Genomic DNA, 288,358 nt, shown 5'->3' with positions numbered 1-288,358 from the left:
AATTTGTTGCGCCTGCGCAGTGGCCGCCAGCAGGGGGTGTACAGAGAGTAGCTTCACTTGAGTGGAGCAATATGGCTGATCACTCCTCACATAGCCAATTTATTTAGTGATTATAAAAATAATTAGATCTATATGTATTATACAAAATGATTGGGGGGTGTTTTGGGACTGAGTGGATGCTGTCTGAGTCTTTTTTTAGTTATGGTGTCGTGTCAGTAAAAATATATTACATCCGTATTATGCTGTGAGCGTGGCCAGGCAGTTTAGATGACGTCACTTAATTTATTCATGTGTGTGCCGCAATGCCAGATGGGGCGGCAAATTCAAATGTGCTCTTCTACTCTATGTGACTGTGTACATTGCTGCCTGGCCGGCCGCCCTGTTACTGCTGCACCTGAAGCTGCCACACAGTAGCAGCAGCACAGGACATGTGACAGGAAGACAGAGCGGGCAGCTAGTCGCCCCTGCCTGTCCCCATCACGACTGCCTCTCAGTGGTGACAACCTCGGCAGAGTGATCCCGGGCCGGGCTCCCAGCAGCGCTGTGCACTAGTGATTCATGCGCTCGCTGGGCCCGGTGCAAAGACTGCAGTTCGCCTGCGGGTAGCCTGATCTGTATAACCCGCTGGATCTGCAGTGACTGGCTTCCACTACCTGCGGGGGCATGAGAATCGGAGGTTACCAGCAGCTACTAAGGATCCTCTGTGACCCTATCTCCCGCTCTATGCTCCTCCTCTACCTGACACCAATGTGCTCCAAGAGTCGGGAGGGCACCGGCCACCTGTACTGCCCCCTGCTGATGACAGTATTTTGGGTGTGGGTGGGTTACTATGGTGCGAGTGCCGGGCAGGAGGCACAGGACACATGCCCACTGTCAGCGCCCGTCATATGCTCCAGAGTCCTGGCCCTAGGGCATGGGGAAATCCTAGGGCCATCTGGGCAGGCAGAGCAGCACGGCATACTACTGTCAGTGTCAGCACAGCTGAAAGTGAAACTACAGAGGAGTCCGATCAGGGGGCGTGGCTACACGGGTCACTGCTGCCTTCCTGCAATGTGGGAAACTGAGGGGAGGAATGGCTCTGAGCTGCAATACTGGACATTGTGATATGCTGCCATGTAATTGTCATGTGTTAAGGTAAGGGAGGCACCATCTATAAGTGAACATGTATGTATAAGTGTGTGGGTGTGAGTATATATGTGTATAAGTGTGTGGCTGTGAGTATATATGTGTATAAGTGTGTGGCTGTGAGTATATATGTGTATAAGTGTGTGGGTGTGAGTATATATGTGTATAAGTGTGTGACTGTGAGTATATATCATACTTGCCTACCTGACCCTCTCCATGAGGGAGAAAATGCTCTGTTCCTGGACTTTCCTGGTAATGTATGATTGCCATCACCTGTGGTGAGCTAGTTAATTGATAAGAAAGGTGTTTCACCACAGGTGATGGCAATCATACATTACCAGGAAAGTCCAGGAACAGAGCATTTTCTCACTCATGGAGAGGGGCAGGTAGGCAAGTATGGTATATATGTGTATAAGTGTGTGGCTGTGAGTATATATGTGTATAAGTGTGTGGCTGTGAGTATATATGTGTATAAGTGTGTGGCTGTGTGTATATATGGGTATAGGTGTGTGGCTGTGTGTATAGGTGTGTGGCTGTGTGCATATATGGGTATAAGTGTGTGGCTGTGTGTATAAGTGTGTGACTGTATATTTGTACAGCTGTGTGTGTGTGTATATATATATATATATATATATATATATGTGTATAAATGTACGGCTGTGTGCATATATGGGTATAGGTATATGCGGATGTATGATTGCGTCAGAGTACGTATGTATAAGTGCACCAGTGTGCGGACGTATGAGAGTGGCAGTATGAGAGCGTCAGTGTGCGGCGGTATGAGAGCGTCAGTGTGCGGCGGTATGAGAGCGTCAGTGTGCGGCGGTATGAGAGCGTCAGTGTGCGGCGGTATGAGAGCGTCAGTGTGCGGCGGTATGAGAGCGTCAGTGTGCGGCGGTATGAGAGCGTCAGTGTTTGGACGTATGAGAGCGTCAGTGTGCGGACGTATGAGAGCGTCAGTGTGCGGACGTATGAGAGCGTCAGTGTGCGGCGGTATGAGAGCGTCAGTGTGCGGACGTATGAGAGCGTCAGTGTGCGGACGTATGAGAGCGTCAGTGTGCGGACGTATGAGAGCGTCAGTGTGCGGACGTATGAGAGCGTCAGTGTGCGGACGTATGAGAGCGTCAGTGTGCGGACGTATGAGAGCGTCAGTGTGCGGACGTATGAGAGCGTCAGTGAGCGGACGTATGAGAGCGTCAGTGAGCGGACGTATGAGAGCGTCAGTGAGCGGACGTATGAGAGCGTCAGTGAGCGGACGTATGAGAGCGTCAGTGAGCGGACGTATGAGAGCGTCAGTGAGCGGACGTATGAGAGCGTCAGTGAGCGGACGTATGAGAGCGTCAGTGAGCGGACGTATGAGAGCGTCAGTGTGCGGATGTATGAATGTAAGAGCATCAGCGTGCGGTTGTTTGAGAGCGTCAGCATGCGGATGTATGAGAGCGTCAACGTACGGATGTATGAGAGCGTCAACGTACGGATGTATGAGAGCGTCAACGTACGGATGTATGAGAGCGTCAACGTACGGATGTATGAGAGCGTCAGTGTGCGGACGTATGAGAGCGTCAGTGTGCGGACGTATGAGAGCGTCAGTGTGCGGACGTATGAGAGCGTCAGTGTGCGGACGTATAAGAGCGTCAGTGTGCGGACGTATGAGAGCGTCAGTGTGCGGACGTATGAGTGCGTCAGTGTGCGGACGTATGAGAGCGTCAGTGTGCGGACGTATGAGAGCGTCAGTGTGCGGACGTATAAGAGCGTCAGTGTGCGGACGTATGAGAGCGTCAGTGTGCGGACGTATGAGTGCGTCAGTGTGCGGACGTATGAGAGCGTCAGTGTGCGGACGTATGAGTGCGTCAGTGTGCGGACGTATGAGTGCGTCAGTGTGCGGACGTATGAGTGCGTCAGGGTGCGGACGTATGAGAGCGTCAGTGCGGACGTATGAGAGCGTCAGTGCGGACGTATGAGAGCGTCAGTGCGGACGTATGAGAGCGTCAGTATGCGGATGTATGAGAGCGTCAGTGAGCGGCTGTATGAATGTAAGAGCGTCAGCGTGCGGATGTATGAGAGCGTCAGCGTGCGGATGTATGAGAGCGTCAGCGTGCGGATGTATGAGAGCGTCAGCGTGCGGATGTATGAGAGCGTCAGCGTGCGGATGTATGAGAGCGTCAGCGTGCGGATGTATGAGAGCGTCAGCGTGCGGATGTATGAGAGTGTCAGCGTGCGGATGTATGAGAGTCAGCGTGCGGATGTATGAGAGTCAGCGTGCGGATGTATGAGAGCGTCAGTGTGTGGATGTATGAGAGCGTCAGCGTGCGGATGTATGAGAGCGTCAGCGTGCGGATGTATGAGAGCGTCAGCGTGCGGATGTATGAGAGAGTCAGCGTGCGGATGTATGAGAGAGTCAGCGTGCGGATGTATGAGAGCGTCAGCGTGCGGATGTATGAGAGATGCAGTGTACGGATGCATGAGAGAGTCAGCGTACGGATGTATGAGAGTCAGCGTGCGGATGTATGAGAGCGTCAGTGAGCGGACGTATGAGAGCGTCAGTGAGCGGACGTATGAGAGCGTCAGCGAGCGGACGTATGAGAGCGTCAGTGAGCGGACGTATGAGAGCGTCAGTGAGCGGACGTATGAGAGCGTCAGTGAGCGGACGTATGAGAGCGTCAGTGAGCGGACGTATGAGAGCGTCAGTGTGCGGATGTATGAATGTAAGAGCATCAGCGTGCGGTTGTTTGAGAGCGTCAGCGTGCGGATGTATGAGAGCGTCAACGTACGGATGTATGAGAGCGTCAACGTACGGATGTATGAGAGCGTCAACGTACGGATGTATGAGAGCGTCAACGTACGGATGTATGAGAGCGTCAGTGTGCGGACGTATGAGAGCGTCAGTGTGCGGACGTATGAGAGCGTCAGTGTGCGGACGTATGAGAGCGTCAGTGTGCGGACGTATAAGAGCGTCAGTGTGCGGACGTATGAGAGCGTCAGTGTGCGGACGTATGAGTGCGTCAGTGTGCGGACGTATGAGAGCGTCAGTGTGCGGACGTATGAGAGCGTCAGTGTGCGGACGTATAAGAGCGTCAGTGTGCGGACGTATGAGAGCGTCAGTGTGCGGACGTATGAGAGCGTCAGTGTGCGGACGTATGAGTGCGTCAGTGTGCGGACGTATGAGTGCGTCAGTGTGCGGACGTATGAGTGCGTCAGGGTGCGGACGTATGAGAGCGTCAGTGCGGACGTATGAGAGCGTCAGTGCGGACGTATGAGAGCGTCAGTGCGGACGTATGAGAGCGTCAGTATGCGGATGTATGAGAGCGTCAGTGAGCGGCTGTATGAATGTAAGAGCGTCAGCGTGCGGATGTATGAGAGCGTCAGCGTGCGGATGTATGAGAGCGTCAGCGTGCGGATGTATGAGAGCGTCAGCGTGCGGATGTATGAGAGCGTCAGCGTGCGGATGTATGAGAGCGTCAGCGTGCGGATGTATGAGAGCGTCAGCGTGCGGATGTATGAGAGCGTCAGCGTGCGGATGTATGAGAGAGTCAGCGTGCGGATGTATGAGAGTCAGCGTGCGGATGTATGAGAGCGTCAGTGAGCGGACGTATGAGAGCGTCAGTGAGCGGACGTATGAGAGCGTCAGTGAGCGGACGTATGAGAGCGTCAGTGAGCGGACGTATGAGAGCGTCAGTGAGCGGACGTATGAGAGCGTCAGTGAGCGGACGTATGAGAGCGTCAGTGAGCGGACGTATGAGAGCGTCAGTGTGCGGATGTATGAATGTAAGAGCATCAGCGTGCGGTTGTTTGAGAGCGTCAGCGTGCGGATGTATGAGAGCGTCAACGTACGGATGTATGAGAGCGTCAACGTACGGATGTATGAGAGCGTCAACGTACGGATGTATGAGAGCGTCAACGTACGGATGTATGAGAGCGTCAGTGTGCGGACGTATGAGAGCGTCAGTGTGCGGACGTATGAGAGCGTCAGTGTGCGGACGTATGAGAGCGTCAGTGTGCGGACGTATAAGAGCGTCAGTGTGCGGACGTATGAGAGAGTCAGTGTGCGGACGTATGAGTGCGTCAGTGTGCGGACGTATGAGAGCGTCAGTGTGCGGACGTATGAGAGCGTCAGTGTGCGGACGTATAAGAGCGTCAGTGTGCGGACGTATGAGAGCGTCAGTGTGCGGACGTATGAGAGCGTCAGTGTGCGGACGTATGAGTGCGTCAGTGTGCGGACGTATGAGTGCGTCAGTGTGCGGACGTATGAGAGCGTCAGGGTGCGGACGTATGAGAGCGTCAGTGCGGACGTATGAGAGCGTCAGTGCGGACGTATGAGAGCGTCAGTGCGGACGTATGAGAGCGTCAGTGCGGACGTATGAGAGCGTCAGTATGCGGACGTATGAGAGCGTCAGTATGCGGATGTATGAGTGCGTCAGTGTGCGGACGTATGAGTGCGTCAGGGTGCGGACGTATGAGAGCGTCAGTGCGGACGTATGAGAGCGTCAGTATGCGGACGTATGAGAGCGTCAGTGCGGACGTATGAGAGCGTCAGTATGCGGATGTATGAGAGCGTCAGTGAGCGGCTGTATGAATGTAAGAGCATCAGCGTGCGGATGTATGAGAGCGTCAGCGTGCGGATGTATGAGAGCGTCAGCGTGCGGATGTATGAGAGCGTCAGCGTGCGGATGTATGAGAGAGTCAGCGTGCGGATGTATGAGAGAGTCAGCGTGCGGATGTATGAGAGCGTCAGCGTGCGGATGTATGAGAGATGCAGTGTACGGATGCATGAGAGAGTCAGCGTACGGATGTATGAGAGTCAGCGTGCGGATGTATGAGAGCGTCAGTGAGCGGACGTATGAGAGCGTCAGTGAGCGGACGTATGAGAGCGTCAGCGAGCGGACGTATGAGAGCGTCAGTGAGCGGACGTATGAGAGCGTCAGTGAGCGGACGTATGAGAGCGTCAGTGAGCGGACGTATGAGAGCGTCAGTGAGCGGACGTATGAGAGCGTCAGTGTGCGGATGTATGAATGTAAGAGCATCAGCGTGCGGTTGTTTGAGAGCGTCAGCGTGCGGATGTATGAGAGCGTCAACGTACGGATGTATGAGAGCGTCAACGTACGGATGTATGAGAGCGTCAACGTACGGATGTATGAGAGCGTCAACGTACGGATGTATGAGAGCGTCAGTGTGCGGACGTATGAGAGCGTCAGTGTGCGGACGTATGAGAGCGTCAGTGTGCGGACGTATGAGAGCGTCAGTGTGCGGACGTATAAGAGCGTCAGTGTGCGGACGTATGAGAGAGTCAGTGTGCGGACGTATGAGTGCGTCAGTGTGCGGACGTATGAGAGCGTCAGTGTGCGGACGTATGAGAGCGTCAGTGTGCGGACGTATAAGAGCGTCAGTGTGCGGACGTATGAGAGCGTCAGTGTGCGGACGTATGAGAGCGTCAGTGTGCGGACGTATGAGTGCGTCAGTGTGCGGACGTATGAGTGCGTCAGTGTGCGGACGTATGAGAGCGTCAGGGTGCGGACGTATGAGAGCGTCAGTGCGGACGTATGAGAGCGTCAGTGCGAACGTATGAGAGCGTCAGTGCGGACGTATGAGAGCGTCAGTGCGGACGTATGAGAGCGTCAGTATGCGGACGTATGAGAGCGTCAGTATGCGGATGTATGAGTGCGTCAGTGTGCGGACGTATGAGTGCGTCAGGGTGCGGACGTATGAGAGCGTCAGTGCGGACGTATGAGAGCGTCAGTGCGGACGTATGAGAGCGTCAGTGCGGACGTATGAGAGCGTCAGTATGCGGATGTATGAGAGCGTCAGTGAGCGGCTGTATGAATGTAAGAGCGTCAGCGTGCGGATGTATGAGAGCGTCAGCGTGCGGATGTATGAGAGCGTCAGCGTGCGGATGTATGAGAGCGTCAGCGTGCGGATGTATGAGAGCGTCAGCGTGCGGATGTATGAGAGCGTCAGCGTGCGGATGTATGAGAGCGTCAGCGTGCGGATGTATGAGAGAGTCAGCGTGCGGATGTATGAGAGTCAGCGTGCGGATGTATGAGAACGTCAGTGTGTGGATGTATGAGAGATGCAGGGTACGGATGCATGAGAGCGTCAGCGTGCGGATGCATGAGAGCGTCAGCGTGCGGATGCATGAGAGCGTCAGCGTGCGGATGTATGAGAGAGTCAGTGTACGGATGTATGAGAACGTCAGTGTGTGGATGTATGAGAGATGCAGTGTACGGATGTATGAGAGATGCAGTGTACGGATGTATGAGAGATGCAGTGTACGGATGTATGAGAGCGGCAGTGTACGGGTGTAGGGATGTACAGCAGCGCCGTAACTACGTGTGTGCCATTGGTAGTAGTGCCGCTGCAGCAGTCCCCTCTCCTTCAGCATTGGCTGCCCGGCGCTGCTGTGAATGCTGGGATGCGCTTCCCTCATCCCAGCATTCACAGCGGCGGCCAGCCAATACGGAAGGAGAGGGGACTGCTGCAGTGGTCTACTACCAATTACATAGCGCTGCAGCGGCTCCTGTCCCCCTCCCTCCTCCTCCTTCTTCCCAGCAGCTGCCCGGGATCTGCCACCACGAGGAGCCTGACTGCCAGCGAGGAGAGATGGTAAGTATTTATCTCTCTCTCTCTCTCTCATATGTCCTAGAGGATGCTGAGGACTCCAAAAGGACCATGGGGTATAGACGGGATCCGCAGGAGACATGGGCACTTTAAGACTTTAAATGGGTGTGAACTGGCTCCTCCCTCTATGCCTCAGTTAGATTCTGTGCCCAGAGAGACTGGACACACACTAGGGGAACTCTACAGAGTTTCTCTAGAAAAGACTTTTGTTAGGTTTATTATTTTCAGGGAGCGCTATTGGCAACAGGCTCCCTGCATCGTGGAGCCGCGCCGCCGTCCCCCTCACAGAGCCTGAAGAAAGAAGCCGGGTGAGTAACAGAAGCAAAGAAGACTTCAGTGAAGGCGGCAGAAGACTTCAGATCTTCGGAGGTATCACGCAGCGGTCACGCTGCACGCCATTCCTCCCACACACAAGCGGCACTACATGGGTGCAGGGCGCAGGGGGGGCGCCCTGGGCAGCAATTAAACCTCTTTTAAGGACAGGCACAGCAGTATACAGTGCATAGGCACTGTATACAGACCCCCGCCAGTATAAATAAAAGGGGGACACTAGCGCGCCATTTAGGGGGCGGGGCTTCGTCCTCCAGCTCTAATCAGCGCCATTTTCTCTTCACAGCAAGCTGCAGAGACGCTGGTCATGGCCCTTCACTTCTGTCACAAGTAACAGGGTGCAAAAACAGGGGCGGTGCACAGCAAATTTGGTGTTGTATATATTTATATATAAAAGCGCTGCTAGGTCTGGGACATTGTATATTCCTTCAGACCGGGTGAGGCGCTGGTCGTCAGCTGGCATACTTTCTCTCTGAAGGACCTTACTGTGGGTCTGTCCCCTATAGCCCAGTGTGTTAGTGGGTGTCGGTACGTGTGTGTCGACATGTCTGAGGCTGAATGCTCTTCCCAGGAGGAAGCTGGTGTGGGGGCGGAACAGAATGTGGGAGTAAATCTGTCCGCACCGCCGACTGCTGATTGGGTAGATATCTGGAGTGTCTTAAATGCATGTGTGGCTTTGTTGCATAAAAGATTAGATAAATCTGAGTCTCAGAACCAAGCATGGAGACAATCAATGGGAGATGTTTTGTCACAAACTCAGACCCCCTCGGGGTCACAGAAACGATCGTTTACCCAGATAGCAGACACAGATACCGCCACGGATTCGGACTCCAGTGTCGACTATAGTGATGTCAAATTGAATCCTAAACTGGCTAAGAGCATTCAGTACATGATTGTGGCAATAAGGGACGTATTACATATCCCTGAGACAAGGGTCTGTATGTATAAGGGAAAGAAACCTGAGGTAACGTTTCCTCCCTCTCATGAACTGAACACTCTCTTTTTGAAAGGGCTTGGGAAACTCCTGACAAAAAGTTACTGATTCCCAAGAGAATTTCTATGGCATATACTTTTCCCTCTGAGGATAGGATAAGGTGGGAGTCAACAAAGCTCTAGCACGGTTGTCCAAGAAGGTGGTGCTACCGTCCCCTGACACTGCAGCCCTAAAGGATCCTGCGGATCGTAAGCAGGAAACTACCTTGAAATCTATTTATGTCACTATGGGTATGCTGCTCAGGCCGGCCGTGGCATCGGCATGGGTGAGTAGCGCTATTGAAAAGTGGGCAGATACCTTGTCATCTGAAATAGACACCATGGATAGGGATAGCGTGCATTTGAAGCTGGGTCATATTAGGGACGCAGCGGTCTATTTAAAGGAGGCTGCAAGAGATATTGGCCTCTTGGGATCAAGGGCCAATGCCATGGCAATCTCAGCTAGGAGAGCGTTGTGGACTCATCAATGGAATGGTGATGCTGACTCTAAAAAGGCTATGTAGGCTCTGCCCTATAAAGGTGGCGTTTTGTTTAGTGAAGGCCTCGCGGACCTGGTATCTACAGCTACTGCGGGTAAGTCATCTTTTCTACCTTTTGTCCCTCCACAGCAAAAGAAAACGCCTCAGTATCAGATGCAGTCCTTTCGGTCTAATAAATTCAAAAAAGGATGAGGGTCCTCCTTCCTTGCCGCTAGAGGTAAGGGAAGGGGAAAAAGATTGCCGGCTGTGGCAAGCCCCCAGGAGCAGAAGTCCTCCCTGGCTTTTACCAAGTCCACCGCATGACGCTGGGGATTCGCTGCGGGAGTCCACACCAGTGGGGGCACGTCTTCAGCTCTTCAGTCGGATCTGGGCTCACTCAGGCATGGATCCTTGGGTGCTGGAAATTGTGACCCAAGGGTACAAACTGGAGTTTCAAGACGTGCCCCCTCACCGATTTTTCAAATCGGTCTTGCCAGCTTCTCTTCTGGAAAGGGAAGTAGTGTGCGCTGCAATACAAAAGCTATGTCAACAACAAGTCATTGTCGCGGTACCCCCGTCACAACGGGGAGAAGGGTTTTATTCACGCCTGTTCGTGGTCCCAAAGCCGGATGGCTCGGTCAGACCGATTCTGAACTTAAAATCCCTCAATCTGTATTTGAAAGATTCAAATTCAAAATGGAATCTCTCCGAGCAGTGATATCCAGTCTGGAAGGGGGGATTTTATGGTGTCAGTCGATGTTAACCTACATGTCCACATATATCCTCCACATCAATCTTACCTGAGGTTTGCTGTTCAGGATTGTCATTACCAATTTCAGACGTTGCCGTTTGGGCTTTCCATGGCTCCGAGGATTTTCACTAAAGTAATGGCGGAAATGATGGTGCTCCTGCGAAAGCACGGTGTCACAATTATCCCGTACTTGGACGATCTCCTGATAAAGGCGAGATCAAAGGAGCAGTTACTAAGAAATGTTGCGCTCTCCCTGACAGTGCTGCAACAACATGGTTGGCTCCTGAATTTGCCAAAGTCACAGTTGGTTCTGACAACACGGCTGTCATTCTTGGGCATGATTCTGGACACGGACCTGCAGAGAGTTTTTCTCCCGGTGGAAAAAGCTCTGGAAATCCAGAACATGGTCAAAGGGATTCTGAAACCGGCAAGAGTGTCGATTCATCAATGTACTCAGGTGCTGGGGAAGATGGTGGCGGCCTACGAGGCCATTCCGTTTGGCAGGTTCCATGCCAGGGTGCTTCAGTGGAACCTGTTGGACAAGTGGTCCGGGTCTCACCTGCACATGCACTGGAAAACAAGCCTATCTTCCAGGACCAGAGTTTCTCTCCTGTGGTGGCTCCAAAGTTCTCACCTCCTAGGGGGACGCAGGTTCGGGATCCAGGATTGGATCCTGGTGACCACGGATGCAAGTCTCCGAGGCTGGGGAGCGGTCACACAGAGGGAAATTTTCCATGAAAAATGGTCAAGCCAGGAAGCTTGTCTGCACATAAACATTCTGGAATTAAGAGCCATCTACAACGGCCTTCTACAAGCGGAACATCTCCTGTTGGACAACATAACAGCAGTGGCGTACATAAACCACCAAGGCGGAACAAGAAGCAGAGCAGCGATGGCGGAGGCCACAAGAGTTCTCCGCTGGGCGGAAAAACATACAGGCGCTCTCTCGGCGGTCTTCATTCGAGGCATGGACAACTGGGAAGCAGATTTCCTCAGCAGACACGATCTCCATCTGGAGAGTGGGGTCTTCATCAAGAGGTCTTTGCAGAAGTGACAAGTCATTGGGGAATTCCTCAAATAGACATGATGGCGTCTCGCCTCAACAAGAAACTTCAGAGATATTGTTCCAGGTCGAGGGACCCTTAAGCCAGTGCGGTGGACGCCCTGGTGACGCCCTGGGTGTTTCAGTCGGTCTATGTGTTTCCTCCACTACCACTCATTCCAAAGGTGATAAGCCTCATAAGAAGAACAGGGGTTCAGGCGATACTCTTTGTTCCAGATTGGCCACGGAGGGCCTGGTATCCGGATCTTCAGGAACTGCTCATAGCAGATCCCTGGCCTCTTCCTCTAAGAGAGGATCTGTTACAGCAAGGGCCGGTTGCGTTTGACGGCATGGCGGTTGAACGCCAGATCTTAGCCCGGAAGGGTATTCCCGGTGAAGTCATCCCTACACTGCTTAAATCAAGAAAGGAGGTAACGACGAAGCATTATCACTGTATTTGGAGAAAATACGTGTCTTGGTGTGAAGCCAAGAAGGCTCTTACGGAAGAATTTTAGCTGGGTCGTTTTCTACATTTTTTGCAGGCCAGTGTGGATGCGGGCCTAAAGTTGGGCTCCATTAAAGTCCATATTTCGGCCTTATCGATTTCCTTTCAAAAAGAATTGGCCTCCCTTCCGGAAGTTCAGACTTTCGTGAAGGGTGTGCTGCACATCCAACCTCCATTTGTGCCCCCGGTGGCACCATGGGACCTTAACGTGGTGTTGCAGTTCCTTATGTCACATTGGTTTGAACCTTTACAGAAGGTTGAGTTAAAATTCCTCACTTGGAAAGTGGTCATGCTATTGGCCTTGGCATCCGCAAGAATTAGTGGCCTTGTCTCACAAGAGTCCCTATTTGATCTGCCATGTGGATAGAGCGGAATTACGAACTCGTCAACAATTTCTACCAAAGGTGGTTTCTTCATTTCACATGAACCAACCTATTGTGGTGCTTGTGGCTACTGAAGCTTTGGCTGATTCAAATTCTCTCGATGTAGTCAGAGCTTTAAAGATTTATGTCGCCAGAATAGCTCGTATTAGGAAAACAGAGCCACTGTTTGTCCTGTATGCTCCCAACAAGATTGGGGCTCCTGCTTCTAAACAGACTATTGCACGTTGGATATGTAATACGATTCAGCATGCGCATTCTATGGATGGATTGCCGTTACCGAAATCGGTGAAGGGCCATTCTACCAGAAAGGTGAATTAGGATGGAGGCTGCGCTCACAATAGGAAAAAAGCTGCTATGAGTGCTGCTGGACCTGGAGGCGTCCCACCTCCTATTGACTTGTATGATTTGGGATGGTCAGCGCGCTCTGGGGGGGATATAAGGGAAAAATGGGAATATAGGGTATTGCGGGATGGGAGTGGTACTTGGATAAGTGATTGTGTTGACTGTTTGCGTCTGATTGTAGGTTTTGCACCAATGATCAATCTGATATGGTTTCTATCTGAACTCTTTATTTGTAAATTAGATATGATTAGGTCAGCATCCTAATTTCAATATTGTGTTTGGTCCTTGTCCCACAGTTCCTTCACCACTGTCAGGTGTGTCCTGCAGACTACCCGTTGCAAGGTATACCTTCCTATTGGTATACCGATTGGACCCCAGCTCAGGTAAATGTCAGGTGTACCCTGTGGGTCACCTTTACCATAGGTGTGGTGGATGCCTATGTGCCCTCTGAACTGCGTCCTATTTGAATGTTTGGGGTATGACTAGTGCGGCGTCCCGCCTGTCAGTCCCCTCTCATGTGCGGCTCTGGGTTGTGTGGTCATAGGCTGTGTGTCTTACACTTACCGCCGGGGGCAGGTAACTACCTGCCGCCGGTGACCGCGTCTCTTCCTTCCACAACCTCAGGCCTGGTCCTCTGTGTCCGCGTCCTCCGTCTCCTTCAGTCCGCTGCGTCTTCCTTCTCCTTCAGTCCGCGCGCTTCTCCTGCAGCAGCCGGTCTCCTCCGTTCCCGGGTCCCGTTCTGCCACTTCCTGGTTCGCGCGTCACGTGCGATGTCACGTGAGCGCGCTGTCTGTGGTGAATGCCGCTGTGTCACCTTCTCCAGCCGGAGAAGGGAAGCTGTAAATGGTAATGGTGCGCGAACCAGGAAGTGGCAGAACGGGACCCGGGAACGGAGGAGACTGGCTGCTGCAGGAGAAGCGCGCGGACTGAAGGAGAAGGAAGACGCGGCAGACTGAAGGAGACGGAGGACGCGGACACAGAGGACCAGGCCTGAGGTTGTGGAAGGAAGAGACGCGGTCACCGGCGGCAGGTAGTTACCTGCCCCCGGCGGTAAGTGTAAGACACACAGCCTATGACCACACAACCCAGAGCCGCACATGAGAGGGGACTGACAGGCGGGACGCCGCACTAGTCATACCCCAAACATTCAAATAGGACGCAGTTCAGAGGGCACATAGGCATCCACCACACCTATGGTAAAGGTGACCCACAGGGTACACCTGACATTTACCTGAGCTGGGGTCCAATCGGTATACCAATAGGAAGGTATACCTTGCAACGGGTAGTCTGCAGGACACACCTGACAGTGGTGAAGGAACTGTGGGACAAGGACCAAACACAATATTGAAATTAGGATGCTGACCTAATCATATCTAATTTACAAATAAAGAGTTCAGATAGAAACCATATCAGATTGATCATTGGTGCAAAACCTACAATTAGACGCAAACAGTCAACACAATCACTTATCCAAGTACCACTCCCATCCCGCAATACCCTATATTCCCATTTTTCCCTTATATCCCCCCCAGAGCGCGCTGACCATCCCAAATCATACCAGAAAGGTGGGCTCATCTTGGGCGGCTGCCCGAGGGGTCTCGGCGTTATAGCTTTGCCGAGTAGCTACTTGGTCGGGTTCAAACACTTTTGCAAAATTCTACAAGTTTGATACCCTGGCTGATGAGGACCTCGTGTTTGCTCAATCGGTGCTGCAGAGTCATCCGCACTCTCCCGCCCGTTCTGGAGCTTTGGTATAATCCCCATGGTCCTTTTGGAGTCCCCAGCATCCTCTAGGACATAGGAGAAAATAGGATTTTAATACCTACCGGTAAATCCTTTTCTCTTAGTCCATAGAGCATGCTGGGCGCCCGTCCCAGTGCGGACTCTGGGGGTCATTCCGAGTTGATCGCTCGTTGTTGTTTTTCCGCAACGGAGCGATCAGTCGCTAACGCGCATGCGCAATGTCCGCAGTGCGACTGCGCCAAGTAATTTTGCTATGCAGTTAGGTATTTTACTCACGGCATTACGAGGATTTTTCTTCGTTCTGATGATCGGAGTGTGATTGACAGGAAGTGGGTGTTACTGGGCGGAAACTGAGCGTTTTATGGGTGTGTGTGAAAAAACGCTGACGTATTTTTGAAAAACGCGGGAGTGGCTGGAGAAACGGGGGAGTGCCTGGGCGAACGCTGGGCGTATTTGTGACGTCAAACAGGTACGATACTGACTGAACTGATCGCAATGGCAGAGTAAGTCTCGAGCTACTCAGAAACTGCTAAGAAGTGTGCTAATCGTAATATTGCGAATCCGTCGTTCGCAATTCTAAGAAGCTAAGATTCACTCCCAGTAGGCGGCGGCTTAGCGTGTGCAATGCTGCTAAAAGCAGCTTGCGAGCGTACAACTCGGAATGACCTCCACTATCTGCAGTTCTTGCTATAGTTATTGCTTATGTTACACAAAAGTTGTGTTTCAGTTGTGATCAGCCTGTTGCTGATTTTGGTTCATTCCGTTAACTGGTATTTGGTTAAAAGCCATGTTGTACGTTGTGTTGTGGTGTGAGCTGGTATGTATCTCACCCTTAGTTAACAAAAATCCGTTTCCTCAAAATGTCCGTCTCCCTGGGCACAGTTCCTATAACTGAGGTCTGGAGGAGGAGCATAGAGGGAGGAGCCAGTTCACACCCATTTGAAGTCTTAAAGTGCCCATGTCTCCTGCGGATCCCGTCTATACCCCATGGTCCTTTTGGAGTTCCCAGCATCCTCTACGGACTATGAGAAAAGGATTTACCGGTAGGTATTAAAATCCATTTTCTCTAACGTCCTAAGTGGATCTGGGGACTTCGTAAGGACCATGGGGAATAGACGGGCTCCGCAGGAGATAGGGCACTCTAGAAAAGAATTAGGTCTACTGGTGTGCACTGGCTCCTCCCTCTATGTCCCTCCTCCAGACCTCAGTTAGAATCTGTGCCCGAACGAGAAGGGTGCACCTTTAGTGAGCTCTCCAGAGCTTGCTGAGAAAGAAAAGTATTTTGTTAGGTTTTTTATTTTCAGAGAGCTTCTGCTGGCAACAGACTTTCTGCTACGTGGGACTGAGGGGAGAGAAGCAAACCTTACCAACTGCGGGATATGTTGCGCTTCTTAGGCTACTGGACACCATTAGCTCCAGAGGGATCGAACACAGGTACTAACCATTGGCGGTCCGAACCCAGAGCCACGCCGACATCCCCGTCGCAGAGCCAGAAGCAAGAAGCACGGCGTAGATGAAGAAATCGGCGGCAGAAGACTTCAGTCTTCAAACAAGGTAGCGCACAGCACTGCAGCTGTGCGCCATTGCTCCCACAGCACACCACACACTCCGGTCACTGTAGGGTGCAGGGCGCAGGGGGGGGGGCGCCCTGGGCAGCAATAAGGTACCTTTGGCAAAAGTAAGCAGACATACAGGTAGGCACTGTATGTCTGCATGAGCCCCCGCCATTTTTTTCACACAAAATCGCGGGACAGAAAGCCGCCAAGAAGGGGGCGGGGCTTCTTCCTCAGCACTCACCAGCGTAATTTTCTCTTCACAGCTCCGCTGGAAGGAAGCTCCCCAGACTCTCCCCTGCAGAATCACGGTAGAGGGGTGAAAAAAGAGGGGGGGGCACATAAATTTAGGCGCAAAACAGATAATACAGCAGCTACTGGGTAAACACTGAGTTACTGTGTTTTTTCCTGGGTCATATAGCGCTGGGGTGTGTGCTGGCAAACTCTCTCTCTGTCTCTCCGAGGGGCCTGGTGGGGGAATTGTCTTCAAAAGAGCTTCCTCTGTGTGTATGGTGTGTCGGTACGCGTGTGTCGACATGTTTGACGAGGAAGGCTATGCGGAGGCGGAGCGGGAGGAAATGAGTGTGGTGTCGCCGCAGCCGGTGCCGACACCGGATTCGATGGATATGTGGAAGGTTTTAAATGAGAATGTTAATTCCTTGCATAAAAGGCTAGATAAAGCAGAAGCCTTGGGACAGTCTGATCTTGCTACGCAGGGGCCGTCAGGGTCTCAAAAGCGTCCACTATCCCAGGTTGTTGACACAGATATCGACACGGAGTCTGACTCTAGCGTCGATGATGAGGAGGCCAGATTACAACCTAAAATGGCCAAAGCTATAAGATATATGATTATAGCTATGAAGGAGGTGTTACACATCTCTGAGGAAAGCCCTGTCCCTGAGAAGAGAGATAATATGTTTGGGGAAAAGAGACAAGTGGTGACCTTTCCCCCGTCTCATGAATTAAATGAGTTATGTGAGAAATCGTGGGAATCACCAGATAAGAAACTGCTGATCCCCAAAAGGATGCTAATGGCGTACCCCTTCCCGCCATCGGACAGGTTACGCTGGGAATCCGCCCCGAGGGTAGACAAAGCGTCGACACGCTTGTCTAAACAGGTGGCCCTACCGTCACAGGATACGGCAGTCTTAAAAGATCCTGCAGATAGAAAGCAGGAAGCTATCCTAAGGTCCATATACACACATTCGGGTACCGTGCTTAGACCGGCCATTGCGTCGGCATGGATGTGTAGTGCTGTAGCAGCATGGGCAGATATGTTATCTGAAGAGATGGAAACCCTGGACAAGGATACTATATTACTGACACTGGGGCATATAAAAGACACTGTCCTGTATTAGAGATGAGCGCCTGAAATTTTTCGGGTTTTGTGTTTTGGTTTTGGGTTCGGTTCCGCGGCCGTGTTTTGGGTTCGAACGCGTTTTGGCAAAACCTCACCGAATTTTTTTTGTCGGATTCGGGTGTGTTTTGGATTCGGGTGTTTTTTTCCAAAAACACTAAAAAACAGCTTAAATCATAGAATTTGGGGGTCATTTTGATCCCAAAGTATTATTAACCTCAAAAACCATAATTTACACTCATTTTCAGTCTATTCTGAATACCTCACACCTCACAATATTATTTTTAGTCCTAAAATTTGCACCGAGGTCGCTGTGTGAGTAAGATAAGCGACCCTAGTGGCCGACACAAACACCGGGCCCATCTAGGAGTGGCACTGCAGTGTCACGCAGGATGTCCCTTCCAAAAAACCCTCCCCAAACAGCACATGACGCAAAGAAAAAAAGAGGCGCAATGAGGTAGCTGTGTGAGTAAGATTAGCGACCCTAGTGGCCGACACAAACACCGGGCCCATCTAGGAGTGGCACTGCAGTGTCACGCAGGATGGCCCTTCCAAAAAACCCTCCCCAAACAGCACATGACGCAAAGAAAAAAAGAGGCGCAATGAGGTAGCTGACTGTGTGAGTAAGATTAGCGACCCTAGTGGCCGACACAAACACCGGGCACATCTAGGAGTGGCACTGCAGTGTCACGCAGGATGTCCCTTCCAAAAAACCCTCCCCAAACAGCACATGACGCAAAGAAAAAAAGAGGCGCAATGAGGTAGCTGTGTGAGTAAGATTAGCGACCCTAGTGGCCGACACAAACACCGGGCCCATCTAGGAGTGGCACTGCAGTGTCACGCAGGATGTCCCTTCCAAAAAACCCTCCCCAATCAGCACATGATGCAAAGAAAAAGAAAAGAAAAAAGAGGTGCAAGATGGAATTATCCTTGGGCCCTCCCACCCACCCTTATGTTGTATAAACAAAACAGGACATGCACACTTTAACCAACCCATCATTTCAGTGACAGGGTCTGCCACACGACTGTGACTGATATGACGGGTTGGTTTGGACCCCCCCCAAAAAAGAAGCAATTAATCTCTCCTTGCACAAACTGGCTCTACAGAGGCAAGATGTCCACCTCATCTTCACCCTCCGATATATCACCGTGTACATCCCCCTCCTCACAGATTATCAATTCGTCCCCACTGGAATCCACCATCTCAGCTCCCTGTGTACTTTGTGGAGGCAATTGCTGCTGGTCAATGTCTCCGCGGAGGAATTGATTATAATTCATTTTAATGAACATCATCTTCTCCACATTTTCTGGATGTAACCTCGTACGCCGATTGCTGACAAGGTGAGCGGCGGCACTAAACACTCTTTCGGAGTACACACTTGTGGGAGGGCAACTTAGGTAGAATAAAGCCAGTTTGTGCAAGGGCCTCCAAATTGCCTCTTTTTCCTGCCAGTATAAGTACGGACTGTGTGACGTGCCTACTTGGATGCGGTCACTCATATAATCCTCCACCATTCTATCAATGTTGAGAGAATCATATGCAGTGACAGTAGACGACATGTCCGTAATCGTTGTCAGGTCCTTCAGTCCGGACCAGATGTCAGCATCAGCAGTCGCTCCAGACTGCCCTGCATCACCGCCAGCGGGTGGGCTCGGAATTCTGAGCCTTTTCCTCGCACCCCCAGTTGCGGGAGAATGTGAAGGAGGAGATGTTGACAGGTCGCGTTCCGCTTGACTTGACAATTTTGTCACCAGCAGGTCTTTCAACCCCAGCAGACCTGTGTCTGCCGGAAAGAGAGATCCAAGGTAGGCTTTAAATCTAGGATCGAGCACGGTGGCCAAAATGTAGTGCTCTGATTTCAACAGATTGACCACCCGTGAATCCTTGTTAAGCGAATTAAGGGCTGCATCCACAAGTCCCACATGCCTAGCGGAATCGCTCCGTGTTAGCTCCTCCTTCAATGCCTCCAGCTTCTTCTGCAAAAGCCTGATGAGGGGAATGACCTGACTCAGGCTGGCAGTGTCTGAACTGACTTCACGTGTGGCAAGTTCAAAGGGCATCAGAACCTTGCACAACGTTGAAATCATTCTCCACTGCACTTGAGACAGGTGCATTCCACCTACTATATCGTGCTCAATTGTATAGGCTTGAATGGCCTTTTGCTGCTCCTCCAACCTCTGAAGCATATAGAGGGTTGAATTCCACCTCGTTACCACTTCTTGCTTCAGATGATGGCAGGGCAGGTTCAGTAGTTTTTGGTGGTGCTCCAGTTTTCTGTACGTGGTGCCTGTACGCCGAAAGTGTCCCGCAATTCTTCTGGCCACCGACAGCATCTCTTGCACGCCCCTGTCGTTTTTAAAAAAATTCTGCACCACCAAATTCAAGGTATGTGCAAAACATGGGACGTGCTGGAATTGGCCCAGATTTAATGCACACACAATATTGCTGGCGTTGTCCGATGCCACAAATCCACAGGAGAGTCCAATTGGGGTAAGCCATTCCGCGATGATCTTCCTCAGTTGCCGTAAGAGGTTTTCAGCTGTGTGCGTATTCTGGAAAGCGGTGATACAAAGCGTAGCCTGCCTAGGAAAGAGTTGGCGTTTGCGAGATGCTGCTACTGGTGCCGCCGCTGCTGTTCTTGCGGCGGGAGTCCATACATCTACCCAGTGGGCTGTCACAGTCATATAGTCCTGACCCTGCCCTGCTCCACTTGTCCACATGTCCGTGGTTAAGTGGACATTGGGTACAGCTGCATTTTTTAGGACACTGGTGACTCTTTTTCTGAGGTCTGTGTACATTTTCGGTATCGCCTGCCTAGAGAAATGGAACCTAGATGGTATTTGGTACCGGGGACACAGTACCTCCAACAAGTCTCTAGTTGGCTCTGCAGTAATGATGGATACCGGAACCACGTTTCTCACCACCCAGGATGCCAAGGCCTCAGTTATCCGCTTTGCAGTAGGATGACTGCTGTGATATTTCATCTTCCTCGCAAAGGACTGTTGAACAGTCAATTGCTTACTGGAAGTAGTACAAGTGGGCTTACGACTTCCCCTCTGGGATGACCATCGACTCCCAGCGGCAACAACAGCAGCGCCAGCAGCAGTAGGCGTTACACGCAAGGATGCATCGGAGGAATCCCAGGCAGGAGAGGACTCGTCAGACTTGCCAGTGACATGGCCTGCAGGACTATTGGCATTCCTGGGGAAGGAGGAAATTGACACTGAGGGAGTTGGTGGGGTGGTTTGCGTGAGCTTGGTTACAAGAGGAAGGGATTTACTGGTCAGTGGACTGCTTCCGCTGTCACCCAAAGTTTTTGAACTTGTCACTGACTTATTATGAATGCGCTGCAGGTGACGTATAAGGGAGGATGTTCCGAGGTGGTTAACGTCCTTACCCCTACTTATTACAGCTTGACAAAGGGAACACACGGCTTGACACCTGTTGTCCGCATTTCTGGTGAAATACCTCCACACCGAAGAGCTGATTTTTTTGGTATTTTCACCTGGCATGTCAACGGCCATATTCCTCCCATGGACAACAGGTGTCTCCCCGGGTGCCTGACTTAAACAAACCACCTCACCATCAGAATCCTCCTGGTCAATTTCCTCCCCAGCGCCAGCAACACCCATATCCTCCTCATCCTGGTGTACTTCAACACTGACATCTTCAATCTGACTATCAGGAACTGGACTGCGGGTGCTCCTTCCAGCACTTGCAGGGGGCATGCAAATAGTGGAAGGCGCATGCTCTTCACGTCCAGTGTTGGGAAGGTCAGGCATCGCAAACGACACAATTGGACTCTCCTTGTGGATTTGGGATTTCAAAGAACGCACAGTTCTTTGCGGTGCTTTTGCCAGCTTGAGTCTTTTCAGTTTTCTAGCGAGAGGCTGAGTGCTTCCATCCTCATGTGAAGCTGAACCACTAGCCATGAACATAGGCCAGGGCCTCAGCCGTTCCTTGCCACTCCGTGTGGTAAATGGCATATTGGCAAGTTTACGCTTCTCCTCCGACAATTTTATTTTAGGTTTTGGAGTCCTTTTTTTTCTGATATTTGGTGTTTTGGATTTGACATGCTCTGTACTATGACATTGGGCATCGGCCTTGGCAGACGACGTTGCTGGCATTTCATCGTCTCGGCCATGACTAGTGGCAGCAGCTTCAGCACGAGGTGGAAGTGGATCTTGATCTTTCCCTAATTTTGGAACCTCAACTTTTTTGTTCTCCATATTTTATAGGCAGAACTAAAAGGCACCTCAGGTAAACAATGGAGATGGATGGATTGGATACTAGTATACAATTATGGACGGACTGCCACGGTTAGGTGGTATAAAAAAACCACGGTTAGGTGGTATATAATACAATTATGGATGGACGGACTGCCTGCCGAGTGCCGACACAGAGGTAGCCACAGCCGTGAACTACCGCACTGTACACTGGTTGATAAAGAGATAGTAGTATACTCGTAACAACTAGTATGACGACGGTATAAAGAATGAAAAAAAAACCACGGTTAGGTGGTATATATTATAATACAATTATGGTTGGACGGACTGCCTGCCGACTGCCGACACAGAGGTAGCCACAGCCGTGAACTACCGCACTGTACACTGGTTGATAAAGAGATAGTAGTATACTCGTAACAACTAGTATGACACTATGACGGTATAAAGAATGAAAAAAAAACCACGGTTAGGTGGTATATATTATAATACAATTATGGATGGACGGACTGCCTGCCGACTGCCGACACAGAGGTAGCCACAGCCGTGAACTACCGCACTGTACACTGGTTGATAAAGAGATAGTAGTATACTCGTAACAACTAGTATGACACTATGACGGTATAAAGAATGAAAAAAAAACCACGGTTAGGTGGTATATATTATAATAATACAATTATGGATGGACGGACTGCCTGCCGAGTTCCGACACAGAGGTAGCCACAGCCGTGAACTACCGCACTGTACACTGGTTGATAAAGAGATAGTAGTATACTCGTAACAACTAGTATGACACTATGACGGTATAAAGAATGAAAAAAAAACCACGGTTAGGTGGTATATATTATAATACAATTATGGATGGACGGACTGCCTGCCGACTGCCGACACAGAGGTAGCCACAGCCGTGAACTACCGCACTGTACACTGGTTGATAAAGAGATAGTAGTATACTCGTAACAACTAGTATGACACTATGACGGTATAAAGAATGAAAAAAAAACCACGGTTAGGTGGTATATATTATAATACAATTATGGATGGACGGACTGCCTGCCGAGTGCCGACACAGAGGTAGCCACAGCCGTGAACTACCGCACTGTACACTGGTTGATAAAGAGATAGTAGTATACTCGTAACAACTAGTATGACTGACTATGACGGTATAAAGAATGAAAAAAAAACCACGGTTAGGTGGTATATATTATAATACAATTATGGATGGACGGACTGCCTGCCGACTGCCGACACAGAGGTAGCCACAGCCGTGAACTACCGCACTGTACACTGGTTGATAAAGAGATAGTAGTATACTCGTAACAACTAGTATGACACTATGACGGTATAAAGAATGAAAAAAAAACCACGGTTAGGTGGTATATATTATAATACAATTATGGATGGACGGACTGCCTGCCGACTGCCGACACAGAGGTAGCCACAGCCGTGAACTACCGCACTGTACACTGGTTGATAAAGAGATAGTAGTATACTCGTAACAACTAGTATGACTATGACGACGGTATAAAGAAAGAAAAAAAAATACCACGGTTAGGTGGTATATAATTATACAATTATGGATGGACGGACTGCCTGCCGAGTGCCGACTGCCGACACAGAGGTAGCCACAGCCGTGAACTACCGCACTGTACTGTGTCTGCTGCTAATATAGACTGGTTGATAAAGAGATAGTATACAACAATATACTACTATACTGGTGGTCAGGCACTGGTCACCACTAGTCACACTGGCAGTGGCACTCCTGCAGCAAAAGTGTGCACTGTTTAATTTTAAATTAATATAATATTATGTACTCCTGGCTCCTGCTATAACAACCTGCAGTGCTCCCCAGTCTCCCCCACAATTATTATAAGCTTTTATACATTGATGTGCAGCACACTGGGCTGAGCTGAGTGCACACAGACTGAGTCACACTGTGTGACTGCTGTGTATCGTTTTTTTCAGGCAGAGAACGGATATAGCAGAGAACGGATATATTAAATAAAAGTTAACTTAACAACAACTGCACTGGTCACTGTGGTAAACTCTGTCTGCACAATCTCTCTCTCTCTCTCTCTCTTCTAATCTATTCTAATGGAGAGGACGCCAGCCACGTCCTCTCCCTATCAATCTCAATGCACGTGTGAAAATGGCGGCGACGCGCGGCTCCTTATATAGAATCCGAGTCTCGCGAGAATCCGACAGCGTCATGATGACGTTCGGGCGCGCTCGGGTTAACCGAGCAAGGCGGGAAGATCCGAGTCGCTCGGACCCGTGAAAAAAAAAGTGAAGTTCGTGCGGGTTCGGATTCAAAGAAACCGAACCCGCTCATCTCTATCCTGTATATGAGGGATGCTCAGAGGGACATTGCCATGCTGAGCTCTAGGATAAATGCTATGTCGATTTCAGCCAGAAGGGGCCTGTTGACTCGACAATGGACAGGTGATGCCGACTCTAAGCGGCACATGGAGGTTTTGCCTTACAAGGGTGTGGAATTATTTGGGGAAGGTCTGTCGGACCTAGTGGCCACAGCTACGGCTGGAAAGTCAAATTTTCTACCATTTATTCCATCACAACCTAAGAAAGCACCGTATTATCAAATGCAGTCCTTTCGTTCACAGAAGGGTAAGAAAGTCCGAGGTGCGTCCTTTCTTGCCAGAGGCAAGGGTAGAGGAAGGAAGCTGCATAACACAGCTAGTTCCCAGGAACAGAAGTCCTCCCCGGCTTCAACTAAGTCCACCGCATGACGCTGGGGCTCCACAGGTGGAGCCAGGGTCGGTGGGGGCGCGTCTCCGAAATTTCAGCCACCAGTGGGTTCGCTCACAGGCGGATCCCTGGGTTATACAGATAGTATCCCAGGGGTACAGGCTGGAATTTGAAGAGATACCCCCTCGCCGCTTCCTCAAATCGGCTCTGCCAACGTCCCCCATAGAAAGGGAGTTGGTGGTAACTGCGATTCACAAATTGTATCTCCAGCAGGTGGTGGTGGATTCCCCCCCCCCCCCTTCAACGGGGGAGAGGGTATTATTCCACAATGTTTGTGGTACCGAAACCGGACGGTTTGGTCAGGCCCATTTTGAACTTAAAATCCCTGAACGTTTACCTGAAAAGGTTCAAGTTCAAGATGGAATCGCTGAGAGCAGTCATTGCGAGCCTGGAAGAAGGGGATTTTATGGTGTCGCTGGACATAAAGGATGCTTACCTGCATGTCCCGATTTATCCACCTCATCAGGAATACCTCAGGTTGGTGGTACAGGATTGTCACTACCAATTCCAGACGTTGCCGTTTGGTCTCTCCATGGCACCGAGAATATTTACCAAGGTAATGGCAGAAATGATGGTGATCCTGCGAAAGCAAGGAATCACAATTATCCCGTACTTGGACGATCTCCTTATAAAGGCGAGGTCCAGGGAACAGTTGCTGATCAGTGTAGAACGCTCTCAGGAGGTGTTACAGCAACACGGCTGGGTTCTGAATATCCCAAAGTCGCAGTTGATCCCTACGACTCGTCTGCCCTTCCTGGGCATGATTCTGGACACAGACCAGAAGAGGGTTTATCTCCCGACTGAGAAGGCTCATGAGCTCATGACCTTAGTCAGAGACTTATTAAAACAAAGACAGGTGTCAGTGCATCAATGCACGCGAGTCCTGGGAAAGATGGTGGCATCATACGAGGCCATTCCCTTCGGCAGGTTCCATGCGAGGACCTTTCAATGGGATCTGTTGAACAAGTGGTCCGGATCACATCTACAGATGATCACATCTACAGATGATATCCCCCAGGGCAAGGGTGTCTCTGCTGTGGTGGCTGCAGAGTGCTCACCTTCTCGAGGGCCGAAGATTCGGCATTCAGGACTGGGTCCTTGTGTCCACGGATGCGAGCCTCCGAGGGTGGGGAGCAGTCACGCAGGGAAGAAATTTCCAAGGCCTGTGGTCAAGTCAGTAGACTTGTCTGCACATAAACATCCTAGAAATAAGGGCCATATACAACGCCCTAAGTCAGGCAGTAAACCTGCTTCGAGACAAATCGGTGCTGATTCAATCAGACATCACCGCAGTGGCTCATGTAAACCGTCAAGGCGGCACAAGGAGCAGGGTGGCGATGACAGAAGCCACCAGGATTCTTCGTTGGGAGGAGAATCATGTAAGAGCACTGTCAGCAGTGTTTATCCCGGGAGTGGACAACTGGGAAGCAGACTTCCTCAGCAGACACGACCTCCACCCGGGAGAATGGGTACTTCATCCAGAAGTCTTCACACAGGTCACAGACCGGTGGGAACTGCCACAAGTGGACATGATGGCGTCCCGTCTAAACAAAAAGTTACAGCGGTATTGCGCCAGGTCAAGGGACCCTCAGGCGATAGCTGTGGACGCACTAGTGACACTGTTTGTGTTCCAGTCGGTTTATGTGTTTCCCCCTCTTCCTCTCATACCCAAGGTACTGAGAATCATAAGAAGAAGAGGAGTGAGAACAATTCTCATTGTTCCGGATTGGCCAAGAAGGGTTTGGTATCCGGATCTGCAAGAAATGCTCACAGAGGACCCATGGTCTCTGCCCTTAAGACAGGATCTGTTACAACAGGGGCCCTGTCTGTTCCAAGACTTACCGCGGCTGCGTTTGACGGCATGGCGGTTGAACGCCGGATCCTAGCAGAAAAGGGGATTCCGGATGAGGTTATTCCTACGCTTATAAAGGCTCGGAAGGATGTAACGTCTAAGCATTATCACCGTATATGGCGAAAATATGTTGCTTGGTGTGAAGCCCGGAGGGCTCCTACAGAGGAATTCCAGCTGGGCCGGTTCCTTCATTTCCTACAATCGGGAGTGTCTTTGGGCCTAAAATTGGGATCCATTAAGGTCCAGATTTCGGCCCTATCCATTTTCTTTCAAAAATAACTGGCAGCTCTTCCTGAAGTTCAGACCTTTGTGAAGGGAGTGCTGCATATACAGCCCCCGTTTGTGCCTCCAGTGGCACCTTGGGATCTTAACGTGGTGTTGGGTTTCCTAAAATCACACTGGTTTGAACCACTAAAAACTGTGGAGTTAAAATATCTCACGTGGAAGGTGGTTATGCTGCTGGCTCTGGCCTCAGCCAGGCATGTGTCGGAATTGGCGGCTTTGTCACATAAAAGCCCCTATCTGGTTTTTCATATGGACAGGGCAGAATTGCGGACCCGTCCACAATTTCTGCCCAAGGTGGTGTCATCATTTCATATGAACCAACCTATTGTGGTGCCTGTGGCTACAGGGGACTTGGAGGATTCCGAGTTACTAGATGTAGTGCGGGCTTTGAAGATTTATGTGACCAGAACGGCCAAGGTCAGGAAAATGGAGTCGCTGTTTATCCTGTATGCATCCAATAAGTTGGGTGCTCCTGCTTCAAAGCAGACTATTGCTCGCTGGATCTGTAACACGATTCAGCAGGCTCATTCTGCGGCTGGATTGCCGCCTCCGAAATCAGTAAAGGCCCATTCCACAAGTAAGGTGGGCTTCTTCTTGGGCAGCTGCCCGAGGGGTCTTGGCATTACAACTTTACCGAGCAGCTACTTGGTCGGGATCAAACACATTTGCAAAGTTCTACAGGTTTGATACCCTAGCTGAGGAAGACCTTGAGTTTGCTCATTCGGTGCTGCAGAGTCATCCGCACTCTCCTGCCCGTTTGGGTGCTTTGGTATAATCCACATGGTCCTTACGGAGTCCCCAGCATCCACTTAGAACATTAGAGAAAATAAGAATCTATTTCTCGTAGTCCGTAGTGGATGCTGGGCGCCCGTCCCAAGTGCGGACTTCTTCTGCAATACTGTATATAGTTATTGCTTAACAAAGGGTTATGTTATGTTACATCAGGTTATCTGATGTTTTGTATTGTTCATACTGTTAACTGGGTTTGGTTATCACAAGTTATACGGTGTGATTGGTGTAGCTGGTATGAGTCTTACCCTGGATTCCAAAATCCTTTCCTTGTAATGTTAGCTTGTCCGGGCACAGTTTCCTTAACTGAGGTCTGGAGGATGGACATAGGGGGAGGAGCCAGTGAACACCAGTAGACCTAATTCTTTTCTAGAGTGCCCTATCTCCTGCGGAGCCAGTCTATTCCCTATGGTCCTTACGGAGTCCCCAGCATCCACTACGGACTACGAGAAATAGATTTACCGGTGAGTAAAATCTTATTTTTGCTATGTGTGTTTAGCTGTTTGTGTGTTTTGTCATATGTGTGTATGTATGTTTTGCTATATGTTTGTCTTTTACTATGTGAGTGTATATACAGGGCCGGCCTGACCGTTACATCGCGGAGAGTACCATATGTGGAGGGTGCTGCTGCTGCCTTCTCATGTCCTCCCGAGGTGTGCTCGCACACCTGCTGCACTGCTCAAAGAGAGAGCCTGGATCACAGGGTGAGGTGAGTGGGGAGCCAGGGAGGGAAACCACTGGGACAGGGTCGCACACTGCGGCCGCCATCTTTCTGCACCTCTGCCTTAGTCACTCTATACCTGTCACCCACTATCTCCCTGTCAGCCCTGTCTCAGTCAAAGTATAGATAGCGTGGCGAGCCACCGTGCCCGCAGCATGGCGAGCCCGCAAGGGGCTCATTTGCGCTTGCCCAGCTGTCGGTATGCCGGCGGTCGGGATTCCGGCGCCGGTATGCTGGTCGACGGGAGCCCGGCCGCCAGCATACCCTGCTACACCCGGGCAAGCGCAAATGAGCCCCTTGTGGGCTCGCCACGCTGCACGCACGGTGGCTCGCCATGCTATCTATACTTTCTCCAGGGCGCTCATGGACCCCCAAGAGGGAGAAAAGATGTCGGTATGCCGGCGGTCGGGATTCCGGCGCCAGTATGTTGATCGTTAGGAGTCCGGCCAACAGAAGACCACCCCAGTCACCCACTGTCTCCCTGTCACCCCTGCCTCAGTCACCCACTATCTCCTTGTCTCTCCTGCCTCAGTCACCCACTATTTCCCTGTCATCCCTGCCTCAGTCACCCACTATTTCCCTGTCGCCCCTGCCTCAGTCACCCACTATCTCCCTGTCCCCCTGGCCTCAGTCACCCACTATCTCCCTGCCACCCCTGCCTCAGTCATCTACTCTCTACTTGTCACCCCTGCCTCAGTCACCCACTATGTCCATGTCACCCCTGCCTCAGTCACCCACTATATCCCTGTCAGCTCTGCCTCAGTCATCCACTATCTCCCTGTCACCCCTGCCTCAGTCATCTACTCTCTACTTGTCATCCCGGCCTCACCAGTCACCCACTATCTCCTTGTCACCCCTGCCTCAGTCACCCACTATCTACCAGTCACTCCTGCCTTACTCGCACACTATCTCCCTGTCACTCCTGCTTCAGTCACCCACTATCTCCCTGTCACCCCTGCCTCAGTCACCAACTCTACCTGTCACCCTTGCCTCAGTCATCTACTCTCTACTTGTCACCCCTGCCTCAGTCACCCACTATGTTCATGTCACCCCTGCCTCAGTCACCCACTATCTATCTGTCACTCTTGCCTTACTTGCATACTATCTCCCTGTCTACCCTACTTCAGTCACCCACTTAGTTTTTTTTGTGGTGCATGCGATCCCTAATTTTAGTAAGGGAGAGGGGCCCAATGCATATTGTTGCACCTGGGCCCACTATTCTCTAATTCCGCCACTTCCTTTGTCTGTCTCTGTCTCTCTCGTTGGCCCTGGTATCTCTGTCTCTCTCGCTGCCCCTGGTCTGTCTGTCTCTCTCTTGCTGCCCCTGGTCTTTCTCTCTCTCTCTCTCTCATGCTGCCCGTGGTCTGTGTCTCTTTCGCTGTTCCGCCATTGTGGAAATGTAAAAGCTGCAGAATGCTGTGCTCCAGGCAAGGGGCGTGTGCTCATTAAAATGGGCATGACCTCACCAGAAAAGACTACCTTACACCCCAGTTTTTGGCCCTGCACCAACAGACCTTGGCCACCACAGGGAAAAAAAATATTTCACCATATTAAGCCCCACACTGCACCATATGCCCCACACTTTAATGCTCGTGATACATTATGCCCTACAGTAAAGCTTCTACACGCTGTGTGTCATGCTCGTTCCCTGGGGTTTCTTAGGCTTGCTGTCTTGCTCATTGCCAGGGATTTCATGCTCTGGGACAGGTGTCATACTCATGTCAGGGGTTTGTAATGCTTGTGGCCAGGGGAAATGCTTGTTGCCATGGGGTGTGTTATTGTTAAACATTTAAAAAAAATCAAATGTTTATTCTTACAGTGAAATTTTACATTTCTGAATTACAAAAAATAAATTGAAAAAAAGCTATGAAATTCCATAGACAAAAAACCTTACGGTTTCACAGGTCCCATTAAGGCTTCTTACACATGATCTGGCATTTCAGAAACCTGTTGTGACTCTTCCACTCAAACTCCAAAAAGCAATGAAATTCCGATTATTAAGGCTGACGCCTTAATGGACGTGTTCCTTGCGCAATACAGATATGGTATGCCATCACAGCCTGTGGGTAAGTTTAGATTCAGCACTCTCACAGAGTGAGATTGCTGTCACTCACACAATGGTGGAGCTGCTAATTCACAGATTTGTGTGCTCATTGGAATACACACATGCAGTCTATGCAACTGAAGGTCTGAGCAGTGTTGTGGAGCTCCCATCCCACACAGTGCCCACAACCATCCCATTCGGTCATCACAACAATCCCACCATTTTACAACAGCCTTCTCACTCCATACATCCATCTCATTTAGTCTACAGATTTAGCTCCCTCAAACATCTTGGTTAATTGCTAAAACTATAATACCCCATCTATGGTCTATGCATCTACACTTAATTCCCCTATACACCCCCATGCTGCCCTGTCTTCCCCAGTCCCTACTGCTGTGTTCTTCCATCTGTGCTAGTCTGTACTAACTTATCTGCACCATCTGTCTTTCCCCACCTGTGCCTTGTCTGTATCACCGTTTCCTTCTCTCTGTGCTGCTCAGTGTTTCCCTCTTCAACGTCACTCTGTCTCCTCCAGTACAGGGCACACTGTCTTCTCTCCCATCTGCACCAGTTTTCTACCCATCCGTGCCAGTGTTTTCAACCCATCTGCACCATTTCCCCCATCCGCACCGCTCTGTCTCCCTTCCCATACTTACTGCTTAATCTACCCCCTATCCACACCACTCTTACCCTATTCATATAGCTGTCATCCTGAAGGTAAGTTTCGTGGGTCACTATTGGGGGGGGGGGGGGAGTTTCCCTATCCAACCCACCCAAGGATTGGGCCTAGCTGCCACCCCCCAAGGGGAGGTAAAAATACTTATCCCCTCCGATGTTGGGACTGTATTCCCCTCATCCATGCTGCTCTGCCTTCCTCATCCATGCCATTTCTTTCCATCTATACTGCTCTTACCCCTCCCACATCTGTGCTGCTTTTTCCCCCTCATCCACACGGCACTGTCCACCCATCCACGCAGCTGTCTCCCCACCATCTGTACCACTGTCTTTCCCCCATCTGTCTTACCCCCCCCCCATCTACAATCAATTCAGAATTGATTGTAGATGTGCCAAATTTCGCACATCTACAATCATTTACTCTAACATGCGATGTGACGCCCAGCACAGGGCTTGTCCGCCCCGCATGTCAGGCCCTCCCCCTCCCCTCACTGGGCTCCCGGGTACGCACGCACAGTGCGGCCATTGCGCATTCGCACCCCACAAACTAATTTAGACTGCGGTCGCTGCAGTCTGAATTATCCCGTGTTTCTTTGTCCCCACCCATCAATGCTACTTAGTCTTCCCTCGATCCACACACTTCTGTTTCCCCATCCACAATGCTCTGTCTTCTCCCTCCAATCAACAACACTCTTACCTCATCCGAGCAGCTTTGTCTTCCGCCCAGACCTTCAGTTGCATAGACTGCATGTGTGTATTCCAATGAGCACACAAATCTGTGAATTAGCAGCTCCACCATTGTGTGAGTGACAGCAATCTCACTCTGTGAGAGTGCTGAATCTAAACTTACCCATAGGCTGTGATGGCATACCATATCTGTATTGCGCAAGGAACACGTCCATTAAGGCGTCAGCCTTAATAATCGGAATTTCATTGCTTTTTGGAGTTTGAGTGGAAGAGTCACAACATGTTTCTGAAATGCCAGATCATGTGTAAGAAGCCTTAATGGGACCTGTGAAACCGTAAGGTTTTTTGTCTATGGAATATTACTATGTGTGATAATACTACTATATTGCTATGTGTGATAATACTACTATATTGCTATGTGTGATAATACTACTATATTACTATGTGTGATGATAATACTACTATATTACTATGTGTGATAATACTACTATATTGCTATGTGTGATAATACTACTATATTGCTATGTGTGATAATACTACTATATTACTATGTGTGATGATAATACTACTATATTACTATGTGTGATGGTAATACTACTATATTGCTATGTGTGATAATACTACTATATTGCTATGTGTGATAATACTACTATATTACTATGTGTGATGATAATACTACTATATTACTATGTGTGATGGTAATACTACTATATTGCTATGTGTGATAATACTACTATATTGCTATGTGTGAGAATACTACTATATTGCTATGTGTGATAATACTACTATATTACTATGTGTGATAATACTACTATATTACTATGTGTGATAATACTACTATATTACTATGTGTGATAATACTACTATATTGCTATGTGTGGGGTACTGCAGTGTAGGTAACTGGGGTCATTACCATAAGCTTGCTCCGTGGCTTCTTTTCAGGCCGTGAGTATTTTTTCACACGAGCGTCCAAGGACAGGCAGGCATTTGATTGTTACATAAATGATAAAGATTATAAGAATTATTATCATAACAGTGTAATATTTGGTAAAGTAAATTTTTTAAATTCTGGCTCCCATCCATCGGAAGGGGTCCCAATCAGCCGATTGGGTCATATGTTCTTGTATATATTGCAACAACTTAACCTTTTCAATGGGATTATAATTATCTGAGATGATAAAACAACACATTCCTTTAAATTGTTCACAACCACTTCCTGCTTTAAGTAACAGGTAGTCAATGGCTACTCTATTTGTATCATACCATCTCTTACTTCTCTGAGTTCTTCATTTCTAGGAGCAATAGCCGTACTGGTGGCATTTATGGTTTTAGCCAATCCACAAGCTATGCTATTTATCACCCTTGTGTTATACAGGCTGAGTCCTGGGACTCCTATGAGTGAAAAGGCTAATGCTGAGTATTGTGCCTTGCTGAGTAATGGTAAGTCTGATCGGCAATCAGGATCTAAACACCTTTTTTCTTTACTGTGAGAGTCCAAAGTAGTTATGTTTGTGTGAGCTGCTACAAAAGTGAGTCTGCCTAAATAATAAATATCCATGTGATCTGCTGGGTAATAAGAATATGCAATATCCCCACATACTAAAAATAAGCCCCTGGGCATGTATATATCAATTCTAGGGCTGCTTATTGTTACCAAGGAAGTACACTTTGGGGTAACCCCTAAAGACTCAAACTGTGGCTTACCAACAATATCCAAACAGTTCTTTTCAGATATACTAGTCTGGATCTCCAGCTTATACCTGGTGGTGAGATACCGCCCGGTTTTATCTTCCGGGTTGTTGGTCCCTAATGATTCCATGTTTATGTCTATAAAGGTGATATTTTTCCCTGGTAGCAATTCTATCTTCTGCATTTCTTCTATTGTTATTGGAATACATATAAAGCAGGTCTTATAAGCTTCTCCCACATGTTTGGGTGGTACTACACAGAATGCATTACTATGGGTGGCAGCTAGGGCCAGTTCTACAAAGGTGTTCCTCTCATATACCCTAGCTTTTCTCACTGGGCCCTCATAGGGGTTGTCACTTATCTAATTCTTATTTTCTCCTTCCTCGGGGTGCCATTCCTGATCATGGAGTGCATGGTGTGTGTCTTGTCAAAGTCAGAAAAATGTCTCTATGCACGTTGCCATATTTGCACCGCACACTGGTCCGCGCTGCGCATGCGTACGCTCTCCCGTGAAGGCGCATACCCGCGATAGCGTGCACTCGCAGGCGCGGTATGCGTATTTACGGTAGAGTTTATGTAGTCGTAGCGTGCGACTCATTCGTTACATATTTTCACAATTAATGTAGTTTGTAGATCATGGTCCCCTTGATAGATTCTGAAAGTTTGGTTAATATAGAATGTCCCTGAGCTGAGGAATCCCTCTTTGTATTGTACGAAGGGTCTGACAGGAATCATACAGCAGTGTTTGGTACCCAGCGGAAGAGTATTTAATTAGCAATATTCCGGTGTTGGTTTGGAGCGTATTAATCGCTCGTGCGAATAGTTATGGACATAAGAAGTTTATGTCCATTTCTATTATTTACTCATACTCAGGTATGCGGCGGGAAACCTAGTTCCCCACCCACCTGAGCTGTTTGAAATCGTCACAGCCCACCTGTATGAATCACCCTATGACCTTTTGTTATGATGCAGGGCCGAATTCCTTCGGCCAATGGACAATGGGATTGTAGGACCAGGAGATTGCATTGTGTGTGGGGCATAAATAGGCAGGCCGACCACATCCAGCTCTCACTCTTCAACGGTTCTCATTGCTGAAAATCGGGTGCTGGATGTCCAGGCGCATGCGATCGTTTCCCCTTGTGCGTAAGTTTCTCTCCGTAATCATATTGTCTTACTGTGAGCCAATCTCTCTCTCTCCGTCTCTCTCTCTCTCTCTCTCTCTCTCTCCCTGTTCTGTTCTCTCATATCTCCCCTAGACTAGGCTAGTATTGTATTGTATTAGATAGTATTGTATTGTATTGCATTTAGGTCAGTGTAGTATTGTCTTTTTGTATTTATTGTTTAGTTCTGTGGTTAGGAAGTCTCTGTTATATTGTAGTGTATCATTTGTACTGTTATCCCCTTTTACAAATATATTAGATATAATACAGTTAATAGGCTTTGGAACCTAAACCAGTATCTGTGTATTTCCTATAGTGTTAAGTGTTCACTTGAGCGTCGGTGACGCTCAAGCAGCTTTGTAGTTAGTCAGGTTACACAAGGTTGCACTTACACCCTGTATTCACATTAAGTTATTCTGTGTATTTCATTAGTATAAGGTTTAAACATTAAGGTATAGCGTTGTGAGCGTCTGCGCCGCTGGTGACCTCCTCGTGGTCTCGAGCGTATGCTACGCCATAGCGAATCATTACTCTAGTCATAGCCAATAACGTGTCCTGTGATCACTGGGCCGTGAGCGAACGTGACGCTTGAGCGTCTCGCCTACGGCTGAGCGATCGTCACGCAACTAGCGTACCATTACGGTACTTCTTAAGCAAACAGCGTACAGTGTTCTTAGACTTCATAAAGGGTTGTTTATACGACAAAGGAATTTAGCAGTGTCAATTGGGGACTCGTCCTATCCTTCTCATATCTGCACTAGGTAGATCAGCAGACACTATCCCCCAGCAAAGGGTGGGAGGTTGTCTCCCAGTGCTGACGGGATAAGCGTCTGCTTCGCTTAGATAAAGAGTGCTGAAGGAATCCGGGAACCGGAAGTAAGAACAAAACGCTTGTGTCTTTTAAAACTGTTTTATTTCCCTTCTATCTTGCGTATACACGCACGCATACACATATCTGCATTTTCTGTTTCATTTTCGTATATCACTATTCCTGTTTGCCAAATTTTTATAGTTGATAGAAAGTGCTAAAAGAGATTTGCTGTTATTTCATAGTAGAGGTAATAGTTAAAATATAGACCAACACACGGCTTGTCTGGGAGATAAGGCAGTCAGTGTGGTGTGCGGTAGATGATCAGGGATCATCTACATTGATAAAAATAGAAATTGTGTTACGGTGGATCATTGTTTTGCGTACGCGTGTCCCTAACAAAAGACTTGCGTACGCAATCCAAAGGCAGACGCACGCAGCGTACATTACGCAACGTAGCGTCTGGTTACGCCCACGTAGCTCGTCACGAAAAGTTGAATTAGCGCAAAGCGATAATTAGCGCAAAGCGATAAGTAACGCACAGCGGTAGATAACGCGAAGCGGTAAATAACACAAATCTATTTTTGGAAAAATCTGAAATTTAGTTTAACAGATCCTGCTCCTAATTGGTAACACTGTTGGACTGAAGACAATTTCTGCGCAGAAATAGATATAGAAACAAAGTGTACATGTGTTGAGTGAGTGTGGTTTTGTATACATAAGTTTATACAACTTTAAGGTGGAACCAAAAGGAAAGCCGGGTACTCGTCAAGGGACATACGTGTAAGTGACATATACGGTGGCTAGGGAGGCATCCCTGGTTAAATAATATTTGAGCATTAGAGTATAGCGGACCATAAGATAACAAGACCAGGAGGTCATAAGGTAACAAGACCAGGAGGTCGTAAGGTAAAAGGTCCGCTATAAAAGTCCAGTGGCACAACGCCTGGGGTGTTGGTGCAGAACCCATATAGGCCATAAGCTCTTGCTGAAGGAATCGCGGCCGGAAACATCGATTCCATTGATCTTTCAGTACATAACAAGTAGTGCTTGTGTACTGAACGATTGGACCGCACGTAATTGTGTGCAGTAGTTAGTAATCTGACCTAATACCATTAGAGTAAAGTGGTCACAAACGCTATTTGTACATTCTGACGTGATTTGTGTAATTTTTTATTTTTGGAAGGGAAGTTCGCTGGTCACTCAGGAACTATCTAACAACCCCAACTTTACTGGAAAGAGTAAGTGTCCTTCGGGTAACCCTCATATGTTCCAGTAAACAAAAGGTTCACAGGGGCCCTGGGTTGGGTACCGCAGCTCTGGTTACAGTGATTGCAGTACTGGCCAACGTGGGCGAGAAGTAAGTGGGGTACTTGATAAACCACCACCGCCGGCCTGCCCAGGACATCTTGGTTTGTTTGTAAGGGTTCGCTGAAAACCTTGAGATAAAGATCCAAGGAGGAATAAGCAACACCTGCAGATTATGGGGGCCATTTGTTCACGTAGGGGGCGATCAACCTCGGTTCGGGTTGATTCAGGGAACCGGCCAGTCGGGTCGGCACGATATGTGATGTGTGAGAAATATGGAAATCACACTGAAATTTTATGTGATGAATGGGAGAGAATGACTGTACAAGACAGGGACAAATTCCCAAGAATAGGTAGCTCCAGTCCAGAAGTGTTACAAAATTTAAGGAGGAGGATATGTCCCATTGAACCAACAAAGGGACGAAGTAAACATTATGATTATTTGCAGTTAGGGCAACAGGAAGGTGAATTACAAAGAGATTCAATTGACTTTTCTGAGAGGAGAGATAATGGCATCGGGGGAGGAGTTGATTGCGGAGAGAAAAGCACAAGGTTGAACAATAAAAACGCTCTCAGCAACTGTAGTATAGATTATAAGAATAAGTGTAATAACTGTAACAATGATTATTGTAATACTGTTGAATGTACAACTATTAACCTGTGCAAGTTGCACCCCATGTCAAACTTCCCTAAGGAATACAAACAAGAAAGTGAACCCAGAACGATGTCAGCACCTCTTCCAGCAACCATCACAAAAGCCATCCAGGTGGACGCGACCAAATTGGTAAAGGCAATAATCGAACCCCCTAACGGAGGGTCAGGTGAGGTCGTGTCCACAGGTACGTACAATGTTTCATATCACGCACAAACAGATGTACCCCAAAATGTAAGACCAACACCAGATGATGTAACTGAGCTCGATCTGGCCAGGGTGATCTCAGTCCCCAATGGGAAGACTGACGATCAGGGAATCATTCCCGTCAAGGACAGTGCAATGCGCTGTCTCTGGTCCCGGACCGAATTGAGATCAATTATGTCTGAATTTCCTGATCCTAGAAAAAATCTAGCCAAATGTCAAAGGTTTATTAAAGAACTAGGAAACGCCACAGAACCCACCAACAAAGAATGGCGGACAGTGCTGAGGGCATGTTTGCCCTCCAGGGTTGACCCTGAAAAATTCATTGCTGATTGTAAATTAAACACGGAGGTACCTTGTATGGAGGAACATAATCAGGAATGTATTAGGCAGATTAACCGACAGTTAGGAATATATTTCCCAGCTGCTGTCAAGTGGAATGACATTTTTTCCGTAAGGCAAAACGAAAGGGAAAATGTTTCTAATTATTTCAATCGAGCACTGCAAATAATGGCTAGAAACACTGGGATCGCAGACATCAAGACAAATGCACAACATAAAGGAATAGCGGTTAAGGTATTGATGAATGGTTTAAAAGATGAATTAAAAACAAGGGTACAGACCACCAACCCAAACTGGAGAGATATCTCGGTGACCGCACTAAGAGAGGCCGTCATCAATCATGATCAGAATATCACCAGATACAGAGAGTCACAAAGAGATAAGTTAATGGCAGCAAATGTACAGGCCCAAACCACAAGACCACCCCAACAAAAGCCCCACACCCCTGCGAGAAATCCAGATATGGAAGTCTGTTACAATTGTCATAAAAAGGGACACTTTGCAAGAGATTGTAGATCAAGAGAAAGACAACACCATAATCATAAAATCCAAGGAATCAGGGAAGTACAGGGGAAACGATTGATGATGATGAGCATCCGAGCGTTTGAGGAGGCATCAAATCAACCAAAACCTCAGGTCATTGACACGTGGAGGAAACCCAGGATTTGTTATCATTGTAGGAGAGAAGGGCATTATGCCAGCAACTGTAATAACCCACATAAAGTTAGACCCCCTAGACCAAGAAATGAGCAAAATTACAACACACACACCATTATAATCAGAGATCCGACAGGAAGAACTCAGGCCCACACTCATGGTATGTAGTCAGGAAAGGTGAACATTAGGAATGGAGGCAAGCCTGAGGTAACGGTTAATAAGGTGGGAGGTCATTCACTGAAGACACAGGAATGACCAGGTGAAAAGTTGTAAATGTATTTGTGAAAAATGTTTTCCTCTCTCTCTCTATCCCCATCTCTGACGAGTAGTGGTAAGAATTCACACATTGCATATCCACTTGGTCCTTGCAGAAGTCTACCAAACCCCAGCATGACCTCCGCCACAATGTATTTCTGGCCAGATACAGACAGTGGAGTAATGCAGGTGCTGGTGGGGAGGGACTGCTCAAGGAGACCAGTAGACACATAGATATGACAGCCTAATAAATCTGACAATGTTTTTTTCTAATGCTAACAATGTTTTCTTAATGTTGACAATGTTTAAAAATGCTTTGTTTCTCTTTTTTTTATTTGTGGTTATTGTCGAGTTATGTAATGTATATATGCACATGAATTGTTCTCTATCTCTTTTTTTTTTTTTTTTTTTTTGTCTCTCTCTTCCCACTCATGTTTCCATGGTTTAAAGATGCTATGTCACCCCTCAGTTGGACCAATGGTAATGCCAGATTTTTGCTCCTTACAGAAAGATCGTCGGTTGGGAAGGAACATTGCATCACCAGAATGTTCAGAGACAGCACCTTTGAGAGGACAGCAGAACAAGAAGAACAACAAGACGAGAGAACTTATTATCGTAACAAGTTCTCTCCCCCTCAAACTGTTTTCTTATACCCCCTTTACAAATTTCTTCTTTTCTCCTCCTGTAAGATGGACTTGCCCCAAGAGACTGTGATATGGATTTTCCCGTTAACCATGATGTTGACCAGAGCAGTCTGTTTCGGTGAGAGTACCAGTGAGGTCGAGAAAGGATCCAGAAAGGTCCTGATGACTGAGACGGAGGTGTAAATTTCCAATAGCAACCCAATCACCAAGCAAAGGCGAGTACCGGGCACGATCTAACAACCATGTTATCTGTAAACGTTTTCTTTGAAGGATTGTTAGTTCAAAAAGAAAAACTGTATCTGTAGGCTCTGTGACAATGGTTGAAGCTGGATGAATAAAGAAATGCCAATCCAGTCTTAATATGGACCAGCATCCATTGAGTGACTATCACTCTTTAGTGGGTAACGTGTTAAACCAAACAGATTGTTGGGTATGCTCTCAAGTACCTCAGGGTCATAGTAAATCAGGGCTAGGACCATTTCCTTTAACGGTAGGGGAGGTACTTGAGCTAAAGGGTGGGAGACCGGTGGACCGGAGGTTTAACATCTCCAGCCCTCCTAGTTTGAAGCTCCACCAATACCATGTGGATAGGTCCCTATTATGTTTTAACATCTCCAATCCCAGAAAACCGGGAAATTGGGAAGTGTCATGGAGCAACCTTACCATGACCTTTTCACACAGAGCAGATAGAATGCCTACAGATACAGAGCTCGTACGCCATATAGCCAGTAGAGGAAAATCTTTTCGGTATCGATATACCTTAGGAAATAGGATTACTAGAGTTGGAGAGGTATCACCAGGATACTGTGCACATATCGTACAAACTGATACGTGCATTAAGCAGTTGGAAGAATTAGGGTCAGGAGATTTCACCTGGAAGGTTTGTAACATGGTCATGTCCTTCTCCGTCCCTTATGTTCTCCCCGATGATGCATATTTCATATGCGGGAGAAAGGCGTACAAGTGGCTTGCCCCAAACTCTGAAGGATTGTGTTACATTGGAAAAGTATTGCCTGAAGTGATGACTGTTACACATGACAAAATGAAGGACATACACCGTGGTGCCCAAGCTCCTTATACTCACACTCATTACGAGCACCGAGTTAAAAGACAACTGTCAGAAAGGTTAGAGCATCCGGCCTCTGATCTTATCCATGAATCCACCGGGATTCAGGTTCTGGTAGCGTTAGATTTCACTCGCACCGCTCGAGGTGTGATGAATTATAGATACATTTCCGCACTCGCCAATTTGTTAGATAATATCACTGAAATGTATGATGACACGTTTAGATACACTGGAAGAGAACTTCAAGCTTACAAAACAGAACTAGTTCAGCATAGGATGGTTCTTAATTATCTTACAGCAGTAACAGGCGGATATTGTGTTACATTGGCAACACAGTACGGCATAAAGTGTTGCACGTATATCACAAATAGCACCGAGGATCCGGTAGAGGTCATAGACCAAAAGATGGACGATATTCTCCAATTGAAGTGGGAATTTCGTCGAAAACACAATCTCACCCTTGCTGCTGTAGGTAATGAGCTGACTGGTTGGGTGTCATGGTTGAACCCGCGAAATTGGTTCTCCGGTTTAGGAGACTGGGCTCAAGGAGTCATAATGGATGTTGGAAAGTTTCTACTATGTATCTTGGGTGTCATTATATCGATTGGATTGATATTTAGATGCGGGCAGGCTTTAATGAGGTGCAAACAAAGTACAAGAGTGATGAGCTTGAGGAGCGAGGAAACTGTAATTAACCTGGATTTGATTTATGACCCAATGATAGAAACCAGAATGTGATGAAAATGCGATTATACGGTCCGTTTCTTTCACCTGTTTTTCTGCTTTTCTCCAAGATACAAAGACCCCCTTGGATGAGGAAGTTGACGAGACGCTATACAGACAACAGACAAGCACCAAAGAAGAAGATTTGACAACTTTAAATATGGACACTTGATGAACTTTGCCATGGATCCCCAGTTTCCCTAGTATTTTTAAACTCACGCTAGCCCAACATTTTTGTAAATCTGATGGCACTGACAAAGCTTGTTGCTCATGCCTAAGGAGCAAAACAGCGCAAAGAAGACGACTCTCAACAGATACCGAACACAACTTCAACAACAGATGTATATTTCCCTGACATAGAATATCATTGCATTTTTCGTAAGTGTTCTTTATCTTCATCTCTACAACCCCCAGGTAACGACACACATAGACGATAGGGAATACAGGCACAGATAGCAGCAACCACATACCTCCCCCATTCATGTATCATCAACTAAAATGTGCATCCCCATTTTGTTACAACCACAGCCGAAATGAGCTCGGTAGAGTTTGACAGCCCATCCACAGACCTGTACCACAGGATAAGAAGGAATTCAAATGTATACTTCGCAATACCTCGAAGCTTGATTTACCACACGTACGGCACGATGATACATGACCCTCCAAACATGGACTCATACACACATGCTTCTACTTTCTCACTAGGTCATACCCTCTTCACACCTACTCCACTCTTCTCCCCTACCCAACCATGGAAATCAATTAACCCCTGACTTACATTTTTCTCCTTAAATATTTTAGAAGGTGGCAGTTATTATTGACTGCCAAAGGGTGGACTGTCAAAGTCAGAAAAATGTCTCTATGCACGTTGCCATATTTGCACCGCACACTGGTCCGCGCTGCGCATGCGTACGCTCTCCCGTGAAGGCGCATACCCGCGATAGCGTGCACTCGCAGGCGCGGTATGCGTATTTACGGTAGAGTTTATGTAGTCGTAGCGTGCGACTCATTCGTTACATATTTTCACAATTAATGTAGTTTGTAGATCATGGTCCCCTTGATAGATTCTGAAAGTTTGGTTAATATAGAATGTCCCTGAGCTGAGGAATCCCTCTTTGTATTGTACGAAGGGTCTGACAGGAATCATACAGCAGTGTTTGGTACCCAGCGGAAGAGTATTTAATTAGCAATATTCCGGTGTTGGTTTGGAGCGTATTAATCGCTCGTGCGAATAGTTATGGACATAAGAAGTTTATGTCCATTTCTATTATTTACTCATACTCAGGTATGCGGCGGGAAACCTAGTTCCCCACCCACCTGAGCTGTTTGAAATCGTCACAGCCCACCTGTATGAATCACCCTATGACCTTTTGTTATGATGCAGGGCCGAATTCCTTCGGCCAATGGACAATGGGATTGTAGGACCAGGAGATTGCATTGTGTGTGGGGCATAAATAGGCAGGCCGACCACATCCAGCTCTCACTCTTCAACGGTTCTCATTGCTGAAAATCGGGTGCTGGATGTCCAGGCGCATGCGATCGTTTCCCCTTGTGCGTAAGTTTCTCTCCGTAATCATATTGTCTTACTGTGAGCCAATCTCTCTCTCTCCGTCTCTCTCTCTCTCTCTCTCTCTCCCTGTTCTGTTCTCTCATATCTCCCCTAGACTAGGCTAGTATTGTATTGTATTAGATAGTATTGTATTGTATTGCATTTAGGTCAGTGTAGTATTGTCTTTTTGTATTTATTGTTTAGTTCTGTGGTTAGGAAGTCTCTGTTATATTGTAGTGTATCATTTGTACTGTTATCCCCTTTTACAAATATATTAGATATAATACAGTTAATAGGCTTTGGAACCTAAACCAGTATCTGTGTATTTCCTATAGTGTTAAGTGTTCACTTGAGCGTCGGTGACGCTCAAGCAGCTTTGTAGTTAGTCAGGTTACACAAGGTTGCACTTACACCCTGTATTCACATTAAGTTATTCTGTGTATTTCATTAGTATAAGGTTTAAACATTAAGGTATAGCGTTGTGAGCGTCTGCGCCGCTGGTGACCTCCTCGTGGTCTCGAGCGTATGCTACGCCATAGCGAATCATTACTCTAGTCATAGCCAATAACGTGTCCTGTGATCACTGGGCCGTGAGCGAACGTGACGCTTGAGCGTCTCGCCTACGGCTGAGCGATCGTCACGCAACTAGCGTACCATTACGGTACTTCTTAAGCAAACAGCGTACAGTGTTCTTAGACTTCATAAAGGGTTGTTTATACGACAAAGGAATTTAGCAGTGTCAGTCTGAGTGTTGTGTCTGATTACTCTCCTCACCTTCATAACACCATACTATGTAATCATTCTGTGGGATCCTTCCACAGTGGGTACAGAGACATCTATACACATTTACCATTTTGTGGCACTCGGTCTGTTCTATGGGTGCTCTAACTGTGCGTGCACCTCCAAAGAGCAATGGGTTATCGTGGCACCAATCTATACATCTTTGCTCAGGGTTCTGTCTGCAATATTTACAAATACATCTGGCTATTGGGGGTAGCTGCTGACATCTATTTGGGTATACCTCTTTAGCCTCTTTTATCTTCCTCTCGTTTCTAGTGTCTAGGGGTGTGATGAGAGGTACATAACTAGGATAAGGATGTATTACCTCCTCAAAGGTCATCAGAGACTGACCCTTCCCTGGGCCCTCAGTCATCCTTGTCAATAAGTAGTAAGTCAATAATCCCCCCATCCATATAATTATTCCCAGGCTTACAACCGATACTCCAATCTCGATGGCCCGTCTGGATCTTTTCTTCACCTGATTGGGGTTTAGCAACACTGACTATCCCACATAATTATCAACATACATCTTACCAAACCAGGCCATTTTTATTATCTCTTATTCTCTGGTTACTGAGGTTCCTCAAACAGAGCCTGCAAGGCTTTTTCTGGGACTCTGCTCTTCCCGTCCTCAGTCACTTTCTTGCAATGCAATGCATGTATCCAAGCCGATTTCTCTGCAACCTTTACTGCCGTGGGCATGGTCAACAGTACTTGGTATGGTCCCTCCCACCTGTCCACAAATGAACCAGAGCATAAGAAATTTCTAACCATTACAAATTCTCCTGGTTTCACGTCGTGGCATTTCAAGTGAAATTGATTAGCACCTTTAGAGAGAATTTGTCCTTTGTGTATTTGTTTGAATTGTTCATGCAAGTCTAGGACATATTTTGTGTTTAGATCATGTAGGGTGGAGTGGCTTTCTTCTGGGCCTATCATCAGGTTGGGATGTTTTCCAAATAACACCTCGTAATGGGACAGACTGAGTGGAGGTTTGGGAGTCACTCTAATACTGTGTAGTACGATGGGCAGTGCCTCTACCCAGTTTAGGCTTGTCTCTTCTGTGACCTTGGAAAGTTTATTCTTTATGGTATAATTAGCTCTCTCCACGAGTCCAGCTGCCTGGGGTCCATAAGGACAATGGAGTTTGGACTCTTTACCCATGATCCTACACATCTCTTGGAAGACCTTACCCGTGAAGTGTGTGCCTTGATCTGACTCAATGATCCCTGGAATACCATATCTAGATACAAACTCCTGTACTAGCTTCTCAGCTGTAAAATGTGCTGTGCAGGCTACCGCTGGGTAGGCCTCAGGTCAACCACTGAAGACGTCAACACAAACAAGTACATATTTGAAATTTCTACAGGGTGGTAATTGGATGAAGTCTATCTGTATTGCCTGGAAAGGTCCTTGGGTATGCGGGATGTGGGCAATTGGTGCTGGGACAGTCTTACTGGGTTCTTTCTTAGACAGATAAGGCATGATTGAGCTTTCTTACCTGCATAGGATGAGAAACCAGGGGCAGACCAGTAAGTCCTGAGGGTCTTTACCATACCTCCCTTTCCCAGATGAGTGAGCCCATGGGCTGCCTCAGCCAGGCTTGGTAGAATGGCTTTTGGTGCTACCGGTCCTTCCTGTCATGTCCCTCCAGATACCAGAGGAATCTGGATTACACCCTTTGAGCTTCTTCCACGAGGACATTTTCTGCTTTGAACAAGATTGGTACAAATGCATTAATTTTCCAGTGTTACAGGTGAAAATATTTGTAACGAGATGAGACTCCGTATCTCTGGCACGGAGCCATGATTGTTTATTGCCACTGAGGCTGCTGCTTTCGCTGTTTCATCAGCATAGGTATTTCCTTTTGTCACCGGGTCTGAGTGGCTTGTGTGAGCTTGACATCTGATGACTGCTACCTCTTTTGGTAGCAATACCACTTCCATGAGGTACTTAACTATCTCTGCGTGAGAGATCGCTGTTCCATTTGATGTTAAAATGTGTCTAAGTTTCCAAATAGCGGGAAAATTGTGCAGAAAGGCAAATGCATATTGTAAGTCAGTATAAATGTTAACAATTCTGTTTCACACCAAGTAACATGCCCTCCCCAACGCTATGAGTTCTGCTTTTTGGGCTGAGGTGGTGGAAGCGGGAGTGCTTCAATGACGTGTATCATCCACTATGGCGTATCCAGATGTCAGAATGCCCATGTCATTCTGGCGGTGGCAGCTACCATCAACATACAGGTTCAGGTCTGCATTCTGTATCTCAGTGTCTCTTATGTCTGGTCTTGAAGTGCATAAAGTCTGGGTCAGCTTTTCACAATCATGATCATCTACCTTCTCCCCACTTTGTGACTATCCAGTCACACCTGGGAGGAAATTTGCTGGATTCAAAGTTGTGCAGCGCTGCAATATTATGTTAGGGGGCATAAGAAGCGCGAGTTCCCATTTGGTTAACCTGGACCCTGTGACGTGCTTTGTGGCTGAGCCATTTAATAAAGCAGCAACTGCGTGCGGGACATTCAGGTAGAGTGTGTGCCAGAACTATATCTGCTGTCTTGTCAACAAGTGTAGCTGCTGCAGCCACCGTGCACAAGCATTGCGGCAGCCCCCTAGCTACGGGATCCAATCTGAAGATCCAGTGTCTAGGTCGACCACTATAGGTCAACAGTCACTAGGTCGACATGGATGGAAGGTCGACAGGGTTTCTAGTTTGACATGTGCTAGGTCGACAGGTATAAAGGTCGACATGAGTTTTTTTTATATATATATATATATTTTCATACTTAATGATCCACGTGGACTATGATTGGAACGGTAAAGTGTGCCGAGCGAAGCGGCAGCGGAGCGAAGGCACCATGCCAGAAGCATGGCGAGCGAAGCGAGCCATGCGAGGGGGCGCGGTGCACTAATTTGGGATCCCGGTCACTTTCCGAAGAAAACGACACAATTTTTTTTAAAAAATCCTCATGTCGACCTTTAGACCTGTCGACCTAGCACATGTCGACCTAGAAACCCTGTCGACCTTCCATCCATGTCAACCTAGTGACTGTTGACCTATAGTGGTCGACCTAAACATTGTCGACAAAAGGAACCACACCCCTAGCTACTGTATCCAGCTGTGTGCTGTAATATCCCACTGGGTGGTGACAGTCCCCATTTTTCTGAGTTAGTACTCCTGCAGAACAGCCGTCGAGCTCTATATAAAAGAGAAAAAATGGTTTAGTGTAACATGGGAAGCCTAGGGCTGGGGTGGCAGTGAGGGCTTCCTTCAACTGATGAAATGCTAGTAGTGTGGTGTCATCATGGATGACCGGATCAGGCTTTTTTATGGCTACCAGTTCCTGGAGAGGTAGTGCTATAGCAGCATATCCTGGTATCCAATGTCTACAGAAAGAGGTCATCCCTAGAAAGGTGCGTATCTGCTTTTGGGTGAGTGGCAGCGGCATATTCTGTATGGCCTGGATGCGTGATGGTAGGAGATGGCGCTGTCCTTGGGAGAGGCAGTGACCTAGATACTGCACTTTCTGCTGGGACAGCTGCAATTTGGCTTTGCTGGCCTTCAACCCCATGGAGGTGAGGAAAGTCAACAGGGACACTGAGTCTTCCCAGGATTCCTCCTCTGTCTGTGAACACAATAACAAATCATCAACATATTGAATAAGCACTGAGTTGTGTGTTGGGGACCAATTCTGCAATTTATCATGGAGGGCTTGGCTAAAATAACGGTGCATCCAGTAACCCTTGAGGCATTCGCGTCCAGGTATGCTGTTGACCCTTAAATGTAAACAGGTACTGACAGCCTGTATGTAATGGAATGGAGAAAACCGCTGAGCATAGGTCAATAACTGTGAAAAACAACGCATCAGGCGGGACCTGCGTAAGTATTGTAGCCGGGTTTGGCACCACAGGGTGGCAAGCTTGTATGACTGCATTGAGTGCGCGCAAGGCCTGCACGATACGGTAAGTTTGCGCGGGGCCCAGTTTTTGGACAGGAAAGATCAGAGAATTTGTGGCACTGACGCATTTGCACAAGAACCCCTGGTGCAGAAGTGAGTGGATGGATGGATACGCCCCTTTCTCCATCTCTGGCTTCAATCGATACTGTGAAATGCATGTTGGGGATTTTCCTGGCTGCAGCTTTACCATAATAGGGTCCACATCTTGAAGTAAACCTACCTCATCCTTATAATTTGCCCATAAGCAGCTAGGAACTGCTTCCAGTATGGTTTCACGCATATGGGAGTTGGTTTGCTCAAGTTGCAATGACAGGAGTGGGACTGGTGTGTCTAACAGCGCTTGTGTATTGCTTTTTAACTATTTAGGAATGTCTAAATAAATACCACCCGCAGTGCAGTAAATGGTGCCTTTGAGTTTACATAGTAGGTCACGGCCCAGCAAGTTTGCTGGTGCGTTGGATGCTAGTAAGAAAGCATGCGTATCATTCAATGGTCCCATCTGTATATTACTATCAGCTAGTATTGGTAAGTGCTGTAATTGTCCTGAGGCTCCGACCGCTGGGACTGTGTGCCATGAAAGCATCTGTGAAGGTAGTGCAGTGGTAAGTAGTGACTTAGCAGCTCCAGTGTCTAGTAAAAAAGAAACATGTTCATTATTTCCATGCACAGTAACCGTGGGTTCCTCAATGTGTTGGCATTGCACGCTGCATAATGAAGACACTGGATGGATTAAACATCAGTATGATTGCTGCTGCCAGCATGACAACTGATTGTGTGGAACATTGTGTGGGGCATGAGTGCCCATCTGGGGTCCTTGATTATAATGTTGGTGGTAGGGGGGTTGTGTAGGGCCGCTGGGTATTCCCTCATTTCCATGTGGGTACATCCTGTCCTGAGAAGATACTTGACTTCTGCAATATCTAGCTCTATGGCCATACTTACCACATATGAAGCATGCCATTGGGTCTGGGTATCTAGGATCTTGGTATGTTGGTCCTGTGTTTCTATTTGTGGTGTACTTACCTCCTTGTTGTCCCTGCCATGAATTTCTCCTTTACTGGCTATGCCGTGGCTGTCTGGGGTCCCAAAGGTTTTGCACAGGTGGTCCCTGACTGTTTTGGACTCCCTGGGGATTTGTTATATTTGTCTGTTGCTGGGGTTGTGTAGGAGCAATCTGATCTACAACAAGAACAGGAATGGGTTTGACAAGATTAAGGTCACAAGCTCTTGCTTCTCCCCCTACAGTGTTTATTGGGGCGTCTCTCCATGCTAGTTTAGTAGTCGAGTGCGGACATTACTGCAGGCTTTAGACCTTCCACAAAACATGGAACTAGCATGGAACTAGCCTCATTTGGTTTAACTATCACTTCTCCAGCAGTAAATGTGGGCACCACTAACTTAAATCTATCAAAATACTTATCTACTGTTTCATTGTCTGCCTGTTTGATTGTGAACAAATCGTCCCATTTGGGGACTGGTGGGCATAGGTCACGCATCTTAGCATTAAGTGCATCTATCTTTCCTTTAGTTGGGTCACCATAATCATTTGCAGATAGATCAATACTGGTTGTGAGGGATTGTGCTAAATCCTCAGGTAAAGTATATAATATCTGTTCTAGATCCCTGCAAGTAAACTTATGTACATAATACTCCTGTGAGAGGTACCTACATGTGGCATCTGAATCTTTCCGCGGATCTGGGAATCCAGCTTTTACACTTAACAGATCAGTTTTTGATAGTGGGCAACTGACCTCAACTGAGGAAGCTGGTACAGTCGGGCTTACAACTGTGTCTTCTCCATTGTTCACTTCTGCCCTAGCCGGTAATTTCATTGTGTGCATAGTATTCAGTGCTATGGTCTCACTGTCAGTATCTATGATGGCTTGGTCTGTAGGCACTTGTATGGTGTACGCTGCAAGCTTATCTTGACTGCCTCAATGATTTCTCTTGTCCCTATGCGGTGGAATACACGCTGTCCTGTTATTTAGTATTCTGTAATTAAACCTGGGTCCATCTCTGAGTGTTCTTATGGACTGTGCAATATGTCCTGGTATACTGGTGACATTGAGACATGCTTGATTACCACTTACATATACAGGAGAGGTCACTGGTGGAGTAGCAAAGGAAAGCTTAGGTAGCGGAAGCTGATAGAAATCAGGGGAGTTAGCAGATGGATGGGAGACAGAAGAAGCAGAAGAGTCATCAGATATTATAGACATGGTGTTTAAGATTTTCCTGTAATATGTCAATGTCATGTTCTGTGTCACCATCTTGTTCTTGGTGTGGGCTTCTTTGGTCAGAGCCATGTGCCGTAGGTGGACTATGTGTTGTGTACTTGTGGATATTACAGGAGGGGCAGAGCCCTGTGTATCCTGTGCTGGTGGAGGTATGTACGAAGGCTGTACAGCAGGAGGAACTGCATTGTGAAAAGCTGGAAACTGGATGAATGCTGCGTCATCCTCTAGGCTGGATATGTCATTAGGTGTATTCTGTAGTGACTAATTCTCTTACTGGATATAGAGATGCTGGTGATGATGTGATATTGTATGGTGGAGGATTACTATGTGGGTTTGGTGTGTCAGTACATGTGTCAATACAGAGGTTAATCTTAACGTTATCTGCAGTCCAGTTACACATTTCCTTTTTCCATACATCTAAAACTTGCAAATGTTTAATGCGCTCATTAGGTTTTATAACTGACTTTACCCGTTTCTCAAGGCATTGAAGTACTACTGGGTCAAAACTGCCTGTGTTAGGAAATGGTACAGTCTCATCCTGTGTGATGTCATTCCACTTAGAAACATACTGGACACACGGTTGTCCATAAAGGCTGAACATACAAGTAACAGCAGTACTGTCATTACTCTCTGAAGAGTCACTTCCCATTTTTCAACAACACAGTATATTATTTCTCCCAATTTGTCGCCTGGACTGCTCTCTGTGGTCACAAAGAGTCTCAAATAGACAGCGCGTGAGCGTCTTTCAGAAATTTGTGATGCCAAACTATACGTTATATCAACAAGTGACTCACTTCTCTATTCCCTTATTCCTTCACAGGGAATACTATTCCGGAACTAAAACAACATCAAAATCCAAAACTAAACTCACTTTTCTATTCAAGCCGGCATAAATCCTACAATATCTTATCTATGTACTTTAGACTATGAAATAACATAATAATACAGCGGCATCAGTTAGGATGAGGCAATTTCCCTTTATCTCAATGGTATACGCATACTATGCAGTACTATCAGTGCCTTGATAAACAGTGCAGAGAGATGAAAGAAAAATTAAGATTTTACTCACCGGTAAATCTATTTCTCGTAGTCCGTAGTGGATGCTGGGGACTCCGTAAGGACCATGGGGAATAGCGGCTCCGCAGCAGACTGGGCACATCTAAGAAAGCTTTAGGACTACCTGGTGTGCACTGGCTCCTCCCCCTATGACCCTCCTCCAGACCTCAGTTAGGATACTGTGCCCGGAAGAGCTGACACAATAGGGAAGGATTTTGAATCCCAGGTAAGACTCATACCAGCCACACCAATCACACCGTATAACTCGTGATATTATACCCAGTCAACAGTATGAACATAACAGAGCCTCTCAACAGATGGCTCAACAATAACCCTTTTAGTTAACAATAACTATATACAAGTAATGCAGACAAACCGCACTTGGGACGGGCGCCCAGCATCCACTACGGACTACGAGAAATAGATTTACCGGTGAGTAAAATCTTATTTTCTCTGACGTCCTAAGTGGATGCTGGGGAATCCGTAAGGACCATGGGGATTATACCAAAGCTCCCAAACGGGCGGGAGAATGCGGATGACCCTGCAGCACCGAATGAGAGAACTCCAGGTCCTCCTGAGCCAGGGTATCAAATTTGTAGAATTTTGCAAACGTGTTTGCCCCTGACCAAGTAGCAGCTCGGCAAAGTTGCAAAGCCAAGACCCCTCGGGCAGCCACCCAAGATGAGCCCACCTTCCGTGTGGAATGGGCCTTTACAGATTTAGGATGCGGCAGTCCCGCCGCGGAATGCGCCAGCTGAATTGTGCTACAAATCCAGCGAGCAATAGTCTGCTTAGAAGCAGGAGCACCCATTTTGTTGGGTGCATACAGGATAAATAGCGAGTCAGTTTTCCTGACTCCAGCTGTCCTGGAAACATAAACCTTCAGGGCCCTGACTACGTCCAGTAACTTGGAATCCTCCAAGTCCCTAGTAGCCGCAGGCACTACAATAGGTTGGCTCAAGTGAAAAGCTGACACCACCTTAGGGAGAAACTGAGGACGAGTCCTCAATTCTGCCCTATCCATATGTAAAATCAAATAAGGGCTTTTACATGACAAAGCCACCAATTCTGATACACGCCTGGCCGAAGCCAAGGCCAATAACATGACCACTTTCCACGTGAGATATTTTAGATCCACGGTTTTCAGTGGTTCAAACCAATGTGATTTTAGGAAACTCAACACCACGTTGAGATCCCAAGGTGCCACTGGAGGCACAAAGGTGGGGCTGAATATGCAGCACTCCTTTTACAAATGTCTGAACTTCAGGTAGTGAAGCTAGTTCCTTCTGGAAGAAAATCGACAGAGCCGAGATCTGTACCTTAATGGAGCCTAATTTTAGGCCCATAGACACTCCTGCCTGTAGGAAGTGTAGAAATCGACCCAGTTGAAATTCCTCTGTTGGGGCCTTTCTGGCCTCACACCAAGCCACATATTTTCGCCATATGCGGTGATAATGCTTAGCAGTTACATCTTTCCTGGCTTTAATCAGCGTAGGGATGACTTCTTCCGGAATGCCCTTTTCCTTTAGGATCCGGCGTTCAACCACCATGCCGTCAAACGCAGCCGCGGTAAGTCTTGGAACAGACAGGGCCCCTGCTGCAGCAGGTCCTGTCTGAGCGGCAGAGGCCATGGGTCCTCTGAAATTAACTCCTGAAGTTCCGGGTACCAAGACCTTCTTGGCCAATCCGGAACGAGTATCGTTCTTACTCCTCTTTTCCTTATTATCCTCAGCACCTTGGGTATGAGAGGAAGAGGAGAGAACACATAAACCGACCGGTACACCCACGGTGTCACTAGAGCGTCCACCACTATCGCCTGAGGGTCCCTTGACCTGGCGCAATATTTTTCTAGTTTTTTGTTGAGGCGGGACACCATCATGTCCACCTGTGGTCTTTCCCAACAGTTTACCAGCATTTGGAAGACTTCTGGATGAAGTCCCCACTCTCCCGGGTGGAGGTCGTGCCTGCTGAGGAAGTCTGCTTCCCAGTTGTCCACTCCTGGAATGAACACTGCTGTCAGTGCTAACACGTGATTTTCCGCCCATCGGAGAATCCTTGTGGCTTCTGCCATCGCCGCCCTGCTTCTTGTGCCGCCCTGTCGGTTTACATGGGCGACCGCCGTGATGTTGTCTGACTGGATCAGAACCGGTTGGTTTTGAAGCAGGGCCTTTGCCTGACTCAGGGCATTGTAAATGGCCCTCAATTCCAGAACATTTATGTGTAGGGAAGTCTCGTGACTTGTCCAAAGTCCTTGGAAGTTCTTCCCAATGTGACTGCCCCCCAGCCTCGAAGGCTGGCATCCGTGGTCACCAGGACCCAGTCCTGTATGCCGAATCTGCGGCCCTCCACGAGATGAGCACTCTGCAGCCACCACAAGAGAGACACCCAGGTCCTTGGGGACAGGGTTATCAGCCGATGCATTTGAAGATGCGATCCGGACCATTGGTCCAAGAGGTCCCACTGAAAAATTCTGTCATGGAACCTGCCGAATGGGATCGCTTCGTAGGAAGCTACCATCTTTCCCAGGACTCGTGTGCAGTGATGTACTGACACCTGTTTCGGTTTTAGGAGGCCTTTGACCAGAGATGACAGCTCCTTGGCTTTTTCCTCTGGGAGAAACACTTTTTTCTGGACTGTGTCCAGAATCAGTCTGTCACAACTGAGGGCCTGAGCTGACGGGAGGCAGCCTCAGTTGTAGGGGCTGAGATGTACCGGAACCTGGGAGGTTGTATCAGACCCCTGGACATGTAAGTAACATGAATAATAACTGCCCGAAGGCGTGACCACGACAACTTGGATAAAAGTCAATGATGTTTATTATGACAACTCCGCAACACAGCAGCAGTAAAAGAAAACGTAAAAAGTCAGCAAAGAATAAATACAGTTCCTGGGTACTACAGGATGGCAGGAGCCACAGGGCACTGGTAGTGTGAGATAGTTCTTATGATCTTCTAGATGGAAAGTCCTTACCAGGCCCGACTGTAGCAATGGAGATAACCCAGGATTGTGCCAGCTGGTGTTCCAGGAAAAGCTGGGTTGCTGAAGATAAAACAGCTGCTGTGGATACTGGCTGGAACCAGACTGTTGTTAGCACGGAGTGGATACTGGCTGGAACCAGTTAAATAATAAATGAACTTGGGAGCGATGAAATATGAACTGAAATGTAGAACTTGAGAGCGGAGAAATAATAATACCGGTGGAGAGTGGTAAAGTGTAGAAAGGACACCGGCCCTTTAAGGGAAGCTGTACTCTGCTGGAAGCTGAGCTGGAAGCAGGTAATGTTGTAGCTGGAAACAGATGAATCCACAATGGATTGGAGAGTCAGGCTACACCGCAGGTGGAATGCTGGTGCGGGTCTCTATGGTGGAAGTCTTGAGACAGGAGCTGGAACCTGGAAGACAATCACAGGAGAGAGACAAACAGGAACTAGGTTTGACAACCAAAGCACTGACGCCTTCCTTGCTCAGGCACAGTGTATTTATACCTGCAGCAAGGAAGGGATTGGCTAGGCAATTATGCAGATTATCAATACTGAGAACAGATTGGTGGAAATGATCAGCTGACAGAATCCAAGATGGCTGCGCCCATGCAGACACCTGGAGGGAAGTTTGGTTTGTAATCCATGTGGTAATGAAAACAGTAATGGCGGCGCCGGCCACCGGAGACAGGAGGCACCAGGCTGACAGATGCACATCCAACCACGTGGACACAGTGGAGGCCGCGGCTGACGTAATCGCCACTCAGACACTCTGCATGCAGAAGTTCAGGGACGGCGGCGGAGGCCGCGGGAGACGCCATGCCAGGTGTAATATGGCGTTTACTGTGACAGCGTCCCAGAGTGACAGGAGAGGATACAGGAATGTACACATCAGGATAACAGATGGGATCCGGTCCTGGAGCGCTGAGCCAGCCTTAGGAGGCATCTGATGGGTAAGAAATGGCGTCCAGATACCCGGATTGTGACAGCACCCCCCCCTTTAGGAGTGGCCCCAGGACACTTCTTTGGCTTTTGAGGAAACTTGGAATGGAATCTCCGGACCAAGGCAGGAGCATGGACATCAGAAGCATTGGTCCATGAACGTTCCTCAGGACCATAACCCTTCCAGTCAATAAGATATTGTAGTTGACCGTAACGGTGACGTGAGTCCAGGATCTTGGCCACTTCATACTCAACGCCTCGTTGAGTTTGGACTTTCGGAGTTGGAGGAAGTGAGGAATGAAACCGATTCAAGATCAGCGGTTTCAACAGGGAAACATGGAATGTCCTGGGTATTTTTAAGAAGGGAGGCAACTGGAGTCTGTAAGCAACAGGATTGATGACTTGTTCAATCTTGAAAGGACCGATATAGCGAGGTGCAAACTTCATACTGGGAACTCTTAACCTCAAATTCTTCGTGGATAACCATACCCGATCACCCACCTTGAGAGCAGGAACTGCTCGACGCTTCTTATCCGCAAACTTCTTGTACCTGAACGATGCCTTGAGCAGAGCTGATCGTACGCTCTTCCAGATATTGGCAAACTGATGCAAGGTGATATCCACTGCGGGAACAGAAGTTGCTGGAAGCGGTTGGAACTCAGGGACTTTAGGGTGGAATCCAAAGTTAGTGAAGAATGGTGTTGAAGCAGATGAAGAATGATACTGGTTGTTATGACAGAACTCGGCCCAGGGAAGTAATTGAACCCAGTCATCTTGAGAGGAGGACACATAGATGCGGAGGAAGGCCTCCAAGTCCTGATTCACCCTCTCGGTTTGACCATTGGTCTGAGGATGGTAAGCCGTGGAAAACTTTAGCTTGACTTGGAGGACTTGACATAAACTTCGCCAGAATTTGGCTGTGAATTGAACTCCTCGATCTGAGATAATTTCTTCAGGAAGACCGTGGAGTCGGAAGATCTCTTGTATGAATACTTGAGCCAACTTGGAAGCTGACGGAAGACCGGTGAGAGGAATGAAGTGTGCCATCTTGGTGAACCGGTCAACTACCACCCAGATGGTATTGAACTTGTTGCACATGGGTAAGTCTGTAATGAAATCCATCGACAAGTGGGTCCATGGTCGACGGGGAACGGATAGTGGAACCAGTTGCCCCGCAGGCGACTGGCGGGATACTTTATGTTGGGCACACTTTGGGCAAGATGCAATAAACTCCAAGACGTCCTTTTTCAGAGTTGGCCACCAATAGGACCTAGAGATAAACTCCAGGGTTTTTTGGATACCTGTATGTCCGGCAAAACGGGAAGCATGGGCCCAATGCATGAGCTTCTTCCTTAGCATCGGCTTCACAAAACTTTTCCCTGATGGGGGCGTAGAGTCCATCCCTACCGTGGAGAATGCCAACGGATTTATAATAGGATGCTTGTCTGAAGACTCTGACTCATTTTCTTGCTCCCATGAGCGGGAAAGGGCATCGGCCTTGCGATTCTGAGAGCCCGGACAGAACTGGAGTTTAAAGTCGAACCTGGAAAAGAAAAGTGCCCATCTGGCCTGACGAGGGTTGAGACATTGTGCGCCCTTCAGGTATAAAAGGTTCTTGTGGTCTGTAAGTATGGTGATTGAATGAGAAGCTCCCTCCAACAGATACCTCCACTCTTCTAGAGCGAGCTTGATGGCTAGCAACTCCTGGTCGCCAATGGCATAGTTGCGCTCAGCTGGGGAGAACTTCCGGGAGAAGAAACTGCAAGGGTGTAAATGGCCATCTTTAGCCCTCTGAGATAACACCGCTCCTACTCCAACGGAGGAGGCATCCACCTCTAAGATGAAAGGAGAGTCGATGTCAGGCTGTTTCAGAACAGGCGCAGAGATGAACCTTTGTTTTAAAAGATGAAATGCTTGCATGGCTTCTTCAGACCACTTGGACGGGTTAGCACCCTTCTTAGTGAAAGCAGTAATAGGCGCCACAATGGTGGAAAAGTCTTGTATAAACTTTCGGTAATAGTTGGCGAACCCTAAGAACCTCTGGACCCCTTTGAGGGTTAAGGGTACCGGCCAATTTTGCATTGCTTGTAGTTTCTCAGGATCCATCTCTAGTCCGGAACCGGACACAATGTACCCTAGAAACGGAATGGACTTGACTTCAAAGACGCATTTTTCTAATTTGCAATAGAGATGATTGACACGGAGACGGGACAGAACCTCTTTAACCCAAAAACGATGTTCCTCTAAATCGTTGGCAAAAATGAGGATATCGTCTAGATAGACCACGACATGACGGTATAGAATGTCTCTGAAGATCTCATTGACAAAATGCTGGAAGACAGCTGGAGCATTGCTCAATCCGAAGGGCATGACGAGGTACTCATAATGTCCGTCACGGGTGTTAAAGGCGGTCTTCCACTCGTCACCCTCACGGATCCGGATGAGATTGTATGCACCTCGCAAGTCCAGCTTTGTAAAGATGGTAGCTCCGCTAACTCTGTCAAAGAGCTCAGTAATCAGGGGTAAAGGATAACGGTTCTTGATGGTAATGTCGTTCAAACCTCTGTAGTCGATGCACGGCCGCAGACCACCATCTTTCTTTTTTACAAAAAAGAAGCCTGCGCCGGCTGGAGAAGGTCGAATGAACCCCTTTGCTAGGTTCTCTTTAATATATTCCTCCATAGAATGCGTCTCAGGCAGAGACAACGGATAAGTTCGGCCTCGAGGTGGAACCTTCCCTGGAACGAGATCAATCGGACAGTCCCATTCTCTATGAGGAGGAAGGATATCAGCAGAAGCTTTACTGAACACATCCGTGAAATCTTGATATGGAGGAGGTGGAACATCAGACGACCTGGGGGAGGAAGAACAGACAGGCAATACTTTAAACAAACATGTCTCAGCACAGGAGGAACCCCATGCCAGGATTTGCGTAGTCGTCCAATCAATTGTAGGATTGTGAAGACGGAGCCATGGAAGGCCCAGGACCACAGGATGTGTGGCTCTTGGAATCACTAAAAAAGAAATAAGTTCGGAATGAAGAACTCCCACTCTCAGACGAACTGGTAGAGTCCTTAAAGAAATAACTGCATCAAAAATTTTGCTGCCATCCACGGCAGTTAAAGAAATGGACGAAGGAAGTCTCTCGGTGGGTAGGGACCACCGTTTAACATAGGCTTCGGTAATAAAGTTCCCAGCTGCTCCGGAATCAAGGAGGGCAAGGACGTTCCGATAATGTTGAGCAACTTGAAGCGAGACTGGGAGATTACAATCTTGAGGAGATGGAGAGGAGATCATTACTCCTAGCCGGCCCTCTCCTTGGCGAGCTAGGATTTGGAGTTTCCCGGACGTTTGGGACAGGCATTAATGGTGTGAGACGGAGCTGCACAATAGAGACAGAGAAACTCGGAGAGACGTCTTCGGCGCTCAGCAGGAGTTAAACGGGAACAGCCAAGTTGCATGGGCTCATCTTTAGATGGTGACAGTTGACGAGGAGGAGGAGCAGAAGATTTTGGAGCAGATGATCTTCCACGCTCAGTTGCTCTCTCTCTGAAACGTAAATCAACTTTCGTGCAGAGTGAGATTAGCTCATCTAACTTAGAAGGTAAGTCTCTGGTAGCTAACTCATCTTTAATACGCTCAGATAAGCCATGCCAGAATGCAGCATACAGGGCCTCGTCGTTCCATGCCAGTTCGGATGCCAGGATCTGGAACTGTATCAGATATTGTCCTACAGTACGTGACCCCTGGCGTAAACGGAGTATCTCGGATGAAGCTGAGGTTACCCGGCCTGGCTCGTCGAAGATGCGCCTGAATGTTGACACGAAGGCAGTGTAGGAAGATAGCAGGGTGTCGGACCTCTCCCATAACGGTGATGCCCAATCAAGGGCTGAGCCACTGAGAAGAGAAATAATGTAGGCAATTTTTGTACGGTCACTGGGAAAATTGCCAGGTTGTAGCTCAAACTGAATCTCACACTGGTTGAGAAATCCCCTGCAGAATCTTGGAGATCCGTCAAATTTTGCTGGCGTTGGAAGATGAAGACGTGGAGCAGAAATGGGTAAGGTGGGTGGGGTTATAGCTGGAGTCACTGTGGTTGACGCACCAGACGCGCCTGATCCACGGAGAGTTGTCTGAATCCCATCCAGCCGAGTAGAGAGATCCTGGAGACAGCGGATGATGTGGCCCTGTGCAGCCTCCTGATGTTCTAGTCGGGCTGCCAGTTCTTGCATCGGCCTGGCCGCTTGATCCTGGTCTCCGGCTGGATTCATTAGGTCAGTGCTTACTGTCACAACTGAGGGCCTGAGCTGACGGGAGGCAGCCTCAGTTGTAGGGGCTGAGATGTACCGGAACCTGGGAGGTTGTATCAGACCCCTGGACATGTAAGTAACATGAATAATAACTGCCCGAAGGCGTGACCACGACAACTTGGATAAAAGTCAATGATGTTTATTATGACAACTCCGCAACACAGCAGCAGTAAAAGAAAACGTAAAAAGTCAGCAAAGAATAAATACAGTTCCTGGGTACTACAGGATGGCAGGAGCCACAGGGCACTGGTAGTGTGAGATAGTTCTTATGATCTTCTAGATGGAAAGTCCTTACCAGGCCCGACTGTAGCAATGGAGATAACCCAGGATTGTGCCAGCTGGTGTTCCAGGAAAAGCTGGGTTGCTGAAGATAAAACAGCTGCTGTGGATACTGGCTGGAACCAGACTGTTGTTAGCACGGAGTGGATACTGGCTGGAACCAGTTAAATAATAAATGAACTTGGGAGCGATGAAATATGAACTGAAATGTAGAACTTGAGAGCGGAGAAATAATAATACCGGTGGAGAGTGGTAAAGTGTAGAAAGGACACCGGCTCTTTAAGGGAAGCTGTACTCTGCTGGAAGCTGAGCTGGAAGCAGGTAATGTTGTAGCTGGAAACAGATGAATCCACAATGGATTGGAGAGTCAGGCTACACCGCAGGTGGAATGCTGGTGCGGGTCTCTATGGTGGAAGTCTTGAGACAGGAGCTGGAACCTGGAAGACAATCACAGGAGAGAGACAAACAGGAACTAGGTTTGACAACCAAAGCACTGACGCCTTCCTTGCTCAGGCACAGTGTATTTATACCTGCAGCAAGGAAGGGATTGGCTAGGCAATTATGCAGATTATCAATACTGAGAACAGATTGGTGGAAATGATCAGCTGACAGAATCCAAGATGGCTGCGCCCATGCAGACACCTGGAGGGAAGTTTGGTTTGTAATCCATGTGGTAATGAAAACAGTAATGGCGGCGCCGGCCACCGGAGACAGGAGGCGCCAGGCTGACAGATGCACATCCAACCACGCGGACACAGCGGAGGCCGCGGCTGACGTAATCGCCACTCAGACACTCTGCATGCAGAAGTTCAGGGACGGCGGCGGAGGCCGCGGGAGACGCCATGCCAGTTGTAATATGGCGTTTACTGTGACAGCGTCCCAGAGTGACAGGAGAGGATACAGGAATGTACACATCAGGATAACAGATGGGATCCGGTCCTGGAGCGCTGAGCCAGCCTTAGGAGGCATCTGATGGGTAAGAAATGGCGTCCAGATACCCGGATCGTGACACAGTCCCAGGAACAGTAGGCGTGTCGCAGGAACCAGCTGTGACTTTGGAATATTCAGAATCCAACCATGCTGGTGTAGCACCTCCTGAGATAGTGCTACGCCCACTAACAACTGCTCTCTGGATCTCGCTTTTATCAGGAGATCGTCCAAGTATGGGATAATTGAAACTCCCTTTTTTCGAAGAAGTATCATCATTTCGGCCATTACCTTGGTAAATATCCTCGGTGCCGTGGACAGGCCGAACGGCAACGTCTGGAATTGGTAATGACAATCCTGTACCACAAATCTGAGGTACTCCTGGTGAGGATGGTAAATGGGGACATGTAGGTAAGCATCCTTGATGTCCAGAGATACCATGTAATCCCCCTCTTCCAGGCTTGCAATCACCGCCCTGAGCGATTCCATCTTGAACCTGAATTTTTTTAGATATGTGTTCAAGGATTTTAAATTTAAAATGGGTCTCACCGAACCATCCGGTTTCGGTACCACAAACATTGTGGAATAGTAACCCCATCCTTGTTGAAGTAGGGGCACTTTGACTATCACCTGCTGGGAATACAGCTTGTGAATCGCCTCTAACACAGCCTCCCTGTCTGAGGGAGTCGTTGGTAAGGCAGATTTGAGGAAACGGCGGGGGGGGGGGTAATGTCTCGAATTCCAGCTTGTACCCCTGAGATACCACTTGAAGGATCCAGGGGTCCTCCTGTGAGCGAGCCCACTGATTGCTGAAATGTTTGAGACCGGCCCGCACCGTACCTGTCACCGCCTGTTGAGCCCCAGCGTCATGCGGTGGACTTAGCTGATGAAGCGGGGGAGGACTTGTGTTCCTGGGAACTGGCTGTATGCTGCAGCTTTTTCCCTCTACCTCTGCCTCTGGGCAGAAAGGACGCGCCTCTACCTCGCCTGTTCTTTTGGGGACGAAAGGACTGCACCTGATAATACGGTGCTTTCTTTGGTTGTGAGGGGACATGTGGTAAGAAAGCTGACTTCCCAGCCGTTGCTGTGGACACTAGGTCCGAAAGACCATCCCCAAACAACTCCTCACCCTTATAAGGCAAAACTTCCATGTGCCTTTTAGAATCTGCATCTCCTGTCCACTGCCTGGTCCATAACCCTCTTCTGGCAGAAATGGACAGCGCACTGATTTGAGATGCCAGCCGGCAAATATCCCTCTGTGCATCTCTTATGTAAAAGACTGCGTCTTTAATATGCTCTATGTTAAGCAATATAGTGTCCCTGTCTAGGCTGTCAATGTTTTCTGACAGGGATTCCGACCACGCCGCTGCAGCACTGCACATCCAGGCTGAAGCAATAGCTGGTCTCAGTATAACACCAGTGTGTGTATATACAGACTTCAGGAGAGCCTCCTGCTTTCTATCAGCAGGCTCCTTTAGGGCAGCCGTATCCGGAGACGGTAGTGCCACCTTTTTTGACAAACGTGTGAGCGCTTTATCCACCCTAGGGGGTGTCTCCCAATGTGACCTATCCTCTGGCGGGAAAGGGTACGCCATTAGTAATCTTTTCGAAATCACCAATTTTCTATCGGGGGAAGCCCATGCTACCTCACACACATCATTTAATTCTTCAGAAGGGGGAAAAACTACTGGAAGTTTTTTCTCCCCAAACATAATACCCTTTTTTGTGGTACCTGGGGTTACATCAGAAATGTGTAAAACATGTTTCATTGCCTCAATCATATAACGAGTGGCCCTAGTGGACATTACATTTGCGTCATCGTCGTCGACACTGGTATCAGTATCCGTGTCGACATCTGTGTCTGCCATCTGAGGTAGCGGGCGCTTTAAAGCCCCGGATGGCCTTTGAGACGCCTGGGCAGGCATGAGCTGAGAAGCCGTCTGTCCCACATTTGGCATGTCGTCAAATTTTTTATGTAAGGAGTCGACTCTTTCGCGTAAATCCTTCCACAAGTCCATCCACTCAGGTGTCTGCCCCGCAGGGGGTGACAACACATTTATAGGCACCTGCTCCGCCTCCACATAAGCCTCCTCATCAAACATGTCGACACAGCCGTACCGACACACCGCACACACACAGGGAATGCTCTGATAGAAGACATGACCCTACAAAGCCCTTTGGGGAGACAGAGGGAGAGTATGCCAGCACACACCAGAGCGCTATATAATACAGGGATTAACTAAATTTAATCCCCTTATAGCTGCTGTATACTTATATTGCGCCTAAATTTGTGCCCCCCCCTCTCTTTTTTACCCTTTCTATAGTGTAGTCTGCAGGGGAGAGCCAGGGAGCTTCCTTCCAGCGGAGCTGTGAGGGAGAAATGGCGCCAGTGTGCTGAGGGAGATAGCTCCGCCCCCTTTTCGGCTGACTTTTCTCCCGCTATTTTCTGTATTCTGGCAGGGGTAATTATCACATATATAGCCTCTGGGGCTATATATTGTGATATTTTTGCCAGCCAAGGTGTATTTATTGCTGCTCAGGGCGCCCTCCCCCCTAGCGGGCACCCTCAGTGACCGCAGTGTGAAATGTGTAATGAGTAGCAATGGCGCACAGCTGCAGTGCTGTGCGCTACCTTGGAGAAGACTGATGTCTTCAGCCGCCGATTTCCCGGACTCTTCTTGCTTCTGGCTCTGTAAGGGGGCCGGCGGCGCGGCTCCGGGACCGAACATCAATGGACGGTTCCATGCGGTCGATCCCTCTGGAGCTAATGGTGTCCAGTAGCCTAAGAAGCCCAAACTACCCACAGTTAGGTAGGTTCGCTTCTTCTCCCCTTAGTCCCTCGGTGCAGTGAGCCTGTTGCCAGCAGGTCTCACTGTAAAATAAAAAACCTAAACTATACTTTCTTTCTAGGAGCTCAGGAGAGCCCCCTAGTGTGCATCCAGCTCGAGCCGGGCACAGGATTCTAACTGAGGTCTGGAGGAGGGTAATAGGGGGAGGAGCCAGTGCACACCAGGTAGTCCTAAAGCTTTCTTAGATGTGCCCAGTCTCCTGCGGAGCCGCTATTCCCCATGGTCCTTACGGAGTCCCCAGCATCCACTTAGGACGTCAGAGAAAAATCATTTAAAAGACATAACAGTACCGTAATGTGTTACTTAGTTATGTATGAATATGGATCGCAAGAACTCACAAACTGTTCCGAGTTCAGTATAACCAGCGTCCCAGTAGCCACAGAATATTCTGACCAGAGGCAGCAGAGCAAGGGTACAGGTATTATATATAAAAAAAAGGACTTGACCACAGACCTTGGAAATTTCTTCCCTGTATGACTGCACCCCAACCTCAGAGGCTTGCATCCGTGGTCACCAGGACCCAGTCCTGAATACCAAATCTGCGGCCCTTGAGAAGGTGAGCGCTCTGTAGCCACCACAGGAATGACACCCTGGTCCTGGGGGATAGGGTGATTAACCAATGCATCTGAAGATGTGATCCGGACCACTTGTCCAGTAAGTCCCATTGAAAAGTCCTTGCATGGAACCTGCCAAAGGGAATGGCCTCGTATGATGCCACCATCTTTCCCAGGACTCGAGTGCAGTGATGCACTGACACCTGTTTTGGTTTTAATAGGTTCCTGACCGGTGTCATGAGTTCCTGAGCTTTCTCCATCGGGAGATAAACCCTTTTCTGGTCTGTGTCCAGAATCATGCCCAGGAAAGGCAGACGAGTCGTAGGAACCAACTGCGACTTTGGAATATTTAGAATCCAGCCGTGTTGCCGTAACACTTCCCCTTTCATTTGTCCATTTCTTTACTGTAAGCAGAATCCTGAGGTTATGCAATGTTTTGTTATTGGAAACTTATGATTATGTGGCTGTACATTTTTATTGTTTTTAGAATAGTATGGGTACTACTATTTTGAATGGTGGAGGGTAGTAATAGCCGCTGAATGCATTTTTTAGTTTCATGTAGTCATCCATCTGTATTTGGGAAAGGGTTACCATGCTGCCCACACTTAAAATGGTGCCCAAACACTTTCCGGAGGGAGAAAGAGATGGTGTTACACTCTCACTAATCCCCGGCTATCCGCGACGTCACTTCCCGCGGAACCGGAAGTGACGTCGCGTACCCCCACAGGTGAAACGGACTGGCCGCTACCTCACTTCCGGCGGAACCGGAAGTCACGTCATGCATTCCAGGGGTTGGAACGCATGGCGTTTTATATCTTTTCTGAGTTATGTTTAGCCTTGGAAACCAACACCAGGTTAACTATTATTAGTGAGGAGAATAATCCTTTCATTATATGTAGGAACATTGATCCACTGTTTGTTTTATGAAATTCGCTTGTAAACCCCGCCCATTGTACACAGGACATGGGTGTGGTTTAGGTTATCTTTAAATACCTGGTCCTCCATACACTCTATACACCTTGATAAAGACCATACCGGTTGAAACGCGTTGGTGTTTCCTGCGGCCCAGAACTCGGTGAAGGTAAAAGCTTAATAGGGGAAGCTTCTTTGTCACCCCTATTACTATGCCTTCCACCGAAGGTTACTTATACCCCTTTCACACCGCAGCTTGTACCCGGTATTTTGCCGTTTTAACTGGCTTCCTAAACGGGTCAAGCTGCGATGTAAAGGGTCCCCTTCAATTTACCGTTTTCAAAATACAGGTATTTTGAAACGGTAAAAAAGAAGGGTCCTACCCGTTTCAGTCTCATTTCACTGTGCAGTGTGAAAGGGTCTGAAACAGTATTTGCAAGCCCCAGCAGGTCATAGGCTGTCTCCATGTGTGATGTCAGCAGCCACAACCAGGAAACAGCTTGGAAAACACAGGAGGCACATGTGAGAGTGGCTTTATAAACTTTTAGACTGCAAAGCCATTATAAAATGTCTAATTGGAGTGATGAAGAGCTGAGGGAGCTGCTTTAGGATCAGAGGGGATGAGGAAATCTGCTGCCAAATTACTGGGACAGTCAAGGATACCCTCATATATAAAAACATAGCAAAAATGCTTCAAGCTGCTGGGTTCCATCGTACGACTATCCAAATTATTAATAATTAATTAATAATTATTAATAATGTGTGGGCTAGAAAAGTCCATTTATAATGACAACCACTGTTTTCTATGGGTGAAACGGGTTCAGTGTGAAAGGTACCAAAACGGTAATGAAATGGTAATTTACTGGTTACAACATGAGATGTGAAAGGGGTTTAACTGCTCAGACCCGTTTTAAGAACCGTTTCAAATACCATTTCAAAAGCAGGTTTTGCGATGTGAAAGCAGCATTAGGGTACGCTTGCTAAGTCTTTTAATTGTAAACGTGTTCAAATAAACTTTTATAAGTCTGCACTATGCTTCCCCATCATTTGTCTTTCATGTACCATTGCTTGAGGACAGAGACAAAGAATTGAAAAACGGTGGGGCTGACTGAATTCAAGTTTTATCACGTTTACTTTTTGGTTGGAGGACCCAGGACGAGACCAGATAAGAGAATTTACATTTGACTGTTAAAATTCATTTTATTGGGACATTGCTTCAAACTATCGGCCTGATCTTCTATATTCAAAGGAAATCAGTAAAAGGACTGACCGTAGTATCTTTGAACATTAACTGTCTCTGAAATTGACCTACTGAGACTTTCTTTCGGATCCATTTTGAACGCTAAACCTAGATGGGTTTTTTCATTCACTGACATCTAACAGAGTGTCTTATACCCTTGATCAGTGCGCAGGAATTTTGTTTTTTGTGTTTATATTGTGTTTTAGTGAATGGTGTGAGTCACATTTAATTTCTGCAGCCAGACTTTAAGCAAGGAGTGCAGGTGATTATTTATTCAATGTTACTTATACATTTCCCCTTCTGTATATGTAATGTATGGTGTAACTAGATCTGACTCCTGTCACTCTCACCAGTAATAATGTTACTTATACATTTCCCCTTCTGTATATGTGACGTATGGTGTAACTAGATCTGACTCCTGTCACTCTCATCAGTAATAATGTTACTTATACATTTCCCCTTCTGTATATGTAACGTATGGTGTAACTAGATCTGACTCCTGTCATTCTCACCAGTAATAATGTTACTTATACATTTCCCCTTCTGTACATGTAACGTATGGTGTAACTAGATCTGACTCCTGTCATTCTCACAGGTAATAATGTTACTTATACATTTACCCTTCTGTATATGTAACGTATGGTGTAACTAGAACAGACTTCTGTCATTCTCACCAGTAATAATGTTACTTATATATTTCCCCTTCTGTATATGGAACATATGATGTAACTAGATCTGACTCCTGTCATTCTCACCAGTAATAATGTTACTTATACATTTCCCCTTCTGTATATGTAACGTATGGTGTAACTAGATCTGACTCCTGTCATTCTCACCAGTAATAATGTTACTTATACATTTCACCTTCTGTATATGTAACGTATGGTGTAACTAGATCTGACTCCTGTCACTCTCACTAGTAATAATGTTACTTGTACATTTCCCCTTCTGTATATATAACGTATGGTGTAACTAGATCTGACTCCTGTCATTCTCACCAGTAATAATGTTACTTATACATTTCACCTTCTGTATATGTAACGTATGGTGTAACTAGATCTGACTCCTGTCATTCTCACTGGTAATAATGTTACTTATACATTTCCTTTTCTGTATATGTAATGTATGGTGTAACTAGATCTGACTTCTGTCATTCTCACCAGTAATAATGTTACTTATACATTTCCCCTTCTGTATATGTAACGTATGGTGTAACTAGATCTGACTCCTGTCATTCTCACCAGTAATAGTGTTACTTATACATTTCCTCTTCTGTATATGTAACGTATGGTGTAACTAGATCTGACTCCTGTCATTCTCACCAGTAATAATGTTACTTATACATTTCCCCTTCTGTATATGGAACATATGGTGTAACTAGATCTGACTCCTGTCTCTCTCACCAGTAATAATGTTACTTATACATTTCCTCTTCTGTATATGTAACGTATGGTGTAACTAGATCTGACTCCTGTCATTCTCACCAGTAATAATGTTACTTATACATTTCCCCTTCTGTATATGGAACGTATGGTGTAACTAGATCTGACTCCTGGCATTCTCACCAGTAATAATGTTACTTATACATTTCCCCTTCTGTATATGGAACGTATGGTGTAACTAGATCTGACTCCTGGCATTCTTACCAGTAATAATGTTACTTATACATTTCCTCTTCTGTATATGTAACGTATGGTGTAACTAGATCTGACTCCTGTCATTCTCACCAGTAATAATGTTACTTATACATTTCCCCTTCTGTATATGGAACGTATGGTGTAACTAGATCTGACTCCTGGCATTCTCACCAGTAATAATGTTACTTATACATTTCCCCTTCTGTATATGGAACGTATGGTGTAACTAGATCTGACTCCTGGCATTCTCACCAGTAATAATGATACTTATACATTTCCCCTTCTGTATATGGAACGTATGGTGTAACTAGATCTGACTCCTGTCATTCTCACCAGTAATAATGTTACTTATACATTTCTCCTTCTGTATATGTAACGTATGGTGTAACTAGATCTGACTCCTGTCATTCTCACCAGTAATAATGTTACTTATACATTTCCTCTTCTGTATATGTAACGTATGGTGTAACTAGATCTGACTCCTGTCATTCTCACCAGTAATAATGTTACTTATACATTTTCTCTTCTGTATATGTAATGTATGGTGTAACTAGATCTGACTCCTGTCATTCTCACCGGTAATAATGTTACTTATACATTTCCTTTTCTGTATATGTAAAGTATAGTGTAACTAGATCTGACTTCTGTCATTCTCACCAGTAATAATGTTACTTATACATTTCCCCTTCTGTATATGTAACGTATGGTGTAACTAGATCTGACTCCTGTCATTCTCACCAGTAATAATGTTACTTATACATTTCCTCTTCTGTATATGTAACGTATGGTGTAACTAGATCTGACTCCTGTCATTCTCACCGGTAATAATGTTACTTATACATTTCCCCTTCTGTATATGTAACGTATAGTGTAACTAGATCTGACTCCTGTCATTCTCACCAGTAATAATGTTACTTATACATTTCCCCTTCTGTATATGGAACGTATGGTGTAACTAGATCTGACTCCTGGCATTCTCACCAGTAATAATGTTACTTATACATTTCCCCTTCTGTATATGGAACGTATGGTGTAAGTAGATCTGACTCGTCATTCTCACCAGTAATAATGTTACTTATACATTTCCCCTTCTGTATATGGAAAGTATGGTGTAACTAGATCTGACTCCTGGCATTCTCACCAGTAATAATGTCAAATATACATTTTCCCTTCTGTATATGTAACGTATGGTGTAACTAGATCTGACTCCTGTCATTCTCACCAGTAATAATGTTACTTATACATTTCCCCTTCTGTATATGGAACGTATGGTGTAACTAGATCTGACTCCTGTCATTCTCACTGGTAATAATGTTACTTATACATTTCCCCTTCTGTATATGGAACGTATGGTGTAACTAGATCCGACTCCTGTCATTCTCACCAGTAATAATGTTACTTATACATTTCCCCTTCTGCATATGGAACGTATGGTGTAACTAGATCTGACTCCTGTCATTCTCACCAGTAATAATGTTACTTATACATATCCCCTTCTGTATATGTAACGTATGGTGTAACTAGATCTGACTCCTGTCATTCTCACCAGTAATAATGTTACTTATACATTTCCCCTTCTGTATATGTAACGTATGGTGTAACTAGATCTGACTCCTGTCATTCTCACCAGTAATAATGTTACTTATACATTTCCCCTTCTGTATATGTAATGTATGGTGTAACTAGATCTGACTCCTGGTATTCTCACCAGTAATAATGTTACTTATACATTTCCCCTTCTGTATATGGAACGTATGGTGTAACTAGATCTGACTCCTGTCATTCTCCTCAGTAATAATGTTACTTATACAGCACTTTCCTACCAATAGCACTCACAGAACTTTATATTCACATTTACACAGAGCACAAGATACGCAATAAGTAGAACAGAATAAAGACCTCAGCATGTGGGATGTATTATTTTAGAAATTAAGGAACATTAATGAAACGCGTGAGTCACAATCATCAGTCTGCTTGTGGTCTCCAGAGTGGAGGTCTCTTGGACTGTGCGAGGCAGCAGGTTCCATGGTCAGGGCTACAATGCTAAAAGATCATCCTCAAGTGAATTAATGGAGATTCTTGGTGCTGCTGGTTAAGTCCTTTATCTGTAGATGGAAGTAACCAGGGCAGTAAGGAGGCAGAAGTTGCTTCTGGTACCATGGACCCTGGTCATGTAGGGCTGGGAGAGTCAGTAAGATTATGTAATACAGTCCCCATCTTACAGGCATCCGGTGGAAGGAGCAGAGAAAGGGTGTTATGTGGCGGAACGGGATGGTTAGGTACAAGCTACAAGCGGTGCAATTCTTTTGCTGGGAGACCCAGGTAGAGGGTATGGCAGTAGTCTATGCGTGATGATACAAGTGCATGTATGACTTCAGGTAGATCTTCGAAAAGAATCAGGTGCTTGATTTTGGATATGGTCCACTGATGAAGGAACGAGGATTCGAATATGGCTGATACCTGTTGTTTGTGTCAGACACAATCCAAGACAATGCCAAGACTCCGCCCATGACCAGCATTTTGTAACTGAACCCCAAAGCGTAACTTCAGTTGGTTGGTGAAGCTGTAGTCTTGACCTTTGTTTGTGAGCTTCTACCATAAAGACCTCTGTTACTCAAGGACTGAGTCACAGGGGCAGATGTATTAAGCCTGGAGAAGTGATAAACCAGTGATAAATGTAATGTGATAACACACCAGCCAATCAGCTCCAAAATTTAAATTTACGGTTAGGAGCTGATTGGCTGGTGCGTTATCACCTTGCATTTATCACTGCTTTATCACTTCTCCAGGCTTAATACATCTGCCCCACAGACAACTGCCATCACCCACACCTGGAGCTCAGCTAGACAGCCACTTAGGATTAGTATTGGGTTTCCGAGTACACAGAGAAAAAGACAGGTCATCTGCACAGCAGTGGTAGACAAGAGCATGACGTCTTATTGTTTCACCCAGTGGCAGCAAAAAGCATAGGAGATAGGATAAGAACCTTGAGGAACATTGCATGGCAATGGTGATGAGAATAAAAAGGATCCTCACCTGTGTTATGTCTATTGTGTGAAACAGAGCTGATTTACTTCTCACACTCAGAGCATGGATATGACCTCTCACTTGTGTGACTTCTCTGATGTGTAACAAGATTTGATTTCAGTGTAAAACATTTTCCACACTCAGAACATGGAAATGGTTTCTCACCTGTGTGACTTCTCTGATGTGTAATCAGATTTGATTGCTGTGTAAAACATTTCCGACACTCAAAACATGAAAATGGTTTCTCACCTGTGTGACTTCTCTGATGTGTAACAAGTTTTGATTTATGTGCAAAACATTTCCCACATTCAGAACATGAAAATGGTTTCTCACCTGTGTGACTTCTCTGATGTGTAACATGTTCTGATTTCAGTGTAAAACATTTCCCACATTCAGAACATGAAAATGGTTTCTCACTTGTGTGACTTTTCTGATGTGTAACAAGATTTGATTTCAGTGTAAAACATTTCCCACACTCAGAACATGGAAATGGTTTCTCACCTGTGTGACTTCTCTGATGTGTAATCAGATTTGATTGCTGTGTAAAACATTTCCCACAATCAGAACATGAAAATGGTTTCTCACCTGTGTGACTTCTCTGATGTGTAACAAGATGTGATTTATGTGCAAAACATTTCCCACATTCAGAACATGAAAATGGCTTCTCACCTGTGTGACTTCTCCGATGTGCAACAAGATCTGATTTATGTGCATAACATTTCGCACACTCAGAACATGAAAATGGTTTTTCACCTGTGTGACTTCTCTGATGTGTAACAAGATCTGATTTATGTGCAAAACATTTTGCACACTCAGAACATGGAAATGGTTTCTCACCTGTGTGACATCTCTGATGTTTAACAAGATCTGATTTATGTGCAAAACATTTCCCACACTCAGAACATGGAAATGGCCTCTCACCTGTGTGACTTCGCTGATGTATAACAAGAGCTGATTTGTATGTAAAACATTTCCCACACTCGGAACATAGAAATGGCCTCTCACCTGCCTTACCTGTCTGTGGGTTAAGAGCCTTTGTGTTCTGTGGAAAACATTTGGCATCTATAGAACAGGGAAACGCTGTGTCTACTGTCAGAGCTGTAACAGATGCACCAATATCAGAGTGATCAGGAGAACATTCCCCAGGATCAGGGGGATCAGCTGATAGAGCTGGATGTATAATTAGGGTAATGGGGTTAGTTCCTGGAGAATCCTGTCTGCTGTCATTATCTTTTATTTCACAATCCGGGGATAACATTAGATGTCCTCCTGAGATATTCCTGCTTGTGTGTCCATCTGCTGGAAGTAAAATACATTATGCACAAATAAACTTGAATGAAACAAATTAAATATTGTAGTTTATGTTCAAAAATGGAAAATTACTATAAATGAGTAGAGAAGACCCAGGATGTTACATGGTACATTATATAATTCTGTAACTGACATTAACCAGTACTATAGTTCTGGCATTGCTTTTATGTTTAATTAAAAATACTAGGAAGCTTGGACTGGAGTATAATAAACACTCAAAGACTGTGGGGAGGAGACTGGTCAAATCTCTGGGCTGGTGACACACAGTGACATGATGTGAGGGGGAGAGCAGGAGTATAATAGGGGCTGATTTCTCCAGATGTATGAGATACACTAGAGAGTGTGGGGAGGAGACTGGTCAGATCTCTGGGCTGGTAACACACAGTGACATGATGTGAGGGGGAGAGCAGAAGTATAATAGGGGCTATGGCTCCTGGTGTATGAGATATACTAGAGAGTGTGGGGAGGAGACTGGTCAGATCTCTGTGCTGGTAACACACAGTGACATGATGTGAGGGTAGAGCAGGAGTATATTAGGTGCTCATGGCTCCAGATGTATGAGACACACCAGAGAGTGTGGGGAGGAGACTGGTCAGATCTCTGGGCTGGTAACACAGTGACATAATGTGAGGGGGAGAGCAAAAATATAATAGTGGCTGATGGCTCCTAAAGTATGAGATACACCAGAGAGTGTGGGGAGGAGACTGGTCAAATCTCTGGGCGGGTAACACACAGTGACATGATGTGAGGGGGAGAGCAGGAGTATAATAGGGGCTGATTTCTCCAGATGTATGAGATACACTAGAGAGTGTGGGGAGGAGACTGGTCAGATCTCTGGGCTGGTAACACACAGTGACATGATGTGAGGGGGAGAGCAGAAGTATAATAGGGGCTATGGCTCCTGGTGTATGAGATATACTAGAGAGTGTGGGGAGGAGACTGGTCAGATCTCTGTGCTGGTAACACACAGTGACATGATGTGAGGGTAGAGCAGGAGTATATTAGGTGCTCATGGCTCCAGATGTATGAGACACACCAGAGAGTGTGGGGAGGAGACTGGTCAGATCTCTGGGCTGGTAACACAGTGACATAATGTGAGGGGGAGAGCAAAAATATAATAGTGGCTGATGGCTCCTTTAGTATGAGATACACCAGAGAGTGTGGGGAGGAGACTGGTCAGATCTCTGGGCTGGTAACACACAGTGACATGATGTGAGGGGGGAGAGCAGGAGTATAATAGGGGCTGATGGATACTGATGTACGAGATACACCAGAGAGTGTGGGGAGGAGACTGGTCAGATCTCTGGGCTGGTAACACACAGTGACATGATGTGAGGGGGGAGAGCAGGAGTATAATAGGGGCTGATGGATACTGATGTACGAGATACACCAGAGAGTGTGGGAAGGAGACTGGTCAGATCTCTGGGCTGGTAACACAGAGTGACATGATGTGAGGGGGAGAGCAGGAGTATAATAGGGGCTGATGGGCAGATACATTTTCCATATTAGTCTGTACTGACAGAGGAGGGTGTAGGATAAGAGATTGCTGTAGTGACTGAGAAAGGAGACTATGTGACTCTTTTCTGTAATAAGTGTTTATTACTCACCTGTGCTGATATCTGTAGTGATCTCCTCCTCCTTACACTGCTGATCACCCCTCACATACGTCTCTTCTTCTCCCTCTATATCTTCTGCCTTTATATCAGTCACATACGTCTCTTCTTCTCCCTCTATATCTTCTGCCTTCACATCAGTCACATACGTCTCTTCTTCTCCCTCTGTATCTTCTGCCTTTATATCAGTCACATACGTCTCTTCTCCTCCCTCTATATCTTCTGCCTTTATATCAGTCACATACGTCTCTTCTTCTCCCTCTGTATCTTCTGCCTTTATATCAGTCACATACGTCTCTTCTTCTCCCTTTGTATCTTCTGCCTTTATATCAGTCACATACGTCTCTTCTTCTCCCTCTATATCTTCTGCCTTTATATCTGACAGATCTTCTACCTATATAACCCCAAAAAACAATATATAATGACACTTACATAGAGTCAAATGAAGCGGAGGTGAAATAGTATAACACACATGCAGCTTTTTTACAGATCATATAGCAGGAATGGGAAACCTTTTGCCCTCCAGCTGTTAATGAACTACACATACCAGCATGCCCTGAAACAGTTTTGCAATTTGGTTATACTAAAACTGTTGCAGAGCATGCTGGGATGTTCTCTATCCCTGTCATACAGAGACAGTCACTTTGGTATATGGGTGAGACCCTAAATCCCACCTACCTGATCCTCCTGTGGGATCCTGTGATTCTCCCCTGTACAGTCCTGGGAATACAGAGGACGGGGACATCTCTCTGGGGTATCTCTGTTACTGGGTCCATCTGTAGGAGACACACAGTGACTGAGTACAGTGTATATATGTGATTATCAGATGATGTGTGTATATAGGGGCCCCCATACCTGCTCTCCCCTGTACAATACACGACAGTCTCCTCTTACCCAGTGATGTGAGGGGCCGGTGATTCTCCATTATCATGTCCTTGTACAGACCCCTGTGCTCCTCTATATACTCCCCCATCCTGCATGGAGACATAGACAGTGACATCCTGACACCTTATAGGAACCTGACACACACAGGGATACAGTCATCACCCAGACACATCCCCTGGTGTTACTGTATAATGTCCCATTCCCAGCAGTCACCTCTCCAGTCATAACCCAGACACATCCCCTGGTGTTACTGTATAATGTCCCATTCCCAGCAGTCACCTCTCCAGTTATCACCCAGACACATCCCCTGGAGTTACTGTATAATGCCCCATTCCCAGCAGTCACCTCTGCAGTCATCACACAGACACGTCCCCTGGTGTTACTGTATAATGTTACATTCCCAGCAGTCACCTCTCCAGTCATCACCAAGACACGTCCCCCAGTGTTACTGTATAATGTCCCATTCCCGGCAGCCACCTATCCAGTCATCACCCAGACACATCCTCTGGTGTTACTGTATAATGTACCATTCCCAGCAGTCACCTCTCCAGTCATCACCCAGACACATCCCCTGGTGTTAATGTATAATGTACCATTCCCAGCAGTCACCTCTCCAGTCATCACCCAGACACATCCCCTGGTGTTACTGCATAATGCCCCATTCTCACCAGTCACCTCTCCAGTCATCACTCAGACACGCCTCCTGGTGTTACTGTATAATGTCCCATTCCCAGCAGTCACCTCTCCAGTCATCACCCAGACACATTCCTGGTGTTACTGTATAATGTCCCATTCCCGGCAGTCACCTCTCCAGTCATCACCCAGACACATCCCCTGGTGTTACTGTATAATGTCCCATTCCAAGCAGCCACCTCTCCAGTCATCACCCAGACACATCCCCTGGTGTTACTGTATAATGTCCCATTCCCAGCAGTCACCTCTCCAGTCATCACCCAGACACTTCCCCTGGTGTTACTGTATAAATGTCCCATTCCCAGCAGTCACCTCTCCAGTCATCACCCAGACACTTCCCCTGGTGTTACTATATAATGCCCCATTCCCAGCAGTCACCTCTCCAGTCATCACCCGGACACGTCCCCTGGTGTTACTGTATAGTGTCCCATTCCAAGCAGTCACCTCTCCAGTCATCACCCAGACACATTCCCTGGTGTTACTGTATAATGTCCCATTCCCAGCAGTCACCTCTCCAGTCAGCAGCTGAATGATCTTGTTGGTGATTTCCAGGATCTTCTGGTCATTGTGTCTCACATGCATCCGCGAGTAAGGAGGAGGCACAGTGATGGGGCTCGGAGTCCTGCTCAGTCCTCCTGACACAAGTGGACAGCTGCTGGGTGTCTTACACTCACTGGATGTCTTCACTACTGTGTAATTCTGTGTAATGAGGGAAACATCAAATACCAATGTATATTCTCCCAGATCCCCCTCACCTCCCCAGTCATGTCCCAGTATTATTACTATAGATATAAGTGACATCACTGTTACACTCCCAGACCCCCTCACCTCCACAGTCATGTCCTTGTATTATTTGTAAAGATATACGTGACATCACTGTGCCGCTCTCAGATCCCCTCAGCTCCCCAGTCATGTCCCTATATTATTACTATAGATATAAGTGGTCACTGTTACACTCCCAGAGCCCCTCACCTCCCCAGTCATGTCCCAGTATTATTACTATAGATATAAGTGATGTCACTGTGACGCTCCCAGATCCCCTTACCTCTCCAGTCATGTCCCAGTATTATTACTATAGATATAAGTGATGTCACTGTGACGCTCCCAGATCCCCTTACCTCTCCAGTCATGTCCCTGTATTATTACTATAGATATAAGTGACGTTACTATCACACTCCGAGATCCCCTCACTTCCTCAGTCATGTCCCTGTATAATTACAAAAAAAGGGAAAATTACCCGAGGGTAACTGTCTCCAGGGGCTGATTGCGTAGGATCAACACAGCAGCTAAACCAAAGAGATGGTATCTGTCTGTCTCTCTCTATCTATTCTGTCTGTTGCAATGTGTAAAAAGGGGATGCTGTCTGCTATAATGTGTAAAAAGGGGACGCTGTCTGCTGTAATGTGTAAAAAGGGGGACGCTGTCGGCTGTAATGTGTAAAAAGAGGTACGCTGTCTGCTGTAATGTGTAAAAAGAGGGACGCTGTCTGCCGTAAGGTGTAAAAAGGGCTCTACTTGGTGTAGTGGCACTAATGTGCAGCGTAATTTGAATAATGGAGACTACTGTGCACCGTAGTATGAATTGGTATTATTTTGTGGCCACGCCCCTTCCCATGAAGCCACGCCCATATACATTTTTCCCCGCACCTACTGTGCGTACTGCCCCTATCTTGTATTGGGGGGAGGGGGGCACCAGTGCTGTTTCTTATACACAGTACTAAAATGCCTAGTTACGGCACTGTGCAGAGGGAGCATACAAAGTAAAGGTACAGTACTTTTTATTCCAGTTATGCAACGTAGACAAATAGAAAAAAAACATATTGGAAATTATGTGGTAAAATCACACACAAAACTAAAAATAATAACACAAATTGCAGTTAATGTTATTTCATTTTTAGAGGGCAACACTACAAAACAACACTAACTAGAGGAGTCACCTTAAACTGTTCTATACACACACTAACTGCATTCTATATAACAGACACATACTAACTGCATTCTATATAACAGACACACACTAACTGCATTCTATATAACAGACACACACTAACTGCATTCTATATAACAGACACACACTAACTGCATTCTATATAACAGACACACACTAACTGCATTCTATATAACAGACACACACTAACTGCATTCTATATAACAGACACACACTAACTGCATTCTATATAACAGACACATACTGTAGCTACAGGTCCCACCTAGGCCACTCCCACTAATCACACACAGTAGAAATGTGCAGAGTATGCTACATGCAGTACTGTACACACCAGATGACAGTCAGTGCAGCTCCTGATGTGCCAGTGGCTATTCGAGGGCATTGATTTATCACCTTGTCCAACACTTATTTACAGTAATCCATTTAATTTATCAAAACAACAAGTATGATATGCCTATGGGAGGGCCACACACAATTGTAGATTAGCAGTGTGCAGCATTAATAGACCTAGAGCAGCAGGAATGGTGCACTGCAGTGCAGAGCCAAACTCCTGCAGTTCCCCTGTGCAGAGGTCCCAGCCAGCAGTATCACACAGAGACTGCTGCATGCTGTGCACAGAGGTGTGCTGCCAGTGCCGATGAGCCTTGTCCTCTGCACCAGTGTAGGGCGGCAGGCAGGCTCAGGTTACCCATGAGAGAAGGGTAGATCAGCTGTGTGATAACAGTGCAGATCATACTCACTGTATACAGTATAGAGTATATAGAGCTGAGGCACAGAAAAGGGATGTTACAGGACCTTACCTAGCCAGAGCACTGGAGGATTAGGAGCATGAAGGCAGCGGCAGTGCCGAGTGCTCTGTCGGAAGTGAGCTGTCTGAACTTCCTGGTCAGGTCCTGGATAGGTCAGCTGATCATCATTGAGGCAGATGTAGTAGCTGTCTCCCGTGGTCTGTTTTCTCTGTGAGATTATTGGCCACGGCAGAGCCCCGCCCCCCTGCACTAGGCAGTCCTTACTATCACAGGGAAGGCTGATGCTGCCTCACGCCTCTCTGTGTCTTCCTGGAGCACCGCAACACACGTGAGTCTAGACTATAAACATTATTTGACGAATACAAAGATTATACTTACAAGTTAGAAATATTTACTTTGTACTGTCCAGATGATTTTTATAATAAAAACTCTGTATCTGTTGTATGACAGAAGAGGCACTGCCTCCCATGACAGCACGTCCCTGGAACTTGGATGTGCAGAACACCTTTCAAGAACATCTGGACTTCAAGGAGAGAAGCCAATTGTTTCTGAAAGAAAATAGACAAGGCCCAAATCTGGACTCTTATGGAGCCTAGGCGTAGGCCCACATCCACTCCCAATTGCAGAAAAAGCAGGAAACGTCCCAGATGAAATTCCACCGCAGAATATTGTCTGCTCTCCTCCAGAAATGTTGGTAATGTTTACACGTTAACCCCTTTCTTGCTTGGATCATAGTCGGAATGACCTTGTCAGGAATCCCTCTCCTGACTAGAATCAGCCGTTCAACTTCCATGCCGATAAATGTAGCCGTGGTAAGTCTTGATACACGAACGGGCCCTGTTGTAGAAGATCCTCGCGAAGAGGTAAAGGCCACGGATCTTCGAGGAGCATCTTGAGAAGATCCACATACCAGGCCCTTCATGGACAGTCATGAGCAATGAGGATTGCTTGAACCTTTTCCCTTTTTATTCTGTTTAGAATGCTTGGGATCAGAGGAAGTGGAGAAAACACGTACACCAGATGGTAGACCCACGGAGTTCCCAGAGCGTCTACCGCCACTGCTTGTGGATCTCTCGACCTGGAACAATTCCGCTTGAGTTTATTGTTGAGTCGAGATATAGGTGGATATCCCCACCGACGTGTCAACCACTGGAACACCTCCAGGCGAAGGCCCCATTCCCCTGGGTCCAGATCGTATCTGCTGAGTAAGTCTGTTTCCCAGTTGTCCACTCCCAGGATAAAGACCACCGACACCATTGCATGTTTTTCCGCCCAGAGGAGAATTATTGACACCTCTGACATTGCGGCTCTGCCCTGTTGGTTTATGTACGTCAATGCCGTCACATTGTCCGACTGGACCTGAATAGCCTGATTCTGAAAAAGAAATGCAGCTTGCTGAAGAGCGTTGTATATATCCCTAAGTTCCAGGATGTTTATTGGAAGGATGACTTCCTGACTTGACCACCTTCCCTGAAACTGTACCTCCTGGGTGACTGCGCCCCAACCTTTGAGGCTTGCTTTTGTGGTTAGCAGTATCCAATTCTGAATCCCAAACCTGCGGCTCTCGACAAGGTGAGCAGTCTGTAGCCACCACAGGAGGGAGATCCTGGTTTTAGGGGATAAAAGAATCCCCTGGTGCATGTGAAGATGTGATCCAAACCATTTGTCCAACAGATCCAGCTGAAAGCGTCTCACATGAAACCTCCCATACTGAATTGCTTCGTAAGAAGCCACAATTTTCCCCAGAAGGCGTATGCAGAGATGCACTGAGATTCAAGTCAGCTTCAAGACAGCCCGAACCATCGACTGGATTACAATCGCCTTTTCCAAGGGGAGGAATACTTTCTGAGATTCTGTGTCCAGTATCATTCTAGGAACTAAAGCCTCTGATTTGGTTCTAGGTGAGATTTTGGAAAATTCAGAATCCACCCATGAGCCAGAAGTAGTCTGGTCGAGAGGGCAATGCTCTCCAACAGTTGTTCCCTGGACAGTGCCTTTATCAGAAGATCGTCCAGGTACGGAATTATGTTCCCTCCTTGTTTGCGGAGTAGTAACATCATCTCTGCCATCACTTTGGTGAACACCCTTGGTGCCGTGGAGAGAACTGATAGTGACAGTCCTGCAGTGCAATCGAAGATAAGTCTGGTGAATCGGCCAGATCGGAATATGAAAGTACGCATCCTTGATATCCAGAGATACTAGGAATTCCCCCTCCTCCAGACATGAGATCACCGATCTCAGAGACTCCATCTTGAATTTGAGCACCCATAAGTATGGGTTCAATGACTTGAGATTCAGAATCAGTGTTACTGAACTGTCTGGCTTCGGTACTACAAACAAGCTGGAATAGTAACCCTTGTTTTGTAGATGAGGTAGAACTGGAACAATGACTTGGGTCTGTAACAGTTTTTGAATGGCATCCTGTTAGGTTATTCTTGCACCTTGTGAATCTGGTAAGCCTGATTTGAAGAATCTGTGAAGTGGGAGCTCCTGGAACTCCAGTCTGTAGCCCTGGGATATAAGGTCTATGACCCAGGGATCCTGGCACTATCTTGTCCTGATGTGACTGAAGAATTTTACCCGGGCTCCCACCTGACAGACTTCCAGGCATTGCGGTCCACCGTCATGCGGAAGGTTTTGAGGAAGCAGAGCCTGAACTCTGTTCCTGCGACCCTGAAGTAGCAGGTTTCCGTGGTTTACCTCTAGCACATCTGGCGGCGGCAGAAGAACCTCTGGCCTTGCCCCTATACTTGGCCGTCCGAAAGGACTGTAGGTTGGGTGCTGAAGAGGTCTTCCTAGCTGGGGGAGCTGCAGAAGGAAGGTATGTGTACTTACCCACAGTAGCTTTGGAGATCCATTTGTCAAGTTCATCTCCAAATAAAGCCTTGCCTGTGAAAGGTAGGCCTTCCACGCCTTTCCTGGAGTCCACTGGCGTAGCCATAAACCCCTGTGTACCGACACTGCCATAGCTGTAGTGCATGCATTAAGCAGGCCTATCTCTTTTATGGCTTCCACCATAAAGTTTGCAGAGTCCTGTATATGTTGCAGGAGCAAAATAATCTCCCCTTGAGGCAAGGTATCTAACCCCTCAATTATGTTACCTGACAATTTATCAATGGCTCGTGTAATCCACCCATATGCTATAATGGGTCTCTGGGCCACCCCTGAAGCTGTATACAAAGATTTAAGTGTAAAATCAATTTTGCAATCAGACGTTTCTTAGGGAGGCTGCACCCAGGACAGGCAATACAATTTTTCACGAGAGCATCTACTATTGGTGGATTTTCCCATTTTTTCCTATCCTCAGGAGGAAAAAGAAAAAGATGATAACAACCGTTTAGGGATTTACCCATGGTTCTTCAAACAGGGTATTTAGTTCCTTTGACACAGGAAAAGTGGCTGAGGATTTCTTCTTTATATTAAAATGAGATTCCTCAATCTCATCCGTCACCTTATCAGGGATATTCAGAACTTCTCTGATAGCTTCTATGAGAGCCTCTATTCCCTGTGACAGAGTACCCTCCACCACCTCTGAGTCCACCTCACCCTCCTCCAAGTCCGATCCCTCATCATCAGAGGCAGACTGCAGTATGTGGACCAAAGTACGTTTCTGCGGACAAATGGCAGGGGACTGAGACGCTGATTTCTCTTTTCAGAAACTCAGACATGGATTGTCTTAAGTATTGTGTCTCTTTCTCGTTCCGATGGGGTGATTCGGGTGATGTGCTAAATTTTTAGCCCAACTACGACCAGCTTCTCTGACATGCGAGGGAATGCCCAGCACAGGGCTAGTCCGCCCAGCATGTCAGGCCCGACCCTGTCATACAAGTACAAAAGCATCGCACAGCGGCGATGCTTCTGTACTGTAGGAGTAGCTCTCAGCCAGCGCAGTTCCCGCGCACTGGCTGGGAGTTACTCATCGCTGCTCGGGTCGCAGCGGTTGCGTATGACATCACGCAGCTGCCACTGCCCGCCCACGGCACGATCCGGGCATGCCTGCGTTGCACGGACCACACCCCCTAAATGGCTGCTAAATGCCGCTGGCCCGCACAGCGACCGCCTCTGCCTGTCAGTCTCTGGGCAGTTCAGGCCTGATCGCTGCTGTGTCAACATGCACATCACCGATCAGGACTGAATTAGTCCCCGAGATAACTTCGTATAAATGGAAGAAATCATTCCCCTATAAAGTCCAGCCATGCTGGTTCAGCCCCACTAGCCTGGGAAGGGACACTACACTGAGTGCACACTATTGACCCCTGGGAAAGAGGAGCACTGTGCCTTACATATAACACACTCTTTGCCTGACATACTGTATAGTGACAGCATACACACACACACACACACACACACACACACACACAGGAAAAGGTTAAATGCACAATTAACCCACAAAGAGCCCTTCCAGGGAGACACAGAGATTATGGAACCAGCACACGGCGCCCTTATCGCTGATGTCAAGCTTAGCCGGGTCGCAGACTAATAACCTAGATTAGGGACTTCGTACACTAATAATCGCTTCACCCTGCTATAACCCCCGGGTACCGCTGAAGTAATCTGTAGTCTCTCCAGAGGAGCTGCGCTTCCCTGTCAGTCAGCGTCTGTATAGCTGCAGTAGGGAAAATGGCGCCTGTGAGCTGCTGGATCCGCTCATGCTGAAGCCCCGCCCCTTCAATGGCACGCGGTCTTCCCGTTCTTCTTTATACTAGCTGTATGTCTTATGTGCATAAAATGGATACCAACTCCTTTTATATCTTTGTTGCCAGTCTAGGTACTGTGTCCGCTGCTCAGCCATAATGGCCGGCGAACCACTAACTAGGACGCAGGCTTAGTACTCACCACTCTTCATTCTTCTGGCTCTGTTAGGGGTGGCGTCATGCTGCGGGAATGTACGCTCATCGTGGTGGGGCTTGCAAATAGTTCCCTCAGGAGCTAGTGTCCTGTCAGCGGGGAACGGGACCATTAACCCTGAGAGAGGTTGGGCCATTAACCCCCCTAAATCCCACGAAGCAGGCAGGCTGGTGCCAACCAGTCCTGCCTGAAAATAACAAACTCAGAAACTAAATGTAGAAAACTCTTCAGGAGCTTCCAGAGATGTGACCGTCTCCTTCGGGCACATTTTCTAAACTGAGTCTGGTAGGAGGAGCATAGAGGGAGGAGCCAGTGCACACTATCATTTTCTTAAAGTGCCCAAGGCTCCTAGTGAACCCGTCTATACCCCATGGTACTAATGTGGATCCCACTATCCTCTAGGACGTAAGAGAAATCAGTTCCGCTATTACGTCTGTGAAGACCCTCGGGGCTGTCGAGAGGTCAAAGGGCGGTGCCTGGATCCGACACTGAGAGTTCTTTGGGGCAAACCGTAGGAGTACCTGATGTGTAGGTCAGATTGGGAAGTGGAGCTATGCGCTCTTAAAATCAAATGACACCAAGAACTCAGACTCTTCCAAGGCCACGATTACCACCGTTAGTGAATCCTCTTGAATCCGTAGACTATTAGGTATGGATTCAGGGAATTCAGTTGCAGGATGTGACTGACCGAGTTGTCCGTCATTAGGGACCACCAATAAATTTGAGAAGAACAGTTCCTTTGATGTGTTGGAACTGGAATAATGACTTCTGCTTCCAGGAGCCTATGAATAGCCGCTTGCAGAGTTACCTGTTTTTCTAGGGAAGCTGCCAACCTGAGTGGAAAATTCTGAGAGGAGGAGTATCGAGCTCTAGTTTGTAACCCCCCCAGATCAGGTCCGAGGCATCTCAGCAGGTGCCTTCCCAGATGTGACTGAAAATTCTGGGACACGCTCCCACCTTGGGATCCCTGAGAATAGGGGAGGGAGTCCTGCTGCAGGTTCTGATGGGTAGTAGTGGCTCCCCGACCTCTATGACCTCTGGCACCTCTGCGTTTGAGGCTCCCCTGGCTCTACCTCTAAACCCTGTAAGCTGAAAAGGACCAGTGTATGTGCTCTTGGAGGTGGAACTGCAGAAGGGAGATAAGCAGACTTACCTACCATGACCTGTGATAGCCACTTATTCAATTTTGATCCAAACAGGGCATCTCCTGCGTATGGAAAGCCTGCTCCACCTCTCTTTGACTCTGCATCCGCTGTCCATTGATAGTCACAAAATCCTATGCGCCGAAAATGCTTTCGAGGATCACCTGGAGTGAGCAGTCCTACATCCCTGGAAGCCTCAGAGATAGACTGCTGATTTTATGTATAAGGATTTCTTTAAGGAAGAGAGTTCCTGGGATCAAAAGTACGATCGGCTTTGATAACTGGGTAACCGAAGGATCCACTGTTGGTGGATTTTTCCCTAGTTCCCTACTGTCAAAAGGAAAAGGAAAAGAAAGTAGAATTGTCCTAGGGATTTGAACTTCTTATCCGACTTTGAACTGTGGCTATCTAGTTCCAGTGATACCAGAAAGGTCACACAGGGACTCTCTTGTCTACCAAATAGGAAGGCTGCTGCAGCTCACCTTTCTTCTTGGGTAATTGTGAGACTCCCATCACAGTCTCTAGTAGAGATTCAAGCCCTTGTGAGGAAGATTCAATCTGTTTTCTCCTCAGCTTCCACAAATGTGCCTCTCTCTAGAGGTGGCATATCACCACGATTTTAGTACTGCAGGGAGTGACCGTTCTTTTGTTACCCTGTCCATGACTAAAAACCAAAACTCTTTGCCGCATTCTGCTCCCAGATAGGCTCAGGGGTGTGTAATGTGTGCGAATGAAAGATTTCCCTATCTCTCCTGGCAATTGCCAATTCTGAGGATAGGTCAGCCATAAATCCTGTTAAAGCAGACACCCAAATCGGTATGGTCTCCTGAGTTGTGATGGCTGGCTGTGAAGCAGACTGCTGCCGACACTGCTCAGTCTGATGATATATCTGCATTGGCTGGCTGTGAAGCAGACTGCTGCCGACACTGCTCAATTTGATGATATATCTGCAGTGACTGTGAAGCAGACTGCTGCCGACACTGCTCAGACTGATGATATATCTGCAGTGGCTGGCTGTGAAACCGACTGCTGCCGACACTGCTCAGTCTGATGATATATCTGCAGTGACTGTGAAGCAGACTGCTGCCGACACTGCTCAGTCGGTTGATATATCTGCAGTGGCTGACTGTGAAGCAGATTGCTGCCGACACTGCTCAGTCGGTTGATATATCTGCAGTGGCTGACTGTGAAGCAGATTGCTGACAACACTGCTCAGTCTGGATTCCACAGGGAATAACATTGGGGTGCAGGTAAAAGAGATGACAACAGTAAGTAGCCACAGACACCACATTCTCACGACAGGAGAAAGTACCAGCAGCTAATGCCATACAAACCCAAAGAAGCTAAGTGCGTCAGGGTGGGTGCCTTGTGGAATCCAGTGTACCTCGCAGAAAGAGATTAAACAAAGGTAAGTTCTTACTATAAACCTCCTTTTCTGCAGCGGGGTACACTGAATACCACAGGGAATAACATCGGGGATGTCCTAAAGCAGTTCCTCATGGGAGGGGATGCACTGTAGTGGGCACAAGAACCCGGCGTCCAAAGGAAGCATCCTGGGAGGCAGAATATAAAAGGCATAGAACCTAATGAACATGTTCACTGAGGACCACGTAGGCGCTTTGCACAATTGTTCGAGGGACGTGCCACGGCGGGCCGTCCAAGAAGGTCCAACAGACCGAGTAGAATGGGCCTTGATAGTAGAAGGAGCTGGAAGTCCAATCTGTAAATAAGCTTGTGCAATCACCATACTAATCAATCTAGCCAAGGTCTGCTTATTCGCAGGCCAGCCATGTTTGTGAAAACCAAAAAGAACAAAGAGAGAATCAGATCTCCTAAGGTAGCGGTTCTCTTCACATAGATACGGAGAACCCATACCACATCCAAAGACCGCTTTTTGGAGGACAAATCAGGAGAGATAAAGGCCGGAACCACAATATCTTGGTTAAGGTGGAAAGATGACACCACCTTAGGTAGATAACCAGGGCGAGTTCTTAGAACCGCACGGTCACAGTGAAAAATCAGGAAGGGAGACCTACAGGATAAGGCACCCAAGTCTGAAACCCATCTAGCAGAGGCAATAGCCAGCAAAAACAAGACCTTAAGTGTAAGCCATTTAAGGTCCACAGGCTCAAGAGGTTCAAACGGAGACTCTTGTAGGGCATCCAGAACAACCAACAAATCCCAAGGAACCACAGGAGGAACATAGGGAGGTTGAATCCGTAAAACACCCTGAGTGAAGGTATGAACGTCAGGCACAGTCGCAATTTTTTCTCTGAAACCACACCGACAAGGCTGAGACATGAACCTTGAGAGAGGCCAGACAAAGGCCTGATTCCAGGCCCTGTTGCAGAAATGCCAAAAGGTTCGCAGTACTGAACTTGTATGCATCAAAATTCTTAGCCGCGCACAGGGTGAAGAATTCCAGACTCTATAATAAATCCAAGCCGAAGCCGGTTTACGGGCTTTCAACATCATTTGAATGACCGCCTCAGGAAAAACCTTTGGCCCTCAGAACTGAAGCTTCAAGAGCCACGCCGTCAAAGCCAGTCGGGCCAAATCCTGGTAGAGACAGGGGCCCTGAATGAGGTGGTCTGGGCGTTGCGGAAGCAGAAGAGGATGCTCTATCGAGAGACCCTGTAGGTCTAAGAACCAATGCCGTCTGGGCCACGCTGGAGCGATCTGAAGTAGTATTCCTCCTTCTTGCTTGAACTTCCTTATCACCCTGGGCAGAAGTGACACCGGAGGGAAAACGTACGGCAGTCGAAAGTTCCATGGAATTGCCAGTGCATCCATGAACGCTGCTTGAAGATCCCTTGTTCTTGCACCGAAGACCGGAACCTTGTGATTGTGTCGAGACACCATCAGGTCTACATATGGTAGGCCCCACTTGTACACTAGGAGTTGAAATACTTCTGACTGAAGGGCTCCACTCTCCGGTGTGTACATCCTGACGACTGAGGACGTCCGCTTCCCAGTTGAGGACCCAGGAATGAACACTGCCAATATGGCTGGCAGATGGTGTTCCACCCATTGAAGAATCTTTGACACTTCCATCATTGCCATGTGGCTTCGCATGCTGCCTTGATGATTTATGTACACCACTGTGGTGGCATTGTCCGACCTTACTTGAACAGGCCTGTTCTGTAACAGAGGCAGGGCCAGTATCAAAGCATCTCTAGAATATTTATTGGAAGAAGAGATTCCTCCCTGTTCCACCGACCCTGAAGAGAGTGTTGCTATAACACCGCGCCCCAACCCCGCAGACTGGCATTCATCTTTAGAAGGACCCAGTTGGAGATCCAGAAGGAATGACCCCTGCTCAATTGTTGGTCCTCTAGCCACCAGCTCAGTGGCAGATAAAGTTCCGGAATCAAGGAGATCGTGTTAGATCTGATCCGGTGAGGTAGGCCATCCCACTTGACCAGGATTAGCTTCTGCAGAGGACGAGAGTGAAATTGAGCGTACTCTACCATGTCGAAAGCCAACTCCATGAGGCCAAGTACTTGCATCGCCGAGTGTACCGACACTCACGGACAAGAAAGGAAGTATCTTATCTTGTCCTGAAGCTGCAGGACCTTCTCTTGGGACAAGAACAACCGTTGGTTGTGTGTGTCCAACAATGCCCCCAGGTGCACCATGCTCTGAGCAGGCACCAGGGAGGATTTCTTCCAGTTGATGAGCCACCCATGTTCTTGTAGGAATTGGACCGTCAGTTCCAGATGATGGAGGAGAACCTCTGGGGAGTTTGCCAGGATCAACAAGTCGTCCAGATACGGCAGGATCCCGATACCCTGACGGCGGAGCAGAGCCGTCATAACCGCCATGACCATGGTGAAGATTCGCGGAGCCGTGGTCAGTCCAGAAGGTAAGGCCTGGAATTGATAATGTAGGCTGCCAATAGAAAACTGCAGGTATTGCTGATGTGACATGGCAATAGGTATATGTAGGTAAGCATCCTGTATGCCCAGGGATACCATATAGTCCATGGGCTCCAAGGCCAGAACAATAGAGCGAAGAGTTTCCATACGGAACTTGGATACCTACACAAATTTGTTCAAAGACTTGAGGTTGAGAATGGGCTGGGAGGAACCATTCTGTTTCGGAACTAGGAACAATGTTGAATAGTACCCCCTGCCTCTCTGAGCCAGAGGCACAGGCACTATCACTCCTGTGTCCAGGAGGGATTGTACCACCAAATGGAGAGTTTTTGCTTCACCGGATCCGAAGGTATATTTGTCTAGGAAAACTGGCGAGGGGACGTTTCTTGAAAGAGATGGCGTATCCATGAGTGACGACTTCCCTTACCCAGGAGTCCTAAGTGGTCTGTAACCATACCTGGGCAAACCGTAGTAGTCGGCCTCCCACCCTGGGATCCCCCAAGGGGAGGCCCGCCCCGTCATGCAGCAGGCTTATCTGGTTTGGAAGCAGGCTGATGGGAAGCCCAGGAACGTTTAGGTTTGGGCTTAGAGGTTTTGGAAGTGCGTGCCTGTTTCGGGTACGCCTGACCCTTTACTTTACTTAGAGGTCGAAAGGAACGAAAGATGGTACTTTTAGCCTTCGGAACCAAAGGATTAGTACGACGCAGACATGCAGTTTTAGCAGACGCTAAGTCAGCAACAATCTTGTTCAGATCTTCCCCAAAAAGGATGTCTCCTTTAAAAGGGATAACCTCCAAGGTATTTTTAGAGTCCAGATCCACAGACCAGGACCACAACCACAGAACCCTGCGTGCCATAATGGACGTAGTAGACGCTTTGGCCGCCAGGACACCGGCATCAGAGGCCACCTCCTGAATATAATGAGAGGCTGTGATAATATATGAAAGACACTGTCTGGCAATATCAGAAAAATTAGAAGGTAGCTTCACTTCAACTTCTTGAATCCAGGCTTTAATAGCCTTCGCAGCCCAAGAAGCCACTACAGTATGCACAGCACCCGCAAGAGTGCAAATAGACTTTAAGCAAACCTCCATGCACTTATCCGTCGGTTCCTTCAGAGAGGTGACAGAAGTGACAGGCAGAATAAATAACACCACCAGACGCGCCACTTGTGAATCTACCGGCGGCGGTGTTTCCCAATTTTTACTTAACTCTGCAGCTGTCACGATCCGGGTTATTAGCCCCCATTATTTACCTGCTAAGTGCCTTCTGAGACTGGCCCAGCGTTCCAGGCCTGGGTTCTACCTGCGCTGTCTGCGGGCAGCGCGCTGCATATCTGTATCTCAAGGTGCTCCTCGGGTGATCGCAGCAGCGCTGACATGGCAACATTATATTAAACATCCATCTGTTTAAAGTATGGCGTCTCCTGCCCTCTGCGGCCTCCGCCGCCATTACTGCCGATTCTCACACATTAAATACAAACAGACTTTCCCTCCAGTTTCAAACATGGGCGCAGCCATGTTTGTTTTGCATCACATGTTGTTTTCAGCCTATCCACTGCAGTCTGGGCTCTGTATAATTATCCAGCCAATCCCTGCTCACCAGCTGGTATAAATATCCTGCTCCAGGGCTGGGTAAGGGTCAGTGCTTTGGTTGTCAATCCTGCATACATGCCTGTCCTGTTTGGTGAATTCTCAGCTTGACTTTCCAGGGATTCCAGCTCCTGTGATTCAGCTTCTCCAAGAGACCGGCACCAATCCCCATCTTGCGGTGCAGCCTGACTCCTGCAGTGTTCCAGCTCTGCTTCCTGGCTTTCTACTGCGGTCCTGACATTGGCTTCCAGCGTTGGTTCTATTCTGCCTCCAGCTTCCAGCGGTATCCTGGTATCGTTATTGCTTCCATTATCTACAGCATCGCTCACTAGCTTCTGTGGTGAAGTGTCACTGGCTTCCAGCTTCCAGCGCGTCACTTACATCACCCTCAGCTTCCAGCAGTGATTGGTGTTACCATCTGCCTACAGCGGTGCTTCACGTCATCTCCAACGGTATTCATATATCGCTCTGCATATTATTCCACACAACATCGGACCACAGTATCCATCGATGCTCACCATTGAACTGTTGCTCCAGTGGTGAGTTCAGCACATCTTTCCTCACACCGGGTCCGTCCAGTAGTCTATGGCAATCCTATCTACATCTCTTCAGCCTCAGTGTATCAGTGCCTATCCCAGTCTTCTGTCTACCACCTACTGGGCGGTACTTGCTCGTTCCTCATTACAGCGGTTAGCTGTGGCCACAGACTTTCCAACTCCGGATTTTGGCAAGGACTTTACCATCTTGTTCTGCATAGCCACAGTCACAAATACCAGTTGCATTCCCAGGAATGTTGAAGATATCTCATTGCCAAGAGTTATACTGTGTGTTCAATAAACTGACTGTTATATTTTACTCCGTTGTTGTGATCACGCCTTTGGGTTCTAACATCATGTATGTCTAGGAACCAAATCTCACCTCCATGGTTCACTTACACGCCAGCCCCTACATCTGAGGGTTCATGGTGTTCTAATCATCCAGTATGTCTAGGAACCTAATCTCACCTCCATGGTTCACTTACATGCCAGCCCCTACATCTGAGGGTTCCCTCAGTCAGCCTCAGCCCTCAGTTGTGACAGCAGCGAGGGGATAATGAGCTAGTATTTTCTTAGACAGAGAGAATTTCTTTCCTGGAGACTCCTAGGATACCTGACGTATGTCAACGAAATGGTCAGAATGGGGCAAAATTAATTTAGTGACCTTCTGACGTTTGAACTTATCAGGTTTCTTAGACGTATGCGGAGGTTCAGATTCATCATCAATCTGAAGAATCAGTTTGATAGCCTCCAAGTGGTCAGGAACATCCTCCTGTGTAATAGATTCCCCATCAGAAGCATCTGCATCAGTGTCTGAGGGGTCAGTGTATACGCCATCTTCATCGGATGAAGTACCCGAAACATGCGTGGATTGTGAGGTAGTAATGGCCCGCTTAGATGACCCTTTGGTCCTAGGAGGGTGAGGGTTAGGTTTATATTTAACCAAAGACTGATTTAATTGCTGTAACTGAATTGACAGAGTATCTGCCCATGGCGTACTAACTGCAGGGACAATATGTGGCTGCAATAGCACAGGAGGTCCCATAGGGGGCTTAAGTCTCGTTACTAGCGTAATCAGTAATTGGAAAAAGCAGACCAAGGTGGGTTTTCGTGTGCCCCCAGTGCTGCAGGCTGACTGGGGGGTATAGAACCCCCAATACCTGAACCCTCAGCTGCAACGTTTTCCTCCGAGCAATCCGTGGCATCAGCTTAAGGACATCCCACCTACCACTAACTTTGTCGTTGGTGCCAACGTGCACCAAGACCACCGGGTTGTTCCCGGCCCCTCCCAACAATCTTTCTACCCGGTCTGCAATGTGCCGTACCCGAGCACCCAGGAGACAACAGACTGTACGACGATCCCGGTCCCGGTAGCAGATTGCCCTATCCTGTGAAACACTATATAGGACCCTGACGCACTTAGCCCCCCTCAGGGTACAGAATATAGTGATAGCAATGTGTGTGAGATACACAGAATTGGAACCACACAGCAGCTATAGGCACACACAGTCACATGTGCAATGCAGGAATTATTACAAACAATAATAAAACTGCACTGGACTAGCAATACTAAGTAAAGCTATGTATGTACGTATACAGATACAGGTTGAGTATCCCATATCCACATATTCCGAAATACAGACTTTTTTGAGTGAGTGTGAGATAGTGAAACCTTTGTTTTCTGATAGATGAATGTACACAAACTTTGTTTAATACACAAAGTGATTAAATATATTGTATTAAATGACCTTCAGGCTGTGTGTATAAGGTGTATATGAAACATACATGCATTCTGTGCTTAGACTTAGCTCCCATCGCAATGATATCTCATTATGGTATGCAATTATTCCAAAATACGGGAAAATCCATATCCAAAATACCTCTGGTCCCAAGCAGTTTGGATAAGGGAGACTCAACCTGTATAACAATGCACAGTAACCACTGGGTGTATATCACAGGATACTTGTATTAAATATCCCTGAATGTATGCACTGTCTAAACGACTTGTAGAATACTTAAGTGTCTGTAAATGGACAGCGCTGATGAGACAGGCGGCTTTACAGAGAAGACATCGCCCAGCAGTCCCAGAATCAGCGCAGCTCTGTGTAATGGCGCCCAAACGCTGACAGGGAGTGAGGGAGACAGAGAGATGCAGCTCCGGGGCGGGAACATTTACTCTTAATGGCGCCTGGGGCTGGGGCTACAGGTCAGAGCATTATCCCCTTGCTGGAATTCACCACCGGTACTGCGGGGCCTATACTAAACGGATTTAGTAAATCCGACCTGTGCCTCTTGCCCTGGTGGATATAGTGGGGTCCCTGCACGGCCACAGTGTCCACACCAGCAGTGCAGACTGTCTCCGGAGACTGCGCTGGATCGTGATTTCGGTGGGTCCAGCCTCGGGGACCCTCTTACCTCCTCCCGATGATGCTGCCACGCGATCCAGGAGTGCAACGGCGGTATGTGTGCCTGATGGGACGGGAGCGCCCCCGCTGTAAGTACCCGGCAACCAGGGCACAGGAGTATACAGCGCCGCTGGGGGAGGTGAGGGAGCCGCAGCACGGAAGGTCAGCATGACATATAGCACCAAGTGCCTGTGCTGCGGACCTTGAAGTCTTCTTTCTTCTTAAAAAGCTCTTTTCAGGCTGCCTAGCGCAGCCCCCCCCCCGTTAGCTGCCTGCACTGCAGGCACCAACTTACAGACTGCACTCCAATGCCTGGAGGCGGGGTTATAGAGGAGGTGGCGCTATGCATCCTGGGAACAGTCAAAGCTTTAGCCTGTTGGTGCCTCACATCAAGATCCAACTCTACACCCCAATGTTATTCCCTGTGGAATACCAGTGTACCCCGCTGCAGAAAGGGAAGATCTTTAATAGCCTCGCTCATAAAATTTGCAGCATCCTGTATATGTTGGAGCAGAGTAATGACCAGAGAGTATAAACTCAATAACCATATCAGACCACTTGACTACCGCCCTGGAAATCCACCCCTGGGGTGTTGTGCTGCACCTGCTGCTGTATAAATTGCCTTGAGCATGGTCTCAATGTTATGGTCAGCCGGCTCGTTCAGGTATATAGCCCCTGGATACAGACTGACGGGAAGGGGGGGGGGGGAGATGTTCCATACCTTCCTGTCCTCAGCTGGGAGGCGAAACGTAGTTAAAAACCTCTGAGTAATTTTACATTTCTTAGTGAAACCACTAGAGGGAGCTGAGAAGCCTTCTTGGTATCTGTCTCTCTCTTTTAGCTACCGATAAAATCTTGCCGTGTGTACACACCATTAGCCCCATGAAGCAGGTGGTCTGTCTGCCAACCAGAGCTACCTGAACATAATAAAATACAAGAAAAATAAAGGAAACTCTCTGGAGCTCCAGAGAAAATAACCTGGTTCCTTGGGCACATTTTTCTACACTGAATCTGGTGGGAGGGGCAAAGAGGGGAGGAGCCAGCACACACATACACACTAAAAGTTTTTAAGTGCCAGGCTAGAGTGCACAGGTTCTCAAACTCGGTCCTCAGGACCCCCACACAGTGCATGTTTTGCAAGTCTCCTCACAGAATCACAAGTGACATACTTAACTCCACCAGTGGACCTTTTAAAAGGTGTCAGTGATTAATTAATACACCTGTGCACCTGCTGGGTTACCTGCAAAACATGCACTGCGTGGGGTCCTGAGGACCAAGATTGAGAACCACTGCTACAGTGGAACCGATCTATACCCCATGGTACTAAAGTAATAGACCCCAGTATCCACTAGGACGCAAGAGAAAAGCTTTTCAGGGCTGCCCAGTGCTGCCCTCCTGTTCGGTGACCTGCTACTGCAGGCACCAACTCGAAACTGAGATGATCCCCCTGTATACTATGACAGCACAGGCCACTCCACCTGTATATAATGACAACACAGGCCGCTCCCCCTGTATATCATAACAAAACAGTCCACTCCCCCTGTATACTGTGACAGCACAGGATGCTACCCCTGTATATTATACTGTATATTATGACACATTGGCCACTCCCCCCTGTATATTATAACACTGGCCACTCCCTCTGTATATTATGACAACACATGCCACTCCACCTGTATATAATGACAACACAGGTCGCTCCCCCTGTATATTATAACAAAACAGTCCGCTCCCCCTGTATATTATAACAAAACAGTCCGCTCCCCCTGTATACTGTGACAGCACAGGATGCTACCCATGTATATTATGACAGCACAGGATGCTACCCATGTATATCATGAAAACACAGTCCACTCCTCCTGTATATTATGACAGCACTGGCCACTCCCCCTGTACATTATAACACTGGCCGCTCCATCTGTATATTATACTACATATCATGAAAACACAGGCCACTCCTCCTGTATATTATGACAGCACAGGCCACTCCCCTTGTATATTATAACACTGGCCGCTCCCTCTGTATATTATGACAACACAGGCCACTCTACCTGTATATTATGACAACACAGGCCACTCTCCCTGTATATTATGACAACACAGGCTGATCCCCCTGTATACTATGACAGCCCAGGATGCTACCCCTGTATATTATGACAACTCAGACCACTCTCCCTGTATATTATGACAACACAGGCCGCTCCCAATTATTATGACAACAGAGGATGTTACCCCTGTATATTATAACAACTCAGACCACTCCTCCTGTATACTATGACAGCACAGGATACTACCCCTGTATATTATGACAACACAGGCCGCTCCCCCTGTATACTATGACAGCACAGGCCCCTCCACCTGTATATTATGACAGCACAGGTCGCTCCCCCTGTATATTATAACAAAACAGTCCGCTCCCCCTGTATATTATAACAAAACAGTCCGCTCCCCCTGTATATTATGACAGCACAGGAAGCTACCCCTGTATATCATGAAAACACAGGCCACTCCTCCTGTATACTATGACAGCACAGGCCACTCCGCCTGTATATTATAACACTTGCCGCTCACTCTGTATATTATACTGTATATCATGAAAACACAGGCCACTCCTCCTGTATATTATGACAGCACAGGCCACTCCCCCTGTATATTATAACAGTGGACACTCCCCCTGCATATTATGACAACACAGGCCACTCTCCCTGTATACAATGACGGCACAGGATGCTACCCCTGTATATTATGACAACACAGGCCGCACCACCTGTATACTATGACAGCAGATGATGCTACCCCTGTATATTATGTTAATACAGACCGCTCCCCCTGTATACTATGACAACACATTATGCTACCCTTGTATATTATGAAAACACAGGCCGCTCCTCCTGTATACTATGACAACACAGGCTGCTACCCCTGTATATTTTAGCAACACAGGTCGCTCCCCCTGTATACTATGACAGCACAGGATGCTACCCCTGTATACAATGACAGCACAGGCCACTCCTTCTGTATAGAATGCCAATACATGCTGCTCTCCCTATATAATAACAGTAACAAGACACCACAGGGCCCTCCCCCTGTATACTATGACAGCACAGGCCGCTCCCCCTATATTCAATGACGGCACAGAATGATACCCCTGTATATTATGACAATACAGGCCGCTCCCCCTGTATACTATGACAGCACAGGATGCTACCCCTGTATATAATGAAAACACAGGCCGCTCCCCCTGTATACCATGACAGCACAGGATGACAACACAGGCCGCTCCTCCTGTATACTATGACAGCACAGGATGCTACCCCTGTATATTATGACAATACAGGCCGCTCCCCCTGTATACGATGACAGCACAGGATGCTACCCCTGTATATTATGACAACGCAGGCCGCTCCCCCTGTATAGTATGACAGCACAGCATGCTATCCCTGTATATTATGACAACACAGGCCACTCCCCCTGTATACTATGACAGAACAGGCCGCTCCCCTGTATACAATGACGGCATAGGATGCTATCCCTGTATATTATGGCAATACAGGCCGCTCCCCCTGTATACTATGACAGCACAGGATGACAACACAGGCCGCTTCTCCTGTATACTATGACAGCACAGGACGCTACCCCTGTATATTATGACAATACAGGCCGCTCCCCCTGTATACGATGACAGCACAGGATGCTACCCCTGTATATTATGACAACACAGGCCGCTCCCGCTGTATACTATGACAGCACAGGATGCTATCCCTGTATATTATGACAACACAGGCCGCTCCCCCTGTATACTATGACAGAACAGGCCGCTCCCCCTGTATACGATGACAGCACAGGATGCTACCCCTGTATATTATGACAACACAGGCCGCTCCCGCTGTATACTATGACAGCACAGGATGCTATCCCTGTATATTATGACAACACAGGCCACTCCCCCTGTATACTATGACAGAACAGGCCGCTCCCCTGTATACAATGACGGCATAGGATGCTATCCCTGTATATTATGGCAATACAGGCCGCTCCCCCTGTATACTATGACAGCACAGGATGACAACACAGGCCGCTTCTCCTGTATACTATGACAGCACAGGACGTTACCCCTGTATATTATGACAATACAGGCCGCTCCCCCTGTATACGATGACAGCACAGGATGCTATCCCTGTATATTATGACAACACAGGCCACTCCCCCTGTATACTATGACAGAACAGGCCGCTCCCCTGTATACAATGACGGCATAGGATGCTATCCCTGTATTTTATGGCAATACAGGCCGCTCCCCCTGTATACTATGACAGCACAGGATGACAACACAGGCCGCTTCTCCTGTATACTATGACAGCACAGGACGTTACCCCTGTATATTATGACAATACAGGCCGCTCCCCCTGTATACGATGACAGCACAGGATGCTACCCCTGTATATTATGACAACACAGGCCGCTCCCGCTGTATACTATGACAGCACAGGATGCCATACCTGTATATTATGACAACACAGGCCGCTCCCGCTGTATACGATGACAGCACAGGATGCTACCCCTGTATATTATGACAACACAGGCCGCTCCCGCTGTATACTATGACAGCACATGATGCTATCCCTGTATATTATGACAACACAGGCCGCTCCCCCTGTATACTAGGACAGCACAGGATGCTAATATAGAAAGCCAATACTTGCCGCTCACCCTATATAATAATAATAAGACACCACAGGACCCTGCCCCTGTATATTATGACAGTACAGGCCGCTACCCCTGTATATTATGACAAAACATGCTGCTCCCCTGAATATTAATACAACACAGGCCGCTCCCCCTGTATAGTACAATGCCAAAGGACACAACACCTGTAATGTTCCGTTTATGGAAATACAGTAACGGCGGAGTCTGCTCCACCCGTATTACGGCAACGGCGGGGTCTGCGCCACCTGTATTACGGTAACGGCGGGGTCTGCGTCACCTGTATTGCGGTAACGGCGGGCTCTGCGCCACCTGTATTACGGTAACGGCAGGGGCTGCGCCACCTTTATTACGGTAACATCAGGGGCTGCGTCACCTGTATTACGGTAACGGCGGTGTCTGTGACGCCTGTATTACGAAAACGGCTGGGTCTGCGCCACCTGTATTAAGGTAACTCCGGGGTCTGCGCCACCTGTATTACGGTAACTACGGGGTCTGCGCCACCTGTATTACGGTAACTACGGGGTCTGCGCCACCTGTATTACGGTAACGCCGGGGTCTGCGCCGAATGTATTATGGTAACAGCGGGGTCGCGCCACTGTATTGCGGTAACGGCGGGGTCTGCGCCACCTGTATTACGGTAACGGCAGGGGCTGCGTCACCTTTATTACGGTAACGGCGGGGTCTGCGACGCCTGTATTACTGTAACGGCGGGGTCTGCGACACCTGTATTATGGTAACGGCGGGGTCTGCGCCTCCTGTATTACTGTAACGGCGGGGTCTGCACCACCTGTATTACGGTAACGGCGGGGTCTGCACCACCTGTATTACGGTAACGGCGGGGTCTGAGCCACCTGTATTACAGTAATAGGACACTAGAGTGTCAGCCACCTGTACAGGGATAATGCAGCACCAGAGGCTGCTCCAGCTGCACTACAACAAGGCACCAGAGGCTGCTCCCCCTGTAGTACAGAACCTGACACCAGAGCTGCTCAGCCTATAGAATAATAATAATAATAATATCATTACCTGCTGCCAGACACAGCAATGGCTGCTCTCTGCTCCTGCTGCCTTGTGGGAATGATAGAAGGAAGGAGCTTAGACCAGGGGAAAATGGCCGCCGCTCCTGACGTCACTACACGGCCAGGAACCTATTGCTGCTGCCTGACTGGTCTACAAGAAAATGGCCACCGGCCTCCTGCACTGAGGACTTTTATAGTTTTAATAATTATTGGGGGCGGAGCTGCGGGCGTGTTGTAGAGGGGAGGGGCCAATAACAAGGAAGCAGCCTTTGCCAATCATGCCCTACTTTCTGCCTGTGCGTTCCACCTTACTTCCGGACTGTGCGTTCCACGTACAGGAAGTGAGTTTTCATCGACTGCTGCAGCCTCCCAGTGTCCTTGGAAATCAGGTAATGGCGTCTTACTATACAGGGGGAGCAGCCTGTGGTGACCTGTTATTATTATTATACAGGGGGAGCAGTCTGTGGTGACTTGTTGTTATTACTATACAGGGGGAGCAGCCTGTGGTGACCTGTTATTATTATTATACAGGGGGAGCAGTCTGTGGTGACTTGTTGTTATTATTATTATACAGGGGGGAGCAGCCTTTGGTGTCCAGTTATTATTACTCTACAGGAGGAGCAGCCTATGGTGTCCTGTTATTATTACTATACAGGGGGAGCAGCCTGTGGTGTATTGTTATTATTACTATACAGGAGGAGCAGCCTATGGTGTCCTGTTATTATTACTATACAGGGGGAGCAGCCTGTGGTGTCCTGTTTTTATTATTATACAGGGGGAGCGGCATGTGGTGTCCTGTTATTATTATACAGGGGGAGCGACTTGTAGTGTCCTATTATATTTTTTCAGGGGGAGCAGCCTATTGTGTGATTTTATTATTAATATAAAGGGAGAGCAGAATGGGGTGTGTTGTTATTAGTGTTATACAGGGGGAGCAGGTTTTTGTGTATGGTTATTATTATACAGGGACAGCAGCTTGTGGTGTCCTGGTATTATTATTATACATTAGGAGTGGTGGTGATTTCCTACAATACAGGAGGAATGGTCTGTGGTGTCCTGCTTTTAAATACATTTGTTATTATTGTTATACTGGTGTGCAGCCTTTAGTGTCATTATTATTACTACAGGTTGAGTATCCCATATCCAAATATTCCGAAATACTGACTTTTTTGAGTGAGAGTGAGATAGTGAAACCTTTGTTTTTTTGATGGCTCAGTGTACACAAACTTTGTTCAATGCACAAAGTTATAAAACAATATTGGCTAAAATGTTCTGGCTGTGTGTATAAGGTGTATATGTAACATAAATGCATTCTGTGCTTAGACTTGGGTCCCATCACCATGATATCTCATTATAGTATGCAATTATTCCAAAATACGGAATAATCCGATATCCAAAATACCTCTGGTCCCAAGCATATTGGATAAGGGATACTGTGGGGATTGAAAATATTGCTCAAAATCTAGGATGTATTAAAGCAGAGACCATAATATCCCTGGCATGTGTATCAGATGATAATTGGAGCAGTATGAAGCAAATGTATATCAGACTCCTGGGAGTGTCACAGTGACATAACATATCTATAATAATAATACAGGAACATGACTGGGGAGGTGAGGGGGATCTGGGAGTATCACAGTGACGTCACTTATATCTATAGTAATAATACAGGGACATGACTGGGGAGGTGAGGGGGATCTGGGAGTATCACAGTGACGTCACTTATATCTATAGTAATAATACAGGGACATGACTGGGGAGGTGATGGGATCTGGGAGTGTCACTATGACATCACTTATATCTATAGTTATAATACAGAGATATCACTGGGGAGGTGAGGGGATCTGTGAGCATCACAGTGACATCACTTATATCTCTAGTAATAATACAGGGACGTGACTGGGGAAGAGAGGGGATCTGGGAGTATTTGCAGCGAAATTGATGTCTCCCCATTTCGCAGGGTTACACAGTAGTGAAGAAGATCTCTGGTGAGTGTGAGACACCCAGCAGCCATCCTCGTGTGTCAGGCGGACTAAGCAGGACCCACAGCCCCATCACAGTGCCTCCACCTCACTCACTAATACATGAGAGACACAGTGACCAGAAGATCCTGGAACTCACCAACAAGATCATTCAGCTGCTGACTGGAGAGGTGACTGCTGGGAATGGAACATTATACAGTAACACCAGGGGATGTGACTGGGTGATGACTGGAGAGGTGACTGCTGGGAATGGAACATTATACAGTAACACTGGGGGATGTGACTGGGTGATGACTGGAGAGGTGACTGCTGGGAATGGGACATTATACAGTAGCAACAGGTGATGTGTCTGGGTGATGACTGGAGAGGTGACTGCTGGGAATGGGGCATTATACAGTAACACCAGGGGATGTGACTGGGTGATGACTGGAGAGGTGACTGCTGGGAATGGAACATTATACAGTAACACCAGGGGATGTGTCTGGGTGATGACTGGAGAGGTGACTGCTGGGAATGAGACATTATACAGTAACACCAGGGGACGTGTCTGGGTGATGACTGGAGAGGTGACTGCTGGGAATGGAACATTATACAGTAACACTGGGGGATGTGACTGGGTGATGACTGGAGAGGTGACTGCTGGGAATGGGACATTATACAGTAGCAACAGGTGATGTGTCTGGGTGATGACTGGAGAGGTGACTGCTGGGAATGGGGCATTATACAGTAACACCAGGGGATGTGACTGGGTGATGACTGGAGAGGTGACTGCCGGGAGTGGAACATTATACAGTAACACCAGGGGATGTGACTGGGTGATGACTGGAGAGGTGACTGCTGGGAATGGAACATTATACAGTAACACCAGGGGATGTGTCTGGGTGATGACTGGAGAGGTGACTGCTGGGAATGGGACATTATACAGGAACACCAGGGGACGTGTCTGGGTGATGACTGGAGAGGTGACTGCTGAGAATGGGACATTATACAGTAACACTGGGGGATGTGTCTGGGTGATGACTGGAGAGGTGACTGCTGGGAATGGGACATTATACAGTAACACCGGGGACATGTCTGGGTGATGACTGGAGAGGTGACTGCTGGGAATGGGGCATTATACAGTAACACCAGGGGATGTGTCTGGGTGATGACTGGAGAGGTGGCTGCTGGGAATGGGGCATTATACAGTAACACCAGGGGATGTGTCTGGGTGATGACTGGAGAAGTGACTGCTGGGAATGGGGCATTATACAGTAACACCAGGGGATGTGTCTGGGTGATGACTGGAGAGGTGACTGCTGGGAATGGGGCATTATACAGTAACACTGGGGGATGTGTCAGGTTGATGACTGGAGAGGTGACTACTGGAAATGGGACATTATACAGTAACACCAGGGAATGTGTCTGGGTGATGACTGGAGAGGTGACTGCTGGGAATGGGGCATTATACAGTAACACCAGGGAATGTGCCTGGGTGATGACTGGAGAGGTGACTGCTGGGAATGGGACATTATACAGTAACACCAGGGGACGTGACTGGGTGATGACTGGAGAGGTGACTGCTGGGAATGGGACATTATACAGTAACACCGGGGGACGTGTCTGGGTGATGACTGGAGAGGTGACTGCTGGGAATTGGGCATTATACAGTAACACCGGGGATGTGTCTGGGTGATGACTGGAGAGGTGACTGCTGGGAATGGGGCATTATACAGTAACACCAGGGGATGTGTCTGGGTGATGACTGGAGAGGTGACTGCTGGGAATGGGGCATTATACAGTAACACCAGGGGATGTGTCTGGGTGATGACTGGAGAGGTGACTGCTGGGAATGGGACACTATACAGTAACACCAGGGGTCGTGTCTGGGTGATGACTGTATCACTGTGTGTGTCAGGTTCCTATGAGGTGTCAGGATGTCACTGTCTATGTCTCCATGCAGGAGGAGGAGTATATAGAGGAACACAGGGGTCTGTACAAGGACGTGATGATGGAGAATCACCGGCCCCTCACATCACTGGGTAAGAGGAGACTGTCATGTATTGTACAGGGGAGAGCAGGTATGGGGCCCCCTATATACACACATCATCTGATAATCACATATATACACTGTACTCAGTCACTGTGTGTCTCCTACAGATGGGCCCAGTAACAGAGATACCCCAGAGAGATGTCCCTGTCCTCTGTATTCCCAGGATTGTACAGAGGAGAATCACAGGATCCCACAGGAGGATCAGGTAGGTGGGCTATGGGTTCTCCCCAATAAACCTAAGTGACTGTCACTATATGATCTGTAGAGGAGCTGTGTGACTTATACACTGATATTATACTGTTTCACCTCCGTTTAATCACTATGTAAATGCCATTGGATTTTCTGCAGCGGGATACACTGGGCTCCACAAGGATTAACATCGGGTGTAGAGTAGGATCTTGATCCGAGGCACCAACAGGCTCAAAGCTTTTGACTGTTCCCAAGATGCTCAGTGCCGCCTCCTCTATAGCCCCGCCTCCTCTATAGCCCCGCCTCCTCTATAGCCCCGCCTCCGTGCACAGGAGCTCAGTCAGTAAGTTGGTGTCTTGCAGTAAGCAGGCACATAACAGGGGTGCTGCATTAGGCAGCCTATTGATGGGTTTATTGTAAAGGAAAAGACTGAAGATTCTTCTGACAGAGTAACAGGGCTGCAGCCGGCAACATCTCACAGACGTCCCTGACTGCAGCTCCATCACTTCCAGCGGCGCTGTATACTCCCGTGCCCTGGTTGCCGGGTCACTGCAGCGGAGGCTCCGGTTCTTTCACAACATCAGTCACACACTCGCCGCCGTCCTCCCGGATCGTGGGGCCGCAGGTACGGGGGAGGTAAGGGGTCTCTCTGGCCGCACTTTACCGCGATCCAGTGATCTAGTAAAGGGTATTTCACTCAGCGGGCTATTCCTATATTGCTGTACCTGAGGGACTAAGTGTATCAGATTTCTTTCTGTATAATATAGGATTGTATCACAAGATATAGTTGCTGTGTATTTTTCCTTGTGATTTATAGTCACCATATTGATTTATATCTCTTGAACTCCCGGTTTGTGCTGTCATAGTCACATCACCAAGTGTTCTTGCTGGGTATATTCCTGCTACACCTTGTGACTGTTGATTTAAAAGGAAGGAAGGACCAGACAGGAGGCATACTTACACCTTGACAAAGACCCCAGTTAGGGGAAGAAACGCGTTGGTGGTGGAGGAGGCGACCCGATCTTTGCCACACAGGAGAACTGCCGAAAGCTCTGACGATCCTTGAGGGGGGATACCGTGGGATTATTTGTTCTGAGCGTGATTTGAACTGTCTACACCACAGTTCAGATTATACTGGTAATTATCCGCTGTTAACTATTGACGGGAAAGCCACCTCCCTAAAAAGGAACTATATTATGCCATGCACTGCACTTTTATGTTCATCATAGAACCAGTTTACTTGTTGTCTGTCTATTTGTGTATATTAAAACGATGTTACACTATATACTTTCCATTTTTTTCTTTTTGCATACCTTGTATATCCTAAACGGAAAGGGTTAATGCGAATGAGCCACCTAATACCCTGATTTATACCCTAATGGGGGCTGTGCATAGGCCAACCATTGCAGCAACTTGGGCTGCTGAAGCTGTTGAGGCGTGGGCTCAGGAGCTTGAGGCGGAACTGCCTTCCATGCTCCACAATGTCTCTCGTATATTACCACGGCTTCTCTATACCTTAAGGAGGTGGCCTCCGATGCCAGGGTGCTCGAGACCAAGGCTGCTACTACGTCTGTCTTGGCAAGACTTATCCTTTGGTTGAGATTCTGGTCGGTGGATGTGGATTCCAAGAAAACCCTGGAGGTGCTTCCTTTCAAGGGAGACATTCTCTTCGGAGAAGACCTCAATAAGATTGTGGCTGATCTGGCTACTGCTAAAACTGCTTGCCTACCTAGTACGACTCCTTCCGCACAGAAGGCTAAAAGTACTTTCCCTCTGCCCTTTCGTCCTCCAGGAAAAGCAAAAGGTCAGGTGTACCCAAAGCAAGCTCGTGCTTCCAGACCTGCCAAGCCCAGACCGAAGAGTGCCTGGGCCGCCCATCAGCCTGCTTCCATAACTGAAAAGCCTGCCACATGATGGGGCGGGCCTCCCACTGGGGGATCCCAAGGTGGGGGGCCGACTTCTAGCTTTTGCCCAGGAATGGTTGCAGACCACTTCGGATAACTGGGAAAGGGAAGTCGTCACTCGAGGTTACGCCATACCCTTCAAGAATCTTCCCCCTCATTGATTTTGTTTGACAGATGCGCCTCTGGATCCGGCAAAAGCAAACACTTTGTATTCGGTGGTGCGCTCCCTCCTGTCCACCGGAGTGGTGATACAGGTGCCTCTAGCTCAAAGGGGCAACGGGTACTATTCAACGCTGTTCCTAGTCCCGAAACCGGACGGGTCCTCACGGCCCATTCTCAATCTGAAGTCCTTAAACAAGCATGTGCGGGTCTCCAAGTTTCGTATGGAAACTCTGCACTCTATTGGGGTTCACTACGGTATGCCGGCGGCCGGGATCCCGGCGGCGGTATACTGTGCGCCGGGATCCCGACAGCCGGCATACTGAAGACAACCCCTCTATTGTTCTGGCCTTGGAGCCTGGGGACTTTATGGTCTCCCTGGACATACAGGATGCCTTCCTGCATATTCCTATTGCGGTATCTCATCAGCAGTACCTGAGGTTTGCGGTGGGCAACCTACATTACCAATTTCGGGTGTTACCCTTTGGTTTGACAACGGCTCCCCAAGTTTTCACCAAAGTTATGGCGGTCATGACAGCTTCACTCTGCCGTCAAGGGGTCAAGATCCTGCCGTATTTGGATGAATTTTTGATCCTGGCGAATTCCCCAGATCTTCTCCTGTGTCATCTCGATCTGACGGTCCAGTGCATGAAAGCCCACAGGTGGCTGATCAACTGGAAGAAATCCTCCCTGGTTCCTGCTCGGAGTATGGTACACCTGGGAGCGTTATTGGACACTCACAACCAGCGGTTGTTCCTGTCTCAGAAGAAAGTCCTGAAACTTCAAGACAGGATTCAATGCTTCCTATCACGTCCGCAAGTGTTGATTCATTCGGCAGTGCAAGTGCTAGGTCTCATGGTGTCGGCTTTCGACATGGTGGAGTATGCTCAATTCCATACTCGCCCTCTGCAGAATTTGATTCTGTCAAAGTGGGACGGCCTGCCTCACTGGATCAGGTTTCACATGATCTCCTTGTCTCCGGGGGTCCGCCTGTCACTGAGCTGGTGGCTCCAGGACCAATGGTTGTGCAGGGGCCGTTCCTTCTGGATATCCAACTAGGTCCTGCTAACGACGGATGCCAGTCTAAGAGGTTGGGGAGCAGTGTTGGAACAGCACTCTCTTCAGGGTCAGTGGACCAAGGAGGAGTCTCTACTCCCGATAAATATTCTGGAACTGCGGGCAGTGTTCAATGCATTGACAATGGCCCAGCATCTCATACAGAACAGACCTGTTGAAGTACAATCGGACGCCACCACGGTGGCGTACAGCAATCAGGGCTGCACTCGAAGCCGCATGCCATTGAGGGAAGTATCACAGATTCTTCAGTGTGTGGAACGTCATCTGCCAGCCATATCGGCAGTGTTCATTCTGGGGGTCCTAAACTGGGAAGCAAACTTTCTCATTCGTCAGGACGTACATGCCAGAGAGTGAAGCCTCCATCAAGAAGTGTTTCAACTCCTCGTGGACAAGTGGGGCCTTCCAGATGTGGACCTGATGGCATTTCAACACAATCACAAGGTTCTGGTCTTCAGAGCAAGGACAAGGAATGCTCAAGCTGCGCTCGTGGACGTTCTTTCAATACCATGGAACTTTCAGCTACCGTATGTGTTCCCTCCGGTGTCACTCGTGCCCAGAGCAATACAGAAGTTCAAGTAAGAAGGCGGAAACCTGCTTCTGGTTGCTCTAGCGTGGCCCAGATGGCACTGGTTCTCCGATCTACTGGGTCTCTCGTGGGATCGTCCCCTTCTACTTCCACAACGACTGGACCTCCTCGTTCAGGATCCTTGTGTTTACCAGGATTTGGCCTGTCTGTCTTCGACAGCGTGGCTCTTGAAGCTTTCGTCCTGAGGGCCAAGGGTTTTTCTGAGGTGGTCGTTCAAACTGTGTTGAAGGCCCGTAAGCCGGCTTCTGCTCGGAACTACCATAGGGTCTGGAATGCTTACTTCACTTGGTGTGCGTCTCATAATCATGACGTTTTCAAATTTAGTGCGGCCAAACTATTGGCCTTTCTACAACAGGTCCTGGACTTAGGCCTGCGTCTAGCCTCTCTCAAGGTTCAAATCTCTGCCATCCCTCAAGGTTCACATCTCTGCTTTGTTGGTTTGGTTTCAGAGAAAGATAGCTACCCTACCAGATGTCCATACATTCTCTCAGGGTGTGCTGCGGATTCAGCCTCCATATGTGCCACCTGTGGCCCCTTGGTTTTGGAGGCCTTGCAGGAGTCTCCGTTGAGCCTCTTGCCTCTGCTGACCTTAAGTGGCTGTCCCTTAAGGTCCTCTTCTTGCTGGCGATTGTTTCAGATAGAAGGGTATCGGACTTGGGTGCCTTATCCTGTAAGTCTCCCTATTTCATTTTTCACTGTGACCGGCCGGGTTATTTGCCTATGGTGGTGTCTTCCTTCCACCTTAACCAGGAGATTGTGGTTCCGGCTTTTAATTCTCCTGAGTTGTCTTCCAAAGAGCGGTCTTTGGATGTGGTACGGGGTCTCCGTATCTATGTGAAGAGAACTGCCTCTTTTAGGAAATCTGATTCTCTTTTTGTGTTGTTTGGTTTTCACAAACGTGGCTGGCCTGTTTCCAAGCAGACTTTGGCCAGGTGGATTAGAATGGTGATTGTAAATGCTTATGTACAGGCTGGTCGTCCGGTTCCTGCTACTATTAAAGCCCATTCTACTCGGTCGGTTGGACCTTCTTGGGCGGCCCACCATGGTGCGACCCTTGAACAGTTTTGCAAGGCGGCAACGTGGTTCTCTGGGAACACGTTTATAAGGTTCTATGCTTTCGATTCTACCGCCTCCCAGGATGCTTCCTTTGGACACCGGGCTCTTGTGCCCACTACAGTGCTTCCCTCACATAAGGAACTGCTTTAGGACATCCCCGATGTTAATCCTTGTGGAGCCCAGTGTATCCCGCAGCAGAAAACAAGATTCATGGTAAGAACTTACCGTTGTTAAATTTGTTTCTGCGAGATACACTGGGCTCCGCAAGGCGCCCACCCTGACACACTTAGCTTCTTTGGGTTGGTATTGGCATAGCCGCTGTCACCCTTTCCTGTGGTGAGTGTGCGGTGTACTTGGCTACGAGCGATTGTCGTCTCTGATACCTGCTACTGCATTGAGCTGATTAACAAAACTGAGCTCCTGTGCACGGAGGCGGGGCATATAGAGGAGGCGGCGCAGTGCATCTTGGGAACAGTCAAAAGCTTTAAGCCTGTTGGTGCCCCGGATCAAGATCCTACTCTACACCCGATGTTATCCTTGTGGAGCCCAGTGTACCGCGCAGAAAGAGATTTAACAACGGTAAGTTCTTACCATAAATCTCGTTATTTCTCTGACGTCCTAGTGGATGCTGGGAACTCCGAAAGGACCATGGGGAATAGCGGCTCCGCAGGAGACTGGGCACAACTAAAGAAAGCTTTAGGTCACCTGGTGTGCACTGGCTCCTCCCACTATGACCCTCCTCCAAGCCTCAGTTAGATTTCTGTGCCCGGCCGAGCTGTGCGCCATTGCTCCTCATACACACTTCACACTCCGGTCACTGAGGGTGCAGGGCGCTGGGGGGGGGGGGCGCCCTGAGCAGCAATAAAAACACCTTGGCTGGCAAATATATCACAATATATAGCCCCAGAGGCTATATATGTGATAAATACCCCTGCCAGAATCCATAAAAAAGCGGGAGAAAAGTCTGCGAAAAAGGGGCGGAGCTATCTCCCTCAGCACACTGGCGCCATTTTTCCCTCACAGCTCCGCTGGAGGGAAGCTCCCTGGCTCTCCCCTGAGAGATATTGCGCCAGGTCAAGGGACCCTCAGGCGATAGCTGTGGACGCTCTAGTGACACCGTGGGTGTACCAGTCAAGTTATGTGTTCCCTCCTCTGCCTCTCATACTAAAGGTACTGAGAATAATAAGAAAACGAGGAGTAAGAACAATACTCGTGGTTCCGGATTGGCCAAGACGAGCGTGGTACACGGAACTTCAAGAGATGATCTCAGAGGACCCATGGCCTCTGCCGCTCAGACAGGACCTGCTGCTGCAGGGTCCCTGTCTGTTCCTAGACTTACCGCGGCTGCGTTTGACGGCATGGCGGTTGACCGCCGGATCCTAAAGGAAAAGGGCATTCCGGAGGAAGTCATTCCTACACTGATTAAAGCCAGGAAAGATGTAACTGCAAAACATTATCACCGCATATGGCGGAAATATGTTGCTTGGTGTGAGGCCAGAAAGGCCCCAACAGAGGAATTTCAACTGGGTCGATTTCTGCACTTCCTACAGGCAGGAGTGACTATGGGCCTGAAATTAGGCTCCATTAAGGTACAGATCTCGGCTCTGTCGATTTTCTTCCAGAAGGAACTAGCTTCACTACCTGAAGTTCAGACATTTGTAAAAGGAGTGCTGCATATTCAGCCCCCGTTTGTGCCTCCAGTGGCACCTTGGGATCTCAACGTGGTGTTGAGTTTCCTAAAATCACATTGGTTTGAGCCACTAAAAACCGTGGATCTAAAATATCTCACGTGGAAAGTGGTCATGTTATTGGCCTTGGCTTCGGCCAGGCGTGTATCAGAATTGGCGGCTTTGTCATGTAAAAGCCCTTATCTGATTTTCCATATGGATAGGGCGGAATTGAGGACTCGTCCCCAGTTTCTCCCTAAGGTGGTATCAGCCTTTCACTTGAACCAACCTATTGTAGTGCCTGCGGCTACTAGAGACTTGGAGGATACCACGTTACTGGACGTAGTCAGGGCCTTGAAAAGTTATGTTTCCAGGACTACTGGAGTCAGGAAAACTGACTCGCTATTTATCCTGTATGCACCCAACAAGATGGGTGCTCCTGCTTCTAAGCAGACTATTGCTCGCTGGATTTGTAGCACAATTCAGCTGGCGCATACTGCGGCTGGACTGCCGCATCCTAAATCAGTAAAAGCCCATTCCACAAGGAAGGTGGGTTCATCTTGGGCGGCTGCCCGAGGGGTTTCGGCTTTACAACTTTGCCGAGCTGCTACTTGGTCAGGGGCAAACACGTTTGCAAAATTCTACAAATCTCTCATTCGGTGCTGCAGAGTCATCCGCACTCTCCCACCCATTTGGGAGCTTTGGTATAATCCCCATGGTCCTTTCGGAGTTCCCAGCATCCACTAGGACGTCAGCGAAAATAAGATTTTACTCACCGGTAAATCTATTTCTTGTAGTCCGTAGTGGATGCTGGGCGCCCATCCCAAGTGCGGATTGTCTGCAATGCTTGTACATAGTTATTGTTAACTAAAGGGTTATTGTTGAGCCATCTGTTGAGAGGCTCAGTTGTGTTTCATACTGTTAAACTGGGTATAGTATCACGAGTTATACGGTGTGATTGGTGTGACTGGTATGAGTCTTACCCGGGATTCAAAATCCTTCCTTATTATGTCAGCTCTTCTGGGCACAGTATCCTAACTGAGGCTTGTAGGAGGGTCATAGTGGGAGGAGCCAGTGCACACCAGGTGACCTAAAGCTTTCTTTAGTTGTGCCCAGTCTCCTGCGGAGCCGCTATTCCCCATGGTCCTTTCGGAGTTCCCAGCATCCACTACGGACTACGAGAAATAGATTTACCGGTGAGTAAAATCTTATTTTTTTTGGGTTATTTAGGTAGAACGTCTGTCTGATATTAAGGCAGAAGATATAGATGAAGAAGAAGAGATGTATGTGACGGATATAAAGGCAGAAGATATAGAGGAAGAAGAAGAGACGTATGTGACTGAAATAAAGGCAGAAGATATAGATGAAGAAGAAGAGATGTATGTGACGGATATAAAGGCAGAAGATATAGAGGAAGAAGAAGAGACGTATGTGACTGAAATAAAGGCAGAAGATATAGAGGGAGAAGAAGAGATGTATGTGACTGATATAAAGGCAGAAGATATAGAGGAAGAAGAAGAGACGTATGTGACTGAAATAAAGGCAGAAGATATAGAGGGAGAAGAAGAGACGTATGTGACTGATATAAAGGCAGAAGATATAGCGGGAGAAGAAGACATGTATGTGTCTGATATAAAGGCAGAAGATATAGAGGGAGAAGAAGAGACGTATGTGACTGATATAAAGGCAGAAGATATAGCGGGAGAAGAAGACACGTATGTGTCTGATATAAAGGCAGAAGATATAGATGGAGAAGAAGAGACGTATGTGACTGATATGAAGGCAGAAGATATAGCGGGAGAAGAAGAGACGTATGTGACTGATATGAAGGGAGAAGAAGAGACGTATGTGAGGGGTGATCAGCAGTGTAAGGAGGAGGAGATGCCTACAGATATCAGCACAGGTGAGTAATAAACACTTATTACAGAAGTCACATATTCTCATTGCTCAGTCACTACAGCAATCTCTTATCCTACACCCTCCTCCGCCATCAGCCCTGTTCTCAGTTGGGTGTTTCTAACACAAGGCTATCCATGACAAATATCACATGTAGAGAGTTATTACACACAACACTATAATGTTATTAAAAGTAACAAGCAGAAGTTTATTATTAGTGATTATATATAATGTGTATATATGTATGTATATAATTAGTATTATTTTTTGTGGAGTGTCTAATTTATATGCATTTTGTTAGATGATGCAGGTATGAAATATTTCCTGCTATACAGTAGACCTGAGCTCACCAAATACAATTCGTATAAGATTCAGAAATAAAATGAAATTTGAATCTAGGACTTCAAGTAAAACAGATTAAAAGCTTATCACAAGTACATATCTGTATAATCATAAGACAAGCGTTTTGCACTTGTTGTCACCCTTGCATGGGCAGGCTTGCTCTTATCCACTCCAATTCACTCTAAATACAAATTGTGTATTCCCAACGCGTTTCATCAATAGTGACTTCTTCAGGGGTGTTTTCTGTTAAAGGCTTTATCCTCAAATATCAATTGTGTAGACTTGAAATAATTGTGTAAACTTCAGACTGTAATTGTGGACTTGTTCATGATGAACACATTCCTAATTACTTGTGAATAGTTTCTGCTCTATGCAGGTTTGAGGTTAGGACTTTAGGGAATGTAATGGTCAGATCCAATATTGCTCAATCTAAGGTCTCCAGTAGCCTTACTATATATATAAATGTGTCTTGCACTCACTATATTAACTAACAATAATAAACAGTGGAGTTTTAATTCATGTATTGCTCAGTGCATTTAAGTCTTCAGCTCCCGACAAGGAACCCCACTATACTGCAGGCCCTACTCTATTGCTCAAAACAATTACCATAAAAACAGCTATCACATTAGTGTTAAACTTAAGGTATGCTCTCAGCGGTGTAACAGTGGCTGAAAGGCTTGGATTGTTTTTCAGAGCACCAGTCTGATGTACCACATCTCACGTGGCCCTCCAATTCACCAGATCTGGGACTGTGGGACTGTTTGGCTGGGTCCGGCATTGTACTGTTGGTGCAGTTCCTGATGTGTTTGTAACGATTGGTGGTTGCTAGGGGTCCTAAATGCCTGTGGTCCCGATTTGTCATGATCTACTTTCACGACCACTGTTCCGCCGCTGAGATTCTTGGTGTCCATTCTTCTTCCACTGTAGATGGATACTACTCACTGTCTACAAGGGATCACCAACAAACAAATGCCGGTCTCTGCCAAAACCAATGGCTCCCTTATGTGTTGTTGAACTTTATTTTTATATATTTATATATCTATATCTATAAAATATTTTTTTTTTGGGGGGGGGGTTAAGCGGCACTCCTCAAGAAGACCTGAAGTAAATATTAAAGAATCAATAGCCGCTGCCCTCCAAACCAGGCTGCATCAGTTGGTGTAACGTAATGTAGAATCCATACAAGGAGGCACTCAGAATAAATAGACCGGGCAGGTTTAGTGTACCAACGTTTCAATGCTCTGTTTGTGGCATTTTCATCAGAGTGCAGAACAAAAAGAGACATACAACCACTCACCTAATATACCCTGTGGAACCATCCATGTCGCCGTCCGTCGCACGCTCCAGTGCATCAAAGTGACGTCATCTGACACACGCTACTTCTGGAGACACGGAGAGAACCTCATCTACATGACCTAACAACACCGATCAAATTCTATCCTCTTAGATATATATATCTTTTCTCCGCCAGGGTCCACAGGTTATCCACAGGATAACATTGGGATATGAAGACGTGACAGCGGATTTGTACCAAACGGTCAAAGCTTTCGGCCTCCCAGCATGCAACGTGCCTGTCCATATATCCCCACCTCCTGGCTCAGGCAAATCAGTTTTTTGTTTGGTGTGGCAGGAGCCGGACCATGGTCAGGGGGTTGCTGTTTTTTAGTAACCATGAGCTTTCTTATTTTTTTTTTAGTATTACTGTTTTGTTTTTTTGTGATCTTTCTAAAAAGCGTCTTAGATGCACCTCAGAGTCGCTCCAACAACTCCCCGCCGGGTCGCGACAACGCTTACCCACGTGTACAGTGTAGTTTCGGCGGACGTCTGTGTAGAATGTACTAGCAAGCAGCGAGGAAGGCACAGGTTCTGGTGAACCTTCATGGGCTACTTTGCAGACATTATCTAATGTAGCTCAGCAGTTTATACCAGCTCCTATACCAGTGATAGGTTTCCCTATTAACCCTTACATGCAACATTCATTCTGAAGTTTATACACCTAGGGAATTGTCAGCCTCTCAAAAAAGCAGGCTGAAACGCTAGTGGTAAGTAAATCACATAGACATGATACATCTTCACAGTCTACACATGTTTTAGATGAGGATTCGTTGGAGGATGAGGACTCATTGCACTTCAGAAGGTCTCAGCTCAGTGGACATATCATCTGAGCTAATTAGTGCTATGTAAGCCATTCTATCCTTAGAAGAGGCAGCAGAGTAGGCAACTGTGTTTAAACATCCCAAAACAGCTGATGGAAATTATGGGTTACGCCCAGTAGGAAGTTAGAATTCCAAGAAATGGAATTTTAATTATCCTTGTCCAGCTGGGGACTGTTAAAAAAAAAAAAAAAGGGAGGTGGCTCCCAAAGTAGATTCGCAGGTCTTAGATTGGAACAAAACTCTACATTACTTTTGTTTTCAACATTAATAAATTATGTCACGGGGTGTGTGGCCTGACTGGAAAGGCAGCTCCTGCTTATATTGGTCCTTTCTGCCTTTTACAGCTGTCCTATGGGCTCTTTCTGGCCCCTCTGATTGTTTTGACACTCTGGTGTGTAGGCTGCGGACCCGGGGAGCCATTCATTTGGCTTTTGCAAGTTGCGGCCTACAACCAGATTCGAAGCTGCGGACTGAAGTTGTGCAGTGATCCCACCACGGACCGGACCTCAGCGAGGTAGCGCTGCTACTCACCGAGGATTGTGCGCCCTGTCCACTCTTGTGCCTAGCCATGCTGTTGGAGTCGTGTGGAGTGGCTGACTGGGGAACAGCGGTGGCATCGGCTGGAGACACGGAGCGGAGCTGCTATCCCGGCATCTGATGCAGCGCATACTACGGGGATTGGTGGCCCCAGCAGGGATGCATTGGGTTAGTCAGCTCACCAGCCCGCAGCCTGCCTTCTACTGTCAGGCCGTTGGAACCCGTAGTCGTGGCAGTGGGGAATACACGGAGCGCTTGCCTATCATCACTCCAGCGTGTCCCAGCATCTCCTCCTCTCCTCCTAATTTATGGTGCTACGGGGGAATCTGGCAGAGCTGTGAATTATAGAGGACATACATGTGGGGTTCCTATGCAGCCAGATACGCTACCCTGTGCCACTGCATCCTAGTACCCTCTCCTCTCCTGCCTTATTACTGACCTGGTTCACCCGCCATAGCCGAACAGTTTCTTCTGATCTAGGCTTCCCTGCCAGAAGTGGCCATCTTGAAAACTGGCTATATAGCCACATGCCCTCCTGAAACCAGCCGCTTCTCTGGGAGCTACAGACACTGACAGCCCATGATCAGTGCCCTTCACTACAGCCTCAGTGATTTCCGGCAGGGACTTCTGTCGCTGCGGCCCTACCTGGGCAGTAAGTGGTCGCCTGGACTGCTTTTATTATTATTATTGCCTGGCCTCCACTCCTGCTCTGTCGACTCCCTCTGATGGCTCCTGTGCGACAATGCCCCCAATTCTGACACACATCTGGCAGAAGCCAAGGCCAATAACGTGACCGCCTTTCAAGTAAGAAACTTTACGTCCACCTCCTGTAAAAGTTCGAACCAATCCGATTGCAGGAACTGCAGCACCACATTAAGATCCCAAGGTGTCATAGGAGGCACAAAGGGTGGTTGGATGTGCAGAACTTTCAAGAAAGTCTAAACCTCAGGGATAGCAGCCAATTGTTGCTGGAAGAAAATAGACAAGGCCGAAATCTGGACATTGATTGAGCCCAAGCATAGGCCAACATCCACACCTGCTTGCAGAAAGAGGAGAAAATGTCCAGTTGAAACTCCACCGTAGGAAACTTCTTGGATTTACACCAGGACACATACTTTTTTCAAATCCGATGGTAATGCTTAGACATTACCCCTTCCTAGCTTGGATCAGAGTAGGAATAACCTTATTTGGATGGCCCTTCCGGGCTAAGATCTGGCGTTCAACCTCCATGCCGTCAAACGTAGCCTTGGTACGTCTTGATAGGCAAACGGCCCCTGCAGTAGAAGGTCTTCGTGAAGAGGAAGAGGCCTCGGATCATCTAGCAGTAATGCCAGAAGATCCGCGTACCAAGGCCGCCTTGGCCAGTCCAGAGCGATGAGGATCGCTGGAACTCTTGATCTTTTTATTAGTTTGAGAATCCTTGGGATGAGTGGAAGTGGAGGGAACACATACACTGACTGGAACACCCTTGGAGTCACTGCCTGTGGGTCTCGTGACCTGGAACAGTACCTCTGAAGCTTCCTGTTGAGGCGAGAGGCAATCATGTCTATCTGAGGTACATCCCATCGGCGTGTTACCTCTGTGAATACCTCCAGGTGGAGGCCCCATTCTTCTGGATGGAGATCGTGTCTGCTGAGGAAGTCCGCTTCCCAGTTGTCCACTCCCTGAATGAAGATCGCTGACAGCGCCAGCGCATGTCTTTCTGTCCAGAGGAGGATTCTTGTTACCTCTGACATTGCAGCCCTGCTCTTCGTTCCACCCTGCTTGTTTATGTAGGGCACCGTTGTGACGTTGTCCGACTAAACCTGAATGGCTCGATCTTGCAGAAGATGAGCCACTTGTAGAAGGCCATTGTATATGGCCCTTAGTTCCAGAATGTTTATTGGAAAGACCGATTCCTGGCTTGACCACTTTCCTTGGAAGGTTTCCCCCTGGGTGACTACTCCCCAACCTTTGAGGCTTGCATCCGTGGTTAGAAGAATCCAATTCTGAATCCCGAACCTGCGGCCCTCGAGCAGGTGAGAAATTTGCAGCCACCAGAGTAGTGAAATTCTGGCTTTCGGCGACAGGCATATCCGCCGGTGCATGTGAATATGCGATCCTGACCACTTGTCTAGGAGATCCAGCTGGAAGAACGGTGCATGGGATCTACTGTATTGTAGAGCCTTGTAGGAGGCTACCATCTTCCCCAGAAGGCGAATGCACTGATGAACCGATACCCGGGGGGGGGCTGGGGTTTCAAGACATCCCGGACCATTGATTGGATCACCAATGCTTTTTCCTCCGGTAGAGACACCCTCTGCATTTCTGTGTTGAGTATCATCCCCAGGAAGGGCAGTCTCCTTGTTGGTTCCAAATGTGACTTTGGAAGGTTCAGAATCCACCCATGATCCCAGAGTACTTGAGTTGAGAGCGCAATACTCTGCAACAGCTTCTCCTTGGAAGATGCCTCTATCAGCAGATCATCCAGATATGGAATTATGTTCACTCCCTGTTTGCGTAGGAGGAGCATCATCTCCGCCATGACCTTGGTGAACACCCTCGGTTCTGTGGAGAGGCCAAATGGCAACGTCTGGAACTGATAGTGACAGTCCTGTAGTGCAAACCGTAGATAAGCCTGGTGAGGTGGCCAGATCGGAATGTGATAGTACGCATCCTTGATATCCAGGGATACTAGGATTTCCCCCTCCTCCAGACCTGAGATCACCGCTCTCAGAGACTCCATCTTGAATTGGAAAACCCTCAAGTTAGCGGTTCAACGACTTCAGGTTCAATATAGGCCTTACCGAACCGTCCGGTTTTGGTACCACAAACAGGTTTGAGTAATAACCCTTAGTTTTTGGGTGAGGTGGAACTGGAACAATGACATTTGTTTGTGCCAGTTTTTGAATGGCTTCCTGTAGGATAGCACTTTCTGTCAGTGAAGTTGGTAAGCCTGATTTGAAGAATCTGTGAGGTGGGAGTTCCTGAAACTCCAGTATGTACCCCTGGCTAACAATATCTGTCACCCAGGGGTCTAGACATGATGATGCCCAGACGTAACTGAAATCTTTTAGTCTCGCTCCCACCTGCCTGATCTCCAGGCTGAGAGGTCCACCGTCATGCTTAATGTTTGGAGGAAGCAGAACCTGGTTTCTGTTCCTGGGAACCTGTTGGTGCAGGTTTTTTGGATCTTCCCCGACCTCGTTTAAAGAAGGTGGGAGGCGGTTTGGATTTTTAAAATTTTGCGGTCCAAGAGGACTGCAGTGTAGGTGTAGGTGTAGGATAAGATTTCCTAGCTGGGGCTGCTGTGGAGGGAAGAAATGTCAACTTACCCGCAGTCATCATGGAAATCCACGCATCCAATGCATCCCCAAATAGTGCCTGTCCTGTGAATGGCAGGTTCTCCACACTTTTCTTGGATTCTGCATCCGCAGTCCATTGGCGTATCTGGAGTCCTCTGCGTGCCGAGACAGCTATGGAAGTAACAGGCCAATATCCTTCATGGCCTCCACCATGAAACCTGCAGAATCCTGTATGTGACGTAAAAATATGTCTATGTCACTCCTATCCATAGTATCTAAGTCCTCTTAGGTGCCTGATCACTTTACTATGGCTTTAGGAATCCATGCACAAGCAATAGTGGGCCTTAAAGCCACGCCTGTAGCTGTGTATAGTGATTTGAGCGTAGTCTCAGTCTTGCGATCAGCTGGCTCCTTTCAGGCGGTTGAAGCAGGGACAGGTAAAACCACCTTTTTAGACATCCTAGATACTGAAGCGTTTACTGTAAGTGGGTTTTCCCACTTCTTCCTATCCTCTTCAGGGAAAGGGAAAGCAATGAGAATTCTTTTAGGGATCTGGAATTTTCTCTGGGTTTTCCCAGGATTTTTTAAACAAGGAGTTTAACTCCTTAGAAGCAGGGAAGGTAAGCGAGGACTCTGCAGCACAGGACACAGAGTCCTTAGACAAGGTAATGTGGATATACACACACACACACACACACACACACACACACACACACAGGAAAATGTCAGATACAGTTTCCCCCAGAGTACCTTCAGAGAGTCATAGAGTATAAGGAGCCAGCCACACAGCGCCCCTGTAGGCAGTTATTATGATAAAAGCCCGGCGCTGACTAACTCACCTTAATAGGGAGGGCAGCGCTCCCTGTCAGTGTCCTAGTTCCTATGATCTGCAGGGAGAAAATAAGAATTTACTTACCGATAATTCTATTTCTCGTAGTCCGTAGTGGATGCTGGGACTTCCTTAAGGACCATGGGGATAGCGGCTCCGCAGGAGACTGGGCACATCTAAAGAAAGCTTTAGGACTATCTGGTGTGCACTGGCTCCTCCCCCCATGACCCTCCTCTAAGCCTCAGTTAGGATACTGTGCCCGGACGAGCGTACACAATAAGGAAGGATTTTGAATCCCGGGTAAGACTCATACCAGCCACACCAATCACACCGTACAACTAGTGATCTGAACCCAGTTAACAGTATGATAACAGAGGAGCCTCTGAAAAGATGGCTCACTACAGCAATAACCCGATTTTTGTAACAATAACTATGTACCAGTATTGCAGACAATCCGCACTTGGGATGGGCGCCCAGCATCCACTACGGACTACGAGAAATAGAATTATCGGTAAGTAAATTCTTATTTTCTCTGACGTCCTAAGTGGATGCTGGGGACTCCGTAAGGACCATGGGGATTATACCAAAGCTCCCAAACGGGCGGGAGAGTGCGGATGACTCTGCAGCACCGAATGAGAGAACTCCAGGTCCTCCTCAGCCAGGGTATCGAATTTGTAAAATTTTGCAAACGTGTTTGCCCCTGACCAAGTAGCTGCTCGGCAAAGTTGTAAAGCCGAGACCCCTCGGGCAGCCGCCCAAGATGAGCCCACTTTCCTTGTGGAATGGGCTTTAACAGATTTTGACTGTGGCAGTCCTGCCACAGAATGCGCAAGCTGAATTGTACTACAAATCCAACGAGCAATAGACTGCTTAGAAGCAGGAGCACCCAGCTTGTTGGGTGCATACAGGATAAACAGCGAGTCAGATTTTCTGACTCCAGCCGTCCTGGAAACATATTTTCAGGGCCCTGACTACGTCCAGTAACTTGGAGTCCTCCAAGTCCCTAGTAGCCGCAGGTACCACAATAGGTTGGTTCATGTGAAACGCTGAAACCACCTTAGGGAGAAATTGAGGACGAGTCCTCAATTCTGCCCTGTCTGAATGAAAAATTAGGTAAGGGCTTTTATATGATAAAGCCGCCAATTCTGAGACACGCCTGGCTGAAGCCAGGGCTAACAGCATTACCACTTTCCATGTGAGATATTTCAAGTCCACAGTGGTGAGTGGTTCAAACCAATGTGATTTTAGGAACCCTAAAACTACATTGAGATCCCAAGGTGCCACTGGTGGCACAAAAGGAGGCTGTATATGCAGCACCCCCTTGACAAACGTCTGAACTTCAGGCACTGAAGCCAGTTCTTTCTGGAAGAAGATCGACAGGGCCGAAATTTGAACCTTAATGGATCCTAATTTTAGGCCCATAGACAGTCCTGCTTGCAGGAAATGTAAGAAACGACCCAGTTGAAATTCCTCTGTGGGGGCCTTCTTGGCCTCACACCACGCAACATATTTTCGCCAAATGCGGTGATAATGTTTCGCGGTTACATCCTTCCTGGCTTTAATCAGGGTAGGGATGACTTCATCTGGAATGCCTTTTTCCATCAGGATCCGGCGTTCAACCGCCATGCCGTCAAACGCAGCCGCGGTAAGTCTTGGAACAGACAAGGTCCCTGCTGGAGCAGGTCCTTTCTTAGAGGTAGAGGCCACGGATCCTCCGTGAGTATCTCTTGCAGTTCCGGGTACCAAGTTCTTGGCCAATCCGGAGCCACGAGTATAGTTCTTACTCCTCTCTTTCTTATGATTCTCAGTACTTTCGGTATGAGAGGCAGAGGAGGGAACACATACACCGACTGGTACACCCACGGTGTTACCAGAGCGTCCACTGCTATTGCCTGAGGGTCCCTTGACCTTGCGCAATATCTGTCCAGTTTTTGTTGAGACGGGACGCCATCATGTCCACCTTTGGTTTTTCCCAATGGTTTACAATCAGTTGGAAGACTTCTGGGTGAAGTCCCCACTCCCCCGGGTGGAGGTCGTGTCTGCTGAGGAAGTCTGCTTCCCAGTTGTCCACTCCCGGAATGAACACTGCTGACAGTGCTACCACATGATTTTCCGCCCAGCGGAGAATCCTTGCAGCTTCTGCCATTGCCCTCCTGCTTCTTGTGCCGCCCTGTCTGTTGACGTGGGCGACTGCCGTGATGTTGTCCGATTGGATCAATACCGACTGACCCTGAAGCAGAGGCCTTGCTTGACTTAGGGCATTGTAAATGGCCCTTAGTTCCAGGATATTTATGTGAAGAGACGTTTCCATGCTTGACCACAAGCCCTGGAAATTTCTTCCCTGTGTGACTGCTCCCCAGCCTCTCAGGCTGGCATCCGTGGTCACCAGCATCCAATCCTGAATGCCGTATCTGCGGCCCTCTAGAAGATGAGCACTCTGTAACCACCACAGGAGAGACACCCTTGTCCTTGGAGATAGGGTTATCCGCTGATGCATCTGAAGATGCGATCCGGACCATTTGTCCAGCAGATCCCATTGAAAAGTTCTTGCATGGAATCTTCCGAATGGAATCGCTTCGTAAGAAGCCACCATTTTTCCCAGGACTCTCGTGCATTGATGCACTGACACTTGGCCTGGTTTTAGGAGGTTCCTGACTAGCTCGGATAACTCCCTGGCCTTCTCCTCCGGGAGAAACACCTTTTTCTGGACTGTGTCCAGAATCATCCCTAGGAACAGTAGACGTGTTGTTGGAATCAGCTGTGATTTTGGGATATTTAGAATCCACCCGTGCTGGCGTAGCACTACCTGAGATAGTGCTACTCCGACCTCTAACTGCTCCCTGGACCTTGCCCTTATCAGGAGATCGTCCAAGTAAGGGATAATTAAGACGCCTTTTCTTCGAAGAAGAATCATAATTTCGGCCATTACCTTGGTAAAGACCCGGGGTGCCGTGGACAATCCAAACGGCAGCGTCTGAAACTGATAATGACAGTTTTGTACCACAAACCTGAGGTACCCTTGGTGAGAAGGGTAGATTGGGACATGGAGATAAGCATCTTTGATGTCTAGAGATACCATAAAGTCCCCTTCTTCCAGGTTCGCTATCACTGCTCTGAGTGACTCCATCTTGAATTTGAACCTTTTTATGTAAGTGTTCAAAGATTTTAGATTTAAAATTGGTCTCACCGAGCCGTCCGGCTTCGGTACCACAAACAGCGTGGAATAATACCCCTTTCCCTGTTGTAGGAGGGGTACCTTGATTATCACCTGCTGGGAATACAGCTTGTGAATAGCTTCCAATACTGCCTCCCTGTCGGAGGGAGACGTTGGTAGAGCAGACTTCAGGAACCGGCGAGGGGGAGACGTCTCGAATTCCAATTTGTACCCCTGTGATACTACCTGCAGAATCCAGGGGTCCACTTGCGAGTGAGCCCACTGCGCGCTGAAATTTTTGAGACGGGCCCCCACCGTGCCTGAGTCCGCTTGTAAAGCCGCAGCGTCATGCTTAAGACTTGGCAGAAGCAGGGGAGGGCTTCTGCTCCTGGGAGGAGGCTGTCTGATGCAGTCTTTTTCCTCTTCCTCTGCCCCGGGGCAGAAATGAGTGGCCTTTTGCTCGCTTGTTCTTATGGGAACGAAAGGACTGAGTTTGAAAAGACGGTGTCTTTTTCTGCTGGAAGGTGACCTGGGGTAAAAAGGTGAACTTTCCAGCCGTTGCCGTGGCCACCAGGTCCGATAGACCGACCCCAAATAACTCCTCCCCTTTATACGGCAATACTTCCATATGTCGTTTGGAATCCGCATCACCTGACCACTGTCGCGTCCATAACGCTCTTCTGGCAGAAATGGACATAGCACTCACTCTCGATGCCAGGGTGCAAATATCCCTCTGTGCATCTCGCATATATAGTAATGCATCTTTCAAATGCTCTATAGTTAATAATATACTGTCCCTATCCAGGGTATCAATATTTTCAGTCAGGAAATCCGACCACGCCACTCCAGCGCTGCACATCCAGGCTGAGGCGATTGCAGGTCGCAGTATAACACCAGTATGTGTGTATATACCTTTTAGGATATTTTCCAGCCTTCTGTCAGCTGGTTCTTTGAGGGCGGCCGTATCAGGAGACGGTAACGCTACTTGTTTTGATAAACGTGTGAGCGCCTTATCTACCCTATGGGGTGTTTCCTAACGCGCCCTAACTTCTGGCGGGAAAGGATATAGTGCCAATAATTTATTAGAAATTTGCTGTTTTTTATCGGGGGAAACCCACGCTTTACACACCTCATTTAATTCATCTGACTCAGGAAAAACTACTGGTAGTTTTTTCACACCCCACATAATACCCTTTTTTGTGGTACTTGTAGTGTCAGAAATGTTCAATGCCTCCTTCATTGCCGTGATCATGTAACGTGTGGCCCTACTGGACATTACGTTTGTCTCCTCACCGTCGACAGTAGACTCAGTATCTGTGTCTGGGTCTGTGTCGACCCACTGAGGTAACGGGCGTTTTAGGGCCCCTGACGGTGCCTGAGACGCCTGGACAGGCACTATTTGATTTGCCGGCTGTCTCATGTCGTCAACAGTTTTTTGCAAGTTGCTGACATTGTCACGTAATTCTTTAAATACGATCATCCAGTCAGGTGTCGACTCCCTAGGGGGTGACATCACTAACACAGGCAATTGCTCTGCTTCCACATCATTTTCCTCCTCATACATGTCGACACAATCGTACCGACACCCAGCACACACACAGGGAATGCTCTGATAGAGGACAGGACCCCACGAGCCCTTTGGGGAGACAGAGGGAGAGTTTGCCAGCACACACCAGAGCGCTATATATATACAGGGATAACCTTATATAAGTGTTTCTCCCTTTTATAGCTGCTGTTTTATATTAGCTGCCAATAGTGCCCCCCCTCTCTTGTTTTACCCTGTTTCTGTAGTGTAGTCTGCAGGGGAGAGTCAGGGAGCCGTCCTTCCAGCGGAGCTGTGAGGGAAAATGGCGCTTGTGTGCTGAGGAGATAGGCTCCGCCCCTTCACGGCGGCCTTTTCTCCCGCTTTTTTCTGGAAAACTGGCAGGGGTTAAATACATCCATATAGCCCAGGAGCTATATGTGATGTATTTCTTTTGCCATCCTAAGGTATTTATGTGTTTTATTGCGTCTCAGGGCGCTCCCCCCCAGCGCCCTGCACCCTCAGTGACCGGAGTGTGAAGTGTGCTGAGAGCAATGGCACACAGCTGCGGTGCTGTGCGCTACCTTATCTGAAGACAGGACCGTCTTCTGCCGCCGCTTTCACCGGACCTCTTCGCTCTTCTGGCTCTGTAAGGGGGGCGGCGGCGCGGCTCCGGGACCCATCCAGGCTGAACCTGTGATCGTCCCTCTGGAGCTAATGTCCAGTAGCCTAAGAAGCCCAATCCACTCTGCACGCAGGTGAGTTCGCTTCTTCTCCCCTTAGTCCCTCGATGCAGTGAGCCTGTTGCCAGCAGTACTCACTGAAAATAAAAAACCTAAATATACTTTTACTTCTAAGCAGCTCAGGAGAGCCACCTAGATTGCAACCTTCTCGGCCGGGCACAAAAATCTAACTGAGGCTTGGAGGAGGGTCATAGGGGGAGGTGCCAGTGCACACCACCTGATCCTAAAGCTTTTATTCTTGTGCCCTGTCTCCTGCGGAGCCGCTATTCCCCATGGTCCTTACGGAAGTCCCAGCATCCACTAGGACGTCAGAGAAAATGGCGCTGGTGAGTGCTGGATCCGCTCTGAGGAAGCCCCGCCCCTTGTAATGGTGTACGGTTTCCTCCACTAATTGTTTATACTGGCCTGAGGATTAGCCCCTGTTAGCTGTGTGACCAGTGTAGGGTTTATCCGCGCTGGCTCAGGACGCCCCTCAAAGCGCCTACACTGTGTTGCTGAGCCTTCCTGGAGCGCAGCCTGTCAGAGCTGCGCTTCCACCCTTGCGCCGGCAACCTGCTAACTGGGACGCCGGCGCTGTACTCACCACTTTCTTCTGGCTTTGTTAGGGAGTGGCGGCCGTGCTGCGGGAGAGAGCAGTTGCCTCGTGGACTTGCGATCAGCAACCTCAGGAGCTCAGTGTCCTGTCAGTAGAGTAGAGAACCGTTAACTCTTCAGTAGTGATGAGCAGGTTCGGTTTCTCGGAATCCGAACCCCCCCCCCCCGAACTTCACGCCTTTTACACGGTTCCGACGCAGACTCTGATCCTCCCGCCTTGCTCGGTTAACCCGAGCGCACCCGAACGTCATCATCCCGCTGTCGGATTCTCGCGAGATTCGTATTCTATATAAGGAGCCACGCATCGCCGCCATTTTCACTTGTGCATTGGAGATGATAGGGAGAGGAAGTGCAGCGTTCTCTCAGTTTCTGTGTTCAGTGTGCTGCAAATATCTACGTTCTCTGCCTGAAAAACGCTCCATATCTGTGCTGCATTGTAGTATAGGAGGACAGTGCAGAATTTTGCTGACCAGTGACCACCAGTATTATATAGCAGTACGGTACAGTAGGCCACTGCTCTACCTACCTCTGTGTCGTCAAGTATACTATCCATCCATACCTGTGGTGCATTTTAGTTGTGCGCAGTATATATAGTAGGAGGACAGTGCAGAATTTTGCTGACCACCAGTATATAATATATAGCAGTACGGTACAGTAGGCCACTGCTCTACCTACATCTGTGTCGTCAAGTATACCATCCATCCATACCTGTGGTGCATTTTAGTTGTGCGCAGTATATATAGTAGGAGGACAGTGCAGAATTTTGGTGACCACCAGTATATAATATATAGCAGTACGGTACAGTAGTCCACTGCACTACCTACCTCTGTGTCGTCAAGTATACCATCCATCCATACCTGTGGTGCATTTTAGTTGTGCGCAGTATATATAGTAGGAGGACAGTGCAGAATTTTGGTGACCACCAGTATATATATATATATATATATATATATATATATATAGCAGTATGGTACAGTAGTCCATTGCTCTACCTCTGTGTTGTCAAGCATACTACAAAAGTTCAGTAAAATGACCTAAAAATCTAAATTAAAAGCATCTGATGAGAAGCGTAAACTTGCCTATATGTCATTTACGACACGGAGTGGCAAGGAATGGCTGAGGCCCTGGCCTATGTTTATGGCTAGTGGTTCAGATTCACATGAGGATGGAAGCACTCATCCTCTCGCTAGAAAACTGCAGTGCCACTCCTAGGTGGGCCAGGTGTTTGTGTTGGCCACTTGGGTCGCTTAGCTTAGCCATCCAGCGACCTTGGTGCACCTCTTTTTTTCTTTGCATCATGTGCTGTTTGGGGACTATTTTTTAAATCAGCCATCCTGGCTGACACTGCAGTGCCACTCCTAGATGGGCCAGGTGTTTGTGTCGGCCACTTGGGTCGCTTAGTTTAGTCATCCAGTGACCTTGGTGCAAATTTTAGGACTAAAAATAATATTGTGAGGTGTTCAGAATAGACTGGAAATTAGTGGAAATTATGGTTATTGAGGTTAATAATACTATGGGATCAAAATGACCCCCAGATTCTATGATTTAAGCTGTTTTTTAGAGTTTTTTTTTTTTTAAAAACACCCGAATCCAAAGCACACCTGAATCCGACAAAATATTTTCGGTGAGGTTTTGCCAAAACGCGTTCGAATCCAAAACACGCCCGCGGAACCGAAACCAAAACACAAAACCCGAAAAATTTCCAGTACACATCACTACTCTTCAGGAAGTTGGTCCCACGAAGCAGGGAGGCTGTTGCCAGCAGCCTTCCTGTAACCTATCTCTAGAAAATAAAAAGCTAAGAAAACTCCTAGGAGCTCCCCTAGCTGTGACCGGCTCCTCCGGGCACATTTTCTAAACTGAGTCTGGTAGGAGGGGCATAGAGGGAGGGGCCAGCCCACACTATTAAACTTTTAAAGTGCCAGTGGCTCCCAAAGGACCCGTCTATACCCTATGGTACTAAATGGACTCAAGTGTCCTCTAGGACTTAAGAGAAAGTGGATTATAACCTAGCAGATGATGATGATTACAGGGTATCATATGGTGTATTGCATGTAAAGTACCTTGTACCACACCTACTCTGCTGTAGGAATATACCTTTATATAAGGGAGAGTAACACTTGTACAGGCTTACCAGCGTATGAGCACACACGTAAAGGAATACTACCTTACCAATGCTTCCAGGAGTAACGTTAGGAGACATTTCTCTGATCCATCAGCTCATACGCCTGAGGTTATTGTTCATCTAGAATCTCCAATTCATACGATATGTTTCCCATCCATTGTTTTACATCGGTGCTGACATAGGACTTGCCGAGTGACTACATCTCCATTTATACTTCATGGTTAGTTACCAGTACAAGAGAGAGAGATATCTAAGTCTTATTATAATATTACATTTGTTATTGTGAGTGTTCTCAGGAGGGTGGACACAATGATTGTCTGAGACACAATATTATAAAGCCTTCATTAAAAGTTATGTTTTATTATACACACATTTACAATTAAGTGTCCCAGAGAGTCGTCTTCTCCTATTGTTTACAAGATAAATATTGTTACAGAAAATGTCACATTTCCATAATGTATTTTATTTCCAGCAGATGGACACACAAGCAGGAATATCTCAGAAGGACATCTAATGTTATCCCCGGATTGTGACATAAAAGATGACAGTAGACCGGGTTCTCCAGGAGATAACCCCATTACCCCAATTATACATCCAGCTCTATCAGCTGATCCCTCTGATCCTGGGAAATGTTCTCCTGATCACTCTGATATTGGTGCATCTGTTACAGCTCTGACAGTAGATACAGTGTTTCAGTGTTCTGTAGATGCCAAATGTTTTACGAAGAACACAAAGCCTAATAACCCATACACAGGTAAGGCAGGTGAGAGGCCACTGATATGTTCTGAGTGTGGGAAATGTTTTACATACAAATCACAACTTGTTATACATCAGAGAAGTCACACAGGTGAGAAGCCATTTTCTTGCTCTGAGTGTGGGAAATCTTATTTAACTAAATCACATCTTGTTATACATAACAGAAGTCACACAGGTGAGAAACCATTTCCATGTTCTGAGTGTGGGAAATGTTTTGCACACAAATCGCAACTTGCTACCCATCAGCAAAGTCACACAGGTGAGAAGGCATTTCCATGTTCTGAGTGCGGGAAATGTTTTGCACACAAATCAGTTCTTGTTAAACATCAGAGAAGTCACACAGGTGAGAAGCCATTTTCTTGCTCTGAGTGTGGGAAATGTTTTACACAGAAATCACATCTTGTTATACATCAGAGAAGTCACACAGGTGAGAAGCCATTTTCTTGCTCTGAGTGTGGGAAATCTTATTTAACTAAATCACATCTTGTTATACATAACAGAAGTCACACAGGTGAGAAACCATTTCCATGTTCTGAGTGTGGGAAATGTTTTGCACACAAATCGCAACTTGCTACCCATCAGCAAAGTCACACAGGTGAGAAGGCATTTCCATGTTCTGAGTGCGGGAAATGTTTTGCACACAAATCAGTTCTTGTTAAACATCAGAGAAGTCACACAGGTGAGAAGCCATTTTCTTGCTCTGAGTGTGGGAAATGTTTTACACAGAAATCACATCTTGTTATACATCAGAGAAGTCACACAGGTGAGAAGCCATTTCCATGTTCTGAGTGTGGGAAATGTTTTGCACTTAAATCATATCTTGTTAAACATCATAGAAGTCACACAGGTGAGAAGCCATTTTCTTGCTCTGAGTGCGGGAAAAGTTTTACCTGGAAATCCAAACTTGTTATACATCAGAGAAGTCACACAGGTGAGAAGCCATTTCCATGTTCTGAGTGTGGGAAATGTTGTGTAAGTAAATCACAACTTGTTAGACATCTGCGCAGTCACACAGGTGAGAAACCTTTTCCATGTTCTGAGTGTGGGAAATGTTTTGCATGTAAATCAGATCTTGTTATACATCAGAGAAGTCACACAGGTGAGAAGCCATTTCCATGTTCTGAGTGTGGTAAATGTTTTGCACTTAAATCATATCTTGTTAGACATAACAGAAGTCACACAGGTGAGAAGCCATTTTCTTGCGCTGAGTGCGGGAAATGTTTTACACAAGAATCAAATCTTCTTAGACATCAGCAAAGTCACACAGGTGAGAAACCATTTCTATACTCTGAGAAATAATTCCGCTCTTGTTGCACACATTAGACATCACTCAGGTGAGGAACCATTTTAATCTTCTGGAGTATACTTATCATTGCCATGCGTTGTTCTTCATGGTTCTTATCCTATCTCCTATGCTTTTTGCAATATACATGTTACCACTGGGTGAAATAATCAGATGTCATGCCATCATCTACCACTGCTATGCAGATGACCTGTCTTTGCTCTAGGTACTGAGAACCCAGTACCAATCCTAAATGGTTGTCTAGCTGAGCTCCAGGTGTGGGTGATGCCAGTTGGCTGTGATTCAGTCCTGGTGAAACAGGTCTTTAAGCTCACCAACAAAGGGCAGGGCTACAGTTCAGCTTTGCTACCAACCAGGCTTACGCTTGGGGGTTCAGAGTTACAAAATGCTGATCATGTGCGGAATCTTGGTGTCCTAGGTGGTGGAGTGACACTTAGATATCGGTATCTGCCACAATTAGATCCTCATTTGAGGAACATAGCCAGACTCCAGCACTTTATTCCCTCAGAAAATCTACCTACAGCAGGGGTGGGCAATTATTTCAGCTGGGGGGCCGCTTAACACTTCCAGCGAATATTCGAGGGCCACACACAAAATACTCAAAAAGAGTCCCCTTTTTACACATTACAGCAGACATCGTCCCCCTTTTTACACATTACAGCAGACAGCGCCCCCATTTTTACACATTACGGCAGACATCGTCCTCTTTTTACACATTACAGCAGACAGCGCCCCCGTTTTTACACATTACGGCAGACATTGTCCCCCTTTTTACACATTATGGCAGACTGCGTCCCCTTTTTACACATTACGGCAGACATCGTCCCCCTTTTTACACATTACAGCAGACAGATCCCCCGTTTTACACATTACGGCAGACATCGTCCCCTTTTTACACATTATGGCAGACATCGTCCCCTTTTTACACATTACAGCAGACAGCGCCCCCGTTTTTACACATTACGGCAGACATTGTCCCCCTTTTTACACATTACAGCAGACAGCGCCCCCGGGTACTAATGGTTCCCTGAAGGAGGTCTATTATTGGGATCCCGGTGCCCTCTGGAGGGGACTTTACTTCTAATCAACGGTTGTGCTGCCCGTGTCCAGTGTATGTATGTATGTATGTATGTATATATATATATATATATATATATATATATAAACACACACATATTATATATATATATATATATATATACAGTATATGTTTACAAATACTCACACACACACATATATATATATATATACACACACATATTATATATATATATATATATATATATATATATATATAAACAGACAATGTGACCCGGCACTCACAGCTCCTTGATAAGGCTTCCTTGGCTCACGGTGCCCTCCCTCGGGTGACGACCCGACAATACAGCGAAACAGACGGGCGGCACTCAGAGCATGTAATCAGGTGAAAGCGTGCAGTGAATTTATTATCATAAAGACATCAACGTTTCGGGGTCGCAGCCCCGTCGTCAGGATTAGTGTACATAAGCAAATAAAGTGTTTAAATACCTTAACTTCAGGAGGCACTCCTCCCACTCGTGGAGTCCACGCCGCCCGGATCCCGGTCGAGACGTCCCTCACTTCCGGAAGTGACGTAATGCCGGTCCGTCCAGCTGACGTGTTGCCAGTGAGGGGGAGATCGCCATGGTAACTGAGCACACAAATGAGAAAACAGCGTGAACTGAATTTACATAAGTAAAAAAAGTCAAAAAAAATAAAAAAAGTGATTACTTATACATTGCTTTTGATAGTACTAATAATCGTGTAGTGTGTAGGTAAAAAAATCATAAAAATACAAACAGCGTGTTACAAAACAGTGATCACAAACAAATATATACACATAGCAATGTATCGTGTGTAAAAATGAATAAATAAAGCATATCAGTAGATCTGTGACATTACTATAAGAACATGTTGAAAAGTTAATCTATAAAAATTCGTTAAAAAATAAGAGAGCACATATAAACTCTCTTCGTAATTAACCATGGTGCTATAATCATACAAACTTGTTGTCTGGAACTTGTGAATCAATCTGATCCATAGAGATGCTTATCAACAGTAAAAAATGTGAACAATGCGACTAAACAGAAACCTACTGTCTAGTGGAAATACATAAATAAAACAGAGTGTAAAAAAAAAAAAAAAACTCTGTGTTAATTAATCTACAGGAAACATCTCAAGTTCATATATTCATTTAAACCTTTCGGATAGATGGTGTTTAATCTGTGTATCCATCTGGATTCTAGTTGCAGTAGTTTCTTAGAACGATCACCTCCTCGTAGTGATTGGGGTACATGATCTATTATTTTGTACCTCAGCGTAGCCATGCCATGTTTGGCTTGGGCAAAGTGCCTGGCTACAGGTTGTTCACTGTCGCCTGTTTTAATGGCCTCCCGGATTGCATACCTATGTTGCGCCATACGTGTTTTAAACGTGCAATCCGTTTTGCCCACGTATGCTAGTCCACATGGGCAAATAATAAGGTATATGACAAATTTAGACTCGCAGGTAAGTGGATATTGTATGGTGAATGTCTTACCTGTATGTGGATGTCTAAATTTGTCACCCGGAGTAAGATAGCTGCAGGTTGTGCAGCCACTACAACGGAAACAACCCGATTTCCTACTGAGAAAGTGTCGTTTGTGCGTTTCAAAGTTAGATATGTCGGTTTTGACCACATAATCCCTAATACTTTTGTTTCTGGTATGACTGACAAGGAGTTTAGAGTCAAAGACTTCACCAAGATCCTTGTCCGATGCCACTATAGGCCACAGTTGTTTCATTTTTTTAGTGAGATGTGTACTACTGGTGTTATACTGTGTGACCCATGGAAATCTCCCAGACAGCGTTTTTTTCTCTTTAGGGACTAACAGTTGTTCCCGTGTGTATTCAAGAGCTTGTGTCCTGGCCCGTTGCAGCTCATTGAGTGGATAACCTCGCTCTTGAAATTTTTTTAACATCATATCAAGATCAAGATCTCTTTTTTCTGGTGTGTTATCAATGCGACACACCCTAAGAAACTGGGAAAAAGGTAAGCTACCTGTAGTTGATCTAGGGTGAAAACTATCGTGTTTGAGAAGGTTGTTTCTGTCTGTGGGTTTAACATAGAGTGACGTATTGATTCTGCCATTCTGTAGGGTAATCTGTACATCCAAAAAAGTAATTGTGTTTGGATGGGAGACAATGGTAAATTTAACCGGACTTGATGTCAAATTGTGTGTCCGTATCAATGTGTGTAATTGTTCCAATGGCCCTGTCCAGAAAATTAACACGTCATCAATGTACCTAGTGTATAACTTAAGATGACAATTGATGTATTGGTCTTGTAGAAATAAATCTTTTTCTACTTCCCACATGTAAATATTTGCAAAGGCTGGGGCTACCGCTGACCCCATCGCACAACCTGTGCGCTGGATGTAATATTTTTTATCATGTAAGAAGTAGTTATGTGTCAGAGTGTACCTGAGAAGTTGTAAGAAAAACTCAGTCTCTGGGCCTTTATACAGAGGATTATTGGTAATTAGGCGTCGTACCGCTAGTAATCCTGCTTCATGCGGTATGCATGTATATAGACTCGTGACGTCAATTGATGCTAGTATCGTATCTGGGGGAAGTGTATCAATCATCTGTAACATCCTTAGTAACGAGGATGTATCTTTTAAGTGAGTACTGGTTTGTTGGATGCAGGGTTGTAGAAAGGTATCACAGTAAACAGCCAACGGTTCACACAATGATCCCCTTGCCGAGATAATCGGCCGGCCGGGGGGCTTAATGGGGTCCTTGTGTATCTTTGGAATGCAATAGAAAATAGGTACAATGGGATTTTCTCTACTTAAGGCTTTAGATGTAGATGTAGAGATAATCCCCACAGAAACAGCTTCAGATAAAATGGTGTCTAATTCACGTTTAAAAATCTTAGTAGGATCATTCTGTAGACTTCCATATGTGTTAAGATCAGACAATAAACGTGTGCATTCAGTTTTATATACATCAGTATCAAGAACCACAATACCACCCCCTTTATCCGCACCCCTGATTATAATGTCCTGCCTTTTACTTAGTCCCTTCAGGGCAGTAAACTCGTCCTTGGACATATTAGGGTGTGGACAGAAATGGGGTTCTTCATCCAAATGTTCCATCATCCTGCTAAAAGTCCTGATGGAAGGATTAAGTGAGGTAGGTTCAAATGTAGATTTATTGAGTTTACTCACCTGAGAGGGGATTTCCCAGGAAGCCGTGTTGTTATATCCCGGTGGTTGTTTGTGAAAAAATTCCTTTAGTTTGAGGGATCTGGATAGTTTATAAGTCTCTATTTTCCATTGAAAAGGATCAATGGACTTGGTGGGGACAAATCCAAGTCCTTTGCTTAACACCTTAGTTTCCACAGGAGTTAGCAATTTTGTGGATAAATTGAATATCAATTGCGTCCCCTCCTCGGTGGCTTTGAGTTGTTCTTGGGTCCTCTTCTTCCTCCTCGTTTGTCCCCCTCTCCTCGTGAACGTGCTCCTCTGCCTGCGATGATGGCCCTGGTACGAACCCCTAAAGGGGCCTCTCCTGTCTGTTGTGTATTTGTGGGGGTCTCATCAATTTCGCTGGCTGATGTACTGGAATATGGTTGGCGTAGTTCACGGCGTCTGGCATATTGCTGTCTTGCTGGAGTAAATCTGGTGTTGCTGTTATAGAGCCATGAGTATACTCTATGTTGAGCATAATCTTGTTGCACTTTGATCAGTTTCTGTTTTTTAAACTTGATCAGATTGATCTTATATTGTTCAACTTCTCCTTCCAGTTTTATCATCCAGTCTGGCGGTGGGGAGAGTGGTATGGCATGCTCTGTGTTGAATGCTCCAATTTTTTGTTTGGTGATATTCATCTCCCGTGTAGCTTCTTCAATCACAAGGAGTAGTAGATCCATGGAGCATTTATTCAACACAGAGATCCATTTTCTGCAAAATGTCACATCATATCTCCCAATTGTGGGCATATTATGGATGCGAAATCCTCGTGGGATTTGCTTAGCCCTGAAGTAGTCTGACAGCGTCATGCCATGATAGAGATAATCGATTTCTCGTTTGCGTAATTTAAGTAAATCTCTATATAGATCATCACTTGAGGTTCCTGCCTCCGTTTCAAAAGCCGAGGTTTTAAAAAGAATATTCTCTGCTTCAGCCTCAGAGAAACTGAGTGTATCAGAGTTGTCACATTGCAAAAAGTGTGTAGCACCATCAGCTACTTGCTCATCCAGTGCAGCCATGTTACACTAATAGAATGTCCAGATAAAGTGCTGAGTGCTGTGCAAAATAGAATAAAGTGCAAATCCGCAACCTGTGCGTGTGTTGCGGGTGAAAAGAGTCCTCCTGAGCAAATGAAATATAGGATGTACGTGGTGCCCTGGTCGACAAATGGTTAACCCCTGCCAGGAACCAATTTGTAATGTAAACAGACAATGTGACCCGGCACTCACAGCTCCTTGATAAGGCTTCCTTGGCTCACGGTGCCCTCCCTCGGGTGACGACCCGACAATACAGCGAAACAGACGGGCGGCACTCAGAGCATGTAATCAGGTGAAAGCGTGCAGTGAATTTATTATCATAAAGACATCAACGTTTCGGGGTCGCAGCCCCGTCGTCAGGATTAGTGTACATAAGCAAATAAAGTGTTTAAATACCTTAACTTCAGGAGGCACTCCTCCCACTCGTGGAGTCCACGCCGCCCGGATCCCGGTCGAGACGTCCCTCACTTCCGGAAGTGACGTAATGCCGGTCCGTCCAGCTGACGTGTTGCCAGTGAGGGGGAGATCGCCATGGTAACTGAGCACACAAATGAGAAAACAGCGTGAACTGAATTTACATAAGTAAAAAAAGTCAAAAAAAATAAGAGGGAAAATCCCCTCTCAGGTGAGTAAACTCAATAAATCTACATTTGAACCTACCTCACTTAATCCTTCCATCAGGACTTTTAGCAGGATGATGGAACATTTGGATGAAGAACCCCATTTCTGTCCACACCCTAATATGTCCAAGGACGAGTTTACTGCCCTGAAGGGACTAAGTAAAAGGCAGGACATTATAATCAGGGGTGCGGATAAAGGGGGTGGTATTGTGGTTCTTGATACTGATGTATATAAAACTGAATGCACACGTTTATTGTCTGATCTTAACACATATGGAAGTCTACAGAATGATCCTACTAAGATTTTTAAACGTGAATTAGACACCATTTTATCTGAAGCTGTTTCTGTGGGGATTATCTCTACATCTACATCTAAAGCCTTAAGTAGAGAAAATCCCATTGTACCTATTTTCTATTGCATTCCAAAGATACACAAGGACCCCATTAAGCCCCCCGGCCGGCCGATTATCTCGGCAAGGGGATCATTGTGTGAACCGTTGGCTGTTTACTGTGATACCTTTCTACAACCCTGCATCCAACAAACCAGTACTCACTTAAAAGATACATCCTCGTTACTAAGGATGTTACAGATGATTGATACACTTCCCCCAGATACGATACTAGCATCAATTGACGTCACGAGTCTATATACATGCATACCGCATGAAGCAGGATTACTAGCGGTACGACGCCTAATTACCAATAATCCTCTGTATAAAGGCCCAGAGACTGAGTTTTTCTTACAACTTCTCAGGTACACTCTGACACATAACTACTTCTTACACGATAAAAAATATTACATCCAGCGCACAGGTTGTGCGATGGGGTCAGCGGTAGCCCCAGCCTTTGCAAATATTTACATGTGGGAAGTAGAAAAAGATTTATTTCTACAAGACCAATACATCAATTGTCATCTTAAGTTATACACTAGGTACATTGATGACGTGTTAATTTTCTGGACAGGGCCATTGGAACAATTACACACATTGATACGGACACACAATTTGACATCAAGTCCGGTTAAATTTACCATTGTCTCCCATCCAAACACAATTACTTTTTTGGATGTACAGATTACCCTACAGAATGGCAGAATCAATACGTCACTCTATGTTAAACCCACAGACAGAAACAACCTTCTCAAACACGATAGTTTTCACCCTAGATCAACTACAGGTAGCTTACCTTTTTCCCAGTTTCTTAGGGTGTGTCGCATTGATAACACACCAGAAAAAAGAGATCTTGATCTTGATATGATGTTAAAAAAATTTCAAGAGCGAGGTTATCCACTCAATGAGCTGCAACGGGCCAGGACACAAGCTCTTGAATACACACGGGAACAACTGTTAGTCCCTAAAGAGAAAAAAACGCTGTCTGGGAGATTTCCATGGGTCACACAGTATAACACCAGTAGTACACATCTCACTAAAAAAATGAAACAACTGTGGCCTATAGTGGCATCGGACAAGGATCTTGGTGAAGTCTTTGACTCTAAACTCCTTGTCAGTCATACCAGAAACAAAAGTATTAGGGATTATGTGGTCAAAACCGACATATCTAACTTTGAAACGCACAAACGACACTTTCTCAGTAGGAAATCGGGTTGTTTCCGTTGTAGTGGCTGCACAACCTGCAGCTATCTTACTCCGGGTGACAAATTTAGACATCCACATACAGGTAAGACATTCACCATACAATATCCACTTACCTGCGAGTCTAAATTTGTCATATACCTTATTATTTGCCCATGTGGACTAGCATACGTGGGCAAAACGGATTGCACGTTTAAAACACGTATGGCGCAACATAGGTATGCAATCCGGGAGGCCATTAAAACAGGCGACAGTGAACAACCTGTAGCCAGGCACTTTGCCCAAGCCAAACATGGCATGGCTACGCTGAGGTACAAAATAATAGATCATGTACCCCAATCACTACGAGGAGGTGATCGTTCTAAGAAACTACTGCAACTAGAATCCAGATGGATACACAGATTAAACACCATCTATCCGAAAGGTTTAAATGAATATATGAACTTGAGATGTTTCCTGTAGATTAATTAACACAGAGTTTTTTTTTTTTTTTTTTTTTTTTTACACTCTGTTTTATTTATGTATTTCCACTAGACAGTAGGTTTCTGTTTAGTCGCATTGTTCACATTTTTTACTGTTGATAAGCATCTCTATGGATCAGATTGATTCACAAGTTCCAGACAACAAGTTTGTATGATTATAGCACCATGGTTAATTACGAAGAGAGTTTATATGTGCTCTCTTATTTTTTAACGAATTTTTATAGATTAACTTTTCAACATGTTCTTATAGTAATGTCACAGATCTACTGATATGCTTTATTTATTCATTTTTACACACGATACATTGCTATGTGTATATATTTGTTTGTGATCACTGTTTTGTAACACGCTGTTTGTATTTTTATGATTTTTTTACCTACACACTACACGATTATTAGTACTATCAAAAGCAATGTATAAGTAATCACTTTTTTTATTTTTTTTGACTTTTTTTACTTATGTAAATTCAGTTCACGCTGTTTTCTCATTTGTGTGCTCAGTTACCATGGCGATCTCCCCCTCACTGGCAACACGTCAGCTGGACGGACCGGCATTACGTCACTTCCGGAAGTGAGGGACGTCTCGACCGGGATCCGGGCGGCGTGGACTCCACGAGTGGGAGGAGTGCCTCCTGAAGTTAAGGTATTTAAACACTTTATTTGCTTATGTACACTAATCCTGACGACGGGGCTGCGACCCCGAAACGTTGATGTCTTTATGATAATAAATTCACTGCACGCTTTCACCTGATTACATGCTCTGAGTGCCGCCCGTCTGTTTCGCTATATATATATATATATATATATATATATATATATATGTGTGTGTGTGTGTGTGTGTGTGTGTATATATATATATATATATAGTACACACAAAACACGTATACACATTACGTATACACATTACACATTACGTATACACACCAAGCCAACACGATATAGAGCCAAATATTCCAATTTAATAAATAGCATTATAAAAAAAAACTAAGAAAAAAAAAATACAGCCAGCTTACTTTTGTCTCTGCTGCTGGCAGGCTACAAGTGACACAAGGGATTGACATCCGTAAGTGACAGGAGAGTGAGAGCTCGTCCCTCCACTCATGCACCCTCCGCTGGCTCCACTTTCCACGCTTCTTTGCTCTGCAGCCTGCATGCCCAGTAAATGACTGAGCCGTAGGCTGCATGTTTACTCTCCATTGGACAGCTGAGCCGTTGTGGCTGTCCTTCACTTCTACGTGGTGCTGCGGCTGTAATTAGGTTGTCAGGGCAACCCATGGGGAGCGCAGCGCCGCAGATCGGAGGTCTGATCTGTGTGCGGGCGCAGGGAGCCCTTTTAGGAAGGGGGGGCCTGGGGTGCTTCCCCCCCCCCCCCCCCGCTCCCCCCTTAATCCGGCTCTGCGCCCAGTGCAATTGCTAACAGAGGAAATCCCGGTCAGCTCACCCTGTGACGTGACCGGGATTTCCTCAGCGGCGCCTCGTCTGAGAGCAGTGCAATGACAAGCAGCCTGTCGGGCCGCTTGTCATTGCACTCTAATGAGGCACAGCGGGCCAGGCACGATCGGTCGGCCCGCGGGCCGCCTGTTGCCCACCCCTAACCTACAGTCATACATGCACTTGTATCATCACACATAGACTACTGCAATGTCCTCTACCTGGGTCTCCCAGCAATAGAATTGCACCGCTTGTAGCTTGTACAGAATGCAGCAGCCAGGCTGCTACCTAACCAGCCCGTTCCTGCCACATAACACCCATTCTCTACTCCCTTCACCGGCTGCCTGTAAGATGGTGACTCTATTACATAATCTTACTGACTCTCCCAGCTGTACATGACCAGGGTCCATGGTACCAGAAGCAGCTTCTGCCTCCTTACTGCCCTGCTTTCTTACTTCCATCTGCAGATGAAGGACTGTTACCAGCAGTACCAAGAATCCCCAAGCAGTGCTGAGAGGTCAGGAGGAAGACAGGGTGGTGGCACTAGCGGGGGCTGCTGGAGGCACTGTCTGTGGGTAATATTGTCCCCAAGCAGCGCTAAGGTGTCAGAGGGGAGACAGGGCAGTGGCAGTAGTGGGGGGAGAAGGGGTGGTGACAATAGTGGGGGGATACAGGGCGGGTGGCAGTAGTGGGGGGAGACGGGGCGGGTGGCAGTAGTGGGGGGAGACGGGGCGGGTGGTAGTAGTGGGAGGAGACGTAGGGGGAGACGGGGCGGTGACAGTAGTGGGGGGATGTAGGGCGGGTGGCAGTAGTGGAGGGAGACAGGGTGGGTAGCAGTAGTGGGGTGAGACACATAGCGCTGGCAGTAGTGGGGGGAGACAGGGCGGATGGTCACAGTGCAGTACCAGGGGATGCTGGAGGCAGTAAAGAGGTGTATGGGTCCCGCACAGAACCAGTTGATAATTAGACCTAATGATGATTATGCTTCCTTATTTCTAATTAATCCCTTGTATGTGTTACTGTTATTTGCTGTGTCAGCCTATATGTGTGTTCTGTGTAATAATCCTGAAAGTAGTGCTGCCACCGATCTCATATCATTTGTAGTAACTTGGAAAAGATGAGATATGAGGTGCACTCTGGAAGCTTATAGGGGGTTAATCAGAGATGAACGCAGATGTGACATCACGCAGCCCCCGGAAAATGGTCCCGGCCCTTCTGTGCTTTAAAGGATATTTTATCCATGTTGTGCAGAGTAAAGTATTTTTTAAGTTTAAAATATAGAGAAAAATCTGTGTATTAAAGATATGAAATAAAGTTGTTTAAAAACAAAAGATTTCCGTTGAGTCTTTTTATGTGTCTGTGTATTATCTTATTTCCAGATAATTGTCGCTATGGTGACAGAAACAATTTCCTGTTAATGTGTCATTTGTATTGTTACTTTTGTGTCCAGCGAGTGGGCTCGGAAATGTTATCCTTTTCCTCGCAGCCCCAGTTGCTGGAGAAAATGAAGGAGGAGCTGTTAACGGGTCACGTTCCGCTTGAGTTGACAATTTTCTCACCAGCAGGTCTTTCCACCTCTGCAGACTTGTGTCCGGGAAGAGAGATACAACGTAGGCTTTAAACCTAGAATCGAGCACGGTGGCCAAAATGTAGTGCTCTGATTTCAACAGATTGACCACCCTTGAATCCTGGCAAAGCGAATGAAGGGCTCCATCCACAAGTATTTCCAGGGAAGACGTTAAGTCTGAGGGACTATGCACAGGCCCAAATGATAATTGTTTTATGATCCTTCTATGTATGAACCAACCGATAGAGGGAATAATCCGAAAGTGTTAATACCAAAGATTAGCTAATCTGGTTGGAGGTGCACCATTAAGCAAATTGCAATGACTGGTTAGGGGGTTTAGAAAAAACACTAGTGGGCTTATATCTAAAGAAGCCTTAATGTGTGGCACACTCTTATTTCTTTATGTTTCATGAATAAATTAAAATATAACTTTTGAATTATTTTTATTTAAGATAGATTTGTCAATAGGCATGATATAAGGCAATTGATTGTCAAATACAGAAGGTTGTGCTGCGCTCAGTCCTATTTGTGATGGTAATGTGCTCGCACCTTAGTGAAATAAAATTGTATCGTTTGTCAGATTGAAGAACAAACTAAGTACTAAACCTACGACCCTTATGAGTATTTGATTGTCAGCCTGGAAAGACAAAAAAATGAATGAAGGATATGAAATAGATTATATTATTATTCTCCTTTATTTATATGGCGCCACAAGGGTTCAGCAGCGCCCAATTACAGAGTACATAAATAAATAATCATACAGGAAAACAGCAACTTACAGTTGATGACCGTATAGGATAAGTACAGGGTAATTAAACATAGTTACATCAGCAGATGACACTGGAATAAGTATCAGGTGGCAGAAGACTGCTGGATTTGGTGCAGTTGAAGATTATTAAAGTAAGAAAAGGATAAGCACATGAGGGAAGAGGGCCCTGCTCCTGAGAGCTTACATTCTAAAGGGGAGGGGTAGACAGACAGGGGTGACACAGATGGTGTACATAGAGAGCGTACCTATGTACCAGCACTACCTATGTATGCATAGGCGTGTGCAGCACATTTTATTAGGTGGTGCACCGTCAGAGGGGATGTGTCTACACAACCTTTTGGGCGTGCTGACGGTCAACGCAATATAAAAATATAAAATATCCACCCTTGTACCAATCCTAATAAAGCAGATACATTGTCAGATGTTATGGTGTGCACCAAACACCCCTGATGGCGCTCACTGCAATTACACTGCTCCTCAGCCTGGTCTGGCTACCCCTCTCTTTCCCCTGCAAACTGCAGCAGCTTACTTACAAGTCAGTCACTCACTGACACTGACAGTCGCAGACTAGTACTGCTGCTGCTGCTGGAAAAACGAGTGTCGTGTCCATGCTGCTGCCGACCGCCGTATTGAATTTGTCTTCCTAAGAGGAACGCTGGCTGCATGCTGATCCTCATCAGTGGCTGACGTTGGCATAGCATAGGAGAGAGGTGTGTATGTGGCAGGTGTGATGCGTGGGCGTGCGAGCAGCCTGACTTAATCACATCACATCACGCTGTTTTTGTACATGGAGGTGGAGCCGGGAGTTTGAAAGCCGGTGGCAGTGGCACCCTTGATTAAACCAGGTGTCCGGTCAGTAATGTAGTCCTGACAAGGTGCAGTGCAGAGGGGACAGTAATCAGCCTGCGTGGCGATCGCTGCATCAGGCATGTGAGATCAGGGTGCCAGAAATTATGGGGTGCCTGTGCGCACCAGGCACCCCCCCTGCGCACACCGATGTATGTATGGGTATATGGGTAGAGCAATAATTGATATAAGCAAGTGAAATATAAAAACAGGGTTTTTTTAATCAAATTTATGAGATCCTTTCACAACGGGAGTTTGATCTCAGAAAAAAAACTGTTTTAATGCTGCGCCCTGCAGAGCGTTACTACTGCATACAACCTAAGTGCTCCCTGCAGAGCGTTACTACTGCATACAGCCTTAGTGCTCCCTGCAGAGCGTTACTGCATACAACCTAAGTGCTTCCTGCAGAGCGTTACTGCATACAAACTAAGTGCTCCCTGCAGAGCGTCACTACTGCATACAACCTAAGTGCTCCCTGCAGAGCGTTACTACTGCATACAGCCTTAGTGCTCCCTGCAGAGCGTTACTGCATACAACCTAAGTGCTTCCTGCAGAGTGTTACTACTGCATACAACCTAAGTGCTCCCTGCAGAGCGTTACTACTGCATACAACCTAAGTGCTCCCTGCAGAGCGTTACTACTGCATACAGCCTTAGTGCTCCCTGCAGAGCGTTACTGCATACAACCTAAGTGCTTCCTGCAGAGCGTTACTGCATACAAACTAAGTGCTCCCTGCAGAGCGTCACTACTGCATACAACCTAAGTGCTCCCTGCAGAGCGTTACTACTGCATACAGCCTTAGTGCTCCCTGCAGAGCATTACTGCATACAACCTAAGTGCTTCCTGCAGAGTGTTACTACTGCATACAACCTAAGTGCTCCCTGCAGAGCGTTACTACTGCATACAACCTAAGTGCTCCCTGCAGAGCGTTATTATTGCATACAACCTAAGTGCTACCTGCAGAGCGTTACTACTGCATACAACCTTAGTGCTCCCTGCAGAGCGTTACTGCATGCAACCTAAGTGCTCCCTGCAGAGCGTTATTACTGCATACAACCTTAGTGCTCCCTGCAGAGCGTTACTACTGTATACAACCTAAGTAGCCTTTTCTGGTAACCACTATGTCTTACAATGACCACTTTGTTACTACCCGTAGCGTATCACACGATAAGACAGTGTTACTACCTATAATGTATAACAGTGGGATCGTTCTCACAGGCACAAAGAAACATATATGTACAATTCAGCACATATGTAATAATATTGGTATTGAGAGGAAATGTTTTCCTATAACAAGTATATCATTGTAAAACCCTGTACCAGAGCAGAATCCTCAATCACATGTGTTACCCATTCAGTACATATATAAATTGATAACTGACCACATCACAAAGATCTGCACATGGAATAAAACAATATTGTTGGTAATAAAAGGTGTTCTCCTGTGACTGAGCATATCATGTGTAACCCTGTAACACAGCACAGTTCTCTAAGGCATGCATATCCAATTCTACACATTTGTATCACTTCTGTGACAATATTGTTATTGAGAAGGGATGTTCCCTGTAACAAGGTATACACTATGAAACCCTGTCACAGAGCGAGGTATACATTATATTATCCCAAGGTTAGTACATAGATAATATCCAGCTTTCTGCCTGTTTCATTCCAAAGGCCTGCTAAGTTGTCCCAACATGCATCTACACAATACTATTGCCAATCACTGAGTGACGCCTGATATAAATATAAATCAGTCAGATAACGAGTAGTAATCAGTGACTAGTAATGACGTGTGTATGCAATGAGTCCCCAAATCAGGAGAACCACCTTTCTGTATCTCCAGCACCCGCTACAGAAATATAACATCTGAAGAATTAATGAGGCTGGGGAGAGAGTAGCAGCCTGCAATAATGATAATATATGCTGTTATATAAACAGTGCTATAACCATTCTTCTGGTAAAGATCCTTCCTATGATACAAAAACTAGCTCTGGTGTATATAGGCTGTGTGAAGACACGGATTCTCTGATCACTCAGGTAAACAGTTTAGTAAAGTGGCAAATGCCCTTTATTGTAAATATACACACACAGTACACAATAACATTAACAATTGTAAGCCAGGATGGTATCTTATTTACTAAGTCCCCACAGTAGTATAGGACCACAGTCTCCTGATGTGACATGCCAGCAGTAGTTCTGTGTCCATAATGCATCCAGACACAATCCTTACTCAGCACACTGGTAGCGCTATCCTACTAGTAGCTTTCAGAAGCAATCCACCTCATTCCTCTCAGGTCAAAAACTCCACACTCTCTGTCCCAATAGCCTCTGTTCTCCTCAAACCTTTGTCCTACCGTAAGGCGACACCTTCTGGCTCTGTATTGGGTGGGTTACATTAAAGGGGCTGATTGCAGAACACTTTTAGATAGACCTACTTTCACATGTCCCGGCATGTCCTCTATCTAGGCCACAATAGATGTTAATTAAATGAACCTTAATTAATCTGATTGTGTAGCCAGGAATCCATTGTGTGGGGAAGAATGAGGGGGGTGTATGGACTGACATCTGAGACTGGCTGTATCTCCAACAGCAAACACACAGGTTATCTGATCAGTCACATGGGACGGGGACATTATTTTACAAACTATAACACAATAACCAATACATTCATATATATACATCTTCATATGCATTCTGTACAAAACATCAGGCTAGACATATTGGCCCTCATTCCGAGTTGATCGTAGAGAGACATCGCATCGCAAATGTGCAAAACCTAACTAACTGCGCAAATGCGTAACTACGCATGCGCGAGCTCAGCCGTGCGACACCGGTGCATAAATACGACTAAAAAAGCCACACGTTACTCACAAACTAAAATGATGAGTGGCGGAGGCAAGACTTCGCAATGGTCCGACATGGGCGTGAAAGTGGGCGTACAGTGTGGGAGTATGCAACTCGCAATGGGCGTGTTTTTCGCAATAAAACATTGTCGCTGTTAAAACTAACATAGGAATCCATAGCAAGCTTCATGCAGCAGCCGAGTAGGTCTGCAGTTACTCTACATCTGCGAAGTCCTGTTACAAGTGTGTATGCACTAATTAGCTGTTAATTGGAGAGCACATTAATCTGTTGGTCAATTACTTGTTAAATACTGCTCAGATGTAAGTTACCAAACAGCAATTGTCTGAACCCACATTACATGTTTATTCTACTCACATATAAATCTCACACACTGCCAAATAAGGTTGTTGTTTGTGTAAAAGTTGGTGTGTAAAATGTTTGTAAAGGGCAGGTTTTAATGTGTGTAAGACTACTAACTGCAAACAAGTTAATTTACACAAAATGTTAATTGCAAGCAGGAACATTTTACCAAAATAAACACACTCCCACATAATGCAGCATACACTTAATTTTGGCCACAAATGTTTGTTTGTTTTTTTTAATTTATGACAATGTTTTAAATGATATCCTGTTGACCATAGATACAACTAAAAAGTGTTATGTCAGTTTAATTAATATGGACATTAAAGTGTGGTGCAAGGCATACCTGTAGTATTTTTGAAGATGCAATTGTTTGATAAACTTGCAGATTGTTCCCTCGTTACACAAGTGTCTATATGCTTACATAATCTTCCTGGAACTAAGATTTACATAATGCATTACCTTGAATAAAGTGCACAATTGTTGGTAAAATATGATATGTTTATTACTGTAGTAATATTTGTAAACATCAAAACAACATGGCTACATGTGAGTATCACAGGCAGAGATGGACCAAGCAGCAAGCAGATGACACTGACACAAATGAGATATCAGAACTCAGTACTCGGCAAAATTCAGCTTCTGACAAACTGATAAATTTAACTAACACAATAAAATATTGCACACCCTGCCACACAAAAAAATTTAACAAACTGTGAAAGAATTCGGATCCACCACACAAACACATCAATACATAGCACACTAGTAAGAGGAAGATGGCTCTGTTGTTTCTGAAAATAAGCTCACAGGCTACAATACCTCCAAACATTAATAATACATTTCACTAAGAGGGAGTTAGCCATTCTGGACACACAAGCTAACTCCAAAATAACATAGAGGCAACATGAAAAACATGGTTGCTGCCCATCTGGAGAGACATCACTTTCTTTCTTTTTTTTCTCCCCGCCTGAGGCTCTTCTTCTTGGCTTGGTCTGTGGAGCGACCTTCGTTGGCCCTGCCCAGTGGGCTGTTCTTCCTGGGCAGGGGCAGGGGAGGGAGCCGATGTGGGTGGCTCTCTGCCACTGTGGGCAAGGGACACAGCGATGGCCTGGAGCCCTTGCAAGATGTTATTTGCAAGGCTTTGGAATGAGGAGGCAAGTTGTTCTTGGCCCTGCCTGATCTCTGCCAGACCTTGGCAGAGTTGAGCAACACCTTGCTCAACACTGGTTCGGTGCTCAGTGAGCCGGACAGCTATCTGGCTTACCTCCTGGATGACCCTGTCTTGAAATGCATTTAGGCTCTCACCATACCTATGTTATGATTCCAGGACTCCTGACCGGAGGAGATTTTATGACAAGGACCAGAGCGCTGGAATGGAATGCAGGTAACGGGAGCAGGGAAGACTAGTTGCCCCTGGCGCCCTAACTCTATTGTCTCACCCGTGCTATCGGAAATCCCCTGCGAGACTATGGTTTCTTGAGCCCCTGGCAGCCACGTTTGAAGGGCGGATTATGTCTGCCCAACTCCGGTGCCCCCCGGTCTTAGTGAGAGACAAAGGGAAATCCGAGGCAGGATGATAACAAGAGGACCTCTGACTGACAACAGGCCAGGGGCAACAAGCTAACTAACAAAAACAGAAGTATGTGCGGAAACCCACCAGGGAAAAGGACAACCAAAATCCACTTGTCCAATACTCCTACCCGGCACCGCCGGATACCAGAGTGGACCTGTGGAAGCGGAACCCTCCGCAAAATGCTCCAAAACACAAATAATAAATAATAAAGCGGACAAGCCGATACACACGGCAAGGCCGCGACTCACGAACACCACTGGGTGTTATACAGTGATTAGTCAGGACTCCAGAAATAAGATGACAAACTTCCGAGTTCAGGACTTCCGAATACTGGAATGACCGGATACAGCAAGACTGGAACAGACTCTCAGCAAACAGAAACAGCATGCAGGAAGCTATTACCGGCGTCTGTGAGAAGCCCTGGGAGTGTATTTAACAAGGAGTCCTCCAATCAGCTGCCAAAAGGCTGATTAGAATAAATGCCTTGCAGCTGCCTTGCTGCATGGCCAGAGAGCAGGAGAATACATTAACTCTTAAAGCCTAGCAATGGGGAACACGGTCCGCCAGTGGCGTCCCCGTTGCTAGGGTCCGTGCGACTCAGCGCGCCCGTCGTCCAGCGTTGCCAGGGAGCCGGCGGCTGTCCGCGTACGGCGTCCCTGGTTGCTAGGCGCCGGGCAGCACCGACGAGCGGACCCCGGTGCCTAACAGTACCCCCCCCCTTGAGGAGGGGTCAAGGAACCCCTAAAGCCAGGCTTCCAAGGAAACTCCCGAAAAAATGCCCTCTTGAGCCTTGGGGCATGAAGATCCTTATCCAGGACCCAGGACCTTTCCTCTGGACCATAACCTCTCCAGTGAACCAGAAAATAAAGCCGGCCCCTGGACAACTTGGAATCGAGAACCTTCTCCACCAGGAACTCCTGTTGTCCCTGTACATCCACTGGAGATCTTCCCTGAGAGATCTTCCGAGGAAATTTATTGGAAGAAATGTATGGCTTCAACAGGGAGCAATGAAACGTATTACCAATCCGAAGAGATTTTGGTAAACGTAACCCGAAAGCAACTGGGTTAACTTTTTTAATGATATGAAATGGTCCAATAAAGTTGGGTCCCAACCTAGCTGAAGATTGTCGAAGTCTAATGTTACGAGTCGACAACCATACCCTATCTCCCACCTTAAAATTGCAAGGACGTCGGAGCCGGTCAGAAAAAATTTTCTCACGAAAGGCCGCTTTTCTGAGAGCAAGGTGCACTTTTTTCCAAATGGCTCTGAGATGGGAGGTTAAGGTTAGCGAGGAAACTGAGGAATGTTGAAAAAAAGAATTAGCTCTGGGGTGAAAACCAAAAACTGAAAAGAATGGAGACACGTTGGTGGAGGAATGACAAGAATTATTGTAAGCAAACTCCGCCAATGGAAGAAACTCGGACCAATCATTCTGGAGTTTGGCTGAGTACAAACGCAAATACTGTTTCAATGATTGGTTAACTCGCTCGGTTTGCCCGTTGGACTGTGGGTGGTAACCAGATGTTAATGACAATCTCATCTTTAATGAAGCACAAAAACACTTCCAGCATTGTGCAACGAATTGTGGACCCCGATCAGAAACAATATCAGTGGGCAACCCATGAAGTCTGAAAATATGGCGGAGAAACAACACTGCCAATCCTTGGGCAGATGGCAGTCGGGGAAGGGCAATGAAATGAGCCATCTTGCTAAAACGGTCTACTACCACCCAAATGACTCTGCATCCAGCTGAAAGGGGAAGGTCCACCACAAAATCCATGGAAATATGAGACCATGGCCTGAGAGGGACATTCAAGGGCATAAGTTGCCCGATAGGCAAGGAACGGGGAACAAACCTGACATGAAGAAACAAACTACTTAACGTCTTTAGAAAGACCAGGCCACCATACTGAGCGGGAGACTAACTCCAATGGCTTAGAGATCCCTGGATGCCCGGAAACTTTGTTATCATGGAACTCAGTCAAAACATTAGCTCTCAGGAACTCAGGGACGTAAAGACGACCAGCAGGAGAATTTCCAGGAGCTTGGTGTTGAAGCTGTTTTAACTGGGTAAATAAATCTTGTGTGAGGCCTGCCCAAATGACTGAAGATGGAAGTATGGGAGTAACAGGACTGTTATCATGAACCGGAAGAAAACTGCGTGACAGAGCATCTGCCTTGGTATTCTTGGAACCTGGCCTAAAAGTTATAATAAACTTGAAACGAGTAAAGAACAAAGCCCAACGAGCCTGCCGGGCATTCAGCCGCTTAGCTGATTCGATGTATTGCAGATTCTTATGGTCAGTCAATACTGAAATGGTATGTATTGCTCCCTCCAGCCAATGCCTCCACTCCTCGAAAGCCCATTTTATTGCCAGTAGTTCCCGGTTACCAACGTCATAGTTGGATTCAGCGGAGGAGAATTTCCTAGACATAAAGGCACAAGGATGTAGTTCCTGAGACTCTGGATCCTTTTGAGATAGTATAGCCCCTACTCCAACCTCTGAGGCATCAACCTCCACAACGAAGGGCAATCCTGGATTGGGATGTCTAAGGACTGGAGCCGAGACAAAAGCTTGTTTCAAGGCCCGAAAGGACAACTCCGCTTCACGCGACCAGTTGGTAGGATCCGCTCCTTTCTTTGTCAGGGCCACAATGGGAGCAACCAGGTCGGAGAAGGAATGAATGAACCTCCTGTAATAATTCACAAACCCTAAAAAGCGCTGAATTGCTTTTAAATTGGTGGGTTGCGCCCAACTAAGGATGGCCTGAAGCTTCTTTGGTTCCATGAAAAATCCCCGAGGGGAAATAATGTATCCTAAAAAAGATACCTCCGTGACATGAAACTCGCATTTCTCCAGTTTGGCATATAGATGATTCTCACGTAACTTTTGAAGAACCTGACGCACCTGGGTAACATGTTGTTCAATAGAGTCAGAATAAATCAGGATGTCGTCTAAGTAAACGACCACGAATTTCCCTAGGAAGTCACGGAGCACATCGTTAATGAGGTCCTGGAAAACTGCTGGAGCGTTAGACAAGCCGAACGGCATCACTAGGTACTTGTAGTGACCCGACTGAGTACTGAAGGCTGTCTTCCACTCATCTCCGGACCTGATTCGGATGAGGTTATACTCTCCTCTTAGATCGATTTTGGAGAAAATCACAGCCGAACGCAGCTGATCAAAGAGGACAGAAATCAGCGGCAGAGGATAAGTATTTTTAACTGAGATTTTATTTAAGGCTCTATAGTCAATGCAAGGTCTGAGCGAGCCATCCTTTTTCTCCACAAAGAAGAAGCCTGCACTTAAAGGAGATTTAGATGACCTAATAAATCCTTTCCCTAGGCTCTCTTTAACATAGTCATTCATGGCCGCAGTTTCTGGCCCGGATAAAGCATATAACCTTCCCTTTGGCAATGCGGCACCAGGAATTAGCTCAATGGCGCAATCATAAGGCCGATGGGGAGGCAGAATGTCTGCATTGCCCTTGGAGAACACATCAGCAAACTCCTGGTACTCCACGGGAAAGAGTTCAGGAATTGCAGCAGCTATTCTGACTGGAAACGAAATACATTCCTTATCACAGAAGGCACCCCATTGAGAAATCTTCCCTGACCGCCAATCAATGGTGGGATTGTGAAAGGCCAGCCAAGGGTGACCCAGAACCACTGGAACTGCTGGGCAATGGGTAAGGAAGAACTCGATCTTTTCAGAATGAAGAGCTCCTACCGTAAGTAGTACAGGGGGTGTACAGAGGGAAATAACCCCATTGGACAGTGGACTCCCATCTAAACCATGCATGGTGACACTCCTACCCAAAGATAACTGAGGAATGCCTAAGGCCTTGGCCCAAGTTAAATCCATAAAGTTTCCTGCGGCTCCACTGTCGACAAAAGCCGACACCGAGGAACTGAGGCTGCCAAAGGAAACCTTAGCTGGGACTAAAAGGGAGTTATGCGAGGAGATAAGCTGCAGACCTAGGTGAACCCCCTCACAATTCACCTGGTCAAGGCGTTTCCCGACTTATTCGGACAATTACGAGCAAAATGTCCCTTACCCCCACAGTACAAACAAAGACCAGAGTTTTGCCTTCTGGCTCTCTCTTCAGGAGACAACCGGGAGAGACCCATCTGCATGGGCTCCTCTATGTCCTCAGGGATGGAATATACACACGGAGATGACCTGACCGATGCTCCTTTTTCAGCCTTCCGCTCTCTGAGACAACGATCAATCTTAATAGAAAGCTCCATGAGTTTATCGAGAGTCTCAGGAGCGGGATACTGGAGGAGACTGTCTTTAATAGATTCTGATAAGCCGAGGCGAAACTGACTGCGCAGGGCTGGGTCATTCCAGCCACAGTCGTTCGACCACCGGCGAAACTCCGTACAATAAACCTCTGCGGGATTCCTACCCTGTCTGAGAGCGCGCAACTGACCTTCAGCGGATGCCTCTCTATCAGGGTCGTCATATAACAGTCCTAAAGACCCAAAAAAAGCGTCTACTGACAACAACACCGGATCATCTGCTTTTAAACCAAATGCCCAAGTCTGGGGATCCCCCTGGAGCAAATAAATAATAATCCCGACCCGCTGAGATTCAGTACCCGAGGAGATCGGTCTTAAACGAAAATAAAGTTTACAGGATTCTTTAAAATTAAAAAACTCTTTTCTATCCCCAGAAAAACGGTCAGGCAAATGCATTTTTGGTTCAGGAACTACCCTCGGGGAAGTTCGTAAAAGATCTTCCTGCGACTTCACCCGAAGGGAAAGATCCTGAACCATCTGAGTAAGTTCTTGAATCTGACTGACTAAGAGCTGACCAGGATTTGGTCCTAACCCTGTTGGATTCATGAGGCCGACAATTTCTTACAAAAACTGAATAAGAAAAAATTAAACTCCGTTTAATTTTAAGTTTTGGTATGGCCGGTAATAATGTTATGATTCCAGCACTCCTGACCGGAGGAGATTTTATGACAAGGACCAGAGCGCTGGAATGGAATGCAGGTAATGGGAGCAGGGAAGACTAGTTGCCCCTGGCGCCCTAACTCTATTGTCTCACCCGTGCTATCGGAAATCCCCTGCGAGACTATGGTTTCTTGAGCCCCTGGCAGCCACGTTTGAAGGGCGGATTATGTCTGCCCAACTCCGGTGCCCCCCGGTCTTAGTGAGAGACAAAGGGAAATCCGAGGCAGGATGATAACAAAAGGACCTCTGACTGACAACAGGCCAGGGGCAACAAGCTAACTAACAAAAACAGAAGTATGTGCGGAAACCCGCCAGGGAAAAGGACAACCAAAATCCACTTGTCCAATACTCCTACCCAGCACCGCCGGATACCAGAGTGGACCTGTGGAAGCGGAACCCTCCGCAAAATGCTCCAAAACACAAATAATAAATAATAAAGCGGACAAGCCGATACACACGGCAAGGCCGAAACTCAGGAACACCACTGGATGTTATATGGTGATTAGTCAGGACTCCAGGAATAAGATGCCAACTTCCGAGTTCAGGACTTCCGAATACTGGGATGACCGGATACAGCAAGACTGGAAACAGACTCTCAGCAAACAGAAACAGCATGCAGGAAGCTATTACCGGCGTCTGTGAGAAGCCCTGGGAGTGTATTTAACAAGGAGTTCTCCAATCAGCTGCCAAAAGGCTGATTAGAATAAATGCCTTGCAGCTGCCTTGCTGCCCGGCCAGAGAGCAGGAGAATACATTAACTCTTAAAGCCTAGCAACGGGGAACACGGTGCGCCAGTGGCGTCCCCGTTGCTAGGGTCCGTGTGACTCAGCGCGCCCGGCGTCCAGCGTTGCCAGGGAGCCGGCGGCTGTCCGCGTACGGCGTCCCTGGTTGCTAGGCGCCGGGCCGCACCGACGAGCGGACCCCGGCGCCTAACAACCTAGCAATTTCAAGCAGGATCTCCGGGATAGCAGAGGGTTGGGTGGGGGGGCCAGTAGGAACCTGCAGAGGTGGGATTTGTGGGCCCACACTGCCAGACCCACTAGGTCCCTCCACCTCAGCCTCAGCCACATAACCCTTCTGTGACTCAAACTGATCACCCCCCTGTGCTGTGTTTTGTGGCAAGCAAATAGAAGAATGTGTGGGAAAAGAGTACAATCAAAAATTAGTTTATATTTTATAAATACAGTTTAAATTGCAGACAAATACATGTGTAAACTTACCTGGCAAGTCATGTCCCGTCAGGATCTCAGGCAGGTCCGTGTCCATATTAGACACCCCTTGGCCCTCCTCATAACTGACACAGTCCATCGCTATCTCCTCCAAGTCTGTATACTCCACAGCGACAGATGGTCCTCCACCTGTAGCCCTTGAGGCATTCCACTCCGCAGACCTCTTCTTTGCCTTCAGGCGGGATTTGAAGTTGGCCCACCTACATATGTATTGGGAAAGAGGGGCAAAGTAGAGTCTTATTATTTCTGGATTTAAATATATAGGACACATGTTCTGCTTTTGTTTGCTATACATAACATCACATGTAACTACATTTTTAAGTCAACTTAGCACAGAAAAAGGACTGCCAAGATGCCCTTACCGTCGTCTAACTTCCTGCGATGTTCTGACGACAGAGCCAACTTCATTCACAGAATGTGTGATGTCCCTCCAGATGCGATCTTTTGTAGCAGCACCCATGTTTTTGGGGCCTCTATGTATTTTGGACATGGCCTTCGTGACCAAGACACGCAACTCTCTCTTAGTGAATGCTGGCTGTCTTTTCTTACGTCTGGAGGTAGCCTGTGAGGTTTCTTCCCTTTGCTCCTCACCATCTTCCTCGTCACTAGCAGCTTCTGTCTGTTGTGTTTGTGTGGATAATGATAATTCTCCCTCAGTTTGGCCAGTATGTGTATGTGGCAGGGTATCCCCACTCAATTGTTGGGGCTCAGAAGCTGACATTTCCAGAGTACTAGGTCCTGCCTCTTCAGAATCCGCAGAGGCGGATTCCATCATCCGTCTCTGGCACTCAAGGCATTTTTTCGCCAATGCCATCTGCTGCTACGCAATGCGGTCCATCTCTGCTGCTAATTCCTCATGAGACGCCATGTTGGAGATGACGTGTGTACGCCCAGGTGTGTGCCTATTTATACCTACGTGCGGCGCGTTCATTCACACAGGTGTACAGTATGGTAATCTTGCCAATGATTGCACTGCTTATTTAAGGGCCTGGTTTGCACGCTGTGAGTGTTTTGGTGATGAATGGAGTTTGGAGTTTGTGTTTCTGGCCCGTGCGAGAAGGTGCTCTTGTTATTTTCTGAGTGAGCAATTTTAGCATTGTCAATCATACAGTTTTCAGTTTTTTAGCTTTTAGCATATACACAGTATTGCATATTTTTTATTTTATCTTATTTTTTCCAGGATTGTTCTGCAAAGTAGTGTTGTTCTTGGCTGTATTAGCTACTAAAGGACTATATTTTGGTCTGAATCTAGTTTAGATGTCTAACATAATTTTCATAATTTATACTTAGGTGTTGGTTATGTTTGTGATGCTCTTATTATGTGTCTGTTTGGTTGTTTGTATTTTTTTAGTATTTTTGTGCTTAAACTATGGGGTACATTTACTAACATTCGTAATTTTCAAATTCATGTCCAAGTTCAATCACGAATGACATCGACAGTGTAAAATTGCAACTTTTTGAATTGATTACGACTAATTTACTAAGCTGTCGTATTCGTATTTTTTGTTTCTTCCGATGTCGATGTCATTCGTGCTTTTATGATGTAGATTGCGGCCGCATTTTCTATTTCGCGGCCGCGTTGGTGTGTTTTTTTTACGACTGCGTCACAAGTCTGTTACGGCAGTGATTTGGAAATTACTGCCGCGTTTTTACTCCTAAGTTTCGTTTACATCACGCGGCCGTGATTGGTTGTATTCGTGAAGGAGGAGTGTCTGTGCAGATTACTATAAAAATGCCCCAAACACTCCGCACCTCGTGGGTTTAGCTAGTGGAGAGGAGAGAGGAAGGTGTATTTGGAGTTGGTGAGTTTGGTGGATTTTTTGGTGGATTTGGAGAGGAGTTTGGTGATTGTTGAGTGCTGTACTGTGTGTGTAAGTAGTCTTGTCATATTTGTAGTATTGTTTTTTCACAGTTTGTCATTTTTTTTGTCCTTGTTTTTTTTTACAGTCTTTTGTCATTGTTTGTGAGTGAGTGAGTGAGTGAGTGAGCGAGTGAGTGAGCGTGTGTGTTGGCTGTGTGGTGTGTAGTAGTAGGAGTAGTGGAGGAGTGTGTTTTGTGTTTTGATTTCTCAGTGTTTTTTGTTGTTTGTCATGTCCGACTCAGAGGTCAGTGTGGTGGCGGAGGTTAGTGAGGTGGAGGCTGGTAGTGAGGTGGAGGCTGGTAGTGAGGTGGAGGCTGGTAGTGAGGTGGAGGGGGGTAGTGAGAGAGAGGAGGTTAGTGAGGAGGAGGAGGAGGGGGTGCCTGTTGCTGTATTTTCCAGTGATAGCGATGGTGTTGTGGCTCCGCAGCCACGCACCACTACCAAGACTGGCAGGAATATAAAGTTCAGCTATGCTGAAAACATGGCTTTGGTGCGTGAGCTGATGAAGCACCATCGCCAATTGTTTGGTCAGGATGCTGGCAAGGTGTCCTCCCGCAGGAAGTCTGTCCTGTGGGGTCAAGTAATACTTGCTGTGAATAGTGAGGGTGTGGTGAGGCGGACTGAGGACACGTGCCGCAAGCAGTTTTATGATATTAAGCGGCGTGTCAAGGCCAAGATGGCCAAAGAGGCCAAATCTGCTCGTAAAACCGGAGGTGGCCCACCTTTCCGTGCAAGCTATCGGGACTGGGAGGAGCCTGTGCGGGCATTGATTCCTGCAGAAGTGGTGTCTGCTACTCATGTCCGGGATTCGGACCGACCCACGCAGGATGGTAAGTTTGATTTGTTATATTGTTTTTAAAATGTATGCTAAATGTTGTAAATTTCATTTTTAAAGGGTAAATGTTTTATTTTATTTTTTTTAACATATTGCAGGCCTATGCTCCCTTAAGGTGTGTTTGTGTTTAGAATCTGCTTTTTTCACCTTGCATAGGCTATGTTTACCCAAAAATATTGCGTAAAAACATGTGTAATGTATTTTTTGTGTTTAAAATTATAAATATTTTTTTAGGCGATAATGCTTGGCCATGTGTTTTGTCTGATTATTTATTTTTAATTATTTTTATTTTATCTTCTGCAAAGCGGTGCAATTTTTGCAACATAACATTTTTTAAACATTTGCAAGTAGTGAATTTAGACAATATCTGAGGCATAATTCAAAAATGTAACATATTTATTGTGTGCCACATCATGTACATTTGGATATACAACTCAAAACAATGAAGCTAGAAGCTCTTAATCTGAAATTATTTGTTTAACCAATACCTAATAGATGGTTACAGTACAATAAGGCTTTGCAGTGGTTTATTTAACACAAAGCATGGTAATAATGTTTGGAACACTTTTTCAACAGTCCCACAGACCAGCCGGCCAGACAGGCCTCAGACAAGTCAGGATGAGGCTGGGATTGCAGGTAAGACTTCACTGTAGTCACATATTCTGTAAACACATAGAAGTACAAAATATTAATGTTTTTATTTCCACATAGGTTCTGCTTCTGGAAGACGACCTCCTGTAAGGCGCCCATCACAGGGCTCGGGCCACTTACCCAGGAGGCCAAGTTCGACACGGCGTCTTGCCTTGGAATCTGCTGCTCCATCATCCCCACCCACCCACTTAAACACCTAAGCAATAATATACACAGTACAGTTAATATGTTGTTAGTTGGTTTGGAAATTACATGTTTTCCAGAACAAGCAATGTGTTGTTCCGTCTTTAATTGGTAAAGGTGCCAAAAAAAAATAAAAAAAGGGCTTAGTGTATTTTCTAGACAACATCATTTTGTTACTAATTCATTTTTAACAACAAATAGAACCCACACACATGCTCAATTTTTTAAAATATTAATAAAATTAGATAGAAAAAACACCCTCTACAACATTATAGTGTTCACACATCTCCCCTGTCCAGTATGTAGATGGCTTACTTGCTCGGCTCCTCTGGACTATCCAGGTAAGTAGTCTATATCGTGGTCAGGGGAGGGATTCTAACAGTGTAATGCTGTGGAGGGGAGGTAGTTAGGTGAGGATTTTTCAAATCTGTCTATGTTTCCGCCTGTGTTGGTATATATTTTTAAAATCCTAGACAACATTATAAGTTGAAAAAAACAACTGTAAAAAGTTTCTAAATGGAGTATTATGAATGTAGTAATGTGTAGCATTAGCCTTGTAATATTATATAAAAATTACAATGCATGTTGCCCACCCCATACAGAGCCCAGCTTGATGGCCGACGTGGACCAGCAGGGCCAAGACCAACAGGCAACAATCACACTGCAACTTACACCTGTTGACCCAAGCCAGCCAATACAGTTGCAGGATATCCCCCAAGCATCCATCAGTCCACAACTGGCACAAGCTCCGCCCCCAAGCCAAATCCCAGATGACTTTTGGGCCAGTTGGACAAGCCAACAGGCCCAAAGCAATGCCAGCCTCACTGCACATACACAACACCTTGCCAGTCTGCCCCATCATCTACCGCGTATTAGTCGCAACTCGGGCAGACTGATAGTACAAGTAGGGCGAATGGCTACCTCAATGGAGCAAATTAGGGCTGACAACAGCCAAATGCTTGCACATTTAGGTCGCATCATAGATGAGCAACAGCGCCATCAGCAGGCACTCGTTCAGCTCATTCAGCACAACCAAGTGGTGAATGAGTCATTATCCAGGATTGTAGCCAGCCACACTGCTACCAACACTCAGCTGATTGCAAGTTTAAATAATTTGAGCAGCAATATTTCCCTGATGGGAGCTCAGCAAGTAACCTCCAGCTCGGGGACCACGACCCCTATCCAAACGCCAGTAACCTCCCCTGTTCGGCATTCCTCAAGAGCACGTGCCAGTGAGCCAGCACCCAGCACACACAAGCGCAAAAAATAACCACAATGTTATTAGAAAAATAAAAATTTGTATTTGACAAACACACAACTTCCTGTGTCCGTCTCCAACATTGTCGAAGCTGCTCTGTATGTATGTATGTTTTTCATGGGGAATGACTGAAAATGTATTTTTTTCATAAACTAAGCACAATGTACACACCACTATAAACAACAAACAGTAAGTAACAAAACACACAATAGAAAGTAGTGCAAAGTGTTTAGTCAAGGATAATTACAGCCTAAGAAAACTGACCAGAAAAATATCGCCGGATCACTTCTTGCCGTACCTGCCTCCCTACATTTGTACTCACACTGTCACCAGATGGGTCTAACTCCTCTGCTTGCTGACTGCTTTCTCCCTCATCATGTGCCAGATGTTGACTTAAACACAGATTATGGAGAAAACAGTAGCAGAACACAATTCTAGTCACCTTTGAGGGACTATACAACAAAAGGCCGGCAGATTTATCCAGACACCGAAACCGTGACTTCAGCACACCAAAACATCTTTCTATCACATTCCGCGTAGCCTTATGTGCATGATTGTAACTGTGTTCAGCAGGAGAATCAGGTTGGGACAATGGAGTAAGGAGCCAAGAGTAGCAGCCGTAACCCCCATCACCTGAAAAAAAGATATAGTCAACATTAGTACATATGTAAGATTATTCTCTCACCTCATCCAAACTCGAGTTTGTGGTTAAAAGACATACACATAAAACATTTTAAACATACCCAACAGCCAGCCATCAGGCATTTGTCCGTCCTCAAATTTATCGAAGAGCGATGACTGACTGAGGATGAAGGAGTCATGACAGCCACCAGGGTAACCTGCAACAACACTCATAATTTTTATGTTTGCATCACAGACCACCTGGACATTAGTTGATTGTGCCAGATGCCTATTAGTATATATATATTGGCGGCCCTTAGGTGATCTCAGCTGAACGTGTGTGCAATCTATGGCCCCCAGCACATTGGGCATGCCAGCAAGCTCATAGAAAGCTACCCTGACAGCACTCCACTCCGACTCCTCGGTAGGGAAGCAGATTGAGGCTTTAATGTGTGGCTCCAACACATCCAAAACCTGAGTGGACATTAAAGAAGCTAAGGTGAGTGTCATGTTAGGTATTCTCAACAATACTGTGGTGTTTCAACTTCCAGAAGCAACACTTAGACATAACCGCATATGTATTTTTAGACTCACCTGAATCAAATATCTTGAAAAGGTGGGCTGTGAGATACCAATGACGTCGCCTGCCACAGCCTGGAAGCTCCCAGTAGCCATAAGGTGTAACACAGCCAGGAGTTTGTGTAGGCCTGAGACAGAGCGAGAGCGTGCTGTCTCAGGGTCTATGCCCAGTTTGACAAGGTCATACAGGTGGAAAATGTTGGCTCTATTTAGGCGGAACATCTGTATGACCCTATCATCGGACAATGCATTTAAGTTTAAACGCCCTCTAAAAAAACGAGGCTGGCGCAGCCTCCACGGTACCTGGACAACCTGTTGGCCATGTTCACTTACCTGGGCCTGATTCCTGGAAGCCTCATGGAGCAATCTAAGGTATCCCACAGCAAGCAAAAAATCATTGCCACACACCACAGCCGCCATTTCAGAGTGAGAGAAGTTCAGAATGTGCCTGAAACACTTTTATAGGGCCAAACATTCAGGTGTGAGTAATGGATAATTGAGTACACATGTAAACGCGGTTTTCAAAGGCTGGCGCGTTTTTTTTTAGGAAAAAAATACGATTTGTAATTTTTCACGGCCGCGAATGCATTTTCGCGGCAGCAATTACAATTACGAATGGTTAGTAAATGACCGAGATTCATATCTAAACAGGCGTAATTTGACCGATGGTGTATTCATTCGTAATTTTTAACTTGGACTTGCAAAAAATTACAAATGCCCTCATCACTGCCGTGATTAGTGCTTAGTAAATTACCGAGATGACACTTTGAAGAAAAAACGCCATCTCGGTCAAAATCGGGACCTTAGTAAATTTACCCCAGTAAGAGCACTGAAGATGGAACGTGGCTGGGTCTTCCAGCATGAAAATTACCCCAAACACACCATCCGGGCAACTAAGGAGTGGCTCCGTAAGAAGAATTTCAAAGTCCTGGAGTGGCCTAGCCACTCTCCAGACCTCAACCCAGTAGAAAATGTGTGGAGGGAGTTGAACGTCCGTGTTGCCCGACGACAGCCCCAAAACATGACAGATCTAGAGAAGATCTGCATGGAAGAGTAGGCCAACATGGGTGGTATTCATGTGACTGGCGGTCGGGAGACAGTCACATGACCTCCACCGACATCCCGCCTCCTCACTATCCCGATGGTCGGCATGCCGACCAACAGGGACTATTTCCACTCGTGGGTGTCCATGACACCCATAGAGTGGGACTAGAACCCGTGGCGACCTCAGGTCGCCACCGAGCCCGCAAGGGGCTTGCTGCACTCACCCCTCCCCGCCGGGATCCCGGCGTCGGTATGCTGCCAGGATCCCGGCGTCAGTCTCCTGACCGCCAGTCAGACATACTACACCCGGCCAAAATACCTGCTACAGTGTGTGCAAACCTGGTCAAGAACTACAGGAAACGTTTGACCTCTGTAATATTACAAAGTATTGAGTTAAACTTTTTGACTGTCCAAATATTTATTTTCCGCAAGAATATACAAATACATTGTTTAATAATCATACAATGTGATTTCCAGATTCTGTCTCTCACAGTTGAAGTGTATGATGGAAATTACAGACCTCTCAGATCTTTATAAGTGGGTCAACTTGCACAATCGGTGGCTGTCCAAATACTTTTTTGCCCCACTGTATGTTCAAGATTATTCCATACATGAGATTATAATGAGGTACTCCTTATGAAAGTGAATGATCTTTTTTTAGTAGATTAGAGGTGGCGTACCTCACTTACACAATATAATGTGCTATAACCCTTATAATGGTTTCTTTATATCTTAACCCCACAAATAAGATATGCAGGTGATCTTAGGAACAGCATACCTCACTTACATAGTGAGGAACAGTATAACACACATCAAGGTATCGTTATCGTAAGGTACGTCTCAAGCGTACCATTACTCACAATGAATACAGCATAACGTATAAAGGTCTCTGCGTCAAATAGACTTGAACAGTGATGCAATAAAGGTACAATTTATTTAACAAATGGTTTAAAATGGATGAAAAAATAAACATACAAGCCTTAGGGGGGGAGGGGCTGTGTGAGATCCCAGCAAGGAAGAATATATGATTTTGTTGAGCTGAGGTCCAGTAATGAAGCTCCAAATCCCACATATATAGAAATAAAATAGGTCTTACCTTACATGGGAGACACACATCCACCTCACCTGTGCAAATACCTTCTTTGGTCACCTCAGACTCAAAACGCATAGAGAGTCCCCCCCCCCCCCCCCCATAATGTCATCCCACTATTCAAATTAGCTGTCAAAATCAGACATAGCCAAAATCACAAGTACATAGTCACTATTGGCGGTTCTGGGCTCCGGCCAGTTCAAGGGAAATCGCACAGTCACAATGGCAGCGTGTGTACCCACCTTTATACACCAGACAGGATATTTATACACAGCTACACTGATAATGGGGGTCATTACAAGTTGTTCGCTCGTTATTTTTTTTCGCTACGGAGCGATTAGTCGCAAACTGCGCGTGCGCAATGTACGCAGCGTGCCTGCGCCAAGTAAATTAGCACAAAAGTTTGGTATTTTACTCACGGCGTGACAAAGTTTTTTCATCGTTCTGCTGATCAGAGTGTGATTGACAGGAAGTGGGTGTTTCAGGGAAAAAAGCGGGAGTGGCTGGAGAAACGGGGGAGTGTCTGGGCGAACGCTGGGAGTGTTTGTGACGTCAAACCAGGAACGAAACTGACTGAACTGATCGCAGTGTAGGAGTAAGTCTCGAGCTACTCAGAAACTGCTCAGAAATTTCTATTCGCAATTCTGCTAATCTTTCGTTTGCAATTCTGCTAAGCTAAGATTCACTCCCAGAGGGCGGCGGCTTAGCGTGTGCAATGCTGCTAAAAGCAGCTAGCGAGCGAACAACTCGGAATCACCCCCATTATGTGGACACAAAAGTAACACTACAAGTGACACATTAACAGGAAATTGTTTCTGCCACCATAGCGACAATTATCTGGAAATAAGATAATATACAGACACATAAAAAGACTCAACGGAAATCTTTTGTTTTTAAACGACTTTATTTCATATCTTTAATACACAGATTTTTCTCTATATTTTAAACTTATAAAATACTTTACTCTACACAACATGGATAAAATATCCTTTAAAGCACAGAAACAATTCCAGTTACATTATAGTATTGCAGGTAAGTAAAACAGATACATGTCAGGAGAGCCAAAACCCTATGGGGGTCATTCAGACCCAGCCGCAATAGCAGCCCGCAGCAGTTTGCGGGTGTTGGCAATATGCACATGCGCAGCGGCCACGCAGACACACATTGCGGCCGCATGCCTGAGGGGCAAACGCGGGCGGGCCAGGACTATTTTCCGGGGGACTGCGTGATCTGCGTTCATCTTTAACCCCCTGTAAGCTTCCAGAGTGCACCTCATATCTCATCTTTTCCAAGTTACTACAAATGATATGAGATCGGTAGCAGCACTACTTTCAGGATTATTACACAGAACACATCACGCTTCTATCATAAGGACCTGTTTCACCAGGACTGAGTCACAGCCTACTGGCATCACCCACACCTGGAGCTCAGCTAGACCACCATTTAGGATTGGTACTGGGTTCTCAGTACCTGAAGCAAAAGACAGGTCATCTGTATAGCAGTGGTAGATGAGGGCATGACATCTGATTATTTCACCCAGTGGTAACATGTATATTGCAAAAAGCATAGATAAATAAGATATTAAACCTACCGGTAAATCTTTTTCTCCTAGTCCGTAGAGGATGCTGGGGACTCCGTAAGGACCATGGGGTATAGACGGGCTCCGCAGGAGACATGGGCACTCTAAAGACTTTAGATGGGTGTGCACTGGCTCCTCCCTCTATGCCCCTCCTCCAGACCTCAGTTAGAGAACTGTGCCCAGTGGAGACAGACAGTACGAGAAAAGGATTTTTGTTAATCTAAGGGCAAGATACATACCAGCCCACACCATATAACAGGAATATACGCAACCAGTTAACAGTATGAACAAAACAGCATCAGCCAGAGACTGAACTCAACTGTAACATAACCCTTATGTAAGCAACAACTATATACAAGCCTTGCAGAATTTAGTCCGCACTGGGACGGGCACCCAGCATCCTCTACGGACTAGGAGAAAAAGATATACCGGTAGGTTTAAAATCTTATTTTCTGGGGGGGCGTGGTCTGACTGCTGAGGAGAAGAGACGTGCAGCCTGAGAGCTCCTGCTTGAGGCTTTATTAAACACCTATTTTTCGACAACGTGGACCTACCCAGCTTCCCACAGACTACCCTCCTGCGGCAGTGAATCCATCTGAGCTATCCTAGGGGGACACCGCGGAATCGGGGAGTGCTTTTGAGCGCTCTCGCGGGTTGCGGCCTTCCCCCCAGACCGAAGCCGGGGACTGGAGTGACGGGAGATCCGGAAAAAAAGGCCTCGACGGCTGCACAGCCCACGGACGCCCTCCCGAAGACATTGAGGCCACTGGTGAAGCCGGTCAGGCTTCCAACTGGCCCTACGTGCGCCCGGTGAAGAGACACTGCCGGGCCCTGGACTGCCGGAGGCCGAACGCCGTAACGGGGACGCGCGCCGGTTCGCGGGGACACGGTGAGCACAGGTCGGCCGACGACGACACGGGACACCTGACCCGCCGCGCTCCTGGGCAGCATCTCACCATCCAGCGAGGGAGACACCCGTGACGGAGCTCCGACGGACCGGAGGAGATGCCGGTGGCCGAGAGGTAAGAGGTGCCTCTCCTGGCCTCCCGAGACGCGCGGCTCACATCCCCGCACAGTTCCCACCCTGACCCTCCTTGAAGTTCTGTGCCATACATACCTCGGCCTCCTTGCCCCCGTGAAGGGGTGTTAGTGAAGGGGTGCTGTGATAGTGAGAAAAGGCTTAGGCCTGCTTGGTGGGCTGCGGCCTTCCCGCTCCACAAAGGCAGGGGACAGAATTTAAATAACACTCCCAGACGGGACGGAGAACTACAAATCAACTAGACACATATATATGTGCCTTCCTCTGTGTCCTTCTCTGCTCCCCTCACCACCTAGAACCTGGTGTACAGCTGCAATAAGTGAGGACAGATTAAGTGAAGCCTCATACTCCCGGGACCGGGAGGCGGCCACACAGACACCAGTGACCCCCACCCTCGCCCACCGGCAGGTTCTTAAAAGTCGACGGTGTTAGCGGGACCCCCTAACCAGGGATATGTGAGTCCCAAAAACGGAACAGGACCGACAGGGTATCACACGCTGCCACACTGCTGACTTCGGTGCTCTCGGGCCTCCGTCCGACGTATAATATGATATAAGACCGAACCGCGCAAGGGGAACAGCGGGTTGAGCTTCCATCCGGGATATGTCGTAATGCTCTCCTCTCTGAGGCTCTATTCTGGTCTCCTCACCTGGACCAATGACAAGACGGCGCCGCTTTGGTAAATCATCAAAAGTTAAATCGACTACCACACAAGCCGCAGCCTTTCATACTCTATTTGGCACCCCCGTCACTGATCATAATACCGCCACCGCAGTCATTGATCACTTGCCACCAATCATCATGGAAGATCCCGGGTCCTCTCCCCCTCCAAAACATCGCCAAACTGGATCTGCTAGTAAAGACTCTGCCGACATGGCAGCAGTCCTCACACAGTTACGCTCTCTTCCGACTCGCCAAGACATCCAACAAGATCTATCCAACATGGAGAAAAGAATTCATGATTCCCTACAAGCGAGTCTCTCCACTATCCAAGCCGACCTCACACAAGTGGCAAACAGAGTAGTGGATCTAGAAGAACACAGAGATGAAACAGACTCTAAGCTCGCGGACCTCCACGATCTTGTATCCCGATACTCCCATACCACCACTGAAATGAGACGTAGACTAGACGATATAGATAATAGAGGGAGGCGGAACAACCTGAGGGTCAAAGGCCTACCCGAGGACGTGCTACCCCAAGGTCTGGCTACGGCATTGACTGCAATATTCAACGACTTATTAGGTGCCGAACCCGACTCTCAAATTGTGTTCGATAGAGCACATCGGGCACTACGACCAAGGGGAGCGCCTACAGAGCGGCCTAGAGACGTCATCTGCCGGCTACATTACTTCCAGGTGAAGGAGACTATCCTACAGAAGTCCAGACAAGCCTCGAATATAGCCTTCAATGGCCACCCCATCCAGATCTTCCAGGACCTTTCCTGGATGACTTTACAGCAGAGGCGTCTACTCCACCCCCTCACCGAAGCTCTTCGGAAAAAGGACATCAGATTCCGCTGGGGCTTCCCTCTAAGCGTCCAGGTCACCCGCGACGGGAACCGACATGTCTTGGAGGACTATGATGGTGTTCCAGCATTCTGCAAGGCACTGGGCCTACCGTTGATCTCATTGCCAAACTGGACAGACCCTCTGCAGCTTCCCACTACGGCACTACCCCGCAGAGAGCCTTGGAGGAGAGTGGATGCCCCGAGAAGACGTAACCGGGCTGGCAGAGCTAATGAAACATCTGAAGCCTCATGAGGGGTCTGGTACCCAAAATTGTGATATCCTTTTTATGCTGCCTTAATGAAAGCTCACAATAATCTTTGTTTCCTTTTTTGCACTTTTTCTTAATATGCAATAGGTTGTTTTAAAAAAAAATAAAAAAAATAAATAAAAAAATTTGAGTTTCAATTACATTAAGAGTGCTCACCACTCCCGTACTGTTACAAGTTGAAAATGTTGCTAATTGGAAGATGTTTCCTGTGGGCCGGGATGGACTGGTTGGCGAGGTGTGGGGGGCGGCCGTTTGCGTACCCCCCCCCTCCTCCCATCTCTTTCCTGACCATGATATATCCCTCTCAGGCATCTCTTATTTGACTACATAATATTGTTGAACCCGCTGTTACCCCTTGGACCCCCTTCTCTGCTGTACATTTCTTAGACCATGGGATGCTTAGTATATACCCATGGCTATCAATGCAGAGACTACCACTACCTGTGGTTATGTAAGTTTATGTTTCTTTTCTGGTTTCTCCTTTTCTTTTTCTATGTTTATGTACCTATGTCTCCCTTTCTTTCCTCATGTGTTGACCCTACTACCCCCCCTTTTCCTATGCCACAGCCAATTTCAGGCCACATACGACCCAGCACTGGGCCAGAACCAGAGCCCCGACATATCGTTAAGTCAATTGATCCCTATGCTTTTTCTACATGGCTAGTTTAAAAATTGTTTCCCACAATGTTAAAGGCTTAAATATCCCAGAAAAAAGGTCAGGCTTACTGCATACCTTGCATACTGACGGTGCGGAGGTTATTTTCTTACAAGAGACGCATTTTAAACGAGGGGCCTCCCCTGGTCTTCGCTCCCGGTACTTTCCCAATGGCTATTTTAATGACTATACTGGGGCGAGGGCTAGGGGTGTTGCTATCCTTTTTGCCAAACATCTTAGACTACTAGATGTCACCGAAATGTCGATAGGGGATGGGAGGGGGATCCTGGTTAGAGCTACTATAGCACATCAGACATTTACCTTTGTGAACCTCTACCTTCCTAACCGAGGTCAAACTCGGTTCCTCAAAGAGTCACTAGAACTGATCGAGCAAAATTTGATGGGCACTTTGGTAGTGGGAGGAGACCTCAATTGGATCCTAGATTCGCGTATGGATTCCTCCTCTGGGTCCCCAAGGAACACGCTTAAGGAATCCAGGCGATTCAGAGCTGTTCTGCATGACTTCCAGCTAGTTGATACCTGGCGTCTTCTACATCCTTCAGATAAGGATTATACGTTTTATTCACCCCCACATAATACGTACTCCCGAATAGACTATCTCTGCGTGAGCCATGCACATCTAGACCTGGTGATGGATGCGACCATCGGCCAAATTACAATTTCGGACCATGCCCCAACTACGCTCACACTCTCTCTCCGACACCCCCCTCCCAAACACTGGCGCTGGCGATTTAATGAACAACTCCTCCGAGACCCTGTTTGTAGAGCTCAAATTGAGAAAGCAATAGATGACTACATCGATATGAATGCAACTGGCGATGTATCCCCGGTTGTACTATGGGAGGCCCATAAATGTGTGGTCAGAGGCCATTGCATACAATTAGGCTCACATCTGAAAAAACAGAAGGTTGAATGCAGAAATGCCTTACTTGAAAAAATAAAAATTCTGGAACTGACCCACAAGTCTACGTTGGCGTCAGATATCTATGCTGAACTCCAAACAGCGAGACAAGCTCTTAAAACTCTGCTTAGTGATGGTACGCGCAGAGCATTCCGCAAATGTAGACACAAATATCATAGATGGGGCAACAAACCCGGTAAACTCCTGGCACGGGCTCTTAGAGCTCAGAGGTCTTTAACATACATATCTAAGCTCACAGACGCCGACGGGACATCCCGGGCATCTGACACAGAGATAGCGGAGATCTTTCACAATTATTACTCAGCCTTATACAACTTGACCTCCACACGGACATCTACTGCACGTAAAGATCACATACGCAACATACAAACTTTCTTAGACGAAATCACTTTTCCGACTCTCCCGACAGACGTAGCCCAGACCCTGGATGACCCTTTTACTGGAGAAGAGCTGCTTGCAGCCCTAAAGTCATCTCCTAACGGTAAAAGCCCGGGACCGGATGGCTTTCCAGTCACGTACTACAAGGCATTCCAGGAGAAACTTAGCCCCCTTCTCCTTCAGGCCTGCAATGCCATCTCATCAAAGACCCCCCTATCAGGTCAAGCCTTAAACGCCCATATTACTGTTATCCCAAAAGAATCTAAAGACCCGACACTACCTTCCAACTATAGACCGATATCATTATTAAACGTAGATATTAAATTATTCGCAAAACTTATGGCCAATCGCCTTAAACCATTACTGCCAGATATACTACACCCTGACCAAGTCGGCTTTGTTATGGGCAGAGAGGCTAGGGACAATACTATTAGAGTCATTGATTTGATATCACATGCGCAGACGACTGAAACTCCCACTATGCTCCTTTCCACAGACGCAGAAAAGGCCTTTGATCGGGTGGATTGGGATTTTATGGAGGCAGTGCTCCGACGCTTAGGCCTGGGAGATGTCTTCCTGCAGAGAATCCTTTCATTGTACAAAACCCCATCGGCCCGGATTAGGGTAAATGGTGTTCTTTCTGAACCCATATCGATATCCAATGGCACACGCCAAGGATGCCCGCTATCACCTTTAATCTTTGTCCTATGCATGGAAGCTCTGGCCCGGGCAATTAGACTCAACCCTAATATCACGGGCCTGCGAGTAGGCAAGAACGAGCATCGTTTGGCCCTCTTTGCAGATGATCTACTGGCAATCATAACAAATCCTTTGATCTCCCTACCCAACCTTATGAAGGAATTTAAACGATTCGGAGACATGTCAAATTTTAAAATTAACTACTCAAAATCCATGGCAATGAATATCACGCTCTCACCCGCTGCGGTATCCTCCTTATCGCAATCATTCCAATTCACATGGCAAAAATCTCACATTACATATTTAGGAATTCAAATCCCATCGACACTCACTACTATAATTAATATTAATCACACTCCCCTGTTGCGCAAACTGCGACAGGAGATGAAGCACTGGCTCACGCAGAGGTTCTCATGGCTAGGACGTATAAATATAGTAAAGATGAACATTCTTCCCAGGTTGCTTTACCTCTTCCAAACCATCCCTCTGAAACTTCCCCCACAATTTTTAGCCGAAGCACACAAGGCAATAAGCCATTTCATTTGGGGCGGACGGAAGCCTAGGTTCAAGCACAGTCATCTATCTAGACTGAAAACACAAGGCGGACAACAATTACCTATGATTTCCACATATTACCATGCCGCGCTACTACATAGAATTGTGGATTGGTCTCGCCCTGCTTCCCAGAGGAAACAGTGGGTCGACCTGGAAATATGTTCCACTAATCTAAACCTACAGGCAACACCTTGGTCCCCTAAGCTTAGTCGCTCACCACATCCTACTGTAGGGCCCACACTGGCTCTATGGCGGATACTTCGTTACAAAATGGGACTCATGTCTAAACAAACACCCGCTATGCCTATATTTGACAACCCATTATTCCCCCCGGGCAGGTCCAAGGAAATTGCTTTCAGATGGGGGGAGGCGGGTGTGACCAGGGTGATCCACCTGACTGCACATGGCAAGCTCAAACCGTTCGCTGAAATACAGAAAATGGGCGCTATACCCGCCAAAGACTATTGGTTTTACCTTCAGGCGAGACATTTTATTACATCACAGCGAAAAGCGACAGACCTTTATGAGGCTCTCACTCCCTTTGAATCCATGTGCAGTCAGGAGATAGCCCCTTCACATGTGGTGTCGGGCATCTATAAGATTCTTCAACAGAGGTCCTTTCCTACGGTTCCCTCTTTCTGTGACGCTTGGGATAGAGATCTGAGGCATCGGGGAATCAAGATCCACTGGGACGCACATTGTAGGGTCATGGCACAGTGCTCCACTAGTTTAGACGTTGTGGAAACACAGTACAAATTATTGACTAGATGGTATAGATGCCCGTCTCTCCTACATAAAATCTACCCCTCGGTCTCTCCCCTATGCTGGAGATGCAATAAGGAAACTGGCACACTGATCCACATATGGTGGGACTGTTCGTTAATTATACCGTTTTGGAACACAATCACGGACCTAGCAACAAAGATACTGGGAGACCAGGTCCCGTTGGGCCCGGACTTCTGGCTGCTATCACACTCAGATATACCCCCTTCTCGCTACAAGAAATCCCTTCTCAAGCATTTAAATAATGCGGCAAGAGCTATACTCCCGGTGCATTGGAAATCCACTAACCCACCGACAATATGGGAGTGGTTCCAGCGCATTGACTTCTATATGTACATGGAAGATGTTTACTCTGCCGCCTTAGACAAATATTCAGATTATGTGGCAACCTGGTTCCTTTGGATTGATTTTAAGACCACTAAGACCTATGCTGACTATGGACCTTGAAATGCACACTGAAAATGGAAGCCCATGGGGCTTTTTCTTTCCCTTCCCCCCTTCTTTCCCTTGTCTCCCCCCCTCTTCTTGTCTGTCTTTGATGGTTCTTACGACCTCATACCTTGTCCATATACTATGTTACTATGCATTATTGTACTGAGGTTGCTCTCTATTCCAGAGTATGCAATTTGTTATGAATGTAGCACGGTTTAAGATAACACATGTGAATTTGTTAATCTCTCTTTATGCAAACCATTTACTGAGATTTTGTATATTAACAGCTGATAAGCTATGAGACCGCTGCATACGATTTATTTTTGATATATGTGTTGACATATCTGGAAAAATTGTTTTATATTACAAAAAGAAAAATAAAGAATTTATAAAAAAAAAAAAATCTTATTTTCTCTTACATCCTAGAGGATGCTGGGGACTCCGTAAGGACCATGGGGATTACACCAAAGATCCAGACCGGGTGGGAGAGTGCGGATGACTCTTCAGCACTGATTGAGCAAACATGAGGTCCTCATCAGCCAAGGTATCAAACTTATAGAATTTAGCAAAAGTGTTTAAACCCGACCAAGTAGCTGCTCGGCAAAGCTGTAACGCCGAGACACCTTGGGCAGCTGCCCAAGAAGAGCCCACCTTCCTAGTGGAATGGGCCTTTACCGAATTTGGTAATGGCAATCCAGCCGTAGAATGAGCCTGCTGAATCGTGTTACAGATCCAACTGGCAATAGTCTGCTTAGAAGCAGGAGCACCAACTTTGTTGGCTGCATACAGGACAAACAGTGCCTCTGTTTTCCTAACCCGAGCCGTCCTAGCTACATCAAGAGGCTTGGAATCCTCCCAGTCTCCCGTAGCCACAGGCACCACAATAGGTTGGTTCATATGAAACGATGAAACCACCTTAGGCAGAAATTGAGGACGAGTCCTCAACTCTGCTCTATCCACATGGAAAATCAGATAGGGGCATTTGTGAGACAAAGCCGCCAATTTGGACACCCGCCTAACAACATGATCACTTTCCAAGTGAGAAATTTTAACTCAACTTTATGAAGATGTTCAAACCAGTGTGACTTAAGGAACTGTAACACCATGTTAAGGTCCCATGTCGCCACTGGGGGCACAAAAGGAGGCTGGATGTACAGCACTCCCTTTACAAAAGTCTGGACTTCTGGGAGAGAAGCCAATTCCTTCTGAAAGAATATTGACAGGGCCGAAATCTGCACCTTAATGGAGCCTAACTTTAGTCCCATAGCCACTCCTGTCTGCAGAAAGTGGAGAAAACGGCCCAGGTGGAAATCTTCCGTAGGAGCATTCTTGGCTTCACACCAATATACATATTTCCTCCAGATACGGTGATAATGTTTCGCCGTCACCTCCTTCCTAGCTTTTATCAGAGTAGGGATGACTTCCCCCGGAATACCTTTCCTAGCTAGGATCTGGCATTCAACCACCATGCCGTCAAACGTAACCGCGGTAAGTCTTGGAACATGCAGGGCTCCTGCTGCAACAGGTCCTCCCTGGGAGGAAGAGGCCACGGATCTTCTGTGAGCATTTCCTGAAGATCTGAATACCATGCCCTTCGGGGCCAATCCGGAACAATGAGTATTGTCTGGACACTTTTTTGTCTTATGATTCTCAGTATTTTTGAGATGAGTGGAAGAGGAGGGAAGACATAGACCGACGGAAACACCCAAGGTGTCACCAGGGCGTCTACCACTACAGCCTGAGGGTCCCTTGACCTGGAACAATACCTCCGAAGTTTCTTGTTGAGGCGTGATGCCATCATGTCTATTTGAGGAAGCCCTCAACGACTTGTTATCTCTGCAAAAACTTCTTGATGAAGACTCCACTCGCCTGGGTGGAGATCGTGTCTGCTGAGGAAGTCTGCTTCCCAGTTGTCCACTCCTGGAATGAAGACAGCTGACAGCGCGCTTACGTGATTTTCCGCCCAGCGAATAATCCTGGTGGCTTCCGCCATTGCCACTCTGCTCCTTGTCCCGCCATGGCAGTTTACATAAGCCACTGCTGTGACGTTGTCTGATTGAATCAGAACAGGTAGGTCGCGAAGAAGAGTCTCCGCTTGTCGTAGGCCATTGTATATGGCCCTTAATTCCAGCACGTTGATGTGTAGACAAGCCTCCTGGCTTGACCACAGTCCCTGAAAATTTCTTCCTTGTGTGACTGCTCCCCATCCTCGGAGGCTCGCGTCCGTGGTTACCAGAACCCAGTCTTGAATGCCGAACCTGCGACCCTCTAGAAGGTGAGCACTCTGCAGCCACCACAGGAGAGACACCCTGGCCCTGGGGGACAGGCTTATTCTCTGATGTATTTGTAGATGGGACCCTGACCACTTGTACAGAAGGTCCCACTGAAAATTCCTCGCATGGAACCTGCCGAAGGGGATGGCCTCGTAGGCCGCCACCATCTTTCCCAGCACTCGAGTGCATTGATGAACTGACTCTTTTTGGCTTTAGCAGGTCTCTGACCTTGTTCTGAAATTCCTGGGCTTTTTCAATTGGGAGAAAAACCCTCTTCTTTTCCGTGTCCATAATCATGCCTAAAAATTATAGCCGAGTCGTTGGAATCAACTGCGACTTGGCAGATTTAGGATCCAGCCGTGTTGCTGCAGCACTCTCAGGGAGAGTGACACGCTTTTCAGCAACTGATCTCTTGATCTCGCTTTTATCAGGAGATCGTCCAAGTATGGGATAATTGTGACTACTTGCCTGCGTAGGAGCAACATCATTTCCGCCATTACCTTGGTGAAAATCCTCAGGGCCGTGGATAGCCCAAACGGCAACGTCTGAAACTGGTAATGACAGTCCTGTACAGCGAATCTCAGGTACACCTGAGGAGAATAAATGGGGACATGAAGGTATGCATCCTTTATGTCTAGCGACACCATAAAATCCCCCCCTTCCAGGCTGGAGATCACTGCCCGGAGCGATTCCATCTTGAACTTGAACTTTTTTAGATACAGGTTTAGGGATTTTAGATTCAGAATGGGTCTGACCGAGCCATCCGGTTTCAGGACCACAAATAGGGTTGAATAGTACCCTTTCCCCTGTTGCATTAGGGGAACCTTTATAATCACTTGCTGTTGATACAGATTTTGTATTACAGCTGAAACTATTTCCCTCTCTGGGGGAGAAGCTAGCAAAGCCGACTTGAAAAATCGGCGAGGAGGCAATTCTTCGAATTCCAGTTTGTAGCCTTGGGATACAATTTCTATCGCCCAAGGATCCAAATCTGACAACCCAGACCTTGCTGAAGAGTCAAAGACATGCCCCCACCGGCGCGGACTCCCACAGTGGAGCCCCAGCGTCATGCGGTGGATTTTGTAGAAGCCGGAGAGGACTTCTGTTCCTGGGAACTAGCCGTAGCAGGCATTCTTTTCCCTCTACCCTTACCTCTGGCGAGGAAGAGCCCCGACCCCTTGTGGACTTATGCGACCGAAAGGACTGCATCTGATATTGAGGTGTTTTCTTTTGCTGTGGGGGAACATAAGGCAAAAAAGATTTACCCGCGGTAGCTGTGGAAACCAGGTCCGCGAGGGCCCTCCCCAAATAAAACCTCACCCTTGTAAGGCAAAGTTTCCATGTCTCTTTGAATCGGCATCACCCGTCTATTGGCGGGTCCACAGGACTTGCCTAGCAGAAATTGCCATGGCATTGGCTTTTGAACCCAACAGCCCAACGTCTCTCGTATATAACGCTGCATCTTTAATATGACCCAAGGTCAATAAAATGCTACCCTTATCTAGGGTGTCAATGTCAGATGACAAGTTATCTGCCCATATAGAGAAAAAAGAGCGACTGGGCACTGGTATGTAATAGGTTGTTGCTAATATTGAAAAAAAACAAAGGCGGACAATTAAACTATAAGAAAGGGAGATACAATCTTTCGATAATAGTCCTTATTGGTGGTGCGCCCAGAGCTAGAGAGTACAAGTACTGGCAATGGGAGAGAGAGCTTTCTCTCTCTCCCATTGCAAGTTATATGCCCATGCTGCTATTGCGCTACACACCCTTGCCGACACTACTGCCAGTCTGAGCACAGCACCCATATGTGTATACATTTATTTTAAGGTAGTCTCCTGTCTTCGATCAGCAGGATCCTTGAGGGCTGCCGTGTCTGGAGACGGTAGCGCCCCCTTTTTGGACAAGCGCGTCAAAGTCTTGTCTACCCTGGGTGAGGATTCCCAACGTAACCTGTCCTGTGCGGGGAAAGGATATGCCATAAGAATTCTCTTGGGAATCTGCAGTATTTTGTCTGGAGTTTCCCAAGCTTTTTCAAAGAAAGCGTTCAGCTCATGAGATGGGGAAAGGTTACCTCAGGTTTCTTCTCCTTAAACATGCATACCCTTGTGTCAGGGACAGAGGGGTCCTCTGTGATATGCAAAACATCTTTTATAGCAATAATCATATAATGAATACTTTTGGGCACCCTTGGGTGTAACCTCGCATCATCGTAGTCGACACTGGAGTCAGAATCCGTGTCGGTATCAGTGTCTGCTACCTGGGACAGGGGACATTTATGAGAGCCCGAAGGGCCTTGTGACACAGTCAAAGCCATGGATTGACTCCCTGCTTTTTCTCTGGACAGCTTTGTCCAATCTTTTATGTAATAAAGACACATATGCATTTAAAACATTCCACATATCCAACCAATCAGGTGTCGGCGGCGCCGACGGAGATACCACAATCATCTGCTCTACCTCCTCCTTAGACGAGCCTTCTACTTCAGACATGTCGACACACACGTACTGACACCCCCACACACACTGGGATATACAATTATGGGGACAGCCCCCAATAAGGCCCTTTGGAGAGACAGAGTATGCCAGCACACACCCAGCACCACTGGACACTGGAATCAAATCCAAGACTGTACAGTGCTATTTTATAGAATAAATAATACAATCACTGCGCCAATTACATGTGCCCCCCTATTTTTTGCCCTCTGTACAGCAGGGGAGAAGCTTCTCTGCAGCTTGCTGTGGAGAAAAATGGTGCTGGTTAGTGCTGGAGGATCAAGCTCCGCCCCCTCAATGGCAGGCTTCGGTCCCGCTCAGATTCTTTATACTGGTGGGGGTTTTTCAATATACTGCCTCCGCAGTATCTAATATATTAGCCAGTGTCCCTTTAGGTTAATATTGCTGCCCAGGGCGCGCCCCCCCCCCGTGCCTTGCACCCTTAAGTGCCTTCTGTGTATGCTTGGGAGCAATGGTGCGCAGCGTTACTGCTGCGCGGTACCTCAGTGAAGATCTGAAGCCTTCTGCCGCCTGTGAAGTCTTCTTTCTTCTTATACTCACCCGCCTTCTATCTTCCGGCTGAGGAGGACGGCGGCGCGACATCGGGACGAACAGCGATGACGACACCTGTGTTCCGACCCTCTAGAGCTAATGGTGTCCAGTAGCCTAAGAAGCAGAGCCTATCAGTTAAGTAGGTCTGCTTCTCTCCCCTCAGTCCCACAATGCAGGGAGCCTGTTGCCAGCAGTGCTCCCTGAAAATAAAAAAACCTAACAAAAAGTATTTTCAGAGAAACTCAGTTGAGCTCCCCTGCAGTGCATCCAGTCTCCTCTGGGCACAGGATCTAACTGAGGTCTGGAGTAGGGACATAGAGGGAGGAGCCAGTGCACACCCATCTAAAGTCTTTAGAGTGCCCATGTCTCCTGCGGAGCCCGTCTATACCCCATGGTCCTTACGGAGTCCCCAGCATCCTCTAGAAGAACAACGCATGGCAATGATAAGTATACTGCAGAAGCTTAAAATGGTTTCTCACCTGAGTGATTTCTATTGTGCTGATTTATGTATGGAAATGGCCTCTGACCTGTGTGACGTCCCTGATGTTTAACAAGATCTGATCTGTGTGCAAAACATTTCCCACACTCAAAACATGGAAATAGCTTCTCACCTGTGTGACTTCTCTGACGTACAACAAGTTGTGATTTCCGTGTAAAACATTTCGCACACTCATAGCAAGAAAATGGCCTCTCAGCTGTGTGACTTCTGTTATGTCTAGCGAGATCTGATTTGTGTGCAAAACATTTCCCACACTCAGAACATGGAAATGGCTTCTCACCTGTGTGACTTCTCTGATGTCTAACAAGATGTGATTTACTTAACCACTTGCCTGGCATGGTCGCATGCGACCATGCCTGCAAGTGCTCTATCTGAACTGGTGGCACGGGATGCGACCAGTCAGATAGTGTTAGCAGCGGCAGGGAATAGAAACTTCCCTCTGCTGCTGTCAGAGGGACCGGAAGGTCCCTCTGCCTCCCTGCACTCTCCCCCTGTGTCTGCCGTGCTGCCGATCACTGCTGATCGGTCAGCACGGTAAGGATCTGTCCCCTCCAGCGGCTGCAGACAATGGCAGCCGCTGGGGAGTGTAAATAAACCCTCGCTAGCTGCCCCCAGACCCTCCCCCTGCGTACCTCGAGGCTGTCTCGGCTTTCAAAATGAAAGCCGCGATGGACGCAATGTTCCCGATTGATGTTTGGGGGGAAAAACATTTTACAAAGAAAATGCTAAAAAAAAAATTCCCTCTTTTTTTTTTTACCTAAAATCATTTGGGATAGGGTTAAATTCATGTTCTTCACCTAATTCACTCATTAAAAAAAAAATAACAATTTCGGAGCGTTTTTTTGCTAAATAAATGGTCAGTTAAGTGGTTAAACAACATTTCCCACACTCAGAGTAAGAAAATGGCTTCTCACCTGTGTGACGTCTCTGATGTTTAACAAGATCTGATTTGTGTGCAAAACATTTCCCACACTCAGTACATGGAAATGGCTTCTCACCTGTGTGACTTCGTTGATGTATAACAAGATCTGATTTATGTACAAAACATTTCCCACACTCAGGACATGGAAATGGCTTCTCACCTGTGTGACGTCTCTGATGTATAACAAGATATGATTTGTGTGCAAAACATTTCCCACACTCAGAACATGGAAATGGCTTCTCACCTGTGTGACTTCTCTGATGCATAACAAGATCTGATTTGTGTACAAAACATTTCCCACACTCAGGACATGGAAATGGCTTCTCACCTGTGTGACGTCTCTGATGTATAACAAGATATGATTTGCGTGCAAAACATTTCCCACACTCAGAACATGGAAATGGCTTCTCACCTGTGTGACATCTCTGATGTTTAATAAGATCTGATCTGTGTGCGAAACATTTCCCACACTCAGAACATGGAAATGGCTTCTCGCCTGTGTGACGTCTCTGATGTTTAATAAGATCTGATCTGTGTGCGAAACATTTCCCACACTTAGAACATGGAAATGGCTTCTCCCCTGTGTGACGTCTCTGATGTAAAACTAGATCTGCTTTGAGTGCGAAACATTTCCCACACTCCGAGCAAGAAAATGGCTTCTCACCTGTGTGATGTCTGTTATGTCTAACGAGATCTGTTTTGTGGGCAAAACATTTCCCACACTCAGAACATGGAAATGGCTTCTCACCTGTGTGACTTCTTTGATGTATAACAAGATGTAATTTCTGGATAAAACATTTTCCACACTCAGAGCAAGAAAATGGCCTCTCACCTGTGTGACTTCTTTGATGTATAACAAGATCTGATTTGTGTGCAAAACATTTCCCACACTCAGAACATGGAAATGGCTTCTCACCTGTGTGACTTTGCTGATGTTTAACAAGATGTGATTTGTATGCAAAACATTTCCCACACTCAGAACATGGAAATGGCCTCTCAGCTGTGTGACTTCTCTGATGTCTAACAAGATATGATTTGTATGCAAAACATTTCCCACACTCAGAACATAGAAATGGCCTCTCACCTGCCTGTGGGTTAATAGGCTTTGTGTTCTGTGTAAAACATTTGGTATCTATAGCACATGAAAACTCTGTATCTACTCTCAGAGCTGTAACAGATGCACCAATATCAGAGTGATCAGGAGAACATTTCCTAGGATCAGGGGGACCAGCTGATAGAGCTGGATGTATAATTGGGGTAATGGGGTTAGCTCCTGGAAAATCTGGTTTACTGTCATTATCTCTTATTTCGCAATCCGGGGATAACATTAGATGTACTTCTGAGATATTCCTGCTTGTGTGTCCATCTGCTGGAAATAAAATACATAATGGAAATGTAACTTTTCTGTAACAATATTAATCTTGTAAACAATAGGAGATGACTCTCTGGGACACTTAAAAATGTGTGTGTATATTAAAACATAACTTTTAATGAAGGCTTTATAATATTGTGTCTCAGACGATCATTTTGTCCACCCTCCTGAGAACACTCACAATAACAAATGTAATATTATAATAAGACTTAGATCTCTCTCTCTCTTGTACTGGTAACTAACCATGAAGTATAAATGGAGATGTAGTCACTCGCCAAGTCCTATGTCAGCACCCATGTAAAACAATGGATGGGGAATATATTGTATGAATTGGAGATTCTAGATGAACAATAACATCAGTCATATGAGCTGATGGATCAGAGAAACGTCTCCTAACGTTACTCCTGGAAGTATTGGTAAGGTAGCATTCCTTTATGTGTGTGCTCATACACTATTAAACCTGTACATGTATTACCCCTATATAAAGTATATTGCTACAGCAGAGTAGGTGTGGAACAAGGTACCTTACATGCTATACACCATATGATACCCTGTATCATCATCTGCTAAGTCACAATGCACATATAGTGGCAAGCTGCTCAATCAGATTGTGATGTCACTCAGGCGCTAAAAGGGAGGGGTAATTCTGTGTAAGATTTAAGTGTGATTAAAAAACAAAAATATATACAAAGTGATAGAGAAAATCATAAGTGTTAATAAAGTGTTAGGGTGTGCCGACCTGAAGCCGCCCAGCCATACCGACATAGGGGCCACCGCACCCCACACCCACTCCATAATTAATTACACCTATGTCTGGGTCTGAATGCCCAGTGTAAGGCCACATGATAATGGCTCCTACAGCATCTGAGAGCCAGCTTACCTAGAGACACCCCTAACATCTCCAATGGCACTCTGGAGTCAGCAATCCCTCCTAATGCTGACCCATCCATGCCTCTCTAAATACAATACACATATATTGGTAAGCTGCTCAATCAGATTGTGATGTCACTCAGGTGCTAAAAGGGAGGGGTAATTCGGTGTAATAAAAAAAAATTGTGTTCCCTAATGCACACTGAGTGAAAAATAATACTACATAATAATCAGATAATACGGAGATCTTAGTTGCGTATATCTGCAGATATAGGGTTAAGCCCCCAGGTCGATCGGCAAGGTGTCTCCGTCACTGGGGGTCCCTAATACTAGGTATGGGTCCGGGGTGCAGGACCCCATCACGTCGGCACAGGTCGGCTACCCCAGGTAAGCACACAGGTGAAAATTAATAAGGGTTAAGAAGAAGCACATAAGTGCTATGTAAGTCAAGTGTGATTAAAATACAAAAATGTATACAAAGTGATAGGGAAAATCATGTGTTAAAAAAGTATTAGGGTGTGCCGACCTGAAGCCGCCCAGCCATACCGACATAGGTGCCACCGCACCCCACACCCACTCCATAATAAATTACACCTATGTCTGGGTCTGAATGTCCAGTGTAAGGCCACATGATAATGGCTCCTACAGCATCTGAGAGCCAGCTTACCTAGAGACACCCCTAAATTCTCCAATGGCACAAGTCAGCAATCCCTCCTAATGCTGACCCATCTATGCCTCTCTAACTACAATGCACATATATTGGCAAGCTGCTCAATCAGATTGTGATGTCACTCAGGTGCTAAAGGGGGGGGGGGTAATTCTGTGTAAGAAAACACAATTTGTGTTCCCTAATGCACACTGAGTGAGAAATAACACTACATAATAATCAGATAATACGGAGATCTTAGTTGCGTATATCTGCAGATATAGGGTTAAGCCCCCAGGTCGATCGGCAAGCCGTCTCCGTCACTGGGGGTCCCTAATACTAGGTATGGGTCCGGGGTGAAGGACCCCATCACGTTGGCACAGGTCCGCTACCCCAGGTCAGCACACAGGTGAAAATTAATAAGGGTTAATAAGAAGCACATAAGTACTATGTAAGTGAAGTGTGTTTAAAATACAAAAATATATACAAAGTGATAGGGAAAATCATAAGTGTTAATAAAGTGTTAGGGTGTGCCGACCTGAAGCTGCTAAGTTATAATCTACTTTCTCTTACGTCCTAGAAGATGCTGAGGTCCATTTAGTACCATGGGGTATAGACGGGTCCTTTGGGAGCCAATAGCACTTTAAGAGTATAATAGTGTGGGCTGGCTTCTCCCTCTATGTCCCTCCTACCAGACTCAGTTTAGAAAATGTGCCCGGAGGAGCCGGTCACAGCTAGGGGAACTCCTAGGAGTTTTCTTAGGTGTTTATTTTCTAGAGTTAGTTAGGTTACAGGAAGGCTGCTGGCAACAACCTCCCTGCTTCGTGGGACTTAGGGGGGTCGGGAATAGGAACCAACTTCCTGAAGAGTTAATGGTTCTCTACTCCGCTGACAGGATACTGAGCTCCTGAGGGTGCTGATCGCAAGCCCACGAGGTGACTGCTCACTCACGCAGCACAGCTGCCACCCCCTAACAAAGCCAGAAGAAGGAAAAGTGGTGAGTACAGCGCCGGCGTCTCGGTTAGCGGCAGGGTATGGCAGCACAAGGGTGGGAGCGTAGCTCTGACAGGCTGCGCTCCAGGAAGGCTCAGCAACACACAGTGTAGGCGCTTTGAGGGGCGTCCTGAGCCAGCGCGGATAAACCCTACACTGGTCACACAGCTAACAGGGGCTAATCACCCTGTTATCACTAAAATCCTCAGGCCAGTATAAACAATTAGAGCGGGAAGCTGGGCGCCATTACAAGGGGCGGGGCTTCCTCTCAGAGCGGATCCAGTACTAACCCGCGCCATTTTCTCCCTGCAGATCATAGGAACTAGGACACTGACAGGGAGCGCTGCCCTCCCTAATAAGGTTAGTTAGTCAGCGCCGGGCTTTTATCATAATAACTGCCTACAGGGGCGCTGTGTGGCTGGCTCCTTATACTCTGTGACTCTCTGAAGGTACTCTGGGGGAAACTGTGTCTGACATTTTCCTGTGTGTGTGTGTGTGTGTGTGTGTGTATATCCACATTACCATGTCTAAGGACTCTGTGTCCTGTGCTGCAGAGTGTGTATCTTCTCCTGAGGAGACTATTCCATGTACTCAGGACTGCAATGTGCTGTCTCAGCCTTCTGAATACAAACCCCCATGGGTGGATTCTTTAAGGGGAATGATATCCCAGATTTCAACAAGGATGTCACATACTGAGAAAGAGACGCAGGTTTTGAGACAATCTGTAGTGGGTTTGAAGTATTCAGCTCCCACTACTTCATCTAAAACCTCACCTACATACCCAAAAAAACGTACACTTGCCCAGATAATGCAAGCTGACACTGATACCGACTCTGATACAGGGGACGTGATGGGGATATGCGGGTGGGTGGGGGGGGGGGGGATGGATCCCTTGCTAAAGGGGTGCAGCTAATGATTGATGCCATTAGGAATATTTTACATATATCTGAGAAGGTTCTGGAACAAGTAATCTTATTTTACAGTAAATAAGAAATCCTCGCTTACCTTCCCTGCTTCTAAGGAGTTAAACTCCTTGTTTTAAAAATCCTGGGAAAACCCATAGAAAAAATTCCAGATCACTAAAAGAATTCTCATTGCTTTCCCTTTCCCTGAAGAGGATAGGAAGAAGTGGGAAAACCCACATATAGTAGACACTTCTGTATCTAGGCTGTCTAAAAAGATGGTTTTACCTGTCCCTGCTTCAACCGCCTTAAATGAGCCGGCTGACCGCAATATTGAGACTACGCTCAAATCACTCTACACTGCTACAGCCGTGGCTTTAAGGCCCACTATTGCTTGTGCGTGGATTTCTAAAGCCATAGTAAAGTGGTCAGGCACCTTACTAGAGAACTTAGATACTATGGATAGGAGTGACATTGACTTGTTTTTACAAAACATACAGGATTCTACAGGTTTCATGGTGGAGGCCATAAAGGACATTGGCCTGCTACTTCCATGGCTGTCTCGGCACGCCAATGGACTGCGGATGCAGAAACCAAGAAAAGTGTGGAGTTCCTGCCATTCACAGGTCAGGCACTATTTAGGGACGCATTGGATGCGTGGAATCCACGGCGACAGCGGGTAAGTCGACATTTCTTCCCTCCGCAGCAGCCCCAGCTAAGAAATCTTATCCTATACTGCATTCCTTTTGGACCGCAAAATTTTAAAAATCCAAACCCCCTCCCACCTTCTTTAGAGGAGGTCAGGGAAGATCCAAAAGACCTGCACCAACAGGTTCCCAGGAACAGAAACCAGGTTCTGCTTCCTCCAAATATTCAGCATGAGGGTGTACCTCTCAGCTTGGAGATCAGGCAGGTGGGTGCGAGACTAAGATTTCAGTCACATCTGGGCGTCATCATGCCTAGACCCCTGGGTGACGGATATTGTTACCCAGGGGTACAGACTGGAGTTTCAGGAACTCCCACCTCACAGATTCTTCAAATCAGGCTTACCAGCTTCACTGACAGAAAGTGCTATCCTACAGGAAGCCATTAAAAAATTGGTACGAACAAATGTAATTGTTCCAGTTCCACCTCACCCAAAAACCAAGGGTTATTACTCAAACCTGTTTGTGGTACCAAAACTGGACGGTTCGGTAAGGCCTATATTGAACCTGAAATTATTGAACCCCTACTTGAGGGTTTTCCAAATCAAGATGGAGTCTCTGAGAGCGGTGATCTCAGGTCTGGAGGAGGGGGAATTCCTAGTATCCCTGGATATCAAGGATGCGTACCATCACATTCCGATCTGATCCCACCTCTCCAGGCCTTTCTACGGTTTGCACTACAGGACTGTCACTATCAGTTCCAGACGTTGCCATTTGGCCTCTCCACAGCACCGAGGGTGTGCACCAAGGTCATGGCGGAGATGATGCTCCTCCTACGGAAACAGGGAGTGAACATAATTCCATATCTGGATGATAGGCTGATAGAGGCATCTTCCAAGGAGAAGCTGTTGCAGAGTATTGCGCTCTCAACTCAACTACTCTGGGATCATGGGTGGATCCTGAACCTTCCAAAGTCACATTTGGAACTGACAAGGAGACTGCCCTTCCTGGGGATAATACTCGACACAGAAATGCAGAGGGTGTTTCTACCGGTGGAGAAAGCATTGGTGATCTAATCAATGGTCCGGAATGTCTTGAAACCTCCCCGGGTATCGGTTCATTGATGCATTCACCTTCTGGGGAAGATGGTATCCTCCTACGAGGCTCTACAATACAGAAGATTACATGCACGGTTCTTCCAGCTAGATCTCCTGGACAAGTGGTCGGGATCGCATCTTCACATGCACCAGCCGATATGCCTGTCACCGAAAGCCAGAATTTCACTACTCTGGTGGCTGCAAACTTCTCACCTGCTCGAGGGCCGCAGGTTCGGGATTCAGAATTGGATTCTTCTAACCATGGATGCAAGCCTCAAAGGTTGGGGAGTAGTCACCCAAGGGGAAAACTTCCAAGGAAAGTGGTCAAGCCAGGAATTGGTCCTTCCAATAAACATTCTGTAACTATGGGCCATATACAATGGCCTTCTACAAGCGGCTCATCTTCTGCAAGATCGAGCCATTCAGGTTTAGTCAGACAACATCGCAGCGGTGTCCTACATAAACAGGCAGGGTGGAGCGAAGAGCAGTGCTGCAATGTCAGAGGTAACAAGAATCCTGACACACACTGGCACTGTCGGCGATCTTCATTCCGGGAGTGGACAACTGGGAAGCAGACTTCCTCAGCAGACATAATCTCCATCCAGGAGAATGGGGCCTCCACCCAGAAGTATTCAGAGGTAACACGCCGATGGGGTATACCTCAGATAGACATGATGGCCTCTCGCCTCAACAAGAAGCTTCGGAGGTACTGTTCCAGCTCACGAGACCTACAGGCAGTGGCGGTGGACACCCTGGTGACTCCATGGGTGTTCCAGTCAGTGTATGTGTTCCCTCCACTTCCACTCATCCCAAGGATTCTCAAACTAATAAAAAGATCAAGAGTTCCAGCGATCCTCATTGCTCTGGACTGGCCAAGGCGGGCTTGGTACGCGGATCTTCTGGCATTACTGCTGGAGGATCTGAGGCCTCTTCATCTTCGCGAGGACCTTTTACTGCAGGGGCCGTTTGCCTATCAAGACTTACCGTGGCTACGTTTGACGGCATGGAGGTTGAACGCCAGATCTTAGCTCGGAAGGGCATTCCGAGTAAGGTTATTCCTACTCTGATCCAAGGGGGTAACGTCTAAGCATTACCATCGAATTTGGAAAAAGTATGTGTCTTGGTGTGAATCCAAAAAGTTTCCTACGGTGGAGTTTCAACTGGGACATTTTCTCCTCTTTCTGCAAGCAGGTGTTGGCCTACGCTTGGGCTCCATCAAGGTACAGATTTTGGCCTTGTCTATTTTCTTCCAGAAACAATTGGCTGCTATCCCTGAGGTTCAGACTTTCTTGAAAGGAGTTCTGCACATCCAACCACCCTTTGTGCCTCCTATGGCACCTTGGGATCTTAATGTGATGCTGCAGTTCCTGCAATCGGATTGGTTCGAACATTTACAGGAGGTGGATGTAACGTTTCTTACTCGGAAGGCGGTCACGTTGTTGGCCTTGGCTTCTGCCAGACGTGTCAGAATTGGGGGCATTGTCACACAAGAGCCCCTATTTGATTTCACATGAGCATAGAGCTGAGCTCAGAACGCGTCAGAAATTTCTCCCTGAGGTTGTGCCGGCTTTTCATATCAACCAACCTATTGTGGTGCCAGTGGCTACTGACATCTCAATTACCTCAAAGTCCTTGGATGTCGTGCGGGCTTTGAAAATCTATATGAAGAGAACTACTCGTCACAGGAAGTCAGACGCGCTATTTGTACTTTATGATCCCAAAAAGATTGGGTGTCCTGCTTCTAAGCAGACAATTTCACGCTGGATCAGGCTTACTATCCAGCATGCTTATTCCACGGCAGGATTGCCAATTCCAAAATCTGTTCAGGCGCACTCTACCCGTAAAGTGGGTTCTTCCAGGGCAGCTGCCCAGGGTTTCTCGGCTATTCAGCTTTGCCGAGCAGCTACTTGGTCACGTTTGCTAAGTTTTACAAGTTCTATACTTTGGCCTCTGAGGACCTCAAGTTTGGTCAATCAGTTCTGCAGGAACCTCAGCACTCTCCCTCCTGTACTGGGAGCTTTGGTACATCTCCATGGTACTAAATGGATCCCAGCATCTTCTACAGACTACGAGAAAAGGATTTACCGGTAGGTAATTAAAATCATATTTTTACATCAGTGTCTTACCTCTATATTCTCAATAGTAATAAGGATGGTGTGTGTAAAGAGAATTACATATCAGAAACTATACAGCTGCCGCCATACTTCTGCTTCTCATATATGTGCTACTGGCAGCAGTGAACATCTGAGTGAGAGTGCAAGGAAGACAGCAGAGTCTGATGAGAAAGAGATTGTGTCTGCCTTTGTAGGGCTGTACAACACCTGTCACCCCTGTTAGTATATAAAATAATAAATAAGAGGAGCGTGGTCCATCCAGACGTGCTTTCTGGAGCTCTCCTCACTAAGTGGCTTCTTATCTACCCTACCTGATAGCTCTCAGCCGCCGCTGGGACCAAGACCCAGTCTATTAAGTCCCCCACTCCTACTGCCCTAAAGCCAATCACTCCACTCACTCTGGGCACCTTTCACTGCCGCAGCCTAGTGACGCCTATGAAGCCATGGGCTGTATTCTGGGGCTAAGCGTGCCCAGTCTTTGCCTTCTGCCTTCAATAAGGTTTAATATAAATATTATATATATATAGAGAGAGAGAGAGAGAGCACAACGACACGGGACGTGTACATGCGTGTAGATGGCGACACTAAAACTACTGGATGATCATTGTGAATGTCTGAGGTATTGATACAATGCAAATTTGTTGAGATATTGTTTCTTTTTCAGATGAAACCATAGGCCCTGCACGTGATGCAACTGGCAAAAGGGAGCCATTGGTTGTGGCCGAGACCGGCATTTGTTTGTTGGTGATCCCTTGTAGACAGTGAGTAGTATCCATCTACAGTGGAAGAAGCCTGGACACCAAGAATCTCAGCGGCGGAACAGTGGGTGAAAGTAGATCATGACAAATCGGGACCACAGGTATTTAGGGCACCTAGCAACCACCAATCGTTCCAAACGCATCAGGAACTGCACCAACAGTACAATGTCGGACCCAGCCAAACAGTCCCAGATCTGGTGAATTGGAGGGCCATGTGAGATGTGGTGACACGTCAGACTGGTGCTCTGAAAACCAATCCAAGCATTTCGGCCACTGTTCCGCCGCTGAGAGTACACCTAAAGTTTAACACTAATGTGATAGCTGTTTTTATGGTAATTATTTTGAGCCATAGCGTAGGACCTGCAGTATAGTGGGGTCCCTTGTCGGGAGCTGCAGGCTTAAATGCACTGAGCAATACATGAACTAAAACTCCACTGTTTATTATTGTTAGTTAAATATACGTTATGGTAAGAACTTACTGTTGATAACAGTATTTCTCCTATGTCCACAGGTTTCCACAGGATAACAATGGGATATGATGGAGCGACAGCGGATTGGCACCAAATGATCACAAGCTTTCAGGCCTCCCAGGATGAAACAGGCTCGTCCACTGGCTCAGTCAAATCAGTTGTATTCCAAAGCATTTAGGCAGGAGCTTTATGTAGAACCCAGGGGGTAATTCCAAGTTGATCGCAGCAGGACATTTTTTAGCAGTTGGGCAAAACCATGTGCACTGCAGGGGAGGCAGATATAACATGTGCAGAGAGAGTTAGATTTGGGTGGGGTCTGTTCAATCTGCAATCTAAATTGCAGTGTAAAAATAAAGCAGCCAGTATTTACCCTGCACAGAAACAAAATAACCCACCGAAATCTAACTCTCTCTGCACATGTTATATTTGTCTCCCCTGCACTGCTCGTGGTTTTGCCCAACTGCTAAAAAATTTCCTGCTGCGATCAACTTGGAATTACCCCCCCTATTCAGGCGAGAAGAACACACATGCACACCTTTCCATGCAAGAGGAAAGAGGTTAGTGAGTATAAAGTTTCTCAAATCAAGTGCGTCAGGGTGAGATCCCTGTGGAAACCTGCGGACATAGGAGAAATACCGTTATCAATGGTAAGTTCTTACCATAACGTATATTTCTCCGGCTGGGTCCACAGGTTATCCACAGGATAACAATAAGATTTTAAACCTAACGGTAAATCTTTTTCTCCTAGTCCGTAGAGGATGCTGGGGACTCCGTAAGGACCATGGGGTATAGACGGGCTCCGCAGGAGACATGGGCACTCTAAGACCTTTTAATGGGCATGAGCTGGCTCCTCCCTCTATGCCCCTCCTCCAGACCTTAGTTATAGGAACTGTGCCCAGAGGAGATGGACATTTTGAGGAAAAGGATTTTGTTATGTAAGGGTGAGATACATACCAGCTCACACCACAAACACACCGTATAACATGGTATATAACTAAACCAGTTACCAGCATGAACAACAGAAATCAGCAACAGTCTGATCTCAACTCTCGTGTAACTACATCAGTAACTATGTACAAGTACTGCAGAATTTAGTCCGCACTGGGACGGGCGCCCAGCATCCTCTATGGACTAGGAGAAAAAGATTTACTGGTAGGTTTAAAATCTTATTTTCTCTGACGTCCTAGAGGATGCTGGGGACTCCGTAAGGACCATGGGGATTATACCAAAGCTCCAGACCGGGCGGGAGAGTGCGGATGACTCTGCAGCACCGATTGAGCAAACAGGAGGTCCTCCTCAGCCAGGGTATCAAACTTATAGAATTTTGCAAAAGTGTTTGAACCCGACCAAGTAGCAGCTCGGCAAAGCTGTAAAGCAGAGACACCTCGGGCAGCCGCCCAAGAAGAGCCCACCTTCCTTGTGGAATGGGCCTTCACCGATTTTGGTAACGGCAATCCTGCCGTAGAATGAGCCTGCTGAATCGTGCAATAGTCTGCTTGGAAGCAGGAGCGCCAACCTTGTTGGCCGCATATAGGACAAACAGAGCCTTTGTTTTCCTAATATGAGCCATTCTAGCTACATAGATTTTTAAAGCCCTGACTACATCAAGGGACTTGGATTCCTCCAAGACATCTGTAGCCACCGGCACTACAATAGGTTGGTTCATGTTAAACGTCGAAACCACCTTAGGTAGAAATTGTGGACGAGTTCTCAATTCTGCTCTATCCACATGGAAAATCAGATAGGGACTCTTGTGGGACAAGGCCGCCAATTCTGACACCCGCCTTGCAGATGCCAAGGCCAATAACATGACCACTTTCCACGTGAGAAATTTTAACTCAACAGTTTGAAGTGGTTCAAACCAATGTGATTTAAGGAACTGCAACACCACGTTCAGGTCCCACGGTGCCACAAAAGGAGGTTGGATGTGCAGTACTCCTTTCACAAAAGTCTGTCCTTCTGGAATAGAGGCCAATTCCTTCTGAAAGAATATTGATAAGACCGAAATCTGCACCTTAATGGAACCTAAGTTTAGGCCCATATCCACTCCGGTCTGTAGAAAATGGAGAAAACGACCCAGCTGGAATTCTTCCGTAGGAGCATTCTTGGATTCACACCAAGACACATACTTCATCCAGATACGGTGATAGTGTTTCGCCGTTACTTCCTTCCTAGCTTTAAGTAGAGTAGGGATGACTTCCCCTGGAATACCTTTCCTAGCTAGGATTTGGTGTTCAACCACCATGCCGTCAAACTTAATCTCGGTAAGTCTTGGAACACACACGGCCCCTGTTGTAACAGGTCCTCTCTGAGGGGAAGCGGCCAAGGATCTTATGCGATCATTTCCTGAAGATCTGGATACCAGGCCCTTCGAGGCCAATCTGGGACAATGAGTATCGTCTGAACTTTTGTTCTTCTTATGATTTTCAATATTTTTGAGATGAGCGGAAGCGGAGGGAACACATAGAACGCTTGATACACCCACGGTGTTACTAGCGCATCCACTGCTATTGTCTGAGGGTCCCTTGCCCTGGAACAATATGTCCGAAGCTTCTTGTTGAGGTGTGACGCCATCATGTCTATTTGAGGGAGTCCCCAACAACTTGTTACATCTGCAAAGACCTCTTGATGAAGTCCCCACTCTCCTGGATGGAGATCGTGTCTGCTGAGGAAGTCTGCTTCCCAGTTGTCCACTCCCGGAATGAATACCGCGGACAGAGCGCTTACATGATTTTCCGCCCAGCGAAGAATCCTGGTGGCCTCCGCCATTGCTGCTCTGCTCCTTGTTCCGCCCTGGCGGTTTACATGCGCCACGGCTGTGATATTGTCTGACTGGATCAGAACGGGTAGGTTGTGAAGGAGATGCTCCGCCTGTCTCAGGCTGTTGTATATGGCCCTTAATTCCAGCACGTTTATGTGCAGACAAGCCTCCTGGTTTGACCATATTCCCTGAAAGTTTTTTCCCTGTGTGACTGCTCCCCAACCTCGGAGGCTCGCATCCGTGGTCACGAGAACCCAATCTTGAATTCCAAACCTGCGACCCTCTAGAAGGTGAGCACTCTGGAGCCACCACAGGAGAGATATACTGGCGCTGGGGGACAGGCTTATCATCTGATGCATTTGGAGATGGGACCCTGACCACTTGCTCAATAGGCCCCACTGAAAAGTTCTTGAATGGAACCTGCCAAACGGAATGGCCTCGTAGGCCGCCACCATCTTTCTCAACACTCGAGTGCATTGATGAATCGACACTCTTTTCGATTTCAGCAGAACCCCGACCATGTTCTGGAGTTCCAGAGCTTTTTCCACTAGGAGAAAAACCCTCTGCCGTTCCGTGTTGCTGTAGCACCCTCAGAGAGAGAGCCACGCTCTTCAGTAATTGTTCTCTTGATCTCGCTTTTATCAGGAGATCGTCCAAGTACGGGATAATTTTGACACCCTGCTTGCGCAGGAGCACCATCATTTCTGCCATTACCTTGGTGAAAATCCTAGGGGCCGTGGAAAGCAAACGGCAACGTCTGAAACTGGTAATGACAATCCTGTACAGCGAATCTCAGGTACGCCTGATGAGGAGGATATATGGGGACATGTAAGTATGCATCCTTTATGTCTAGTGACACCATAAAATCCCCCCCTTCCAGGCAGGAGATCACTGCCCGGAGAGATTCCATTTTGAATTTGAATCTCTTCAAATATAGATTTAGGGATTTTAGGTTCAGAATCGGTCTGATCGAGCCGTCCGGCTTCGGGACAACAAACGGGGTTGAATAGAACCCCTTTCCCTGTTGCAACTGGGGAACCTGGATAATCACTTGCTGTTGACACAGCTTTTGTTTAGCCGCCGAAACTATTGCTCTCTCTGGTAGAGAAGCTGGTATGGCCGATTTGAAAAATCGGCGTGGAGGCACATCTTCGAACTCCAGTTTGTAGCCTTGGGACAAAATTTCTATCACCCAAGGATCCAAGTTTGAATGAACCGAGACCTGGCTGAAGAGCTGAAGACGTGCCCCCACCGGTGTCATGCGGTGGATTTGGTAGAGGTCGGGGAGGACTTTTGCTCCTGGGAACTAGCCGAAGCTGGTGTTCTTTTCCCCCTACCTCTACCTCTGGCGAGGAAGGATGAACCGCGCCCCTTTCTGAATTTATGAGACCGAAAGGACTGCATCTGGGTTTTCTTTTGCTGTGGGGGAATGTAAGGCAGAAAAGAAGACTTACCCCCAGTAGCTGTGGAAACCAGGTCCGCGAGGCCTTCCCCAAACAGAACTTCACCCTTGTAAGGCAAAGCCTCCATAAGTCTCTTGGAGTCAGCATCCCGAGTCCATTGGCGGGTCCACAGTGACCTCCTAGCTGAAATTGCCATGGCATTTGCTCTTGAACCCAAGAGCCCAATATCTCTCGCAGCCTCCCTCATATATAACGCTGCGTCCTTTATGTGACCTAATGTCAACAAAACACTGTCTTTATTGAGGGTGTCCATGTCAGAAGACAAGTTATCTGCCCATGCTGCAATTGCGCTCCCCACCCATGCCGACGCTACCGCCGGTCTGAGCAGGGCTCCCGTAGTCGCATAAATTGATTTGAAGGTAGTTTCCTGCCTGCGATCCGCAGGATCTTTTAAGGTCGCCGTGTTCGGGGACGGTAGGGCCACCTTTTTGGACAAGCGCGTCAGGGCCTTGTCCACCGTGGGTGAGGATTCCCACCGTAACCTGTCCTGTCAGGGGAAGGGATACACCATTATAATTCTCTTGGGAATCTGCAGTTTCTTGTCTTGAGTTTCTTCCCCTTAAACATACAGACCCGTGTGTCTGGGACAGACGGGTCCTCTGTGATATGTAAAACATCTTTTATTGCAATAATCATGTATTGAATACTCTTTGCCACCCTTGGGTGCAACTTTGCCTCATCATAGTCGACACTGGAGTTGGAATCCGTGTCGGTATCAGTGTCTGCTAACTGGGTAAAGGGACGTTTTGGGGACCCTGAACGGTCTTGTGACACAGTAAGGGCCATGGAGTGACTCCCTGGTTGGCATTTGGACTCTGCTTTGTCCAATCTCTTATGTAATAAAGCCACATTTGCATTCAAAACATTCCACATGTCAACCCAATTAGCCGTCGGCGGTGCCTCCGGAGACAATACTACCATCTGCTCTGCATCCTCCCTAGAAGAGCCTTCCGCTTCAGACATGTCGACACATACGTAATGACACCCCACACACATTGAGATATATGGATATGGGGTCAGACCCACAATAAGGCCCTTTGGAGAGACAGAGAGAAAGTATGCCAGCACACACCCAGCGCCCTGTGGTTCTGAAACAAAGTCCCAGACTAGTAAGCGCTTTTATAATAATACATTTTGCACCAAATTAATGTGCCCCCCCTCGTTTTGCACCCTGTTACTTGTGTACAGCAGGGGAAAGAGTCCGGGAGCATCTTCTCTGCAGCACGCTGTGGAGAAAATGGCGCTGGTTAGAGCTGAGGGAACAAGCTCCGCCCCCTCGATGGCGGGCTTCGGTCCCGCTGTTTCTTTATACTGGCGGGGCTTTATATACTGCCTCAGCAGTATCTATACTTGTGCCAGCCTATATATGAAGTAAAAATTGCTGCCCAGGGCGCCCCCCCTGTGCCCTTGCTGTGCTGTTGTGTGTGTGTGTGGGAGAAATGGCGTGTAGCACGACCGCTGCGCGGTACCTCACAAAGATCTGAAGTCTCCTGCCGCCTTTGAAGTCTTCTTGCTTCCTATACTCACCAGGCTTCTATCTTCCGGCTCTGCGAGGAGGACGGCGGCGCGGCTCTGGGACGAACAGCGAGGAAGACACCTGTGTTCTGACACTCTGGAGCTAATGGTGTCCAGTAGCCTAAGAAGCAGAGCCTATCAGTAAAGTAGGTCTGCTTCTCCCCTTAGTCCCACAATGCAGGGAGTGTTGCCAGCAGTGCTTCCTGAAAATAAAAAAACCTAACAAAAGTCTTTTCTAGAGAAACTCAGTAGAGCTCCCCTAGTTTGTGACCAGTCTCCTCTGGGCACAGAATCTAACTGAGGTCTGGAGGAGGGGCATAGAAGGAGGAGCCAGCTCACACCCATTAAAAGGTCTCAGAGTGCCCATGTCTCCTGCGGAGCCCGTCTATACCCCATGGTCCTTACGGAGTCCCCATCATCCTCTAGGACGTAAGAGAAAATGGGATTTCCCCCAAAAAATAAATTTTTAGTGGTGGGGGACGCTCTTGATTAGACAGGAGAACCTTGCGCCCAAATCCAGCGTCATGAGAGGCAAAGGTATCCATGGCATAATGTCTAATGTGTTAATGGAAGACCATGTGGCTGCCTTACATATCTGTTCTGCTGAAGCACCACGTTGTACTGCCCTTGAAGGACCTACCTTAAATGTAGAGTGAGCAGAGACATTAGCCGGAACAGGGAGATCAGCTCGAGAATATGTTTCTGAAATAGTCATTCGAAGCCATCTTGCTAGTGTCTGTTTAGTAGCAGGCCAACCCCTCTTGTGAAATCCGCTGTTCAGTAACTGCTCTCTTGATCTCGCTTTTATGAGGAGATCGTCCAAGTATGGGATAATTGTGACACCCTGCTTTCGCAGGAGCACTATCATTTCCGCCATTACCTTGGTGAAAACTCTCGGGGCCGTGGAAAGACCAAACGGCAACGTCTGGAATTGGTAATGACAATCCTGTACCACAAATCTTAGGTAGGCCTGATGAGGTAGATAAATGGGGACATGAAGGTATGCATCCTTTATGTCCAGAGATACCATAAAATCCCCCCCCTTCCAGGCTGGCGATGACCGCTCTTAGCGGTTCCATCTTGAACTTGAACCTTTTCAAGTATAGGTTCAGAGATTTTAAATTCAGTATGGGTCTGACCAAACCGTCCGGTTTCGGGACTACAAACATGGTCGAGTAATATCCCCTTCCTTGTTGAAGCAGGGGAACCTTGACTACCACCTGTTGAAGATACAATTTGTGAATTGCATTTAACACCGTCTCCCTCTCCTGGGGAGAAGATGGTAGGGCCGATTTGAAAAATCGGCGAGGGGGCACTTCTTCGAATTCCAGCTTGTAACCCTGAGACCCAATTTCTATGGCCCGGGGATCCACCTGCGAGTGAACCCAGATGTGGCTGAAAACCCAAAGACGTGCCCCCACTGGGGCGGAGTCCTTTAGCGGAGCCCCAGCGTTATGCAGTGGATTTTGTAGAGGCCGGGGAGGACTTCTGTTCCTGGGAACTAGCTGTGTTGTGCAGCTTCTTTCCTCTGCCCTTACCTCTGGCAAGAAAGGACGCACATCGTACTTTCTTGTATTTTGGTGATCGAAAGGACTGCATTTGATAATGCGGTGCTTTCTTAGGTTGTGAGGGAATATAAGGCAAAAAATTTGATTTACCAGCCGTAGCTGTGGAGACCAGGTCCGAGAGACCTTACCCAAACAATTCCTCCCCTCTGTAAGGTAAAACCTCCATATGCCTTTTTGAGTCGGCATCACCTGTCCATTGCCGGGTCCATAGGATTCGTCTAGCAGAAATCAACATAACGTTTATTCTAGAACCCAGTAGACTAAGGTCTCTGAGCATCTCTCATATAGGACAGCATCCTTTATATGCCCTAGGGTCAATAACATAGAATCCTTATATAGGGTCTCAATCTCCACAGATGAGGTACCTGTCCATGCTGCTACAGCGCTACAAACCCAGGCCGACGCAATAGCCGGTCTGAGTAAGGTACCAGAATGTGTGTAAATGGACTTCAGGGTAACCTCCTGCTTGCGGTCAGCAGGATCCTTGAGGGCAGCCGTTTCCTGGGATGGCAGCGCTACCTTTTTGGATAAGCGTGTCAATGCTTTATCCACCCTAGGGGAGGATTCCCAACGTATCCTGACCGTTGGCGGGAAAGGATACGCCATAAGAATCCTCTTGGGAATCTGCAGTTTTTTGTCTTGAGATTCCCAAGCTTTTTCACATACAGTAATTCGTTCAACTCATGTGAGGGGGAAAAGGTGACCTCAGGTTTCTTCACCTTATACATGTGTACCCTCGTGTCTGAGACAGGGGGTTCCTCTGTGATATGCAAAGCCTCTTTGAATGCAATAATCATATACCGAATACATTTTGTCACTTTTGGCTGTAACCTGGCATCATCATAGTCGACACTGGAGTCAGAATCCGTGTCGGTATCTGTGTCAACAATTTTGGATAGTGGGCGCTTTTGAGACCCCAAAGGTCCCTGCGACATAGGGGCAGGCATGGGTTGAGACCCTGGCCGTACCCTAGCTTCAGCTTTGTCTAATCTTTTGTGCAACAAATTTACATTAGCACTTAAAACATTCCACATATCCATCCAGTCAGGTGTCGACGTTGTCGACGGAGACACCTCATTCATTTTTACCTCCTCCTCCTGAAATCCTTCTACCTCAGACATGTCGACACACGCGTACCGACACAACACACTCAGGGAATCCTCTTATCTGAAGACAGTTCCCCCACAAGGCCTTTTGGAGAGACAGAGAGAGTATGCCAGCACACACCCAGCGCTATATGACCCAGGAAAAAAACACTACATAATTATGTGTTTACCCAGTAGCACTGTTTTACTTATAAATTTCCGCCAATTATGTGCCCCCCCTCTACTTCAAAACCCTCTTTCACCGTGTGATTGAGCAGGGGAGAGTCCGCGGAGCTTCCTCTCAGCGCTGTGCTGTGGAGAAAATGGCGCTGGTGAGTGCTGAGGGAGAAGCCCCGCCCCCTCGACGGCGGGCTTCTGTCCCGATCAAATATACTGTACACTGGCGGGGGCTCTTTATATATACAGTGGTTAGGCACTCGAAACAAACAAAACAGACAAGCCAGTAGCAAAACACTGACTACGACTCAAGCATTCCATATCCGGTCTCAAATGCATGCTGACTGACCATATTCCCTCGTCTATCCGTGGCGGCGACAGGGAACTGAAACTTAGACAACGCGAATCCAGGTGGATCTTTGAACTGGGGACTATCACTCCGTTAGGGCTTAATGAAGCCAATCCATATGGCATTTTTCTATAATCTCTAGGATTATTATTTGATCTCTAAGCACCAACAGCAAAGCCTTTTCTCAGTTTTTTCCTTTTTTCTGTTATCTCTTTTTTTGTGGGTATTGTTGTTCTACCTATTTTTGACTGGGTGGTCTTGCACGCTTGGGGCGGGGCTAGTGTTGGTGGCACCTCCGAAAAAAATCTTTGGGTGTGCCATCTCTACCGGTCGGCCGCAGGTGCGCTTTAGATTACCCGGGTTCTATTATTTTTAGTATTAAAGGTTATATTTTTAATATTGGAAGCTATATTTCCATACTACTGCATGTAGTTGATAACATTATATTTATATGTAGCTTCTGTTTCTCCCCTGTGTTTTGAGTCACCAGGCACCTCCCTGACACTCTGTCGAATAGTCTATTTTTGGTCTTTGATTGACAGCATTTACTATATATCATATATTCTATGAGTCTGCGTTTGCATTGTTAGAGTGTTGTCTCTATGGCAACTGCTATGCTTTTTCCCCTAGGGGCGGGACCTCCGTTGACAGACAGGGCGATTAGTGTGCCTTCCACTACTTCCGGGCTCTGTATGGTCCCCATAGTAACGCAACGTTACTTCCGCCTTTGCGAGTCACTTCCGCCCGGCGCGTGTGTTCCACGGCTGAATGGAACGCACAAGCACTTCCTGGCTTTCTATTTAGTCTATTTTTAAGACCTGTAGGTCTATGTGGCTCGCCATTTTTGTCCCTATGGCTTCTCTGATAGATGTTAATACTGATCTGGCCAGTGTTCTTCATTTTCTGATATGATGTATTACAGATTTGTAGTTTGTTCTACACCTTGAGTGACGGTGGCTGTGTCCTGGGTGTGCTCAATTAGCAGGGGTATAAATAGCTCTGTATGTGAATTGGTTGGACATGCTACTTGTGGTGTCCTGTTGCCTGGAACAATGTTTGGTGTCTTGACAAAGATTACTGGGATGTGATCGAAACGTCGACTTGATGATACAATATTAAAACTGCAGCTATTATTTTACAAAAAAATCTGGTGAGTGCCCTCCTTTACAAATGACTGTTTATTGGAATTAACTGTTCCGTGGAGTTGAGCACCATCTTATGTGGATTCTCATGCACAGCACAGTGCGGATATTCTCTTATATATATATATATCTATACAGTGGTTAGCTGTATATATATTATTTTTGCCAGAAAAGAGGGTTACATGCTGCCCAGGGCGCCACCCCCTGCGCCCTGCACCGTTACAGTGACTGCCGTGTGTGAGGTGTATGGGAGCAATGGCGCACCGCTGCAATGCTGTGCGTTACCTCAGTGAAGATCATGAAGTCTTCTGCCGCCTCTGAAGTCTTCTTTTCTTCTCATACTCACGCGGCTTCTATCTTCCGGCTCTGCGAGAGGGACGGCGGCGCGGCTCCAAAACGAACTCCAGGGTGAGACCTGTGTTCTGACTCCCTCTGGAGCTAATGGTGTACAGTAGCCTAAGAAACAGAGTCTTGAAACTCACAGAAGTAGGTCTGCTTCTCTTCCCTCAGTCCCTCGATGCAGGGAGTCTGTTGTCAGCAATGCTCCCTGAAAATAAAAAACCTAACAAATATACTTTCTGACAGGAAACTCAGGAGAGCTCTCTGTAAGCACCCAGTCTCCACTGAGCACAGTATCAAACTGAGGTCTGGAGGAGGGGCATAGAGGGAGGAGCCAGTGCACACCAGATCTAAAGTCTTTCTTAAAGTGCCCATGTCTCCTGCGGAGCCCGTCTATCCCCATGGTCCTCACGGAGTACCCAGCATCCTCTAGGATGTAAGAGAAAAGTAGATAGAAATTTAGTGCTGTGTAACCCGTACTCCAGTAGAGTGGGATACAGGTAGACTCACCCCGCTTCCAGGATCGATCAATACGTTCACGAACGCTGAGTGGATCCAGACGCTACTAGTGTACACTACCGCTCCGGTAACTTTTTAGTGGACACAGACGCTCAGTAATCGTTAGTGCATGCAGACACACCCGTCTGCGACCCGATCTCCTAGCGGAAAACTTAGTGTATACAGACGCAGCGGCCTATGCTTGCGACAGAGTCCCCTCGTGGTAGCGTCAGACGGAAGTGAGGCAATCAGTTTATGGCGGGAGACACACGGAAACTGGTCCAGAACTGGGGGAGGGGCGACCAGGAGAGAGTCTGACTCCCCACTGCTGACATCAACCCTAGGGATCGCAGCCTCAAACTAATCCTAGTGCCTTATGATCCCTAAGGCCTAGTGCTGGAGCACCCGTGGTGGCGGCGTGCTAGCTACTGTTTGGTAGTCTCCCCCCAAACAGTGCGGCTGTGTCCGTATTCCCCTTCTAAGCGGAACAGACGCCATACCTTCTCCCAGTGCTCCGGCCACAGCCTGGTAACGTCTGCTGGACCTGCTAGTATATCCGACACAGATGCCCATCGAGACAGCACTTGTACCGTGGGTAAGCGTTGTTGTGTCCCGTCAGATAGTTGTTGGAGCGACTCTTTCCAATATGCGTGTAAGACGCTGTTAGGAAAGATCACTCAAAAAACTATGTAGTAAGACTATAAAATTAAAGTAAAAAAGCTTAGGGATGCCAAACACAGCACCCTGTGACCGTGGTCCGGACTCCTTCCGCACCAAACAAAAAACTGATTTGACCGAGTCGGTGGGCGGGGATATATGGACGAGCCGGTTGCATCCTGGGAGGCCGGAAAGCTTGTGATCATTTGGTGCCAATCCGGTGTCGCTCCATCATATCCCATTGTTATCCTGTGGATAACCTGTGGACCCAGCCGGAGAAAATAGTAATGCAAGACACATTTATGTATGTAGTAAGGCTACTGGGAGACCTTAGATTGAGCAATATTGGATCTGGCCATTACATTCCCTAAAGTCATAACCTCAGAACTGCACAAAGCAGAAACTATTATTCACAAGTAATTAGGAATGTGTTCATCATGAAGAAGTCCACAATTACCGTCTGAAGGTTACACAATTATTTTTAAGTCTACACAACTGATATTTAAGGATAAAGCCTTTAACAGAAAAAACCCCTGAAGAAATCACTTTTGATGAAACGCATTGGGTGACATGCAATTTAGATTTAGAGTGAATTGGAGTGGATAAGACAAGCTCGCCCATGCAAGGGTGACAACAAGTGCAAAACGCTTATGATTATACAGATATGTACTTGTGATAAGCTTTTACTCTGTTTTACTTGAAGTTCTAGATTCAAATGTCATTTTATTTCTGAATCTTATACGAATTGTATTTGGTGAGCTCAGGTCTACTGTATAGCAGGAAATATTTCATACCTGCATCATCTAACAAAATGAATATAAATTAGGCACTCCACAAAAAAATAATACTAATTATATTATTTACATACATATATACACATTTATATATAATCACTAATAATAAACTTCTGTTTGTTACTTTTAATAACATTATAGTGTTGTGTGTAATAACTCTCTACATGTGATATTTGTCATGGATAGCCTTGTGTTAGAAACACCCAACTGAGAACAGGGCTGATGGTGGAGGAGGGTGTAGGATAAGAGATTGTTGTAGTGACTGAGCAAGGAGAATATGTGACTTCTGTAATAAGTGTTTATCACTCACCTGTGCTGATATCTGTAGGGATCTCCTCCTCCTTACACTGCTGATCACTCCTCACATACATCTCTTCTTCTCCCTTTATATCAGTCACATACGTCTCTTCTTCTCCATCTATATCTTCTGCCTTTATATCAGTCACATACGTCTCTTCTTCTCCCTCTATATCTTCTGCCTTTATATCAGTCACATACGTCTCTTCTTCCTCTATATCTTCTGCCTTTATATCAGTCACATACGCCTCTTCTTCTCCCTCTATATCTTCTGCCTTTATATCTGACAGATCTTCTACCTATATAACCCCAAAAAACAATATATAATGACACTTACATAGAGTCAAATGAAGCGGAGGTGAAATAGTATAACACACACGCAGCTTTTTTACAGATCTTATAGCAGGGATGGGAAACCTTTTGCCCTCCAGCTGTTAATGAACTACACATACCAGCATGCCCTGCATCAGTTTTGCAATTTGGTTATGCTAAAACTGTTGCAGAGCATGCTGGGATGTTCTCCATCCCTGTCATACAGAGACAGAGACAGTCACTTTGGTATATGGGTGTGACCCTAAATCCCACCTACCTGATCCTCCTGTGGGGTCCTGTGATTCTCCTCTGTACAATCCTGGGAATACAGAGGATGGGGACATCTCTCTGGGGTATCTCTGTTACTGGACCCATCTGTAGGAGACACACAGTGATTGAGTACAGTGTATATATGTGATTATCAGGTGATGTGTGTATATAGGGGCCCCCATACCTGCTCTCCCCTGTACAATACATGACAGTCTCCTCTTACCCAGTGATGTGAGGGGCCGGTGATTCTCCATCATCACGTCCTTGTACTGACCTCTGTGTTCCTCTATATACTCCCCCCTCCTGCATGGAGACATAGACAGTGACATCCTGACACCTTATAGGAACCTGACACACACAGTGATACAGTCATCATCCAGACACATCCCCTGGTGTTACTGTATAATGCCCCATTCCCAGCAGTCACCTCTCCAGTCATCACCCAGACACGTCCCCTGGTGTTACTGTATAATGTCCCATTCCCAGCAGTCACCTCTCCAGTCATCACCCAGACACATCCCCCGGTGTTACTGTATAATGCTCCATTCCCGGCAGTCACCTCTCCAGTCATCTCCCAGACACATCCCCTGGTGTTACTGTATAATGCCCCATTCCCAGCAGTCAAATCTCCAGTCATCACCCAGACACCCCTCCTGTGTTACTGTATAATGCCCCATTCCCAGCAATCACCTCTCCAGTCATCACGCAGACACATCCCCTGATGTTACTGTATAATGCCCCATTCCCGGCAGTCACCTCTCCAGTCATCACCCAGACACATCCCCTGGTGTTACTGTATAATGTCCCATTCCCGGCAGTCACCTCTCCAGTCATCACCCAGACACGTCCCCTGGTGTTACTGTATAATGTCCCATTCCCAGCAGTCACCTCTCCTGTCATCACCCAGACACGCCCCCTGGTGTTACTGTATAATGTCCCATTCCCAGCAGTCACCTCTCCAGTCAGCAGCTGAATGATCTTGTTGGTGAGTTCCAGGATCTTCTGGTCACTGTCTCTCTCATGTATCAGTGAGTGAGGTGGAGGCACTGTGATGGGGCTGTGGGTCCTGTTTAGTCCACCTGACACACGAGGATTGCTGCTGGGTGTCTCACACTCAACAGAGATCTTCACTACTGTGTAACCCTGCGAAATGGGGGAGACATCAATATCGCTGCAAATACTCCCAGATCCCTTCAACTCCCCAGACACGTCATAGCTCTGTATTATAACTATAGATATAAGTGATGTCATAGTGACACTCCCAGATCCCTTCACCTCCCCAGTCATGTACCTGTACTATAACTATAGATATAAGTGATGTCACTGTGATGGTCCCAGATCCCATCACCTCCCCAGTCATATTCCTGTATTATTACTACAGATATAAGTAATGTAAATGTGACGCTCCCAGATCCCCTCACCTCCCCAGTCATGTCTCTGTATTATTACTATAGAGATAAGTGATGTCACTATGATGCTCCCAGATTCCCTCACCTCCCCAGTCATGTCCCTGTATTATTATAGATATAAGTGATGTTACTGTGATATTCCCAGATGCCCTCACCTCCCCAGCCATGTCCCTGTATTATTACTATAGATATAAGTAACGTCACTGTGATACTCCCAGATCCCCTCACCTCCCCAGTCATGTCCCTGTATTATTATAGATATAAGTGACGTTACTGTGATATTCCCAGATGCCCTTACCTCCCCAGTCATGTCCCTGTATTATTACTATAGATATAAGTGACGTCACTGTGATACTCCCAGATCCCCTCACCTCCCCAGTCATGTCCCTGTATTATTATAGATATAAGTGATGTTACTGTGATATTCCCAGATGCCCTCACCTCCCCAGTCATGTCCCTGTATTATTACTATAGATATAAGTGACGTCACTGTGATACTCCCAGATCCCATCACCTCCTCAGTCATGTTCCTGTATTATTATTATAGATATTTGATGTCACTGTGACACTCCCAGAAGTCTGATATACATTTGCTTCATACTGCTCCAATTATCATCTGTTACACATGCCAGGGATATTATGGTCTCTGCTTTAATACATCCTAGATTTTGAGCAATATTTCCAATCCCCACAGTATCCCTTATCCAAAATGCTGGGGACCAGAGGTATTTTGGATATCGGATTATTCCGTATTTTGGAATAATTGCATACTATAATGAGATATCATGGTGATGGGACCCAAGTCTAAGCACAGAATGCATTTATGTTACATATACACCTTATACACACAGCCGGAAGGTAATTTTAGCCAATATTTTTTTATAACTTTGTGCACTGAACAAAGTTTGTGTACATTGAGCCATCAAAAAACAAAGGTTTCACTATTTCACTCTCACTCAAAAAAAGTCTGTATTTCCGAATATTTGGATATGGGATACTCAACCTGTAGTAATAATAATAATAATAATAATAACAACGACACTAAAGGCTGCACCCCAGTATAAAAAAATAAGAATTTACTTACCAATAATTCTATTTCTCGTAGTCCGTAGTGGATGCTGGGACTCCGTAAGGACCATGGGGAATAGCGGCTCCGCAGGAGACTGGGCACAAAAGTAAAAGCTTGAACTAGCTGATGTGCACTGGCTCCTCCCCCTATGACCCTCCTCCAAGCCTCAGTTAGGATACTGTGCCCGGACGAGCGTACATAATAAGGAAGGATATTGAATCCCGGGTAAGACTCATACCAGCCACACCAATCACACTGTACAACTTGTGATCTGAACCCAGTTAACAGTATGATAAATGAAGGAGCCTCTGAAAAGATGGCTCACAACAATAATAACCCGAATTTTGTAACAATAACTATATACAAGTATTGCAGACAATCCGCACTTGGGATGGGCGCCCAGCATCCACTACGGACTACGAGAAATAGAATTATCGGTAAGTAAATTCTTATTTTCTCTGACGTCCTAGTGGATGCTGGGACTCCGTAAGGACCATGGGGATTATACCAAAGCTCCCAAACGGGCGGGAGAGTGCGGATGACTCTGCAGCACCGAATGAGAGAACTCCAGGTCCTCCTCAGCCAGGGTATCAAATTTGTAGAATTTAGCAAACGTGTTTGCCCCTGACCAAGTAGCTGCTCGGCAAAGTTGTAAAGCCGAGACCCCTCGGGCAGCCGCCCAAGATGAGCCCACCTTCCTTGTGTAATGGGCTTTTACAGATTTTGGCTGTGGCAGGCCTGCCACAGAATGTGCAAACTGAATTGTATTACAAATCCAGCGAGCAATAGTCTGCTTAGAAGCAGGAGCACCCAGCTTGTTGGGTGCATACAAGATAAACAGCGAGTCAGATTTTCTGACTCCAGCCGTCCTGGAAATATATATTTTTAGGGCCCTGACTACATCCAGCAACTTGGAGTCCTCCAAGTCCCTAGTAGTCGCAGGCACCACAATAGGTTGGTTCACGTGAAACGCTGAAACCACCTTAGGGAGAAATTGAGGACGAGTCCTCAATTCTGCCCTGTCCGTATGAAAAATTAGGTAAGGGCTTTTATATGATAAAGCAGCCAATTCTGAAACCCGCCTGGCTGAAGCCAGGGCTAACAGCATTACCACCTTCCATGTGAGATATTTTAATTCCACAGTGGTGAGTGGTTCAAACCAATGTGATTTTAGGAACCCCAAAACCACATTGAGATCCCAAGGTGCCACCGGAGGCACAAAAGGAGGCTGTATATGCAGTACCCCTTTGACAAACGTCTGAACTTCAGGCACTGAAGCCAGTTCTTTTTGGAAGAAAATAGACAGGGCCGAAATTTGAACCTTAATGGACCCTAATTTTAGGCCAATAGACAGTCCTGCTTGCAGGAAATGTAGGAAGCGACCCAGTTGAAATTACTCTGTAGGGGCCTTTTTGGCCTCACACCACGCAACATATTTCCCCCAAATGCGGTGATAATGTTTTGCGGTTACATCCTTCCTGGCTTTGATCAGGGTAGGGATGACTTCTTCTGGAATGCCTTTTTCCTTCAGGATCCGGCGTTCAACCGCCATGCCATCAAACGCAGCCGCGGTAAGTCTTGGAACAGACAAGGTCCTTGCTGGAGCAGGTCCTTTCTTAGAGGTAGAGGCCACGGATCTTCCGTGAGCATCTCTTGAAGTTCCGGGTACCAAATCCTTCTTGGCCAATCCGGGACCACTAGTATAGTTCTTACTCCTCTCCTTCTTATGATTCTCAGTACTTTTGGTATGAGAGGCAGAGGAGGGAACACATACACTGACTGGTACACCCACGGTGTTACCAGAGTGTCCACCGCTATTGCTTGAGGGTCCCTTGACCTGGCGCAATATCCGTATAGTTTTTTGTTGAGACGGGACGCCATCATTTCCACCGTTGGTTTTGCCCAACGGTTTACCATCTCGTGGAAGACTTCTGGATGAAGTCCCCACTCCCCCGGGTAGAGGTCGTGTCTGCTGAGGAAGTCCGCTTCCCAGTTGTCCACTCCCGGAATGAACACTGCTGACAGTGCTATCACATGATTTTCCGCCCAGCGAAGAATCCTTGCAGCTTCTGCCATTGCCCTCCTGCTACTCGTGCCGCCCTGTCTGTTTACGTGGGCGACTGACGTGATGTTGTCTGATTGGATCAATACCGCCTGACCCTGAAGCAGGGGTTTTGCTTGACTTAGGGCATTGTAAATGGCCCTTAGTTCCAGAATGTTTATATGAAGAGAAGTTTCCATGCTTGACCACAAACCCTGGAAATTTCTTCCCTGTGTGACTGCTCCCCAGCCTCTCAGGCTGGCATCCGTGGTCACCAGGATCCAATCCTGAATGCCGAATCTGCGGCCCTCTAGTAGATGAGCACTCTGCAGCCACCACAGAAGAGACACCCTTGTCCTTGGCGACAGGGTTATCCGCTGATGCATCTGAAGATGCGATCCGGACCATTTGTCCAGAAGATCCCACTGAAACGTTCTTGCATGGAATCTTCCGAATGGAATTGCTTCGTAAGAAGCCACCATTTTTCCCAAGACCCTCGTGCACTGATGCACTGACACCTGGCCTGGTTTTAGGAGGTTCCTGACTAGCTCGGATAACTCCCTGGCCTTCTCCTCTGGGAGAAACACCTTTTTCTGGACTGTGTCCAGAATCATTCCTAGGAACAGTAGACGTGTCGTTGGAATCAGCTGCGATTTTGGAATATTTAGAATCCACCTGTGCTGACGTAACACTACCTGAGATAGTGCTACTCCGACCTCTAACTGTTCCCTGGACCTTGCCCTTATCAGGAGATCGTCCAAGTAAGGGATAATTAAGACACCTTTTCTTCGAAGAAAAATCATCATTTCGGCCATTACCTTGGTAGAGACCCGAGGTGCCGTGGACAACCCAAACGGCAGCGTCTGAAACTGATAATGACAGTTTTGTACTACAAACCTGAGGTACCCTTGGTGAGAAGGGTAGATTGGGACGTGGAGATAAGCATCCTTGATGTCCAGAGACACCATATAGTCCCCTTCTTCCAGGTTCGCTATCACTGCTCTGAGTGACTCCATCTTGAATTTGAACCTTTTTATGTAAGTGTTCAAGGATTTCAAATTTTAAATCGGTCTCACCGAGCCGTCTGGCTTCGGTACCACAAACAGCGTGGAATAATACCCCTTTCCCTGTTGTAGGAGGGGTACCTTGATTATCACCTGCTGGGAATACAGCTTGTGAATGGCTTCCAATACTGCCTCCCTGTCGGAGGGAGACGTTGGTAGAGCAGACTTCAGGAACCGGCGAGGGGGAGACGTCTCGAATTCCAATCTGTACCCCTGAGATACTACCTGCAGGATCCAGGGGTCCACTTGCGAGTGATCCCACTGCGCGCTGAAACTCTTGAGACGGGCCCCCACCGTGCCTGAGTCCACCTGTAAGGCCCCAGCGTCATGCTGAAGACTTGGCAGAAGCGGGGGAGGGCTTCTGCTCCTGGGAAGAGGCTGCTTGCTGCAGTCTTTTTCCCCTTCCTCTGCCCCGGGGCAGAAATGAGTGGCCTTTCGCCCGCTTGCCCTTATGGAAACGAAAGGACTGAGTCTGAAAAGACGGTTACCTGATGGTTGGTTCTATATCGGAGGGGCTGAAGGGACCTTGTGACGTATTGAGGGGAGGAGCTACGTCACCAGGGGGAGGAGCTACGGGCTTCGCTCACCACATAATTACTAAAGGTAATAGTTGGTGGCGTGGATAGTAGAGGAACTATCCCGCTGGCCTAGCTCCTCCCCCTTGCGTCGTAACTCCTCCCCCTTACGGAAAAGGTCCCTTAGCCCACTTGATTCTAGCATCTACCATTACCTGATCTCCACGGACACTGGGAGGCTGCAGCAGTCGATGAAAACTCACTTCCTGTATGTGGAACGCACAGTCCGGAAGTAAGGTGGAACGCACAGGCAGGAAGTAGGGCATGATTGGCAAAGACTGCTTCCTGGTTACTGGCCCATCCCCTACTACACCTCGCCCACAGCCCCACCCTCTCTAATGACTATTGCCACACATGTCCTCAGTGCAGGAGGCCGGCGGCCATTTTCTTGTAGACCAATCCGGCAGAAGCAATAGGTTCCCTGGCCATGTAGTGACGTCAGGAGCGGCGGCCATTTTCCCCTGGTCTGAGCTCCGCCTTCCTTCTATCATTCCCACAAGGCAGCAGGAGCAGAGAGCAGCCATTGCTGTGTCTGGCAGCAGGTAATGATATTATTATTATTCTATAGGCTGAGCAGCTCTGGTGTCAGGTTCTGTACTACAGGGGGAGCAGCCTCTGGTGCCTTGTTATAGTGCAGCTGGAGCAGCCTCTGGTGCTGCATTATCCCTGTACAGGTGGCTGACACTCTATTGTCCTATTACTGTAATGCAGGTGGCGCAGACCCCGCCGCTGCCGTAATACAGGTGGCGCAGACCCCGCCGTTACCGTAATACAGGTGGCGCAGACCCCGCCGTTACCGTAATACAGGTGGCGCAGACCCCGCCGTTACCGTAATACAGGCGGCGCAGACCCCGCCGTTACTGTAATACAGGTGGCGCAGCCCCTGCCTTTACCGTAATACAGGTGGCGCAGACCCCAGCGTTACCGTAATACAGGTGGTGCAGACCCCGTAGTTACCGTAATACAGGTGGCGCAGACCCCGCCATTACCGTAATACAGGAGACGCAGACCCCGGCGTTACTGTAATACAGGTGGCGCAGACCCCAGCTTTACCGTAATACAGGTGGCGCAGGCCCCACCGTTACCGTAATACAGGTGGCGCAGAGCCCTCTGTTACCGTAATACAGGTGACGCAGACCCCGCCGTTACCGTAATACAGGTGGCGCAGACCACGCCGTTGCCGTAATACGGGTGGAGCAGACCCTGCCGTTACGGTAATACGGGTGGCGCAGACCCCGCCGTTACCGTAATACAGGTGGCGCAGACCCCACCGTTACTGTATTTCCATAAATAGAACATTACAGGTGTTGTGTCCTTTGGCATTGTAGTATACAGGGGGAGCGGCCTGTGTTGTATTAATATTCAGGGGAGCAGCATGTGTTGTCATTATACAGGGGTAGCGGCCTGTACTGTCATAGTATACAGGTGGAGCGACCTGTGTTGTCATAATATACAGGTGGAGGGGCCTGTGGTGTCTTATTATTATTATATAGGGTAAGCGGCATGTATTGGCTTTCTATATTAGCATCCTGTGCTGTCCTAGTATACAGGGGGAGCGGCCTGTGTTGTCATAATATACAGGGGTAGCACCCTGTGCTGTCATAGTATACAGGAGGAGCGGCCTGTGTTGTCATCCTGTGCTGTCATAGTATACAGGTGGAGCGGCCTGTATTGTCATAATATACAGGGGTAGCATCCTGTTCCGTCATTGTATACAGGGGGAGCGGCCTGTGCTGTCATAGTATACAGGGGGAGCAGCCTGTGGTGTCTTGTTACTGTTATTATATAGGGTGAGCAGCATGTATTGACTTTCTATACAGAAGGAGTGGCCTGTGCTGTCATAGTATACAGGGGTAGCATTCTGTGCTGTCATAGTATACAGGGGGAGCGGCCTGTATTGTCATAATATACAGGGGTAGCATCCTGTGCTGTCATAGTATACAGGACGAGCGGCCTGTGTTGTCATTTGTCATGCTGTGCTGTCATAGTATACAGGGGGAGCTGCCTGTATTGTCATAATATACAGGGGTAGCATCCTGTGCTGTCATTGTTTACAGGGGGAGCGGCCTGTGCTGTCATAGTATACAGGGGGAGCAGCCTGTGGTGTCTTGTTACTGTTATTATATAGGGTGAGCAGCATGTATTGGCTTTCTATACAGAAGGAGTGGCCTGTGCTGTCATTGTATACAGGGGTAGCATCCTGTGCTGTCATAGTATACAGGGGGAGCGGCCTGTGTTGCTAAAATATACAGCGGTAGAAGCCTGTGTTGTCATAGTATACAGGAGGAGCGGCCTGTGTTTTCATAATATACAGGGGTAGCATCATGTGCTGTCATAGTATACAGGGGGAGCGGCCTGTATTAACATAATATACAGGGGTAGCATCATGTGCTGTCATAGTAAACAGGGGGAGCGGTCTGTGTTGTCATAATATACAGGGCTAGCATCCTGTGCCGTCATTGTATACAGGGGTAGTGGCATAATATACAGGGGTAGCATCCTGTACTGTCATAGTATACAGAAGGAGCGACCTTTGTTGTCATACTATACAGGCGGAGGGGCCTGTGGTGTCTTGTTACTATTATTATATAGGGTGAGCAGCATATTTTGGCTTTCTATACAGAAGGAGCGGCATGTATTGTCATAATATACAGGGGTAGCATCCTGTGCCGTCATTGTATATAGGGGTAGCATCCTGTGCTGTTATAGTATACAGCGGTAGCATCCTGTGCTGTCATAGTATACAAGGGGAGCGGCCTGTGTTGCTGTAATAACAGGGGTATCATCCTGTGCTGTCATAGTATACAGGGGGAGTGGCCTGTGTTTTCATAATATACAGGGGTAGCATCCTGTGCTGTCATAGTATACAGGGGGAGCGGCCTGTATTGTCATAGTATACAGGAGGAGCGGCCTGTATTAACATAATATACAGGGGTAGCATCCTGTGCTGTCATAGTATACAGGGGGAGCGGCCTGTATTGTCATAATATAGAGGGGTATCATCCTGTGCCGTCATTGTATACAGGGGGAGCGGCCTGTATTGTCATAATATAGAGGGGTATCATCCTGTGCCGTCATTGTATACAGGGGGAGCGGCCTGTGCTGTCATAGTATACAGGGGGAGGGGCCTGTGGTGTCTTGTTACTATTATTATGTAGGGTGAGCAGCATGTATTGGCTTTCTATACAGAAGGAGTGGTCTGTGCTGTCATAGTATACAGGGGGAGGGGCCTGTGGTGTCTTGTTACTATTATTATGTAGGGTGAGCAGCATGTATTGGCTTTCTATACAGAAGGAGTGGTCTGTGATGTCATAGTATACAGGGGTAGCAGCCTGTGCTGTCATAGTATACAGGAGGAGCGGCCTGTGTTGCTATAATATACAGGAGTAGCAGCCTGAGTTGTCATAGTATACAGGGGGAGTGGCCTGTGTTAACATAATATACAGTGATAGCATCATGTGCTGTCATAGTATACATGGGGAGCGGCCTGTATTAACATAATATACAGGGATAGCATCATGTGCTGTCATATTATACAGGGGAAGTGGCCTGTGTTTACATAATATACAAGGGTAGCATCATCTGCTGTCATAGTATACAGGTGGAGCGGCCTGTGTTGTCATACAGGGCTAGCATCATGTGCCGTCATTGTATACAGGGGTAGTGTCATAATATACGGTGGTAGCGTCCTGTACTATCATAGTGTACAGGAGGAGCGACCTATGTTGTCATAATATACAGGCGGAGTGGCCTTTGGTGTCTTGTTACTATTATTGTATAGGGTGAGCAGCATGTTTTGACTTTCTATACAGAAGGAGCGACCTGTATTGTCATAATATACAGGGGTAGCATCCTGTGCCGTCATTGTATACAGGGGGAGCGGCCTGTGCTGTCATAGTATACAGGGGGAGTGGCCTGTGTTGTCATAACATACAGGGATAGCATCCTGTACTGTCATAGTATACAGGGGGAGCGGCCTGTATTGTCATAATATACAGGGGTAGCATCCTGTGCTGTCATAGTATACAGGAGGAGCGGCCTGTGTTGTCATCCTGTGCTGTCATAGTATACAGGAGGAGCGGCCTGTATAGTCATAATATACAGGGGTAGCATCCTGTGCCGTCATTGTATACAGGGGGAGCGGCCTGTGCTGTCATAGTATACAGGGGGAGCAGCCTGTGGTGTCTTGATACTGTTATTATATAGGGTGAGCAGCATGTATTGGCTTTCTATACAGAAGGAGTGGACTGTGCTGTCATAGTATACAGGGGTAGCATCCTGTGCTGTCATAGTATACAGTGGGAGCGGCCTGTGTTGTCATAATATACAGGGCTAGCATCCTGTGCCGTCATAGTATACAGGGGTAGTGGCATAATATACAGGGGTAGCGTCCTCTACTGTCATAGTATACAGGAGGAGCGACCTGTGTTGTCATAATATACAGGGGTAGCATCCTATGCTGTCATAGTATACAGGGGGAGCGGCCTGTGTTTTCATAATATACAGGGGTAGCATCCTGTGCCGTCATAGTATACAGGGGGAGCGGCCTGTGCTGTCATAATATACAGGGGTAGCATCCTGTGTTGTCATAATATACAGGGGTAGCATCCTGTGCTGTCATAGTATACAGGAGGAGCGGCCTGTGTTATCATAATATACAGGGGTATCATCCTGTGCCGTCATTGTATACAGGGGGAGCGGCCTGTGCTGTCATAGTATACAGGGGGAGGGGCCTGTGATGTCTTGTTACTATTATTATATATGGTGAGCAGCATGTATTGGCTTTCTATACAGAAGGAGTGGTCTGTGCTGTCATAGTATACAGGGGTAGCATCCTGTGCTGTCATAGTATACAGGGGGAGCGGCCTGTGTTGCTATAATATACAGGGGCAGCAGCCTGTGTTGTCATAGTACACAGGGGGAAGGTCCTGTGTTAACATAATATACAGGGGTAGCATCATGTGCTGTCATAGTATACAGGGGGAGCGGTCTGTGTTGTCATAATATACAGGGGTAGCATCCTGTGCTGTCATAGTATACAGTGGGAGCGGCCTGTGTTGTCATAATATACAGGGCTAGCATCCTGTGCCGTCATAGTATACAGGGGTAGTGACATAATATACAGGGGTAGCGTCCTCTACTGTCATAGTATACAGGAGGAGCGACCTGTGTTGTCATAATATACAGGCGGAGGGGCCTGTGATGTCTTGTTCCAATTATTATATAGGGTGAGCGGCATGTATTGTCTTTCTATACAGAAGGAGTGGCCTCTGTTGTCATAATATACAGGGGTAGCATCATGTACTGTCATAGTATACAAGGGGAGCGACCTGTGGTCATAATATACAGGAGGAGGGTCCTGTGGTGTCTTGTTTCTATTATTATATAGGGTGAGCGGCATGTATTGTCTTTCTATACAGAAGGAGTGGCCTGTGTTGTCATAATATACAGGGGTAGCTTCCTGTACTGTCATAGTATACACGGGGAGCGACCTGTGTTGTCATAATATACAGGGGTAGTATCCTGTGCCGTCATAGTATACAAGGGGAGCGGCCTGTGTTGTCATAATATACAGAGGGAGCGGCCTATGTTTTCATAATATACAGGATTAGCATCCTGTACTGTCATAGTATACAGGGGGAGCGGCCTGTGTTGTCATAATATACAGGGGTAGCTTCCTGTGCTGTCATAGTATACTGGTGGAGTGGACTGTATTGTCATAATATACATGAGTAGCTTCCTGTGTTGTCATAGTTTACAGGGGCAGCGGTCTGTATTGTATTTATTTTAATATTTATTTATTTATTAGCAGTTTCTTATATAGCGCAGCATATTCAGTTGCGCTTTACAATTAAAACAACAGTAATAGAACAAAACTGGGTAAAAACAGACAGACATAGTGTTAGGGTCTCCTGCCCTGTGCTGCCACGTCGTCATGGCAACCGGGAGACAAGTGCTAGTGGAGTAACCTGAGCGCAGCTGATACTCCGGTTCGGGTCTTTTGCTGTGCAGTGGTTATAGGCTCTGTGCACGGCAGGGGATCCGGTGCTGGTTTTTGTGCTCACAGTCTGTGAGGTCTGAGTGGGGCGTGGACAGCACCTGCTTTATAAGGCCTCTTTTCAGGGTAAGCAGATGCTGCTGAATCTTTGTTGGTTAGTCAGTTCATGAAAGTTAGCCAGTACTGTGTAGCTTTGTATTTGTTTGTTGCTTACTGCAATTAGGCCTGGGGATTTGGTATTACACTCTGCCAATCCAGACCTAGCAGTAAGACTGGAGTCAGTCGTTTAGCTTGCTGGGGTTCTGTTACTACTCTGTGAACCTAGCAAGTTTGCGGCTGTATTCTAAGACTTGCCTGTCTAATCCTGTCTCACTGTGCCAGGTGTCAGGGGTCAGTTTAGTGGCAGTAAGCTAAAACCTGTGCACTGCAAGTGAGAAATAGGATTGTGGAGACTCTCCTTGTGTCTATCATTCCATCTCTGACCAAGGAGTTTACTGCCACACCCGTTGGTAACCCTTTAGGGTTTTGCTGTTGCCCTTAGCAACAGCATTTCAGGTTCTCTACGTATTAAAACACAACATCTTGCTTTTTACATCTGAGCAGTTCTAATACAAGGGAGATACCCAGTTCCTTAGCCTCTGGGCTTCTCTGTTCACTTTGTGTGTATTTTGTTACCCTATCACCTTCTGTGTACGTTATGTCATATTCCCCAGTTTGTCTGTGAGTCCATTTGTTTTGCATAACAGTTCAAACACCAGTACATTCCTGCAGACACTGGAGTGCATAACAGTTCTGACACCAGTACTTTCCTGCAGGCACTGGTGTGCATAACATATTCAGCAGCCCAATACTCCTGTTGAAATTTTGTGGGAATATGGAGCATACCCCTCAAAATACGTTGCAACAGGTGGTCGATCAGGTGCAGGTCCTGACTCGACAATTTAATGATTTGTCCATTAAAATGCACACCTCCCAGGCTGCTGGCGGATCTCCCGCAGCAGCAGCACCTGCAGGGGTTAAGGAGCCGAAAGTAAATCTCCCGGATCGTTTTTCTGGAGATCGCTCGCAGTTCTTTTGTTTCAAGGAGAGCTGCAAGCTATACTTCCGGCTTAGGCCTCAGTCTTCTGGGTCGGAGATTCAGCGGGTGGGCATAGTGATTTCCTTGCTACAAGGAGACCCACAGGTCTGGGAATATGGGTTGCAGCCTGACTGTCCGTCGCTCAAAAGTGTTGATGCTTTTTTTTACGGCACTGGGCATGTTGTATGATGACCCTGACAAGACGGCCTCAGCCGAGGCTCAGATTTCGATCCTTAAGCAAGGGCGAAGGCCAGTTGAGGTTTACTGTACGGAGTTTCGGAGGTTGGCCCATGATACCCAGTGGAATGACCCAGCCCTGAGACACCAGTACCGAAGAGGTCTTTCTAACCAGATAAAGGACCAACTGGTACAATATCCCTTGCCTGATAGATTGGATCAGCTCATGCAGTTATCCATCCGGGTGGATAGACGGCTGAGAGAGCGTAGGCTTGAAAGGGAGACTGAGATTTCCTTCCTTCCGAAGGGAACCTCAGACTCTGAGGAATTTTCTGAGGAGCCTATGCAGATTGGGGCTACCCGCCTCTCCTCGCGTGAGAAGACGCGGAGGAGACAGCAGGGGTTGTGTTTGTACTGTGGGAATAAAGGTCATGTGGTAGTATCATGCCCAGAAAAGCCGGAAAACTTCAGGGCCTGAGGGTGATGGGAAATATCCTGTCAGGCCAGAAGTCAGAATTTCCCAAGAAGACTTTTATCATTCCGGTGACCTTGAAGATCCTCGGTCAAACTGTCAAGACTGAGGCCTTTGTGGACAGTGGGGCCGACGGGGTTTTTATGGACCGCCAATTCGCCCTGAAACACTCTGTTCCCTTAGTACCCTTGGCATCGGAAATTGAGATTTGTGGGTTAAACGGGGAACCATTATCCCAAGGTAAAATTACCTCTTGCACTAGCCAGATTTCTTTGTTTATTGGAGCCACACACTCTGAAAAATTGTCCTTTTATGTGACTGTCTGTACTTTTGCCCCATTGGTGTTGGGGTTACCCTGGTTAAGGGCCCACAATCCTCAATTTGACTGGGTCTCTGGGGAGATTCTTAGTTGGGGTACTGATTGTTTCAGGAGTTGCTTGAGCCTTCCAGTCAGGCTCTCGCAGCTAAGTTTGCCAGGATTGCCAGGGTGTTATGCAGATTTTGCGGACGTGTTCTCCAAAAAAGTTGCAGAGGTACTACCTCCCCATCGCCCCTATGACTGTGCCATTGATTTGTCGCCAAATGCTAAGCTTCCCAAGAGCAGGTTGTACTCCCTGTCACGTCCTGAGACTCAGGCTATGGCAGAGTACATTCAGGAGAACTTGGCTAAGGGATTTATCAGACCTTCACAGTCTCCAGTTGGGTCGGGGTTCTTCTTCGTGGGTAAAAAGGACGGTTCGTTGCGACCCTGCATCGACTTCAGGGAATTGAACCGTATCACGATTAAAAACTCATACCCACTGCCTCTCATTTCGGTCTTGTTTGACCAGCTTCGTACTGCCACCATTTTTTCTAAGATTGACCTACGCGGTGCGTACAATCTAATCCGAATAAGAGAGGGGGATGAATGGAAGACTGCCTTTAATACCCACTCAGGGCATTATGAATATTTGGTGATGCCTTTTGGGCTCTGTAATGCCCCGGCAGTCTTCCAGGATTTCATGAATGATGTGCTCAGGGAATATTTGGATAGATTCTTAGTTGTATACTTAGATGACATCCTAATCTTCTCCCATTCCCTGGAGGAACATCGGAAGCATGTACGCTTAGTCCTCCAGAAACTCAGATACCACCGGCTTGGGGTGAAGCTGGAGAAGTGCGAATTTGAAGTTCAGCAAATCGCATTTCTAGGATATATTATCTCCCCAGAAGGTTTCCAAATGGAGGGTTCCAAGGTACAGGCAGTCCTGGATTGGGTGCAGCCCACTAGTTTGAAGGCGCTTCAGCGTTTCCTGGGCTTTGCGAATTTTTATAGACGATTTATCGCTGGATTTTCGTCTATAGTGGCGCCCTTGGTGGCACTCACTAAGAAAGGGGCGGATGTTGCTCACTGGTCTTGTGAGGCTAAAGCGGCTTTTGCCCGTCTCAAAAGGGCATTTGTTTCGGCCAAGGTGCTGCGACACCCAGATCCAGAGCGTCCTTTTGTGGTGGAGGTGGATGCCTCTGAGATGGGTATTGGGGCAGTGCTTTCTCAGATGGGAGTGTCTGATAATCGCCTTCATCCCTGTGCTTACTTTTCCCGTAAATTTTCGCCTGCCGAGATGAATTATGACGTGGGTAACCGGGAATTGTTGGCTATTAAGGATGCACTGGAGGAGTGGAGACACTGGCTTGAGGGGGCTAAGTTTGTGGTCTCAATTCTCACTGACCATAAGAATCTGGCATATTTAGAGTCAGCGAAGCGTCTCAATGCCAGGCAGGCACGATGGGCTTTGTTTTTTGCTCGCTTTAATTTTTTGATAACATATCGCCCTGGGTCAAAAAACATCAAGGCTGATGCGCTCTGGCGGAGTTTTACTCCAATCCAGGAGACCACCGAGGAGCCGTTGCCCATTGTTTCCCCATCATGTATTAAAGTGGGCATTACCCAGGACCTCTTATCATTAGTCCTTAGAGCACAGGAGCAGGCTCCTCCAGACCTTCCGGTAGGTCTTTTGTTTGTGCCTCCTAGGTTAAGACAGCGAGTGTTCCTGGAATTCCATGCCAAGAAGTCAGCAGGTCACCCGGGTATTGCCAGAACTCTGGAGTTGCTATCTAGGGCGGTGTGGTGGCCCTCGGTGGCTAAGGATGTGGATCAGTGGGTTCGGGCATGTGACATCTGTGCCCGAAATAAGACTCCTAGAGGGGTTCCTGTTGGCCCATTACATCCACTCTCTATCCCATCTAAGCCATGGACCCACATCTCAATGGATTTTGTGGTGGACTTGCCCAAATCCTCGGGGATGACAGCCATCTGGGTTGTCGTTGACAGGTTTTCGAAGATGGCGCACTTCGTTCCACTGGTTGGGCTGCCATCAGCCAGACGCCTGTCTGAATTATTTATGCTGCATGTTGTGCGTCTCCACGGGTTGCCACTTGATGTGGTCACTGACCGCGGATCCCAGTTTGTGGCCAAATTCTGGAGGGCATTTTGTTCCGATCTCCAGATTTCTGTCAGCTTGTCGTCAGGCTACCATCCGCAGTCTAATGGGCAGAATGAAAGGGTGAACCAGTCCTTGGAGCAGTTCCTCAGGTGTTATGTCTCCAAGTGTCAGACTGACTGGGTTGCTCATCTGTCCATGGCGGAGTTTGCCTATAACAACGCGGCTCACTCTGCTACAGGGATCTCTCCCTTCCTTTGTGTGTATGGGCATCATCCTAAGGCCAATTCTTTTGACCCCCTGGACTCCACGCCTGGTGGTTCCTCTGTGGTTTCGGTCCTTAGAGGTATTTGGCGGAAAGTGAAGAAAGCCCTTGTGTTTGTGTCATTAGTGACCAAAAGGGTTTTTGATAAGCGGAAAAGACCCTGCAGCTTCAAATTAGGAGACTTCGTCTGGTTGTCTACCAAGAATTTGAAGTTGAGACAGCCATCTCATAAGTTAGGGCCCCGGTTCATCGGCCCTTATAAGATCACCAGGGTTATCAATCCGGTGGCATTTCAGTTAGATCTGCCCCGTTCTTTGGATATCAATAAAACATTTCATTGTTCCCTTAAAACGGGCGATTAGTAATCCTTCTTCCAGTGGAAGACCTTCCCCTCTTCTGATACGTGGCCAGAGGGAGTTTGTTGTTGAAAGGATTCTTGACTCCAAGGTGGTTCGGGGTCGGCTGTCATTTTTGGTGCACTGGAAGGGGTATGGCCCGGAGGAGCGGTCGTGGGTGCGCAGTTGTGATCTTCATGCCCCCAGACTGATACGCTCTTTCTTCTCGCAGTTCCCCGATAAACCCGGTGGTAGGGGTTCTTTGACCCCTCGTCAGAGGGGGGGTACTGTTAGGATCTCCTGCCCTGTGCTGCCACGTCGTCATGGCAACCGGGAGACAAGTGCTAGTGGAGTAACCTGAGCGCAGCTGATACTCCGGTTCGGGTCTTTTGCTGTGCAGTGGTTATAGGCTCTGTGCACGGCAGGGGATCCGGTGCTGGTTTTTGTGCTCACAGTCTGTGAGGTCTGAGTGGGGCGTGGACAGCACCTGCTTTATAAGGCCTCTTTTCAGGGTAAGCAGATGCTGCTGAATCTTTGTTGGTTAGTCAGTTCATGAAAGTTAGCCAGTACTGTGTAGCTTTGTATTTGTTTGTTGCTTACTGCAATTAGGCCTGGGGATTTGGTATTACACTCTGCCAATCCAGACCTAGCAGTAAGACTGGAGTCAGTCGTTTAGCTTGCTGGGGTTCTGTTACTACTCTGTGAACCTAGCAAGTTTGCGGCTGTATTCTAAGACTTGCCTGTCTAATCCTGTCTCACTGTGCCAGGTGTCAGGGGTCAGTTTAGTGGCAGTAAGCTAAAACCTGTGCACTGCAAGTGAGAAATAGGATTGTGGAGACTCTCCTTGTGTCTATCATTCCATCTCTGACCAAGGAGTTTACTGCCACACCCGTTGGTAACCCTTTAGGGTTTTGCTGTTGCCCTTAGCAACAGCATTTCAGGTTCTCTACGTATTAAAACACAACATCTTGCTTTTTACATCTGAGCAGTTCTAATACAAGGGAGATACCCAGTTCCTTAGCCTCTGGGCTTCTCTGTTCACTTTGTGTGTATTTTGTTACCCTATCACCTTCTGTGTACGTTATGTCATATTCCCCAGTTTGTCTGTGAGTCCATTTGTTTTGCATAACAGTTCAAACACCAGTACATTCCTGCAGACACTGGAGTGCATAACAGTTCTGACACCAGTACTTTCCTGCAGGCACTGGTGTGCATAACACATAGAGGTAGGAAGGCCCTGCTTGCATGCTTACAATCTATGGGGGAATAGTCATTGATACAGAAGGATAGATGCTACCTGTTGCATAATGGTCCACCAGCTTGCCAGTTTCTTAATGAGTTGTATGATATGATCACCAAGCAATGAGATGAGGTACAGACTGAGAACAGCAGAGGACCCAAGACTGAGCCTTGCGGTACTCCAACTGATAGATGTAGAGAAGAAGAGGTAGAATCTGAGAAGTGAACACTGAAAGAGCGATTAGATAGGTAGGATGAGAACCAGGAGAGGGATGTGTCCTGAAGACCTAGAGATTGTAGTGTTTGTATGAGAATAGAGTGGTCAACAGTGTCATAAGCAGCTGAGAGATCAAGAAAAATGAGTAGTGTGTAGTGGGCTTTAGATCTAGCAGTGACCAGATCATTCACTACTTTGGTCAGTGCCATCTCTGTGGAGTGTTGGGCATGAAAGCCTGACTGAAGTGGGTCCAATAAGTTGTGGGAGTTAAGAATGTGTGTAAGGCGAGTGTAGGCAAGTCTCTCAAGTAGCTTGGAGGGATATGGTAGCTGAGAAATGGACGGTAGTTAGAGAGTGTGTTTGGGTCAGAGTTGTGTCTTGTTTAGAATGGGAGTAATCAGTGCATGCTTAAACAGAGAAGGAAAGATACCAGTAGAGAGAGAGAGAGAGAGAGAAAGAGATTACAGTTTTTAGATAAGGTTGGGATAAGCACAGGAGACAAAGTTTTACTGACTTGTGAGGATATAGGATCAAGAGGAGAGGTAGTGGAGTACTTCATCTTCACTTGTGGGATCAAATGAAGAGAATGTGCCAGAGGGTTGAGGTAGGGAATTGAGCAGGTCACTGGCTGAGGAAGAGCATACCATTTCATCTCAGATTTTATCAATCTTATCCTTGAAGTAGGAGGCAAGTTCTTGTGCACTGATAGTAGCTAGTGGGGGAGGTGAGGGAGGGTAAAGAAGTGATTTATATGTATTATAAAAGTGGCTTGGGGTTGGTGGCATGAGAAGAGATTGGAAATATGTTTGTTTGGCAGTGTCCAGGGCCTGATTATAGGAGTGGTAGGTGCTCTTATATGTGAGGAAGTCACTTGGATTTTGAGATTTACACCACTGACATTCTACTTTACATGACAGTTTTTGTAGGTGTCTTGTTGATTTAGAGTGCCACGGTTGGCATCTAAGCCTACGTGGAGTGTGATGGGTAGCTGGAGCCACTTCATCAAGGGCATTCTCTAGGGTCTTGTGCAGGTGGGATACAGCAGTGTCAGATGTGGTAAATGTAGAGATTGGTGAGAGCAGTTGTTGCAGAGAAGTGGAAAGTTGTTGAAAATGTATATTGTTAGTATTTCTGCAGGTCTTAGGAGGCTTGCTAGGTTTTAGTGTCATAGAATTTAGAGTAATAGAAGAGATTGTGAAGGTGATCAGGTTGTGATCAGAGAGAGGGAAAGGAGTGTTAATTCAGAAACTGAGCAGAGCCTGGTGAACACAAGATCAAGGCAGTGGCCCTCCTGATGAGTAGAGGAGTCACACCATTGGGTGAGGCCAAGAGAGGAGGTTAGAGAGAGGAGTTTGGAGGCATGAACAGATTGTAGACTGTCAAGAGCTATATTGAAATCGACCCATAATGATGGTGGAGATGTCAGAGGAGAGGAAGTGAGGGAGCCAGGCAGAAAAATCTTCTAGAAATTGTTGTTTGAGTTGCCAGGAGGGCAATAGATAGCTGCAACACGCAGGGAGAAGGGGGGTGGGGGGATTTTGATAGAGTGAACTTCAAATGATGTGAATGCGAGTGATGGAACCTGAGGTAGAACAGTGTATGTGAAAAATTGGGACAGTAATATTCCAACCCCACCACCTTTACTATTACCAGGCCTGGGTGTGTGTGTGTGTGTGTGTGTGTGTGTGTGTGTGTGTGTGTGTGTGTGTGTGTGTGTGTGTGTGTGTGTGAAGTGGAAACCACCGTGTGACAGTGCTGCAGGGGAGGCCGTGTCTGATTGCGTGAGCCAGGTTTCTGTTATAGTCAGCAGATAAAAGTTGTGAGATATGAAGAGGTCATGGATGGATGGTAATTTGTTACAAACAGAGCGTGCATTCCATAAGCCACATTTTAGTGACTTGGAGGGGGATGGGAGACACGTGATATTTATGAGGTTAGATGGATTTCTATGTTGTTTTGAGATAGTTGAGTGTGAGAGGGACAGGTGGTTGGGGCCTGGATTTGGTGATATGGCACCAGCTAATAAAAGCAGAAGAGTGAGATAAATATTGGTGGATGTTTGCGAGTGTTTATTCTGGTTGCCAGTTGTGGTTGTCAAAGTACTTGCAGAGAAGTAAGTATAAAGCTCATGAGTGTTTAGAAGGGGGGGGGGGTGGAGAATAGAAGCTGTAATGTGCACAGAGGGGTGAGTTTTAGGGTGAGTGTAGAATGTGTTACATTTGGTGAGAATTCCATGAATTGAAATAGGAAACAGTAGTTTGATGAACATGCTGTGGTCGTTTGTGAGATCATTTTGGGTCAAGTGGTGTAGGAATAAGTTGTTTAAGTAAGTTACCTTTCCTTGATGGTGCTCAATGTTTGTTCAACTGTTTTTTTTAACTGTTCGGATAACACACTTCTTCATTCCACACTTATTAAATTCCACACAAGCTACTCCCAGCAAGCTGACCCCTTGACATTATAGAGTAACACCAGGGGGCGTGTCTGGGTGATGACTGGAGAGGTGACTGCTGGGAATGGGACATTATACAGTAACACCAGGGGACGTGACTGGGTGATGACTGGAGAGGTGACTGCTGGGAATGGAGCATTATACAGTAACACCAGGTAATGTGTCTGGGTGATGACTGGAGAGGTGACTCCTGGGAATGGGACATTATGCAGTAACACCAGGGGGATGTGTCTGTGTGATGACTGGAGAGGTGACTGCCGGGAATGGGACATTATACAGTAACACCAGGGGACGTGTCTGGGTGATGACTGGGGAGGTGACTGCTGGGAATGGAGCATTATACAGTAACACCAGGTAATGTGTCTGGGTGATGACTGGAGAGGTGACTGCTGGGAATGGGACATTATACAGTAACACCAGGGGATGTGTCTGGGTGATGACTGGAGAGGTGACTGTTGGGAATGGAGCATTATACAGTAACACCGGGGGATGTGTCTGGGTAATGATTGTATCACTATGTGTGTCTGGTTCCTATAAGGTGTCAGGATATCACTGTCTATGTCTCCATGCAGGAGTGGCAGTATATAGAGGAACACAGGGGTCTGTATAAGGACGTGATGATTGAGATTCACCGGCCCCTCACATCACTGGGTAAGAGGAGACTGTCATGTGTTGTACAGGGGAGAGCAGGTATGGGGGCCCCTATATACACACATCACCTGATAATCACATATATACACTGTACTCAGTCACTGTGTGTCTCCTACAGATGGGCCTAGTAACAGAGATACCCCAGAGAGATGTCCCCGTCCTCTGTATTCCCAGGATTGTACAGAGGTGAATCACAGGACCCCACAGGAGGATCAGGTAGGTGGGATTTAGGGTCTCCCCAATATACCTAAGTGACTGTCACTATATGATCTGTAGAGAAGCTGTATGTCTTATACACTGATATAATACTGTTTCACCGCAGTCTAATCTACTGTATGCAAATGTCATTGTATTATTTTTTGGGTTATTTAGGAAGAACGTCTGTCTGATATAAAGGCAGAAGATATAGAGGGAGAAAAAGAGACGTATGTGACTGATATAAAGGCAGAAGATACAGAGGGAGAAAAAGAGACGTATGTGACTGATATAAAGGCAGAATATACAGAGGGAGAAGAAGAGACGTATGTGAATGATATAAAGGCAGAAGATATAGAGGGAGAAGAAGAGACGTATGTGACTGATATAAAGGCAGAAGATTTAGAGGGAGAAGAAGAGACGTATGTGACTGATACGAAGGCAGAAGATATAGAGGAAGAAGAAGAGACATATGTGACTAATATGAAGGGACAAGAAGAGACGTATGTGACTGATATAAAGGCAGAAGATATAAGGAGAGAAGAAGAGACGTATGTGACTGATATAAAGGCAGAAGATATAGAGGGAGAAGAAGAGACGTATGTGACTGATATAAAGGCAGAAGATATAGAGGGAGAAGAAGAGACGTATGTGACTGATATAAAGGCAGAAGATATAGAGGGAGAAGAAGAGACGTATGTGACTGATATAAAGGTAGAAGATATAGAGGTAGAAGAGACGTATGTGACAGATATGAAGGCAGAAGATATAGAGGGAGAAGAAGAGACGTATGTGACTGATATAAAGGGAGAAGATATAGAGGGAGAAGAAGAGACGTATGTGACTGATATGAAGGGAGAATATATAGAGGGAGAAGAAGAGACGTATGTGACTGATATAAAGGCAGAAGATATAGAGGGAGAAGAAGAGACGTATGTGACTGATATAAAGGCAGAAGATATAGAGGGAGAAGAAGAGACGTATGTGACTGATATAAAGGCAGAAGATATAGAGGGAGAAGAAGAGACGTATGTGACTGATATAAAGGCAGAAGATATAGAGGGAGAAGAAGAGACGTATGTGACTGATATAAAGGCAGAAGATATAGAGGGAGAAGAAGAGACGTATGTGAGTGATATAAAGGCAGAAGATACAGAGGGAGAAGAAGAGACATATGTGGCTGATATAAAGGCAGAAGATATAGAGGGAGAAGAAGAGGCGTATGTGACTGATATAAAGGCAGAAGATATAGAGGAAGAAGAGACATATGTGACTGATATAAAGGCAGAAGATATAGAGGGAGAAGAAGAGATGTATGTGACTGATATAAAGGCAGAAGATAGAGATGGAGAAGAAGAGACGTATGTGACTGATATGAAGGGAGAAGATATAGAGGGAGAAGAAGAGACATATGTGACTGATATAAAGGCAGAAGATACAGAGGGAGAAGAAGAGACGTATGTGAGGGGTGATCAGCAGTGTAAGGAGGAGGAGATCCCTACAGATATCAGCACAGGTGAGTAATAAACACTTATTACAGAAGTCACATATTCTCATTGCTCAGTCACTACAGCAATCTCTTATCCTACACCCTCCTCCGCCATCAGCCCTGTTCTCAGTTGGGTGTTTTTAACACAAGGCTATCCATGACAAATATCACATGTAGAGAGTTATTACACACAACACTATAATGTTATTAAAAGTAACAATTAGAAGTTTATTATTAGTGATTATATATAAATGTGTATATATGTATGTATATAATTAGTATTGTTTTTTTGTGGAGTGCCTAATTTATATGCATTTTGTTAAATGATGCAGGTATGAAATATTTCCTGCTATACAGTAGACCTGAGCTCACCAAATACAATTCGTAAAAGATTCAGAAATAAAATGAAATTTGAATCTAGAACTTCAAGTAAAAACAGATTAAAAGCTTATCACAAGCACATATCTGTATAATCATAAGACAAGCGTTTTGCACTTGTTGTCACCCTTGCATGGGTGGGCTTGTTCTTATCCACTCCAATTCACTCTAAATCCAAATTGTGTGTCAACCAACGCGTTTCATCAATAGTGACTTCTTCAGGGGTGTTTTTTGTTAAAGGCTTTATCCTCAAATATCAGTTGTGTAGACTTGAAATAATTGTGTAACCTTCAGACGGTGATTGTGGACTTGTTCATGATGAACACATTCCTAATTACTTGTGAATAATAGTTCCTGCTCTGTGCAGTTCTGAGGTTATGACTTTAGGGAATGTAATGGTCAGATCCAATATTGCTCAATCTAAGGTCTCCCAGTAGCCTTACTACATACATAAATGTGTCTTTAATTACTATATTAACTAACAATAATAAACAGTGTTTTAGTTCATGTATTGCTCAGTGCATTTAAGCCTGCAGCCCCCGACAAGGGACCCCACTATACTGCAGGTCCTACTTTATTGCTCAAAATAATTACCATAAAAACAGCTATCACATTAGTGTTAAACTTTAGGTATGCTCTCAGCGGCGGAACAGTGGCTGAAAGGCTTGGATAGGTTTTCAGAGCACCAGTCTGACGTGCCACCACATCTCACGTGGCCCTCCAGTTCACCAGATCTGGGACTGTTTGGCTGGGTCCGGCATTGTACTGTTGGTGCAGTTCCTGGTGCGTTTGGAACGATTGGTGGTTGCTAGGCGCCCTAAATGCCTGTGGTCCCGATTTGTCATGATCTACTTTCGCCCACTGTTCCGCCGCTGAGATTCTTGGTGTCCATGCTTCTTTCACTGTAGATGGATACTACTCATGGTCTACAAGGGATCACCAACAAACAAATGCCGGTCTCGGCCAAAACCAATGGCTCCCTTTTGCCAGTTGCATCATGTGCACGACCCATGGTTCCATCTGAAAAAGAAACAATATCTCAACAAATTTGCATTGTATCAATACCTCAGACATTCACAATGATCATCCAGTAACTTTAGTGTCACCATCTACACGCATGTGCACGTCCCGTGTCATTGTACTTTTATATATATATATATATATATATATATATATATATGTGTGTGTGTGTATATATATATATATATATATATATATATAAACACACACATACATATACATATATATATTTTGGTAAAGCGGCACTCCTCAAGAAGACCTGAAGTTGATATTAAAGAATCAATAGCCGGTGCCCTCCAAACCAGGCTGCATCAGCTGGTGTAACGTAATGTAGAATCCATACAAGGAGGCACTCAGAATAAATAGACCAGGCAGGCTTTGTGTACCAACGTTTCAATGCTCTATTCGCGGCATTTTCATCAGGGTGCAGAACAAAAGAGACATACAACCACTGACCTAATATACCCGGTGGAACCGTCCATGTCACCATCCGTCGCACTCCAGCGCATCAAAGTGACTTCATCTGACAAATGCTACGTCCGGAGACACGGAGAGAACCTCGTCCACGTGACCTATAGTAACCAATGGGGACAAAAGTATAAAGTAACCTGCCAACAAAACAGTGTAACAACACCGATCAAATTCTATCCTCTTAGATATATATCTATTTCTCTGACAGGGTCCACAGGTTATCCACAAGATAACATTGGGATATGATGAAGTGACAGCGGATTTGCAACAAATGGTCAAAGCTTTCGGCCTCCCAGCATGCAACGGGCCTGTCCATATATCCCCGCCTCCTGGCTCAGGCAAATCAGTTTTTTTTTTTGGTGCGACAGGAGCCGAACCATGGCCCTCCGAGTTGTTCGCTCGCTCGCTAGCTGCTTTTAGCAGCTTTGCACACGCTAAGCCGCCGCCTACTGGGAGTGAATCTTAGCATAGTAAAATTGCGAACGAAAGATTTGCAGAATTGCGAATAGAAACTTCTTAGCAGTTTCTGAGTAGCTCGAGACTTACTCTGCCACTGCGATCAGTTCAGTCAGTTTCGTTCCTGGTTTGACGTCACAAACACTCCCAGCGTTCACCAAGACACTGCCCCCGTCCCTTCAGACACTCCCGCGTTTTTCGCACACACCCATAAAATGACCAGTTTCCGCCCAGAAACACCCACTTCCTGTCAATCACATTACTATCACCAGAACGAAGAAAAAAACCTTGTAATGCCGTGAGTAAAATACCTAACTGCATAGCAAATTTACTTGGCGCAGTCGCACTGCGGACATTGCGCATGCGCATTAGCGACTAATCGCTCCGTTGCGGGGAAAAAAATAGCGAGCAAACAACTCGGAATGACCACCCATGGTCAGAGGGCTGCTGTTTTTTTGCAGCCATCAGTTTTCTTATTTTATTTTAGTATTACTATTTTTTTTGAGTGATTTTTCTAAAAAGCATCTTATACGCACCTTAGAGTCGCTCCAACAACTCCCTGCCGGGTCGCGATAATGCTTACCCACGTGTATAGTGAGGCAGGCACAGGTTCTGGTGAACCTTCATGGGCTACTTTGCACAGACATTATCCAATGTAGCTGAGCAGTTTATACCAGTGATAGGTTTCCCTATTAACCCTTACATGCAACATTCATTCTGAGGTTTATACACCTAAGGAATTGTCAGCCTCTCAAAAAAGCAGAAAAGGATTTTTTGGGAAATTCGTTGACGCTCCTGTTCAAATCTCTGCTGCCTCCCGCTTTTAACCTGGATCTATCCCAGAAGATCCAGAGAAAATACAGGAAAGTGATAAAAAGTGGAAAGAGAGGGTTGGCGCTGAGGGTGAAATAAAAGATTGATACTTATCTAAATAACGGGGTGTGTTGACTTTATGGCGTCTCTGCTTTCCCCTTTATATTCTTAATGGTATTCCTCCAAAGAATTTCGGACAGTGCATGTAAAATAAGGATTGCAATGATTGTAGATTATATGTTGAACCCAATTACGGATGAATTATTGCTGTCTGGTTATTCTTATATGTAATTTATAGTAGGATGCCGTTTGGAGGACTGTGAAGAGAATGTATAGTGATGTCATCTGCTCCAATTTCCGGATTTTTAAATAAGATTTTACTCACTGGTAAATCTATTTCTCGTAGTCCGTAGTGGATGCTGGGAACTCCGTAAGGACCATGGGGATTAGCGGCTCCGCAGGAGACTGGGCACAAAAGTAAAGCTTTAGGACTACCTGGTGTGCACTGGCTCCTCCCCCCATGACCCTCCTCCAAGCCTCAGTTAGGATACTGTGCCCGGACGAGCGTACACAATAAGGAAGGATTTATGAATCCCGGGTAAGACTCATACCAGCCACACCAATCACACCGTACAACTTGTGATCTGAACCCAGTTAACAGCATGATAACAGAGGAGCCTCTGAAAAGATGGCTCACAACAACAATAATCCGATTTAGTTAACAATAACTATGTACAAGTATTGCAGACAATCCGCACTTGGGATGGGCGCCCAGCATCCACTACGGACTACGAGAAATAGATTTACCGGTGAGTAAAATCTTATTTTCTCTGACGTCCTAGTGGATGCTGGGAACTCCGTAAGGACCATGGGGATTATACCAAAGATCCCAAACGGGCGGGGGAGTGCGGATGACTCTGCAGCACCGAATGAGAGAACTCCAGGTCCTCCTCAGCCAGGGTATCAAATTTGTAGAATTTTGCAAACGTATTTGCTCCTGACCAAGTAGCTACTCGGCAAAGTTGTAAAGCCGAGACCCCTCGGGCAGCCGCCCAAGATGAGCCCACCTTCCTTGTGGAGTGGGCATTTACAGATTTTGGCTGTGGCAGGCCTGCCACAGAATGTGCAAGTTGAATTGTACTACAAATCCAACGAGCAATAGACTGCTTAGAAGCAGGAGCACCCAGCTTGTTGGGTGCATACAGGATAAACAGCGAGTCAGATTTTCTGACTCCAGCCGTCCTGGAAACATATATTTTTAAGGCCCTGACAACGTCTAGCAACTTGGAGTCCTTCAAGTCCCTAGTAGCCGCAGGCACCACAATAGGTTGGTTCAAGTGAAACGCTGAAACCACCTTAGGGAGAAACTGAGGACGAGTCCTCAATTCCGCCCTGTCCGAATGGAAAATCAGATAAGGGCTTTTACAGGATAAAGCCGCCAATTCTGACACGCGCCTGGCCGAGGCCAGGACCAATAGCATGACCACTTTCCATGTGAGATATTTCAAATCCACGGATTTAAGTGGTTCAAACCAATGTGACTTTAGGAACCCCAAAACTACATTGAGATCCCAAGGTGCCACTGGAGGCACAAAAGGAGGCTGTATATGCAGTACCCCTTTTACAAACGTTTGAACTTCAGGAACTGAAGCTAGTTCTTTTTGGAAGAAAATCGACAGGGCCGAATTTTGAACCTTAATGGACCCAATTTCAGGCCCATAGACACTCCTGTTTGCAGGAAATGTAGGAATCGACCCAGTTGAAATTCCTCCGTCGGGGCCTTACTGGCCTCGCACCATGCAACATATTTTCACCAATGCGGTGATAATGTTTTGCGGTTACATCCTTCCTGGCTTTGATCAGGGTAGAAATGACTTCATCCGGAATGCCTTTTTCCTTCAGGATCCGGCGTTCAACCGCCATGCCGTCAAACGCAGCCGCGGTAAGTCTTGGAACAGACAGGGTCCTTGCTGGAGCAGGTCCCTTCTTAGAGGTAGATTCCACGGATCCTCCGTGAGCATCTCTTGAAGTTCCGGGTACCAAGTCCTTCTTGGCCAATCCGGAGCCACGAGTATAGTTCTTACTCCTCTCCGTCTTATAATTCTCAGTACCTTGGGTATGAGAGGCAGAGGAGGGAACACATACACTGACTGGTACACCCACGGCGTTACCAGAGCGTCCACAGCTATTGCCTGAGGGTTCCTTGACCTGGCGCAATACCTGTCCAGTTTTTTTTTAGGCGGGACGCCATCATGTCCACCTTTGGTTTTTCCCAACGGTTTACAATCATGTGGAAGACTTCTGGATGAAGTCCCCACTCTCCCGGGTGGAGGTCGTGCCTGCTGAGGAAGTCTGCTTCCCAGTTCTCCACTCCCGGAATGAACACTGCTGACAGTGCTATCACATGATTTTCCGCCCAGCGAAGAATCCTTGCAGCTTCTGCCATTGCCCTCCTGCTTCTTGTGCCGCCCTGTCTGTTTACGTGGGCGACTGCCGTGATGTTGTCCGACTGGATCAACACCGGCTGACCTTGAAGCAGAGGTCTTGCTAAGCTTGGAGCATTGTAAATGGCCCTTAGCTCCAGGATATTTGTGTGAATTGATGTCTCCAGGCTTGACCATAAGCCCTGGAAAATTCCTTCCCTGTGTGACTGCTCCCCAGCCTCGCAGGCTGGCATCCGTGGTCACCAGGACCCAGTCCTGAATGCCGAATCTGCGGCCCTCTAGAAGATGAACACTCTGCAACCACCGCAGGAGAGACACCCTTGTCCTTGGTGACAGGGTTATCCGCTGATGCATCTGAAGATGCGACCCGGACCATTTGTCCAGCAGGTCCCACTGCAAAGTTCTTGCGTGGAAACTGCCGTGATGCACTGAGACCTGCCTCGGTTTTAGGAGGTTCCTGACTAGCTCGGATAACTCCCTGGCTTTCTCCTCCGGGAGAAACACCTTTTTCTGGACTGTGTCCAAGATCATTCCTAAGAACAGAAGACGAGTCGTTGGAATCAGCTGCGAATTTGGAATATTGAGAATCCAACCATGCTGCCGCAACACTACCTGAGATAGTGCTACTCCGACCTCCAACTGTTCCCTGGATTTTTCCCTTATCAGGAGATCGTCCAAGTAAGGGATAACTAAAACTCCCTTCCTTCGAAGAAGAATCATCATTTCGGCCATTAGCTTGGTAAAGACCTGGGGTGCCGTGGACAATCCAAACGGCAGCGTCTGAAACTGATAGTGACAGTTCTGTACCACAAACCTGAGGTACCCTTGGTGAGAAGGGTAAATTGGGACATGAAGGTAAGCATCCTTGATGTCCAGAGACACCATATAGTCCCCTTCTTCCAGGTTCGCAATCACCGCTCTGAGTGACTCCATCTTGAATTTGAACCTCTGTATGTAGGTGTTCAAAGATTTTAGATTTAAAATCGGTCTCACCGATTCCGTCCGGCTTCGGTACCACGAATAGTGTGGAATAATACCCCTTTCCCTGTTGCAGGAGGGGTACCTTGATTATCACCTGCTGGGAATACAGCTTGTGAATGGCATCCAATACTGCCTCCCTGTCGGAGGGAGACGTCGGTAAAGCAGACTTTAGGAAACGGCGAGGGGGAGACGTCTCGAATTCCAATTTGTACCCCTGAGATATCACCTGAAGGATCCAGGGGTCTTCATGAGACGGGCCCCCACCGTGCCTGAGTCCGCTTGTAAAGCCCCAGCGTCATGCTGAAGGCTTGGCAGCAGCGGGAGAGGGCTTCTGTTCCTGGGAACTAGCTGTTTGCTGCAGCCTTTTTCCTCTCCCTCTGCCACGGGGCAGAAAAGAGGAACCTTTTGTATGGGAACGAAAGGACTGCGCCTGATCATACGGCGTCTTCTTATGTTGAGAGGCGACCTGGGGTAAAAACGTGGATTTCCCAGCTGTTGCCGTGGCCACCAGGTCTGAAAGACCGACCCCAAATAACTCCTCTCCTTTATAAGGCAATACTTCCATATGCCGTTTGGAATCCGCATCACCTGACCACTGTCGCGTCCATAACCCTCTTCTGGCAGAAATGGACAGCGCACTTACTCTTGATGCCAGTCGGCAAATATCCCGCTGTGCATCACGCATATATAGAAATGCATCTTTTAAATGCTCTATAGTCAGTAATATACTGTCCCTATCTAGGGTATCAATATTTTCAGTCAGGGAATCCGACCAAGCCAACCCAGCACTGCACATCCAGGCTGAGGCAATTGCTGGTCGCAGTATAACACCAGTATGTGTGTAAATACATTTGAGGATACCCTCCTGCTTTCTATCAGCAGGATCCTTAAGGGTGGCCGTCTCAGGAGAGGGTAGTGCCACCTGTTTAGACAAACGTGTGAGCGCTTTATCCACCCTAGGGGGTGTTTCCCAACGCACCCTAACCTCTGGCGGGAAAAGATATAATGCTAATAATTTTTTAGAAATTATCAGTTTTTTATCGGGGGAAACCCACGCTTCATCACACACTTCATTTAATTCCTCAGATTCAGGAAAAACTACAGGTAGTTTTTTCTCACCGAAACATAATACCCTTTTTAGTGGTACTTGTATTATCAGAAATGTGTAAAACATTTTTCATTGCCTCAATCATGTAACGTGTGGCCCTACTGGAAGTCACGTTTGTCTCTTCACCGTCGACACTGGAGTCAGTATCCGTGTCGACGTCTGTATCTGCCATCCGAGGTAACGGGCGCTTTAGAGCCCCTGACGGCCTATGAGACGTCTGGACAGGCACAAGCTGAGTAGCCGGCTGTCTCATGTCATCAACTGTCTTTTGTAAAGAGCTGACACTGTCACGTAATTCCTTCCATTAACCCATCCACTCAGGTGTCGACCCCCCAGGGGGAGACATCACTATTACAGGCAATTGCTCCGCCTCCACATCATTTTCCTCCTCATACATGTCGAGACAAACGTACCGACACACAGCACACACACAGGGAATGCTCTGATAGAGGACTGGACCCCACTAGCCCTTTGGGGAGACAGAGGGAGAGTTTGCCAGCACACACCAGAGCGCTATATATATACAGGGATAACCTTATATAAGTGTTTTTCCCCTTATAGCTGCTGTATTTTTAATACTGCGCCTAATTAGTGCCCCCCTCTCTTTTTTAACCCTTTCTGTAGTGTAGTGACTGCAGGGGAGAGCCAGGGAGCTTCCCTCCAACGGAGCTGTGAGGGATAATGGCACCAGTGTGCTGAGGAGATAGGCTCCGCCCCCTTCTCTGCGGCCTTTTCTACCGCTTTTCAGTGTAATCTGGCAGGGGTTAAATTTCATCCATATAGCCCTGGGGGCTATATGTGATGTATTTTCACCAGCCAAGGTGTTTTTATTGCTGCTCAGGGCGCCCCCCCCCTAGCGCCCTGCACCCTCAGTGACCGAAGTGTGAAGTGTGCTGAGGAGCAATGGCGCACAGCTGCAGTGCTGTGCGCTACCTTGGTGAAGACAGGATGTCTTCTGCCGCCGATTTTCCGGACCTCTTCTTGCTTCTGGCTCTGTAAGGGGGCCGGCGGCGCGGCTCTGGGACCGGACTCCATGGCTGGGCCTGTGTTCGATCCCTCTGGAGCTAATGGTGTCCAGTAGCCTAAGAAGCCCAATCCACTCTGCACGCAGGTGAGTTTGCTTCTTCTCCCCTTAGTCCCTCGATGCAGTGAGCCTGTTGCCAGCAGGTCTCACTGAAAATAAAAAACCTAAAACTAAACTTTTCATTAAGCAGCTCAGGAGAGCCACCTAGTGTGCACCCTTCTCCTTCGGGCACAAAAATCTAACTGAGGCTTGGAGGAGGGTCATGGGGGGAGGAGCCAGTGCACACCAGGTAGTCCTAAAGCTTTACTTTTGTGCCCAGTCTCCTGCGGAGCCGCTAATCCCCATGGTCCTTACGGAGTTCCCAGCATCCACTAGGACGTCAGCGAAATATAAATACATTCTCTTCACAGTCCTCCATCAGCCTTGATAAAGAGTAGTAAACTCGAAACGCGTTGGCGAGGACCATTGCCTGCTGGACAATACACCGTTCGTTTTTGGGAGAAAGGTACGGCCATTGTTTTTACTATATTTAGCCTATAGATGCCGGTTCTTGTAGACTGAGTATTGGTCCTCCCAATCCCCAACACGGGCGGTGCTTTCCTTGCTTTACTTATTCTCTGTAATTCTTTTATAAGATTTTTTAATTAAAATTTGTTATACTTTTTAAATGAGCCTCCATCTTCTTGAAAAGAAGATAAAGATACCTTGATGTGACTGCAATATATAAGAACACCTGTGAGTACTGGTACGCCCTTTTGTACTTGAAAGATACCTTTATATGATGATATTACACCTAACCAGTGTAAGTTAGGTACGCACTGTAGGAACCCATTCTGTGCACTGTTTTGTTGTACTTTATTGGAGCGTGGTCTTGTCTTAAAGATACGTTGATAAGTCTGCTATCAATTTTCATTGTGTAAGTTGAGGTACGGGTCCACCTCATGAGATTACCCTATTGAAATATGTGCGGTTCCTAAATCTTCTGAAAAGAAACTGCTATGGGTTTCATTATACCATTTATTGTGTAAGCTAGGTACATCTATTAAGATAAATTACATATAAGAATAACCAGACAGGAATAATTCATCTGTAATTGGGTTCAACATATAATCTACAATCATTGCAATCCTTATTTTACATGCACTGTCTGAAATTCTTTGGAGGAATAACATTAAGAATATAAAGGGGAAAGCAGAGACGCCATAAAGTCAACACACCCCATTATTTAGATAAGTATCAATCTTTTATTTCACCCTCGACGCCAACCCTCTCTTTCCACTTTTTATCACTCTCAAAAAAGCAGGCTAAAAGGCTGGTGGTAAGTAAATCACATAGACATGATACAACATCTTCCCAGTCTACACATGTTTTAGATGAGGATTCGTTGGAGGATGAGGACTCATTGCACTTCGGAAGGTCTCAGCTTAGTGGACATACCTGATCTAATTAGTGCTATGTAAGCTATTCTATCCTTAGAAGAGGCAGCAGAGCCTGTTTTAAAAACTAAGGCAACTGTGTTTAAAACATCCCAAAACAGCTGATGGAAATTTTGGGTTACGCCCAGTAGTAAGTTAGAATTCCAAGAAGTGGAATTCCAATTATCCTCGTCCAGCTGGGGACTGTTTAAAAAAAAAAAAGGCACGTGGCTCCCAAAGTAGATTCGCAGGTCTTAGATTGGTGCGAAAATCTGCATTACTTTTGTTTTCAACATCAATAAATGAAGCCACGGGTAGGAGAGTCGATTGTTTTCTAAAGACCATTTTTTCTTTTGTCTTGGACAATCGTTAGACCAGCCATGGCTTGGGCTGATGCATCGAAGGAGGATATTTTAGTGGCATCTAGAGAGCAAAGGTCTCATATTGCACATATCAAACAGGCAGCGATCAGTGGACCTGTATATGGGTACAATGGCCTCTCAGACAGCAGCGGGTTGGCTATGTACATGGTAAGCTGACTCAGAATCCAGGAAGGTTCTGGGGTCTTATCTTTGCTTACTGGAGATATTTTTTTGGTAAGGAATTAACAGTATGTTGGAGTCCGAATCAGACTCTAAGAAAGTGAAGTTTCCTTTCACACAAAATTTCAAGCCTAGTTTCCAGCTTTCCGGTCCTTTCCGAATCAAGGAAAAGCAAAAGGAAAGGGTAAAGGCAAACAGTCCCAATCCAACAGGTCTCGAAAAACTAAAAGGTATTGGGCTACCAGACCGGTTTTCAAATCTGAAGATAAGCCATCAGCCTGATGGTGCAGGCCTCCTCCTGGGGGGACCCAGGGTGGGAGGCTGACTTCTTCAGTTTGCATAGATCTGGCAGCAGTCTACTACAATTAAGAGGTCATCAGTATAAATCAGGTAGTGTGCCACTTCAGACCTAAGACAATTTTGGTAAAAAAACCAATGCCATTACTGTAGATGCCATGAAAGTATTGGCATATGCTGGGGCCACTTAGGACCCCATGGCACAGCCTGGCACTTGTAAATAGTACCCATTATCATAGAAAAGATCATTTCGGGTCTGAAGTGGCACTTTATTTGAGATTTATTGATGACCTCTTGGTTGTTTGGACAGCAGAAGAGTTAATGTGGATACTAGACACACACAATGAATGAGGGAGTGTAGTGCAAGTAACGTATGTGCTGCAAGTAATGGGCAGAGATGTTGTCCTACCGCTTATGTGCTGCGCCTGCTGTGAATCAAGTGCTGCTTCCTCAGCTGGGTCGGCTTCTACTAGGCGCCCACTGCATAATCCAGGAAAGGCATATACCGACTCACCAGCGCCGCACATCACACGCGAGAGCCACACATAGTCATGCTCCATCTTTCATTACTTTTGCACATGCGCACTATGGGGGGGTCACTTTTAAGTTTGTTTTTTCATATTTTTGCTCTGCTGGCCAGGGTGTTACAAATTTAGTTTGTCTAGTGATATTGTTGCTTGGAGCCCCTTGGCACTTTGGGGCCCGGTACAGGGGTCACCTTTGTACCCTCGCCGGGCCTTCATATGAATATTGGGAATGGTTTCCGCAAGCTTGGAGACAGCAGTGTTTTCCCTCTTCATCCTCCATGTCAGCCATTGCAATGGGTAACTTCCCTGTATGGAGAATTTACAAAGGGAACTCTCTTCATGCTCCTTACATCCCTGCCGCTCTAGTCCATATACTGATGGTTTCATCATCCATCAGAAGCAGGAGACATATGGTAATAATATAACCCTCCAAGCACTGGAACTAATGCTGAGAACTCAGTCCTTTTACTATAAATCACTTTTCCAAGGAGCGTAATCTGCATCAGCAGGCCCGTATCCAGGAAGCTGGCAGTGGTAGGCAACGGTTGAGGACCTCCGTCTGCACAGAAGTTGGCTGCAGGGGGTATCTGCAGATCTTCTTATGCTATCCCCTCAACAGCCCCTACCCCATCCTTTGGGCCTTAAATCACTGTTGCCCCCTCCAGTGGATTATTGCTGGATGTCACCTGGAGGATCCTCCATCTTCCCCAGATCGCTCACCTCCCCCATCCTGACCGGCTGAGGGTCTGGCTGAATGCTATTCTTACTCTTGCTGGCATCTCCTTCATGACCCCAGGTGCATTATCCCTTTCTCTCCTCTGTGCTATGCTGGCTAGACTTGAGTCTTCTACATCACAGAGAAGACTGGGTTGCAAGTGTTGTCTCCTAACATCCACTGTATCAGCATTTGCTTGGATGTCTCCTAGTGCTGACATAGTTACAGTCCACAAAACTTTTATGGGGCTTACAGTAGCACAACATATCCCCATCTAGTTCCTGCTCTGATCTTGGGTTATCAGCCTCTGATACACGTGTCCTTTCTAAACCACAAGGTACAGACCAACTCTCAGATTTCAGCTCCTCACTCTCTAAATTGCTAAGTGGGAACAATAATTCATAATTGTCTTGTCAGCTGAATATGCTGGTCAGCCTGGGGCATGATGCCACCCTCGACTGGTGGTCAGGAAGTAGGACAATAATACCCCATCCATGGTTATCTCCTCTTGGACACAGTCCTCATAGATCCTCCTGCCAGCTGGTTAATAGGTGTCCATCTTCCATATCAGCAAATGGGAAGGTGTAGTTGTGCAATACCCACTGCTTGCCACCAAATGTGAAGGTCCTAGGTCTATGTATGTGCCAAACTGGCACCCTGCTTCCTTCTACAAGTCCTACAGATCACACAGGACACACAATAGCAAAGATACAAATGATACCTCTATTTCTCTTACGTCCTAGAGGATGCTGGGGACTCCGTAAGGACCATGGGGTATAGACGGGCTCCGCAGGAGACATGGGCACTATAAAGAACTTTAGATGGGTGTGCACTGGCTCCTCCCTCTATGCCCCTCCTCCAGACCTCAGTTAGATTCTGTGCCCAGAGGAGAATGGGTGCACTGCAGGGGAGCTCTCCTGAGTTTCTCTGAAAAAGACTTTTGTTAGGTTTTTTATTTTTAGGGAGCACTGCTGGCAACAGGCTTCCTGCTACGAGGGACTGAGGAGAGAGAAGCAGACCTACTTAAGTGATAGGCTCTGCTTCTTAGGCTACTGGACACCATTAGCTCCAGAGGGTCGGAACGCAGGTCTCACCCTCGCCGTTCGTCCTGGAGCCGCGCCACCGTCCTCCTCACAGAGCCGGAAGATAGAAGCCAGGTGAGTATAAGAAGAAAGAAGACTTCAAAGACAGCAGAAGACTTCAGATCTTCACAGGGATAACGCGCGCCATTGCACCCACACATACACACACAGCGGGCACTGTAAGGGCGCAGGGCGGGCGCCCTGGGCAGCAATAATAAACCTCAAAGGACTGGCTTATATATATATATATATATATATATAAAACGGGGGTGATAGGGGTACTGGCGACAAGTGTGGCTAAAAACTATGTTTTTAAAAGCTTAAAATTAGAAACCAAAAAAGTTATAAAATTTATAAGCCCAACGCGTTTCCTCTCAACAGACTTCTTCAAAGGGACCCCTTGAAGAAGTCTGTTGAGACGAAACGTGTTGGGCTTATATTGACCACCCACTATTCACTAAGCTAAGTTTTGAATTCCTATCCTTTTAAGTTTATTTATATTTCTCATTTATGGACAAAAATTGTTTATATATTTGTTATATTTTTTTTATTGGAAACTGTTTTTACTCTCACATATATTAAAAGTATTTTTATAAATTTTATAACTTTTTTGGCTTCTAATTTTAAGCTTTTAAAAACATAGGCCCTCATTCCGAGTTGTTCGCTCGGAGTTTTTCATCGCATCGCAGTGAGAATTCTCTTAGTGCGCATGCGCAATGTTCGCACTGCGACTGCGCAAAGTAACTTTACTATGAAGAAAGTAAGTTTACTCACGGCTTTTTCATCGCTCCGACGTTCGCATTGTGATTGACAGGAAATGGGTGTTACTGGGCGGATGCACGGCGTTTTAGGGGCGTGTGGCTGAAAACGCTACCGTTTCCGGAAAAAACGCAGGAGTGGCCGGGGAAACGGTGGGTGTGCCTGGGCGAACGCTGGGTGTGTTTATGACGTCAGCCAGGAACGAAAAGCACTGAACTGATCGCACAGGCAGAGTAAGTCTGAAGCTACTCAAAAACTGCTAACTCGTTTGTGATCGCAATATTGCGCATACATCGGTCGCACATTTAAGAAGCTAAGATTCACTCCCAGTAGGCGGCGGCTTAGCGTGTGTAACTCTGCTACATTCGCCTTGCGAGCGATCAACTCGGAATGAGGGCCATAGTTTTTAGCCACACTTGTCGCCAGTACCCCTACCCCCCCCCCCCCCCTGTTTTATACCTTTTAACATTACTACACCAGTTTTGTATTTTTAGGGGTAGGGTGACACCATTTTATAAGGTTACGTGGGCTAAAGAGCTTTTATAATAGAATTTTCTAATATATTCATATGGTTTTTTACTGAGACTCTAACCTCACAAGTGGCGCTATACTACCTCTTTTGTTTATATATATATATACTATAAATTAACCCCCGACCGTATTGAAAATTTGAGCAGGACCAAAGCCCGCCGCTGAGGGGGCGGGGCTTGGTCCTCCAGCACTAACCAGCGGCATTTTCTCCACAGCACACTGCAGAGAAGCTGGCTCCCCGAACTCTCCCCTGCTGAACACGGTGACAGATGGCAAAAAAGAGGATTGGTTGGATATGTTGAATCTTTTTAATGCAAATGTGTCTTTATTACATCAGAGATTGGACAAAGCAGAGTCCAGGGATAGAACAGGGAGCCAATCCATGGCTTTGACTGTGTCACAGGGCCCTTCAGGGTCTCAGAAACGTCCCCTGTCCCAAGTAGCAGACACTGATACCGACACGGATTCTGACTCCAGTGTCGACTACTATGATGCGAGGTTACGCCCAAGGGTGGCCAAAAGTATTCATTATATAATTATGGCAATAAAAGATGTTTTGCATATCACAGATGACCCCTCTGTCACTGACACAAGGGTGCGCATGTTTAAGGAGAAGAAACCTGAGGTAACCTTTCCCCCATCTCATGAGCTGAACGCGTTATTTGAAAAAGCTTGGGAAACTCCAGACAAGAAACTGCAGATTCCCAAAAGGATCCTTATGGCGTATCCTTTCCCTGCGCAGGACAGGCTATGGTGGGAATCCTTGCCCAGGGTAGAAAAGGCTTTAACGCGCTTGTCCAAAAAGGTGGCGCTGCCGTTTCCAGATACAGCGGCCCTCAAGGATCCTGCTGATCGCAGACAGTAAACTACCTTAAAATCAATTTATACACATACGGGGGCCTTGCTCAGACCGGCAGTAGCGTCGGCTTGGGTTTGTAGCGCTGTAGCAGATTGGACGGATACTTTGTCAGCTGACATTGATACCCTGGATAGGGATACCATTTTATTGACCTTAGGTCACATTAAAGACGCAGTCTTGTATATGAGAGACGCTCAGAGAGACGTTGGTCTGCTAGGTTTGAGAACCAACGCCATGGCGATTTCTGCTAGGCGAGCCTTGTGGACCCGCCAATGGACGAGTGATGCCGACTCAAAGAGGCATATGTAAGTTTTGCCTTACAAAGGGGAGGATTTATTTGGGGATGGTCTCGCGGACCTGGTTTCCACAGCTACCGTGGGTAAATCTACTTTTCGACCTTATGTTTCCCCACAGCAAAAGAAAACGCTGCAATATCAGATGCAGTCCTTTCGGTCGCATAAGTCCAGAAGAGGTCGGGGCTCTTCCTTCCTCACCAGAGGTAAGGGTAGAGGGAAAAGAATGCCAGGAGCAGAAGTCCTCACCGGGTTTTACTAAGTCCACCGCATGACGCTGGGGCTCCACTGAGGGAGTCCGCGCCGGTGGGGGCACGTCTTCGACTCTTCAGCCACGTCTGGGTCCAGTCAGATGGGGATCCTTGGGCAATGGAAATTGTATCCCAAGGCTACAAACTGGAATTCGAAGACGTGCCTCCTCGCTGGTTTTTCAAATTGGCCATACCAGCTTCTTCCCCAGAAAGGGAGATAGTTTTAGCTGCAATTGAAAAACTGTGTCAACAACAAGTGGTTGTCGAGGTTCCCCTAGTTCAGCAGGGGAAGGGGTACTATTCAACCCTATTTGTGGTCCCGAAACCGGATGTTTTGGTCAGACCCATTCTAAATTTAAAATCCCTAAACCTGTACTTGAAAAAGTTAAAATTCAAGATAGAATCGCTCCTGGCGGTTATCTCCAGCCTGGAAGGGGGGGATTTTACAGTGTCACTAGACATAAAGGATGCATACCTTCATGTCCCCATATATCCTCATCAGGCGTACCTGAGATTCACTGTACAGGACTGTCATTACCAGTTTCAGACGTTGCCGTTTGGGCTTTCCACGGCCCCGAGGATTTTCACCAAGGTAATGGAGGAAATGATGGTGCTCCTGCGCCGGCAGGGAGTCACAATTATCCCGTACTTGGACGATCTCCTGATAAAAGCGAGATCAAGGGATCAGTTGCTGAACAGCATGTCGCTCTCCCTGAGAGTGCTGCAGCAACATGGCTGGATTCTAAATCTACCAAAGTCACAGTTAGTTCCAACGACTCGGCTATCTTTCTTAGGCATGATTCTGGACACGGAAAAGAAGAAGGTTTTTCTCCCAATGGATAAAGCCCAGGAACTCCAGAACATGGTCAGACACCTGTTAAAACCGAAAAGAGTGTCAGTCCATCAATGCACTCGAATACTGGGGGAAAATGGTGGCGACCTACGAGGCCATCCCCTTCGGCAGGTTTCATGCGAGGACGTTTCAGTGGGACCTTCTGGACAAGTGGTCCAGGTCCCATCTTCAAATTCATCAGAAAATAAGCCTGTCCCCCAGTTCCAGGGTGTCTCTCCTGTGGTGGCTGCAGAGTGCTCACCTTCTAGAGGGTCGCAGGTTCGGCATTCAAGACTGGGTTCTGGTGACCACGGACGCGAGCCTCCGAGGATGGGGAGCAGTCACACAAGAAAGAAACTTTCAGGGACTATGGTCAAGCCAGGAGGCTTGTCTACACATCAACGTACTGGAATTGAGGGCCATATACAACGGCCTACGTCAAGCAGAGACTCTTCTTCGCGACCTACCGGTTCTGATTCAATCAGACAACGCCACATCCGTGGCCCATGTAAACCGCCAAGGCGGGACAAGGAGCAGAGTGGCAGTGGCGGAAGCCACCAGGATTCTTCGCTGGGTGGAAAATCACATAAGCGCTTTGGCAGCAGTCATCATTCCGGGAGTGGAGAACTGGGAAGCAGACTTCCTTAGCGGATACGATCTCCATCCAAGAGAGTGGGGACTTCATCAAGAAGTTTTTGCAGAGATAACAAGTCATTGGGGACTTCCTCAAATAGACATGATGGCGTCACGCCTTAACAAGAAGCTTCGGAGGTATTGTGCTAGGCCAATGGACCCTCAGGCAGTAGCAGTGGACGCCCTGGTGACACCGTGAGTGTTTCAGTCGGTCTTTGTGTTCCCTCCTCTTCCACTCATCTCAAAGATATTAAGAATCATAAGACGAAAAAGAGTGCAGACAATACTCATTGTTCCAGATTGGCCTTGAAGGGCCTGGTATTGCGATCTTCAGGAAATGCTCACAGAAGATCCGTGGCCTCTTCCTCTCAGAGAGGACCTGTTGCAACAGGGGCCCTGCATGTTCCAAGACTTACCTCGGTTACGTTTGACGGCATGGCGGTTGAACACCGAATCCTAGCTGGGACAGGCATTCCGGAAGAAGTCATCCCTACTCTGATAAAGGCTAGGAAGGAGGTGACGGCGAAACATTATCACCGTATCTGGAGAAAGTATGTATCTTGGCGTGAAGCCAAGAATGCTCCTACGGAAGATTTCCATCTGGGCCGTTTTCTCCACTTTCTATGGATATGGGCCTAAAATTAGGCTCCATTAAGGTACAAATTTTGTCCCTATCAATTTTCTTTCAGTAGAAATTGTCTTTTCTCCCAGAAGTCGAGACTTTTGTAAAGGGAGTGCTGTACATACAGCCTCCAGTTGCACCATGGGACCTTAACGTGGTGTTACAGTTCCTAAAATCTCACTGGTTTGAACCTCTTCAAATGGTTGAATTAAAATTTCTCACTTGGAAGGTGGTCATGTTGTTGGCCTTGGCATCTGCAAGGCGGGTGTCCGAATTGGCGGCTTTGTCTCATAAAAGCCCCTATCTGATTTTCCATGTGGATAGAGCAGAATTAAGGTCTTGTCCTCAATTTTTGCCTAAGGTGGTTTAATCGTTTCATATGAACCAACCTATTGTGGTACCTGTGGCTACTGATGACTTGGAGGATTCCAAGTCCCTTGATGTAGTCAGTGCCTTAAAAATGTATATAGCCAGGACGGCTCGGGTTAAAACAGAGGCACTGTTTGTCCTGTATGCAGCCAACAAGGTTGGCGCTCCTGCTTCTAAGCAGACTATTGCTCGCTGGATCTATAACACGATTCAGCATGCTCAGTCTACGGCTGGATTGCCGTTACCAAATTCGGTAAAGGCCCATTCCACTAGGAAGGTGGGCTCTTCTTGGAGCGGCTGCCCGAGGCGTCTCGGCTTTACAGCTTTGCCGAGCTGCGACTTGGTCGGGTTCAAACACTTTTGCAAAATTCTACAAGTTTGATATCCTGGCTGATGAGGTCCTCATGTTTGCTCAATCGGTGCTGCAGAGTCATCCGCACTCTCCCGCCCGGTCTGGAGCTTTGGTATAATCCCCATGGTCCTTACGGAGTCCCCAGCATCCTCTGGGACGTAAGAGAAAATAAGATTTTAAACCTACCGGTAAATCTTTTTCTCCTAGTCCGTAGAGGATGCTGGGCGCCTGTCCCAGTGCGGACATATTTCTGCAAGGCTTGTATATAGTTATTGCTTACATAAGGTTTATGTTACAGTTAAGATCAGTCTTTGGCTGATGTTGTTTTGTTCATACTGTTAACTGGCTGCGTTTATTCCATGTTATACAGTCTGGATAGTGTGGGCTGGTATGAATCTTGCCCTTAGATTAACAAAAATCCTTTCCTCGTACTGTCCGTCTCCTCTGGGCACAGTTCTCTAACTGAGGTCTGGAGGAGGGGCATAGAGGGAGGAGCCAGTGCACACCCATACCTAAAGTTCTTTATAGTGCCCATGTCTCCTGCGGAGCCTGTCTATACCCCCTTGGTCCTTACGGAGTCCCCAGCATCCTCTACGGACTAGGAGAAAAAGATTTGCCGGTAGGTTTAAAATTGTATTTTTACACAAACTGTATATACATGTAAAATCAGTAAATACAATCTATATACACTACATACAGAATGGCCAGCAGTATTAACCACACTCTGAGAACCTTACCATGTCCAAAACCACTTTGGCCTGAGGAGTCCCCTGGACAGGAACCAAGACGCCACAGTTCCAGTATCTCAGGTTTCAGGAAGTGATCTGAGCTAACATATAAAGTCCTCGGTTTGCCATTATAAAACCTCTGCTTTTACCTGATGGGTGACACCCTTGAGGCCTAGCTTTGGGTGATATGAATGAAGGGACTGGCTACAGAACAGTCTGTTTTCCCCACTTACCCCTGCGGATTTTGGTGCCTGGCTGTCTGACAAAGACAAGGTTAGAATAAAGCCCACTGCATCACATTGACAGGGGGATTTGCATCTCGGGGCAATAAAACTGGTCGCTATTAACCCCTTGCAGTCATTTGTGATGTCAGAGCCCCTTCAGCTGTTCATGGCCTCCAGTGAGAGAGGGGGCAGTGTGGGGTGTCAGCCTTGGGACTTCCTGTAGGTCACACAGCAACACTGCCAAAGAGACACAGGATAGCTTACCTGGCTGGGCAGTCACCATGGTGACCAAGTCATTACACCCTATAATACAATAATCAATATCTTCATGTATAAACAGGTCATACACATTCTGTAAGGAACAAATCCGGCTTAGAGTCCTCATTCCCTGATAGGCACACCCATATAACAAGAGTGACGATTTCCCACACCTAATACCTATAGTTAATGACAGGCCTGGATGTCGCCAACTGTTTTCTGCCCATGCGTGTGCAATGCATCATGGAAGGTAGCTAGATTCAGAGGACCATGCCGTACATAGGACCCAAAACGGCTGCGTAGTTCCCAGTTTCTAAAACAGTAATGGGAACTGTGTGTGACATCTGGATACCTTTAAGATTGTATCTGTTTAAGGGTGAAGAGATACAAATTGTTCCCTAAGGTAGCTACTGGCGTTGCGTAGAGACCTCATAGATATACTTATATTAGATATACCTTATAGAGTTGCTTTGTAAATCATGAGGAGATTGATTATGGGGATTCTGTATGGATGTTCTGGAGAAGGTATCCAGACTCCCTCTTTACAGAGTAGGGATCATGTTTGGAGGGATAGAATTCCTGTAAGCGGCTTCTTTGGACACCTTGTAATCTCGGAAAGGTCTACGCCATCAGCTGGAGTGGCTAGAGGAATAGTCCAGTCACACCCCCTGAGCAGAGGATCTATCTGGTTATTACACTGAGCAGAAGTCAGGTTAGGTCCCTGGGTCAGAGGAATGGTCTGGTTAGGCCCCTGGTCTAGGGGGAATGGTCTGGAAACGCCACTGGGCAGAGAAACATATAGTCTGGTTAGACCACTGGGCCAGGGGATCAGTCTTTTTAGGCCCCTGGGACAGGGTAAAGGGTTCAGTTAGGACCCTGGGTCAGGGGAAGGGTCTGGTTAGGCCCCTGGGCCAGGGGAAGGGTCTGGTTAGGCCCCTGGGCCAGGGGAAGGGTCTGGTTAGGCACTGGGCCAGGGGAAGGGTCTGGTTCGGTCCCTGGGCCAGGGGAAGGGTCTGGTTCGGTCCCTGGGCCATGTGAACGGTCTGTTTAGGCCCCTGGGCAGCGGATGCTCAGTCAAATAAAATGCCTAGACAATATCCCATTTATAGGGACAATAGCTTCTGGAGACAAATGAGACGATACTAAATTCTCTGGCAAAAGTGTTGGTGTAATTACTGTCATTCTCCATCACATCAGCAATTTAAAGACTTAAGAAACTGTAGGTCAGTAAAACAATACAGAAGAAACTATAGGTAAGACAAAACAGTAAGAAACTATAGGTCAGTAAGACATTACAGTAGTAAACTAAAGGTCAGTAAGACATTACAGAAGGAACACTCAAACACAGATTTGCACCTGACGCTGTCACTTACCCAAGGTGAAAGCAGCTATACTCTGAGGGATGATCCTACCCCCTCCACAATAGAATACAACAAGCAAAAAATGAGAAAGCGCTATTTCACTTTGGTATTAAAATATTTTACTGATATAAAGATCACAATACTATAAATGTAAACATATACCGGCCGGTATGACAATTAAAACACAATTAATAACATAAATTCTAAATCATCACACAGTGATATATTCTCATTAATCACCCTTAATCAATCAGAACCATCACTGCTTACACTGAATATATTTACTTGTATATTGATATTATCCTTTATCACAATATACTTAGACTAATCTACACCACTAATCTAATGATTAAAAAATATATAAGAGATTCCAGATAGATTTCACAATAGATTAACCAATGATTAGTAGGTTAAGCATGCATGTTGCAATCCCTTAAAAAGCTGTAGAATGGAATACCTGTAGTATATTTCCAGTTCCAACTGCACAATGAGTTAATGTGTATTCAGTATGTCCCTTATGCATACATTTATTAATTAGAGGTAGTATGCAAGCACGATTCCTCCTTTTCAAACAAGAACCTCCAACCACTTTCCTTCTTGTGGGAGGTATGAATCAAATTAGGTCGGCAGTGTTGGATTCAGTCCAGAAATAAATACAAATGTTCTCTACCAAACCACAGCCTTTAACCAGCCACTTCTTGCACAGTTGTTTTGGTTAATTAGGTGAGGCACATATAATCAGGTACGTTGTTATAATGTGATGCGTTTCCACAAGGACTAGAGTGCATTTAGCAGAAGCACTCACTAGCAACTTTATCCTTGATGTTCGCTACAGGTGCCAGCCTGATTGATAAAAAAACACTCTCCTTCTCCTGTGCACTGGGGTAGGGAGAAAACAGTTCACCAGCCGGTATTGAGGGTTTATGAGCCACACTAATATTTGTAGCAGAAGATGGAGAATGCTCTCCTGACTCACAACTCCTCTGGTATGCCCACAAACGCGTTTCTCCGCCTCAGGGTCCGTTTCAGCGGCTTCATCAGTGTGTAAAATAGCTGCCCGTCACCTCAGATCCTTAAATACCGTTTTTTCCGGTTCGCGCATGCGCACTGCACTCGCGGTTCAAGCCTCGTTTCCAAATTTGTTCACTGGGCATGCGCACTGCGCTCGCGATTCAAGCCTTTTTTCTATCAGTGTTGTAATTCATATAATACATTTACGTACTTGCCATCTAGTGGCCAATATTCATATGACACCCCTCAACCTGTATCATCTCTAATTCATTTATTTATTCATTTTATTTATAGGCTCAGATAGTTTATTGGCCTTTATATTCGAATGACCAATCTATTACATAAGTCACATGATCACATTTCTACCCCATAGAATATATTATAAAACCACCCATTTATTATTATATAATTGTATTTATATTTAGATTAAATTAACCAATCCTCCTAGCCTTATATTATACACTCTATTTTTGGATTTTTGACTTATAGACCCCTAATCTAAACAGTCCTTCTTCAATGCCCCATTTAATCTACATCAACAATCTAGCCCTCAATGAACATTTATCATTTATCAATAATTCCATCAATTCATCATTCAGTATGGCTCCTTTATATTTTATATTTACTATTTTATGTTTTCAACCAACCAACAGCTCTCTCAATATATATATTTATCACCAATTCCCTAAAATCTATTCCACTAAACTCCGTTTAGCTCCACCATGTCATTAAGTCCTCCCGGCACCAATGTATCCATTTTGTAGATCCAATAAGCCTCTCTCCTACATAAAAGATTGAACCGATCACCTCCCCGTGCAGTGTTCTTAACCTGTTCAATAGCTACCATGCTACTGTTGTCAAATTGAGAATTCTGACACATTATTATATGACTTGACAGTGGGTGTTTTGGGCCCTTAGATACATTTTGCCAATGTTCCATGTATCTAATATGCATGGTGCGAGTGGTTCTCCCAATGTATTGTTTACCACATTGGCAAGTGATCAAGTAAACAATATATACAGAGTTGCAGTTTAGAAATTCCTTTATCTGGAATTCTTCACCCGTATTAGAAGATGTGAATGTCACCCTCTTTCTCGGTGCATTTTTACAGGACAGGCAATTCAGCTTACCACACTTGTGGAATCCTAGTGGCCTTTCCGGAAGCCACGTGTTTTTTTTGGTGTATTGGATATTTTAGATCTTTCAAAATGGCTCGCCACCAAAATTGAACGCAGATTATCTGCCTTCCTAAAGATCATTGGGCCCTTTGGATCCAGTTGGGGTTTGAGAACTTCATCTAACAATAGAAGAGACATATTTTTCTTTATGACCCGTTCAATTTGGCGGGCACACCCATTATATTGTGTGGTAAACAACATACTCCTTTTATTGTTATCCTCGTAAATAAAATTTTCCATTTTATTTTTTCTTTTTGGTACCAATAATGTTTCCCTATCTATTAATTCTACTTCATGAAATTATTTTTCTAATAGATCTCGAGGATACCCCTGTTCCTCAAATGCCAGCATAAGAGTTTTTGCCTGTGTTTGATAAGTCAGTAATGAAGTACAATTTCTTCTGATACGTACAAATTGTCCCCTGGGGATATTTTCCTTCCATTTTCTTTTATGTGAACTGTCAAATTGAAGATAATTATTTTGATCTACAGATTTGATATATGTTTTAGTTGTTAGTTTGCCATTCTGTACTGAGAGTGCTATATCCAAAAAACTGATCTCCGTTCTGCTAAAACTGTAAGTGAATTTTAAACCAAATTGGTTATTATTAAGTCCTTCCATAAATGTCACAAGTGATTCTAAATCCCCACCCCAAACAAAAATGAAATCATCTATAAACCGGCCATAGTAGACCAGATCCCCACCGAGTCCACCCCCCCCCCCCCCACATGTTGGTCTTCAAATACCCCCATGTACAGGTTCGCGAAACTCGGTGCAAACCTGGCCCCCATGGCCACACCCTGTGTCTGTAAATAAAATTGTGAATCAAACAAAAAATAATTGTGTGTTAATATAAAGTGAATAGACTTCAACAAAAAATCACGAAGAGAATCCGAGACCCCACCTTTTACTAGATATCCTTCTATTGCTTTTATGCCACCTATATGTGGAATATTGGAATACGGTGATTCAACATCACATGTCACCAGATAGTAATGTTCTCTCCAAGTAACTTGGTTGATTAAATTCAAAAAATGTTGTGTTTCCTTAATGTGTGATCTCAGATTCTCCACATAACCCTGCAAGTGATGATCTACAAAAAATGATAAATTGCTAGTGAGACAACCCACTCCTGAAATAATAGGACGCCCTGGTGGATTTACAAGTGTCTTATGAATTTTGGGCAAATAATAAAATGTGGCCGTGATGGTATGTGGACATAACAAAAAAGTGAACGTCTCCTTGGATATGGCACTCCCCGCAAGGGCATCATCAAGCAAATCAATATATTCTCTTTGGAATTCAGTGGTGGGGTTATTTTTTAGCTTACAATAAAACGAGATGTTACTAAGTTGTCTTGAACATTCACACAGATAATCCTCTGTATTTAATATAACAACCCCACCACCCTTATCCGCCGATTTAATTGTTATATCTTTGTTTTTCTGAAGGTCTTTCATGGCCTTTCGTTCCCCAGGGGTCAAATTGTCCCCATATGTCTGCTTTTCTGCCCTTTCACAGATACTTCTAAAACTAGCAAGGGTAGATTTATAAAAACTTTCTACATACGGACCTTTATAGTTCAATGGGTAAAAGTCTGAACTTTTTTTGAAGGTTTTAGTTACATCGTAGATTGGGACAGTAACAGCTTCATCCTGAGTAGGACCTCCTGCCCCCTTCTGTTGTAATGATTCTAATATCTGCACAGCAATATCATCATCCCTATCCAGTACAATGGGGTTTTCATCTACTTTATGTGCTTTAAGGGTTTTAAGTGCAAAATAACGCTTACGACTTAAGGTCCGTACGTATCTGTTCAATTAATTAATTCAATTAATTACTAGGAAGGAAAATAAAATGGAAAGGGATGTTGCAGACTACCAGAGTGGAAATGCAACAAGAAAGAATTCTCCTTTAAGGCGCAGTAAAGGAGCAGCAAACGGATAATACCTGATAGATCACCAACCTATACAAACAGTAGAAAAAAAAAAAAGGTACGATCTCACTGTTTGCGCTCCAAATGTCCCTTCACTTGAGTAATCCTCACGTTGATGGTAAATGCATGAAACAAAGAAATAAAACACAATATAGTGTAATACTGTTGGTGATAAGAGTTCTTCTCCCTTGTGCAGTGGAGACAATAAGTGATGGAGAGAAAGTCCCAATATAGATCAGACGTCCACCTTCTTATGGGGTCACCCGAAATTATGTGATGATAACTTGACAAGGGGTTCTTACATGTATGCTTACTTGCAAAAGTATGGAGAAAACACGTAAAGGTTTCTTTAGAGGAGGAGTCACTTGCTTTTTCTTTAGGCCATATGATGTGGATGGATGCCACTCATGGGAAATGTTTGTGTGAAATTAAGAGAGGGGAAGCCAAATTAGGGCAAGATAAAACCCCTTTTATTTAAAAAATACAGATAAACAACCAATCGTACCCAGGGTGGAAAACAGAGTTGGATTTCAGCTGACAAAGTTACATCCGGATATAACAAGGTCATATGTTCCCCTCAATGAGTACACTGGTGGAAAGACTTCAAAATAACACTGTGTCGACGCGTTTCGACGCACTGCGCCGTCTTTATCAAGATAAAACAGTGTATTTCATCTCATATTTCATCTCATCTCATATCTAGTCAGCTGTAGATACAGCTGACTAGATATGAGATGCTGCACACCGGTGTGAAATACACTGTTTTATCTTGATAAAGACGCTGCAGTGCGTCGACACAGTGTTATTTTGAAGTCTTTCCACCAGTGTACTCATTGAGGGGAACATATGACCTTGTTATATCCGGATGTAACTTTGTCAGCTGAAATCCATCTCTGTTTTCCACCCTGGGTACGATTGGTTGTTTGTTTATCTGTATTTTTTAAATAAAAGGGGTTTTATCTTGCCCTAATTTGGCTTCCCCTCTCTTAATTTCACACAAACATTTCCCATGAGTGGCATCCATCCACATCATATGGCCTAAAGAAAAAGCAAGTGACTCCTTCTCTAAAGAAACCTTTACGTGTTTTCTACCATACTTTGCAAGTAAGCATACATGTAAGAACCCCTTGTCAAGTTATCATCACATAATTTCGGGTGACCCCATAAGAAGGTGGACGTCTGATCTATATTGGGACTTTCTCTCCATCACTTATTGTCTCCACTGCACAAGGGAGAAGAACTCTTATCACCAACAGTATTACACTATATTGTGTTTTATTTCTTTGTTTCATGCATTTACCATCAACGTGAGGATTACTCAAGTGAAGGGACATTTGGAGCGCAAACAGTGAGATTGTACCTTTTCTTTTTTCTACTGTTTGTATAGGTTGGTGATCTATCAGGTATTATCCGTTTGCTGCTCCTTTACTGCGCCTTAAAGGAGAATTCTTTCTTGTTGCATTTCCACTCTGGTAGTCTGCAACATCCCTTTCCATTTTATTTTCCTTCCTAGTAATTAATTGAATTAATTAATTGAACAGATACGTACGGACCTTAAGTCGTAAGCGTTATTTTGCACTTAAAACCCTTAAAGCACATAAAGTAGATGAAAACCCCATTGTACTGGATATGGATGATGATATTGCTGTGCAGATATTAGAATCATTACAACAGAAGGGGGCAGGAGGTCCTACTCAGGATGAAGCTGTTACTGTCCCAATCTACGATGTAACTAAAACCTTCAAAAAAAGTTCAGACTTTTACCCATTGAACTATAAAGGTCCGTATGTAGAAAGTTTTTATAAATCTACCCTTGCTAGTTTTAGAAGTACCTGTGAAAGGGCAGAAAAGCAGACATATGGGGACAATTTGACCCCTGGGGAACGAAAGGCCATGAAAGACCTTCAGAAAAACAAAGATATAACAATTAAATCGGCGGATAAGGGTGGTGGGGTTGTTATATTAAATACAGAGGATTATCTGTGTGAATGTTCAAGACAACTTAGTAACATCTCGTTTTATTGTAAGCTAAAAAATAACCCCACCACTGAATTCCAAAGAGAATATATTGATTTGCTTGATGATGCCCTTGCGGGGAGTGCCATATCCAAGGAGACGTTCACTTTTTTGTTATGTCCACATCCCATCACGGCCACATTTTATTATTTGCCCAAAATTCATAAGACACTTGTAAATCCACCAGGGCGTCCTATTATTTCGGGAGTGGGTTGTCTCACTAGTAATTTATCATTTTTTGTAGATCATCACTTGCAGGGTTATGTGGAGAATCTGAGATCACACATTAAGGATACACAACATTTTTTGAATTTAATCAACCAAGTCACTTGGAGAGAACATTACTATCTGGTGACATGTGATGTTGAATCACTGTATTCCAATATTCCACATATAGGTGGCATAAAAGCAATAGAAGGATATCTAGTAAAAGGTGGGGTCTCGGATTCTCTTCGTGATTTTTTGTTGAAGTCTATTCACTTTATATTAACACACAATTATTTTTTGTTTGATTCACAATTTTATTTACAGACACAGGGTGTGGCCATGGGGGCCAGGTTCGCACCGACTTTCGCGAACCTGTACATGGGGGTATTTGAAGACCAACATGTGGGGGGGCGGACTTGGTGGGGATCTGGTCTACTATGGCCGGTTTATAGATGATTTAATTTTTGTTTGGGGTGGGGATTTAGAATGACTTGTGATATATATGGAAGGACTTAATAATAACCAATTTGGTTTAAAATTCACTTACAGTTTTAGCAGAACGGAGATCAGTTTTTTTGGATATAGCACTCTCAGTACAGAATGGCAAACTAACAACTAAAACATATATCAAATCTGTAGATCAAAATAATTATCTTCAATTTGACAGTTCACATAAAAGAAAATGGAAGGAAAATATCCCCAGGGGACAATATGTACGTATCAGAAGAAATTGTACTTCATTACTGACTTTTCAAACACAGGCAAAAACTCTTATGCTGGCATTTGAGGAACAGGGGTATCCTCGAGATCTATTAGAAAAATTATTTCATGAAGTAGAATTAATAGATAGGGAAACATTATTGGTACCAAAAAGAAAAAATAAAAGGGAACATTTTATTCACGAGGATAACAATAAAAGGAGTATGTTGTTTAGCACACAATATAATGGGTGTGCCCGCCAAATTGAACGGGTCATAAAGAAAAATATGTCTCTTCTATTGTCAATTTGACAGTTCACATAAAAGAAAATGGAAGGAAAATATCCCCAGGGGACAATATGTACGTATCAGAAGAAATTGTACTTCATTACTGACTTTTCAAACACAGGCAAAAACTCTTATGCTGGCATTTGAGGAACAGGGGTATCCTCGAGATCTATTAGAAAAATAATTTCATGAAGTAGAATTAATAGATAGGGAAACATTATTGGTACCAAAAAGAAAAAATAAAAGGGAAAATTTTATTCACGAGGATAACAATAAAAGGAGTATGTTGTTTACCACACAATATAATGGGTGTGCCCGCCAAATTGAACGGGTCATAAAGAAAAATATGTCTCTTCTCAAACCCCAACTGGATCCAAAGGGCCCAATGATCTTTAGGAAGGCAGATAATCTGCGTTCAATTTTGGTGGCGAGCCATTTTGAAAGATCTAAAATATCCAATACACCAAAAAAAACACATGGCTTCCGGAAAGGCCACTAGGATTCCACAAGTGTGGTAAGCTGAATTGCCTGTCCTGTAAAAATGCACCGAGAAAGAGGGTGACATTCACATCTTCTAATACGGGTGAAGAATTCCAGATAAAGGAATTTCTAAACTGCAACTCTGTATATATTGTTTACTTGATCACTTGCCAATGTGGTAAACAATACATTGGGAGAACCACTCGCACCATGCATATTAGATACATGGAACATTGGCGAAATGTATCTAAGGGCGCAAAACACCCACTGTCAAGTCATATAATAATGTGTCAGAATTCTCAATTTGACAACAGTAGCATGGTAGCTATTGAACAGGTTAAGAACACTGCACGGGGAGGTGATCGGTTCAATCTTTTATGTAGGAGAGAGGCTTATAGGATCTACAAAATGGATACATTGGTGCCGGGAGGACTTAATGACATGGTGGAGCTAAACGGAGTTTAGTGGAATAGATTTTAGGGAATTGGTGATAAATATATATATTGAGAGAGCTGTTGGTTGGTTGAAAACATAAAATAGTAAATATAAAATATAAAGGAGCCATACTGAATGATGAATTGATGGAATTATTGATAAATGATAAATGTTCATTGAGGGCTAGATTGTTGATGTAGATTAAATGGGGCATTGAAGAAGGACTGTTTAGATTAGGGGTCTATAAGTCAAAAATCCAAAAATAGAGTGTATAATATAAGGCTAGGAGGATTGGTTAATTTAATCTAAATATAAATACAATTATATAATAATAAATGGGTGGTTTTATAATATATTCTATGGGGTAGAAATGTGATCATGTGACTTATGTAATAGATTGGTCATTCGAATATAAAGGCCAATAAACTATCTGAGCCTATAAATAAAATGAATAAATAAATGAATTAGAGATGATACAGGTTGAGGGGTGTCATATTAATATTGGCCACTAGATGGCAAGTACGTAAATGTATTATATGAATTACAACACTGATAGAAAAAAGTTTTTGTCATCTCACCGTTATAATAATATAAATTTAAAGTTAGTTGTGCATATGTATAGATATTAATTAATGAGGAGAAATGATTACTCATTAGAGGTAGATATTGTATTTGATATGATTATTTCCAGACTGAGTGAGTTCAAAAGGAGGCTTGGATTATAAGCCCGCTGACTGTACATGCCCAGTGAACAAATTTGGAAACGAGGCTTGAATCGCGAGCGCAGTGCGCATGCCCAGTGAACAAATTTGGAAACGAGGTTTGAACCGCGAGCGCAGTGCGCATGCGCGAACCGGAAAAAACGGTATTTAAGGATCTGAGGTGACGGGCAGCTATTTTACACACTGATGAAGCCGCTGAAACGGACCCTGAGGCGGAGAAACGCGTTTGTGGGCATACCAGAGGAGTTGTGAGTCAGGAGAGCATTCTCCATCATCTGCTACAAATATTAGTGTGGCTCATAAACCCTCAATACCGGCTGGTGAACTGTTTTCTCCCTACCCCAGTGCACAGGGGAAGGAGAGTGTTTTTTATCAATCAGGCTGGCACCTGTAGCGGCCATCAAGGATAAAGTTGCTAGTGAATGCTTCTGCTAAATGCACTCTAGTCCTTGTGGAAACGCATCACATTATAACAATTTACCTGATTATATGTGCCTCACCTAATTAACCAAAACAACTGTGCAAGAAGTGGCTGGTTAAAGGCTGTGGTTTGGTAGAGAACATTTGTATTTATTTCTGGACTGAATCCAACACTGCCGACCTAATTTGATTCATACCTCCCACAAGAAGGAAAGTGGTTGGAGGTTCTTGTTTGAAAAGGAGGAATCGTGCTTGCATACTACCTCTAATTAATAAATGTATGCATAAGGGACATACTGAATACAAATTAACTCATTGTGCAGTTGGAACTGGAAATATACTATTCCATTCTACAGCTTTTTAAGGGATTGCAACATGCATGCTTAACCTACTAATCATTGGTTAATCTATTGTGAAATCTATCTGGAATCTCTTATATATTTTTTAATCATTAGATTAGTGGTGTAGATTAGTCTAAGTATATTGTGATAAAGGATAATATCAATATACAAGTCAATATACAAGTAAATATATTCAGTGTAAGCAGTGATGGTTCTGATTGATTAAGGGTGATTAATGAGAATATATCACTGTGTGATGATTTAGAATTTATGTTATTAATTGTGTTTTAATTGTCATACTGGCCGGTATACGTTTACATTTATAGTATTGTGATCTTTATATCAGTAAAATATTTTAATACCAAAGTGAAATAGCGCTTTCTCATTTTTTGCTTGTTGTATTACAGAAGGAAACTATAGGTCAGTTACACAATACAGTAAGAAAAGACAACACTGTAGGAAAATATGTCAGTAAGACAATACAGAAGGAAACTATAGGTCAGTAAGACAATACAGAAGAAACTATAGGTCAGTAAGACATTACAGAAGGAAACTATCGGTCAGTAAGACAATACAGTAGGAAACTATAGGTCAGTAAGACAATACAGTAGGAAACTATAGGTCAGTAAGACAATACAGTAGGAAACTATAGGTCAGCAAGACAATACAGAAGAAAACGTAAGACTATAAAGAAGACAACTAGGTCAATAAGACCATACCGTAAGAAACTATATAGGTCAGTAAGACATTACAGAGGGAACTCGATCAGTAAAACAATACAGTAAGAAACCATAGGTCAGTAAGACAATACAGTAGTAAACTATAGGTCAGTAAGACAATAGAGTAAGAAACTGTAGGTCCGTAAGACAATACAGTAGGAAACTATAGGTCAGTAAGACAATAGAGTAAGAAACTGTAGGTCTGTAAGACAATACAGTAGGAAACTATAGGTCAGTAAGACAATAGAGTAAGAAACTGTAGGTCCGTAAGACAATACAGTAGGAAACTATAGGTCAGTAAAACAATACCGTAGGAAACATCTAAAAAGCCTTTTTCTCTGACGTCCTAGTGGATGCTGGGAACTCCGTAAGGACCATGGGGAATAGCGGCTCCGCAGGAGACTGGGCACAAAAGTAAAGCTTTAGGACTACCTGGTGTGCACTGGCTCCTCCCCCCCATGACCCTCCTCCAAGCCTCAGTTAGATTTTTGTGCCCGACCGAGAAGGGTGCACACTAGGGGCTCTCCTTAGCTTCTTAGTGAAAGTTTAGTTTTAGGTTTTTTATTTTCAGTGAGACCTGCTGGCAACAGGCTCACTGCATCGAGGGACTAAGGGGAGAAGGAGCGAACCTGCCTGCTTGCAGCCAGCTTGGGCTTCTTAGGCTACTGGACACCATTAGCTCCAGAGGGACCGAACACAGGCCCAGCCTCGGAGTCCGGTCCCAGAGCCGCGCCGCCGGCCCCCTTACAGAGCCAGAAGCAAGAAGAGGTCCGGAAAAATCGGCGGCAGAAGACATCAGTCTTCAACAAGGTAGCGCACAGCACTGCAGCTGTGCGCCATTGCTCCTCAGGCACACTTCACACTCCGGTCACTGAGGGTGCAGGGTGCTAGGGGGGGGGCGCCCTGAGCAGCAATGTAAACACCTTGGCTGGCGAAAATACACCACATATAACCCCCAAGGCTATATGGATGTATTTTAACCCCTGCCAGAATTCACCAAAAAGCGGGAGAAAAGGCCGCCGAGAAGGGGGCGGAGCCTATCTCCTCAGCACACGGGCGCCATTTTCCATCACAGCTCCGCTGAAAGGACGTCTCCCTGGCTCTCCCCTGCAGTCCTGCACTACAGAAAAGGGTAAAAAAAAAAAAGAGAGGGGGGGCACTAATTTGGCGCAGTTTTGATAATAACAGCAGCTATAAAGGGAAAAGCACGTTATATAGTGGTATTCCTGTCTATATATAGCGCTCTGGTGTGTGCTGGCATACTCTCCCTCTGTCTCCCCAAAGGGCTAGTGGGGTCCTGTCCTCTATCAGAGCATTCCCTGTGTGTGTGCGGTGTGTCGGTACGATTGTGTCGACATGTTTGAGGAGGAAAATGAGATGGAGGCGGAACAATTGCCTATAATAGAGTTGTCACCCCCTAGGGAATCGACACCTGAGTGGATGAGCTTATGGAAGGAATTGCGTGACAATGTCAGCTCTTTACGAAAGACAGTTGACGATATGAGACAGCCGGCTACTCAGCTTGTGCCTGTCCAGGCGTCTCATAGGCCATCAGGGGCTCTAAAACGCCCGTTACCTCAGATGGCAGACACAGACACGAATACTGACTCCAGTGTCGACGATGATGAGACAAATGTGACTTCCAGTAGGGCCACACGTTACATGATTGAGGCAATGAAAAATGTTTTGCATATTTCTGATAATACAAGTACCACTAAAAAGGGTATTATGTTTGGTGAGAAAAAACTGCCTGTAGTTTTTCCTGTATCCGAGGAATTAAATGAAGTGTGTGATGAGGCGTGGGTTTCCCCCGATAAAAAACTGATAATTCCTAAAAGGTTATTGGCATCATACCCTTTCCCGCCAGAGGATAGGGCACGTTGGGAAACACTCCCTAGGGTGGATAAAGCGCTCACACGCTTGTCTAAACAGGTGGCACTACCCTCTCCTGATACGGCCGCCCTAAAGGAACCTGCCGACAGAAAGCAGGAGAATATCCTAAAATGTATATACACTCACACGGGTGTTATACTGCGACCAGAAATCGCCTCAGCCTGGATGTGTAGTGCTGGGGTGGCGTGGTCGGATTCCCTGACTGAAAATATTGATACCCTAGATAGGGACAGTATATTACTGACTATAGAGCATTTAAAAGATGCATTTTTATATATGCGTGATGCGCAGAGGGATATTTGCCGACTGGCATCAAGAGTTAGCGCGCTGTCCATTTCTGCAAGAAGAGGGTTATGGACGCAGCAGTGGTCAGGTGATGCGGATTCCAAAAGGCACATGGAAGTATTGCCTTATAAGGGGGAGGAGTTATTTGGGGTTGGTCTATCAGACCTGGTAGCCATGGCAACTGCTGGAAAATCCACATTTTTACCCCAGTTAGCCTCTCAACATAAGAAGACGCCGTATTATCAGGCGCAGTCCTTTCGGCCCCATAAGGGCAAGCGGGCAAAAGGCTCCTCATTTCTGACCCGTGGCAAAGGGAGAGGAAAAAAAGCTGCAGCACACAGCCAGTTCCCAGGAACAGAAGCCCTCTCCCGCCTCCGCAAAGTCCTCAGCATGACGCTGGGGCTTTACAAGCGGACTCAGGCACGGTGGGGGCCCGTCTCAAGAAGTTCAGCACGCAGTGGGCCCACTTGCAAGTGGACCCCTGGATCCTTCAGGTGGTATCTCAGGGGTACAAATTGGAATTCGAGACGTCTCCCCCTCGCCGTTTCCTAAAGTCTGCTTTACCGACGTCTCCCTCAGACAGGGAGGCAGTATTGCAAGCCATTCACAAGCTGTATTCCCAGCAGGTGATAATCAAGGTACCCCTCCTGCAACAGGGAAAGGTGTATTATTCCACACTGTTTGTGGTACCGAAGCCGTACGGCTCGGTGAGACCAATTTTAAATCTAAAATCCTTGAACACTTACATACAGAGGTTCAAATTCAAGATGGAGTCACTCAGAGCAGTGATTGCAAACCTGGAAGAAGGGGATTATATGGTGTCTCTAGACATCAAAGATGCTTACCTACATGTCCCAATTTACCCTTCTCACCAAGGGTACATCAGGTCTGTGGTACAGAATTGTCACTATCAGTTTCAGACGCTGCCGTTTGGCTTGTCCACGGCACCCCGGGTCTTTACCAAGGTAATGGCCGAAATGATGATACTCCTTCGAAGGAAGGGAGTTTTAGTTATCCCTTACTTGGACGATCTCCTGATAAGGGCAAGATCCAGGGAACAGTTGGAAGTCGGGGTAGCACTATCTCAGATAGTGTTGCGGCAGCATGGTTGGATTCTCAATATTCCAAAATCGCAGCTGATCCCGACGACACGCCTTCTATTCCTAGGGATGATCCTGGACACAGTCCAGAAAAAGGTGTTTCTCCCGGAGGAGAAAGCCAGGGAGTTATCCGAGCTAGTCAGAAATCTCCTAAAACCAGGCCAACTCTCAGTGCATCAATGCACATGGGTCCTGGGAAAAATGGTGGCTTCCTACGAAGCAATCCCTTTCGGCAGATTCCACGAAAGAACCTTCCAGTGGGATCTGCTAGACAAATGGTCCAGGTTGCATCTTCAGATGCATCAGCGGATAATCTTGTCACCAAAGACAAGGGTGTCTCTCCTGTGGTGGTTGCAGAGTGCTCATCTTTTAGAGGGCCGCAGATTCGGCATTCAGGACTGGGTCCTGGTGACCACGGATGCCAGCCTGAGAGGCTGGGGAGCAGTCACACAGGGAAGAAATTTCCAGGGCTTGATCCTGGAGCTAAGGGCCATCTACAATGCTCTACGCCTAGCAAGACCTCTGCTTCAAGGTCAGCCGGTGCTGATCCAGTCAGACAACATCACGGCAGTCGCCCACGTAAACAGACAGGGCGGCACAAGAAGCAGGAGGGCAATGGCAGAAGCTGCAAGGATTCTTCGCTGGGCGGAAAATCATGTAATAGCACTGTCAGCAGTGTTCATTCCGGGAGTGGACAACTGGGAAGCAGACTTCCTCAGCAGGCACGACCTCCACCCGGGAGAGTGGGGACTTCATCCAGAAGTCTTCCACATGATTGTGAACCGTTGGGAAAAACAAAAAGGTGGACATGATGGCGTCCCGCCTCAACAAAAAACTAGACAGGTATTGCGCCAGGTCAAGGGACCCTCAGGCAATAGCTGTGGACACTCTGGTAACACCGTGGGTGTACCAGTCAATGTATGTGTTCCCTCCTCTGCCTCTCATACCCAAGGTACTGAGAATTATAAGACGGAGAGGAGTAAGAACTATACTCGTGGCTCCAGATTGGCCAAGAAGGACTTGGTACCCGGAACTTCAAGAGATGCTCACAGAGGACCCGTGGCCTCTACCTCTAAGAAGGGACCTGCTCCAGCAAGGACCCTGTCTGTTCCAAGACTTACCACGGCTGCGTTTGACGGCATGGCGGTTGAATGCCGGATCCTGAAGGAAAAAGGCATTCCGGATGAAGTCATCCCTACCCTGATCAAAGCCAGGAAGGATGTAACCGTACAACATTATCACCGTATTTGGCGTAAATATGTTGCGTGGTGCGAGGCCAGGAAGGCCCCTACAGAGGAATTTCAACTGGGTCATTTCCTGCATTTCCTGCAAACAGGACTGTCTATGGGCCTAAAATTAGGGTCCATTAAGGTTCAAATTTCGGCCCTGTCGATTTTCTTCCAGAAAGAACTGGCTTCAGTTCCTGAAGTTCAGACGTTTGTCAAGGGGGTACTGCATATACAGCCTCCTTTTGTGCCTCCAGTGGCACCTTGGGATCTCAATGTAGTTTTGGGGTTCCTAAAATCACATTGGTTTGAACCACTCACCACTGTGGACTTAAAATATCTCACATGGAAAGTGGTAATGCTGTTGGCCCTGGCTACTAGGGACTTGGAGGACTCCAAGTTGCTGGATGTAGTCAGGGCCCTGAAAATATATGTTTCCAGAACTGCTGGAGTCAGAAAATCTGACTCGCTGTTTATCCTGTATGCACCCAACAAGCTGGGTGCTCCTGCTTCTAAGCAGACTATTGCTCGTTGGATTTGTAGTACAATTCAGCTTGCACATTCTGTGGCAGGCCTGCCACAGCCTAAATCTGTAAAAGCCCATTCCACAAGGAAGGTGGGCTCATCTTGGGCGGCTGCCCGAGGGGTCTCGGCTTTACAACTTTGGCGAGCAGCTACTTGGTCAGGGGCAAACACGTTTGCTAAATTCTACAAATTTGATACCCTGGCTGAGGAGGACCTGGAGTTCTCTCATTCGGTGCTGCAGAGTCATCCGCACTCTCCCGCCCATTTGGGAGCATTGGTATAATCCCCATGGTCCTTACGGAGTTCCCAGCATCCACTAGGACGTCAGAGAAAATAAGAATTTACTTACCGATAATTCTATTTCTCGTAGTCCGTAGTGGATGCTGGGCGCCCATCCCAAGTGCGGATTGTCTGCAATACTTGTACATAGTTGCTGTTACAAAAATTGGGTTATTGTTGTTGTGAGCCATCTTTTCAGAGGCTCCGCTGTTATCTTGCTGTTAACTGGGTTCAGATCACAGGTTGTACGGTGTGATTGGTGTGGCTGGTATGAGTCTTAACCGGGATTCAAAGTATCCTAACTGAGGCTTGGAGGAGGGTCATGGGGGGAGGAGCCAGTGCACACCAGGTAGTCCTAAAGCTTTACTTTTGTGCCCAGTTTCCTGCGGAGCCGCTATTCCCCATGGTCCTTACGGAGTTCCCAGCATCCACTACGGACTACGAGAAATAGAATTATCGGTAAGTAAATTCTTATTTTAAAAGAGTTCCTCCTAACACCGCTCAATGCGCAGACATTTGTGCGCAGAATTAAAATCTTGCAGTAAAACCTATGGAGAATTAGTACTAATAACTTTTTGCTGCTAATTGGTTAGGGAGTTTTTGCGATGAACTGAATCCCCCCATAAAGTGTTTATACATACAGTATGATGTTACATTGAGATTACCGCTGGAGGAAACTCTGCCACAATATTATTGAATGTAATTTAGCCCGTTCTCGTATGGGTGTAATATATTAATATTATTCTTACTGACCAGGATTACCAGCACTGAATCAGTTATCACCCAATATAATATACATGCCGATGTGTAACAACAAATACACTTGTTTTTTTATTACATTATTCACCTTTATACATTTACCTTTGTGTTTAATATATCACTGATTTATCTTACATACTTTACTGTACTTAATAAAGGTTATATATTATTTATTAGTGCACAAACAGGACAGCACTGTCTGTTCTTTGCTGTTTTATTATTGAAAAGCCCAAGTCACCTCTAGTAATCCCACATGAGCGTCATATCACCTCTAGTAATCCCACGTGGGCGTCCATGTCACCTCTAGTAATCCCACATGAGCGTCCATGTCACCTCTAGTAATCCCACATGAGCGTCATGTCACCTCTAGTAATCCCACATAAGCGTCCTTGTCACCTCTACTAATCCCACATGAGAGTCCATGTCACCTCTGGTAATCCCACATGAGCGTCCATGTCACCTCTGGTAATCTTACATGAGCGTCCATGTCACCTCTAGTAATCCCACATGAGCGTCCTTGTCACTTCTAGTAATCCCACGTGAGCGTCCTTGTCACTTCTAGTAATCCCACGTGAGCGTCCGTGTTACCTCTAGTCATCCCACGAGCATCCGTTTCACTTCTAGTAATCTCACACGAGCGACCGTGTCACCTCTAGTCATCCCACGTGAGCGTCTGTGTCACCTCTAGTCATCCCACGTGAGCGTCCGTGTCACCTCTAGTCATCTCACATGAGCGTCCATGTCACCTCTAGTAATCCCACATGAGCGTCATGTCACCTCTACTAATCCCACATGAGCGTCCATGTCACCTCTGGTAATCCCACATGAGCGTCCATGTCACCTCTGGTAATCCCACATGAGCGTCCATGTCACCTCTAGTAATCCCACATGAGCGTCATATCACCTCTACTAATCCCACATGAGCGTCCATGTCACCTCTGGTAATCCCACATGAGCGTCCATGTCACCTCTGGTAATCCCACATGAGCGTCCATGTCACCTCTAGTAATCCCACATGAGTGTCCTTGTCACTTCTAGTAATCCCACGTGAGCGTCCTTGTCACTTCTAGTAATCCCACGTGAGCGTCCGTGTTACCTCTAGTCATCCCACGTGAGCGTCCGTGTCACCTCTAGTCATCCCACGTGAGCGTCCGTGTCCCCTCTAGTCATCCCACGTGAGCGTCCGTGTCACATCTAGTAATCGCACATGAGCGTCCATGTCACCTGTAGTAATCCCACATGAGTGTTCATTGTTGACGAAGTTCCAGTCTAAGCATCCTTGTTTTGTAATAAACATAAAAGCAATGATTACAGGTAAAAAATGTCAGTTATAGAATTATATATTGTATCCTGTAACACCCTGGGTCTTGTCTGCTTTTATATTTCCATAATGTATTTTATTTCCAGCAGATGGACACACAAGCAGGAATATCTCAGAAGGACATCTAATGTTATCCCCGGATTGTGACATAAAAGATAATGACAGTATACAGGATTCTCCAGGAGATAACCCCATTACCCGAATTATACATCCAGCTCTATCAGTTTATCCCCCTGATCCTGGGAAATGTTCTCCTGATCACTCTGAAATTGGTGCATCTGTTACAGCTCTGACAGTAGATATAGAGTTTCCCTGTTCTATAGATGCAAAATGTATTACACAGAACACAAAGCCTATTACCCATCAGCCAGCTGAGAGGCCATTTCCATGTTCTGAGTGTGGGAACTGTTTTGCATACAAATCACATCTTGTTATACATCAGAGAAGTCACACAGGTGAGAGGCCATATTCCTGTTCTGAGTGTGGGAAATGTTTCGCACACACATCAGCTCTTGTTACACATCAGAGAAGTCACACAGGTGAGAAGCCATATTCCTGTTCTGAGTGTGGGAAATGTTTCTCACAGACATCAGCTCTTGTTACACATCAGAGAAGTCACACAGGTGAGAAGCCATATTCCTGTTCTGAGTGTGGGAAATGTTTCGCACAGACATCAGCTCTTGTTACACATCAGAGAAGTCACACAGGTGAGAAGCCGTACTCCTGTTCTGAGTGTGGGAAATGTTTTGCATACAAATCACATTTAGTTTTTCATCAGCGTGCTCACACAGGTGAGAGGCCATTTTCCTGTTCTGATTGTGGGAAATGTTTTGCATCAAAATCAGATCTTGTTCCACATCAGAGAAGTCACACAGGTGAAAAGCCGTATTCCTGTTCTGAGTGTGGTCAATGTTTTGCACAGAAATCACATCTTGTTAGACATGAGAGAAGACACACAGGTGAGAAGTCATTTTCCTGTTCCGAGTGTGGGAAATGTTTTGCACAGAAATCAGATCTTGTTCCACATCAGAGAAGTCACACAGGTGAAAAGCCGTATTCCTGTTCCGAGTGTGGAAAATGTTTTGTACGGAAATCAGTTCTTGTTAGACATGAGAGAAGTCACACAGGTGAGAAGTAATTTTCCTGTTCCGAGTGTGGGAAATGTTTTGCACAGAAATCAGATCTTGTTACACATCAGAGAAGTCACACAGGTGAGAAGCCGTATTCCTGTTCGGAGTGTGGAAAATGTTTTGTACGGAAATCAGTTCTTGTTAAACATCAGCGATTTCACAGGTGAGAAGCTATTTTCATGCTGTGAGAGAAATAAATCTGCTCTTGTTGAACATATTAGACATTACCCAAATACGGAACCATTTAAATCTTCTGGAGTATAATTATCACTGTCATGCAATGTTCCTCAAGGGTCAATCCTATCTCCTAAGCTTTATAAAATATACATGCTACCACTGGGTTATATAATCAGACATCATGGCCTGGTCTACCACTGCTATGCAGATGACCTGCTTTTTGCTCCATGTACTGAGAACCGAATACCAATCCTAAATGGTTGTCTAGCTGAGCGCCAGGGGTGGATGATGCCAGTTGGCTGTGATTCAGTCTTTGTGAAACATAATAGAAGCTCACCAGCAAAGGACAAGACTACAGCTTTACCAACCATCTGGATTTATGCTTTGGTGTTCATAATTGCAAAATACTGAACATGTGCTGAATCTTTGTGATGTCCTGGTTTGTGGCTGACACTGACATTGGGTATCTGCCACATACAAATCCTCATTCTTCCATCTGTGGACCATAGCCAGAATCAAGCACTTGATTCCCTCAGAAGTTCATAGACTACTGCAATGCCATCTACCTGGCTCACCCAGCAAAATAATGACAGAGCTTGCAGCTAGTACAGAATGCAGCAGCCAAGCTGTTACCTAACCAGCCCGTTCCTGCCACATAACACCCATTCTCTGCTCCCTTCACCGGCTGCCTGTAAGATGGAAAATCTATTTCATAATTGGCTAACTGACCTTCCCAGCCCAACATTACATGGTCCAAGGTACTAGAAGCAGCTTCTGCCTCCTTACTGCCCTGCTTGCTTGCTTCTACAGATGAAGGACTGTTACCAGCAGTACCAAGAATCTCCTGTCATTCATTTATGGGTTGAACGTTTAGTTTTGCAGCCCTGCCTTGCACAGTCCAAGAGGCCTCCACTCTAGAGACCTTCACAAGCAGACTGATGACTGTTACTCACGCTTTTCATTAATGTACCTCTATTTACTTCCTAAATAATACATCCCAAATGCTTAGGTCTTTTTTCTGCTGTTTATTTTGTATCTTGTGCTTTGTGTAAATGTGAATGTGTAATACCAGTTTCCACAATCTGTATTGCTGCACGACAATATGGCGGCCATTGGAACGTGTTTTCACTTCTAGTTTGCCTAACTTGTTGCAGACACTCATCTTGATCAGGAGTGTCGAGTGTTTTCAGATACAAGATCCTATCTATATATACCCTGTACATTATCATGTGCATTAGAGTCACCCGGGTTCCATCTGCAGTGGTTTGTTGTATGTCCCATATATATGGTGCGGAGACTCCCCTGTATTTCATAATAAAAGCTTTTGTTTGCATCTAATTATTGCATTATAGCTTTTATTTTTTTATTCTGTTTTATATTCCCGTCTGAGTAATTATGCCATAATGTCTAATCTCGGAGTGGACCCCAGAAGATGTAAAGAAACCGTGTAAGTTTTCCATCATTCTGTTTTGTGTAAGCATACAGGTAAGTGATGGCACGGTGGTCACTGACCGTCACATTCCGGTGGTATAATGGAAGTGGGAATGTCTGGGCTTATTCTAGTCTACTGCAGAAATAAAAAAACTCAGCCTTTATCCTGCTTAAAAAAATGACAAAGCCCATAAATCAAGCTTGGCCGGACAAGAAAGAAGCCACATTAATGGTGGCACATCATATAGGCTGAGGTCCCATGTTTATGGTATATATGGCATAACTCACTCTTCACCCACAAAAACCTTCCCTTCACCATTCACAATGTCCACCATTGCCCCTTCAGAAGGGTCACAACTTTCCTTTGCTTGTTCCACCTCCTCCTCTACAGAGCCCAGGACCATCTCCATGACCATTTCATGTTTATCTGGAGGCCAGGTATCTGGGAGGTTCATGGCCTGAGATGACCACAGAACCACCAGGTAGTGGACAAGAAGAATCCACAGCCTCCTGAGGAACTGGAGAGTCCAAGGATCCACCCCACATGAGGTAGAGAAGGGTCAACCACAGGGTCTGGCTCACCAATTTCCTTCCTAAAAGCTGCTCTTTACCCAGTTTGGTACCTGTGGGATCCCACTCCAATTTCCCTTGAGAGTCCTTACCCTCACTAATCCTTTCTAAACCTACTAGTTCCTTCCCCTTCCAACCACTCCTCCTTTTTAAGCTTTTCACCACCTGCTGTGTGAGTCCCATCCAATCACTCCTCCATTCCTTGACTCATTGGTGTAGCAACCCCCTTCTCCCCACCCCCACCACACTGCTATACTGCAGTTAAGCTGTGAGACTTGCTGCTAGCAGTACTCACTACTCAGCACACACACTCACATCATGATTACACAGCTGTGCCAGAGACACTGTCTCACTGACAACCAGGACGAGACACTCCCAGAAAGGCATGTATGTATGAGTACGGAGAGAGTGGTCGCAGTGGGGCTGCATCACTGACAGCTGAGCCTGTCACATCAGTGAGGTGACAAAATGCAAGATATAATTACCTAGCTAAATCAGGCGCTAATGCAATGTTACATGTATTAAATGAGCACCAAATATATTGATTATTAGATAGCAGCTCCTATGCGGCAACTGGATGCCTTAGACGATATAGATTGTTTAAGTTTCAATAGAGACATAAAAGAGCGCTGATGGTATATAAATAAAAATATTTCTAATATTTATTAGAGTTCAACACAATAAAAACAGTTATGCCAATAATAACCAGATAAAATGTAGCCACAATATTTCTGATTGTATATAAACTGTATACAGATTCAGCTGTAATCACTCACATTAGATCGATTGTATTTAAATGCAGCTGAATCAGATGATATGTGCAGTACTGCGGTCCATTAATTAACATAATAGAGTGTAGGAGTTCTCCAATTTATGTATATACCAGAGGGATCCCACGGTATTAAAGTGGATAATTTAAGTAGTTCATTATCCTCACTTATAGGTCAGTGTTCTCACCCAATGTTGGTAATCTCCGCTGGTTCCCGTCAATAGCAAAGTGCAGTGTGAGCTACAAATGGCTGCAGGTATCCCTCACAGATGGACCAGAGGGAGATGCCACGAGCTCCGATGATCTGTCTGCAGACGGTGTCTCACCACTGGGGCGGGCGGTAGCGTTCTGTCCCGTGTGACAACAGTGAGGATCAATGAAATTGTTTATAGCAGGGTTAAATGAAGTGGATGAATCTCCTTCAATGGACCGACAGTAGCTACAACACTCAACGCGTTTCTCCGCCACAGGCAAACGGCGGTTTTCTCAGGAGATATGAATACCCAATGAAGAAGTAAATGGGTATTTAAACCGTTTGTATCCAATTGGCTTTTGAATGGTAATATGCACACCTGAGTGAATGCTCGGTGTTGCTTAATTTGTATAGAGTTGATCCACATGATGTAATTAATACAGATGCTCTTTTGTTAAAAAGAAAAAGGAACTATACAGATAATATCAATCTTAAACAATAAAATTAGTACTTATAGTAGATAGTGGTGGTAAAACAAAGAACACACTAATCCGCATATATATGTATATACAGATAGAATTTCTAATGGACATACAGATACCTAATATGTTGCTTTATTAATTTGACATTAAATACGTCTTGCTTTATAGAGATTATTTTTATATATAGTTTGAATATTTATTCTCCTCTCTATTCCTTTGAAGGGGTTTCGTGTTTCAAGTTATTCCCACCACTTTCTGAAAACACATATATTCAATATAAAAAGGAATCTCTGAGGAGTATAACCATTAATTTAATTAGAAAGCTCCAAGAAACAAGTAATAACCCACCGAAAGCATATCGGACCAAACCACTGTATTCAAAATAGTAGGAGAGAAAATATTCAAATAGATGTTCCTAAGATATACAGATAATAATAATTAAACAGAAAAATCTTTTCTGAATCATCAGTCGTGACAGAGACCATCTGAGTTAGCCATGTGCATCGTCATATTCAGTGTAAATTGGTAAATATATATATATATATATATATATATATGAGTCTATTGTTGCTCATATCACACTAGACAAAGAATAATCCAGAGATAGATACAAAGTACCATGTGTATAATATACTCCATAGATATCGCAAAGGATATATATGTATGTATGTATAGACTAAGTTTCTTAACAGAAGGATAAGAAAACAGCCAGGGGCAAAAAGGGGGAGGGAAGAAGAAAAAAAAGGAGCTATAGGATAAAATAGAATAACGTACAGATATTGATTCATATATTATTCAGCTCAATGTTTTCGTTGAGACCTAGAGGGAACAAAGTATCTATCATACAAATCCAGTATGCTTCCCTCTTACAGAGGAGGTTATATCTATCCCCACCTGGGAATGTCTGTTTTATATGTTCAACTCCCTGTATGGACAGAACCCCACAATCACCTCCATGGAGTGAGCAAACATGTCTAGGTACACTGTGTTTAGTTGACTTTTTAAGAATTAATCTTCTATGTTCTAAAAACCTAGAGAGCATATTGTTCTACAGACATATTGGCAACCGCACATGCAGGAGATTACATAAACCACAAATGTTGTCTGGCAGTTTATATTGCCCACTATATCGAAGTATTCTTTAGTTCTATATAATAAGAATTATGATCGTCAGTGAGGTGGATGGGGCATCCCATTCCCAGCTGGAACAGCACAGTATTTGTAAGAGCCGGAGCGGTGCAGGGCTACTGGCTGACAGCCTAGCATCTCGGTGCAGCGGCAGAAGTCTGTAAATGATGGGAAATAACATCTGGCCCATGGCTACTGTGAGGAAATGAGAGGTCTGTGACAATAGAGCTATGCCTCATTTCTCATGTCAGATATGTTCTTTTTATCCCCATATCCCTATACATTCATCTGTTTCCTCATTCTCCATAACATGTCCATTACTGCTCACCCAATATTGTGTTTAAATCAACCTTAATATTGTTAATATATGCAATTGTGTTACGTTATCTGTTACCCTTTGGATAATGTATTCATGTTAGACCTGGTTTTCTATTGTTTACTACCACCACAGTGGACACTCAAAGGGTGAGTCATATAAGGTACCATTGTCCCTTTTTGTTTACTCCCTATTGTCCAACAGTGAGCTGACCAGACATGGTTGCTCTCTGGCTGATGTAATCACCTTGATTAGAATATGTATTGTATTCCAATGCTGTAAGATCCTTAGACAAAGAAGTCACACACACCCCATGTAATATGAAGCTTCTGGGGGTATAAGTAGAGCTAACCAGAGAGCTGAGAGATGCTATGCTCCATGACTAAGAAATGATGTTCTGTCAGGAGTTTGTGGTGGGAATTGTCATGTGGAATTGGATTACAGAGGTGTGCTGAGCTGTTTATAACACATTCTGTTCAATAAACCACTGTTGGTTTTTCATTTACCACTGTGCCTGAGTGATTTGGAACCCAGTATCTTCACAGCTACTATCAATGGCGGGTAACTACCTGGCTCTCTTCCTTTGATGGTAAAACTAGTTATCATCAGGTATAGACCATCAATGATTCCTGATCATCAATGGTTGATGGCCAATCCTAGACCAGACTCTGAGAGACCACAGCCACCACCAGATCCACAATGTGTACCTGGGAGCTACCACATCTGGCACTTTGTCACCCGCCATCAGATCTACCTTCTCCTAGAGAGCCACCTCTCCACATCTAAGCTGGAACTCTGCAGGTTTCCTTCAACACCAGCTTGGATCTCCTTTGCATCAGCATCCCGGCCAGCCTCAGACAGGTCCATGGAATCAGCATTATGATAACTTTTGACTCTTTATTTGCTGCAGCTGCTGTATAGTTCGTGTGATTTCCTCCAGCTTATTAACCAGCTGCACCAGCTCCTCATTTCATGTAAATCTCTCCCAGCTGCTGCAACAGATTTTTCTTCTGTAGGGTCCACAGGTTATCCACATGATAACATTGGGATATGATGACACGACAGCAGATTTGCACCAAATGGTCAAAGCTTTTGGCCTCCCAACATGCACTTGGCCCGTCCATATATCCCCACCTCCTGGCTCAGGCAAATCAAATTTTTGTCTGTTGTGGCAGGAGCCAGATCATGGTCAAGAGGGCTGCTGGTTTTTAGCAGCCATAAGCATTCTTATTTTATTTTTATAGTCTTTTTCTTGAGTGATCTTTCTAAAAAGCGTCTTACACGCACCTTAGAAAGAGTTGCTCCAACAATTCCCCGCCGAGTCATGACAATGCTTACCCACATGTACAGTGCCCTTTTGGCGGTAGTCTGTGTCGGATATACTAGCAAGTCCAGCAGAAGTTACCCGGCTGTGGCCGGAGCATGGGGAGAAGGTAAGGCATCAGTTCTGCTTAGAGAGGGAACACGGACACAGCTGCACTGTTTTGGGGGAGACTACCAAACAGTCACTGACATGGCTGCCACCTAGGGTGGCAGCTAGGCCTTCGGGATCATAGGCTAGGCCTATGATCATAGCGCTAGGCCTTCGGGATCATGCGCTCCAGAGGTAGTATGAGGCCACGATCCCTGGGATTGAGGTCAGCAGTGGAGAGTCAGACTCTCCCCTGGTCCCCCCTCCCCTCGGTTCATGACCAGTTTCCTCCGATTCTCCCACCATGAACGGTTTTCCGGCAACCATCTAAGACACTGTGTATCTAAAAGGACCCATTCACAGAGTAGGCGGCTGTGTGACTGGTGCATCAGTGTTCTCTTGGGCATCTGTGTTCACTGTAGGTTCACGGGGCGAGTGTGTACACTATTAGCGTCTGGATCCACTCAGCATTCGCTAACGTATTGATCAGTCCTGGAAGGGGGTGAGTCTCCTTGTATCACACTCTACTGAGCCGGGTAATACAGCACTAAGTCTCTATCTACCTTTTGAGTATGAATAGTTGGATAAGTGCCGGATGCATATGAGTCTAATAATTATTACTGTTTCTTTTGCTATGCGTCTGAATACGGTTAAACTCCTATATAAGGTAATAGTTACATAGTTAAATAATTAGAGAGGTTGAAAAGAGGCAAAATGCCCATCGGTTTCAACCTGTATTCTGTGATCAGCTGATCATATTATAATGTACCTGCTGATGTAATGCTTAGTACCAATTGACAACAATGATTCTTACCACTCTCAGTTTAATGTCACTGTGGTAAATGCTATAACCCTGGATACTCTTTCCAGTTAGAAATTTGTCTAATTGGTTTTTAAATGCATTTACAGAGTCTGCCATTACTATCTTCTCCGGCAGGAAGTTCCAAATTTTTATTGCCCTTACCGTGAAGAACCCTTTTCTACATTGTATATGGAATTTTCTCTCCTCTAGCCTCAGCGAGAGCCCACGTGTCCTATACAGGGTTATTTTACTACACAAATCTGCTGCTAGCTCCTTGTGCTGACCCTTTACATATTTGAAGATATTAATGTCACCTCTTAGTCGCTGCGTACTCCATAGACTCTAACCCTTTAATCAATTTAGTAGCCCGCCTTTGAACCCTTTCTAGTTCTCATATCTTTTTTATAATATGGTGCCCAAAATTGAACACAATATTGTGGTTTTTGTCCCAAAATGCATAATTTTGCATTTTTCTATATTGAACCTCATTCCCCATTTAGATGCCCAGGCTTCAAGTCTAAATAAGTCATTTTGTGGAGACTCCACATCGCTATCTGAATTAATTACCTGACACAGTTTAGAATCATCCACAAAGATTGACACTGTGCTTTCCAGGACTATTCCTAGATTGTTGATAAATTTATTGAACAGTAGCAGGCCAAGTATGGACCCTTGTGGTATTCCGCTAACTACTGGTGCCCAGCTGGAGAACATCCCGTTGACCACTACTCATTGTGCTATGTTATCCAGCCAATTACCTATCCATGTACAAATAGTATATCCTAGACCAAGTTCCCTTAATTTGATGATCAGTTTCCTGTGGGGCACTGTTTTGAAGGTTTTTGCTAAATCTAAATACACCGCATCCACTGCTTTTCCCTGATCAAGATTCTCGCTCACTTCCTCGTAGAAGCTAATTAAGTTGGTTTGACATGATCTGTCCCTTTAAAAATCCAAGCTGACTTTTGCTAATAATCTTATTAACCTGCAGATAATCCTCTATGCTATCCCTCAAGATACCTTCAAATAATTTGCCCACTATAGAAGTTAAGCTAACTGGTCTATAGTTACCAGGATTATTTTTAGTTCCCTTTTTAAATAAAGACACTACCTCTGCTATGCGCCAATCCTTAGGTACCTTGCCTGATCTGAACTGTGGAAAATTAAGTATAGGGGATTTGCTAGCTATGACCTAAGCTCTGTAATAACTCTCGGATGAAAACCATCTGGGCCTGGTGATTTTTTTTTTTTTTGCAAATAAGTTTTTATTGAAGTTTCAAAAAGAAAATAAAAGATACAGAAACAGCTCAATAGCGTCTAGTAGCATCAGAGATACAACATCTGGAGATATTCAACACCGTGTATAATAAAGAGACCTGTAAAGGGAATATCACTTTTCCATTTACATAACATATCTCCCAGAGAGAAAAGAAAAAAGGGGAAGAAAAGAAAAGAAAAGAAAAGAGAAAAAAAACAAAAAAAAACCATAAACATTACATGAATTACAACTTCTTGAGGTAAAAAGGAAAATAATAGAGGTAGGAGAGGAAAGAAGGATAGCGGGAGAAAGAGAGAAAGACAAAGGGATAAAGAGTAGCGTTACTCTCGGAGTAGAGGAATAAGATTAAAGATTTCGTAGGCGGACAAGATTTAGGGCGGTGGGGGGGGGGGTATCTCTCTTCCTACCCTAAGGAGCTTTAATCGTAACTTATAACAGGTGGCTGCTGGAGATAAAATAAAAACAAAGAAAACGAAAAAAGGGGAGGTATCTCTTAAAGAGAAGATTTGTAATGGGTTGTCGCTTTATATTCCAGCCATGGGCTCCAAGTAGCAGTGAAGGATGTGTTTCTCATTTCCAAAGACAAAATGAGGTCCTCCATTGCCATATAGTGGTCTAGGCGGGCTGTCCACTCTTTCATAGTGGGGGACACTATTGATTTCCAGTGAACAGGGATCACTGCTTTAGAGGCACTCAAAATATGGCGAAGAAGTGATTTCTTGAGGTGATGTCTAGGTGTACGCGTAAGGTTTAATAGCCAAAAACTAGGGCAAGAGGGTAAGTCCTCACCGAGAATAATGCTCGCTGTCTCCACCACCTTGTGCCAATACGGTTGCAAGAGAGAGCATTCCCACCATATATGTAGTGGGGTGCCCACTGCTGTCCCACATCTCCAACATGTGTTGGGTACTCCAGGGTAGATTTTCGCAAGGAGATTTGGGCATCTATACCACCTTGTAAGTACTTTGTAATGAGTCTCCAAGACTAACACATTGGTAGTTAATGAGAAAGTGTTTTTAAAAATATCTTCCCAATCATCTGTGGTCACCAAACCCCCGAGGTCTAATTCCCAATCCTTGACAAATTTAGGTTGGGAGGAAAATCTGTGATTCAATATCCATTTGTAAAACGTAGAAAGAGTGTGCCTAGGGTATGTGTGGGAGAGACACATCTGCTCAAACAAAGTCAGTGCTCGTATACCTTTCCCAGAAGAGCAAAAAGTCTTTAGATAATGTTTAATCTGGAGATATCTCCAGATTTCTTTATTGGGTAGATTCCATTTAGTTTGCAGTTCGGGAAAAGGTATTATGCCAGATGTGTCCAACAGTTGGTTAGCTCTCAGGATGCCCCTTTCCTGCCATGAACAAAACGACAGGGAGTGGCATCCCGGGGGAAACTCAGGATTCCCAAACAACGGTGAGATTGGGGAGGGATGCGCTGAAACATGAGGAAGGGAGCGTAAAAGACGCCAACACGAAAAGGTGGGACCAGCCAGCGGGTGCATTACCTGGGGGACTTTAGAAATCCAAGGGGAGTTCGAGCTAAGAGAAGGAAGAGAGGCCAGTTCAATGTCTACCCATTGTTTCCTGTGAAGTTCACTACTCCACTCCATTACTCTCGTAAGAAGAACTGCATGGTAGTAGGACAAAAAATGAGGAAGCTGGAGGCCGCCCTGGTGTTTCCGTCTAAAGAGAATCTCGTGCTTAAATCTGGGTTTTCGTCCCGCCCAAATGTAGTCTCTAATCTTTCGTTGCAGTAAAATAAACCATGATCGAGGAACAGCCACAGGTAGAGTTTGTAGCAGATATAGAATTCTGGGTAAAATATTCATTTTGATTACTGCTATTCTGCCTATCCATGACATTTGTTTCCTGCCCCATTTGGAGAGGTCAGATTGAAGTTTTGATAAGAGTGGGGGGAAATTCAATTGGTAGATCTGGGAAAGATCTCTATGTAGTATTACTCCTAAATATTTTAATTGTGTTGGATGCCATGCAAAGGGCGAGATAGATTGTAGTACTTGGAGGCTGGTCTGGTCTAGCGTTAAATTCAATGCTGTAGATTTAGATAAATTAATTTTAAAATTGGAGAGAGTTCCAAAGCGTTTAAATTCTTTAAGAAGGTTGGGTATAGAGGTCAGAGGGTTAGAAATCACTGCAAGGAGGTCATCCGCAAACAAGGCCAGCTTGTATTCCGTCTTTCCCACCTGCATCCCTGTGATGTTAACATTCTGGCGAATGGCCCTCGCCAGGGTCTCCATGCAAAGCACAAAAATAAGTGGTGACAAAGGGCACCCCTGACGAGTGCCATTCCGTATCTGGAACGGGTCCGACAGTTCTCCATTGATACGAACCCGAGCTGCGGGTCCAGAGTACAGGGCCCTAATTCTCTGGAGGCCCACCAGGCCCAAGCCCATGTGCTCCAGCACCCCCAACAGGAAATCCCAGTCAACTCTGTCAAACGCTTTTTCTGCGTCTGTTGAGAGGAGAATGGAAGGGGATTTACAAGTTGATGCATAATAAATTAAGTCCAGAACCTTCGTGGTGTTATCCCTGGCCTCGCGGCCTGGAACAAAACCCACCTGGTCCGAGTGTATCAGTTTTGGGAGGAAGAGTTTTAAACGATTCGCCATTAATTTGGCGAAGAGCTTCAAGTCTACATTTAACAGGGAAATTGGCCTATAACTGGAACATTGGGTCGGATCCTTGCCCTCCTTATGGATTACTGTGATATGTGCGAGCATAGACTGGGGAGAGAAGGAGGATTGGTCTGAAATCTGATTAAAAGCTCTAAGCATCAGAGGCAGCAAGACATCTCCAAATGTCTTATAATAGGCTAAAGAGAAGCCATCAGGGCCCGGACTCCTGCCATTAGGGGTGGTTTTGATAGCTTCTTCGAGCTCTGTCAGAGTGTAGGGGTCCTCAAGTGACTCGACTTCTTCAGGTGTAAGTGTGGGGAAATCGATTTCACGTAGGAACTCTGCAATAGAGGCCTTGCGGAAGGGGTCAGATTCGACCTCCGTAGAGCCTCTTAGATTGTATAACTGGGTATAATAATGTCGGAAGGCTGCTGCTATCTCTGTCGTGGTGTGTTGTGTTGTTCCAGTATGTGATTTTACTTTAGGTATAAAAGATGCCGCTCGTTGAGCTTGGAGAGCCCGCGCCAGCAGCTTCCCAGGCTTATTCCCCCATAGGAAAAAACGACTACGGCATTTTCTAGCCTCTAATTTCAGTCTATGGGACATAAGCGAGTCCAATTCCTTCCGAGCCGTTAGTAGGGATTGAAGGTTATCGTCTGACATGGTGGATTTATGGAGAAGTTCTAAGGCTTGAATTTTTTGTAACAAGGCCTCCCGCGCCGCCATGTGTTGTTTCTTCCTATGGGCGCCCAGTTGAATGAGTTTTCCCCTTATTACGCATTTGTGGGCCTCCCAGACTACCACTTTGGAGATCTCCTCTGTGTCGTTAACAGCAATATAGTCAGCTATAGCCTCCCTAATCTGCTGTTGGCAACAGGGATCCTGGATGATCATCTCGTTTAATCTCCACGTGTAAGAATTCGGGCGAGCAGGGGACAGGCGGACCCCCAAAGAGACAGGAGCGTGATCTGTCCAGGATATGTTGCCCAGAGCAGAAGCCTCAGCCAGGTGCAAAAATCTATGCGGGATAAATAAGTAGTCAATCCTAGTGTAAGTGTTGTGAGGGTGTGAATAGAAGGTGAAATCACGAGTAGAGGGATGTTGTATCCTCCAGACATCAATGAGTTGAAAGCTATGTAGAGTCCTCCGGACCCTACGATGTAGTTTATCCGAATACCTAGGGGAGGGGTTGGAGGAGTCTACTCGGGGCTCCAAAGACCAGTTTAAATCCCCGCCAAAGAGCAAAATCCCATTAATGTGGGGTTGGGCTAGGGTGAGGACTCTATCCAAAAAGCCTGGTTGTGACTTGTTAGGGGCATAGACATTAAGGAATGTGAGAGCTCTAGTGGCAATAGTGCAATTTATAAGCAAGGCCCTGCCGGGGACAAGTTGATGGCAAACAACATCAGCAAGGGTAACATGTTTGGCAAACAATATCGCTACTCCCAAAGTCTTACCGTCAGCGTTATTGGAGAAATACCCTGTAGGGAAGTCTTGATTCCTGAGAGAGGGGGCCGCTCCCTCTTTAAAGTGAGTTTCTTGCACAAAGGCGACGTCTGCTTTTTCGGCTTTCAATTCTCGCAAGGCCCTTGACCGTCTCTCAGGAATGTTGAGTCCCCGGGCGTTAATAGAAACCACTTTTAGTAGCGCCATTTATCCGTTTCAAAGAGAAATATTGAATCTGGTCTTACAGAGGTCCCAGCAGCAGAGAGTAGGGTTTGGACGTTGGTGAGTCTAGGTAATTCTGGAAGGGAAGAGAGAACCAAATAGAGAGAAGGGGAAAAAGAAGAGGACAGAGGAAGAACAACAAGACAGAAAAGCATAACACTATAGAACAAATGAACAAGTAAAGACATAACACCGCTCCCGGTGATACGAACGATGGGGACAGTGTTCCCATCGATCGTTCCGGGACCAAACATTGCGGTGCAAATGGGGTAACAAGGGAGGAACGGATCCACCCTCCAACACGAACCGCTTCTTTGGAACACAATTAGCGACCACAATAATATGAACATTGCATATCACAATAATAGGAACAGTACTTTACCCGAACTATGTTAAAGCAGTAGAGACCGTGGCAGAGTTGCTTAATCCCCACTCTATACGGGAAATTAAAATGTCTAGGACCCTCGAGAATAATGGGACTATCAAATATAGAGACGGGGATCCAAGAGGCCTCACGACCTTCGACTGCAAGATGCCACAAGGGAGGAAGTCTTCATGGAGGTGCTGTGGTCTCTCCCATGGGGTCATGACATAATGAAGCAGTCCTCTTTGTGCCAATCAATCTCCCGTAGCGAGAAAAAGTTGCCACTCTAATGGTGGGGTGATCAGGTCTTCGCAGCCGAGGAGGAAGGTGAGGGGGACGGAAGGGAGCGGTTCCGTTTCTGTGCTGCTGAAGGAGATCCCACTGTTTGGAAAGGTGTGTCAACCCTAGGGGGTTGGGGGGGGCGAATCCTCGAACATACGGATTGCCACTCGGGGACCTGCACAGGGTCAATTGAAAGGGTGGAACAGAAGAGGGCGACATCCTCGGGGTTCCGAATCGTGGCAGACCGACCCTCATTGGTTGCTGTAATGCTGAATGGAAATCCCCATCTGTATTTGATATTGCTTTTACGGAGGGCATCAGTTAAGGGCTTTAATTGACGTCTAGACTGTAAGGTGTGACGAGAAAGATCTTGGAAAACCTGGATAGGTGAACCGTTGAAGTCTAGGTCTCCGGCGTTCCGGAGCTTCCTAATTATCTCGTCTTTTTGGCTATAGTAGTGCAGACGGCAAATAATGTCTCTTGGTCGTTCGGATTGCAGGCCTCTGGGACGCAGCGCTATGTGTGCCCTGTCGAAGACAATGGGGTCGTTTGGGTCGGTTTCCAGGACTGCACCGAAAATCTTGTTGAGGACATCTGGGATGCTTTGCTGTGGTATGTCTTCAGGGATGCCCCTCACCCGCAGGTTGTTCCTGCGGCCCCTGTTGTCAAAATCATCAAGATGGTCGTGCAGGCTCTGAATCTCCTCCGCCTGGAGTCTGATAGTATCCACCAATGCGTGTTGAAAAGCATTGGATTCATCACCCCTAGTCTCCAATGTTTCGATACGAGAGCCCAGCTGAGTCAGGTCAGACCGAAGTGAGGACACCTCAGAGTGGACCACGTCCCGAAGTTTACTTTCTAAAGATATGAAGTCTGCCTTAGTGGGCAAGGTCTGTAAGAGGTTGAGGACTTTCTGCATATCTTGCTATCCAGCGGAGTTCCTATCTGGTGTAGTCACCCTGGTCTCGCCTTGCGTCTCCGATCTCTCGGATTGAGCCGGGGAGGAAGGCGTCGATGGAGTCGACATATCTGTATCTTTCCGGAGATTGAGATATCGCCTTAGGTCTGAGCGGGGAGTATCTACAGGCTGACAAGCAGAGGTTTTCACTCCCCTACGTTTCCTGCGACTCATGGGTAATAGGAAGGGGATAGGAGCGTTGGATCCTGCACGACTAGAGCTGGAGCAGGGGTATTGGGCGGCTCAGTACCACAGATCACACCTTGATCACTCCCTCGGTCCCATATCCCAAAGCTAGGGGCTGATATTCACAGATCACTACGTCGCCACAATGTAGAAGAGAGTGTCAGGTGTAGTGGTGGGTACGTACGGCAGATAGCATGGTTACGGGCATATCGGAGTGGTTGCGTTATCGTGTCGGGTCTAGCGGAAGACTGTAGAATCAACGAGACAGATCCGTGGTCGTTTTCGTGGTAGTACGTGTCAGAAGGTGTCAGCCATCACTCCTCGAGACGCCTTACATGACTGCCGGAGGAGGCATCTATGTCCGTTGGGGTGGGGACATGATGGTCGCACGGCGGTGGCCACCTGTAGGCAAGTTGTTTTGTTATAATACAGGCAAGTGTGACAGAGGGGGAGGTGAGATTCAATAAGGACCCACAAGGGGGAGCTTCAGTTCCCTATGTCAGGCAAAGAGCGTGTAGTCAGGTTTAATCCCTCTCGTATAACTAATGAAGTGGCTGGAATTCTGTGCCAACAGCACCTGTCACCAGCACTAGAGGTGTTAGCAGGGCAGGGAATCTCCACAGGACAGCGTCTATCAGTGTGGGCACCTTTCCAGTAACAAAGATGGCGCCGCCAGGCTTCTATCTCCCAATGCCTGTATTCTTACTCTGTGTGGGCACCTTTCCAGGAGTTAAGATGGCGCCGCCAGGCTCCTAATTTCCAGTGCCTGTATATCTGTCTCATGCAGCCCCTGCCTGCGGAAAAAGCTCGGTGGTGGTAGTGGTGGGTGTCCCAGCAGCTTATGTGGGACCTCAGACAGCGTGCGGCGGGTGCCGGAGGCAGCGGCGGCCGCGTCCGGCCCCGGGAGCGGCACCACGTGATCGGCGCCGCTCTCTCCTGCACACGGAGTTACACGCCGGCCCGCGGGGAACCGCCGCTCGTAGCAACCCGGCAGGGGGGAGACTCACAGAGGCAAGGAGGTGTGTGGGAGCTCCAGGAATGGAGGGGATATCTCCGGCGAGGTTCTCCGCCGCAGGGCACCGCACTTCCGGTCCGGGGCAGCTCCAGACTCGACGTCCCGGCTTCAACTGGCAGGGTAGGCCGCAACCCGCACGGGTCCAGGAGGCACCCGCCGGCTCCGCAACCACCTCACACCTGCTGGGGGGGACTCGAGCAGGTAAAGGGAAGGTATTAATTCCTGGTTTTTATGCTGTTTTGAGCAGTTAGAACTGCTACTAAGACAGGAGCTCAAGTGCTGCACGACCTCCTGCAGTCACAGCCAGGCCACGCCCCGGCCTGGTGATTTATTAATCTTTATTTTGCTTAGTCTCTCAAGGACAACAAGTATCCAGCCAAGAGTCTTTATGCACTACTTTCTCTGACTGATCCTCCCTGGTGAATACTGAGGAAAAAAATTGTTCAGTATTTCCGCTTTTCTTTTATCATCGTTTATCAAAGCTCCCAATTCATCTTTTAATGGGCCTACGTTCTCCTTCTTTAACCTTTTACTGTTTATGTATTTATAAAACGTTTTAGGATTGCTTTTACTCTCTATAGCGATTTGCTTTTCGTTTATAATTTTTGCTGCGATATATTACTTTTTTGCATTTTTTATTGCATTCCTTATAATACTGGAATGACTCCTCCATTAGATTTAAATGTTTTGAAAGCACGCCTCTTTTTAGCCATTGCTTCTTTGACCCCCTTATTAAGCCACATTGGTTTGTTTTTAGTACTCCTGTGTTTACTGCTCATAGGAATGAATTTGTGAATATTGCTATCAAGCAACCCTTTTAAAGTATCCCACATTTCCGTTGTGTCTTTACCATGAAACAAAACTCCCCAATCAATCTCATTTAGTGCCTGTCTCAGCATATTGAAGTTAGTTTTTCTAAAGTTAAATGTTTAAGTTGTTCCCTTATAGCTGTTTCTTGAAACTGATGTCGAATGTGATCATATAGTGGTCACTGTTTCCCAAGATCTCCCCAACTTTAGTGTTTGATATAATGTCCACATTATTGGTAATAACTAGGTCCAGAATAGTTTTACCTCTAGTTGGGTCCTCGACTAATTGAGTTAAGTATTGATCCTTTAATGTATTTAAGAACCTGCTGCTCCTAGTTTTTACGCATGAATCGTTACTCCAATTTATATCAGGATAGTTAAATCCCCTAACACTAGGATGTCCCCCATTCCCGCAGCTTTTTCAATTTGGTGTAAGAGTTGTTCCTCGTCATGTACACTAATATCCGGTTACTTGTAGCACGTGCCAATGACTAGTTTCTTTGCCTCTGTGCCCCCACTTGTGATCTCACCCCATAGCGACTCCACGTTATCTCCAGCCTCCCTGAAAATACCCTCTATTAAGTTTGGTTTTAGAGATGGTGTAACAAAGAGACATACCCCTCCTCCCATTTTGGTAGCCCTATCCCTCCTGAAAAGAGAATATCCCTCCAAATTCCCTTCAAATTCGCAACCCAGTCGTGAGAGTCGTCCCACCATGTTTCCGTAAAACCTATAATATCATACTGAGACTTTGATACAAGCCATTCCAATTCCCCCATATTACCCGATAGGCTTCTTGTGTTCACAAGCATACATCTTAGCTTAGCCTCTCCATTGCCCGTTTGTTTTAGTGGTATCTTATCTATATTTACAAGAGCCTTTCTAGACTTACCCTTACTGACTGTTATTCTACTCCCTCCCTTTCCACCCCATCATGCTTAATACAGCTTTCCTCTCTACTATTTTTATCTGATCTATAAGACTTTCTAAACCCCCCTCCCTGATGTTAGTATCCTCCCTTATGCTAAGCACATTATTTTCTATATACCGTATTGCTGAGCCATATTTGTCATTAGGTAATAAATTGGGAATATCTTGGCAATACCTGTGTCAGTATTTCTGGTGTCAATACCCATACAAATACCCTTGCCATCTGACCTTATGCTCCCTACTACTCCACCCCCAAATTGTTCACTACCCCCATCCTTACTGTTCTCCCTGATTAACCCACAGCTTCTAACCAAACCCTCCCCCCAGGCTCCTAGTTTAAAAGCTCTTCAAACCATCTAACCATCCAGCGCTACAGCCCCCTCCTCATTCAGGTGCAATCCATCATGACAAAGATGGTGCCTGTCTGAGAAGTCCGCCTAGTGTTCCAGGAACGCAAACCCCTCCTTCCTATACCAGTCTCTAAGCCACACAATTACCTCCCTAATCTCCCTCTGCCTCCCTGGACTAGCGCATGGCACTGGTAATATTTAGGAGAATATTACCCTAGATGTCCTTGCCTTAAGTTTCTTGCTTAAGTCCCCATGGTCTTTGTGAGGATACGGGGTTCTTCTAATCACTCAGACACAGAGCCGATGAAACCAAAGTGATGGTTTATTTCTCCCCGAACACAGGAATAGATAATTCACAGGAAGCAGAAGTAAATATAGCCCAGAAACAGTATACAGGTAGCAGTCCAGATAGTAAGTCCCAGTAGAGGATTTAGGTCCACAGCAATTCCGTGCAGAAGTTCCAGATAAACAAGTCCATACAGCAGAACTATCACTGAGTCCACACAGCAGTGATAGCAGATTAGTCCTTGCAGTAGTAAGTACATATAAGTCCACACAGCACTGGTGATGCGTTCCACACGGTACCCTGGCAGAGAATCACCCCTTAGCCAGAGTCCTGCGACTAACATCAGGAGCTGATCTGTGCAACCTCTTTTAAAACCTTCCAAATGCCCATCATGCAGCGCTCACCTGGGGAGGAGACGCAGGTTTCTGATTGGGTGTATGCCACCTCAGGTATTTCCCTACTCCCTCCCACAGCTGGGCTTCTCCTGCTGACCACATGCTGGGTCAGGCTCCGCATTGTCTGTGAGGGACCAGGATGGAACAGTGGAAAGTAAACAGAAGGAACAATGACAGGGAAATTGGTTTAAGTCCTGATTGTCCCCTGTGGAGGAGAAGCTTCAAAGAGACATTACCTGGTCCTCAAATGTATTTCCTGTGTGACCATATAAGGATCACAGGATGGACTCAATAGGCATGGCAATGATAACCTGTAATAACCTCATACCAGACTGGCATCCTCCTACAATAACATACATGACAGCAGTAGGTGCCAGGTCACAGCCCACCTGTATTTACCTGGGTAAGATTATAGTACAGAATATATAGGCTAATGGATGAACACACACATGGGGTAATAGTGACACAAGCCAGAGAGACATGGGAACAGAAGGAATAAAAAGTACATTAAACGCTATAAAGATTGAAATGCCATAAATACAGTTTTACCCTCTGTCTCATATCTTTACATTCCTTCCTCTACTTTTTATTCCCCGTTCTGAAGTGTTGAGGAAACAATACCACCCAGAAGCAGTGAGTGCAGGGGAGAGAATATCATGTGTGTACCACCTGAGTCCCACAGGGTGATGTCACACCAGACCCATGTGGTAAGAGGCAGTAGTGTTAAACAACCAGCAAGGACAATATTACAATATGACACATTCATTTTCACCAGCAGGGGATTTAGCAATTCAGGTGTTGGGTATCCCCACTCCGCAACATTGCAAACTTTTACACCCGGCACACCTAGTGGGTGAACTAAAACCTGTGCCTCTGGCACAACGGGGCAGGGAGTACCTTCCACCTCCCCCCCTTGCACAAGGAACAGCTGCCTAAAGGCAGGCCAATGTTGGGGTTCTGCCCCCAGCACTTCTGCAACTCTGTACAGTCCTTCCTTCCTCAAACTCCAACTAGGGGGCTGGCAAATCTCCGTACAGCACGTGGTCTCAATACCCAGTGCTGAGGATGGACCCTTCATCAGAAACAATTCAGCTGGTGGCTGCAGGGGAGTCACCAGCACAGACTGGTCCTGTGCCCGCGCTCCCCCCTCAAAAGCCAGTATCTCACCTGCAGCGCCTTCTGCGCACTCCTCCTCCTGGATAACCTTCTCCTCTGCCCGTCCTGTGCGCTTGGTAGCTGGTGGGGTACCAGTCAGGGTTTTAACAACTGAAGCTTCCACAATTATCTCCACAACTTTCTCTTGCTCTGCAGATGGAAGGGGAGCGGGTTGCACTGTGCCTTCCCCCAGGTAAAGGGGACAAGGTAACAAGCGGCATCTCCCAACCTCCACTTGATCTGTAGTTGCTTGGGCCTGGCTTAAGGCAGGCACATCCCTCGACCCATAGTTATAGTCCACACTTTCACAGGTATTACGGTGGTGCAACACATCCTTTTCTGGTTCCTGCTCTGATATTATGTTAACAGTCTATGCTACCAATGTCACGTTTGAATCACAGGGTACGTACCAGTATTCACATCGCAGCTCCTCATTCTCCAACTCGTTAAAATGGAATAATCCTTCATAATCTTCTTGTGGAGTTAGGGTAGCAGTAGATACACAGGGCATGTTCTCATCAGCCTTCCTCAGTGAAATGAATGGGGCTGCCATTGCCAATCCATCACGATGAGCCTCCCCCAGCTGAATAAGCTGGGCATCCTGGAGCAAGAGGCCATCCGTGACTGGTATGTTTGTAGTCGGGGAGTGGAACAATACTCCCCCATCCATGGTGATCTCTTGGGCACAGTCTTCATTGATTCCCTGGCAGCTGGTTGCTAGGTCTACATCTTCCACCTCAGCAAAAGGGAAGGTGTAGCGCAGCTCCTCCTGGGATGTCTGTATTGTGGGCATAGCCTTCACTTCAGCGCTAGCCTCTCCCAGCATAGTACACCGGGCAACTGCTTCTCTTGGGTGTGGGAGAAGCTGTTGCAGACGGTGCCTTTCTGCATCCACCCTGCAACACTGGTCTATCCATGCTGGGGTATCCAGGAGCCCCCGATCCATTGCCTCTTCCTCTGCCACAATGAAGCACTCCTCCAGACACTCCAGCTGTTCCCACACACTCGTCCCTGGGCCGAGACGAAGGATCCACGTCCGGTAATCGGTGAACGCTTTTGTTGGATCCCGCTGATCCTGGAGAATAAGCTGGAGGATTTCCCTGCGAGTGCAGAATTGGAAAGGGATGCCTCGCAGCTGGCATTCTGCTATCAGCTCCTCCATGCTCATTTCTTCCAATGTGGTTATGGGCCCCGCTGACAATGACTTTGCTCCCTTGGTAACAGGCACTTGCAAGGCGGACCCCTCAGTCGTCTGCCTGGGTCGCAGCGGCCCCATTCTGATTATTTCCTCTGGCTCTACCCCAGAAGATAATTGATTCTGGACTTGCCCTTCAGCGTCAGAATATTGACTTCTCTGTATAATAACTTGGGTCACTGTAGCACTCACTTCCTCTGTGAATTCTACAAACTCTGGCTCCCTCAGCAGATTCCATGAGGCTGCCTCACTTTTACAGTGCAGGAATGCATCCCCCAGGTAACACAACTTGTCCTGTATGCTGGATACTCTCCAGCCACTGATCATCTGCCTAGCTTCATTCCAGTACTCCCAAATGTACTGCATCTTTATAGCACTCAATAACAGATCCGGCTTACCAGCCTGCCGATACACCGACACACCTCCATCCACGAGCTCCACTGCCCTGGGAGACTTGAGGCATTCATTTTCTTTCCTCGGAAACATTTTCTTTTGCACAGGACTGACACCTGCTCACTTGTTACCACCTCACTGCAGATCCTCTTGCATTACATATGGCCTGATCCTCTGTTCTCTGCTGGGCCTTCACGCTTCCTGCGGTCGTTGTTTGGTGTCTGAATGATCCCACTGCTGCCACCAAATGTGAGGATACGGGGTTCTTCTAATCACTCAGACACAGAGCCGATGAAACCAAAGTGATGGTTTATTTCTCACTGCACACAGGAATAGATAATTCACAGGAAACAGACGTAAATATAGCCCAGAAACAGTATACAGGTAGCAGTCCAGATAGTAAGTCCCAGTAGAGGATTTAGGTCCACAGCAATTCCGTGCAGAAGTTCCAGATAAACAAGTCCATACAGCAGAACTATCACTGAGTCCACACAGCAGTGATAGCAGATTAGTCCTTGCAGTAGTAAGTACATATAAGTCCACAAAGCACTGTTGATGCGTTCCACAAGGTACCCTGGCAGAGAATCACCCCTTAGCCAGAGTCCTGCGACTAACATGAGGAGCTGACCTGTGCAACCTCTTTTAAAACCTTCCAAATGCCCATCATGCAGCGCTCACCTGGGGAGGAGACGCAGGTTCCTGATTGGGGGTATCCCACCTCAGGTATTTCCCTACTCCCTCCCACAGCTGGCCTTCTCCTGCTGACCACATGCTGGGTCAGGCTCCTTATTGTCTGTGAGGGACCAGGATGGAACAGTGGAAAGTAAACAGAAGGAACAATGACAGGGAAATTGGTTTAAGTCCTGATTGTCCCCTGTGGAGGAGAAGCTTCAAAGAGACATTACCTGGTCCTCAAATGTATTCCCTGTGTGACCATATAAGGATCACAGGATGGACTCAATAGACATAGCACTGATAACCTGTAATAACCTCATACCAGACTGGCATCCTCCTACAATAACATACATGACAGCACTAGGTGCCAGGTCACAGCCCACCTGTATTTACCTGGGTAAGATTATAGTACAGAATATATAGGCTAATGGATGAACACACACATGGGGTAATAGTGACACAAGCCAGAGAGACATGGGAACAGAAGGAATAAAAAGTACATTAAACGCTATAAAGATTGAAATGCCATAAATACAGTTTTACCCTCTGTCTCATATCTTTACAACCACGCTCTCCATATTTCGCTGCTTACTCTCCCATATACAGTGGCGATAGCAATTTCATACCTGGTAAACACAATTGCATCTCTCTGACAACTTGGTGAACACAGCTTTCCATAAATGGATACATTTCACAACCCTATGTGAATTCACGCCTCCCGCAGCTGTGATGTAGACATAACCCTGCTTTTCTAACCAACAGCAAGTCGTATCATCAGTCCGACCCTCATGAGCTCATAGTTCTTATTATGGACAAATTCCAAAACCCCAAAGATATAGGAGTGGTAGTAAACGCGGGGAACCGAGCACCACCTCTCCGCCACTATCCTCCCATCCTGTCTGCCTAGATATCGCGGTTGAAACACCACCTACCATGGCCCCAAAGGCTCCCCCCGCTCCACCTTCCTATTTGGAAATAGTGAAAGCGATTAAAGAAACGGTGGAAACTTTATTGCAAGCTCAGGCAGATAAATTTATGACCGCAATATCAGACCTGAAATCAGAACTCGGCTCTATGACCCGCAGAATCTCGGTGAATGAGAATAGAATTGGAGCTAACTTTAAGGAAATAGAAGATCTTAAAGAACAAGTCGTATATTTAACAACTTCACGCCAACATATGATGATGAAGATGGACGACCTGGAAAATCATTCGATACGTAACAACCTGAGAATTGTGGGCCTTAAAGAATCACTGAAGGGCCCTGATCTTCTGAAATTTCTCCTCTCCGACTTGCCAGACCACCTGGGTATTCCCGAAGAACTCTCCTCTATGGAAATTGAACGAGCTCATAGACTGGGCCCGCCACGTGACTCTAACCAATCTAGACCCCACTCGGTCATCTTTAAATGCTTACATTTCAGACATAAAGAACTGATATGGTCTGCGGCTCGAAGCAAAGGACCACTACAATGGGATGGGCAACGGCTGTTCCTCTTCCAAAACTATTCCGCGGAAGTCTCTAGAGCTAGAAGGGAAATGTCTCCAATATGCTCTCAACTGGTGAAAAGCGGTATTCGATTTGCCCTTCTCTATCCTGCATGGCTGCGCATTTTCACCCCACAAGGCCCGAAAGATTTCACTTCAGTAGACTCGGCTAAGGGCTTTGTAATGGAGCTTGGAGGACCCACGCGGTCACCCCTGGCCTCACATCCATCCTCTCCAAGCAGAGCTGATGATAATGATTGAAGCCTGATACCGGGACTTAATCCATGTTCTTATACTGGTTGATATAGTTCACAACTCTCCTCTATTGCGAGGTGAGTTAGGTTTAACTCCTACCATGACCGTTTACGAAACACTTCATTTTCTGTATATAAGGGTCATTAGGACGTTTACTTAAGTTTATTACTTTCATATTGCCTGTTGGTTATTTTGTTATTTTCATTGTTCTACATTGCAGCGGGTTCACGCTGAAAGTCTATACTGATGTATGCTGGTGTAGACACTCTCATATGTTGTCTTTGTCTTAGCCTTTGTCTTTACCTTTTTCTCTTCTTTCCGACTTCTTTCACTCTCCTTTCCGTTACTTTTTACCTGCAGATGCTTGGCCGGATGGGGTGGGGATTGTTTCTGTTTATGATACTCTGGATTATTTACATGAGGATGTTTCTCTTCACAAGATCTCTTCCTATCCTACTCTATTCCCCTGCTGATGTTATAAATGTCACAACTTAATATAGTGTCGTGGAATGGTAGAGGTATTAATTCGCCTATCAAGCGGAGACGTATCCTTACCTATTTAAATAAGATAAAAGCTGACGTCTCTATGCTCCAAGAGACGCACTTGACCCCTCCTGAACATGTTAAACTTACCATGCTTAGACAAGAGATGGTAGCATCTTCTTCATTCTCTTCTAAGGCGAGGGGGGTCGTTATCCTCATCCGTAAGGGAGTGGAGTTTGACATACATCATCAGATTATTGACCCTCTAGGCAGATACATTGTTTTAGATGTCACCTTAGAGGGCACCAGATTAACCTTAAGCAATATCTATGCCCCGGCTGTCTATGATAAATCATTTTATCTGGAAGTAACGAATGTTCTCCGCCCATATTTGCATACCTCTCTCATTGTTGCAGGGGATATGAATATGGTGTCCTCTTTGGTTTTGGACAGGAAGGGTGCCCCGGCTCAAAGGGCCCGGCTACCCAAGATTAACCTGGATTACATGTCTGCAAAACTGGGATTGGTTGATATATGGCGTCTCCATAACCCTGTAGAATTGGACTATACTTACTACTCCGCTACCCATAACTCCTTCTCACGTATTGATTATTTTCTTGTTTCCACTGATCTGTCCCCCAGGATCATTGAGGCAGCTATTAACCCCATAAGTATTTCAGACCATGCCCCTATATCGCTTGTCCTTCAAGGTAGACTCACGTTGGGTAATAATACACATTGGAGATTCCCTGCCAAGATGGCAGCTTCTCCGGACTTTAAATCTATGTTGCTGAATTCCTGGGACTCTTATGCTCTTAACAACTCTGACCATTCTTCTGACCCTGCCTTGTTTTGGCAGACTGCTAAAGCTGTTTTACGAGGAGATATAATTGCATTCATGGCGAAATATAGACGGGACCAAGACGCCGCATATAAAGAAGCACAATCTACACTCACTTCCTCATTTCAAAATTTTAAATCCTCACCTACGTTAGCCAACAAGCAGAAATATAGAGACGCTAAGACCCAATTTGATCATACTCTGACACATATGGATAATAGATTCCTCATTGCAGGTAAATAATAAGAATTTACTTACCGATAATTCTATTTCTCGTAGTCCGTAGTGGATGCTGGGACTTCGTAAGGACCATAGGTGGTGTGCACTGGCTCCTCCCCCTATGACCCTCCTCCAAGCCTCAGTTAAGATACTGTGCCCGGACGAGCGTACACAATAAGGAGGGATTTTGAATCCCGGGTAAGACTCATACCAGCCACACCAATCACACTGTACAACCTGTGATCTGAACCCAGTTAACAGTATGATAACAGAGGAGCCTCTGCAAAGATGGCTCCCAACAATAAAAACCCGATTTTTGTAACAATAACTATGTACAAGTAATGCAGACAATCCGCACTTGGGATGGGCGCCCAGCATCCACTACGGTCTACGAGAAATAGAATTATCGGTAAGTAAATTCTTATTTTCTCTGACGTCCTAAGTGGATGCTGGGACTCCGTAAGGACCATGGGGATTATACCAAAGCTCCAAAACGGGCGGGAGAGTGCGGATGACTCTGCAGCACCGAATGAGAGAACTCCAGGTCCTCCTCAGCCAGGGTATCAAATTTGCAGAATTTTGCAAACGTGTTTGCCCCTGACCAAGTAGCAGCTCGGCAAAGTTGTAAAGCCGAGACCCCTCGGGCAGCCGCCCAAGATGAGCCCACCTTCCTTGTGGAATGGGCATTTACAGATTTTGGCTGTGGCAGGCCTGCCACAGAATGTGCAAGCTGAATTGTACTACAAATCCAACGAGCAATCGTCTGCTTAGAAGCAGGAGCACCCATCTTGTTGGGTGCATACAGTATAAACAGCGAGTCAGACTTTCTGACTCCAGCCGTCCTTGAAATATATATTTTTAGGGCTCTGACAACGTCTAGCAACTTGGAGTCCTCCAAGTCCCTAGTAGCCGCAGGCACCACAATAGGTTGGTTCAGGTGAAACTCTGACACCACCTTAGGGAGAAACTGGGGACGAGTCCGCAGTTTTGCCCTGTCCGAATGGAAAATCAGATATGGGCTTTTGTAAGATAAAGCCGCCAACTCTGACACTCGCCTGGCCGAGGCCAGGGCCAGCAGCATGGTCACTTTCTATGTGAGATATTTTAAATCCACAGATTTGAGCGGTTCAAACCAATGTGATTTGAGGAATCCCAGAACTACATTGAGATCCCACGGTGCCACTGGAGGCACAAAAGGGGGCTGTATATGCAGTACTCCCTTGACAAACGTCTGGACTTCAGGAACTGAAGCCAATTCTTTCTGGAAGAAAATCGACAGGGCCGAAATTTGAACCTTAATGGACCCCAATTTGAGGCCCATAGACACTCCTGTTTGCAGGAAATGCAGGAATCGACCCAGTTGAAATTCCTCCGTCGGGGCCCTCCTGGCCTCACACCACGCAACATATTTTCGCCAAATGCGGTGATAATGCTGTGCGGTCACCTCCTTCCTGGTTTTGATCAGGGTAGGGATGACTTCCTCCGGAATGCCTTTTTCCTTCAGGATCCGGCGTTCAACCGCCATGCCGTCAAACGCAGCCGCGGTAAGTCTTGGAACAGACAGGGTCCTTGCTGAAGCAGGTCCCTTCTTAGCGGCAGAGGCCACGTGTCCTCTGTGAGCATCTCTTGAAGTTCCGGGTACCAAGTCCTTCTTGGCCAATCCGAAGCCACGAGTATAGTTCTTACTCCTCTCCGTCTTATAATTCTCAGTACCTTGGGTATGAGAGGCAGAGGAGGGAACACATACACTGACTGGAACACCCAAGGTGTTACCAGAGCGTCCACAGCTATTGCCTGAGGGTCCCTTGACCTGGCGCAATACCTGTCTAGTTTTTTGTTGAGGCGGGACGCCATCATGTCCACCTTTGGTTTTTCCCAACGGTTCACAATCATGTGGAAGACTTCCGGATGAAGTCCCCACTCTCCCGGGTGGAGGTCGTGTCCACTCCCGGAATGAACACTGCTGACAGTGCTATCACATGATTTTCCGCCCAGCGAAGAATCCTTGCAGCTTCTGCCATTGCCCTCCTGCTTCTTGTGCCGCCCTGTCAGTTTAAGTGGGCGACTGCCGTGATGTTGTCCGACTGGATCAATACCGGCTGACCTTGAAGCAGAGGTCTTGCTAAGCTTAGAGCATTGTAAATTGCCCTTAGCTCCAGTATATTTATGTGAAGTGAAGTCTCCAGGCT

General features: G+C 46.5%; 4 protein-coding genes across 7 annotated transcripts; 1 reads left to right on the top strand and 3 right to left on the bottom strand.

Annotated features, from left to right (window-relative positions):
- Nucleotides 1-69,728: 69,728 nt before the first annotated feature.
- On the bottom strand, nucleotides 69,729-97,453 carry LOC134984473 (gastrula zinc finger protein XlCGF57.1-like). 3 transcript variants are annotated; one of them, XM_063950044.1, is made up of 6 exons: nucleotides 97,315-97,453; nucleotides 74,995-75,183; nucleotides 73,801-73,880; nucleotides 73,585-73,682; nucleotides 72,901-73,300; nucleotides 69,729-71,281 (listed from the first exon to the last, which is right to left on the bottom strand). In XM_063950044.1, the coding sequence occupies exons 3-6, from the start codon at nucleotides 73,877-73,879 to the stop codon at nucleotides 70,026-70,028; spliced, it is 1,833 nt and encodes a 610-aa protein (XP_063806114.1). In that variant the 5' UTR covers nucleotide 73,880; nucleotides 74,995-75,183; nucleotides 97,315-97,453; the 3' UTR covers nucleotides 69,729-70,025. The 3 variants fall into 3 exon arrangements, with proteins under 3 accessions (XP_063806114.1, XP_063806116.1, XP_063806115.1); XM_063950046.1 differs by having other exon boundaries at nucleotides 69,729-71,278; XM_063950045.1 differs by lacking the exon at nucleotides 97,315-97,453 and adding an exon at nucleotides 75,603-75,707.
- Nucleotides 97,454-99,270: 1,817 nt separating this feature from the next.
- Nucleotides 99,271-261,112, top strand: LOC134984470 (oocyte zinc finger protein XlCOF6-like). Of its 2 annotated transcripts, XM_063950042.1 has the most exons (6): nucleotides 99,271-99,459; nucleotides 101,232-101,310; nucleotides 101,429-101,530; nucleotides 109,194-109,862; nucleotides 125,614-127,080; nucleotides 260,352-261,112. In XM_063950042.1, exons 2-6 carry the CDS (start codon nucleotides 101,277-101,279, stop codon nucleotides 261,032-261,034), a joined length of 2,955 nt encoding a protein of 984 aa, XP_063806112.1. In that variant the 5' UTR covers nucleotides 99,271-99,459; nucleotides 101,232-101,276; the 3' UTR covers nucleotides 261,035-261,112. The 2 variants fall into 2 exon arrangements, with proteins under 2 accessions (XP_063806112.1, XP_063806111.1); XM_063950041.1 differs by lacking the exon at nucleotides 260,352-261,112 and having other exon boundaries at nucleotides 125,617-128,315.
- On the bottom strand, nucleotides 173,446-173,958 carry LOC134984475 (oocyte zinc finger protein XlCOF22-like). Its single transcript, XM_063950047.1, has one exon. The coding sequence runs from the start codon at nucleotides 173,886-173,888 to the stop codon at nucleotides 173,514-173,516; it is 375 nt and encodes a 124-aa protein (XP_063806117.1). The 5' UTR covers nucleotides 173,889-173,958; the 3' UTR covers nucleotides 173,446-173,513.
- On the bottom strand, nucleotides 174,386-175,800 carry LOC134984465 (zinc finger protein OZF-like). The gene has a single exon (XM_063950037.1). The coding sequence runs from the start codon at nucleotides 175,798-175,800 to the stop codon at nucleotides 174,412-174,414; it is 1,389 nt and encodes a 462-aa protein (XP_063806107.1). The 3' UTR covers nucleotides 174,386-174,411.
- Nucleotides 261,113-288,358: the final 27,246 nt, after the last annotated feature.

The sequence above is a fragment of the Pseudophryne corroboree genome (genome assembly GCF_028390025.1).
Source record: "Pseudophryne corroboree isolate aPseCor3 chromosome 3 unlocalized genomic scaffold, aPseCor3.hap2 SUPER_3_unloc_57, whole genome shotgun sequence".
Taxonomy (NCBI): domain Eukaryota; kingdom Metazoa; phylum Chordata; class Amphibia; order Anura; family Myobatrachidae; genus Pseudophryne; species Pseudophryne corroboree.
The sequence above is the reverse complement of the archived record's forward strand: the minus strand, read 5'-3'. Positions and strand labels throughout refer to the sequence as shown.

Bases quoted from the DNA above. Each gene is read 5' to 3' on its own strand.
- LOC134984473 (XM_063950044.1), bottom strand. From the start codon at position 73,879: ATGGGGGAGTATATAGAGGAGCACAGGGGTCTGTACAAGGACATGATA. The intron at 73,683-73,800 runs GTAAGAGGAGAC...TGTCTCCTACAG, and splicing joins CCGGCCCCTCACATCACTGG to ATGGACCCAGTAACAGAGAT. The intron at 71,282-72,900 runs GTGAGTAATAAA...TTTTACTTCCAG, and splicing joins CACTACAGATATCAGCACAG to CAGATGGACACACAAGCAGG.
- LOC134984470 (XM_063950042.1), top strand. From the start codon at position 101,277: ATGATGGAGAATCACCGGCCCCTCACATCACTGG. The intron at 101,311-101,428 runs GTAAGAGGAGAC...TGTCTCCTACAG, and splicing joins CCGGCCCCTCACATCACTGG to ATGGGCCCAGTAACAGAGAT. The intron at 127,081-260,351 runs GTGAGAAGCCAT...GAAGTCACACAG, and splicing joins ACATAACAGAAGTCACACAG to GTGAGAGGCCATATTCCTGT.
- LOC134984475 (XM_063950047.1), bottom strand. From the start codon at position 173,888: ATGCCAGGCAAGTGGTTAAGTAAATCACATCTTGTTAGACATCAGAGA.
- LOC134984465 (XM_063950037.1), bottom strand. From the start codon at position 175,800: ATGTTATCCCCGGATTGCGAAATAAGAGATAATGACAGTAAACCAGAT.